Consider the following 280,894-nt stretch of genomic DNA (forward strand, 5'->3'; position numbering starts at 1 on the left):
AAAGTGATTCCGTTTATTCTTTTCTTCCGTTCTATTCTTTTTTTTATCCCAAACTTTGAACCATGGAGACAAAAATAAAATAATATATAATGACATATACAATTTCCATTACAAATAATTCAACAACAATAATGAAAGTACAATAATACAATGGATGGAGACCCATCATTTTGATGAAGCTTTCCACCATTTATACACCACAAAAAATTTGAAAGAATATGACATAAATGAACAAAATCAATCATTTCACACACCCAAAAAAAAAAAAAAAACAAAAAAAAAAAGGGAATGATTCGCATCAACAATGAATATTAGTGAAATTGGTAGCCTTGTTGGGAACTTGGCTGGGATAGGAACCCACTGAAGAAGATGATGTAGACCTTTTGTGAACAGTGGAGGAGTGGTTGTATTCATTACCAGGTCTTTGCTGTACGAACTCTATGGTTGGTGGCTGAATTTCAGACCTGGTTCGCCTATGAGATGAGCCACTGACTGATTCTGCTGCATTTAACAAATGGTAGCTACGGGTTGAGTTTTCTGATTGGCTTCTATTATAGCTGTTGTGAGGCCTCGGCTTCCTGATAGCATGGAGAAGAAATGGAATTAAACCTTCCATGATTTCTTCTTCTCTTTTTTCCTCAAAGCTAGATGGGAAGGAAGGATAGCTACGTAAGGAGAAGTATTTTTTTTTTTCCTTGGAATTTATAACTTTGATTTGTATGTGTGTTAAAGTCATAACGGAAGGTGTATATATATAGTAGGATTTTGAATTATAGGATATGGATGAGGAAAGTCGGGAGAAGATTAAAACAGATGGTCAAATGACATGTATATCCTTTGACAAAGCAAAACCAACAAAAACCAACAAAACCGTGTAGCATTATTTATTATATTGCGTCGTTGTGCTTAAAATTGAGAGGGAAGAAGTTGAATAATCATATAAGTCAGCAAACGATTTATATGAGTAGTATTGTTGTTTAAGGGGACCTGGGAGCTAGAAGTAATATAATCTGTAAATGGGGTTTGGTTTGGTTTGGTTTGGAATAGGAGACTCAACAAATTTGACTTGATAATTAGCTGCATCACGTGTCATAGCGGATCGTTGAAAAACTGAGTGCGATCCGGATCCTGATCCTGCCTTTACTGTCTTTGACTATTGAGGATTGAATAGTCACTGAAAGCTGTGGCGGCTCCACGCGGCATTAATTGTTTTAAAAAGGGCGACCTAAATTTTCAACGAAGAAGAAGAAGAATAGTCAGAGACAGAGAACCAAGTCATTGTCAATTTTGTCACGGGGTCGAAATCTTAAACAATGTTTTTTTCTTTTCAAATCATTCCAAATGGAAGGAAGTAACGAAGTAGTGTAGCAATAATAATAATAACTCTCCAAAACGAGTTCAATGAGTACATTACTTACCATAAAACAAAATGAGTTGCATCATTCATGACGCAAGAACAACACAAGTCAGATTTCTTTTTTTTTTTCTTTTTCTTTTTCTTTTTTTTGATACTTAAAGTCATTGTTGAAGCTTGCATCTCCATTTCTTCTTCTTCTTCTTCTTCTTCTTCTTCTCTCTCTTTCTTTCTTTCTGCTGTTTCTGCATTTTTGGTCTTCTGAAGTCTGCTATTCTTTGTAGATGAGACGATGAAGATGAACTTTTAGTTTTTTCAAAAAACTAAAAGTGAGAACTGGAGAAGAGGCATTTGTTACTAATAGAAGACGCAGAGGAGTGATACAGCCTGTGATAAACTCATAAAAGTGAAGATGATGGTGAAGTTGTGATGAAATTCAAAAGTGGGTAGTGTAGAAATTGAGGAGACAGAAGTGAGAAGGCGTGTGTGAATAAGAAAAAGCAAGAGAAAAAAAAAATTAAAAATGAGAAGAAAGTAATATATGATCTGTGAGGAAAAAAATAAAAATAAAAGGTTGGAAGTGCTTAGCTGAAGGAATGAAGCCACTGCCCCCAGCTTATTTAAATTTTGGCATTTTGTTGCATTAAAGAATTAATGTGTATTTTAATTGAAATAATACTAGTAATTTAAGACTTATGAGTTGGATTAAATTAATTTTAAAATAACAAGTTTTATAAATATATGAAAATATAAATTTTTAGTTTTTTAAAGAATAATAGGATATAAATTTTTAGTTTTTTAAAGAATAATAGGATATAAATTTTATTTTTTTTAGAACCCAAAACATTCTGATATATCGAAATAAGTCCATACTAAAATATTTCATTCTTTTAGAGAAACTGAAATAGCCTTCTTAATGGTATTCATAACATTAATTTTTTCTATCAGTGTCTCCTACGAGACGGTAAATGTTTGGCTGTCAAAGCGTAAAGTGTCAACTTCTTTTAGTTGTACCAAATGCTCGGCTGTCAACCATTTACTTGGGCCTTGTATTAGTATTTAACTAATTTTTTAATGGGCCAATCTTCTAGATTCTACCATTTTGTTTTTAAAATTTTAAATTTCATAGTAGTTGACCACTTAAATGGACTTGGGTTGCTAGGAAAAACTTAAGATTATTTTAAATATAGGCTTGCACAAAAATGTTAAGGATATATATATATATATATATATATATATATATATATATATATATAACAATTTCCATTATGTTATTAACTCCCTTGATTAAGAAACTTGATATCTAATTTATGTTTGCTTATAATTTAATATTTTCTATTTGTCATATGAAAATATGATATAAAAAATACATTTGAAAGATAAATTTCAATATTTATTTTGGCTATTTTAGTCATTTTTTCTCCTTTTACTAATTTAATATATCTATTTATCTTTTCTTAAAAATTTAAATTAACTATAACGTCATTACCGTTCGACCTCAGTTCGACCTTCAAAACTTTAAATCTCTCCCTTTAACGGTTCATTAAACAGTCCAAGTCCGAAAATCATGCATGCCACATGTGGCCATGTGACTTTTGAAAGAATATGTACACTAAAAGGGTTTTTTGTGAAAAATCTATGGACAATTTTTTGCCACTGCTTTGGTTAAAATTTTGACATATACGATTGAGTAGTGGGTTTATGTAAAAGTTATTATCCATTACTTACAATCAACTATTTTAGCAAATTATGACAAATGGTGTTGTTATAGAAGAATTGACATTTTACTGGCCCCAAAAAGGATAAGCCTATCTTATACAGTTTTATTTGGTATTTGATGCCCCCTTGAAACCTTATACAGTTTGTTCAATAGTAGCAGTACATTGCACCTTTTCAAAATTAGGATTAAAATTGCACAAATCTTATTAAATTATTTTTTTATGCCAACGACTAAGGATTGCTGATAAAACTCCGCCAAAAAAACACACACACACACCTTTACCTTATTTAAAAGAGAAATAAGCCAAAACGGCCATAAAAAAAATTCATTCTTACAATCAAATTCTCAAATTATTACCATCCAATTATGCCCCATTTTGGCTGCAAGAAAGGAAGACGGAAGAATACTGCCCTCTCTCTTTCTCCCTCTCCCCCTTTAAACTAATAGGGTACTTTAATATCAAAGAGCCATATTCCCTCGTTTAGTCTTTAAGGAGATTTAATCAATTTACTCTGGTGCACTAATGGTCATTAGAGTTTGAGACTTCATTTTAATAGGCCTAATTAGGGATAGAAAAAGCTCCCCATTCCGCTTGACCTGCCTTGCCCTACTCCGCTTCAGGCAGATTTTCTTAGCCTCGAAGAGATGTCGAGGCGAGGACAAGTTTTGCTCATCTCGCCCAGTCTTTCCACACATCTCCTTGAATGCTCGTGTGTGTGTGTACACGCGCGCACATGTATTCTTTATCATTTTCAAAAAACATCTAGTCTCTCATTCTCTTTTGCGTGCTCTTATGATTGCATTTTTTCTATACATTTCATGTTTATCTCATCAGTTTCAATAGGATTAGTAAAACATCTCCAACCTGCTCCAAACCCGACCTATCTCACTCTCACCCCACACAAGTTTTTCCCTCCTCGAAAAAGAGACGGGACAGGTTTTTCCCTAATCAATTTAAGCCTCCTCTGTGTGAGTTCCGAGCATAGCTCCAAAAATATGTTCAGGTTCTGAGCTTGGCTCCAAAAACAAGTTCAGGACTAATAAGGCCATCTCTTCAATGAATGACACCTGACCACCCTCAAAAAGGGATCCCAACATCATCTACATCATAACAGTCAAAAAGTTTCAAAACTGTCTTATGCTCACCAAAAAGTCTCTCACACACTAGATCCCTTCTTCCTCTTTCAATTCCAAATATTGACAACAGCAGATCTATTTCATGGCTTCACACTCTATGGAGCTTCTCCCATGTAGGCAATAGAAGATATGGAGAAGGAGAAGGAAGATATATAACATAAACCAAACTGAGAAAAAAAAAATCCATTTCCTCAACTAATTGTATCCATTGCTTTAACTTATTTCCATACACTAGGATACAAATGCTTACAAGACAATTTATTGAGAAAGCTACACAGAGATGCAAACATTTGCGCATGCACACACAAACAAGAGACATGGTATGAACAGAAAATTGCCAATGATCTGCTCTTCTATAGTCTCTGAATATGGCAAAATTTCAGACCTTTTATACAGTAATCGAGTTGCAAAATCAACCACATTTAGAAGCCATTTGGATATCTAGTTTTCGTTGGGTTATATGCCACTAAATTTTTGCTGGATCAGATGCTGAGCTCCTTCAACCAGTCTTTGGACAACTTCACCTGCAGGTAATATTTCCTTGATGAGGCCCACACCTTCGCCAGCATACATCGCCATGCTTTCAATATCACCTCTGGTTGTCGAATTTGGAACAGTACCGGCAAAACGTTTAATTTCTTTTTCCTAATGAACAAGAAAGTGAGTTTAAGCACAGAACAACTAGAACAGAATGATCATGATAGTTTTGGGTTAAAATTCAATACAAAAACCAGTGTTTATAATGAATTCATATAGAAATTAAGCATTTGCAAAGATCACATCTTGAAATCCTCAAAATGATTGTCATCATATCAAATAATATGAAAAAAAAACTTTAAGTTAGGAGAGGGAATAAGGCTAAACTACAAAATGCTTTATCGAATATGAAAAAGTTGACTCTCACCACGCCATGTATTGTTGAACGACCAATAACAGGCTGATTGAGTTCATTCTCATGAGGAGGAAGGGATTTCCAATCATTGAAGAAAGGCGTTTGCAGAACACGTTCTGGTGCACCAGGCCACCTTGCGCGGCCAAATACATTGGTGTACTCAGTTTTTTCAAGTTCAATTAACTTCCTCTTGTATGTAGGATGAGCAAAGCTTTCCAAAGTTGCAACAAACCTGGAATACAATTCTAATATAACAATCTATAATTGCAACAACATTATGAAATAGTCCACGTTTAAAGATTAAGGTCAGGATTTGTAAAATAAAGTTGAGAATTATGAGCCCTGACCAGATTCCATTATCTAAAAATTAACCATGATTTTATTTTTTGAAAAATAATATCAAGTTAACCATCAATGCTTGACCATAACTATCTCATCTATTTCTCCAAAGTTAAATAAAAAAAAAAAAAGAATTTAATTGAGGAGATCCTTGAAAAAACACAATCACTTTAATAACAGTTATCCTGCTATGAAGCAAACTCCCAGAAAAACAGTCCAATATTAGAGATCATTGGGACATGAAAAGAATTCCTTTTTGTTTGTAAAACACTGAAGGCAGAATTCTATCATGCCTGCACAGCAAATAGCAGCATTCCCAGAATATTATTTGTAATAAAACCCAAATTAATATGCATTCATCTTAGTGACAGCTTTATATATATCTTTTCAGATTTATAAAAAAAAAAAAATTAACCACACTCACACACAAAAGAATTAACAATAATATTACAGCATATGGAACAAATTAACATCATTTTAATATCATTTTCAAACATATATATGAGATAATCACATTTGCATCTGTCAACCAAAAATCCCTCTTTTATGGCAGCATACTTATCTAAGGTCCCATTTCACATGCTGGATTCAGATTAGAGTTAAGATTAAATAGTTCAAATCACACAATTGGTGCATTACAATCCAGGAATAACTTAGTCTGGACTTGCCTAATAATTATACATTCATGTGATTATCAAATGCCATGGATGGTGGTGGGATTAGGCCAGAAAACTCTTTGGCCTCTCCACATAAGTTCTTCACCCCAGTTAAGATGCTTCTGCCAGACAGACTCTTGATCTAGTTGATGAAGGGTTATTTCAATTGGATGGGAAACTTGTGAAACCAAAGTGGGTCAATCTCCAGTTGAAAAGGCCAGTTTTCAGGCAAGATAGGTGGCATCTGGAGGTGAGAGAGGGGAGCAAGTTCAGTGAAGCACATATATGGCTGACAAAGTTTTGGCAATCAGCAAACTGACCCAAGGAAGCTTGGGAGGCACAGTTGGGTTTCAATGTTTTTCAACAAGTCTTGGAATTGGAAACTCTTGGTGGGCTGATGTAGGATGAGTCAGTTATGTGGTGTGAAGGTTAGGTGAGGTGGCGGTTCCATGGGGAAAGGATGGAGTGTTGATAGGTGGATGGAGGGGAGAATGAAAATGGAGTAAAGAAAACGGAAGAAACCACACACGCACACAAAGATCTATCTTGGCTTTCCCTAAACGCATCATAGGTGTAACCAGACCTAAATGTATGCTATGCATGCTAACATACCACTGCATGGTTCACCAAATGAATTCTTTTAAATGTATTTACAGTAAATTAAAATGTTCCAAACCTGGTGCCTAGGCAAACTCCTTGAGCACCAAGGGCCAGTGCAGCAACATAACCACGTGCATCCACAATACCACCAGAAGCGATCACAGGTATGTCTTTATCACCAACAAGATCAACTACCCTTGGCAAAAATGATATCAAACCTTCCTGAGAATAATTGATCAAGAAAAGGGTGTCAAAACATAGAACCAAGAAGTAAAATCAACATAAACTGAATTTCATCAATGCAAAATATATTTAATGCTACTCACAAGGAACTTCTATAAAATTCAGTTTGACACCATTGTAAAGACAACAGTTCAAATCACACTTCAGTTCTAATAATTATTGTTTTTTATTTTATTTTATTACGTGGAACCTCACCAAGGCATGGCCCTTTGGACCCACCCTTAGGGAGTAAACTAGAGATACTGGAAAGTTATACTGTGTTACTCCCTTATTAAAATGTCAATTTTTAATATGTGTATTAAAATTAGTTTTGGCCTTCCACTACCTTTTTTCATTCCCTCAACTTGAACCAACTCATTTTTTCTAATTGGTGCATTAATCACTTTCCTCTAAACATGACCAACCATCTCCAGCAACTCCCCCTCATCTTTTCATCAATAGAGACCTCCCTTATCTTTATATGAATTATCTCATTTGAATCTTATTTTTCCTTATATTTCCACTCATCTATCTTAACATTTTCTTTTTAGTTACACTCCTTTTATGAATATGTTACCTCTAACATTCAGTACCATCTAGCATAACTAGTCTCAACCAGTCCCTAGCCCATAAAAATGAGGTTTGTGGTAAGTTGCCGGCCAATGTAAAATTTAATCACTCTATTATGAACAATTTAGAAGGTTTCAAATGCTTGAAATGCTTTGAAAAATGAATTTGCTATGTTATACAACTGAAACTTTGTCCTCAATTCTTCAATTCCTACAAGCGAGCTTATATTTTAAAGGCACATGATGTTCAAGAGGAAAGGCATGATAAACAAATGATGAGTGTCTAACATCAATGCTAAGGAAAATAATTATAAGAATAAGCCAAATTTGGTAAATATTCTGATAAACAGTGGCAAGACCAAAAGAGAATTTCAAAGAATGAAGACTCATAAATTGTTTATCTTATTTTCCTTTATCTTCTCCTTTTTTTTTTATAAACTTTTTCTCAACCTGTGTGCCTTGTTCTCTTTACTTTAACTTGTGCATAATTTGAAAGGTCAGGTTCTCCACCCACAATATATTTTCCTTTCTTTCTCCCATTCTGAGTTTCTTATTTGCAAAAGTTATTGCATAATAATTTACTGGTCCAAACAACTAGTTATCAGATATTTATCATTGCATAAAATTACAATAATAATTCTAAAAACAACAATCACTGATACCTTCCCAAGTACATGCCCTCCTGCTTCAAGCCCTTGGACAATAATTGCATCCACACCAGCCTCAATTGCTTCTTTTGCTTGTTCTACACTCCCAATCTTCAATAGAAAATACATGTAATTCATGAGAATCACCAAGGAAAACAATTGGAATTGCAGTCTAATAAGTGCATTTGTGAGAAGGAATTAACACCCAACATGAATCTTTTATGTTATTCAAACAGAACCCAATAAATGAATCCTCTGAGCCATTTAAAATTTATGAGTATTATCATGAATGCAAAACTTTTTGAACACCTTCAATGGCCAATAGTCGGTTTTGTACAGTGCATGCAAACCAGTTAGATACAAGATTCTACAACAAAGCCACCAGTAAACTTTGGTAAAATCATGGTAAGGACTTTGATGTTTATTTTTTCACATGGTTTGGTTCTCAATGGTCACATATCAGCCCACTTTGAATAGGTATGGATATATTCTTTGTGTTCTTTTTATAAGTGACATTTGGCCTTAGGGGAGAGAAATGGGAGATTTGAATTCGTGATCTTTGCTTCATAAGACATTCTCTTCACTTGATTGTGCTACCCATTGGGGTTGAACGTGTTCACTTTGAACCTTTCTTTCTTTCTTTGTTTTTCTTTTTTTCTGACACAATTGAACCGTAATGCATTTGATACATTCAATTGGGTAAAATTAATGGTGCCTAATATGATTACAATGTGTCAGACTAAATGAAAATGCTACAGTACCACTGGGCCACTAAAATCATGCACATCCAAGTCGATGAGCCAAATAACGCAATATTATCCATATAACATGTCTTCTTTTTTATTTTTCTTTTTTTAATTTCTAAATCAAAATATGTAGTCAACACTTACTTGGGGAACAACCTTGACCCCAGCACGATGAGCTTCAAGTACAAGCTCCTTGGAACATTCACCCCAGGAAATTTGCAAGACTGCTACCTTCTCATCCAGTATAGCCTTTATATTTTCCTCATGGGGAAATGCCAGAACAACACCAACCCCAAATGGTTTGTCAGTTAAGGTTCGAGTTTTCCTTATTAACTCCCGCAAGTATTCTGGTGACTCCTGGAAAAGGTAAACTTGAAAGATAAATTATGTATGCTGAAAATTTCAATTAAAGTTAGAACTGTAGTGCATTCATAAATCAAACTAGCAATAAAGTGGAAAAGTTTTACCTATCTTTTCTTGGAAAAGGAATAGAACGAAAAGGTTTTAGTGGTCTCTTAATCCAATAAAAGCACACTAAAATGTAAGCAACGGTTCCATTTTTTATTACAAGGGGGGTTTCGAACCTAGGTTATCCCCTATGGGAGAACTGGATGACACCATTGAACCATATGACTCATGGCTCCATGGGGTTTATATTGCATATTTGACATAAGTTAAATTACATATGTCATCCTTGTGATTTGCCTATTAAACACAGATGCACCTTGTGGTTTATTTACACCAAAGTGCTAAGGTAAAAGGGGTATCTATTTCATACCGTTAATAGAAAAGATCAAATAATCATCTTGCTAGCGTCTAGTAAGTAAAAGTTCCAAACTGATTCGTCTCTTCCTAGCCGTTTCTTAAATGCCAAATAGATCTATTTCGGGCATACCCAAATGCAATCTTCTTCAACCTCTTTTTCCCAACAACATATTCTAATTCCCACCTTTCAATTCGTTGGCTGTTAAAGAACTTATTTGTTTCTCCTTCTCAAAAAAATAAAAAAAACCCTTATTTGTTTCTATTCCGAGTCAACTCAACAAGCTTACCCAAGTTACTATCCCCACTCCAATTCTTCATTGAAAATTACTCACTACCCCTTTTTCTATCTCTACTTCTAGTTGTTCTATTCCAGATTCTATTTGTATTTGAGACTTCCTACTTGCCAGTGAGTTGCCCATAGAAGGGTTTAGTCTTCCACTTTGCCCCAAGGAGCATATCAACAAGGCAAGCTAGCTACATTAGAGCTCCAAGCCCATAATGAAAAACGAAACATTCCAACTGAACAGAAAAGTCCTAAAAAGGTGCTTCAGAGTTTAATTTTAGTTAGATTTGTTTGCATCAATATTCATATCAAGGGCCAAGCGCATTTGTATGTCGAATCCTAATTTATTTAAGTGCAAGTAATTAATACTAACTATATTACAAGCACAATAACCGTATGGCTAGTCTAGGGTTGCCCTATCTAATTCATATAAATGGCTTCATTATCATAAATAGAGATCTTAATTAAAGGGGTGTAACTGTTTAGGGTTTTCCACTTTAGATGCAGTTTTCTAAGGCCAAAACACATTGATTACTTATTTATTTCTCTTTCTTCTTCTCTTTGATTCTTTATGATATTTTCTTATCCTCACATGATAGTATAGCCCTATCTCATCTTTACAGACATGGTATAGCAGAGCCCAGTTTACTCTCCCACCACCATTGTTAGCCACTCTATAGGACTCATCTTGATCTATACCATAGCATGAATAGTGTACATGTTCCCTCTCATGCTAAATTGCTTTTACTCCTACAAAGCTTAGTCTTAATTTATCCCCTGCTGTAAATAATGTTTGGACAAAATCCCAAACACATTTTCATTCTTCCTTCTCAAGCAAGGTAGTCAAAGGCGAAAGGCGACCTCAAGGCATCAAGGCCTTGTATCACCTGAGGCATGAGGCGACAAAGAGGCACTAGCCTGAATAAAGCAAGGCACCAAATCTAAATATATTTGTTAAACATATAGTACTTAAATTATTTGTACCTGCTGTATTGAAACATTATAATGAAGTGTTTTTAAATGCGTTGCATGAAGAAATTAGGTCTATCATGTTATTTCAAAATAGGGTAAACAAGGTTTAGCCTCTATTAGTTATTCTAACAATAGGTTTTAAAACAAGGTTCTACTATAAATTAATTAATCTAACAATAAGTTTTACAACAAAATTTTGTAAATTAATTTAGTAAAAAGTTAACAGATGCCCTAAGAACATTGGTTTAAAAAGTATTTTTATAAACTTTTTATGGGAAAAGAAAGAATTAATTATTTTTTTAAAGGGAAATGCTAACAAATGCTCTTAGGGCACTGGTTGACAATCCATTTAAAAAAAGTTTTTATGGAAAAAAAAAAAAAGCAATTGATGTTTTGACAGTTTTTTCATTTTCCATAAAAGTGATGTCAAAACTTTCCTAAAATGGATTGTTAACTATTGTCCTAAGGGCACTCGTTAGCATGACCCATTTTTTAAAAGCTTTTTATATTTTCTATAAAAGTAATATTAAAACTTTCCTAAAATGATCCATTATCAAATTCTCTAAAAGCACCGGTTAACCAAACCCATAATTTATCTTACAATGGGTTTTATAACAAGCATTTTTAAATTAATCATCTAAAAATAGGTTTTACAAACTTCTATAAAAAATTTAAAAATTTAGGGGTGCCTCACCTTGCCCAAGAGCTTAGGTGAGTGCCCGGCACAGCTTTGACTACAATGTTCTCGAGTATCATATTTCTTTGGCTTCCTTTTCTTGCAGTACACCAATCTCATTGGCCCAACCTACCAACTGTCTATTGACCTTACAAACCTAGTCATCTACCAGTCTAATGCTTCACATGCATCATTGGCCTTTAACATCATCTGATAAGTGTCTAGTGACTTTTCAAGCAAATGAGGATTTTTAACCAATCCATGCAGTCTTAGTGATTTCAACTATATCATTTGGACATAATATTGAGAAAAGTTTAACAAGAACGGCTTGCAAGGTGTAATCTTTTACAAGAACTTGGCACGCATGAAAAATACAAATTTTACAACACATTTATATAGATTTGAAATTAAAAAAAAAAAAAAAATCTGATTCACCACTTTGAAATATTAATACAGAACAATTGAATTCAACCTAAACAATAATCACAATTAAAAAAACATTATTGAAAAATTACACAAATAATCACAATCAAATAAGAGCTGGGCAACAGAAAAAGTAAATTAACAAAAACTATAAACAAAACGGGGCCTTAAAATTAATTTCATTGTCCATTATCATCACAAAAGATTTTAGGCTTTTCTGATCACAGTATATGAATGATCTATAAACATATTATCTAGGCTCTAATTCAGTATTTTAAGAAATCATACCTATAATATCCAAGGATTCTCTTTATCTGAGATCAACTAGTCAAATAGGATTTTCAAATTGGATCATTATAAAGCCGTACTACACAAGACTAATTAAGATTTCGCATATGATCAAAGATGTAGTTATGTATTGGCCAATACTCACATGAGTCAAAAGGGGAAACCGGAAAAGGTAAAAAGAGAAATACCCAATCAGGGGCTCGAAGGAAGCCAAGTCCACCAGCATTAGCAACAGCAGCAACAAGCTCTGGTGAAGAAATATCAGGTCCCAATGGTCCCTGCACTATACCATACTCAAAACCCAAAATCCCTCTCCAACCCATTTCTTCTCTTCCTATATTCTCTCTCTTTCTCTCCCTCAAGTACTCTCCAATGGTGGATTTGGCTGAAACCCAATACTGTATATATATATATAAAAACCAGTGGCAGTGATCAGTGGGGGGCGGCGGATTGTGCCGTGTGGGGATGTTGTGGAAGTTTCCAAAATGTAAGCAAAAGTGTTATTGTACTCTCTCTCTCTCTCTCTCTCTCTCTCTCTCCGCACAATCCTTAAAATGGGTTGGTTGATGTTCCTCGTAAACGTAAGCCAAGACGTCATTTGGGTTTGGGGTTGCACATGGGAAGAAACTCCACGCCGCATCACAACATTCATTAATGGTTCTATCACCTATATGTACTTTAGACTTTATAGTTCAGACGTTTATTATTAGAAGTTTTATAGTTTATCCTACCTTTACCTAAAAATCTTTTTCTCTTTTGTCTCTATTTATTTGTCTTTACTTTATTTCTCAACTACTAGCAAAATGGTAATTTCATGCCTCAAGGGTAATCTTGTATTTGAGTGTTGATTTCCTATTGTTGCTTCATTATAAAATAAGTCTTCAAGTCGTATAGATCAAAATTGCAGGTCATGAGCCTCTATTGGACTGCTGAAATAACATATATCATGAAAATTAAGTTTTAATGGTTAAAAATTAAAATGCATCTACGTTGTTTCTCAACAAAAAAAAAAAAAGCATCTACGTGGTTGAGTTTGGTCACGTATGATTACAAATAATTAATTTTGATTGCATGAGAATTCAATTTAAAACCAATGACATGGAGGCATGGGAAAGAGGAAGGAGCAGGGAGGCTATTTATCCCTTTAACAAATGCTTAGATGAGTGTCTTTCCTCACTTACACAGTGGAATAAGAACACTTCTGACCATGTGGGGAGGAAAATTTCTGCTTTGCAAAAGAAACTTCAATGGACTGAAAGTCAAACAAGAAATCTGGATGGTATGGATGATATTCACGAGATTAAGGTGGAATTGAATAAGATGTTGCTGGCTGAAGAAGACATGTGGAATCAAAGGTCCAGGAACTGCTAGTTGAAGTCAGGAGATCGCAATACCTCATTTTTTCATAGTAAGGCATCTAACAGACATCAACGCAATACTATCTTGAAAATAATGGATTCAAATGGTGTATGGCGAGAAGATGAAGAGCAGATTGGCAGGACATTCATTGAATATTTTGAGAAGCTTTTTGCATCTTCACGACCAGTAATTAGCGAAGAATTGATTGATGCAGTACCTACAAAGGTGACGGATAGAATGAACTCAATACTACTTCAAGAATTTCAAGCAACTGAGGTAAAAGGAGCATTGAAGCATATGTATCCACTAAAGGCTCCTGGACCAGATGGTTTGCCTCCTTTATTCTATCAGCATTTTTGGCCCACTGTTAATTCTGTTGTTATACAAACTGTATTGGACTTTCTTAATCATGGGGTAGCTCCTCCAAACTTTCATGAAACTCACATTGGTGCTTATTCCAAAAAATAAGAGTCCTAAGAGGGTAACAAATTATAGACCAATTAGTTTGTGTAATGTGGCCTATAAACTTGCCTCCAAAACAATGGCTAATAGGTTGAAGGTGGTCCTCAAAGACATTGTGTGTGAGAATCAAAGTGCCTTTGTATCTGACAAACTCATCACTGACAATGTATTAGTGGCTCATGAAATTATGAATCATATCAACAAGAAAAGACAAGGAAAGTGTGGGGAAATGGCATTGAAGATAAACATGAGTAAGGCATATGACTATGGGAATAGGGTTGTCTACAACAAATTATGCTGAAGCTTGGCTTCCATGAGAATTGGGTTCACATAGTCATGAAATGTGTCTCTCCTGTAACATATGCAGTCCGTATCAATGGGATCCGTCGTGGTGAAATCAAACCAACACATGGCTTGCGGCAAGGAGATCCATTGTCACCATATTTATTTATTTTATGTGCTAAAGGCCTATCAGCTTTACTTCACAAGGCAGTGCAGAATAAATTTTTGAAGGGTGTTGCAGCATCTGCTAGGGGTCCGAAGATCTCACATTTGTTTTTTGCAGATGATAGTTTAATATTTGGAAAGGCTACTGTTCAAGAACGTCTTAAAATACAACGTGTGTTGCAAGTGTATGAAGCCTCTTCAGGACAACAACTAAATAGAAATAAAAGCTCCTTATATTTCAGTTGAAACATATAAAATGGTACAAAAGAGGCCATCAAAGCCATGTTTGGTGCACAAATCATAAAACCGCATGAATCATACCTTGGGTTGCCTTCCTTAGTTGGTAGATTGAAGAAAAATTTCTTTGCTCAACTTAAGGAATGAGTGGCAAATAAATTGGCAGGTTGGAAGGAAAAGTTACTTTCAAATGCAGGAAAGGAAATATTAATAAAGGTTGTTGCTCAAGCAGTGCCAGCTTACACTATGAGTTGTTTCAAGCTTCCAAATGCTCTTTGTGATGAGTTGACTAGAATGGTTAAACAGTTTTGGTGGGGGACAAAAGAAGCAAGAAAGGAAGTTAGCATGGATGAGTTGGGAGAAGATGTGTCTTACAAAAGAAGGAGGAATGGGTTTCAAGGATTTGAAGTGTTTTAATCTAGCTCTTTTGGCAAAACAGGGATGGAGGCTACAGACCAACGCTTCTTCACTCTTTTATAGAGTATACAAAACTAAGTATTTCCCTGGATGTGAATTTGTTGAAGCAAATTTAGGAAGGCAACCATCCTATGCTTGGAGGAGTATCATTGCTGCTCAACCTTTAATCAAACGAGGTATGAGATGGTAGGTAGAGGACGGTGAAAAGATTAAAATATGGAGAGATAAATGGATCCCTAACCCAACTACGTATAAGATAATAACCCTGGAACAACACCTTTCATATGAGCCAAGGGTAAATGAACTTATTGATGGGGATAGCAGAGGATGGAAAGTAGACATTATTAGGCAGATATTTCTTCCCCAAGAAGCTGATGCAATTCTGAGTATTCCCCTTTGTGCACATGGAGCTCGAGACAGGTTGATTTAAATTGAAAATGAAAATGAAAATGGGAAGTTCTCGAACGGTAGTGCATATAGGTTGGCCCAAATAATGTATCAAAATGGGGAATGGGCTGAGTGTTTAGAATCTTCTGCAGTTAAATGGATTTGGAGAGGACTATGGAGTTTGAATATGCCATATAAAGTTAAACACTTTGCTTGGAAAGCATGCAGGAACATCCTAGCTACCAAGGAGAATTTATGGAGATGGAGGTTTGGTCTTGCTTGCAAAACTGATTTTACCTTTTAATATTTCCCCATCATGGAAATTTATGGATGTTATGTGGCAGCTACAAGGGTGGTCTGAAGTTGTGCTGGATTTACTAGAATGCACCATCATGATTTGCTGGGGTATATGGAAGAATAGAAACGAAGTAAGGCACGGTAGAAAAAGAAAAAATGGAGCAACAATAGTTTGGATGTCCCTTTCTCTATTGGATGAATTTCAACTTGTGAATGACAAGGAACAAGTTACACAAACTCAAGAGCCTCATGTGGTTAAATGGATACCACCAAACCCGAGAAGCTACAAAGTTAATACTGATGGTGCGGTGTTTTCCAAATGCAAAGAGGTGGGATTTGGAGTGGTGGTACGTGATTGTCAAGGTGAGGTGATTGCTGCACTTAGCAAAAGAATGGCTAGTTTACTTGGAGCTCTAGAGATAGAAGCCAAAGCAATGGAAATAGCAGTCCAATTCGCCGCTGATGTTGGTGTTTGGGAGGTAATCTTCAAGGGTGACTCTTTAAACATTCGCAAGGCAATTCAAGGCTCAATTGTTACTCCCTCATCCATACAGAATATAGTTTATGGAATTCTTGTTCAGCTCCAAACTTTTCAGATCTTTTGATAGTTCACATGTTAAAAGGCAAGGAAATGTCCCTGCACACTTGTTGGCTCAACATGCTTTACACGTTGAGGATTTTCATGCTTGGCTAGAGGAATGTCCTAGCCCAATTGTGCACGCATGTGTCCATAATGTACTTTGTTTTAACAAAAGTCTAAATATAATGTATGTTTTCCATAAATAAATAAATAAAAAACCAATGACATGACATGATCTCATTGGTCCAAACTACAAATAATAGTGAGATTGCATGCACTTAATTAATTTGGCAACTATAAAGCATTAACGATGCCCTAAACTTTGATGAAATTACTCTTTTAAATTGTTGATTTAATGATAATTAAGGCCTATTAACTCTGAAATACAACTAATTGGGGACTATTAGTATTAATTCCTAAAGGGAGTTAATTCGGTGCCTATTTATAATTATTGGGCTGAAACTTCTTTCCATGAAATGACATTGGCTCACTGTGAAATGACATTTAACGCTTCAATTTGAGCACAAGAATGAAGTTGTTCCAATAAGAAACGAGTGAGATATGATTTTTTAAAATGGTCTTTATTAGCTATTACTAGAAGTTTTAGGGAAAACCAAGATTTTCAACACTTTTACTTGCTCTTCACTCCCACCAACCACAAAATTTATGCATGAACCCCCCACATATGTTAACTTTGAATTAAATGCCTCCTCCCTCTAGAATTATCTTCCCCTATTATAGAAAGGGATGGAATGCTCATTCCAAAATCCCAGTCCCCTACATCTCCAAAGGAGAAAAAGTACTTGTCATATCATGGTCTTCCTAAAATTTGAGGTATTGAGTGAGTAACTCTTCTATATTTCCTCTCTAGACCCCTAGAGTAATTCCCCTAGAATCTAAGAAGAAGTAAAGAAATAGCATTGTAAATCTAGTCTTTCTAAATCTTTGGAGTCCAATGCTATTTAAATGTTCCATTTTTAGGATTTGATGAGTTATCCCCCCTTTGTTCTCTTTTTCCTTGTTGCTAATTTTCATTGTAGGTTAATTTCTTTATATTTTAGGGTTAGGAAAAACATGTTTTGTTGTGCTATTATGCTAGCTATTAGAATCTAAATGTGTTGGTTGTTTGAGTATGCTTTAAATGTTCTTCATATGTTTGTATGACGTTCTTCACATGTTCATGCATACAACCCTACTAGCTCTTAGGATGCTATGAATTCCAATTTAAAACATGTTTGTTATTTAATTCATATCACTTGGCACACACAAGCAGCATGATTTAAATTTCAATCCAAATAAAATGTTCACATGATAGACTTAGGGCTTTTTACTATGCACACACAATTACATGTAACTATTTTAATCCCAATCAAGATCACGTGACATGTTTATTTTCAATCTTGATATGCAATTGATTTTGAAGACTTGTTATTATATGAATGATGTGCATGACCATTGGCCACCATAGCCTAGAATACTAGTATTACCGGGCAAGGTGTGTGTCTAACTCCTTATCACCTTATAACTTAGTCTCCAAACTTAAATAAAGGGTTCTTAGATTGTATCTAGGATCAAGACCTTGTAATGTTATTTTCTATTTAATGTAAAGTTCAATTATTAAATGAAATATTTTTTTAACTTTTTTTTTGTTTAAATAAAATAAATGACAACTCCATGTAAAACCCTTAATCTAGGAGAATATATAATCATTCAAACTGCCACTTTAAGAGGCACTAATGTGACTACACCTAAGGGCACAATCTCTTACACTGCCGTACTTATGCCATGTCAAAAACTCTTATGGATCAAGAAAGAAAATTGAACAATTGTCAAGGATGTAGCAGTTGGAGGACAAGTGTCATTACATGAAAAAAAAATGTGGTAGTTAATTACTGCAAATATTTAACTACTCACTTATCTCAGCCAAAAAAAGCATAATAGGGTAGTTATAGGCCGGAAAAAACCATCATCCTTTGCCCATGAATAGTGGCCTCATTCAACAAGAGAAAGGACTGCACACAACACAGAGAACGTATTAAAGCAGAAATTAGGGCACTTTCAAAGATCATTAGTTTAGATTGTTAGGACATATGTGGAACTTGTTAGAACATATATTATGTAAGATTGACTAATCCTTTGACAAAATGCACTTTACTTGTAATAGAGTAGATCTAGGATATGTTTAGTACTTCAAGGAACAAGAGTTTAAGTCTAGTATTAAAGCCATGCAAAGCTGTCCAAGAAACAAGTGAAGAAGTGATGTTCATTAAAGCTCGACAAATATCTCAACAGATAGATATCTATTGAGATTTAATGACGAATCTTGACAGTTGCTCGACAGAAACAGCATCTATCGAGAACTATGAAATTTAGATTTTTAGATCTGTTTTCACGCATATCCAAGTGTATTTGTGTAGGATTTCTTTTCTCACAACCCTAAACATATATAATGATTATTTTAAAAGCCATCACAAAGTTGTTGCATAAGGAATTAGAGCATCCTTCTTGCATTGTGTGACTGGAAACAAAAGTTGACCTAGTTTATCTTTTCATTAAAGAAGCTACTGCATCTTTGTGTCAAGGATTTTGTAATTTAGTAGCTTTTTGATCTTCATCGTTTGGATGAACTGAAGAACTTTGCAGCCAACATCTTTCTTAAGTTGGCGTGTTAGTCACGTACTTGAATATGTGCATCAATTGGTTAGTCACGTGCTTGGAGTCATGCATTGAAAAGAAAAATTGTCACTACATTACAAGTCCAATTGGATATTGGAGTAAGGGTTCAACTATAGGTTGGTATAAGGTACTGGAATTCCTTTACTTGTAACCGCTTGTTTTGATAATAGTAGATTCTCGAGAGTAGTGACCTTAAATTTACCCGGTGTGGTTTTACCTCGGTGGTTTTTTCCATTTGTAAACAAATCACCCGTGTCAAATTTAATTTTTGTTACATTTACTTTAGTTGGTGATTTGTTTATACTACCACGCTTATTGCATGTGTAATTGAATCTAATTAATTAACTTGGCTAATCAATTGATTAATTTACCAAACGGGTCAATACATTCTTGGCCTATCATAGATTCTTAGGAAGCAATTTGTAATTAAGTAATCATCTAGACCTGTAAGAAGATCACCATCATATGCTTGTAAGTTAATGTTTCCTTGTACATGTGCTCTTATTTCAATCAAATATCCAACAGTTTGATGAAATTATTGTTGTTTGGTGTGATTTGTTCTAATTAATCATCCATATTGAAGTAATTTGTGTTAATAAGTTTGAATCCTTTGATTTCCTGAGATTTAACTTCAATTAAGATGATCTGTGGTAGTTTATTAATTGATATGATTTACTTTGAGTTCTTTAATTATGAGATGATGGACTTCAATCTTCTAGTCATTGTAACGTAATTCAGTAGTTTAACTTAAGTCATTTTAGAAGCTTGGTCACTTAACATTTCTCATTATTGTGTTGTTAACTTGTGCATAATTCAAAAGTCTTATTAAGTTAGTCATTTTTGAACCCTACAAAGTTAGATATTATTTTAAGCTAGTGTTATTATCTTGAGAACAATCTCAAGGTAACAACAGCAAAGTAAGAACCATCTTGAGAAACTAGGCAAGGTAATTAAGAGACTAAGATTAATTTAAAAATTGGTTTTGATCAAATAAGAATGCTTTGCTCATTTGCTAGTTATCTGAAATAGCTTGCGGCATCATTCTGTTATGCTGCCGGAGCTTACTCTTCATGAACATGCGACAATTGGTAGCAAGTACTACTTGGGAGGTGCCAGCTTGCATTGCTTCTATTTGAATAGCTTACGTGGTTGTGAACATAAGAATATATGATAATGTCAAAACTTCCTTACTGATTTCGTTCCTAGTTTTACTAGTTGTATATGCTGAATTGTTTTTATTATGCACCAAGAGTTGATGTTATTGCAGTAAAAACATGTTGCCATTTCAAAATTCACAATAAGTCTAGGGGTATAACAAAATTCATAACAAATTTTACAAATGTTTAAGGTGGTAAATTGTTAATGATGGATAATAAAGTAATATATGTGGTTGACCTATATGTGATTCCTCACTGATTTCGGTCATAGTTATAATAGATGCATATGCTGAATTGCTTTTATTATATATCAAGAGTTATTTTATTGCTGTCAAACATGTCTCAGTGCTAATAACCTGCTACAATAAGTCTAGAGGCACACCAAATTTACAATATTTTCAGGGGAAAAGTTTAGGTCCAATACGTTTTGTACACTCAACCCGATAGGATGTTGTCAAGTGACAATTCTTGGATTCATGAAAAGATCATATCAAGTCTAGTGTACAAGTCATTGGACCCAAGCTGAACCTTAAATTTCACAATTGTTTAAGCTGGTAAATTACTAATGATGGATAATAAAGTAATATCAGTGGTGGACTCATGTATAAATCTATATTAACCTGCTAACTCACTAGCTGTGATTTTTTGTGAAAATCATTTTTTGGATACCCATGTATATATGTGAGTGTGCATAATAAAAATTTACCTTTTTAAGCATTTGGATTTGAATTTGGTTACTTAAAATCATGCTCATCTCTTACAGAATTCTAGAATCCATTCCTTGACTTGACGTTATCTTAGTTAATCCTTCATGGTCATTAAGGCAAACATGCCCGTTAATATGAGCACCAATTTCTAATTGTAATGACTCATGACTAGTAGTACTAGGGCGGAGTTCACAGCCACCTGCAACCCAACCCGATATTTTCTATGGTCTGGTCGGGTAATCGAGTTTCAGGTTGGATCTCATGTTAGGATTTTTTTTTTTTTTTTTTTTTTTTTGGGGTTAAATTCCAACTCCCATGTTGTTAAAAAAAATTCAACAAAGAACAAAATAAGAGCTTTATATTATTCATCTCCCTTACTAAATCAATTTGATAAGAAACTAGAGAATCCCCAATGCATAAGTAAAATATTTTTTAAGCCTTTCAACATAACATTGGAAATTGGAATATAAACATACAAAGGATAAAAAGAAATCCTAACATAAATGAAAAAACTTCAATTTAAACAACCTAAAAGCCCAAGGTTCTAACTTATTGTAACTAGGTCCGCCAAAAGTGGAGCACTGATATGGACTCTTTGCATTTAAAAGCTTAAACAAAATAAAATTCAATTTCGGTCAAAAAAAATTAACATATACAATTACATCCTTGTTGATAAATTTAAATTCTTAGAATATATTTAGAGATGGGGCTCAAATATGGAATCAAATTTTAATGGAAGAAGACATGAGTCATTGCTTACTGCCTTTTTGTTGTTGTTGTTGTTGTTGTTTTTTTTTTTTTTTTACATTTATTATTTTTTTCAACGCATTTATCTTCTTTCCTTTTCTTTTTTTTTTGTCGACTTTAATACATTTATGAGGAAACCAAACACAAAAGGAAAGGAACGGATATGAGAATGAGAATAAATACAGATTGAATAATTGTAGGAAGTTTGATCTATGATCTATAAAACTTTATGCAGGTTGGGTTAAAGTTATATTGGTGTAACTCTAAGTAATGTCACATCAATTAATATTTTTTTAATTGGGTATGAATTTTGATAAATCGACCATTGGATTACATTATTTTCGTATATTCTCTATGGTTGCAAAATTTTAAAGCGATCCAAGATCAATGGTCATGTCATCTATCAATTGTATAAATTCAAGTTTTGTAGTTTAAAATAAAAGATGGGTTTATGGATTGAATGGTAATGACATCTGATTGGTATGAAAATTGACATGCATATTTAGAATATGTAATCTAATGATGAGATTTTTAATATATAAATTCATTAACAAGTTATTGGATGATGTAACATTGTTTAGAGTAACTTGTTATTGGATACATATTTTGAAAATCCAACCATTGAATTACATGTCCTATATGTTCTTAACATGCATGCCAATTTTTATGTTAATCGAATGTAATTTACCATTCAATACATAAACTCATCTTTTATGCATTATTTTAAACTACAAAAACTCAAATTTAAACAATTGATTGATAATATGGCTATTGATCTTTGATCATCTTTATATTTTGTAAGCATAGAGAATATACAAAGATAATGTAATTTAATGGTGAATTTATCAAAATTCACTTATAATTTTGATAAATCCACCATCAGACGTATAACTTGAACCTACCCCCCCCACACACACACACACACACACACACATATATATATATATAAGAGTTTAAATTCGGAAACTTTATTTATTTTTTTTTTTTTTGGGCTATTTTACTCATTAATTTCAAAAAAAACAAAGGGAAGGGAAGTTTTGGAAAAATTATTAGGTCCACTAGAAGGACTGCTGATGTGGTCCTTCTTGACCTCCCAAATAATAAAATGCTATTATTTATGCAAAAGTGACATCAGCATTTTATTAGTACAAGGAATAAAAAAATAAAAATTACCAGATGATGTCACTTTTGCATAAATAATAGCATTTTATTATTTGGGAGGTCAAGAAGGACCACATCAGCAGTCCTTCTAGTGGACCTAATAATTTTTCCAAATCTGGTAATTTTTATTTTTTTATTCCTTGTACTAATTAGAAAGTTCACACATATATTAATATAAATGACATCATCTTATTGGTCAGTAAGGACCACGTCAGTAGTCCCTTCCGGTATAAATAATAATTTCTCGAAGTTTCAGGTGAGTATAAGTTTAAATTTCTAGATTTTTTCATTAACTAATGAATTTATGTTTGACTTGTATGTTGGCAATTTAATTTTTGCCAAATTCAAATTTGGAATTAAATTTTAATGGAGGAAGACATGATTCAAAAGGAAACTTTAATTTTCAAAAGGTTCACGTTAGGAAAATTTCAAGAGATAGCTATATAGCTAGCAAAGAATTGATGTAACGTTTGCAAGTTAAGAATGAAATCTATATTAAGAATAATCTTTTTACCAATTTCATGTCAAACAATCCTAAATACATATATGTTCATAAATTAGCAATATTACCATTCTTTGAATATGGCTGGTATTTTTTTTCCCTTTTGCATTTCTTTCCAGAAAAATTTTCCATAGTCTTATATTGTAATTTTTAGCCCTAGAATTGATTTTTTTTAACGTTCTCTCTCTCTCTCCCTCTCTCTCTCTCTCTCTTATGTTTTGTCTAAAATATTTGTTTGAATGTGCGTTGTTGTAGTTTTTTTTTTTTTTTTTTTGTGATTGGGCAGGTCAGGTTGGATCCTAGACTGACCCGAGACTCAAAACAGACCCAATTATTATGCCCGAGCCCAACCCGATGATCCTTACAACCTGCCGAAGATCCTTTGGGTCGTGTCCAGTAAGACAGGTTGGATGAGTCCAATGCTCAGCCCTGTGTCATGACTGACCGCGCAATAGGAAAGCAATGCTATTGACTAAAGTACTACCATGTGGGTCTTGAGAGCTTTTTAAAAAAAAAAAAAATTTGATTCAATCAATACAATAGGAGAATTTTAATCCTTGATATAAACAATAGGAGATAGCAATTGAGTTACAAAGTTTTTGGCATGTTAAGTTAGAGTTTAGATTAAACTATCAAAGAATGTGTAATAGGAAGTCATGGTCAGGGGCGACACTACACTATTCTCAGAGGTTCAAATGAACCTCCTGACTTCAGAAAAAAAAAAAAAAAAAAATTTGTATATATAAAATATATTTTTTTGTTAGTTTAATACTATAATTTTTTCTTAAAAATATTTTTGCATACCCTGACTTAAATTTTGCACACCCTTATTACAAATATTTCCAACTTGAGAATAAGTGTTTGTGAATTGTAAGTGTCACTATTTTTTATAAAATTATATTATATGTGTGAGCGTGTCTAATATTAATTGTGTACATTACTTTTTGTTATAATGTTATTTGTGTGAATTATGATGTGTGTGGATGTTTGTATGTAAAATATAAATATAATATAAATTTATATAATTTAATAATTAGGAAATAGAGATGGTTTGTTACATGTGTGTGTATTGTTATCATGTTATAATAACTTTTTGTTATAAAGTTAGTAAAATTCAGGAAAAAAAATTGTAAAGTTAGTAATTGTCCAAGCATTTGATTGGTTAAGTAAACACTAGTGTATAATTTTATGTATGGATGAGTGTGATTTTGTGCGTCAATAATTAATACAAAACCAATGAGTTTAGTTTAGTCATTTTGTTTAAAATATTTTTATAAAAACAATAACAAATAGATAATAAAAACTGCATAAAAATAAAAATGTTAGATAAACTAAACAAAATAAAATGATTACAAGCTCATAGCTACCCACATTGGCAATAAATACTCATGATGAACTATCATATAACAATTCAAAATTTGAATACTTGTAGAAGAAAATTGTAAAACTTCATGTATTATTATTATTTTTTTTTTTTTTGGTTGATAACTCGATATATTCAAGTTCTTTCTTTATTAAAAATTTTTAATGACTCTCCTAAAAAAAATTCCTGGAGCCGCTATTGGTCATGGTGAAACAATATAGTGAACCTTTTTAGGATGAATTATGATAGGATTTACAAGAATTTATTTTTCTGCAAATGGAAGCCTCCATGTCTAATCAAAATCAAAGAATTTAATTCATTATTTTAAATGTGAGTGTTGATTATTATTGTAGACGACTAAATTTCTTAGTTCGAAATAAATCAAACAAGTAAAATAGTTTCACAAATACGAATTTGTATTGATAAATGTGTGGTACAATTCTCTGTAATTACAAAAGAGTGATCCTCTGATTCGATTTCCTTGAAAGATTTATTGATTGGAATTGTGGTAATGTGATTTTGATTTGAACATAAGATATTCTTCAATTTGGCTGAGGAATGGATCGAAGATCTTTGAAACGGAATTACAATGAATCTCTAGCTATGAGCTTGTTAGAAATTCTTTGTTCTTCGTGTTCTTCGTGTGTTCTTCGTATTTGAAGGTTTGTGGTGGAAATTCTTCGGTGCTTTAGAGGCTTGATTCCGTAGAGCTTCGTTGATTTATGGTTTGTTGAGGTTTTTGGAGGCTTTTGAGCTTAATTCCAGTGAACTTTGAGATCTGGACGAGTAGTTTGGATGATTTTGCTTCGAATGTTGTCTGTATTCGAGGTTGAAGTTCTTGAAATTCTTGAAGGCTTTGGGGTTTGATTCCGGGCAGAGCTTCTGGACTTCTGAACTCAAGATCTCCTCTTCCTTCTCTCTGTGTGTGCTCTTAAATGTCTTAGGAAGGCTTCTATTTATAGGAGTTTAGGGGTAGGTGAGCGACACGTGGCGGAGTCTGATTGGTGACACTTGTCACAGCTTGATTGGTCCGCTTACGTCATCGCTTACACGTGCAGGGCTGCTTGTGTCATCGCTTACACGTGCAGGGCAGCTTGTGTCATCGCTTACACGTGCTGATGCAGTTTCATGCCTTTATTTCAATGACACTTGGCAAATTTCTATTGGAATCCGAATAGTGATGGCAAAACCTAGCAGCAGTACGTGGCGCCTTGTAATTGGCTGTATTTTGTGGACTTGGTAGTATGATGTATCAGCTTGTGATAGGTCGGGAATTTTCCCTCTCTACAATTATATAGAAGAGTGTATGCGCCACCCAAATTGAAATTGCTTTTTGATTTCAATTAAATTGTAAAATTTCACAATTTCAAAACTGAAATCATGTTTTCAAAACATGATTCTCAAAGTTGCGTGCAGCAAACATTAACGTTTAATTAATTTGAACATGGCACCAAAAAGCCTTAACAATATTCAAGATTCCCAAAGATACAATTTTTAAGACAATATGAGAAAGGTGCAGATTACCTAGAGTACCTTGGGACAAAGAAGAGCGAACCTAAGACCTTGAACATGAATCTAGGGCAACATTATATTTATAAAAAGATAAAATTTAGTTACAAAATTTGTTGTAATGTAAGGTTACGAACTTACTCAATATCATTAACATTACTACATATTTTGACAATTTAACTATTGGATTGTATGTTTTTTATGCTCTTAATACACATGTCAAATTTTGTGTCAATTGGATATTAATTACTATATGATTTATAATATTTTATTTTATGCATGATTTTTAAATTACAAAATTTAAACAATTTATTGATAACATAACTATTGATTTTTAATTTTCTATAAATTTTGCAAGCATGAAGGATATTATAAGAAAAAAAAAATTTAATCCAATAATTATTTTTTTGAGAAACACACACATATATAGGGGAAGGGGCATGATTTTGTCCTTTCTACAAATTTAAGAAAGAATAATTAGACAAATATAAAGTTGTGGTGTGAGAAAAGATCAGTTCAGAGATAAAGAAGAACTTTATTGAAACTAAATTTATTCGAAATGTTATTGAAACTTTAATATATAGTTACCTAAACATTTATTCAAACTGGTGCATTGTCACTCTCACTCAGTTTCCCACATTTCTCTCTTCACCCAACTAGAATTATCCCAGCTAAGAAAGAACCCATCTTGCCTTATCTGCCAATAGACTGTCCCATGACTCACATCTCTACGAGGCTGAAACGCGTGCCAGGAAGCAAAGACTCTTCCCCATAAAGCTGTACAGTAATATAATGTGTTCAGTGTTACATCCCACTGGAAATCTTCACCCACCTTGAGCGTGTACTCTCCGGGACCGTCCTTTCTCTCTCGCGAAATGCATTCAACAGACACAGGTTCAGAGTTATTAGGCAAGGAGTTGATGATATGAACCACGGCCAAATGATTGTCATGCTCCTCAAATGCTGTTACTGCACTTATGAAAGACCATGCAAGAGCAAGCGGTTGATCCAAGTAGTCATTTTGTGAATATTGTGCGTGTCACAGATGTATTGGTAGAAGAAAACTATCCAACATTTTATACTAGTTAGAATATATAATAAAGGGACTAAATTTTGTAAAGATGTGTTATAAAACCTATGTTTTACCCACTAATTCTAATATGTCACAATATCTTATCACATATTTAATAAAAAGCATGCATAACTATACTCAATCAATTCTAATACTCATATATAAATCTAAACAAATTAAGAGTTTATTGAGATGTTATTAGGAGTGGTAGGATATATTGAATTTTAAGTAAAATGCTAATGTGACAATCTCTTATTAGATAGTGTAAAACATGGGTTTGACACCCTATCCTTACTAATTCGAACTTTATAATAAAAGTTAGAATATATTAAATCAACCTATATTTATAAGAGTAATTTCACCAAAGTTTAGGGCATTATTAATGCTTTATAGTTGCCAAATTAATTAAGTCATGCAATCCCACCATTATTTGTAGTCCTGACCAACGGGATCGTGGCATGTCATTGTTTTAAATTGAATTCTCATACAATCAAACTATACAACATTTTAACACAAAAGCCTAATTGTTGCTATCAACTTTTCCTTTTCTTATTTTTTTGGTCATTTTATAAGATAAAATTTTATCCTTTATACAAAGTTTTTCATCTGATATATAGAAAAACTGATAACGAGTGAGTTTATTTAATGAAAAAATATATATTAGGCTTAGAAGTCGTGGTTACGCCAAATGAATATCCTCATATCAATGCCAAGTGGTTACATCAAATTGTAATAATCTTTTAGATAGATAACAACTTAATTGTTATCATCAAATTTTTTCGACTATTTTATCAACTCTTTGGATTAACATTAAAAAAAAAAACCTTAATTGCTGATATCAACTTTTAGTTTCCTCATTTTATAAGATAAAATTTTATCTTTTAGAAAAAGTTGTTAATCTGATATACAGAAAAAGATAATGATTGAGTTTACATAAGGGGAAAAAATGAAAAAAAAAATTAAGAAGCTTAAAAGCCATGATCACACCAAGAGCATATCTTGATTAATAGCCAAGTAATTACAACAAATTGCAGCTATTTTTTTTTGTAAATAGAAACAACAGCTTAATTGTTGTTGTAAGGACACAATTCAAATTCCCAAACCACGACTAGGAGGAAAATGGGCTTAAAAGGCCTTTCTTCACAATGAATTTGTAGAGGATGGGTTTATAATTTAGATTTTAAGGATGGCTTTAGACAATCACAAAAAGAACGGGCTTTGGGCCCAATGGAACAAGACAAAGAATCGTTTGCAAAGAGTAATATTGAGAATTCCTCCTCGGACTGTTTCCGAGGACAGTTTTTAATAGTATTTCTCAAGTGTGGATACAAATAATGTTTATCATACACTTTTTCTTTTTCAAAAGGCCTCCTCCTTTCTTCGTATGCCTTCCCTCCTATTTATATTCCTCCTCTTCTCTTCATCATCTTCCACTTTATGGCCGCGACCCTCATTTTTTGGATACTTGTCCCATCCATTCTTCCCTAAAGCCCGCTGGGATTTGGGACCAAGTTCCAAGCTCTATGCTCAGGTCCCATCCTTCCATCTCTATTGCCAGCGTATTATTTACAGGGTCTTTAATATATGGGCGGTGGTAGCAGCTTTACTTTAGACATTCCACCGCTCTTTCTGCTGTCCTCCACGTATACTGTGTATCCTCGGCTTAACATTCCGAGGACAAATCGACTCCTCGGACGGTATGGGACACTTAAACACTCCGCGATCATTTTGATGTTTTCGGATTTGGGTTTCTAGCCCAAAAGACCTTTGTTGGGCCGTCCATTATAAATTACTGGGCCCAATACCCCTACAATAGCCCCTCGAGATTCTTTATTTTTCTCTCACCTCGGGAGGAAAATAGGATCTCGATTTAAAAGACCTTTTCACCCTGCAGGATTCTGGAATATTTACTAACGGAAATAACTTCTGAATTACCCACCGCGTGTTCCCGATGCTTCGGTATGCGAAACGCCCCCGAATTTATTATTGGCGCTTCTATGTCCCCCACGTTTCATTGATATGACATATATCCAACGGTCGAGATCGATTCCCGTGTTGAGGCGGGAATTTGCCCGCTTCAAAACACCTTTTGACATATAAATACTAATTTTCTTCAAACTTCCTCACACTACAGAAACCTGATAACGTACCTGCCACACTTTCCATCTCCCCGTACTCTCTCTTTCTATCGAGTACTCTGTCCGAGGTGACGTGCTTTCTTCTTTTAAAAGTAAGTTATTCAATACTCTTTCCCCTCCTTATCAGCTTTTTGTTTCTTTTGTTTCGTTTCCTTCCTGTCTTCTCCTTTCACTGTGTCTTTCATCCTCGGCGTAGTTAGTTTTCTTCCCACCTCCCCCCTTTTTTTTAAAAAAAAAAAAAAAAAGAATGGGTAGGTTCGCGTCCCTGGTAGATTCGAACGAAAAAATAGAGCAGTTTAAGGCTAAGTACAAAATTCCCTCGGATGTATCCATTACGTATTGTAACGAGGAAGAGTATTATACAAAAAGAAAAACGGGGGAAGTCGTAATCCCGATGATTGCGTTCATCGAAGGGGGAATGAAAATCCCCATGGGAACCGTGACTAGGGATTATTTTAGGGCCTTTAGATTAGCTCCCACCCAGTGCGCCCCAAATGTCTTTAGGATCCTAGGTTCCATAGATGCCTTAAATGAGAAGATGAACTTAGGGCTCACTCACCACGACGTGAACTGGGTTTACAACCTCCATTACCTAAGCAAAAAAGATGAGTATTACCTAAAATCTAGATACCCCGAGGTTAGGCTAATTCAATGTACGCTGAATCAAATAAGGGCCTAAAAAACGACTTCTGATCATATCAGGAAATTGGCACGACGGCCTCCCCTGTCCAACAAGGGAAGGGACTCCAGGTGAAATTTCTTTTACATACTATTATCCTCTGTCTTTTTACTTATTCTTACCCTCTCTTATTTGGACAACTCTACAGATCCACACGCCGCGGATCGTCATCCCAATCTCGTTGACTTCGGACGGTTGGATAGGATCCTACAAGCTGAGGTTTTTGTGCATGCCGACGGTCAACTCCGAGCAGCTCATCCGATCCTCGGCTACAATCCAATATCCAAAGCCTTTCGGGCGCCGAAGTGCGTGATCAAAGCCCACGATCCTCGTCTTCCTCTGATCAGTGTTGCCGTCGAGGGTTTTTTGCTACGGAGGGGACCGCCATTCCTCAAGGCACCTTGGTCACCCAACCAATCCAACCACCACCATTCGTTCCGGTTGGGATTCCCACACCGCCTCTCTCCACAAATTTAACATTTGGGGAAGCCGCGCCCTCTCACTCCTTTGTAAAGGAAGAAGAAGAAGAAATAGTTGAGGTATCGGATTCCGAGGACGATTTTGAGGTTTTTAATCAACCCTACTCTCCCGAAGATTCAACTTCCATCCTCGGCACCTCTACCCATATCTCAAAGGCTACCACCGAAGAACTTGACACTATGGGCATCCAACGAAAGACTAAGCCCGGTTTGAAGGATGTCCTTGAGGGCACCGATAAGGCCCCCGAGTCCAAGAACCACCAAAAGAGGTGCGCCCTCGGACTCAAGAAAAGGGTGCCGACAAAGGCCACGAAGCTAGGCTTCCTCCTCATCCCCCATCCTCCCAAACCCAACGCACCAACATAGGCGATCTCAAAAGAAAGAGAGATCAGCCGAAAGGAAAGGAAGTGGTGGAGGCGGGAAGGGCTCTGTCTCCAAGGAGACCGAGGTGGAAAAGGGTGCAAAGCAGCCCGCACCATACGGACTAGGTCGGAAAGAAGAACCGACCAACGGGCGGTCGTACGCGCCCTGTATGGCTTCCCGACCTTTCTATGGACGACGAGGTCATTACCGTGGATGCGTCCATTAGAAATTCGATGAAGGGACAGCGGCATGCGTCGCGGATGCTTTGGAGCGAGCACTGTTGCTCCCCGAGGATATGATTGAGTGAGAAAGAAAAGGGACCACACCGTATTCATGACTTTGAAGAAGGAGCTTGCAATGGTGAGTTTTCTCTAAAACCTTGACTTTTGTTTTTATTTCCTATATATATCCATATGTCTAAGTTTTATATGTTTTGTTCGTAGGCCGTTCAATACGCCCACGGGCGAAGAGATTGCCATTAATTCCTACAAGTCTGCGAGGGCCGAGGAGTCCGGGCGTGAAACGCTCAAAAGATCTCGGACCTTCATAAGAAGAAACTGCAGGGACGTCACGGCAAAATTGGCTAAGGCCGAGAGTGCCAAGGCGGGCTTAGAGGCTGATGCGAAAACGACGACTAAACGGGCCGAGGATCGGTGCCTAATGCTTCGCCAAGGCGAGGATAACCTCTTCGTAGCACGAAGGCTCGTAGAGGATCTTAAGAAAGATCTGAACGAGTCTGAGAAGGCCAAAGAAGAAGCCATCAAGGGCAAAGAAGAGGCCATTGAGGAGAAGAAAAAGGCTGAGAAAGCAAAAGAAGAGGCCGAGAACTCGAGGGACCAAGCCGAACAAGACGGTTATGATATAGGCGTGAAGGAGGTCACTGAAACCTTCAAGGCTCAGGTTCCCGAGGTATGTAGGCACTACGCCTCCAAGTGTGGAATGAGGCACTTTCCCAAGTGGGGTTGATGCCTCTTCCACTCTTTGGAAAGTAGAGAGTGTCTACTATCCTCCTGCAATTCGCGCTTCTTCCATTCACGACCTTTGCACAAGAAGGCGCCGGGGATCATCCGAGGATAAGGGGGGTGATTTGGCTGAAGACTCAACTCTTCCTGAAGATGCCCCTGAACAACTTGACCCTGCACAAGAAAAGGCAATTGAAGACGTACAGCCTTCAAGTGATCTTCGGGAATCTTCAAAGGATGAGTTGGGTGATCAAGCTAACCCAATAACCTTGATAGATGACCCCAAAGGCAAAGGAATTGCCGTTGAGTCCTCGGCTCAGCTTCCATCTCCTCAAGACCCCAAAGGCCCTCTGAAGATTAAGCTGAAACAGTGACTTGCTTGTTGTCTTTCCTTTCTTTATTTTATTTTGTCTCTAAGTGTAATACCTAAGTATAGGTGCAAAAGTACTATTTTGGAATTTAATACAAGAATGAATGTTTGTTTTTAGATGATTCTTATATATATATATTTTTTGTTTTTATGCTGATCATATCATTCCATAAATATCATCTTTTTGTTTTTTTACCAAAGTTATTAGCAACAACTTGAATTGAAATTTGATACTCCAAGGAAGGCTTAATTATGCCGAGAACTGCATTAAGTGATGCAATTTTGTTTCTTCGTCTTGGATCTCTAGTTTGAACTATGTAAAGATAAGGCATATAGTCTATGCAAATATCTGATGTATTAATTTTTCTCAAGTAAATGATCCGAGGATCCAACAATACCAAGCTTCAGCTTGATACTTTAGACAAATAAATTTAAAATGTTAATTTTCCCAAAGTAGGTGATCTGAGGACCAAACGTAACTTAGGTTCTGTTTAACACTTTAGTAAAGAATATCAATTTAGACGAGGTATGTGGTCCGAGGATCCAGGCATACCAAGTTTCAGCTTGATACTTAGGCGAATAAATTAAAAATGTTAAATTTCCCAAAGTAGGTGATCCGAGGAGCAGACGTAACTTAGGTTCTGTTTAACACTTTGTAAAGAATATCAATTTAGACGAGGTATGTGGTCCGAGGATCCAGGCATACCAAGTTTCAGCTTGATACTTAGGCGAATAAATTTAAAATGTTAATTTTCCCAAAGTAGGCGATCCGAGGACCAGACGTAACTTAGGTTCTGTTTAACACTTTGTAAAGAATATCAATTTAGACGAGGTATGTGGTCCGAGGATCCAGGCATACCAAGTTTCAGCTTGATACTTAGGCGAATAAATTTAAAATGTTAATTTTCTCAAAGTAGGTGATCCGAGGACCAAACGTAACTTAGGTTACGTTTAACACTTTGTAAAGAATATCAATTTAGACGAGGTATGTGGTCCGAGGATCCAGGCATACCAAGTTTCAGCTTGATAATTAGGCGAATAAATTTAAAATTTAAATTAACACAAAGTAGGTGATACGAGGAGAAGACGTACCTTAGGATATGTATAACACATTGTAAAGAATATCAATTTAGACGAGGTATGTGGTCCGAGGATCCAGGCATACCAAGTTTCAGCTTGATAATTAGGCGAATAAATTTAAAATGTTAATTTTCCCAAAGTAGGAGATCCGAGGACCTGACGTAACTGAGGTTCTGTTTAACACTTTGTAAAGAATATCAATTTAGACGAGGTATGTGGTCCGAGGATCCAGGCATACCAAGTTTCAGCTTGATACTTAGGCGAATAAATTTAAAATGTTAATTTTCCCAAAGTAGGTGATCCGAGGACCAGACGTAACTTAGGTTCTGTTTAACACTTTGTAAAGAATATCAATTTAGACGAGGTATGTGGTCCGAGGATCCAGGCATACCAAGTTTCAGCTTGATATTTCGACGAATGAATTTAAAATGTTAATTTTCCCAAAGTAGGTGATCCGAGGACCAGACGTAACTTAGGTTCTGTTTAACACTTTGTAAAGAATATCAATTTAGACAAGGTATGTGGTCCGAGGATCCAGGCATACCAAGTTTCAGCTTGATACTTAGGCGAATAAATTTAAAATGTTAATTTTCCCAAAGTAGGTGATCCGAGGACCAGACGTAACTTAGGTTCTGTTTAACACTTTGTAAAGAATATCAATTTAGACGAGGTATGTGGTCCGAGGATCCGGGCATACCAAGTTTCGGCTTGATACTTAGGCGAATAAATTTAAAATGTTAATTTTCCCAAAGTAGGTGATCCGAGGACCGGACGTAACTTAGGTTACGTTTAACACTTTGTAAAGAATATCAATTTAGACGAGGTATGTGGTCCGAGGATCCGGGCATACCAAGTTTCGGCTTGATACTTAGGCGAATAAATTTAAAATGTTAATTTTCCCAAAGTAGGTGATCCGAGGACCGGACGTAACTTAGGTTCCGTTTAACACTTTGTAAAGAATATCAATTTAGACGAGGTATGTGGTCCGAGGATCCGGGCATACCAAGTTTCGGCTTGATACTTAGGCGAATAAATTTAAAATGTTAATTTTCCCAAAGTAGGTGATCCGAGGACCGGACGTAACTTAGGTTACGTTTAACACTTTGTAAAGAATATCAATTTAGACGAGGTATGTGGTCCGAGGATCCAGGCATACCAAGTTTCAGCTTGATATTTCGACGAATGAAGATAACGAATATAATGTAGTTTACAACAAAGAACGGCCGAAGTGCCTTTTATTTAGTAATAGTACCTTCGTAGATTATTTACATTCCAGGGACGTTGTACAACATTTTCGTCCAAATCCTCCAGATTGTAGGCCCCTATTCCTGCTACCGAAGTAATACGATAAGGTCCTTCCCAGTTGGGCCCCAATTTTCCCCACGCAGGGTTCTTCATCGTGCCCAAAACTTTCCTTAGTACTAAGTCACCTGGTCCAAGAGGTCGAAGTTTCACATGAGAATCATACCCCTGCTTGAGCTTATGTTGATAATAAGCTAGTTGAACCATTGCGCTTTCTCGTCGTTCCTCAACTAAGTCTAAGTTTCTCATTAACAGATCATCATTGCTATCTGGAATAAAGGAGTTTTTCTTCAGGGTTGGGAACCCAGTTTCTAAGGGGATTACTGCCTCGGCCCCATAAGTCATGGCGAAGGGTGTTTCTCCTGTGGATCTTCGTGGTGTAGTTCTATACGTCCACAAGACATGTGGCAGTTCTTCCACCCACCTCCCCTTGGCGTCACCCAACCTCTTTTTGAGTCCGCTTACTATTACTTTGTTGACAGCCTCGGCTTGCCCATTTCCTTGGGGATAAGCCGGAGTGGAATATCTATTCGTAATGCCAAGATCACGGCGGTATTTCCGAAAGGCTTTGCTATCAAATTGTAAACCGTTATACGAAATGAGAGTATGAGGAATGCCGAACACGGTAACGATATTCTTCCAGACAACCTTTTTTGCTTCCGTGTCCACGATGTTTGATAATGGCTCGGCTTCAACCCATTTGGTGAAGTAATGTTCCCACGAGAAGCCACCGTACGTTTCTCGTTGCTTTGGGGAAGGGTCCAACAATGTCCAAGCCCCATTGGGCAAAAGGCCATGGGCTAGATAAAGGATTCAGGACTCCACCTGGTTGATGTATATTTGGAGCGAACCTTTGACATTGGTCACATTTCTTTGCATAATCTTGCGCTTCTCTCTCGCATATTTGGCCACCAATAGCCACGAGTAAGGGCCACTGTGAGCTAAAGACCTTCCTCTGTGTGACTTCCACAAATCCCTTCGTGTAACTCTTCCAAAAGTAGCTCCGTTGCCTCGGGGTGTATGCATAGCAAATATGGTCCCGAAAAGGAACGTTTGTACAATTTTTGGTCCTCGGATAACCGAAACGAGTGGCTTTCCTGCGAACTTTATCCGCTTCGGCCTTTTCTCCGGGCGAGGATGTCATTCTGAGAAATGTTACTATTTGATCCATCCAACTAGGCCCTGTCCTAATTTGAAGAATTTGAGTGGAGTTACTATCCGTCCCGGTGGGTTTCAACGGATCTTCAACGAGGATAACTCGTGGTAGACTTTGTGCCGAGGACGTCGCGAGCGTGGCTAATGAGTCGGCATGGGTGTTGCCACATACGGATACATGCAATAGTAGAAATGACTCAAATTTAGATTGCATATACGACTGGGTTAGGTATTCTCGCATTCTGGAATCCCTTGCTTCTAGCTTGCCTTCTACTTGGCCTACCACCAATAGTGAATCCGAGAACATACGCACCGTCTTTCCTCCCATTTTATGAACCATGTTCATCCTGCGAGGACGGCTTCATACTCGCTTCGTTGTTGGTGGCCGAGAATCCCAATCTCAAAGATTTCTCAAAAGTAATTCCCTGCGGGGATATCAAAACTAGTCCGATACCCGATCCCCTACGATTTGCTGCTCCATCAACATGGACTTTCCATAATGGAGGCCACTTCACACGAAATCATGCCTGCGATTTTTTACCCATGCCTTCTTGATAGTCTTCCAACGAAGGCTCGGCAAATTCCGCCACAAGGTCCGCGATGACTGTCCCTTTATAGAGGTGCGGGGCATATACTTGATATCGAAAGCTCCTAGGACAGTTCCCCATTTGGCAATTCTTCCCATATAATGCACTTCGCGAGAATTGATTTAAGAGGGAGTTGTGTAAGAACAACAACCGTATGAGGCTGAAGTAATGGGGAAGTCTTCGTGTAGCATGTACCACCGCCAAGATAGCTTTCTCCGGTGGCAAATAACTCGGCTCGGCCTCGTACGAGAGATTTGCTTACATAATAAACCGGTCTCTGGATGTTATTGTCATCTCGGATAAGAACCAAACTAACGGCATGGTTAGCCACCGCAATATATGCAAACGAATCTCATCAACCTGCGGTCGAGACATAGCGGTGGTCGCGAGAGATATTCTTTTAGGCGTTGGAAAGCTACTGCGCACTCCTCGGTCCATTTGAAACCCTTCCATTTATTTAATAATTGAAAGAAAGGCCTGCATCCGTCCGCGGACCGAGATATAAATCGGTTGAGAGCGACGGTCATACTGTTAGCCTTTGCACTTCTTTAGGATTCCGAGGTGGGTGTAAGTTGTTTATCGCCTTAACACGAGCGGGATTCACTTCAATTCCCCGGTGAGTCACCATATATCCTAGAAACTTGCCCGACCCCACACCGAAAGAGCATTTAGAGGCATTGAGCCGCAATTTATACTCTCTTAGCTTCGAAAAGTGTTGCTCGGATCTTCCGGATGTGCGAAACTTCTTTACTCTTTACCACCATATCGTCCACGTATACCTCAATATTTTTTCCTAGCCGTGCCTCAAACATCCTCGTCATCATCCTTTGGTAGGTAGCCCTGCGTTTTTCAAACCAAAAGGCATTACCTTATAGTGGTAATTTCCCGTAGGAGTGACGAATGCGGTCTTCTCCTGGTCCTCAACGGCTAAAGGTATCTGGTGATAACCTTGGAAAGCATCAAGAAAACTCATCCGAGGATGTCCAACGGTAGCATCAACCAATTGATCAATTCGAGGCATCGGGAATGAGTCCTTTGGGCAAGCTTTGTTTAAATCTGTGAAGTCTACACAAACTCTCCACTTCCCATTCTTCTTTTTCACCACCACCGTGTGGGCTAACCATTCGGGATAGAACACTTCTTTGATAGCCCCCGCCGCTTTGAGTTTGAGCACTTCCTCCTTTACGGCTTCGGAATGTTCCTTCGAGGACCTCCGAGGAGGTTGCCTCCTCGGCACTACGGTTGGATTGACCCTTAAATGATGACATATGAAGTTCGGATCAACCCCGGGGCCTCATACGCGTTCCAAGCGAACACATCCATATTTTTCTTTAAAAATAAAATCAGCTCTGTCTTCTCTTCTGTGGCAATTGAACTCCAACACGGAAGAACTTTTCGGGATCATTGTCTATGATAATTTTCTCTAATTCTTCACATCTTGCCTCATCTACCTCGGCTATGGGAAGAGACTTTGATTGCTATGCTTCACCGATAGCCGAGGACGGGAGTACGGTTGCAGTCGACGCGAGAATTGCGGCCGTGACACCTGTCGAGCCACGGACCGACTCCCAAGTAACTCCACCACCTGGTCTCCGAATGAAATTTGATTTTGACATGCAAGGTTGAGGAAACAGCCCCTAACGCATGCAGCCAAGGTCTTGCCACAATAGCCGTATAGGGAGAATAAGCATCGACCACGATGAAATCTACGTCTACCACCTCCGGACACGATTGCACGGGCGGTCTAATCTGTCCCTTTGGAACGACAGCTCTCCCTTCGAAGCTTATCAAGGGTGAGTCATATGGCATAAGATCTTCAACTCTTAACTTCAAGCCTCTAAATAGGTCGGGGTACATGATATACGCACCACTACCTTGATCAACCATTACCCTCCTTACATCATAGTTCCCTATTCGAGGGTTACCACCAAGGCATCATCATGAGGCTGGATGGTCCCCATCTTGTCCTCTTCGGAGAAACTTAGGACCGGCGGGATACTTGCCTTAATCCTCTTCGGCTGATCCCGTGACTCCTCGGCAAATGTTCGAGCAGCGACATTACCACGAAAGGAGCTGAGCCAGTCCTACCAGGTGCTGCAAAAATGACATTGATAGTACCTAGAGGAGGTCTGGATGAAGGACCATCGTGGTTTGCCACTCCTGATTGGTTTCCTCGCCCGTTGGGTTGGTATAGAAACTGCTTCAGCTTTCCCTCCTTAACCAATTGTTCCAGATGATTCCACAAAGTGCGACAGTCCTCGGTGGTGTGACCTCTCTCCTGGTGATAATGGCAGTAGAGATTTTGGTTGCGTCTCAAAGGGTCTCCTGCCATTTTATTCGGCCATTTGAAAAAAGGTTCATGCCTTATTTTCTCCAACAGCTGCTGCACCGGCTCCCTGAAGACGGTGTTGACCACTTGTGGGGGTATGTGACCAGCCTGCCTGGAAAAATCCCGCGTAGGCCTGTTGTTGTTGTATCGGTCCGACCTGAAATCCCTCCTTTCTTGTGGGATAACCTTTGCCTTGCCTTTTCCCTGCTGCTGATCTTCCTCAACCCTTTTGTACTCGTCGATGCGATCCATCAGTCGACGTACGCTTCTTACAGGCTTCTTCGTCAAGGATTTCCTCAAGTCATGCTCCGTTGGTAGGCCGACCTTGAAGGTCCTTATGGCTACATCGTCAAAGTCTCCGTCGATTTCGTTGAACATTTCCCAATATCGGTCCGAATACGTTTTCAGGGTTTCCCCTTCCCTCATGGCCATGGATAGTAAAGAATCCAATGGACGAGGAACTCTTTGCACGTGATAAAGCGAGAACCGAATGCTCTAGTAAGCTCTTTGAAAGAATCAATGGAGCCTGCCCTTAAGCCGTCAAACCATCTCATGGCTAATGGCCCTAGGCTAGAAGGAAAAATCTTGCATAACAAAGTTTCATTCTGGAATGCACTTGCCATTCTACGGCTGAAATGACTCACGTGCTCCACAGGATCCGTCCGACCATTGTAAAGAGTGAAGGCCGGTTGTGTGAAGCGCCGAGGTAACCTCCCTTCCTCCAATCTGCGCGCGAAGGGTGATCTGGAGATTTGGTGTAACGCTCTTCCCATCGTGTCATTTCCCAAGCCCCTGGGGGGGTAGTCTCTGCCACGCCTTCCATGCAGATTGTCTTCCTCGGAAGAGACATATCCACCTGGGGGAGTTCTGGATCTCCGCTCGTAATTGTCATCCTCGGATCCTTCCGAAGAGGGGTCAGAGACCGGAGGAGTTCTCCTTCTCCTCTCGTGACGCAGTCTCCTCTTTAGGCCATCAATCTCTTTCTGCATGGCCCTGACATTCCTCTCGTAAGGAACTCTACTTCCTCCTTGTGAATGACTAGCACTTCTGATGGTGTGTGTAGTATGTACACTTCCTTCTCGGTTCTCTCCATGATCAGGACGTAAGGAGTGATCCTCACGCTGGGAGCCAACGAACTCTGCACTGCGTGGTGGTTCCGATCCTACCATGATGCCCTAAACTTCCTTAAAAACTAAATTCCCACAGACGGCGCCAATTGTAAGGACACAATTCAAATTCCCAAACCACGACTAGGAGGAAAATGGGCTTAAAAGGCCTTTCTTCACAATAAATTTGTAGAGGATGGGTTTATAATTTAGATTTTAAGGATGGCTTTAGACAATCACAAAAAGAACGGGCTTTGGGCCCAATGGAACAAAACAAAGAATCGTTTGCAAAGAGTAATATTGAGAATTCCTCCTCGGACTGTTTCCGAGGACAGTTTCTAATAGTATTTCTCAAGTGTGGATACAAATAATGTTTATCATACACTTTTTCTTTTTCAAAAGGCCTCCTCCTTTCTTCGTATGCCTTCCCTCCTATTTATATTCCTCCTCTTCTCTTCATCATCTTCCACTTTATGGCCGCGACCCTCATTTTTTGGATACTTGTCCCATCCATTCTTCCCTAAAGCCCGCTGGGATTTGGGACCAAGTTCCAAGCTCTATGCTCAGGTCCCATCCTTCCATCTCTATTGCCAGCGTATTATTTACAGGGTCTTTAATATATGGGCGGTGGTAGCAGCTTTACTTTAGACATTTCACCGCTCTTTCTGCTGTCCTCCACGTATACTGTGTATCCTCGGCTTAACATTCCGAGGACAAATCGACTCCTCGGACGGTATGGGACACTTAAACACTCCGCGATCATTTTGATGTTTTCGGATTTGGGTTTCTAGCCCAAAAGACCTTTGTTGGGCCGTCCATTATAAATTACTGGGCCCAATACCCCTACAGTTGTTATTAAATTTTTTTTTCTACTGCTTTATTAATTCTTTTGATTAACAGAAAAATTTGATTGTTGATGTCAACCTTTTTTTTCCTTATTTGTTTTTCATTTTATAAGATAAAATTTTATCTCATACAAATTTTCCATCTGATATATGTATAAAATAAAATAAAAAGATAATGAATGAAAAAATAAATAAAAAAATTTAAATGAAAAAAAATTTTAATTTAAGTAAAATAATAAAAGTTGATATCAACAAAACCAAGAAATTAAAAAAAAAACAAATAAATAAGAAAAAGAGTAAATCAAATGTAAAAATCAAATAGGATTAAATTAAAAAAAAAAAGTTGATGTCAACAAAACACACAACATCAACAACAAAAAAAAAAAAAGGTTAATACCAATAATTAAGATTCTGTGTCTATCCAAACAATTGATATAATAGAGAAAAAAATTGATAAAAAAAATTAACTATGACAATTAAGTTGTTATTATTATCTAACAAATTGTGTAATTTAATGTAATTAATTAGATATACTGAATGAAGATTACGATATGAATTGTAGTCTTTATTACTGGAAATAAATTGTGTTGTAATGAAATAACTAAACACATTCATAAGTTTAGTTGTGAATTGTAATATTAGAATCAAAATTAAGATTTATTTTGGAAAATATCTTACTCATACAACTATATTTCCTTAAAAATAATAATTTTTTTTTTCAAATTTGAGAGAAAGATAAGTTGTTTTTTTATGATTTTTTATTTTTATAATTAATACAGGTATATGGAAAGTTTGTTTATTTATAAATATATTAATTGTATAAATTATTGCACCTACTAATTAAGTAATAGTTACTACAACCCTTTCAAAGAGGAATAACTATTCTTCATTTTGAAAAATAGATATTCATAAGAAATGATTATTCCCTGTAATACAGTGTCTATTATATTCTACTAAACATGTCATTAGTCCAATCATGGCTTTTAAGCCCAACTTTTGTTATATATCTTGATTAATTATTAAGTGGTTACACCAAATTGTAGGGATTTTTCATATAGAATCAACAACTTAATTGTCTTATCAACTTTTATTTTGCAGTTTTATCAATTCTTTAGATAAAAACAAAAACTTAATGGTTGATATCAATTTTCTTTTCGCCCATTCTTCTCTTCATATTTTAGATATAATAAAGGTTGCCTAAACTCTACAACATAGATATTGAAAAATGTGTCACTCCATAATGACTGGAATCTAAAAGATGGCAGTTCCCGTATTTGTCAACCAAGATTTGGGACTATTTAATTATGGGTTTGGCTTGCCTCCAATATTTTTTTAACTAGAATCTCCTTTTATTTTAATGAGAAACTGTCGTTAGATCTCAACGAATCTAGCTAGATTTCTGTTCGATCTCGACGGATCCGGTTAGATTTCAGCCAAATCTCAATGGATCCGGCCAGATTTCGACAAGATCTCGCCAAATCCGGCCAAATATTTTCCCCGGCGATAAAACCCGAAACTGACCCGATACAACCCAAAATCGACGAGACCCAAATCGAAAAATCCAACCAAATCATTCGGGTCTGTTTCGGATCAAATTTTCATCCACTCGAATCGTTTGGGTCGAGTCCGAGTTGGGCACAAACCTAACCCGACCCAACTCATGGACAGCCCTACTAAGAGGTGATTAGTTCTACAGTTATATGACCTATGTTTGGATCGATTGGAACTCCAATGTTATTTAGGAGGCCTAGATAAGCATTCAGGTGTATAATGAGTAGGCCAGGGATGGTGTGATTGAGATAGTGTAACTATGATGTGAACAATGGATCTGTACACATGTATTCCAAGACAAGCTCATTGAAAGCTTGATCAGTTGAAGGGAGAGGAGGGTTGTGAAGTAACAGGTAGGGAACAAAATAAAATTCATCATAGATATCCATCAAAAACTAGTGAAGTTCAAGTTGGTCTCTGTACTAATGAAATTTTCTTGGTCTTCAAAGATGTGTTTATTTGGAGCTGGAATATGGTGGATGAAAATTTTAATAAGAAAATGGGAAGGAAATTTTTTTTGGAGTGTGTTTAATTAGGTGGGAAGGAAGGAAAATAAATTATAAAGACCAGGTATTTTCTCCCCGAGCCCACCAAAAAGTTTTCTCCCCAAAATGGAGAGAAAATTGAAGGGAGAAAATGGGCTACTTAATGGACAAAAATGCCCATGTGCAAGTACAATTCCTTTTTTCTTCTTCTTCTTTTTTTTTTTTTTTTTGTGTGCTTTCGACCTTTCGTGGACAATTGCCTCTTCCTTTTTCTTTTTTTTTTTTACTAGACATGAATTTTTTTTGGGACATGATTTTTATTTTTTAATAAATTGGGTGGTTGTTTCTTCTTTTTTTCATTCTTTATCACTTGTAAGGACACAATTCAAGTTCTCAATCTATGAATGAAAGGAAATGGGCTTGAAGGGCCTTTTTTACAATAAATTTGTAGAAGATGGGTTTGGAATCTAGATTTTAAGGATGGTTTTAGATAACAAGGAAAAGAACGTGCTTCGGGCCCAATGGCACGAAATAAAGAGTTATTTGCAAGAGTATAACTGAAAGCTCCTCCTCGGACACAATCCGAGGATAGTTTATAATAGTATTTTTCTAATGTTGGATACAAATATCGATTTATCATATACTATTGACCTTCTACTTCACTGAAAAAGCCCTTTTTCTTCGTAGGTCTTCCCCTTTATTTATACTTCCTCCTCCTCTCTTCATCATCTTGCACCTCATGGTTGTAACGATGGCTTTGGATACTTATCCCATCAATTCTTTCCCAAAGTCCTCTGGGGTCAGGGACCAAGTTCCGAACCTAATGCTCAGGTCCCATCTTCCCCTCTCTGCAGTCATTTATATCAATCACAGAGCTTTTAATGCATGGGCGGTGGTAGCAGCTTTACCTTAGATATTCCACCGCTCTTCCTATTGTCCTCCACGTATGTCGTGTCTTCCCGTAGTCATAGGATTTCTTATAGCATAGTCCTCGGACTCCAAACCTCTCTTCTTATGACCTCGGCTTAACAATCCGAGGACAAATCTATTCCTCGGACGTAATTGGTCACTCGTTTATCATATCTTTGCTTGGCATTTCTTTATTAGATACATTCAGATACTCCAAGATCTTTTGATGTCCTCGGATTTGGGTTTCTAGCCCAAAAGACTTCGTTGGGCCATCCTTGATAAATTACTGGGCCCAATGCCCCTACATCACTTTTTTGTTTTAATTAGTCATCATTTTTTAACAAAGGTATATGAGTAAATTTATATAAACTCACTTTTTTTTTTTTGTAGGCGGGGATTGAACTCCAAATCTCTTATTTAATCATCAGAGACTTTACCAATTGAGCTAACAGGAACCCACCAAACTCATTTTTTCTATCCCTCACTTTTCCACTCCCAACCAAATAAAAATGAAAGAAATTAAAATTTTTTACTATTATTTCACTTTTTCATACTTCCATCATTTTCTAGCTTCTCACTTTTCCACTCCTTCAACCAACACAATGCCCATGGAAGTTTGGAAAGAGCCAATTGATCCCATTGAAAGCGTATAAGAAAATGAAACTCATCGATACATTTCCTCGAATCTTGTTTTAGTTTACAGAGGCAAACCATAAGCTAATTTTTTTGGCACCATCAGAACATAATCATTTAGACCCAAAGACCTAGGTCTAAGCCTCTAAATATATGAGTATTCTAAAGTACATGTGTAGTATGCATGTCACTATAGTCGTACTTGAACGTTGGACCTAAAGAAGATAGTATCATAGTGGATTTGGGCTTGAGCCTATAACATATTCTAACAATTCCTATTATTCTCCATCTTTTTATAGTATGTGGCCTTTTGTTGTTTTTTCCCTACTCAAAGAAAGAGCTATGTTGAAAGGCCCAAACAACATACAACTTAATAACTAATGGCACTGACCCCAAAGCATTAACAACAGCATAAGGAAACTGACTCTTTTTTTTTCTTTTTCTTTTTTTTTCTTTCTTTTTCTTGTGGAGAAACCGGTCAGAACTTTATTAAACTAAGAACAACCGGCTAAATAAGCCTGAAAAACATAAACTAATTGTGATGGAATATCCTATATTCACACAAAAAAAATCTAGAATATTAACAGCAAATCTAGCTAAACTATTCACAATCTTATTACCTTCTCTCCTAATATGGGAGTAATGTAATTAATTGAAAGAACTAGCAACTAAACAAATATCATCAAGAAGTAAACCAAAAGGTGACAAATATTTAGCACCACTTTGTAAAGATTGGGTCAAAGTTTGAGAATCACCCTCTAAAACAGCCAAAGTAATGGCTAACTCCGAAGCAAACTTAATAGCTCTCTTGGCAGCCAAAGTTTAGACTTCCAGCGGACTAAAACTTTGTGAAATTTGACGACAAACTTTATAGTACCAAAAAGTGCAGTGAGACTCATGAATAGTAGCAAAAATAAATTGAATAGTAGAATAAGTTGGCATTTTAATTTGGAGTCAAACGCACACTAAAGGAAATTAAATTATCTATATGTCTAGACAAGAACCACTTTGATCAATGGCGGCTCTAAGAATTTTGTTCAAGGTGTTCTTTAGGAAGTATAAATTATACAATCTTATTGCTTTTTAGCCTTTAGGTAATTAGGTTTGATTCAATGTTATTAATTCAATTCCGTTCCGGCCATAACAGCTAGAAATACCGTGCCAATAAAAAAAACCGAAATAGTAACCCACCCTATTCCCCTTTGGAAAAAATTTCGAGTCATTCCGGTCTATTTCAGGTGTTTTGGGGTATTTCGATAAATACCGGCCAAAATTCAAGATTTGGCTTGCATGAAGTTTGTGCTTAAAAAAAATTATTCTTAAAACCAAAACAAATTTGCATTTTGTAATCCAAAAAACCTTAAAAGGGAAAAAAATTAAAAGAAAAGAAATGAAGAAAGGTACCTGTACAGCTTTAAAAAAAAATCGTATTGAGAAATTTGAGACTCAAAACTTCAGAAGAGGCACTGCAATACTAGTGTTGGTAGAAGACACAGAAGTTACGAACAAGGAGGAAGGCAAAACGTAGATGTAAAAGTATAGATGAAGATGTGATAAAATTTAAAAGTATGAAGTGTAAAACTCGAGAAGACAAAAGACGTGTGTGGTTAAGAATAAACAAGAAAAAAAAAATTAAAAATGAGAAGTAAGTAATATATGTCTGATGAGAAAAAATAATATTGTAATGAAAAATAATAAAATGTTGAAAATTGCATTGTATTGGGCAATGTGCTTAGTCGAAGGAATCAAGCTACTGCCCAGCCTGTAGTAGTTTTATTATAATTTTTTTTCACAGATTTAAGTTCAAATTTTTTTTTTTTTGAGTTTTTCCTTTTTGCTTGAAAGACCCTAATATATTGTTAAGTTGCTCAAATTATTTACCAAAATTTAATTTTATTGGCATAAAAAAAATTCAAGATGGTTCCAAATTTTTTTTTAAATAAATAAATTTTAAATTTTAAATTTTGGATCACCCTGACCATAAGGTGGCCCCGCCACTGACTTTGATAATCAGATTTTTCGTCAAAAGTGGTCAAAATTAGTTAAACTTAATATTTTAATCCGAAACTCTCGGATTAGAGACCAAAATTAGCAAAATGGAGGGGAGCTTTATAATTGAGATTTTAAAACACATGCACCAACACTATAACAATGGCATACAGTTTTCCAATCAATCAAATTAAAATAATTTTGAAAACTTGGCCCTCCTTGGCTTATTATTGGGTTCTCTACCAACCCGACTTGAATGAAGTGTTCATTGTTTAGAGTGGCGTGGGCGGCTTTGCCATCTCCCAAAAAGCTCGAATCCTAACTTTGTCGATCAACGTCAAGAAAGATGCCAAATTGAACTGCATTGGATTTGGTATTTGGTTCAACTTTCCAATCATCTTTTCCTACGACTTGCTGTTGGCGACAATTATAATAAATCGGTGGGACATTCACATTTGATTTTTATTTCCAATTCATCACATTTTCAATGACCGGTGGAAAATGTATGTTCGAAGACAAAGATTTCAAATGTGAGGTTACCTTATGATTATGCTCACCAAGATTCTCGATATTATTGGAAGAGCCCACAGTGATTGTTACAATTAATGTTCTTGGACAACGAGTAATAGGAAGCTTTATACCACAAAATGTAGCACATTTCAACATTTGACCTAATCAGAATTATGAGATCAATCTATTAGATATCCATTTTATTGTGTTTTTTGAATTCAAAACAACTTCCGGATAAATTAGCATCTCTGGGTGTTTTTGACGAAAGCGTTTAAGATTCAAATCTCTCTCTTATTATAATTATAGAATTATTTAAAAATAAATAAATAACTTCCCTGACTTCCTTTTTATAAAATATTTATAAGATCTCAGCCTAAACTACAGAGTCTATCTTCAAATCCTTTAACAAATACAAATTATATTCCTTTTTACTTTGGTTAACTTCTATTTTGAATGAGCAAAATTTAAGCTATGTTTGGTTTGAGGAAAAAAAAAAAAAAAGGAGAAAAAAATAGAAAAAAAAAAGTATAAGAGAAGAGAAAGGAAAAATAAAATGTGTTTGTATGTAAAGTAGAAGGAACTATTTTACATTTTTATCTTTTTATGTAATTTCACATAAAAAGTAAAAAAAATTTAAGTGTATAAAGATAATTTTATGAATTTGGATGAAAAGTTAAAAATATAAAATTCGTGAAACTCATGCATAGAAATCTTTTCTCTCAATATTTCATTAATTCCCTTTTCTTTTCTTTTTTCCTAATCAAACAAGGGACGAAAAGTCATTTCTCTTCCCTTCTCTACTTTTCCCTGAAACAATTGGCCTTAGTTTCGTCATTCGTGATACTCTTTTCAGCCAAAACCACACAATTAATGACAGGAACCTAAAATTTGAGCAAAGGTCTCTTTCCATGCGTGTTCCTCATTTGTACGTACAACATAAATAGTATTGGTTTGTCCATTCGATCTATATGGCCCATCAATCAAACTATGACCATGCAGGATAAATATGCCATCATTGACAGCATAATTGACAATAAATACTCTCGATTGTATCAACAATTTTATGACTCGTCAAAATCACCATGATCAGACCAGAACCTAACGGAAAAGTGTCATTTTACTTCACCGTGCCAGTATGGCAACATTAAATGAAACCCAACAGAATCAAGAATCCAAGACCATGAATGACCTAACTCTGAAAATCCACAAATTCGATTTGAAATTTTGAAATATATATATGTTTTTGTTAAGGCATATATTAATAAATTATTTTAAAAAATATTTTATAGAAAAACGAAAAAATTATTAATTATTTTGACAGTTTTTTTATTTCTTTATAAATTTTTTTTTATAATGGATGGTTAATGTGTGCCTTAAAGGTACACATTAACCAAACCCCATATATATATATATATATATATATATATGTTAAATTTCTTCCTCGATTTTAGTGTCCATTTGGTTACAAATCAAAAAATTAGTTTATTTTACTATATAATTTATTTTTGCTACTATTTATGAGTCTTAATGTACTTTTTATACTATTCATGAGTCTCACTCTAGTATTTCAGCTAACTTTTACATTTACCTACAATACTTTTAGTAAAAAAATTGCAGTTTCAGTAAAATAAACAGATCTCAAACAAACTCTTATTGTCTATAAATTATTTTATGAAAAAAAAAAAAGTAATTAACTTTTTAAATAGTTTTGTCTGTTTTTATAAAAAAATTTCTAAAATAATTAATTAAACCCTTTCTTCTTTAGTGAAACAAAAGTACTGCTTAAGAAATATCCAACAAAAGCGTGGTGGTGCTAAAGCATTCCATGCTTTATGGTGGAAAATAAAACTTTTCAAATATGTTTCGTGAATCATGTGTGAACTGTGAAAGCAACTAAACAACGTTCATAAAATAATAATAATAATAATAATAATTTAAAAGACAACTTAGCAAGGGTAAATTTTAGTACACTGAGTACATGAAATTGCAATTTCCTATAGCTAGCAAAATATGACTTCTGCATGGGACACGATATATTGAACTCTAATTTCCCTCTTCAACACTTCCTTACAAGCCAAAGGGTATTAATTTTATAATTACCAAGTAATATGAACTCCAATTATATTACTTCTATCAAATCTATCTATAGTCTACAATATAAATCTTTTTTAACTTTTTAAGTTTTTATTATAATATGAAAAATTGAAATCCTGCAATTTTTCACGTCATTTTTCTAATATATACGTGTGATCAATTTGATTTTTAAAGTTATAGATCAATTTGATTTATAATTTTATTAAGAGTGATAGGCTTTAAATAAATTTTAATTAAACTGGGTAAAATAGTCATTAACTAAATATGTATAATGTATAAAAATTTTATGTGGAACTTCCCTGTAAATTACACTAGTCAGCAATTAGTAACACATTAATAGTTGTTTTATGCTTTTGATGTACCCTAGTTTACATTATATCCACATTTTGTAAGAGCATTAGGGCAACTGCATCAGTTGATGTAAAGTGGTGCAAAATAAAAAAAAGTTGCTTATTTTACACATTTTGTGCAAAAAAAATACTCACATCAATGGGTATAAAATTGTGCATTTATACACAATTGCTACAGTACCCGTGCATATATGCACCATTACTGTAGCACTTGTATTTATTATTTTATTAGTTTTTTCTCTCTCTTGTCTCTGGTGCTCTCTTTTTTTCTTTTTCTTTTTTTTCTCTCCACTTCTTTTTCCTTCTCAGTTCTCTCATCTCCTTCTGGCTCCAACCCTCACCATCCTCGTCACTGGCCTCACCGACTCCGGCCTCACCGTCCTCATCACCAGTGCCGCTAGCTTCGTCGGAACCCACTAAAGCGATGAGGCGATGAACAAGCTACATCATCATCAGTACCACCCAAAATGAGCGGTTCGACCCAACGAAAACCCGGGTCGTCGTCACGACATGAGTCACAAGCTCGTCAGAGATCATGGAGTTGCTTATTCACAGTCCCACCGCCCATTCCATTATCCAAGAAGAATAAGAAGACCCATAAGATATCATCACAGCCATTGATTCCTCTGTACCCGACCCGAAACCCGAAAGCTTTATGGCCCCACCTGAGATTTCCGACAAGGAAGCTACTGTGTTCGACATGAGTGTGAGAGAGAGAGGCGGTGAGGGAGAGATGGGTTTTGGATTGGGTATGTGAGAGATAGGCGATGAGGGAGAGAAAAATAAAAAATTGTAAAAGAATGAATATTTTATTAAATAGATGTGTAGAATAGATAAACGGATGTGGGTGTTTTGTAAAAATAAAGTATAAAATAAAAAAAGTAGTTTTTTTGTGCAAAATAGAATGAAAGTTTGCATCCACTAATGTGGATGCTTTTAGTATTTGGGATGCAAAAAACGTTCTATTTTGCATCCTCAAAACATCACTTTATCTATTTTACAAACTCATTTTACAACTTATTTTACATTTCAGTTTCTATATTTACATACAACCTAATAAAATAATATAAATTAACTAATAAAATAAATATAAAAATAACCCTCTCTCGTGTCTCTTTTCACTTTTCCTCTCTCTCTCTCTTTTTCAACACCCCCAAACCCAAACTTAAACCCAAAATAGAACAGCCAGCAACAACGCAACCACCACCATGACCAACAACAGCAACCAAAACACCCACCATAATCACCTAAACCACAAACCACAACAACAACAATCACCACTGAAAAATCCAAAACCAACACAAACCCACTGGATCCATCACCAAAAAAAAAAAAAAAAACACCAAAACCAAAACCATATACCCACCAAAATCAGTCACAAACCCAAAAGAAAAACCGCCACAAACCTATTGAGATTCACCACAAACCTAACCCAACAACCATATAACATCGAAAACCACCATCACTGAGACTCATCAAAACCCACCATATTGAAACCTTGAAATCAAACCACCAAACAACTCACCACTAAAAACCACATCACTGAGACCCATCACAGTGACCCACCATAGACGAGGTACTCAAATTGGATTGGTGATCGATTTCTAGGTTTCGTTGTAAATCTAATTGGTTACTTCCAATTACATAAGTCAATAGTTCAAACCGCATGCCACCCACCGATTCAACTCCACCATCAAAACCCACCATCGAATCAGCTCCATCATCGAAATCCACCACCGAAACCAACTCAAGAACCACCAAATCTCCCCCTTAAAACCCAGCCACCACCGAATCTCCACCCCTAAAACCCAGCCACCATCGAATTGATCATGTTGGTAAAATAGCATTGAGTGAATAAGAAATTGATATTTTCTATGTTCGCTTGAAGATGTATTATAAGTGGTAAAAATTTCGAGTCCCACATAGGAAAGGAAATAGATAATATATGAGTTTATATGTTCATGAGTTGGACATTGGGTTGAGCTTTTGGCATATATGAACTAGGCCTACTTGTCCAAATAATAATATTTTATTATTTTAATTTTTAAGTCAGTTAGTCTGTGCACAACAGTTATTACTGAAACAAAGTATCTGTTCAGAAACGTATAATTTTACATAGTCGCTCATTCATAAAAACTACTTTTTTCAGAAAAACTCTCTCAGTGAGAATATTTAGTGCATTTTCATTCTATGTCAAAAAGAGAGCAAGAGACATTGAGTAGTTCGCAGAGCACGACCTTGTGTGTTTCGTTTTCGTGTTGTAGATCATTTTATCTTAGGAGACAGACGTCTGTGAGTCTTAAAGCACCACAGTGATTATTTGAGGGGCAAAATCTGCTTTAAGGAAATTGTGTCAAACACAGGACTTTATCTGAATTGTTCGTCCTTCACGCATTTGGTCTGTGAGTTTTTAATTATTTGCAGATTTCTCTTTATATATATATTCAGTATTTGTTTATTATTGCTGTCTTGTGCATTTATTTGTGTTATTGTTTATTCTTATATATGTGTATTGTTCCTTTTGCTTTATCACAAAAATAAATTGTTGAAATATACCCAACAATCTTAAAGCAGATTTTCAAAATATATTTTAATTTATTTTTGTGATTTAACGATGAAAGGAGTTTGTGTTTGTTGTAAAACATTAAATCGATAACAGTAGATACACCACACGAAACTTAGAAAACTGGTTTTATGTTTATCGTGTACTTGGATCTTTTGATAACGTGGGTTACGTGCTTGACTAAAATTGGTATAGTTAGTTGATCTTTCCTTCTTCCATTTTTTAATATTTTATTAGAGTCTTTTGTCTTATATGAATCATTGGTTGACTGGTTTTGATTTGTATATTTGCTGGGATTGTATCTGTAATGTTTGATTTTGAAGAATAGTTGGTTTATAATATATTATATTAGGATATTTGTCTTCTTGAATTTTGTTTGATTGGTTTTGCTCCATATATTTGCTGGTCCGTGCGGTTTGTTCCTACGTTGTTTGGGTTTGATATTTAGTTGGCTTATAATATATTAAATAATATTAGGCTCGACTTTCATTTTACACAGTAATGTTTGAACATAAAAAAATTTCATTTATTTCTTAAACTCGGCTGGTTTTGATGATTCAATTTGTTTGAATTTTTTTGAACACAAATGTCAAACAAAATTGTTGTAAATCCAATTATGGCTCAAACTAACATGAACCTTTTTGCTGTGATTTCTAAAGTGAACTTGGTAAGAGGAAATACCAAGGAATGATGGGTGGGCACTGGGGCTACACGTCATGCATGTTCAGAAAAGAAAATGTTTTTTACATGTAATCCTATAGGTAATGGAAGAAAAATTTTCATGGGATATTCTTCAACCTCTAAGATTGAAGGAATTGGAAAGGTTGTGCTCAAAATGACTACGGGCAAGTTTCTTACTTTGAAAGTTGTACTGCATGTGCCAGAAATTCATAAGAACCTTGTATTTGGCTCATTGTTGAGCAAAAATGGTTTTAAGTTGGTTTTTGAGTTTGATAAATTTTCACTCTTTAAGAGTGGATTGTATGTGGACAAAGGATATTTAAGCAATGACCTGTTTAAGATGAATATAATGACTGTTTTTTATAATAATAATAATAATAAAGGTGAATCTTCTGTTTACATGCTTGAGTCATCTAATGTATGGCATGGTCAATTAGGTCATGTTAATTATCATACTTTACATAGACTAATCAATTTAAATTTATTGCCTAAATTTAAAATTGATTTTGATAAAAAATGTAAAACTTGTGTGGAAGCTAAGATGGCTAGAACATCTTTTAAATCAATTGAAAGAAGCACTGAACCTCTAGATTTGATACATAGTGATGTATGTAACATGAAATCTGTACAAACTAGAGGTGATAAAAAATATTTCATTGTTGTGAAATTTTAAAATACTCGCAAGTATATGAACCGTACCGAAGTATAGTGTGACAAGAACGAGGTCGAACCCATAGGGACTTGAATGAACGTAGGAAAATTAATTAAATCTTAACCAAATTAATCTTAATCTAGTTTAATAAAAATTGGTTGTTTTGAAAGTAAATAAACTAAGCAAATAATAAAATTAAGCATATAGTTAAACTAAGCAAAAGATATAAAGCAATAAAAAGATGTAAACAATCAAGGAAAAGGAATTAAGGATTTGGAATCCGCCTTGTAAGTCATATCAGCATATATTTATGATCATTAATTTTTTCCAACTACTACATGATAATCTACAAATCAATCTTGCTATCATGGAAAATATTCTCATTAAAATCCTTATTTTAAAAATCAAAAGCATGGTCTTCTTCGCTTCTTAAGTATAAAATCAAATCATCAAATGTATCTATAGCCAAACAAATCACAAGATATATCCAATTCTAAAAATCAAATCATATATTGTATCCATTGACAGACAGATCACAAGCAATATCAAATTTTATAATCAGGAATTAATAAACCAAGTATTCAATTAATTAAGATAAATCCTAAATCATGAGAAAAACATGATTGAACTCATATCAAGAATCTCATCTTAGTCAATTGATATGAAGCAAGAACAAATTAAATCATTAAAGAACAACTATTGTGGGAAAAATCAAATCACATAAATATTACTAATAATCTTTAACAAGGTTTCATCATCAACCCTAATTATAAATTTAGCTACTCATGGTAATTAAAATAAAACACAAGAATAAAATACTAAACATTAAACTAAACAAATAAAATAAAATAAAATAAAACTAACTGTCATGGAAGAAAACCAAAGAAGTAGCCACACTCTCTATGTTCAGCCCCCAGCCCTAGCACTAGCCCCCTTGAATTTTGCCCTAAAAAACCTTTAAATAGGTCAAAGAATCCTATTACAAGTTGAATTCCCGTTTGGGGAAATTTTCAGATTTTTAGGCTTCAATTAACCGACAATTTTGGCCCATTTAACGTCAGAATTCGGACTTTTGGTAAACTACAAAGTTGTAGCCCTTTAAGTCAAATTTCCAGCCCAACTTGAATCATCGCGATTGGACATTTGAGCCGAAAGTTATGCCAAAAATAATAACTAATGTGCAAGCTAGAATCCTAATCCGAATTGAACTTGGATTTGATGCAAATTTCATTTGATTCCCTGCTCCAATTGGACTTAAATTTAATTGGATTAGTCTTCTTTAACTTCATCATGGCCCTTGTAAAAGTAAAGTCCATTAGTTTTCTTCTTTGCACAAATCCACTTATTTAATTCCATTCTCCTACAAAAGATAAATTCACGCAATAAGATTCAATTAAGCACAAAATTGATTATTCACCATTATTCCAAAACCAAATATAAAATGCATGAATTACCTCAAAATAAGTATGATAATACTTTGTAACAATGATATAAATATGCAAAATTAAGCTATTATCAATGCACATCATTCATCACTTTTATAGATGATTGCACTAGATACTGTTATGTGTACTCACTAAGGAGCAAGGATGAGGCAATTGCGGCATTCATGCAATATAATAATGAGGTTGAGAATCAACTCAACAAAAAGATTAAAGTTCTAAGGAGTGATAAAGGTGGGGAATATGAATCACCGTTTGGTGAGTTCTGTTTACAGCATAATATTGTTCATCAAACCACTGCACCTTATTCACCTCAGCAAAATGGAGTTGTTGGAATGAAAAATAGAACCTAAAAAGAAATTATGAATGCAATGTTGATAAGTTTCGGTTTACCACAAAACTTGTGGGGGGAAAGCTATTCTTTCCGCCAACTATATTCTTAATAAATTGCCTAAAAAGAAAACCAAAAAGACGTCATATGAGTTATGGAAAGGTAAAAAACCTTCCTATCAATTCTTAAAGGCGTGGGGGTGTTTGGCAAAGGTGGCTATCCCTATTCTTAAAATGATAAAGATATGATCAAAATCAGTGGATTGTGTTTTCATTGGTTATGCTCATTATAGTAGTGCACATCAGTTTCTAATTCATAAATCTGGCGTTACTGACATGAATGTGAATACCATTATTGAATCAAGGAATGTAGTATTTTTTGAAGAAATATTTCCTTACAAGTCCACACAAGTGTCAAGTTCTCTTAAAAGAAACTTCGAGTCTACGTCTAGTACCTCTCATGATCAAGAGTTAATGGAAGAGGGGAATGAGGTTGAGCCTAGACGTAGTAAAGAGGGCTAAAACATCAAAATAATTTGATCTGGATTTTCTAACTTATATGTTAGAAGATGAACCTCAAAGCTTCAAGGAAGCTATCTCTACACCTGAAGCACCTTTCTGGAAAGAAGCTGTCAATAGTAAGATTGAATCCATCATTCAAAATTATACATGGGAACTAGTGGATCTTCCACCAGGTCTTCCACCAGGTTGTAAACCTCTAGGATATAAATGGATATTCAAGAGGAAATTAAAGGCTGATAGATCTATTGACAAGTAAAAGGCAAAACTTGTTGTAAAGGGTTACAAACAAAAAGAAAGTATGAATTATTTTGACACATATTCACCTGTTACAAGAATAACATTCATTCGGATGCTGATAGCTATTGTAGCATTGCATAACTTAGAGATACATCAAATGGATGTAAAAACAACATTCTTGAATGGTAAATTAAATGAGGAGATTTATACGGAACAACCAGGGGGGTTCATTGTTCCTGGTCAAGAAAAGAAAGTGTGCAGGCTTGTTAAATCTCTTTATGGATTAAAGTAAGCTCTAAAGCAATGACATGAGAAATTTGACAATGCAATGATGTCAAATGAGTTTAGAATCAGAGTGTGACAAATGTGTGTATATTAAAGATACTGCAAATGACTATGTCATTGTGTGTCTATATGTTGATAATATGTTCATTATAGATAGCAATAATAATATCAGTAAAGCTACCAAGAGAATGTTGACTAGTGAGTTCGACATGAAAAATTTAGGTGCTGTAAATGTGATACTAGGAATGAAAATTTTCAAAAAAATCTGATAGAAAGTTAAGAAAGTTCTTGAGGAATTCAAGAAATATAATGACAGTCTAATGAGAACACCTATAGATGTAAATTTACATCTAACTAAGAATAAAGGGCAAGGCATATCTCAAATTGAGTATTCGAGAATAATAGACAATCTTATATACATAATGAACTGCACTAGATCGAACATAGCATATGCTGTCAGCAAGTTGAGTAGATACACTAGTAATCCAGGGAAAGACCACTGGAAGGCATTAGTTAAGATTTTGAGGTATTTGAAATACACCCTAAACTATGGGTTGTACTACACTCGGTATCCAGTTGTACTAGAAGGGTATAGTGGTGCTAATTGGATATCCGACACAAAAGACACCAAATCCATGAGTGGATATGTCTTTAAACTTGGTGGTGCAACAATGTCTTGGAAGTCTTCTAAACAAACATGCATTGCTAGATCCACAATGGAATCAGAATTTATCACATTGGACAAAGTAGGAGAAGAAGCAAAGTGGCTTCGTCATTTCTTGGAGGATATGCTAATGTGGATGAAACATGTGCCCTCTATTTGTATACATTGTGATAGCAAATCAGCTATTGGTAGGGCACAAAGTCATATGTACAACCATATGTCCTGACATATATATCAAAGACATAATACCGTAAGGCAGTTGCTCTTTAATGGAATTATTTCCATTGACTTCATAAAGTCAAAAGAGAATATAGCGGATCCATTAACCAAAGGTTTGAGTAAAGAGTAAGTAAACTGCTCATCGAGGGGAATGGGCTTAAAGCCTATTACTTAAAAGTCTCCGGGATGGCAACCTAACCTAGTTGACTGGAGATCCCAAGATCTAGGTTCAAAGGGACAACCAAATCGTGGAAACTAGTTTTTATCACTATGGAGATTACATCTCCCGCCCGTTCCTATGATGAAATAGTAATGTTTGTAAGCGTTGTTTAGGGTAAGCTTTGCTTTTAATGATTCTTGTATCTTAAAATTTCAAATAGGGTATAACAGGATACTCTTAATAAGAATCACCTATATGAGTATAAAATGGGTCGCTTCCATGAGAGTTTTAAGGCTGAATTCTCTAAAACACTTTATAAATTTACTAAGATACGTTCAGGGCCAAAATGAACACAACTATAAAAGTAAAATATGTTTGAAAAGGGGCTGTGTGAATTCTATTGTCTTGGTATACACAAATGACTGAATAGTTCAAGACATCATGTTCATTGGTTAGCTAGTATATCCGATAATCTTTTACAAAGGAAAGTTCAAAGCCACAAGCTACTTCTCCCGATACAGTAACTTTTCTTCTACTCTCTCTATGCCTGCATCATCATTTGCATTGTGTTTTTTCAATTTCTATTTATGTTGGGGATTGTTGGTAAAATAGCATTGAGTGAATAAGAAATTGATGTTTTCTATATTCACTTGAAGATGTTATTATAAGTGGTAAAAATCCTGAGTTCCACATAGGAAGTGAAATAGATAATATATGAGTTTATATGCTCATGAGTTGGACATTGGATTGGGCTTTTAGCATATGTGGACTAGGCCTACTTGTCCAAATAATAATATTTTATTATTTTAATTTTTGAGTCAGTTAGTCTTTGCACAACAGTTATTACTGAAACATAGTACTTATTCAAAAACGTATGATTTTACATAGTCCATTCATAAAAACTACTTTTTTTCAGAAAAACTCTCACAGTGAGAATATTTAGTGCATTTTCATTCTGTGTCAAAGAGAGAGCAAGAGACATTGAGTAGTTTGCAAAGCACGACCTTGTGTGCTTCGTTTTCGTGTTGTAAATCATTTTATCCTGGGAGGCAGACGTTCGTGAGTCTCAAAACACCACAGTGATTGTGTGAGGGGCAAAATCTACTTTAAGAAGATTGTGCTAAATACAAGACTTGATCTGAATTGTTCATCTTTCACGCATTTGGTCTGTGAGTTTTTAATTATTTGCAGATTTGTCTTTATATATATATATATATATATATATATATATATATATATATATATATTCAGTATTTGTTTATTATTGTTGTCTTGTACATCTATTTGTGTTATTGCTTATTCTTAGATTTATGTATTGTTCCCTTTATTTTATCACAAAAATAAATTGTTAAAATATACCCAACAGATCCAACCAAAAATGTTTCAGCCAAGAAAAGATAGATTAGAGAGAAACTGAGAAGAGAGAAATAAAGAGAGTATAGGGAGAAGAGTGAAGACAGAGAAGAGGGAGAATGCAATAGAGAGAATAGAGAGATGGTGAATAGTGAAGAGTGAAGACAGAGAAGAGGGAGAGTCAGATGAGAGAGAGAAGTGGGAGAGAATTAAATATTAGTTTTTAAGTTTACATCCTGTGAATATGCAACCTCACTGTTCACAGGAGATAAAATATTTTAGGTTTACAAACTGGGATGGAGCATAGTTTTAAGGATTGAGGGGGTAAAATAGCAACTGGTGGGTTTTTACACCCCCTCCCCCCCAATGCTAGTGCTCTAAAACTAGATGTCCACATTTGTTTTAAGATGTTCAAATTTTACATTGAGTTTGTACCGTAGTATGTGTTAGGAAGTGTATAATAATCATTTCTGTAAGTAATATATATATAAAATGAAATTTTTTTACTTTTTAGTGACTTTTTCTAAGTTTGCCACAATTTTTTTTTTTTTAATCCTATATTTTTCTAGAAAGCATGGGTGTGGCTCTTGGGCCGACGCACCTGCACTAGACTTGTGGCGACACATCAACGCTCTACTGATGCGCTGATTCGGCCTTTTTTTTCGATTCGCAATGATTTCAACTGAAACTGGCCGAAACCTGCTGAAACCAACCAAAATTGGCCGAAATACATGTTAAAAAAATAATGAAAATAAACTTGTGGGTTGTATTCTAATTTTTGAATATCATGCTTTAGTTATTATCTACTATTACTCTTAAATTGGTATATATTTACAAGCATATGAAAAAATATGCTTAGTAATATATAGAAAATATAAATATAAATAATTTTAATAATTTTTTAATCGCCGCACCAGCACCTGCATCCGAATCTAGACACACACCCGTGCTTCATAGATATTTTTCAATATCTACTTTCTTCTTATCATATATATATATATATTTGGATCTAAGATGGAAATCTCAATCTACTATAATTTAAGTGTATGTATGTGAACCCAGGGGGTTGGCTGAGTTGGTAGAGCTCTCAGTCTCAAAGTGCTTGTACTGGGCTCGACTGGGTGTGCTCCCTAGTTCGAGTCTTGCTACCTGCACTTTGAAAAGAATTTCCTGGGCCAGTGCTTTACCCCTTCGTAGGGCTCTCCCGGCACGAACAGTGATTAGTCTCTGGTTGAAAGCCTTGAGGATACACTGTGGGCAACCAAAAAAAAAAAAGTGTATGTATGTAAAAACCCTTTTCGAAAACTTGAACATTGGCTATTGCCCCCTCACTCCCTAAATAATTGTAACTAAATTTTACCCTTCATAATTATTTCTCTTATTATGAGCAATGATTTCATAAATTTTTTAATTTGAAGAAATTGTGATACCTTGGTTTTCTCATCTTGGCTTATGCTCGGGCCACGTGCAACAGTACCTTTGACGGTCCTTGATAAACCTGTCATACAGTTTCAAACCTCAAACTTCTAATACACAAATTTGTTCTGGTTATGGACACTAGAGAAGGCTCAAACTTCTAATGCACAAATTCCTTCAATATGTATAGCACAATTAAAAATATTAATTCTTTGATTAGTGTAATAATATTTGCATCTTAAGCAGCAAGAAAGTTGGCTTCATCGGGTATCAACAGGACTGCAGTCGTTTTAGGTGGACTCGAGGATGTGGGCTCGAAACCTTTTACATGTTTCTTGATCGCGTCAAAGCCTTTTACAGTCAGATTTAATTTGTAAAGGAAAAAAAGAAAGGAATATTCCAGTACAAAACATCTCGAGGATCTAAAACTTTGAAGGAAGAATATTTGTTCTATTCTTATTTGCTCGAAAACAGCAGTAACATATACATACCATGACAAATTTTGTGGAAAGTGTGTATAACAAGTTAATAACTACACACATACTTATGATGTGTGCATGCATACGGACACATTGAAGAATTAATTGTGATTAATCTGCCATAATTCTACAAATCAAATTGTACAATAGATTTGTAGATGTTATAACTGAATCACTATAGTTGGAAATCATTTCTGAGAATATGCACATTTGTTTTTGCAAAGAAACAAAGTTTAATTTGAAAAATCAACAATATAAACAAAAACTAATGTCATAATTTAGGAACAATTTCCCAACAACCAATTCCATAGAGCTGCGAGTACAACAATTTCCTAATACAACTTAAGATGAAAGTTGGGGTGTTAATGTTTGACCCAACTCGTAAACACGACACGGGTTTTTGCGGAGTAAGGTTGAACCTTTGCGAATTTGGGTCATAAATGGGTCAACCTGAAAGCAACACAATAAATAACGTGTCATAAACGGCCAACGTTTTATTGCTTGCAAACTGTTATTAGTTTTCATCCGAGCTTACTACTGATAATACTCTTTTACTTACTATTATCAGCAATTACAACTTAAATTTTGTTGCAAAAATGTTATAGCGCGAGCTTCATTCATACTTTATAATTGCACCATGACAAAGAGAGTTCGAGTAAGCATATAATTGGTCTTTTTTTCCCGCTAAAAGCGTGTTCATAATGTGTTGGTCCCCGCTAATTAATATATATCCCTTTCTTGACTAGTTAGTAAATGTGTATGCAATTAGCATGTATGTCTCTGTAGCATGGAAGAGGCAACCAAAAGCTGTTGTATGGATTCTTCAATACGCTCATTTGTTGACCTTTTTGCCTATCATTTTGATGGATCCAAGTTCCAACTTTGTAATCGATTGGTGTAGAGGCATCTTCAACTTCCTACCCATCTCGAACGCTTGTCGGTACACGGAAAAATAATGCCAAGTTAAGTAGACTGTGGTTTTGTTGGTGCATGCTACATTCTAACTACAGCCTGTTACCAACTCAACTATTATCATAATGCAATGAGCTCGATGTGGATGTGGTTTTTGAATCTTTATTGCATCACACAGTTGGAATGACAATGACTATGAATTTTAGGCCACATACCTACAGTGCAGACATATTTTTCCCCCATTTAATTTTGTGCCAATTTTTCGGATGGAAAACACTAAAACTGCTACAAATTTTATTACAAAAACTTATAAATTAATATGTCAAGAATATGATTGAAGCTACTTAAATAGCATAATAAATAAATATTTAAATTAATTTTTTGTTATTAATGATACCTTACTTTGTAAGTTTTATATTATAAAATTTGTAAAATTCATTATATCACTCTTTTCGGATTATACATCATTGCCCAACTTTGATGTTGTTCCATAACCTAACATGGAGAGAATGTTTAGTTCTTGCTTTGTAAAAAAAAAAAAAAAAAAATTTATATTTGTAAAAATAAACACTTTTTTATGCGCAGTATAATACAATTTCCAAAATCTTATTTTCAAAAATAGTTTATTTTCAAGGAACAGCTAAACGATGTTTATTTTACTTTTTTTAATTTTGTTTTCAATTCCAAAACGTATATAAAACAATTAAAGTTTCCATATTTGTAAGCCTTTTCATAGTTTTTAAAAACCATTAAAAAAGAACACAACCAAAACAGTGCAGCCCATCGAATCATTAAAAAAAATGAAGAGCAGACCCAATCAAAGATACTCTAACACAAGCTCCCAATAGAAATCAGAGGCATGCTATAGTTCATGAAAGCTAGTTGATATTGAAACAAAAATTCCTAAATTATCCAATAATAATAATAATAATAATAATAGACTAACAAAGTTGCAGTTTTTTCTTTTCTTTACTTTTCTTTGGGTGGGGGGAGGCTGTGGATGGCTAATATAATATAACTTATACAATCAAACAATATCGATCTTACAACCACTCACACAGGTAATAAAACAGTGCGTTCCAAAACCGTGCCTCTTTGCCATTTTCCTAAACTTGATTTTAATAAAACGAGACGCCAAACATATGGTTTCAAACATTTTCTTCCAATAACATGCGTTTTGGTTTAGAAAACGTGAGGCCAAACAGACCCTGTTCAATCACACTCTCTGTAAATGTTAGAGTTATTCAATCAAAACTCTTCATTGCGAAATCTTTATAGCTAAGGCTTTATTTCCTGCAATAATTCCAAATATATTTTTCTTGAAAACTTGAACTTTAACTTTTACACTAAGAGTATGCGGTAATATTCTAAATGGATTTTAAATCTTAATTGTTGTTATTTTATTTTATGAATACTTAATTCATACGTGATTCCAAAATATTCAATTAGTTAATGACAAATAATTATTATTGTTGTTTGGCTATAGACATTGGGTGTCTTTGAAAAAAGAAAAAGAAAAAAAACATTGGCATTTCCTGCATTTTTCAATTTTCATAAAAATATTGAATAAATCTTAAAAGAGTTTAACAATAAAAACTTCAAATTTTCTGCTTTTCAAACCCCATACGTACGGTAAAGCTTTGCTTCTTTTTTTTCTTTTTTCCTTTTTTTTTTTTTTTGGGATGAAACTCGGCAAAATAGTCCACTAAATTAATAGAGGGTATCATCTTATAGGCCCTACACCCCTAAGTTGGATACAAATTACGGGCATTGATCATATTCCACCAATCCACCAATCTTTCTTCTTGGTCTCTGTCGTTTTTTAGCCGTAGTGTTGACAATCTTCTTGGCCTCTCATAACACATGACGTGGAAGTACCATCCATTATCTACCCAATAATTCACAAGACTTTACATATGAGATGAGTTATTTTAGGAACACACATGCTAGACACAATTTATAATTAGATTAAACCACTTTGGCATGGTCCATCACTGGTACTTAGTAAAAAGTACTCTAATTATAGCTTGCAACGTGTTAAGTTATGAAAGTGTGTAACTAAGTGTGTGGTCCTAAGCTTCTTGCATCGGAGTTGGTTGGGAATAAAATACCTAATGCTTAATCAAATTCTAGAATAACCTTTACTATAATCCAAATTATATGCTATGGATAAACCTTGTCTAATAATCCATAATTCTGTAGCATTATTAGTGATCATACCCACATGTAAAGGCACAATCCTACAATCCAAATAAATACCATCCCCATCTCTTATTATTCCTCATGATGCTCCCAAGTCCTGCCTAAAAAAAAAACCATATTGACAAACGGTTCCAGTTAACTGGGTTAGACCATAAGCGTAAAATCCAGTCCGGATTTCACAACCTGCCGCCAAGCATAGATTGCCATACTTTAAAGCTCCTTATCTCTCCCTATAATGATGTTGTCAAACCGCCCCTAAATAAAACAGCTATTATCATAGTACGTAACTTGGCCGACCTCCCCTGAATGAACAGCTAGCTATAATTGATGAAGTAACCTGGCCTTAAAGTGTAGGTAAAGTATTGAATGAAAAAGGAAGGGAATGTGGGCCGGGGTTGGTGAATGGTGAGATATATGCATGATCCATGAGTTGCAAGTATATAACTTGAGTCAAATAAGCTCTTTTTTTTTTTTTGTCTTAGAAATGAGTCCTTTGAGAGCAGCGAAAAGATGGGCATCGACGTCTTCTGTCTTTGTCGAAAAAGGAAAGCAAGAGGCCAAAAAAAAAATAAACCAACCAATTTGGAATACTCTGAATTTCAAAGATTATTTCGCTTTTGTATACAACTATACATCCTTTGTCGCAATCCGAATTAATTCTTGATTGGTAGGCTTGATTAAACCGACATCAATCCTACAATATGATTGGTATAGATATTATATAGATTCATGCATCCCTCTCTCTCATATTATGAAAATCCAATAACTTATTAGAGGGGTAAATTAAAATGAATGTCTTCTACAACCATTTTAATTAAATTTTAATCAATATCTTGTTTGATTAGTGTAAGGGTGTGGTAAAAAATAATATGGAGCATTAAATACTCTAATCTTTTCCCTCCAACTACTCTAATATACACACCACTAGTTGGTTCAGGTAATAAATTTTAGGAAGAACTAGAACTACGAGAGGACCAAAGGGGGCCATGAACCCCCCAAGAATTAAAATAATCAACTAGTCCATTTCTATAGGCAATGTCTCTCTCCGGAAAATAAAACAAAAATATTTTCTTGCCTAACAAAGCAAAAATAAAATTCCCTTATAAAAAGAAAATCCTAACTAAAAACAAAAAAATATATGCAATGAGTTATGACTATGTGTTTAGCGTGAAACTTCGGCTAATTGCTTTTTTGATACATAAAGCTTAAAGTTTGGGACTTCATGATTTGGGAACTATTGTGCTGTCTAATTTCACCTAAAGGATTGTCTGGCTGTTTTCTCTTTTTCTTTTTTTCGTCGTCAACAAGAAGACTTACAATTGAGCGTCATTATCAATTAGATATTGTCTATGCTAAACTAAATTCACAATTACAATAATTAAATTATCAGTTTAGTGTGAGTGTAACTCTTATTCTTAATTCAACTATATATGGACTCTCAAGAGACACATACTTCTTTTTAGAAATGATGAAGGTTAAAAAAAAAATTATACACAAAAATTCACAAATCATGAACAGCTAGTATTGAAAATGAAACTTCACCGTTATAAATTTAATGTAGTTTGATATTTGGAATTCAAAAAATTAGTAAATATTTATGAATTTGTACGAAGATCAAGTAGAACCTTTTTTTCTTTTCTTTTCTTTTTTTCTTTTGAGAAACCAAACTGGATTTGTACAAAGGGCAAGCAAGAACTAAAAACTCAATTGCCTACCAATTTTTATAGAATGGTTGTATTTGTAAGTATTCTTCCTAAATTATGTTGCAATTATGTAACAAGTATTCAATAAAAAGATGATATTCCACTAATTTCTTTGATATTGCATGTATATCAAAAGGAAAAATTTTGTGGAATGTAAAATAGAATCAATCTAAATGATTATTGAGATTTTTTTTTTTTTAAATGTCGACTTCAATTTCAATAGATTATATATAAATTTTGTTTAAATATATTAAAAACATTCTTATTTTGCATTTATTTATTTATTAATGTTGACTAGATGGTAGTTATATTTTTATATATTAATTTTTAGTATATTTCTTATTCTTAAATTTTTCATAATTTTTCACCCTCAGATAAAAATTCGATTTGGTTCCTACTTGCAGAATGCTTAGTCGATCTCCTTCACTTACATGTAGCCAAAACAAAAAGTATCTCTCTCTCATGAGTAGTGTTAAAAGTAGTGAGTTACAACTTACAACACAGATAAACAGAATACATAAAATTCAAATAGGTTAAATTACATAAATAAATTAATAAATTGGAGAAAAAAGAATTTTGGATGAGAAAAAAATTATTTGTTATTTAATTTAGACTTTTTGAATGATACAATTGCAAGAATTACTTTATTTATTTAACATGAACATTCTTTTATTCTCATTGGAGTTGTTGATTATAAAACATTAAACATATTTGGATAAGCAACAGTCTAGTGGTAATTGTATTATGAGTCCGGTTAACATGTGCTCTAAGGGCATACATTAAGCTATCTATTTTTGAAAAAAAATTTATTGGAAATTGAAAAAGTTTTACAGCTTTTTTCATTTCCAATAAAACTTTTTTCTAAAATGGTATACTATTGTGTGCCCCTAGGACACACATTAGTAAAATTCATGTATTATTTCTGGTATCATATGTTTGTGGTTCAAAGTTCAAACTCCATCTTCCTTTTTCCTTCTATCTACCCAAATATATATATATATATATATATATATATATATATAAGAGATTAAATTCTATAAAAGCTTGGTGTAAAATCTTTAGTTTACACTTTACAATAAGGACATGTCATATCATTGTATTACTAAAACATGAATACACTTGAACACTATTTTCCACACGTTTTCAAACTAGGGGTAAAATCCCCAAATCTCATCTACCTCCTTAGGTCCTCTTAGAACAAGGAACAACACTGAACCTTCGAACGTCCCCCCTCCCCTCACACATGCCACCACTTACCTCACCAATGTCCCTTGACTTCGGCGGCGTGTCTAACAAAAAATTGGGTTCTACCCTATTTTAAGAAAAATGGTATGATTTTGAATTTTAAGTAAAATGCTGATTTGACACATCATCATATTACTAAAATATGAATACATTATATAGGACTATTTCCCACACATTTTTCAAACTACAGGTAAATTCCCAAAATCTCATCTATCTCCTCAGATCCTCTTAGTACGAGGAGCACTGAACCTCCAAACCTCCACTCTCGCCACACATGCAACCACTAATCTGGCCAGAGTTGTGTGGCAGATGATTGAGTTTTTTTTTTTTTTTTTTTGTTGAGAAATTGGTGTTTTCTTGTCTAAGAAAAACAATGATATTTTGGTTAAAGTTTGATTTGAAAGTAAAAAAGTTGGTGAAATTGGAACTTTATTAATATGTTATTAGGTATGATAAGATATATTTAGAATTAGATAAAAGGCTAATGTAGCAAGTTTTTATTGGAGGATGTAAACTAAGATTTATATCTCATCTTTATCAAATTAGGACTATTTTTATATATATTTTTATGAGTCTTCTCTTTGCTGTTAAAATTAAGCATAATATTTAATGATTATTTATTTTTTTTTAGAAAAAGATTATTCTTTTAAGAAAAATGTTAACTAATGCCCTAAACGCAAAATTTTATAAACTATTTTTAGAAACATTTTATTAAAAAATGATAAAATATCAAATATTTTTTGATAACTTTTTACATTTTCAATGAAAGTTATAGCAAAATTTTTTTATTATGATATATTAACAATATCTGGCATTTGTTAACACAACTTTTCTTATAAAAATGAATATCACTCAAAAAACTCTATTTTATGGGCTTATTTAATATATGTGTTTAAATACATATTTTTAATTTTTTAAAACAACATTACATATATTTTTACACATTTTTTATCTATACATATTTCTAAAAAATACCAACAACATTATTAAAACATCCTTATCAAACGCCGCTATTCAAAAAAATCTGAACTTTTTAATTTTTTTAAGCTGAATAAAAAAGTCTGCACCTGATCTTTCTACGTCTGAACTCTGATACCAAATCCTATATTTTTACCGCAAATCTAAAACTTTAACCCCAGTTTTTTTACCCCTTGCATTCACTTTTGAATCTGACAACTTACTTTTTATTATTATGAAATCTGACCACTTTACGTTACAACTTACAACACAAGCGAACCAAATAAAGTATTTCATTTTAACCTTTAGCAGAATCAAAATCAAAGACCAATCCCAACCACCCCCTCTCCTCTTATCCAATTTGCCATTATATCCCATTATTATACAATCCAAACTTTCTGTGCCTCTTGTGTCTTTTTATGTAGAGTAACCCCACTACATCTCAAAGCAAAAGCAAAGAAGCAGCAAGAAAATTCATAAACAACAAAACAGAAACGAAAGCTCTGCTTTAATAATAAGATTCAATTCATGTGGTAAATAAAATGGTTTTTATAATTATATAATTATAAATCGCATGCTTTTCATGTGACTAATAAATAAAAAAGATGAAAAAACATTTTGCTGCTAGATCTTATGGTACAGACTAGAGTACAGACAGACGTATCTATCAATGAACACGTGGATGATTTTGGAAGGAAGAGGTTTCTGTACGCACGTGTCCAGGGTGGGTGGGCCATGGACTTTAACACATTGACACGTGCGTAAATGAAGCTTATCCGACAATGCACGGACTTAGACACATTATTTTGAGAGGCCTCGGAGTTTAGGACCAGAGCCTGTCGCCGTGTACGTGTGCCGACGCTGTCTCTTCCCATCACGGGAAACAATATCTTCTAGTTCACCCCCTTTTTTTTTTTTTTTTTTTAAACGTGAAGTTCAATCCTAGCTTAAACAGTAGAAATCGATTAGTTTTTTAGTTTAATAATAAATAGTTTAATTATCCGAAACGGTTTATTTGGATAGTAGAATACTACAAATTACAACTACGGGTTAACAATATAGGCAATTCATAAGCGTAGTATAACTAGTAGAATTTTCAATTAAATTTAAATATATAGTTGAATTGAATAAATTTTTATTAATCCATATTTAATATACAGTAGCTAAATAGTGGCTGAAGAAACACCAACTTTCTTTTTAGAGAAACACTACCACTTCATACCCTTAGTGCGATGGTCACTCCACAAGTATAAGTGTTTGTGGAGTGTGGAGGGCAAGGACTGAGTTTAGGTCTTCAGGAAGAAATTTTACACACATATACACTTAGATTAGGCAATAGTAGAATTCTATCTTGTAAAAAAAAAAAAAAAAAAAAAAAAAGGAGAAACACTCTTATTTATACTCTTTTTTTTTTCCCACAATAATTGAGACAGTAAGTGGTGATTTAATTGTTCAACAGTATCAGTTAATATTTAATACAAACTTTTTTTATTTTGGCTAGTAATTTGAGAGCAGAAAGAAGAGACAGAGAGTACCAAGCCTATAAACAAAAGTTTAACAAGAAAAAAAGTGAATAAATATATATATATGACAAGTTGGCTCAACCACTTTAGAACCTCACCCTTTTTATTTGTCAAAAGTTTAAAAAGAAGTAGGACCTTCACCATATATTATAAGAATATATGAAGAGAATGTTCTTCTCAAAAAGAAGGAAGAGAATATTGTAGTATACTACGTACTGTTTATACACAAGAACACAGCAACAAAAATGCTTAACAAGGGCAATCACAACAGTTTGAGAAAAGAAAATTGGCTAACATGACAATCACAACAATTGCGTGGAGATATTGGAATTTTTTAGCTTTTTTCAAGTTGTCATGTTTGATCGAATAAATTGAAACCCTGTGACCCTGAAAAGATTTATGAAACCGAAAAAGAAAAAGGCGTAAGAATTAAAACACACTAAAATAATACGTCAAAGTTCAAACCATGTAAAAGTGGGTCACGTGTGGCTCTATTCACACAGTCGGCACCGGCCCACATTCCCCACTAGTTTGCCTGTGAATTACTCACGTAGAATCGTAGATGTAGTAGCCCAATGAAAAGGATAACTTAGTATTAATTACCAGCCTCATATTTTGTCCTTAAAACATATATAGAGGTAGTGTCCGATTTTATATGTGACAATTAAATCTCTTTTGCTCGATAAAAGGATGCAATACCTTGGGAAAGATATACCCCCATCGAGTATATATATGTTTTCTCTCTCATAATTGGTGGGTTTCATTGAGAAGTGAGACCCACCAATTGTAAAAGAGGAAAACCATATACCGAATGCGGGTATACCTTCTAATCAATACCTTAAGGCTGAAAGTCATTAATAGAATTGTTATAATTATAATTAATGACGAAAGTTGCCCTTAATTATGGTTTATAGATCATTGGTGCATGCTGATATTAAAAATTGAAAATCCAAAGCCAATTGCTTCATGTTGTAGTACCCTATGAATTCTTAGAGAGTGGTCTAATGAGAGAAGGTTTATGTGTGAAAATAGGTGCGCTAGGAAATGATAGAATAGCATACATGTCAATTGTCATATTATCAAATTCCGACAAAAACAAATAAAACAGACACGAAACTAAAGCATAATAAGTTAGATATCACTCACAAAACCATGGGTTACCTACTTACCTTCACATGTATTATAGGAAACGCACCTATATGGTATATAGGTCTTCACGTGTATTATAGGAAACACAAAAAGGTTATACTCGTACTTGTCCAAAAAAATGTTAATCATACAAATCTTTTCATAATTTGTGTTTGTAAAACTCCCTTCTATTTTGTACATAATTTCTGTTTTTTTTTTTGCCTGTTTGGTTTATTTGTAATCTTTTCGCATGGAAAGTTTTTTTTTTTTTTTTATTGTTATTAATATCTTTCTTACTTATCTAATTTTTTTTCATAATTTATTGAAATGATACTTTGCTTTTAATAACAAAGAAAAAAAAAGATCAATTTTAAGTGCCTTGCATTCAAAATTTCAAACCAAAGCCAATCTTTAATTGCCTATTGCCCAAACCCCGCTTGTAGCGTCTCAACCAATGTAGTCGATATTGTACCTTTACTGGTCGATATGTACCGTACCAGTACATATACCAGTATCTAAACACCATCATGTCGTATCGGTTTAAATACTGGGTATATCGACCAATTTCGAGCAATACCGGTCGGTACATAATTTTTTTTTTTTAATTTTGCAATTTTTTGAATTTTTGTAAAGGCAGAATGATAACTTATTTGTATTAACTTATTAGTATTACTTGTTAATACTAAAAATTACATACATACATACATACATATATATATATATATATATTTATAAATATAAAAAATAACGGTAAACTCGAAACGGTACATCGGTATTGACCGGTACCGAAATATATCGTTCCATTGGTCAAACCGGTATAGCCTCTGATAAGAAATTGAATCCCTTGGTCTCAACTTGTTAACCACGAGCTACACGCGTGAAAGCTAGTCTTCTCCAAGATTATCTTCAAACCAGAGTCTGCCTAGGCAATCCACTCCCTCCTCCTGTCAACAAGAGCCAATGGTTACCCTCAACATGGCCGTCCAGGAATCAAATCCTGTATTAAGATGGAAAAATTGACATATTGAAATTAATCAGGCAAGTCCACCATAACATTTTAAGTTTCAAAGTTCGATCTCTTCTTAAGTAGTTGCTTTTGCTAGGTCAAGAGAGACGAAAATTCTACTACTCATGTAGCTGCAAAGCTTTCTCTAAGTTATAAAAGTCTTTTTGTTTCAATAAGAACAATCTATCAAATTCGTCTTAACAAGAGAATAATATTATATTAATTAATTCACATCATTAGCATTGGGGTGTAAAATTTTCTCAGCTAAGACACTAAAAAGGGCTTTACTTGGGTATGGGTACTTAAATTTTTTGCCAACTATGGACAGTAAGGTTGCACATATACAGTCCTACTATTCATGGGTTGTAAAAATAAAAATACATATTTTAATAGAGTGAGATAGGAATAGAGGAAAAAAAAGGAAAGAAAGAGATAGGATAGAAAAGAGAGAATTGATTTATTTTATATTATTTGTTGGTATAATTTATCTTATTTTAATGAATTTTATGTAAAAATAGAAACTGAGATACTCGATTATAAAATGAAATAATAAAATAAATAAAATAGGTTTTGAAGAAGTATGTTAGACACTTTTTTACATGCCCATACACTAGTGTTGTACTAGTATTAACAATACAATAAATGAATTTGGGTAAATTATCACTATATGGATCCACTATTACTCCTCTTTTAACATTTATATCTTATCAATCTTATTATGTTTGGTAACAATTTATTCAGTTGAAATTAAATTTTTTTTATTGAAAGTATTGTAAATAAAGCTAAAAAGTAGTTAAAATAGTACAGTAAAACTCATGAATAGTATCAAAAAATGTAATAAAACTTATAAATACTAAAAAAATAAATTAAATAGTAAACAAAAAATTAACTTTTTAAATCAATGTGAAACTCACATTTATTTTGAGAAAATTACTTCTATTATTTCTCTAGATTTTTTCTTTTTTAAAAATTCCCGAAATCTTTTTAAAATTTGTTGTACCCCAATCTCTAGATTCTTCCTACCCCAATAACGAAAGCCCACTACCACCATACGTTGGTTGGTTGATGCATTGGTGCTTCATTGTTGTTCCCGTATAAATTTTTTTTTAATACAATTTAAAAAAATAATAATAAAGGTAACGTACGAAATACAAAAGCCTGCGGTGGGGCCCGAAAGTAGCTCACAGGTAGAGTTTCGGGAACACAGCTTCTTCATCTTCATAGTTAAAAGAAGAGTTGAGGCCCCGAGGAAATCAGTAGTTTTATGTGTATTTTTTAAATGGAACCACTGCCCATCCATCCATCAAGCGTGACTATATTAATTCATTTTATAATCCCCTTAAAGTACTCGAGCACTTCTCTCGAACTTTGTACCCCTTAACCCTTTAGCTTGCCTGACCTTTGGGTCCGGTTTCTCAAAAAAAAAAAAAAAAAAAAAAACCTTTAGCTTATGTCATCACTTATCAACTCTATCTTGGGCCCCACTCCTCACCCCTCCAATTACGCACCTTCTTCCACGATTTTCAAATTCAATACTTTTTTTTTTTGGATGGGTCAAATTCAATACTTTAAATCTTATTACCCTAATTTAAAAAAAAAACTTATTTCCTATAAAATAAATAAATAAAAAAAATTTAACACATCTAATGTACAGGCTAATGCTGATGTACAGGCAAATGTTAAATTACTAGTTGTCATCAAAATTTAAATTATTAAAACATCAAAAATAAAAATTGAACTTAAAATATTTTTTACTCTGGTACTATAATATATTATCAATTGTTTTAAAAAATTATTAATATTTAATTATTTAACGATTATTTTTAATAATTAATTTTATAATCATTCAAATCTGACCAATTTAATTCCTAAATTCAACTTGAACTTTAAGTCTATATTCATTTTTATCTTCGTACTAATTGGGAATAAATTGATCAATTAAAAAAAAAAAAAAACTATAGCGACCTTGTTGATAGAGACTTCTAAAAGAAGTTACACTGAACTGCACCGTGTCCCTCACTTCGATCTCTGCACCCTTTCGTACGTAGTTACCTCTCAATCTTCAACTAGGCGACAAACAAATCAATGGTACTGTGTGACATATAATATATTACGTAAAACTAGATGCGCTTGCTAGATGCGCTGAGCGCTGATGCGCTTGCTAGCTAGAATTTGTAATTTTCATAGTCCCCCTGCGGAAGTGTCCTTGATTTTGCCGGGTGGTTTATGATCGTTTTGTTTCTACACAAAAAATATATATATATATATATATATATATATATATATATATATATATATATTACGTAAAACTTAAGCACACTGCATATTAAATTCCTAATTAAATTCAAGTGCATAGTAATTATATTTTTAAAAAATTAACAGTATTTGTGTTTTTTGGATAATATAATCAGATATTTTTATTTTAATTGAAGAACTATAGTGTGTACGTAAATTTTGATGTATAATATAAAATTAAGAAGCTTTTGTTAAAGGGTATAATTATCCACTTGATAAATTCAAAAAGATCTCAAATGCATTGAAAAATAATAAATCTAATAAAAAATAAAATATTAAATTAGGAGTGGCCCAATTGCCTATAAAATATGGGCTCCTTGTACTATAAAATTCCAAATAAACACATATGAGCACTCGTTAACAAGATTTACATTTAGGCCTTTAGCCATTAAAAAATGTCAGCACCATAACTTTTAAGTTTTAACACAATTTATTTATATAACAAGTTGTGAATGGTAAAATAAAAGTGATAAAATCGATATGGATCCACAACTTGCCACATGAACATGTTATAAAAAAAATATGTTAAAACTTGCAATCCTAGCAGTACTGGCATGTATTTGGTGCAAAGGCAATAGTTAAGGCTACCATACAATTACCACAATAATGTAAATCCTAAAAGTTAGTGTTTGTTTGGGATGCGTTGAAATTTTCAGCTTATTTTCAATTTTAACTTATTTTGCTATTGTTTAAAAGTTTTACTGCACTTTTTAATACTATATATATATTTTATTGTACTATTTAACTTTTTTTCAACTTTTTTTTTCAATATTTTTAAAAAATAAATTTCAATTTTAATTAAATAAATTGTTTCTAAATAAATAAGTTAAAGTTTTTAATTTTTTAATTTTAATTTTTTATGTTATTAACTTTTACATGTCACTCACTTAATTGCATGAATCCTGTATTTATTATAATCAATTTAGGTCAAATCAGAAGTATTTTTATTTCAAAATAAATAAAATAAGTAAGCAAGATCAATGATTCAGATCTTCATGGATAACTCACATCAAATAATCGATACAGTCTGCCGCAACTAGTCGATAGACTCTAAAATCTAATCTAAACTGTTACTAGACTATTCAAAGTCATAATCAGGTCACATCATCAAATTGCTCCAAAACCCGCCCCAATTAACTATTCTTCAAGAGTACTACACTCCTCACTACGTAGCCTAGAAACAGAACCTCACAGCCTGGCAACCTAGCCCATACATTAATATTTTTTAACACCCAATAAAAAACTCCCACGTGTACACTCCTTTGACATTGGCCCCTCTTCGTCTCAACAGCTGTCTTCCTTACTCATCTCCAAAAACCCTCACTATAAATACCCACTTCCTCTCTCTCTTTTCTTTCACAAACACTAAAAACCACTTCTTCTTCTACTGCTACTTCTACTTGTTAAAACCTTTTTGACCTTCATCATGGCTTCTTATTACCACTTTGCCATCCTCTATCTTTGCTGCTGTTCCATTACCGTAGTCCCCACTGGTGCTAGAAAGCTCACGGCTCTCGTTGAACAACAGCCGTTGATTCTCAAGTATCACCACGGGGCTCTCTTGAAGGGCAACATCACCGTCAATTTGATCTGGTACGGCCAGTTCACTCCAATCCAACGGTCCATAATCGTCGATTTCATCCAATCCCTCAGCGCTCCTCGGGCCCCACTTCCCTCAGTGTCCACGTGGTGGAAAACCACGGACAAGTACAAGGTGGGTTCTTCTCAGCTCGTCGTAGGGAAGCAAATCCTCCACGAAGCTTATACCTTAGGCAAGTCACTCAAAACGAGGCACTTGGTGGCTTTGACTAACAAAGTTAACGGACTGAAGTCGATTAACGTTGTTTTGACGGCTAAGGATGTTGCCGTTGATGGGTTCTGTATGAGCAGGTGTGGGACCCACGGGTCGACTCGGGTGATTCAGGGGAAGAGGGTGACTCGTTCGGCTTATGTTTGGGTTGGTAACTCGGAGACTCAGTGTCCGGGTCAATGCGCTTGGCCCTTTCACCAGCCCATTTACGGCCCACAAACTCCGCCTTTAGTTTCGCCTAACGGAGACGTCGGAGTTGACGGAATGATCATCAACTTGGCTACCGTTTTGGCTGGCACCGTCACGAATCCGTTTAACAACGGGTATTTCCAAGGCCCGGCAACGGCGCCGTTAGAGGCTGTTTCGGCTTGCACTGGGATATTCGGGTCGGGTGCGTACCCGGGTGATCCGGGTCGGGTGTTGGTGGAAAAGACATCCGGGGCGAGCTACAATGCGAACGGAGTGAATGGGAGGAAGTACTTGTTGCCAGCTATGTGGGACCCGCAAACCTCTGCATGTAAGACGCTCGTGTAAAATACTAGGAACAAAGCCTAAGGTTGTGTGGTGATGACGTGGCAACATACGTGGTGGGGATATGTGTACGTATTATGTAGATATGGATGGATGTGGATGGATGGAAGGAAATGGCAGAGGCTTTGGGGGTGGTGGGTCTGTGTTATGATGATGATGATGATGATGATGATGATGGGGTTATGGGGATGAGGGGAATATATGGTTTCGTTGATATTTTGTATACACTTGTTTGTCGTCTTGCGTGACTTGTAAATTATCTTTCAAAAGAAAGTCGCAAAAAAAAAAAAAATGTTGTGGAAAATGGGAATATATAATAAATACTCTAAATTTGAAATTTTGAACTTTCACCCCGGAAACATCGTTCTCGGCAATTACAAAACTCGAACACAGTTGAACACAAAACACTTCAACTACAAATAACAGATATAGGTTTAACTAATCTCGACAAGATTAATCTTGGCATGATTTAGAGTGCATTTGGCATTGGGTTAACCCGTGTCATTAAAATAATGATTAATAATTTATTTTAAGAAAAATTTAACACTATTTTTATAGAAAATAAAAAAGAATTTGTTAAAGTGTGATTAATCATTTTTAGAAATTTTTTTTTTGATTATTGAAAAAATATTGACAGTCTTTTTAATTTTTGAGAAAATTTTATTAAAAATAGATGGTTTAATGTGTGCCTAACACATATTAACCGGACTTAATAAAAGAAAAATAATATCAAAATGTTAATTATTTTTTTAATAGAAGTTTTTTTTAAATAAATGGTTAATCATTGTCTTAAAAATTTAATATTTTTTTTTACTATTTAAATTTTACTCCTATGTATAGGTTTTATTATATTTTTTAATATTATTTATGTGTTTCATTATATTATTTTTGTTATTTTTGTTTTTTGGTATTGAACTATAGTATTTTTTGTTTATTTTATGTGCTCTTGCAGGTTCACATTTTAGACTATTTTTTGTCTTAATTTTATTTTAAATAGCCTACCTTTTAACTTTCTTTTTAAGAAAAATTAGCCTCTAACTTTTTATTTCATAATTTACCGACAATTTTTAAAGATATTTTAAGTTAACTAACAAATTTAGCAATTTAATTTTTAATTTTTTATCTTATATTATGCAAATAAACTACGACAATCTTCAAACGAACTTTTAAGTTAACCAACCTGATTAAGTTATACAAATAAAGCTATCGGCAATTTTGAAAGGAACTTTTAAGTTAACTACCCCGATTGAGCCTGTAAGGGCCTTTTTGTGGGTGTTTGGGGACTTTGATGATGAGAAATAAAGCAAAGGGGTGGTGGTCATTGCCCATTAAGAGATTCATCTAGTGCGTATCTAATGGGTTTTTTAAAAAATAAAAAATAAATAAAAACTAGAGAAGAAAGGAAAAGGATGGTCATTAATGATGCTGGGGGCCGGGGAGACCGAAGTGGTAGGGTCAGGGTAAACGAGGATGTGTTCAATGGACTTTGAAAGGGGAAAAAAAAAAAAAAAAAATCTTTTACGTATATTTTGGTTAATTTTGTGGGTTTGGTAAGTTGTGGGGCCCAAAGCAGAGCTCAATCATGCTATGAAGATAAGATTAACTTAACTATTTGTGGACAATTCGTAAGAAAAAACAAAGCCTTTAACTATTTGGACAAAACGAAGAGAGGGGACCCGATTCTCTTCATGGTGGGCTTTCGGCTACAAATGAATTGTATTGTATTGTATTTTGCACCTTTCCAACCCCTGTAGGTATCCCCTTTCCTTTGTCAAATTACGAGATTATGGAAATCATTTTCCTTTGCACAACACATGATGCATGAGAGGAACAAACCTATAAATTATAAATTATTTATGAATGATATAATACCTAGCCGAAGGTTGCCTTGTGTTATGTTAAAGATTAATAGAGTGAGATTTTAATGTTTATGTATTTTTGGCATAAAATAAAGAGAGGATTACAAATTTACGTCTCAATGTTGCTTTAGTACTATCTAGGGTAGCAAGTTTGAAAATAAACCAAGTTGTTTATAAACCGTTCAAGTTCAGCTTCGAAAAACACTTGTTTGTATTGATTTATTTAGCAAGCAAGTCAAGTTCAAGCCCAAGTTAAGGCTTGACTACTAAACGAGCCAAACTCGAGCATAAGAATTTGTTCATGAACACGAGACTCGATTAATTGTATATAATATTATCTTTATATATATATATATGTATGTGTGTGTGTGTGTGTGTGTGTGTGTGTGTCTAAAAATACACTTATTATATAGACTTGAGATTGGATCCTATAAATTTGTAAATACGTTAATATGATATCAAATTATTATTTGTAATTTATTAATAATATAATCATTTCATTTGTAGCAAAAATTCATTGATTTGTTTTCTAGGTTTTACTTTATATGAAAAAAGAATAAGTTAATCAAGTACCTTATGAACAAGTTCTAGGTTATTCAACAATAAAATGAACTAAGCTTAAACATGTAATCATGTTTGGTTATAAGCTCTAGCTTGGCTCATAATCAAAATAAAATTAAATGAATTAAAATTTTTAATACTCTATTGGCTTGGCTTGTTTATAGCCCTAGTCCTATCATCACTAATAATTTAGTACATAATTTTTCCATTATTATATTTGACTCCCCAAAATTGGTTTAAAATGAACTCTATAGAATTTCGTCTAAATTAACAATTTTCATTTTGTGATCACACTTTCCAAGTGCAATTTACACTTTTAACATTTAAGTACAATTTTCCTTCTTGTTGTATAGTTGTATCATAATTTAGTCTCAATTTTTTTTTCAATTTCTATATTTTGAATCCCATAGTCTATATCTTTATAAGGAATTAAATAAATTAATTGAAAGTTTGTGAACTAAATTGTGATAACTTCAAATTAGCACTTTTCATTTGTTTCAAAAGGAAAAAAGTTTTCTTTTCAAAACCAATTTGGAGATATCTATTATGTGATGATTTATAAAACCATTTATGTGTATTAATTCACATGACTTGTGAAGTTGATCATATGATTCATTTGAATAATTTAATTTTTGCATAATGGGTTAGAGGTAAACTTTGTCCCTATCAAAATGTCTTTCATATGCATTTGAGATAGCTTATTTTCTTGACTTATTTAGTTTAAAAATAAATTTGCTTAAAAATATAGTTATATTTAGAAGATAGGTTTATAAAAAGCTGCACCTTTTTATATGAAATCAAACTAGGTAAATAACAAAAACTCATAACAATTTCACTACATTTCGTATGTGAAGTGGCTTAGTGCATTTCACAACATTAGCTTAAAGCACAACTCACAAAAATTTCATAACATGAGCCCACCACAATTTGCAATTAATTATTATTATTATTATTATTATTTTTTTATGTTGTTATGATCCATATGTGAAGTGGTAATTTTTTTTAAAGATAATTTCACCTTATAGCGTCTGCTTTTGATGTAACTCTATCATGTGAAGTGGTAAATTGATTTGGAATTAATGTGAAATTTTTGTTGTGTCCCTAGAATGATTTATTCAAACAAACTTAGAATAAGTGAGGCCTTTGTAAATATTGAATGTATAGTTATGCAACCATCTATATATATATATATATATATATATATATATATATATATATATATATATATATATATATATATATATATATAGATAGAGGCAAAACTGAGAGAAAATCTAATTGAAATTCAAGTTGGAATTTAATTAGAATATAATTTTGCATCATGTGTCCTATCTAATCTAAGTTTTACATTTTTGTGCTAAGGTGTGATATTAAGAATGGGTTTATCACTTGTTCCGCGACACTAACTGCCGCTTTTAGTTTTAGTATTGGCGTGTGAGTGTCTTCCCTTATCTTATCACCCTTCCCCTATATATGTGTATGTGTGTGTGTTTCTAAAAAAAAAAAAAAAGTCAGTTAATTCAGTATAAAAATTGGATTTCAGTTAGAGTTTAATCTTACACCACGTATCTCATCTAATTTAAGTTTTTAAATTTTTGTACCAAATGAGTTAATATAGTGTAAAAAATAAAGAGTCTAATATAAATAAACCATAAAAAACCTAATCATATAACTAAGAACAATTCAAATTTATAAGTCATTTATGTAATATACCATTACTATGTACGGTCCATTACTTACTATTTACGGTTCATTACTAACTTGGTTATATATATATACAAAACCATAGTTTAGAGAAAATTTAATTAGAATCAAAATTGGATTTTGCTTTTGTTAGCTTTTCATACAAATTAATTGTTTAGATTTTTGTTATTATTTTTTCTCTGAACTAATGAGCAGTTTTTTTTATTTATTTATTTATTTATTTATTTTATACAGTTTCTATTTAGATATTTGTAAGTGAAGATATTGAATGTAACAAATTGTAATTGAGCTGAATGATCTCATATACCTATCCCCATTCAATTTAAGAGATATTATTTGACCAATTTATTATTTTATTTTGTGTTGTATTTAGTAGAATTTCACAGAAAATAATTGTGAATTGATATTGTATATGTGATTCGATTGTGAATTTCAAAATCATGTACATAATAGTAATGTAATGAGAAACATGGCGTAACCAATGTTATGAAAATTGCAAGAAAAATCTATTTTAGGACCTCCAAATGTGATGAGGAAAATTTTGGACTAACCCTAGAAAGGGACGGCTAAACTTGAAACTAAAGATCAGTCTCTGAAAGGGACGATTAGCCCTTATAAGGGATGATCAGTCCCTACAAGGGACGATCGGTCCCTGAGAGAGACAACTGGTTCCCATGAGGGACGCTCCTTCAGGGGCCAACAGATTAAACAACTGCTGATCCAAACGACCCATCTCTAAAGTTTCCCCTACGGCTTATGTGGGGCCCATTCTCACAACCTTACATGGAAATTACTTGTGCATCATGACCAAAGGCCTTGCCATGCAATCAGATCTCTTATACATGGAAAGACAATTTTAAATATCTAGGAACCCTTCTCTCTACAAGGAAACTCCCCCATGTCAAAGGATTCGAGTCAGCTTTTTGCCACTTTATAAACCTTTAGCCTAACCTTTCTTGAGGTATGTGAATCCTCCGTAGCTCTTGCACTCTTGAGTTCCTAGAGAGTCTTCTATTACTGACTGAACTTTCGGAGGCTCTTTGGCCAGTACCCCATCGGTGCCCTTTGATTGGTTCTTCTCTTTTGTTCTTTAGGTACATCCATTAACACGTGTGTGGACGATCAACTTACTGACGAATTTTCGTGCATCATCAGTTGGTGCCGTCTATGGGAAGTGTGTGATAAGCCATATCGCCATTTCAAAGACAAAGAGTTGTATGCTCCTGACACAATCAATGGCCACCACCAACCACGAGACCGGGAACTTGCCCAATGCATTGGATAAACAGGTGCAAACCCTAGGCGCAGCGTTTGAATGACTCATTCAATGGAACCATGAGTTAGAGCAATAATTGGAGTAGCAGAATGATTGGGAGCCAGGGGATTAGAATGACAGGTAGAATAAGGACGAACGCGACAATGATTGTCCCTCGACGAATGACCATCAAGAGAGGGATGACCAAGAGGAAAGCAATGCCATTAATAGACGGGATCAGCAGGATATCAGTCATCCCCCTGAGTGGAAGTTGGTGCGTTGCACATGGTGCAAGAGATGCAGACGATGAAAGAGAAGATGGATGTGATGATGAATGCCTTGAAGGGTCAGGTATGCACCTACTTGGACGAATTATTCCATCGCACCGATTCTCCTATCACGGCAGCAGTCACATCTTTCCCCTTCCAGCCAAGTTCAGAATGCCACAAGTGGAAGCCTACGATGGATCGAGGGACTCTCTCGATCACCTAGAATCAATCAAAACCCCTATGCATCTGTAAGGGGTTTCGAACGAGATCAGGTGCAGAGCTTTCCCCACTACCGTCTCAACAAGAGAACTCCCAATATCGTCTCAACCCTTAAGGAATTGAATGGGCTTTTTGTCACACATTTCATTGGAGGTCAACGATACAAGAGGTCCTTGGCAAGCCTCCTAAACATCAAGCAGCAAGATGACAAGAGCTTGAGATCGTATGTCACTCGGTTCAATAAAGAGGCATTACTAATTGACAAAGTCAATGATAAGGTCCTAGTCACGGCCTTCACCAACAGACTCCAATCCTGAAATTTCTTATTCTCAATCTATAAGAACGACCCGAAGACCATGGCTGACATGTTATATCGAGCCACGAAGTATATGAGGATACCATGATTGTTAGTGGGGGTGGACTGAAGAAGCGAGAGAAGCATGACGATCCCCATCCAGAGAAGGGAAGGAAGGTAGCCAGAACAGGCGATAGAAGGGATGAACGAAGGTCAAGACCCCTCTAGGGCGAATGGCCAACTTTACTTCGCTCAACGCCCCACTTGATCAGGCCTTGATGCAGATCAGGGACGACCCCGTTTTGGCATGGCCCGGTAAGCTAAGGGGCGATCCAAATAAAAGGCCGAGGAATAAGTACCACCGCTTCCACTATGACCATGTCCATGACACCTCCGATTTCTATGACCTAAAGCAACAAATAGAAGCCTTCATTAGTCAAGGAAAATTGCAACGATTCGTAGGGCGAGAAAGGGCAGGAGAAAATCCGCCAAGGGACTAGGAACCAAACTGATGGGTTGAGAAGCGACCTAGGGCCCCACTTGGAGAGATAAGAATGATCGTCGGTGGAGGCACAACGATCGGATCCTTGAAGAAAGCAAGGAAGACATACCTACGGATGGTGCAAAATGTCCAACTCACCGGTCATCTACCCAAGCTTTTTCGAATGGACGAACCAGTGTTTAGCTTCATTGAGGACGATGCCCGACGAGTCCATCACTCACATGATGATACATTGGTGATCAATCTAACCATTGCAGACTTCAATACTTGATGGGTCCTAGTGGATAATGGAAGCTCAACTGACATCCTCTACTACCAAGCCTTCCAACATATGAGGATTGGTAGAGAGCGACTTACACCATCGGACTCCCCGCTAGTGGGATTTGGTGGAATGAAGGTCATACACGTTGGATCTGTCACATTTTCAGTTACCATCGGCACCTATACTTAGCAGATCACAAGGGATGTCACTTTCTTGGTATTGGATTGCTCATCAGCTTACAATGCCATCATAGGGCGACTAACGCTCAACACATGAAGGGTAGCCACATCCACATATCACCTACTATTGAAGTTCCCAACAAATTATGGGATATGAGAAGCCCAAGGAGATCAAATAGCAGCCCGAGAATGCTATGTGGCCATGTTGGAGATGGACGAACGAGTAACCATGATGAACATTAAGGAGTGACCAGTGAATGTAGAGTTGATAGAGGCATTAAAGGCCATCTCCCTGGACGAAGGACACCTAGATCAGGTCACTTGCATAGGCACACAAGCCAACCTTTCGACTCGGGATGGGCTGATCCTTTTCCTAAGGAATAACTTGGACATCTTCACTTGGAGCCATGTAGATATGCCTGGGATTGACCCGAGCATCATGGTCCATCAGCTTAATGTTTCCCTATCCTTTCCACCCGTTCGCCAAAGAAAACGGGTCTTCACCCAAGAAACGAACAATGCCATAGCCGAAGAAGTCCATAAACTGTTGGGTGCAGGCTTCATTAGAGAGGTTTACTTCCTCGAATGGTTGGCCAATGTGGTCATGGTCAAGAAAGCAAATGGGAAGTGGAGAATGTGTGTAGACTTCACTGACCTAAATAATGCCTGCTCAAAGGATAACTATCACCTCCCACGGATCGATCTCCTCGTGGATTCAACAGCTAGACACCAATTGTTAAGCTTCATGGATGATTTCTCCAGATACAACCAAATCAAATTTGTGGAATCAGACCAAGAGAAGACATTGTTTGTTACTAGCCAATGCCTTTTTTGCTACAAGGTTATGCCCGTTAGATTAAAGAATGCGGGAGCAACATACCAAAGGCTTGTGAACAAGATGTTTGCCCTACAGATCGGATGGAATGTTGAGGTATACGTGGACGACATATTGGTGAAAATCAAAGAAGAGGAACACCACTTGAATGATCTTGAGGAAACGTTTGGGACTCTTCACCTCTATGGAATGAAGCTCAACCTCAGTAAATGTGCGTATGGGGTATTTTTGGGAAATTTCCTTGGCCTTATGGTATCCCAACAAGGTATCGAAGCCAATCCCGATAAGATCCAAGCGATCTTAGAGATGAGCCCCTTGAAGAACGTTAAGGAAGGGCAAAGCCTAAACGGATGAGTCGTGGCACTAAATAGATTCGTCTAAAGGCAACGAACAAATGCCTACTATTCTTCAGGATCTTGAGGAAAGCTTTTGAATGGACCGACGAATGTTAGAAAGCATTTGAAGAACTGAAGGCATACTTGGCCTCCCCACCAAGCGATCTTAGAGATAAGCCCCTTGAAGAAAGTTAAGGAGGGACAAAGCCTAAACGGATGAGTCGCAGCACTAAATAGATTCATCTTAAAGGCAACGGACAAATACCTACCATTCTTCAGGATCCTGAGGAAAGCTTTTGAATGGACCGACGAATGTTAGAAAGCATTCGAAGAACTGAAGGCATACTTGGCCTCCCCACCACTCCTAAGTCCATCAAAACCCAATGAAGATCTCTTCCTATATTTGGCTCTATCTCCCATGGCTGTCAGTTCGGCCCTGATTCGAGAAGAGGATCACGTACACTTGCTAGTGTACTACATAAGCCAAGGGGGGCGGAGGCAAGATACCCACCTATGGAGAAGCTAGCCTTCATTTTGATCATAGCAGCCCGCAAGCTCAGGCCATTCTTCCAAGCACATGTCACAGTGGTTTAAAGGAACAAGCCTCTTCGGAAGACAATGGATAAACCAGATGCCGCCGAACAATTGGTCTTATGGGCAATAGATTTGAGCAAATTCAATGTACGATACCACCCGAGGATCGCGATCAAGGCCCAGACCTTAGCTAACTTCATCGCAGAATTCACTACAAGCAAAACCGACGTCTAGGGGGTGACCCCTTGGAAGGTCCAAAAGGACGGATCGTCCAACAAACGAGCTAGAAGGATCAGAGTGGCCCTTCAATCCCCCGAAGGGGATATCATCGAATGCGCTGTCCTACTCTAATTCTCGAAAACTAACAATGAGGCTGAATACAAAGCCATTCTCATGGGGCTCGATTTGGCCAAAGCAACTAGACTAAACTTGAACGGGATGGCTGAACTTGAAATTGAAGATTAGTCCTTGAAAGGGACAATTAGCCCCTATAAGGGATGATTGGTCCTTACAAGGGATGATCAGTCCCTGAAAGGGATGATCGGTCCCTGAGAGAGACGACCATTCCCCATGAGAAATGATCCTCTAGGGGCTGACGGATCAAACGACTTCTAATTTGAACGACCCATCTCTACGGTTTTCCCTATGGCTTACGTGGGGCCCATTCCCACAACCTTACATGGAAATTACTTGCGCATCACGACCAAAGGCCTTGATGCGCAATCAGGTCTCTTATACATGGAAAGGCAATCCCAAATATCAGGGAACCCTTCTCTCTACAAGGAAACTCCCCCGTGTCAAGAGATTAGAGTCAGCTTTCTACCACTATATAAACCTCCAGTCTAACCTTTCTTAAGGTATGTGAATCCTCCTAGCTTTTGCACTCTTGAGTTTTTTGGGAGTCTTCTATTATTGACTTAACCTTTGAAGGGTCTTTGGCCGGTACCCCACCGGTGCTATTTGATTGGTTCTTTTCTTTTGTTCTTCAGGTACATCCATTGGCATGTGTGTCGACGATCAATTCACTGACGATTTTTGTGCATCATCAAAATGTACTTGTCAAATTGTGTTCTATATGTTTAATAACCCAAGCTAATATTAATAGCACTATGACAATTAATCATTACTGTGCATAAGCATGAGTTACATACTAGTGTATATAAACCATGATACTTATGTTCTTATGTAACTATTCATTCACCACACTTTATGTACTAGTTGCTTTCTTTTACTCATTTTTATCTACTTGTAACTTGTTTCTGTGCATATCTTTCTATGTTAGGGATGTGAATCATTTGGAAGAACCAACAAATAAAAATGTAACTTTTTTCTTTGGGGTAATTATACTTTACCCCCTAAACTATATCTCATTTTACACTTATCCATTTAAACTGTTTGAATGCATACTTACCCCTCTAAAATATGAGAATACACAATTTTCCATGGGATAGGGGTGTAGAGTGTTACTTAGGCAATAATTTAGGGGGGGTAAGTATGCATTCTCATAGTTTAGATGGCAAATGTTACACGAGTAATAGTTTAGAGGGGTTAAGTGTGCAATTAGATAGTTTAAGAGGGTAAGTATAAAAGGAAGTATAGTTTATGGGGATAAAGTGTAATTTTCCCTTCTTCTTCTCTTCTTCTTCTTCTTCTTCTTCTTCTATATATATATATATATATATATATATATATATATATATATATATATATATATATATATATATAAAGTTGAGTTCAAGTTACACCTAGTGTAACACTAAGTAATGTTGCACCATCCAATAACTTGATATAGAATTCATATTTTGAAAATTTCACCATTGAATTACATATTCTATATGTTCTTAACATTCATATCAATTTTCATGTCAATTGGATTTTATTTACCATTCGATCTGTGAACTTATCATTTATGCATTAGTTTAAACTACAAAAACTTGAATTTAAATAATTGATAGATGGCATAGCTATTAATCTTTGATTACCTTGAAATTTTACAAGTATTGAGAATATACAAAGATAATGTAATTAACGGTTGATTTATCAAAATTTGAATAAAATTAAAAAATATTAAGTGGTGTAACTTTAAGTTACATTAGATGTAATTTGAACCCAACCTATATATATAGACACACATATATTTAGATAGTTTCAACATATGACTTTCACTCGTGATGATAATTCATTATCATTAGATCAAGACATCAATCGATTTTTTTGTATAGGCAGAAATTGAACCACAGATCTCTTATTTAACCAACAGAGAATTTATTAGTTAAGCTAATCCAGATAAAATGTAATTTCCTCTTCTTCTTTCCTGTCATCTCTCTTTCACATATTCTGTTTTATATAATTTCTCATTAACCATAAACAAAACCTATTTTGAATTGCTTAAAAAAAAAAATGTGATTATAAGATTAACTTTAGTGATCATTCTACTTACATTTTAGTTTTATGTTTTCTTCCTTCTTTTTTTATCAATAAACATTTATTTATAGCAACCCAATAAGCAACTCTTCGCTTTTCAGAAGTCAACTTAAGGCTATCGGTAAGATATACACTTTAAAAAAGAGAAGATATTTCATGCGTTTATGTAAGACCCACCTATTAATGAGACAAATGTCTTATATGCCGAGCGTACGAAAAGTTTAAAAGCTTATTAGTATTAAACATGCAAGTAGAGCTGAGCTTACAAATATTAATATTTTCTTTGGATTATTTTTCTTAAAAAAATAAATAAGACAAAATTAAGCTGGGCCTTAAAAAAAAAAAAAAAAAAGAAGCAAAATTCGCAAATTTGTTCCCCACTTCCTATTAAATTAGAAGAAGATAAGTACAGGAAAAAAAAAAAAAAAAAGGAAAAAACCAAACCAAACCCACCGAATTTATTGCTCTTGTCAGAGTTGAGTCATTATACTGGTCCGAATGGGCATCATCCATAATTTTTGGAGAATGCAGTAGTAGGTGCTGGGTTCGTAGGGATGTCAGAGGTAGGATGAAGGGCATTCATGAATGGATTCATTTGCCGAGATATTTTGCCAGAATACTAAAAAAAACAAGGATACATTAAGATAACTCCCAGGTATAAACTTTACACATGCAAATAGCTAATTTGATTTGACCAGCACGTGCATTTAAAAGCTTTGATCTTTTCTAGATTTTAATGGCATGTTTGATATATATATATATATATATGTTTAAACGATAATTTTTAATTTTTTTTAAAATATATATAAGTGAAAAATACGTGTAATATTGTTTAAAAAAATATATATTTAAACACATGTATCAAATATACTTTAAATTTTTCATTACACCAATAATTTGATTCGAAAGGTCAAGTCTTGAAAAAATTTCTTGCCTTGCTATTTAGTAAATCCAATCTTACTAAATAATTTTGAATTTACCTATAATCACTGGTTTACGCTATATTTACTAGAGAAATTAAATTTTTCATTCCAGCCCACTATGTTCTAAAGTTTAAAAAATTAAAAAAAAAAAAGACTAAGCTATTTTAAAAAAAAAAAATTTAAGAAAATAGTGTCCAATCATTTAATTTGTCTATTCCATTCTTAACTTATAATATACTTTGGAAACTTGATAGATCGGTCGTATGTTAGAATTTAAAAAATTCGATTTTATAACGCATTCTTCAAGTCTATTAAGCTCATCACGTAAGTGAACTTAAAAGGACTATGTTCTCTTCTTCTCCTCTGTTCTTTTGTTTTTTGAACAATAACAAATTTTATTGAAGAGCATAATGAGTACCTAGGGGGACTAACCATCAGCATCTAGAAAGTTAAAGGGCTTTATTTAGGAATTTCAGTCACAGCCAAAAGCTTGGACACCTCATGAATGAATGTGAATTTGTCTCTACATTATCCCACCAATTTTGAGAATACACATCTTATTTTTGGTTTGCGTATGTTTTTGTATTTGAGTCTATTGAGATTAACCAAAAATATTTTACACAAAATAAGGGAATGCATTGGTATAAAGCCATCAATTTGAGGCCAATTTTGAACAAACTAATCTCTCCCAACCCGTCATCCTGTATACTTGATAGATGGATTGCAAAAAATCAGATGGTGGTGTAGAAAATGTTACTTAGCTTCAAGAGGAGGAAAGCCAAGGATGGTTTAATGCTACGGGTGTGTAGCCAACTTATCGATCCACCAAAATCGACTTGGTTCAACCAAACCACGAATTGGGTTGGTTTTTAAGGGTTGGTGGGTTGAGTTGGATTGTTAAATTTTTTTTTTTTTTTACTGTGAGTTGGGTCGGGTGCGGATAAGCAAATTCAAAAATCCGCCTGATCCAACCTGACCCACCTATATTTAATATATATTTAAAATATATATTATATGATTTTATTATTTACTCTTTTATTTATCAATTGAGTTCTGATAGAACTATATAATATCCTAGTACCTATAGAATAATAAAACTAGTTCATATTTATTTTGTTTCTCAACTAAGTTGACATAGAACTATTTGATATCTTACTAATTAAATGAAAAGTTATTTGGTTTTTAAATTTCTTTTTATTTGCGTTGGTTTGATGCCCTACCAATATAAATATGTTGTTATTTGTATTAGTTTAAACTTTGAAGCACTAATAAAATAGTTTGTATTGGATTGATGTTATGTTCAAGTTTATTAAGTTATAACTTTGTTGGTCCAACTCATGAGTCCAACTTAATCCAGGTGAGTTGGACTCTTGTGATAGGTTGGATTTTTTTCAACCCGATTATGGTTGGTTAGATTGAAAAAACCTCTCAACCTGACCTATTCATGCCCCTAATTAATACCCATAAAGCTAGATTTGCAAAAGACATATGATAGAATAAACTTGAGCCTCTAAAAGTGCTTAAAAATTTTGGTTTCAATGAAAAATTTGTGGAGTAGATAACAGTGTGATTTTCCAAAGTCATTTGTTGTGTGCTTATCAATGGAAGTATGTCTAGGCACTTTATGCCTAGTAGAGGGCTGAGGCAAGGGATCCACCATCCCTTTACACCTTCATTTTATGCCAGGAAGTGTTATCTAAATAGGCCGGTAAGAAATTTACAGAAAGAATAATCATTGGTGTGAAGACCAGCATTGCTGGACCAACTATTACACGTCATGTATGCTGATGACCTTGTGTTATTCAAAATAGCAAAAAGAAGTGAATCTATTGCCCTCAATGAATGCTTGATAAAATAGTTAAATACTGCAAGTGGTCCGGTCAACTCTTATACAAGAACAAATCTCAAGTAACTTTCCAAAAGTCCACCCAACAGTTATCCGATAGAACCATAAAGCATGTGTTGCAAATGAAGCAACTTCAAAAGGATGCCTTCTATCTTTGGACACCTCTGTTCCTCACAAAAGCAACCACAAGGGATTTCAAATTCCTACAGGAGAGATTACAAAACAACTCGAAGGGTTGGAGGAACAAGTTTGTGAGAGCCTAGATGCTCTGACAAGGAGGTTTTTGTTGAACCCACAAAATCCTAGTAGATTATGGCATGGAAAACTCGAGACAATCCGTGCTAACCAAAAAAAGAAAAAGAAAGGGAAGGCTTGGGTTCAAGAAGAGCAAGGAATTCAACGTAGCATCGATTGCCAATCTATCTTGGTTGGTTGCATCTAAAAAGGATAGTCTATGCATGAGACTCTTAAGGAGTAAATATAAAGTCATGGGATATCCAATCAAGAATGCTTCTCTAATCTGGATATTGAGAAGGTAAATAATTTAGTGGTAAAAGGTGCTTGCTATCTAGTAGGGGATGTGACTTCTATTAATGTGTGAATTTATAGAATTTTAAATTGGTTAGAGAATTTTAAATCGAAGCCTAGAGATGAATCAACCCCAATGAATCTTTTGACGGTGTTCAGCCTTATTAAACCTTCCTTACATTGTTAGAAGAGGGACATGCTGACAGAATTATTTGATGATGGATCTGTCCAGGCCATTACAAAAAAGTCTGATTCCCCTAAGACCTAAATCCCATAGGCTAATAAGGACCAAGTACCATAAAGGTCATTCTTCTGTCAAATCTGCCTATAGGCTGAGTCAGGCTCATACTGGGTACCCGTTTGGATCCCACGCCCGTTCTGCTTTTTTTTTTTTTAATTTTGATTTTAATTTTTACCAGCGTCTCTTGCTTATGGGACGTCTCATGAATAGTGCATAAACAATGCATTAAGTTAAAGTTACAGTATTTTTAGCCGTAAATAATAACTCAAAAATTATTTTTATATTATTTTCAATAATAAATTTTCAGTTTTCAGTAAGTAATATCCAAATACACGCCGGTTATTCCAACACTTCAAATTTGCCTTGGCAAAGATTGTGGAGGATTAAGGTCCTTGAGAGAGTCAAAAATGTTACTTTGGAGGTTGACAACCTACAACAGAGTTTGGAGATAGTTGATACAGGTTGTGTGAGGAAGTCCTTAAATTGCCCTGTGGCAAACGCAATCTGGTTTGGCTGCTGGAGTCTCAGAAGTCAGGACTGACAGATTGAATGTAACCAACAATACAGGCATAGTGACGTTGATCTTAGATCCTCTAGTCCAGTCCATGTTTTCTAGACATCATTCCAAGGAGGTGGCAGAGGTATGTACCTTGCAAATGGCTCTAACAGTGGATTCTATTTGTAACCTTCAAGCAAGGTTAATCATGAAGTTGGACAGATTAATCTTAAAGCCCATATCTGCAATATTGAAAACAGAATTAAGGAGTACGTGCCGGCCTTAGAACAATCTAAGGAATTACTGTTTAACAAGGAATCCTCTTGGAAGACTTCTTCTGTTGTTGTAGTAAAATTTAATGTTGATGCGGTTGTATTAAAGGATTTCACTATCCTAGCTGTGATGGCCTGAGATGGAGATGGAGAGATGATTGAAGCTTGGGCTAAAGTATATGAGATTTGTGATTCTGTGCAGGCTAAAGTAGCTACAATTCTCTGGGCTTTACAGCTTGCTAAGTCAGAAAATCTACATAGTATTGAAGTGAAGGGTGATGCAAAAAATTGTTTTGATGTTCTTAAACGCAGTTGCTCTCATGTTGCCTGACCTATCCTAAAAGTCCTAACTCTGATTAGTGATGCGGTGGATCTTAGCATATCTTTTGCTATTTGTAATTTTAGTTGGGATAGGAGAGAGGTTAACACAACAGCTCATAGTTTAGCTAAATTTAATTTGCTTCTGCTCATAGGTCTTCTTTTTGCTGTAATAATTGTCTTCTTCATACTGAAGTTCTGGATCCTTGCATGAAGGATACTGCTGCTGTTTCTCTTTTATGAAATCTTGGTTTTAAGCAAAATAATAATAATTTATGGAACCTTGCAGTCAGAATGTATAGCTTGTAATCAAATCAAAGAAATTTTGAAGCCAACAAAAAAGTATGATCTCCCTATTGTAAAGAAACTGGAAAATAAATGGCAAAGAAATTTACGTAGGAAACGTAGGAAAATCTAATAAAACCAGGTAAAAGCAGGTCACAGAGATTTTAAACTTAATAGAATTCTTTGATAACATTCTGCCAAGATAGGATTATTCAGAACCTTTTATACATGGGGGTCAAAATCTGTATGCACAACCATGCTGGTCGCCAAGTAGCAAAACAAGGTACAAGCTATCCATATAATTACATAATTAACACAAAAGTCAAACATTATTTTGATAGCAACACATGGCTTGAATCTTAGTACATGCAGCTAGATATATATATATAGGAATCATCATTTAATTTGTTTATCCTCAGATTTGTTGACTTCGATTGCAGTGAAGCCTTCACTTCATCTTTCAGACCATTACTGACACACCAATTTATATGTATATATATTGGGAGATAGAGAGAGAATGAGACCTCAAAACAGAAACAGAGCAAAGCCTCCTATAATCCAATTTAGGCTAGTTTATGCCTCGATCCAAGCCTTCTCTTTCGAAGCCGCTCTGCAATGATAAAGGCAAGCTCTAGAGATTGAGAAGCATTCAGCCTTGGGTCACAATGGGTGTGGTAACGTGAGCTTAGATCATTATATGTTATAGTTCGCGAGCCTCCTACACATTCTGTTACATTCTGCCCAGTCATCTCTAGATGAACTCCACCAGGGTAGCTTCCTTCTTGATCATGTACATCAAAGAATGCCCTCACCTCAGCCTAGAAGCAAAACAATATGTAATTGTTGTTATTATTATTTTTATTTTTTCCGTAAAGTAAATAGTAAATTCTTCTATTTTTGTCATCAGTACAAGAAAAAATATATATAAATACTTGCCCAAAGAAGACCCAAGGAGTCCTAATTTCACATATTGATGTGACTTTCTGCATCCAAGGTAGAGAAAACAAAACCACAAATTAATTAGTGGAGTTCCTAAGTAGGCCCAAGTAAGTGCATTGACTGATTTTTTTTTTTTTTTTTGAGAAATGACATTGACTGAGTTATGTCTACACAAATTACATTATAAAGATGATGTGCCTGTCTTACCTACAAATTTTTTTTGTTTGTTTTCAATGTCTAATCTAATAATTGGTAAGCAATCAACTAATTATTTTATGCCAGTAGAATATCTGAACATGTCATCAACAAGGACACTTGCAAATTAGATCAGCCAAAAGATTCCCAATCATCAAAGGAGCAAAAGAAATTATATAATAAGTAATGAACAGTTTCTTTTGAAAACTATATTGCAAAGGCTCATTTGTCAGCCTGGAAGATTTCTATGAATACCGCTATAATATGCAAAATATGATGCATATTTACAGGCTAGCAATGGCAGTATTTCACCCCCTGCCTAAGTGAGAGATAGAATAAGAAGGGGAAGGGAGGGAAGGTAATGTCATTCCCATTTCACAAGCAGTAGTATCAGGCAACCAATTTTGTCAGAAATTAATCCAATCATAAAGAGGTATTCCAAAGTGAATGCAGCCTAAGCAATTTTTTTGACTAGGCCTGCCAGAAATATTTTAAAGGATGCCTTTATTCCACCTACTATACATTTGTCATTATATCTCCAGTCAACCTTATCGTTAAGCATTTGAGTATATGTTTTATGCCAACCAAATATGCCACATCAATGACAAAAAAAATCAACTGTGAAAATGCTCAAAAAACACACTGGTCAAGGCAGCAAAAGATTATGGTTACAGTTTGAATGATCCACAAGAAATTTCTTTAGTTACTTGATTTGATGACTTATGTAATATACTTGCACAACAATAAAAGTAGAGCTAAGCAATTAAATTCACGTGGCAGAAGTAAAAGAGTTAACTGATGACATAAATCATACCCTGATTGCATCGAAAGACCGGGTTTTAAGTCCACAAGGAGCTTTAATGGTATTCCCGTGCATAGGGTCACTAACCCAAGTGACAAATTGACCTGCTCTACGGACAGCTCTGATCAGATGAGGAAGCTTCACTCTCATGTTCTCAGCTCCCATTCTTACAATTACTGCTATTCTTCCAAGTTTATTTTTAGGGTTTAGAATATCTATGAGCCTAACAAGCTCATTTGGATCCATTTTGTCACTCACCTGCATCACATTGCAATCTTTTATTAGCTCTCCGATCCTTTGTCATCAGATCAACATCAAGTTATCTCATACAAAAATAACTTCTTTCATGACTGAACCAAGGTATATAGAAGTATGTAACAGGTAAAAATTACAATGAAAGCTAAAAGGGGAATTTACAATTCTGCAACAGAAAGTATAACAAACAAAACACAGATTTGTTCAACAAGACAGAGCCTGAGGAAATTGGAAAACAAGAAGAAAAAAGTAACAAACAAAAAAGAGTTTGTTTAAATATTAATGAAGGAAAAACAATCTAGATACCTTGATGCCGAGAGGATTAGAAACTCCTCTCAAAAACTCAACATGGGCACCATCAAGTTGTCGGGTACGTTCTCCCACCCAAAGCATGTGAGCGGAGCAATCATAGTACAGCCCAGAAGTAGAATCCTCTCTTGTAAGTGTTTGCTCATAAGGCAGAAGTAAGCATTCATGAGATGTCCAGAAATCTGTTGTAGTCATGATTGGGTGGTCTGAAGTGAGTCCAGCAGCACCCATGAATCCAAGGGCCTCGTCAACTCGGTGAGCCAGTTCACGGTACCTGTCAAGCCATGGCAGAACATGCTAATTCCTGAAAATCCTCCTAGACTTAGAAATAGAACTTAAGGTTTAACTCACTTGAGAACCAAACTAAGTCAACTCATTGAAGAAGTTAATGAAGCCACACGATGGAGTTCAGAAAAATTTATCTGGAAGTTAGTTCCTAGAAATCAAAGGAACCCATATTCTCCATTTTGGAGAATAATAATTTATTTAATTCTCAGCAAGAAAAGACACTACAAAAGTCACAGAAAGCTAAACAAAGCAAGCTTTTTCTTTGTCACATCTGCTTGGGATTAAAGAAGGGAGGCCTGCAAATTTCATTTATTTCTACCATCTTTTAAAGATAAAAAAGAGCACTAAAATATTCTTACATCTAATAATTATATAGAAATGAGATTTTACAAAAATGCTATCCAAGAATTTTTTTTTTCCTGATTCACAAGTCTACTTACGAAAAACAACATGGACATCTGGTAACTATTTCAAAACAATATCTAACTATTAATGAAAAAATAAACAAGCAGAAACACAAGGAAGGTGAGATGAAGTCTACTTTTGTTTATTCCATTACATGGTTAAATCAATATAAAAATTTGTGCGAAACTTTAAATAAACCCAAAAACCAAACTATATAGCTAGTATATCTAATTAAACTATCTGACTAAGAAATATACCTATCCCCCTGCTCACTGTGCTCCATGAAATCAAGATTCCAATGGGTGACTCTCTGCATTGCTGCGTATCCTCCAGTGGCAAATGCCCTTAAAAGGTTCAAAGTTGAGACTGATTGGCAATAGGCTCTAATCATCCTTTCGGGATCTGGAAGTCTTGATTCTGCATCAAATGCATCACCATTGATATTGTCTCCTCTGTAACTTGCCAGCTTTACTCCATCCTTCTCCTCAAATGGATCTGATCTTGGCTTTGCAAACTGACCCGCCATTCTCCCCACCTAATTAATCATTCCCACAATTTTTTCAAATTATTCAATGTAACTACCGTCATATAGAATTATGATTCTTAAATCGACATTTACTGAGAAAAACAACAAACAATTATCTCAGCTTTGCAAATTATCCACAATTTAATACTATAATACTCTATCTCAAAGTCAACTCATGCAAATTATCTAGAGTCACTTCATACAAAAAGAGAAAGTAATGGCAATATAACATATGGGAAAAATTCCAGTTCCAGCTTTTTAAAATTCAATTACTAATTTTCAAGTCTATGGAGTATTCCAAACCTTCAACCTCTTTGATCGCGAATTTTCTTACTTAAAACATCTAAACCCATCAAAATCCAGCTCAAAAGATACACCCCAAGTCAAATTTCATTAAAATTATTTTCTAAAAGTCACTATACAACTACGAAAACACCATAAACAAAGAGAAAATTCAATATGATGATGATCCCAAGTTTTTTTTTTTTTAAAAACCCAACTTATTATTCTTCAATCCACAATTCCAAATCTTTCAACACACCATGCATGTATATCTTCAAAAAATGATTAGAAAGAGTGACATAGATATAAAAATGTTAGAGAGAGAAAAGAAGGACCTTGACTACAGGCATTTGGCCACCGAACATGAGAACAACACTCATCTGGAGAAGAAGACGGAAGGTGTCACGAATGTTGTTGGCATTGAACTCCTTGAAGCTCTCAGCACAGTCACCACCTTGTAGCAAAAAGGCCTGGCCTTGAGCTGCCTCAGCCAAACGGTCCTCTAAGCTCCTAGCTTCACCAGCAAACACGACTGGAGGGAATGACTCCAGGGTCCTGAGAACTGAATCCAGCAATATCTGATCTGGGTATTCGGGCTGCTGATGAGCCTTCTTGGATTTCCAGCTTTCGAGGCTCCATTGAATGGGAACTGGGGTGGAGCTGCTTGTGGTGATGTCTGTTGATTTGGAGGACTTTGAAGGGTCAGCGGCGTGGATGGCTGAGATGGGTTTGTGGTGGCGGGGCTTGCAGTTGAAGATGGGTGTGGAAGGTTGGTGTGTATTGAGGAGGAGAGATTTGGAGGAGAGAGAAGAGGCGGCTGTGAACGCCATTTTCGAGAAGCAGAGAGACAGAGTAGACTTTCGAAAGCGGGTATATACTATATATACTACATATATGCGTGTCAATTACTGAAGAAATCATTCAATATTCAATATTCTATATGACATTGTGGAAACTGCTGGATCTGTTTTGTAGGCTCCCACGTAAACAAGATGATTTTGGAAATTTTTTTTAAAAATAGATGGATTAATGTGTGTCGGACCCTTCTATATATGACTTTTTTTTAGAATAGATTACTATGATTTTTTACTCAATAAAAAGAGTACTATGGTTTTTGAGTTTCAATCAATCCAGAAATGATAAGATATTCATGGTAGATCATATTATTTGTTCACCATCTTACTAAAAAATATTTACTGAAACTCATATATAATAAGCTTATTAGAAGTTGTGGGAAATGAAATGAAAATAATAATTTTATAATATTATTTCGTTCTCTTGTTTGATAGTATTAAGTTTTTAATAAAAGTATTAGCCTCTGAGCACATGCTCTCGTGTGTGAGGCTCTTCTATTTTTTGGGTAAAGGTTAATTTAGAGTATTTATTATAATTTGCGATTACTATATTTTTCAATTACAAAAAAAAAAAAAAAACTTAGGGGTGTGATGAAAAAATTATTTCACTTTCAAACACAATACTAATCACACTCCTAGGTTTTTTTTTTTTTTTTTGTAATTGAAAAATGTAGTAATCTCAAATTATAATAAATACTCTAAATTAACATTTACCTAAAAAATAGAAGAGCTTTTGAGCACGTGTGTGAGCGCAGCTAGTTTATATAAATAAATATCATTTGAGGAGTCCACCTCTTGGGTAAAAATCTATAAAACGTGTGTTTTTTCCCCCCTCTTATCTTTAAATATAACACTATAAAATCATGAAAAAATTGCTTCTAAATAATAGGCAAAATTTTAGGAATAAAATACCTAAAACATGTTTTTTTTTTTTTAATTTTTAAATGTAAAACAATGCTGGCATATTATTAAAATACCAAAAATGTTGGTTTTTTTTTTAAAAAAAAAAATTACATTTAAATTTTCAATGTAAAATAGTGTTGGCATTTTTTTTTTTTTTGAAATTGTAAAAAAATATGAAATCAATATATGCGTGTCAATTACTGAAGAAATCAATCAATATTCAATATTCTATATGACATTGTGGAAACTGCTGGATCTGTTTTGTAGGCTCACACGTCCACAAGATGATTTTGGAAAATTTTTCTAAAAATAGATGGGTTAACGTGTGCCGGACCCTTCTATATATGACTTTTTTTGGAATAGATTACTATGATTTTTTACTCAATAAAAAAAGTACTATGGTTTTTGAGTTTCAACCAATCCAGAAATTATAAGATATTCATGGTAGATCATATTATTTGTTCACCATCTTATTAAAAGATATTTACTGAAACTCATATATAATAAGCTTATTAGAAGTTGTGGGAAATGAAATGAAAATGAATGAAAATAATAATTTTATAATATTATTTCGTTCTCTTGTTTGATAGTATTAAGTTTTTAATGAAAGTATTAGCCTCTGAGCACATGCTCTTGTGTGTGAGGCTCTTCTATTTTTTGAGTAAGGGTTAATTTAGAGTATTTATTATAATTTGCGATTACTATATTTTTCAATTACAAAAAAAAAAACTTAGGGGTGTGATGAAAAAATTATTTCACTTGCAAACACAATACTAATCACACTCCTAGGTTTTTTTTTTTTTTTTTTGTGATTGAAAAATGTAGTAATCTCAAATTATAATAAATACTCTAAATTAACATTTACCTAAAAAATAGAAGAGCTTTTGAGCACGTGTGTGAGCGTAGCTAGTTTATATAAATAAATATCATTTGAGGAGTCCACCTCTTGGGTAAAAATCTATAAAACATGTGTTTTTTCCCCCTCTTTTCTTTAAATATAACACTATAAAATCATGAAAAAATTGCTTCTAAATAATAGGCAAAATTTTAGGAATAAAATACCTAAAACATGTTTTTTTTTTAAAATTTTTAAATGTAAAACAATGCTGGCATATTATTAAAATACCAAAAATGTTGGTTTTTTTTTTAAAAAAAAAATTACATTTAAATTTTCAATGTAAAACAGTGTTGGCATTTTTTTTTTTTTGAAATTGTAAAAAAATATGAAACCAACGTTGAAGGACTCACACTTTGTGCAAATTCAAAAGGCATGGTTTGTTTGGAGTCTTTTTTTCTTTTGGTAAGTTATTTTGAATTAGATTAAATTTTACCAATTTTTAAAATGTATGTACGTTAAAATTTAAAATGATGTAACATTTTAAACTATTAAATATAAGATATATTTAAGGGTGTAAGTTTTTACCCCTAAAAGTTAGTCTATTATTTAGAAGCAATTCTCACCACAATTTTTAAATTTTATCTTTAAAGATAAATTCTCCAATATCATTCTTGTTTTAGCAAATTTGCATATATGGCAATTACTTACAGAATCATCAAATGTGCAATGAAAGGCACAAAAAAGGACAATATTAAATTTCATATGGTAGGATATTTACAAAAAATGTTTTTTAATAACTACTTGATAGATTGTCTACCACTTCGCTCACCTGAATTCATCCAATGTACCTGCTATGCAATCTAACCAAATTGTTGATATGTCACCCTAAAAAAAATTCAAAAAAATAGAGAGTAAGGCTTAAATGTAAGAAAAACAACAAACAAAAATAATATGAGGAAGAGAGGGCACCACTTAAAACACAATACACTAAAATAATAAGTCAAACCCGATAACCACAAAAAAAAAAGACATCAATATATATCATTCCTATTCTTTAAAAAATAGTCATTAATTAGAGAAAATACTTAACACCCATCAAGTTGACCAAATAAAAGAAAAGAAAAGATTAAAAAAGAAAAGATAGGATAAGATAAGATAAGATAATGATATGGAAAGGATAATGATAACAAAGTGTAGTCCTATTTTGTAGGTACTATTTTACATGAGAGTTAAAAGAATTTTTTTTCCCTTTTAGAAACTAAATCACGGAAAAATAATTAGGTTGTTTTTTTTTTTTTTTTTTTTTTTTTTTTTTTTTTTCTTTCCCTAAACTCTAAGCTAGTAGTTATCTAAATTTAAAAAAAAATATCAATGAATAATAGAATTCAATGACGACTAAACTATAACTCCATAGAATTCAATGACTACTAAAATAGATGACCAAAAAAAAAAAAAAAAAACGAAATGGTGATGAACGGCCAATTTGAGGGCCAAGAGAGCAACATGAATTTCACCGAGAAGGGGGTCCAATGGGGGCAACAAAGAAGCATGGGCAAAAATAGCATTTCAATAATCAAATAGCAGTAACAATAGAGAATCCACTTTGGTCCCATAATGTATGTGTTGGTGATGAATCAATTGATGCTAATTCAATGACTAACAAATTAAAAAAGAAAAAAGAAAAAAAAAAGAGACACAATGCTCCGTAGAGTCACACTAGATGACAAAATATAATAATAAAGGAGAGTTACACAATACTATGTAAGAACGCAAAGACCAAGTGAAACTGAGTTCCTAATGCCTTTCTTATACAAACAACAAGGTACAACCCAGAAAACCAACATAAAAAATTACAAAGACCCATCAGTATTTTAATATTTTTATACAAACAACAAAGTACAACCTGGAAACCAACATAAAAATTTACAAAGACCCAAATGTAGACAAGAACGAAGCTGAATAGTATTGACCTCAAAGCCTACACATCAGTGAAGAGTCGTTAAAAATGAAACATCTTTTAATAGCGTCTTATGAAAGCCTGTAAAACAATAGACCAGAAAATATCCAGTAAATCTCGAGATAAAAATAAGCAAAAATGGCCAAATAGAGAGAGAAATTGAAGTGAGAAATGTAGAAATAAAAAAGTGAGATCAGAGAGAGAGAGGGCTGAGATTTGATTTAAGAAAGAGCTTATCTCAAATCTATATGTTGTTGTTGTTTGTAGTGAAATTTGAAGCAAAGAGGTGGGTGAGGGGAGTTTCTTAACAATGATGATAATGGTGAAAAGAAGATTAATGCAGAATTGAGAGAATTGGAGAACTGAAGAAGAAGCAATTTGAGTTTGAAATCCAACGTTGGGAGTGTGGTACTATTTTGTAAAAAGTATTTTACGTGGAAGTTAAAAAAGTATTTTTACTTAGTTTTGCCCTTACTTAAACATAGGTTGTAGGGGTCTTTTGAAAAAAAAAAAAAAAAAAAAAAAAAAAAAAAAAAACTGGTCCAAACAGGGGAAGTCCCTTAAATAATATTATAGATTTTTTGCCCCCTTATTAGCGTGAACTATTTGGAATTTTGAATGTAAGGATTAAAGTTTAATAAATTTGGAAAAAAAAATGTTATTAGTTAACATAAAATTAATTTATATGAATATAAAAAAGTGCGAGATCTTTTAGAAGTTTTCTTTGTGATTTGCCTTATACAATATTTGGCCACTTGGGAGCTTGCTTCAACTTTTGCAATAGTAGGGTATGATTGTTTAAAAAAAAAATTTATATTTATACATTTCATAATCAATTAATCATGTTTTGAAATAAAGTCTATTGTTTCTCTAAAATTTATTTTGTCAGTTTAAATAGAAAATTTTCTAACATTAGTAAGACAAATCCAATCGATAGTCAAAGACCAATTCTAGGACAAATTTTATCTTTATTAAGTTGAACTAAGATGATTGAGCTTTGAAGCATTCAACAATGTTGCGGGAAAGCCACATATTCCAATTGCTTTCTTTCATTATATTCAAGTTCTCAAAAAGATCACCAACTACCTGGAATATAACACAAACTGGATGGCCATAGTCCCATACCACCTTAAACAGTCAGCTAGACCAACTTTCTTGAAAATATGAAATAAAGAGAGCCCCGGAGTAACCAAAAAAAGAGTCATGCAACAGTCACTGGGCTATAGCCAGAACTAGAATTTCCACTAGATAAAACTTGGAAGTACAAAACTTAGGAAGAGTAAGAGAGGATCAATTTCATGTTTTGAAATATCATTTACTAATTTTACAATGTTAAATGGCAGAACCCCTGCTAGACATTGCGATGTTCACCTTCTGTCCCAGATTGTTAGATTGAACAAAACAAGAGGAAAGACAAAATTGAAAACAAATTAAAGTTAAAGGATTGAAAAATAGTTGCATTGAACATAACAAGCGGAAAGACAAAATTGAAAAAAAAAAAAAATTGAAGGGTTGAATTAAATAAATAAATAAAACGTAAAAGACTGAATTGAAAATAATTTATAATTTATTCAGGTTTTAAAATTGTTGGGCTGGACTGAAATGGAACCTGTTTGATTCAATTCGTCGGTGTCAACCAGCAGTCCTAATGTGTATTTGTGAACTTTGAAAAAGCCTAACGCCTATTTATGAACTTCATAATCAACTCTCCCACAGATAACTCAACTTTGGTCACAATTATTTTTTCATCAACCATTTAAACATGGGCATTGGTGTCCTAATACTGAATATCATAGTTGTCAAAATGTAAATTGTATCGTGATTTAATTTTTAATTTTTAATTTTTTTGTATCGTGTATAATATCATAAGATATAAAAATACCTAATTAAATTTGTAAAAAGATTATAGATATACACTGGTTGTCATACATAATGTTTCCCAACATTCAAATGCAAGGAGAATTACAGACCTACGCTTCCAGTTTCTGCATAAATAATCAATTTACTAGGCAGGATAACAATAGCAGCAACTAATTTTTCATACCCTTTGTCCAATTTCTCTTAAAACTCTATGAAAACTCAGCATATTCTGTGAGTTCCAAAACCAGGTCATATCACATCCTTAATTTCAAGTAATGGGATATGAGCAACAAGAAATAGCTAGCCAAACCAAACAAGCTACCAGTAGCAAAACCTGCAATGGAAGCTTCCCTGGCAAATTCCAAACAGCAATATATATAGCATAGGAACCATAGCTGGTGCAAACATTAAATCTATACTGTTTTCAATGAACTGAACAAAATCCTCAAATCTCAAACAATTAACCACATCAGCCTAAGTAGCACAAATCTCTCTTACATCTATCCAACATTATCCAAGAGATGACATACAGAAGCATATCTGTCTCAAACAAAGGTGAACATTCAGAAGTATGGACTGTAACGCATTGGCATTCTGAATCTTGGAACCTTCCTGCATCATAAACATTTTTGATGATTTACTCGAAAGATTTCAGGAAGTGCAGTCAAATACCAAATCTAGGAAAACATAGGGAGTGGGAGAACACGACCAAGAGGAGGCAATCACCAAGAAGCATACCCATATCCATAAGGGGAGAATACAAAGGGAGCAGGTATAAAGGGGCTTCTGGATCGCATATTGGAGTTGGGTCGACGAGCACGATATAGTTTCATCCCAGGTACATTGGTCCGTTTAGCAGTCACCTGCAAACACATTAAAAATTTTCACATGGTTGAAAAAATAAATAGAGTATGGAACTTGCACCTGTAAAGGTTAAAAATCAAACACAAATCAGAACTGAAGCTCCAAAATCAGAAAAATAATAACAGAGACCCTAAGGTAGTGCACCACCCATATGTGTATAATGGTGATATTTTGTTGTAATTTAGACCGTTCATTAGGTTAAGCATCTCTTTACTAGAAAAATAGTTATTTTTCTAGAAAAATAACTTTTGTGTGAAGATTATCCTAATTTGTATTTTTACTTAAGAAATTGAACACAAAAAGAGTTATTTTTTGATGGGGTAGATGGAAAACTGCTGCTTTGACCTTTAATTGACGTCCATGTAGTTGAGATTCATTCAGCTGGAGAGCCAATTCAACAGCCTCTACTTCAAGGAACTCCACATAAGCATAACCCTTCGGTTGGCCATACTTGTCAGTCCGAATAGTGACTCTGTTCACTGTACCACATGTCTGGAAATGCTGTTGTACTTCTTCAGGAGTACATGAATAATCCACCTGCAAACCCAGTTTGAGCCCAAAAGAACAATTTTGAAAAAGAACCAAGCAAAGAAAACAGAACAATCAAATAATAAGCCTATTAGATCAATTTAGTGTTACAACTTACCTACAAGAAAAACAGTGAAAACCACCTGTTACTAGTACAACCAACTACTTAGCTCATTTGAGCAGAAAAAACTACTTTAACTCTCCATTACATCAGATAAACTTCCTCCTCTCACAAGAATGGGCGGAGGATGAGAATGTGGATTCAAAACCCATTTTGTGCACATGTAACTTACTAATAATAATAATAAAAAAGATGCATTAATCTGATTCAGAAAATGTCCAAATCTGATGGGGTTTGAGAGATACCCTGTCCAATTCCCACCATCCCCCTCCCCTATTTTTCTAGAAAAAAGCTAAGAAAATAAAATAAAATTTACAATTCTGGCTTACAGGGTTCATGCAGCCAGAGTGGTCTGGCTCTCAAATTGAGGTAACAAGCATGTTTGTTACCAGCATTACTTTTAAAATAAGACATAAATGGTTATAATTAAGCCTCAATCCCACCCCTCCATCGATGTCCTTACCACTTTTTGCTTGATTCACTTGGATGAGTTTTCCACACCAATTTTCTATGAAATTGATTTAGGCTGAAAATTAGACATAGCATAGGTATAAAACAAACAACATACATTGTCACCAAATAGGCCGTTCTTAGGAAACCTTAGATTTTCCACCAAAATATAAAAGATAGACAAAGATAGCTACTACCATATCAAAGGAAAAAAGCAAAATTGGGGAATCTTGATCACAATTAACATTTAATGTTTTGGGTTAATTGAACATTTTACCTAAATATTCAAAGCTACAATGGGCCTAAACTTTCTCATAGAATTTCTGATAACAGTTACATCAGATGATGACGAACAAAATCTAATATAGAATTCCCATGCCAAAAGTACATGCACATCATTTGTAAGGTCTCTGGGCAAAGATTAAATGTAAACATTTGTTCCCTCAAAAAAGCATGTAAAATCTAAGCATTTTGAGCCAAAAATTAATACAACTTTGTAGGTTCAAGCCTCAAGGTCCTTGACACCAAGATAATGTGCTCAAAATAATGCCAAAATATATAAACTAACTGGCCATGGAACTTCTAGAAATCAACAGGATAATTATTGACTGTTTGGCATATGTTTAACTTTTTTTTGCTTACATGTTTGATATATGTTAACTTTTCTTTTGATAGGTTGTTTGATATATATCAACTTGTTTGGTTATTTTAGTGATCTTCTTTTCAGTAGTAAAAAGAAAAGCAAATAATAAAATTGGAAAGATATAGAGATCCCCATTTATTCCAAGTGAGGGGAAAAAAAAAAAGGAGATCCAAGACCCCTCACCATCGATAGCAAAACACCTAAACATTCCTCGAGCAATATTCACCAACAAAAGCAGCAGCTGGCTTTGCAAATAAGACAGATATACCCAAGCCTACTCCTTAATCTTCAAGGCACATTACACCTCACAACTGCTTGAGTCTGGGTTAGGAATCTTGAACATCTGTTCCTCTGACCATCCCAGCCCAAATAGCAGTGTTTACAGCAACAAAAGTGATTATAATCCAGAGCTTTTTTTTTTTTTTTTTTTTAAATATTTATCTCCTCCTTTCCAAATGGCAATTGGTGAGATGCTTCTTTCACATTGTTTTTTTTCTCTTTCCCTCCTTTTCATTACTTTTATCTTAAATTTTACTTTCGGGAACCTTCAATTTTTTTTTTTTCATAAAAATTTTAACAACACTCATTATTGTTTTTTTCTCCTGCATTCCTATATTTCTTTTTTGTTCTCATTCTTTTTTCCCCCCTTTTCTCTTTCTGTTGAATTTCATTATTTATTTTCTTTTCCTAGCCCAGCTGTATTTCATCAGAAATACTTCGAGCCCCAGCACCTGTTAATCAGAAAACTTGAAGAATGAAGCCTGACCTGCGATTTTAGTCAAACACAAAGTCAAAGCAAAATACTGAAACTTAGAAAATCCCAAGCGCACGTTCACACGCATATCTCAACTCAGAATAATCAACAAGAACACGAAAAATCACGCCCATCTAGTCAAATGGATTAAGTTCACTAAATATAGTACGATTTCAGAACTCTTCAAGGATGGGAGTAGCTAAATAACTCTAAATTGATGGTTTTCTTAGCAGTGCAGCCAAATACAACTGCACAAGCATGGAAAACACGATCAACATGAGAAGGCCAGTCTAGGATCTCGATCAAACTCACAAGATGACCATAATAACCAAAACAAAAAGGAACAATAATAAGAAACTCCAGGGTTGAAGCATGAGTCCTTTCTTGAGGGGAAAACAACCAATGGATAAGTTGTTATCCAAGTTGAGGGAATGAAAAAAGGTAGAGGAAGACCAAAAATCATATTGGTAGAAGTAATAAAAAAGCACACGTCAATTAAGTGGATAATGGAGAATATGACTTTAGATAGAGAAAAATGGAGGAAAAGAATAGATATGGTTGACCCTAACTAATATATTGAGGATCCATAGACGACTTAAAAAGTTTGGGACTAAGGCTATGTTTGTTTTTGTTGTTAATAAGTTGTGATCCAATAGCAAGAATCATTGGAACCAAAACCAGACATTTAAGAAAGGATTACTAACACTATTCAGATTCTGTACATCGAAAACAATTGACGAATTCGCTAATCCCCTATGGCATTTAAAAATTTTCAAAATATTGTTCAATTTTACTGTTTAAATCCAACATCTTAGGGCCTGTTTGATTCCAGTTAATAGGAACAGTTTTTATGTACTTAAAGTAAGAGGGATGAAGAAGGGAAGGGAAAGGGAAAGGAGTGCACCTCTTCCTCCTATTGTTTTGTTGAAAAGGGGAGGATTGGAAGGAGAGCCATAACCTTGTAGTCAAGATGTCAATTATGTTGAGCATAATAACAAATAGAGCATGTTTCTGGTTTTTCTTTCCAGTTTAGGACAAACAGAACCACTGAAAACATGTTTTATTTTTCTTGCTCTCTATAACAATTTTCAAAATCTGTTTTCTTAATGCATATACAAATAGGCCTTATTCTCCTTTTACCATGCTTATAAGAAAGTTGAATGTTAAAGTAGAATTAAGAATAAAACATTTAGATATTTTTCCCTTAGTCTTATAAACTTACTCAAGCACAACTCCATGAAAAGTGTAAGCATGTAGTGCACACCCTATATCAAAATAAGAGTACCAGCATATTCCGAAAAGGTTAATCTAGCTGCATTTGGTGTTTGAGCAGGAACTCTACTTGGCTTTAAATTTGAATTATTGCCTACGTCATACTTTGAAAAACTTCCATTTTAGTTCCAGCAATATACTATCTTAATGTATAGTCCTATTTTTTATTAACTTAAATTTTCTAATATGAATAATAGTTTGTCTTTTCAGGATTCCATTTTTATGCTACTTGGAAGGAACTCAATTCTACAAAGCCAAACAACACATATAATAAAAAGGGTACTTACATTGCCAACAAACACTGATCGAGAATCCACTTCCTCTCGATTTGCCTGTGATGCAGCTGCACTAGCAGGATCTAATTGCGCAAAGATATATTAAAAAACATTTTTTTTAATAAAAAAAAGGGGAAGAGGAAGAACAAAAAAAGAAAGAAATGTACAGAGATATGTGTGAATGTAGTCATCATCATCATCATCATCATCATCATCATCATTAATATAAAGTGATACAGCCATCCATTTACACCAATGAACTCAATGCCTCTATCTCAACTGGCATTTTCTCCCCTTATACGTTATAGCCTTATAGGTGGAGGGATGCATGTGTAACTTACCATTAAAACTAAATAGCCATCCTTTTTTTTTTTCCCTCTCCAAAATGAGGTGTTAAATTTCTTAGCTTACCCACAATTTTTTTGTTCATTAAACATGAAAAAATTACCCTAACATTTTGACCATATATACACTACACTTAGGCTAAGAGTGTCAAACATAAATGTATAAGCCACTTTTGCGGAGTTTAGTAGATACGGTTGCAGCAACATATCGCTCGAGCAAAAGGCACTCGCCATAGCACATCTGTTAAAGGTGTTGCTTTATATATTTCATTTTTTGGATAAAGAATTAGCTCAGATAATGAAAATGGATAAAAAAATAGGGATTTTGGGACTCCAAAAGGCTATCACCCTCAGAACCCATGATTCAAAAAACCATTACACCAATCTGAGGTATATGCACCGACCCATATAATGATACTACTTCAATCTTTAAAATTTTTTCTATATTTGTAATCAATTTCAGTAAATATTATAAATCTGTGACATTGTGAAATTAAACCCAAAAAAAAAATAAAATAAAATAAAATACAAAAGAAGAGTAAACCTTGAGCAGAACCCATCTGGGATTCGACCTTGGCTTGCATCTCACGAAGTGCAGCCGCTTCATCCTCCATTTCCTTCAACCGTTTCTTCATGTCATCCACATCCACTCCCTCCTGCTTTTACCATTTTTTTTTGTTTTCACAATTAGGGTTTCGATACAAACAAAAAAACAAAAAATTTGAAGCTAAAGGGTATGAATGAATCGAATAAAAGATAAGGAAAAAAAGCATTACCGCTTCATTGGTGTTGTTGGTGTTTTCTGTGTTAACCATGTCTTGATCCTCGTACTCCTCCATCCCTCTCACTCTCTCTCTCTCTCTCTCAAAAATGGGAAAAATAGAGGGTATATTCGTAGGGCTCTTCCAAATCTTATACTGTTTGCTTGACACTTTCGTGCCACGTGCGAAGTATGCTCCCGGGTTTTAAATTCCGGAAAACTTGAGTCCGTGTTCGGAGGCATTAGACCCAACACGATAGTGACATGTATCCGCTTTGGACCATGTGTTATCATCTCATCCAGGCCGAGAGTATTGATGCCTATCACACTTGCCTTTCTTGTCTCGAAAAATAATAGTATTCATTTGAAATGGATCGATTTTATAGTTGAGATCAAATTTTACAAATCTAAAAGTATAAAAATTATCATGTAATTCAAAATTTTAAATAATCTGGCATTGCACTGTTAGATTCAAAAAATAAAATCTTAATGATTAAATGGACTCTCTATTTCAAATGAAATTGAGAGGATCTCGTTTCACCAATCCCAACCATACATTTGAGACTCCATAATTTATAAATGGTATCAAATCCTTGATATCAATTATTGGTGTTGCTTCCAATTCTAATTTCTTTCAAATTCAGTTTCACATGTGCAAAGCTTCTATTCAATGACGAGTTACTAATAGCTTAGCTAGTGATAATGATCTTTTTTTGTTGTAAAATGTTTTTAGTTGAAAATGTGTTCTTTTTCAATTGGGGTAATTACATATAACCCACCTGTGGTTTGGGCAAAAATCATTTTGCCTACCTGTGATTTGAAAAGTGTCACTTAACCCACCTGAGGTATGTTCCATTTGTTTTCTGTAATTCACCTCTATTAAAATTAGGAGTAAATAGGTATTTTTGCTCAAATTTTATGCCTCTCTCCTCTCAAAACAGAAAATAGAACAAAAATGCAAGAGAAACAAAATCAAAAAGTGGTATTTGTCTCTCTCTCCATTCACACAAATTTTGAACATGAAGATCACACCCAAAAAACCACAGAACATGAATAACATGAAGAACCCACCAAAGCCATCACCACCACTACCACTGAAACACCACAGAATAAAAAAGAAAAGAAAAAAAACCACAACACCGGCCACCACCATTAAACCACAACAACCCACAAATCACCAGCCACAACCACCAAGATCCACACCCATTGCCACTGCCAAACCCACTGTCGAATCAACAACCACCACTGCCAATCAAACACCACGACCCAAGACCAATCTTCAAAATCCAAAAACATCGATCAAACCCAAGACCCACAACCCACACGATATAACCATCCATCAAACCAAGAAACCATGGAAACATTGATCTAAACCTAAGACCCACGCGATAAAAACCCAAACAACCAATCTTCAAGCCATTGCTGTTAGTCTTCTAGCCTCTGCCGTCGCCTTTGTCGTTGCCATTGCCACTGAGATAGACTTGGCTGAGATGTGAGAGTCGATTACGATGACATTTGGCAAAACCCAGATCCAACCCAACATCATACTCCTCCTCAAAACCCAAACCCAATCCAACACCGTGCTCTCAAAACCCATACCCAACCAACACAGCCAACTCGTGATCCTCCACAGTCATCATCCAAGCCACCACGACCTAAAGCTACCGACGATCTGAACTAGAGTGTGAGAGATGAGAGAGACATGGATAGAACAAAGAGAGATAGAGAGAGAGAGAAGGGTAGAAAGAGTGCAAGGAATAAATTAATGAATAGAGAAGAAAATAAGTAAATGAGCTACGTAAAATTTTCCTCTTGTGTTATTTTCTTTTGAGTGTGTTACAAAAATATAGTTTGTGATTTATTGGAGTTCTTGAGACAAGTTTCTAAATTCTTACAAATAGCATCTTTTGATCTTATTTTCTCTTGTTTTAGTGTCTTTTTTTTTTGTGGGAGGAGAGAGACATAAGAGTGTAGAAATACATATTTACCCCTGATTTTAACAGAGGTGGGTTATGGAAAACAAATGAAACATACCTCAGGTGGGTTAAGTGACGTTTTTCAAACCATGGGTAGGCAAAGTGATTTTCACCCAAACCACAGGTGGGTTATATGTAATTACCCCTTTTCAATTTCTTGAAAATATTAATAAAAAAAAACACATATTTAGGTGGTTGGTGAAAGCATGTTCCTATCACACAGCTCAATCCACCACCATGAACAACCCACCAAATCAACACCCCCATCCACCATCGGTGTAACCATAGGCATAAATTGGTGAAACATAGTTGCGATCATTGGAAATGCAACCATGAATTGCCATCTCTCAAAGCCAACAACCATTGCTTGTCTATGACATTGGGCCACTAATCCCTATATGCTAGAAAGAGAGAAAAGAGGACCACTTGACTTTAACTCTTTTTTTTCTTCTTTTTTTTTTTTTCTTTTTATTTTATTTTATTTTAAAATCAATCCAAATTAGAGTGGTATAATTATGTCATTATTGTCATATTTAATTGACATAGAATCTATTGATAGTTTTGTATCCGAATAAAATAAAATTCGAGTAGATACTAAACATAAGATAAGTAAGTGGATAATACTTTGACAGCATCTAGGATTCCTCAAACAATAATGTGAAATCTCACACGGGGGAGGGGTTCATGCTAGCCAAGAATAAATGATTTATGTAAAACATTTTACAACTGTTACACCCATTTTTCTGATCAACAAAGAATGTTTTCAAGTTTGACCAAGTTTTTACAGGGGAATGAATATTGGAAAATGCTTAATATGTTTTCTAAACAATATTTTATAAAAAAATAAACAGCATGCATCAACTTCTCCACCATAAATTTTTGAAAGAAAGTTTAAGAAACCTATAATATTACCAATCAACCAGTCTTATTTTTTTCGATAAGAATAAGCAGAACTTCACATAGATTTTTTTCTAGTAGAATCCATTATGCTAAAAGTAAAAAAAAAAAAAAAAAAAAAAAAAAAAAAAACCTATATTACATACATCATCTTTCATTTAAGGGTGTAGAAGAAGTAGTCATTGTAACCTGTGTATTTTGCTTGGGAGACATTGAAATGAAAGCCTTAGTCATAGGCTTGACTTTTTCATTAGCCTTGATGATTCCTAAAAACATAAGTCGATAAATAACTACCATCCCTAGCAAGATTGACCCACTTAGAGTAACCCATTTCAGCTTGCCACAAAACTCTCAAAATTACTTCTCCAGTGATGATGGGTGACCCTCCAGCTTGGTCATTGGAAAATACTGCTCTTTCGAACTCGTTCTTGAACATTCCTTGGAAAGCATACTTATGAAAAGCAATCTCATGTAATGTGTATTTAAACTAGGGGTGTCCACGAGTTAGGTTTATGCCCAACCCGCGACCAACTCGATGAGATCGGGTTTCTGACAAGAAGACCCGCTGCGAATAGCAAAAACCCATGGGTCAAGTTGGATTGGACTTGCTTGGTCGGCGGTCAGGTCGGTTAAAGCTAAAAATATGCTGCCGGAGGTTCAAATCAACGGCAACTACAAGTTTTTTTAGTCGGATCTTCGCTGGATTTGAGCAAAACCACTTGATTTGAGCAAAATAACACCATATCTTTGCCGGATTTGAGGAAAACCCACTGGTTCTTAGCAAAATATTACCAGATTTTCGTTGGATTTGAGAAAAACTCACCAGAAATGTGCCATATATGAGCGAAACCCAATAAATTGTAGCTGGATATGAGCAAAAATGAGGAGATCTAAGCGAAAATCAGTATGTTTTCGTCGGATTGGAGGTGGATCTGGCCTTTCGCCGGTCGGATCGGGTGACTCGGTTTTTGGAGAAGGAGATCTACCATCTGACCTGTTGGTATCGGTTTTGAACCTCTGAGACCCGTCGCCGACCACCTCTCTCCTCGGGTTGGACGATTTCGGTTCGGGTAGCTTTGGATCGAACGGGTTTTGCGGGTCACCAGTGGGTCTGGATAGGCCTAATTTAAACACTGGTTTAGGAAGATCATCTGGCAATCTGAAGAAGCCACCAACTAAAATCATTAGCGCTTGAATTCTAGCACCAGTTATTATGCCCATTAGATAATTGGGCACGATACTTGCAACGATCATCATTAGGCTCTGAACCAACAGCATACAAGCAAATACCACTAGAAAAAAGTACAGAAAGTATTCAGGTCCTTCACATAGTTTAGGGAGGTAATAAGCAATTGCTCTAGGAAAAACTGCAACCAGTATCAAGTATGGCACAACAGAGATTGTGTTGCTAATAACAAATGCAACAGCACCTTAATGCTCATTTAATCTTTCTTGTTCAAATACTTTCATGTCCTCCACAAAAGAGGGAAATCCACTAATGACCATGAACGTTAGGAATGAAGCTACAAATGAAAGCAATTCACCTCTAGCCTGAAACAACCAAAATTACAATGTTCAATTTTAAATCCAACCATGTCATATTATGTTAAGTTGCCGATTATCTCAAAAACTTAAGTTGTTATTAGAAAATTATAAATTTAATCATCTAATGTGACATGCAAGAATGAAATCAACTTATACTTCTTCTATTCTTGCTTGTCTGAATAGTATTATTTGTAGTTTCTCTTGTGCCCGAATTTTTTTGATACTCTCTTACCTGAATTGAAGCATATGCATGCCCAACATTGAAAAACACGAGACCAATGCCTAGACCTATTGCGATATAAATTATTAGGCGTAACGAATAGTAGCCAAGATCACGATACATGTTCACAAAAGATCTTTTCGTTAGAACAAAGCACTGAGTAAGGAAGCTAGCATGACTTCTCCTTGTCTCCAATTCTCCATATTCCTGGAAACAAAGTAAATTTCAGTCATCTATTCTCCATTTCTAGCCATGTGTCAATCATTAATTTGTATGCCATATGATGTGAAAAATAACTTAAATTATTCTGTAAATTAGTTCCTCACCTGTTTACATATTTCAGCTAATTTTTTGTACCCTTCGGATGATTTATACGAACTTAGAAGTATCTCAATTGCTTCGCTTGTGGATATTGCTCCAGCTAAACCTTATTCAACGTCCTATATGAAAATTTGTACGCTTCATAATGTTCACCTTTTATTTTTAAGTACCCGAAAAGGGACTTGAGCTCACAATTGGCAATGTCATCTCTAAGAAATATTTGGTTAAAATGCATATTTGGTCCTTGTGGGGAGTAAAAAGACCCTGATGGGAATGTGGGCCTTTGGGCCATGCTAAGGAAGGCCGACCTGCTCTTGGGTTTAGAATTTGTTAGTACTACGAGTCGGCCCATACACCGAGGATTCGAGGATCCAGCCGAGGGTGAACTTCCCCTCGGACGGACACCGGAGAACCCGGGACTTCATGGTAAAGGTTAGGGAATGACACGGTCAAGACCAAGGGTTAAAAGACGTGAACCCTTGAATGTCCTGGAAGCACCGATGTTAGAGAAATACCAAAGATAAAGGCTGCCACCTCCACATTAAAGACCCTGCACCTACCACCCTGGCTGCATTAATGAGGAAGTGACACCTGAACAGTGGAAGGGAAACTTCTGGTTACTATTCGAAGGTACTGAGAAAAGAAATATCTAGGCTAAGGGGGAGTTAGGGAAACACGTGTACAAAGTATCAAAAAGAGGAGTATTTAAGGAGCAACCTAGAACAGGAAGAGGGATTCCCTTTTTTGTAATCGAAAGGAAAAAGAAAAAAGAGAAAGAGATCATATAAGAACAGCTCTCGGCTTGCGTCCGAGCAGGTTGATTTACAATATTCCTTATTGTTTTCAAGTGTTAGCAATCTTTGACTTGTCATTTAATCCTTAGTCACTTCTAACCTGGGTTTCAAGCCCACACTCTACAAATTCATATTGTTTAAGGCTCATTGGGCCTGAGCCCGTAACTGTTCTTGGGGCCAGATGCAATTGTGCGCTTACAATTGGCGCCGTCTGTGGGAAATCTAGTCTAGAAGAGGTAGGGATATTATGGCAGGCTTAGGCTCTCACCATGCAGAGTCACAAGGATCACAACCAGAGGACCATTTCGAGCGTCTTGAACATCGAAGGGATCGTGAAGGAAGCGTCCACACAAAGTACCCAGGCGCCAGCCATACTCATCGTGGGGGTAGCACCACTCACGAGGAGGGTCTAAATCCATGCAGAAGGAAATTAATCGTTTGAAGAGGAAGTTACGCCGTTCTAAACGCAGGTTTTCACCGTCCTCGTCTAATCCTTCCTCTGAGGAGGATAGGGGAAATGGCTACAGCTCGAGGTCGCGCTCCCCCACCAGTGCAACGTCCTTCGGTGAGGAGGACGACCAGCCAACTCGCAGACGTAAGAAGCTTCATTCAAGGAGCTTAGGCAACGACGCTATGAGTAGGGCGTTGCACCAACTCTCCAAGTCTCCATTCACACGGAGGATTGATAAAGGAAGGCTTCCCAGGAGGTCACCCAGCCCACCTTTACCATCTACAATGGCCGGACTGATCCGGTGGAGCACGTGAGTCACTTCAACCAGAGGATGGCAGTGCACTCTCACAACGAGACTCTGATGTGTAAAGTTTTCCCCTCCAGCTTGGGACCTGTGGCTATGAGGTGGTTTAACGGTCTCAAATCGGGGTCTGTAGGCTCATTTGGGGAGTTAACTAGGGCATTCGCTTCGCGGTTTATCACGTGTAGCAGAGTCCCTCGGCCATTGGACTCGCTGCTATCCATGGCCATGAAGGAAGGGGAGACGCTGAAAGCATACTCCGACCGATACTGGGAAATGTTTAATGAAATAGATGGTGATTTTGATGAGGTGGCGCTTAATACCTTTAAGGTAGGTCTTCCTACTGACCACGACCTAAGAAAGTCTTTGACGAAAAAGCCCGTCCGCAGCGTACGCCGCCTTATGGATCGTATTGATGAGTATAAAAGGGTAGAGGAAGACCAGCAGCAGGGGAAGGGAAAGGAGAAGGTTATCCCGCAGGAGAGAAGGGATTTCAGGTCGGACGGATATCACAACAACAAGCCGAGGAGGGATTATTTCGGGCAATCCGGCTCGGCAGCACCTCAGGCTGTAAATACTGTGTTCCGAGAACCAGTGCATCAGTTATTAGAGAAAGTTCGTAAAGAGCCCTTCTTCAGATGGCCCAGCAAGATGGCAGGGGACCCTGCGAAAAGAAATCAAAACCTCTTTTGTCAGTACCATCAGGATGTGGGCCACACTACCGAGAACTGTCGGACCTTGTGGAACCATCTGGAGCAGCTCGTCAATGAGGGAAAGTTGAAGCAGCACTTGTGTCAGCCCACTAGGCAGGTCAGTCAAGTTGGCTCGAACAACCAGAGGAACAATTCATCTCGGCCAGCATTAGGAACAATTAATGTTATCTTCGCTGCACCTGGTAGGACCGGCTCAGGTCCCACTAGGGTGTTGGCGGTTTCCCATCCTCAGGTTGAGGATGTGGGTAGCAAGGCGAAGAGGTTGAAGGGCACTTTGCCCGTCCTAGGTTTCTCCGAGGAGGATAAGGTAGGGACTATCCAGCCCCATGACGATGCTCTTGTGGTCACCCTCAGGATAGGGAACTATGATGTGAGAAGGGTGATGATAGACCAGGGCAGTGGTGCAGATATCATGTACCTTGATCTATTCAAGGGGTTAAGGTTGAAGTTGGAAGATCTTACTCCTTATGATTCGCCGCTCATAAGTTTTGAAGGGAGAGCCGTTGTGCCGAAGGGACAGATTTGTTTGCCCGTTCAATCCGGCTCAGAAATGGTTGAAGTGGACTTTATTGTGGTTGACGCGTACTCTCCATATACAGCCATACTTGCCAGGCCATGGCTGCACGCTCTTGGAGCTGTCTCCTCTACCTTGCATGTTAAAGTCAAATTCCCCTCAGGGGAATGTGTTGAAGAGGTCCTCGGCAGCCAATCGGTGGCCAGGCAATGCATATCGGCTGCTGTCCTGCATCAGACGGAAGCCGAATCTTCGGCTCTGATCACCAAAGGTTTATAGCAATTAACTGCTCCCGGTTCATCTGGGATGGCGACAGGAGAGGAGACATATTGTGAGGAGTTAGAGAAGTTTTCAGTAGCCGATGACCTAGAGAGATTCTTCCAAGTCGGTGTACTTTTGCCACACCAAAAGAAGATGGAATTGTTAGAATTCTTGAAGGACAATGTTGATGTTTTTGCGTGGGATCCTTATGAAGCTCCAGGCGTTGATCCGAGCTTCATTTGTCATCACTTAAATGTCAACCCAGCTATCGTTCCGAGAAGGCAGCCACCTCGGCGATCTTCCAGGGAACATTCCGAGGCTGTGAAGGAAGAGGTTCTTAAACTTAAAAGGGCTGGTGCTATCAAAGAGGTTTTCTACACCGAGTGGTTGGCCCATACGGTTGTTGTCAAAAAGAAGAATGGAACGTGGAGGGTATGTGTGGACTTCACTGATCTGAACAAGGCCTGTCCTAAAGATTCGTTCCCAATGCCACGTATTGATCAACTGGTGGATGCCACTGTCGGACATCCTCGGATGAGTTTTTTGGACGCCTTCCAGGGTTACCACCAGATTCCCTTGGCATTAGAGGATCAGGAGAAGACTGCCTTCATTACACCGACGGGGAATTATCATTATAAGGTCATGCCATTCGGCTTGAAGAATGCTGGGGCTACCTATCAAAGGATGATGACCAGAATGTTCGAACAGCAAATGGGGAAAACCATTGAAGTATATGTCGACGATATGGTGGTGAAAAGCAAAACAATACCCTCACACGTGAAAGATTTGGCCGACACTTTTCAGATACTGAGAAAGCACAAGTTGCGCCTCAACGCCTTAAAGTGCTCTTTCGGCGTGGGGTCTGGAAAATTTTTGGGATACATGATTACTCATAGAGGCATAGAGGTAAATCCGGTGCAGGTCAAGGCTATTCAGGACTTGCAGCCTCCTCGGAACCCAAAAGAGATTCAAAAGTTAACGGGAATGATTGCCGCCTTGAATAGGTTCATATCTCGGTCAGCTGACCGGTGTCGTCCTTTCTTCCAACTGTTGAATAAGTGGAAAGGGTTTCGATGGACCGAGGACTGCGAGTTAGCTTTCCAACAGCTCAAGCAATATCTTTCTCGGCCGCCCATTCTGTCTCGCCCTGAGGCACATGAGATTTTGTTTGCTTATCTGGCAGTGGCCGTCCACGCGGTCAGCCTAGTCCTGATAAGAGGTGATAACGGGGTGCAAAGACTGGTATATTACGTTAGTAAGTCTTTAGGTGATGCCGAGGTGCGTTATCAACTCTTAGAGAAAGCGCTCTTGGCCGTGGTTCATGCCACGCGAAAGCTTCCCCATTATTTTCAATCCCACACAGTGGTTGTTCTGACACAGTTGCCCCTCAAGGCAGTGCTGTGTAGTGCCGGCTACTCAGGAAGGATAGCAAAGTGGGGGACCATCCTGGGGGCTTTTGATGTTAAATACAAGCCTCGCACCTCGGTGAAGGGTCAGGTCCTCGTCGACTTGGTGGCGGAATTCGCCGAGCCATTACTGGGAGAAGCTCTAAAGGAGGCCCACATGGGTGAAAAATCAGTTGGTTTGATCACAGCAGCGGTATCTCCGATTTGGAAACTGTATGTGGATGGGGCAGCCAATCAGAGAGGGTCAGGTGTTGGACTTGTCCTGACGTCCCCCGAGGGAATTATTTTCAAAAAGTCTTTGAGATTGGCATTCTCGGCCACTAATAATGAGGCCGAATACGAAGCGGTCTTAGTAGGCATGAAAATGGTGCATAGAATGGGTGGAAAGAAAATCCATGTCTTCTCGGACTCTCAACTGGTGGTCGGCCAGGTCACGGGGACCATGGAGGCTAGAGATCCAAGGATGCAGGAATATTTGGCCCAGATCAAGCGTCAGCAAACTGAATTTGACTCCTTCGCCTTAACTCATATCTCTCGGAGCGGAAACACCCATGCAGACTCCTTAGCCACGCTGGCAACGTCCTCGGCTCAAGGTTTACCTAGGGTTATCCTCGTTGAGGATTTACTAGAACCCTCTCTTGTCATTGCCAACGCACCTCGCATCCATCTAGTAAGGCCTGGACCTAGTTGGATTGACCCGGTCATATCTTTTCTTAGGAATGATGTCCTTCCTGAGGACAAATCTGAAGCAGATAAGATACGCAGAAAGGCGCCGCGTTTCTGGTTGTCCGAGGACCAGAAACTATACAAACGATCCTTTTCAGGACCGTACTTGTTGTGTGTACACCCTGACTCAACGGAAGGGCTTCTGGAAGAACTGCATGAAGGGATTTGTGGCAGCCACACTGGGGGAAGATCCTTAGCCCACAGAGCTCTAACTCAGGGTTATTGGTGGCCTAATATGCAAAGGGAGGCTCAAGACTATGCCAGGAAATGCGATCAGTGTCAGAGGTTCGCCCCTAATATTCATCAACCTGAAGGAGTTCTTAACCCCCTTTCCAGTCCTTGGCCCTTCGCACAGTGGGGACTAGACATAGTTGGGCCATTCCCGAGGGCAACAGGTAACAAAAGATGGCTTCTCGTGGGAACGGACTATTTCACTAAATGGGTTGAGGCCGAGCCCTTAGCAAACATTAGAGATGTTGACTCCAAGAAGTTTGTCTGGAAAAACATCGTCACTAGATTCGGTATACCACACACACTCATCTCAGACAATGGTGTTCAGTTCGATAGTAAGGCTTTTAGGAAGTATTGTGGTGACATGGGTATCATAAATAGATATTCCACTCTAGTTTATCCTCAAGGAAATGGGCAAGCCGAGGCCGTTAACAAGGTCATTGTCAGTGGGCTGAAGAAAAGGTTGGACGATGCGAAAGGCAGATGGGTAGAAGAGCTCCCTCATGTTCTGTGGATGTATCGGACCACACTGCGCAAGTCCACTGGAGAAACGCCATTCTCTATAACTTATGGGGCCGAGGCGGTGATACCTTTGGAATACGGTTTTCCTACCCTAAAGACAAGTTCTTTTAGCCCGGAGAACAACGATGGACTCCTGGAGAAAGGTCTTGATTTACTTGAGGAACGACGCGAGGCAGCTATGGTTCAAATGGCTTACTATCAACAGAACCTAAAACGAGGATATGATGCCCACGTGAAGCTAAGACCACTTGCACCTGGTGATCTTGTGCTAAGAAAAGTTGTTGGCACCTCTAAAAACCCAGCTTGGGGTAAGCTAGGACCCAACTGGGAGGGCCCCTATCGCATTGTTTTAGTAGTAGGCATAGGGTTATATCGGCTAGTTGACCTAGACGAAAGAATTGTACTACGCCCATGGAATGTAAATAATCTTAGAAGGTATTATTATTAATAAAATGTGCTTTGGTCAATTAACATTTGAAGTTACAATCATTGAGAATCAAACAGAAACTTGGTTAAGTGTAGTCCTCAGACCACAAACCTTGTGAAAATTGATATCTTTTCACTTGTTAAACAGAACCTTAGTTATGCCGGGTCCTCAGACCTCCTACTTTGGGAAAATTAACATTTGAAGTTACAATCATTGAGAATCAAACAGAAACTTGGTTAAGTGTAGTCCTCGGACCACAAACCTTGTGGAAATTGATATCTTTTCACTTGTTAAACAGAACCTTAGTTATGCCGGGTCCTCAGACCTCCTACTTTGGGAAAATTAACATTTGAAATTACAATCATTAAGAATCAAACAGAAACTTGGTTAAGTGTAGTCCTCGGACCACAAACCTTGTGGAAATTGATATCTTTTCACTTGTTAAACAGAACCTTAGTTATGCCGGGTCCTCAGATCTCCTACTTTAGGAAAATTAACATTTGAAGTTACAATCATTAAGAATCAAACAGAAACTTGGTTAAGTGTAGTCCTCGGACCACAAATCTTGTGAAAATTGATATCTTTTCACTTGTTAAACAGAACCTTAGTTATGCCGGGTCCTCAGACCTCCTACTTTGAAAAAATTAACATTTGAAGTTACAATCATTGAGAATCAAACAGAAACTTGGTTAAGTGTAGTCATCGGACCACAAACCTTGTGGAAATTGATATCTTTTCACTTGTTAAAAAGAACCTTAGTTATGCTGGGTCCTCAGACCTCCTACTTTGGGAAAATTAACATTTGAAGTTACAATCATTAAGAATCAAACAGAAACTTGGTTAAGTGTAGTCCTCGGACCACAAACCTTGTGGAAATTGATATCTTTTCATTTGTTAAACAGAACCTTAGTTGTGCCGGGTCCTCAGACCTCCTACTTTGGGAAAATTAACATTTGAAGTCCTGTCCTCGGACCATAAACTTGATCAAAGTTAACTTCTTATTGTGTCTGGGAGTTAGTGCCTTACTGTTCAATAACTCGGATCTTACATCCTGCTGAAAACAATGCTACACATTATAAGGTTTTAATCGTTATATGAGGTCTCTCTTTTTTAACCAAGGCATTGTTTAAACATGTTAGCCATATCACTTTTTATTAAGTTTTTAATAACACGCGAATGATTGCGTGGAGGTTAGGATTGGGTAATGCTTGGAGTTAGACTTGTTTGTTCTGCCCTTTTTAACCATGTGCTAATGGTAATCTTTATGATCAATATAACAAGAATAAAGTAAAATAGATGCGACATAAATGAGAATCAAACGAAATAGTCCTTCATTAATCACTTAAATTTACATTACATATTCAATCCAGATATAGAAAAAGAAAAGTCCTAAAGCTAGGTCCTAAGCTTTTGGAGGGCGGTCTTGCTGAGAGGTACTGGTGGCCTCGGTCTTTCTCAACTCCAGCTCAAAGGGAGTTATGACTTGCTTTCCTTTGTCTGCTGTCTTCGTTGGAAGGACGTTGGGTTCCACTTTCTGGCTCAAGTCCTTCTCTGCATCCCCGCCTCCTTCCTTCTCTTTGTTAGAACCCGAAGGTTCTCTAGGATCTGGAACTAGCTGTGGGACCGTCGGAGGCAGAGCAGGGAGAGTTGACTCAGGGGTAGGAGTAGCAGCAGGAGCCTCTTCAATCTCCTGTATCTCCAGGGGAAGCCAAACGTTCTCGGACTTCCTCAGATCCGAGGATAGAGGAACTCCAGCTACGTTTAGGGCTTCCCCCCAGACTTTCTGACAGTACTCCCGGCACAAAGCCGCGAAGGCCTCTGTCAGCTGCTCCTCGGTGTTTGCTACCCCTTCCTCGTAGCTCGTCTGCTTGGCAGCCTGTAGAGAGCGATGGAATGAGCTGGCTTCTTCCTTCATCAGTGCAAGTTCCTTCTCCAAATCCGAGTGTTCCCTTTGGGCTCGGGAGAGCTCATCATCTTTTTCATGAAGGAGCTTGCGCTGCCCTTCTATCTGGGTCTTCATGGTCTTCAGATTGGCCTCGGCCCCATTCCTCTCTCTCTTTAGATCAGCCACCTCCGAGGTAAGCTTCTCGTTCTCAGCAAGGGCTGTGCCCAAGGACTTCTCAGTCTCCAACCTGACTTCAAGCTCAGTTCTGGCCTTCTTCCGAGTCTCTTCTATAAATTTCTCGGCTACGAAGACTTCTTGAATGGCCTGCAGTAAAGTGCGAGGAAGTCAGATATAGCAAGGCACTTATGAATGATTGAATATTGTTAAAAGTGGAAACTTCCTAAAAAGGGGTAAACTTACCAGCGCTAAGTCTCTTTTTAAAGAGAGGAATAGTTGTGGCTGGCTCATTTTTTCCAAGGTTTCCATGTCCTTGGGTAGCAAAAGAGGGCGCTCTAACACTTCTGCCAAGTGGTGAGCATGGCCTTGTTGAACCGCCCTTATACTGGATTGGCAGGAGATGGGAGCGCCGTCCAGTCTTAAGTCGGGGGACCAGGTGGTCGGTGCTCGGCGCACTACGGCCTCGTCCCTGATTTCCCCGCTTTCAACTGAGCGGGCCCTACCCTTGCCTTTGTCCAGCTTCTGCTGCTGAACTGGTGGGAGTTGTTGTCGTGGTTTCTTGGGGTCTTTGCTGATAGTCCCCTCGGCCTCCCCCTTTCTCTTCTTTTTGGGATCCTCGGCTGGAATTTTTGGCTCAGCTGGAGGAGGGGGAGGTGGCAAAGTTTGAAGAGCTTGGGACCCCCCCGTCTTTTTCTCCACAACCTTCGCAGCTCTATTGGTTAGGAGACCCTTCATTCTGTCCATATCTTCCTCGGATTCGTCCTCTGGTTGGGCGACGACTAACCCTGCAATTCTAGAGGCCTCGGTGGCTTCTTCCTCCTCGTCAGAAAGCACTACGAACTGATTCCCTCGAGGTCTTTCGGTGTCTTCAAATTGGAATTGATCTATCTCTTCGTCTAGTGTATGAGAAGAAGACACCTGCTCTTCTGGAACAACAGTTGCCTGAGAGTGCACAGCGAGGGGAATTGCCGCTATGGGCTGGTTGTACAAGACAGTGTGAGGGGCGTCAGGGAGATCGCGGTCGTCCAAAAAGTTGGGCCGGGCTACGTTTATTCTCCTTCGCCTTCGGTCACCCGCGACTATGGCGTTTTCTATCTCCTGGAAGTCCGAGGAGATGGGAGTGTACCCCAGAATCAGGTAAGCAGCTCTAAGTTGTAAGTCCTCGCTGACAAACACCTCGGAGCGGAGCACTCGGTTTAGATCGGCAACACTGCAGTGGCTCAAGCGTGGACGCACGTGTTGTTTATCTGCAAAGAAAGACGTGAAAGTGAACAACATGGTCAGATTCACATAGCCAGTGATAAAGTTAAACAAATATAAATACATGTTAGTGTGCATGTTTGTGAGTATTAAAGGGAGTTGTGAGGTGGGGAGGTTAATCCTAAGGTGTCGCACCTGGGTCTCCCCACTCAACTGGGCAGTGGAGGCCGTCGTGCCAGTTCCCAGAGACGATCAGGTAGTCGTCCTTCATGCCTTTGTTGGATTTGGGCAGACAGGAGATTAGCCTAACGACACTGGAGCGAGATTTAATGTAGTAACCTACATTGGAAAGTTTATGGGATTCGTACAGAAAGACGACGTCTTGCCAGGTGAGGTTTAGACCCATTTGCTCGTTTAGAGCATCGACACTATCCAAAACTCTAAAAACGTTTGGGAGGCACTGATCGGGACACAACCGGTGGTTGCGAAGGTACTCCCTAGTTACAGGTCTCATTGGGAGAGTCATCCCACCCTCTATAAAGGCTATCATTGGGATGATAACCTCTCCCTCTTTTCTAGAACCGGCCACGGCTTCTGCCGGGCAATATTTTAACCCTACATCTCCGGGAATGCGATACTTGGCTTTGAAGCCTTCCATTCCAGCGGCGGTGTCAACTAGACACTTAAACCTACCCATTAGAAAAGAACGAAAGACTAAACTCTAAAGGGGAGAATATCTACGAGGACAGCCGAGGACTATATCCGAGGAGAAAAGGTTAAGGATAGAGAGAGCAAGAACTTACAAAGTTGAAGGTGTGCAAATTTCCCCGGTTTTCTGCAGGTAAAGTATGATTGCTGATGTTTTGATGGGATTAGCCCCTGGGGAATTAAATGAAGGCGCAGGTTCCCGAAGCGTCACGATGTGCGGAAAAGCGGCCTCGAAATTATGTTCGTCCCACCCAAATTTTCGTGGAATGATAAGGACCGTTGGATGCTCATCTCATCGTTGAACGTGGGGGACAAGGTATAACTTACGGTAATAAATGCGCGCGTTTTGAAAATAAAACCGCCAAGTGGCATCTTTTGGGACGCGAAACGATTTCCACACGTGCAATTATTCACAAAGTGTGTGGAGCAAGTTCTCGTCAGATCAAAACCCTATTTTTCTCCTCGGACGTTGAAAATTAGAGTTTTGAGGGGCTATTGTGGGGAGTAAAAAGACCCTGATGGAAATGTGGGCCTTTGGACCATGCTAAGGAAGGCCGACTTGCTCTTGAGTTTAGAATTTGTTAGTACTACGGGTCGGCCCATACACCGAGGATCCGAGGATCCAGCCGAGGGTGAACTTCCCCTCGGACGGACACCGGAGAACCCGGGACTTTATGGTAAAGGTTAGGGAATGACACGGTCAAGACCAAGGGTTAAAATGGGTGAACCCTTGAATGTCTTGGAAGCACTGATGTTAGAGAAATACCAAAGATAAAAGCTGCCACCTCCACATTAAAGACCCTGTACCTACCACCCTGGCCGCATTAATGAGGAAGTGACACCTGAACAGTGGAAGGGAAACTTCTGGTTACTATTCGAAGGTACTGAGAAAAGAAATATCTAGGCTAAGGGGGAATTGGGGCAACACGTGTACAAAGTATCAAAAAGAGGAGTATTTAAGGAGCAACCTAGAACAGGAAGAGGGATTCCCTTTTTTGTAATCGAAAGGAAAAAGAAAAAAGAGAAAGAGATCATATAAGAACAGCTCTCGGCTTGCGTCCGAGCAGGTTGATTTACAATATTCCTTGTTGTTTTCAAGTGTTAGCAATCTTTGACTTGTCATTTAATCCTTAGTCACTTCTAACCTGGGTTTCAAGCCCACACTCTACAAATTCATATTGTTTAAGGCTCATTGGGCCTGAGCCCGTAACTGTTCTTGGGGCCAGGTGCAATTATACGCTTACAGTCCTCAATTTTTATCTTTGTTTAAGTACTAAATATGCAATTTAACCAGAATTAAATATAAAAGGAGTGGGATAGTACTACTAGGACTAATAAGGGTCTTCAAGGAAATTTCTTACCTGTTGGAAATCCGTGTTTGTGGTTTTAAGGAAGTGATCGGATGGATTTTGGTGAATGGGACAGGGGAAACCACTTAGAGTGAAAAACTACATTGAATTGGAAGTAATTAGAGTAGTTAGTAACTTATTCCAACTCTAATATGATACAAAGATATTAAGAAAATTTTCAATTACTTACCTCAACTGCTGCAGAAGCAGGACCAAAATATATAGTTCTACCTGAAGACAAGAGACAGAGATTGTGGAAGAGCTGAAAGACTTCACTACTGCGTTGATAAATTGATGCAATAATGGTCCTTCTAATCCCATCTCTTTGACCTAAGCTTGCAATTCTGCTCATTACATAATATGATGCTGCACTATCAATTCCATTTGTTGGTTCATCAAGGAAGAGAAGCTTGGGATATGTTAAGAGCTCTATACAAATGCTAACTGTCCTCTTTTGCCCACCACTAATGCCTTTGGACTCCCCACCCTCCAATTCTAGTGTTCACTGCATCTTGCAAACCCATCTCTTTTACTGTCGTTTCTGCTCTCTCCTTCTTCTCTGATTTTGACATGGTGTCAGGCAATTGGAGCTGAGCTGAGTACTACGCGGCTTCTCTAACAGTTAAAGTCATCACTAATGTATCATCTTGTGTTACATATGCCTATGTTCAATAGAATGCAAAAAGAAAAATAGTTAGAATAATATTATGATCTTGTTGTGTTACAAAAAATGATTTAAGTTCAATTTTGAAAGCTTTTAGGAGAGAGAACAATATTGATCCTCCCTTGAATATATGTATATGTTTTGCAAGATACACACTCACCTATAAAAACCTTAAAATATAACTTGGTTTCCAACAATAATGACTTTGTTTCCAACTACAATGACTTACATTATTTGGGGCAAAAAGAAAGAAAGAAAAAGACTTCAAAGGATCTGCACATAACACTATTTTTTTTTTTTTATACAAGATAGAAATTTTACTCTAATTTAATATAAATATATATGTGTGTGAAGCTCCTTTCTAGATACTTAAACCTTGACCTTTACCCCTCACACCTTACAAACATTTATACTTATCAAAGGACTATCGCACCAAAAGTGCATTTTGGTTCACACAACACAATTGACTTGATAATAGAGGGATTTTTTTTTTGGGTACAGTTAATTCATTGAAAGATAATATACAATGGTTTTTATAATTTATAGAATATTAATATTATTATCAGTTTTACTACTAATTTTTTTTTTTTTACAATTTCTCCTAGTAATAAATGTGATTGATTTCACTTTTAACATTTTAATAAAAGATATCTAAATAATTTTTTTTACTATTAGTTAAACATGAGTTTGAAAAGTTGATAAAGTAAATTTTGTAATATCTCAAATAACCCTTCAACAACTCTAATTGAATTGGTAAAGTCAATCATGTCTATACCTAAAATAAACCTTTGATGTCTTTATATGATGAGAAAGAACAATTATGATGGTGGAACAATATGTATTATAGATTTCAATCGATGTTTTATTTAGGCTAAAATGTAAAATGACCCTTTTTCTTCAAATTTTATTTCCTCTAACTTTGCTTTCATTTATTTCAGTTCTCTAAATTTCAGATTTATTCAATTAAGGCTTTTCCGTTAACTTTTGTTAAAATTTTTTGAAAAAAAAAATCTGGAAAATATTTTTTAATCATTAATTGATTTTTTTTTAATTTAAAAAATTTGAAGAAAAATTTATAAAATTGAAAATTAACCACAACATACAACAAAAGTTAATGGAAAAGCCTTAATTGAATAAACTTGAAAGTTAGAGGACTGAAATGAATAAAAGTAAAGTTAGAGGACTAAAATGAAATCTGAAGAAACTTAGAGGGTCAATTTTGCATTTTACTCTTTTAAATAAAAAAGAAATAGTACTATTAATGCAATTTTTTTTATATTATGTTATTTCCTTACCGATGTTCCATAAGCCAGGGCTTGTTTACAACCATTAATCAGAATCTCTCCTTTTTGCCTTATGTTTGAACCCAACCTCCCTGAAATATGAATAACACAAGTTATAGTTTCACAAGTACTACTCTATAATGGATCATTAAAAACTCTACACCCCTTTGAACATATTTTTTTTTTTAAGAAATAATTTATTAAGCACAAGTTATTTTACACAAAACTCATAATTGGAAGTCACTATTTTAGTTTTTTTTTTTGGTGCGCAAAAAATTTAACTATTTTTTAATGGCAAGAATGCTATTTTGGTTCATATATTTTAGGGTTACAGTAAATTGATTTTTACATTTTAGCAGCAGTTAATTTAGTTCTTGTTATTTTCAACTTACAATATATATGGACTAGGGGTGGTGCCACCTTATGACCAGGGTGGTCCAAGGACCACTTTGACTTGAATTTTTTTTTTATACATAATAATTTAAAATTTTATATTTATCTACCTTTAAAAAAAAAATTTGGGAACACCCTAAATTTTGTTTATGCCAATAAAATTAAATTTTGGCTCTTAATTTGAGAAACTTAACAATATATTAAGGTCTTTCAAGCAAAAAAAACCACATGTTTTTATATTCTTTTAAACCTATACTACGGCTTTACTTTTAGTTTTTGCTTTACCTGACACACTGTCACTGTACGACTACTTTTTCTCAAAAATATTATAATATATATAATACAACTAATTGGTCAATGCCACGTAAATTTAGTTTTTTCTTCATTGTACAACTACTTTTCTTTTTTCTTTTTCCGATAACTTTGATTAGAAAAAAATAGTAGCTTTAGTTAATTAAGTGAATAAACTTAAAAATTTACTTAATTTTTATATAACATCAATTAATTCATTATATATATATATAAAATAAACTTTTTTATTTTTATGATTATAATTAAACACGTGATTGTCCATTCTAAGAAAATTTGATTAAATTTACACGAAAAGTGTCACTGAATATTGTGTTTTTACATTTTGCTATCATATAATTAGTAATAAACTTATTATATTTTTATTTATATAATTTAAAATTTTATTAATTATATTATTTATGATGTCACTGGTTCGACCATCGATTGGATCTCGGTCCGACTAAAAAACCAATAACCAGTCCATTTTTCGGTTCTTTCACCATACTAGTTTATAAAACCATGGAAAAAAAAAAACTTGAACGAAAATCTGGAAAAAAAAAATTATAATAAAACCACTAACAAGGCCCAAACCAAATGCCAATGGAAAAGCCCAGTATAAGATCAATCTCATCTCAGACTAAGACTATCACTACTCCAACACCAACACGATTACGTTTTTAATTCAACAGGTATTAAAAAAAAAATCCTCACTGCCTCAGTGCCTCGCGGATTCACAAGTCATTAAACAATTTAAACTAAAACTAAATCAAACCTAAAGGCTAAAAGGAAATAAGAAACTTACTTACTCTCCCCAGCCATCGTGATCCATCCCTGTTCAGCAACACTAACAACAACCACAACTGAACTTCACAAGCTTTATGTTGTAAAACTTTATGTATTTGCGTGTTTTTTATTTATTGTTGTTGCTGTTTTCAATATATAAAATTTCCTTTTTATTAGATTGTGTAATTTATGCTTCTTGAGGAACACCCTGGAAAAAATTCTTGGAACTGCTATTGATTTGGACTCTACCATTAACTTATTAATAGAAAATACTTAAGTAGTTAACCGCTTTGGACATGTCTCTAATGCTAATGTGTCTCAATTTTAATACGCACGTCAACACTTATATAGCAAAATGATCTAATGTTTTTTTAAATTCTGTTTTAATTCTATGAATTTTAGTTTTTGATTCTGTTTTTATTTTATTATTTAGTTAAAATTAATAAATTAATAAATAAATTTTTTAAATTTATATGTTGATGTGTCATGGTGATGTGGCATTTTTAATAATATTTTAATTCTTCCGGCAACTACCTCAGCTATTTCCGTCGGTTGACTGACGAAAAAGACCAAAATGGAACGTGTTAATTGAATTAGGGACTAAAAGTGGTAAAATTAAAATGTAGGGACTAAAATGAAAAAAACACCAAAATGTAGGGACTAAAAGTGCATTTACGCCTTTTTTTTAATACACATTTTATCATTTTCTTTATTTTTTTTTTCCAAACATTGATAGTAGAGTGGTTTGGTCAAGTATTAGCAAACAGTACTACGGCTCGATCATATTAGAGCACCATTTGGTCAACAATATTTACGTTGCCTAAGATTCATGCAAAGTCTGGCAAGCATGTGATGTCTGACGGTGATCTCTTAGTTTGGTGGCGTTGGCTAATTAGGAAGTAATTTATAACTATGGGCAAGCTTTGTAATTTAATTAGTTGACACTTTGTTGGTACTTTTAACTGAAGCCAAAGCCTAAATCATTCCACCTTTAACTATCAAAATATCAACAAAGAAAAAAACCTACAAAAGTGACAGATTAAAATTTGAAGTATTATGTTTTGGGTGACGTTTAATATTCTCATTCATAGCAAGGAATTAGTACATGCAAATCACACATGCATGAGGGAGAGAAAGAGAGAGATTGTTATATTATTTTAAGAGTTTTGATAAGCATAACAAAACTTTTAGATTATTGCTTTTAAAAAAGAGAGTTTGTTATTACTCGCTAATGAATCAAGAAGTGTAGACTTGCCACAACCAGAAGGACCCATTATAGCCAAAAACTCCCCGGGCCAAGCATAACCAGATAGACCCTGAAGGATCAATTTGGTGCCACTTTTTTGACTAGAAACGGTCACACCCAAATCCTGCCATGTTAAAAAAACACCATCCTCTGGTTGAGTCTGAACCACCTTCATGTTTATGGCACCATCTTCGTATTTGCTTGGTAGTCGATTAATGGTTTCCATTTCTAATATTGCAGTATTGATTTCTAGGTTTGTGTTAGGTTGGGTAGTTGATTGAATAAGAGAGGCCATGATTAGATTTAGATTGAGAAATATTTTATATATATAAATATATATATATATATATATATATATAGAGAGAGAGAGAGAGAGAGAGAGAGATTTAGTGCCTGTTTGGCAAAAATTATTTTTGCCAACTTATTTTACTATTCAGTTTATTTTTGCTACTATTCATGAGTTTCACTATACTATTTTAGCTAACTTTTACCTTTATCTACCGTATTTTTGGCAAAAAATTTTCAGTTTCAGCAAAATAAGTGGATTCCAAACAGACCTTGAGTGTCAGTTTGGCATGATTAATTTTGCCAAATTATTTTTTTATTTAGCTTATTTTTGCTACTATTCATGAGCCCACTATACTTTTTGGTATTTGTAAGTGCACAATTGCACCTGGACCCAAAGACAATTATGGGCTCAGGCCCAATGAGCCTTAAATAATGAAATTTGTAGAGCGTGGGCTTGAAATTTAGATTAGAGGTACTGAGAACTTAACAACAGGCTATGGTGTGCAAACACTTGTAAATAATGAATGATAATTGCCGATGGGCCTCCTCGGACGTGAGCCGAGGACTACTGCTATATTATTTCTCTTTCTTTCTTAAAGATTACAATTCTTAATTTTTTTCTTCGTTCCAGACCGGGCCTCTTTTCTTTGGCCTTTACCCCCCTTAAATACTTCTTTTCCTGATACTTTTGAATAGTGACCGGAAGTTTCAGCTTTACTGTTTAGGGATCACTTCCCTATTAATGCGGCCAGGGAGGTAGGTGCAGAGTCTTTAATGTGGAGGTGGCAGCCTTTGCTTATGATATTTTTCTAATATCAGTGTATCTAGAAGGTTCAGGGTTTCCCCCTCTTAACCAACAGTCTTTCCAGAGTTCTGCCTTGACCTTCGTAGTGAATCTACGAGTTTTCTTGGGTTTGTTCGAGGAGAAACTCACCTTTGGATGTGTCCTCGGACCCTCAGCGTATGGGCCGATTCGCAGTACTAACAAATTCTTAGCTCAAGAACAGATCGGCCCTCCTTGCTAGAGCCTAAGGGCTCAAATGTCCGCTTGGATTTTTTTACTTCCCACAGTATTATTTATGGGTTTTACTATATTATTTTAGCTAACTTTTACCTTTAATTTCGATATTTTTAGCAAAAAAATTTCAGTTTCAGTCAAATAAATGGATCCCAAACAAAGCCTTAGTTTTAGATTTTTAGGTAGTGCTGAGGGAAATGTAGGTATATATCCGCTCTAAATGGAGAACCATTAGATATTAGTTGTATATATATTGACTTGTCTTTGTCTACCTATTTGGCCTCCTTTTTATCCTCATTATATTTATGGTGCTTGCAAGTTTCTTTATTTGTTTGTTTGTTTGTTCGTTATTTTTGGAAGCTTCTTAGAATGATGTCACTAAAATGAAATTGGTTTTTTCTTATGAATAAAATAGTGGGTTTTGGTTAATTAAATTACGAAAGTCTTTTGTTGATTAGTGTTTTGGTTTAATGATAAAAAACAATTATCGGGAGTGGACATAATAGGTGAAAAACTCTCATAAAAAAAATGTATGATTAAAATGACATCATTTATTCATTTAGGAGTTTTTTGAATATCCATTTTGGGTTTTTTTTTTTTGAGAATCAAATCTTGAAAGATATTTATTCAAAATCAGCCAAAGTCGGTTAGGAGAACATCCTCCATCCACACTATGAGATCATTAATATGTCTAGCATGTTGAGCTAGATTATGAACTAAAGAATGATTCGACCTACGTGAATGCAAAAAAGAAAAATCATCTTTGAATCTCCCTCAACAATAATAGAAGGTAGATTGAGATTAAGAGCAAAAGAGATAGCTTTAACAGCTGCCATCGCTTCAACTTCATCTGAAGAATTTGGTAGCCTGACTTTTTCGGACATGGAGGCCATCACCCTTCCTTGGTGGTCACGAACAACCCCGCCCAAGCCAGCTTCATCTGTCTCTTGGAACACGGCACCATCAAAGTTGATCTTGAGGAGCGACGGTGGATATGGAGTCCAGCTGGTTCGATGTTTAGGCAAAGCACTAGACTGTATATCTTTGGGATCGGTAAAGCTTGGGTGAAGTCCTGAAGAGTTTGTGAGGCTGATGGGACCACTTGGGAAAGCGGGAAAGGATTGTTACTGGTTCGAAGCAGATTCGACGGAAGCAGATTCGACGGTACCAAATCGTCCAGACCAAGGTGGCAAAGAGCTCCGAGTTTTTCCTCTCCTCAAGAACGAAGCTTGTCAACTCAAAGAAATCTGAAAATGTCTTTGTTCTGTGAAACAGCCACAACAAGTCAGCCTCCCAAATGGCCGACAGTTGTTGGCAGTCCCATAAGGCATGATGGACATCTTCGGTGGCTACTTTACAGTGGCAGCAAACATCTTCAGCTATTACCCTTCGAACCACAAGATTTTATTTTATTTTATTTTTTATTTTTACGAGAATCGCTTCTCTACATGCTCTCCATAAGAAGTTTTTTACCTTATTCGGCACCGAGAGACTCCAGAGTTTCTTCCAAATGCTTCGGGCATCACCTTGAGAACTGGAAACCAGCGAGAGTGAGGATTTTTCTTTGGCTAGGAAGTTGTACCCGGATTTAACCAAGTAAATACCATTTGTAGCATGGGGCCAGAAAAGTTTGTCTTCTACATAGTTGGAGCTGAGTGGAATTTTTAGGATGAGGTTTGCTTCCATCGGAGCAAAAAAACCATTGAGAATTTCTACATCCCAGCATTTGGATGATTGATCAATGAGGAAGTCTACAGTAGCTTCCTGCATGTCTTCGAGCATAGGGGACAGAATGCTTTGGTGAGCAAATGAAGGTAGCCATGGGGTATCCCAGATTTTAATCGAGTCACCCCACCCCACTCTCCAATGTGCACCTCGTTTGAGGACCTCTCTTCCTTGAAGTATGCTACGCCATGCGTACGACCCACTAGAGCTCTCTGGGGCATCCATGAAAGAACATGTGGGGGAAAAACTTGCTTTTGAAGATCATGTGAAAGAGCAGTGGCGGCGCCACGTTATGGTCAGGGTGTTCCCAGGAACACCCTGACTTGAAATTTATATATACTAATTTTTTTTTACCCTTAAAATATAAAATAGGAACACCCTCACATTAAATATATATATATATATATATATATATATATATATATATATATATATATATATATATTTGTTCTACTTTCAAGCAAAAAAAAAGCCCAAAAAAAAATTTCAACTAAAATCTGAAAAAAAAAAATTGTAACAGAGAAAAAAAATTGTAAGAGCAAAACAATGGACGGGATCACAGCAAGCCCAACATCAAGCCCACGGCAAGCCCAACAGATGACAGAGGAAGCAAACTCACGGTTTCTCAAAAAACAAAAAGAAAAAGAAAAGACCCCAATACAGATCAGAAACCTCAAATCAGTTATCAGTAGTTCAGTACATCACTAAAGCTTTTCTCAAAAAAATTAAAAAAATTTACTAAAGCTAAAGCATTAAGCAAACCTAAAAAGGAAAAACAGAGCAACGGCCGAATGACGCCTCCCCTTAGAAGTTAGATTGTTCCACGGTTCCAGTCACTCATCGGACAATGGAGATCGCCAGATCGGTCTAGCTCCAATCGCAGTTGCTCATCGAAGATCGGACTTGTCGCCCCTTGTTGCATCGAAGACGGAGATCGGTCCACATCGTCCCAGTCGTAGTCGCAATCGCAGTTCTAGTCGCAGTCGCAGTCGCAGTCGCTTATCGTCGCCATTGCCTTCGCACATCGCTGCCATCGCCCAGGTATTTCTCTCTTCTTTTCTCTATGACTCTCTCTTGGTCTCTCACTCTCTTTATCTCAAATCTGAAATGAATATAGGAAATGAAATAATGAACACAGAACAATGACTTTATTTATGACTCTCTCTCTCTTTAGTCTTTATTAACTTTATGACTTTGTCTCATTGTCTGAACTAGTGAACCGTGATTGGCTCATTGGCTGAAGCACTCAATTTTTTTTTTTTTTTTTTTTGTTGAGAAACAAGCACTCAATTTAACTTTATTAATTTTTTACTTTTTGAATTTGGCATTATGCTTTTGGCTTTAATGTGTTGGTGTTGGTGTTGGTTGGTGTGTAATGTGTTGGTGTTGGTGTTGCCGTGTTGGACTGTTGGTGTGTGTTGGTGTTGGACTCAAAGACATTAATTGTCTTTTAGTGTTATTGTGATTTGTGAAATTGTGATTGTGAAATTTTCTGATTGGCAGCTAGTTCTTGTGATTGGGGTATTGGGCAGGCTTGTCTGTAGAGTGGGGTGGGGGTGGATAGACTGATGGGCACATGGGGTCGGGTAATTGGGTAAAGCAGTGTAATGTGCACATCAGCACATGGAATGTGTAATGTGCACATGACGGACTCTTTTAGCGTAATGTGCAACTAATAAACAATAATTTAATATATCAATAATTAATTGGAAAAAACAATTAATAAACAATAATTAATAATTTAATTAACCAATACATTATAAAAGACAAAAAAATTAAATTATGTTAGGCTAAACAACAATTAATAATTTTATAATTAATGAAACAATAATATAACAAATTATAATTTATAAAAGACAAACAAATTAATGAAACAACTAAACAACAATAATTAATAGTTTATTAATATTTCAAATAAACTTATAATTTATTGTTTATTTTTTTTCTAGAATTATGGACAAATACTTGATAAGAAAACCACGTACCCAAGATTCATCTCCTGTGCAAGATTCATCTTGATCTTCTAAGCGAAGTTGTGTTGACTTTAACTTAGAAAATCTTCCTTCAGATCCTGGGCTACGACAAAAGATATCATCTTAGCATCCTAATAATCATGATGAAATAAGAAGACATTATTTAGGAAAAGGCCCTTGTCGACCTCCTCATGATTACCCTGTATCATATTTTTCTACAAAGCCCCGTCAATTTAGAGTCAAATGGTATGTAACTAGAAATTGGTTGGAATATAGTATAGCCAAAGATGCAGCATTTTGTTTTTATTGCTACTTATTTGGGAAAGATGTTGGTAAGTAAGGAGGACGTGACACTTTTGTAACGAAGGGATTCAAACTTTGGAATCAGCTTGGGAAGTTAGATTCCCATGTTGGAGGAGTTAATAGTGCTCATAACCAAGCTATCAAGAAGAGTGAAGATTTACAGAAGGAAAAACAACACATTCAAAGTGTTTTGGTTAAGCAATCAAATCAAGATAAAGCTGAATATCAGATTCAATTAAATGCAATAGTTGATTGCATAAGGTTCCTTTTATCCCGAGGATTAGCTTTTCGTGGTCACGATGAATCTCAAGATTCAAGTGATAAAGGAAATTTTCTTGAGCTTCTACAATTCTTGAGGTATCACAATGAATCTATCAATGAAGTGATGCAAAATACTTGGAAAAATTGCAAGCTTACCCATCATGATATTCAAAAAGACATGGTGAATGCAATTGCACATGAAACATCCAAAGCCATCATCAAGGATCTTGGCAATGGGTTCTTTTCAATATTAGTTGATGAGTCACGTGATATCTCAGTGAAAGAACAAATGGCACTCGTTTTTCGTTATGTGAACAAACAAGGAATTATTATAGAGCGGTTCCTTGGTATTATACATGTAGCAAGTACCACCGCTTTGTCACTCAAATGTGCTATTGAAGGTTTACTTTGTGAACATAATTTGAGTTTATCGAGACTACTTGGGCAAGGTTATGACGGAGCTAGTAATAATATGCAAGGTGATATCAATGGTCTCAAAACTTTAATTTTGAAAGAGAATAAGTCAGCATTTTATGTCCATTGTTTTGCTCATTAACTTCAATTGACACTTGTTGCTGTTGCTAAAAATCACATTAACATTGTTGATTTTTTTTATGTGGTTAGTAATTTAGTAACTGTTGTTGGAGGCTCTTGTAAGAGATGCTCTTCGAGATGCTCAATTTGCCAAAATTAAAGAAGATTTAGAGAATGGTGTACGAAGAAATGGACAAGGTTTGAATCAAGAGAAAAATCTTAAACGTCCTGGTGATACACGTTGGGGATCATATTATGGGACTATTTTCAACTTGATTTTGATGTTCTCTGCTGTTGCTGATGTACTTGAGATTATTGAAGAAGATGGGCTCTCTGACCAAAAAGTTGAAGCTCGATCTATTATGAGGTCAATTTTATCTTTTGAATTTGTTTTTGCTCTACACTTGATGAAAAACATTTTAGGGATCACAAATGAGTTGTCAATAGCATTGCAAAAAAAAAATCAAGATATAGTAAATGCTATGGATCTTGTTAAAGTATCTAAGCAATGATTGCAAGTGATGAGAGATGATGAATGAATATCTTTATTGACTGAAGTGTCTTCATTTTGTGCCACACATGATATTCCTATCTTGAATATGGATGAAATATTTGTAGTTAGTGGGAGGCCGCGACGCAACACCTAACAAAATACAAATTTACATCATTATCGTGTTGAGCTATTTTACACAGTTATAGATATGCAACTTCAAGAGCTAAACAATCGTTTTTCAGAGGTGAATACCGATTTGCTAATTTGTATGACTTGCTTGAATCCAAGTAATTCATTTGTGGCTTTAGATAAGAAAAAGTTAATACACCTAGCAAAGTTCTATCCATATGATTTTCTTGGGACAGATATCTTGGTACTTGACTCTCAGCTTTAGAATTTCATTTTTGATATGCGCAACAATGACTTGTTTTTAGAGCTTCAAGAAGTTAGTGAACTTGCTGAAAAGTTAGTAAGCACGAGGAAGCATGAGACTTATCCATTAGTCTATTTGCTTGTAAAGTTAGCTTTGACCCTTCCTGTTGCTACTGCAACAGTAGAAAGAAGTTTTTCAGCAATGAAATATATAAAGAATGAACTGCGCAATCAAATGGGAGATCAATGGATGAATGATTGCTTGGTTGTGTATATTGAAAAAAATGTAACTTGTAGCATTGATAATGAGACTATCATGCAACGATTTCAAAAAATGAAAAATCGTAGAAAGCAATTGTAAATTTTATGTATTTACATGTTTTTTGATTGTTGTTGTCAATATATAAAATTTTCTTTTTATTAGATCGTGTAATTTATACTTGTTAAGGAACACCTTGGAAAAAATTCCTAGAGCCACCATTGTGAAAGAGGGACTGCTTGTTTTGTAAAAGACGCCAGGCTTGCTTGGCTAAAAGGGCATTGTTAAAAAGAGCCAAATCTTTAAACCCCATACCTCCATCAGACTTTGATTGACATAGAGAGTCCCACTTCACTTAGTGAATCTTTCCTCTCTCTTCTCGTTGTCTCCACCAAAACTTTTGAATAAGGCTTTTAATTTCATTGTAACCCCCAAGGAAATTTGAAGCAATTCATTGTGTAAGTGGGTATTGCTTGAACCATGGATTTAATTAAGATCTCCCTTATTGCTTGTGATAATAATTTTTCCTCCCACCCTTGCAACTTCCTCCACACCTTTTCCTTTATGAAATTAAAATTGACTTTTTTCCTCTTCCCTACAAAAGATGGCAGGCCCAAATACTTCTTATATTGCTTTATTTCTAGAACCCCCAAAGCCTGTTTGATGATTTCTCTCTTATCCTCAGAAGTTTGCTTGCTGAAGAAGATGGTGGTTTTGTTTCTATTGATAAATTGCCCGGAACATCCACCATAGACTCCTAGGATATCAAGAATATTCTTACACTCCTATTCTGTGGCCCTACAAAATAAGAGACTATATCTGCAAAAAGAAGATGTGTTAGTCTTGGGCTATTTTTGCAAAGAGCATAACCCTTAATGTCACCCCGGCTAGCTGCTTGTGAAATAAGGCCATAAAGTCCTTCAGTACATAACAAAAAGAGAGGGGAGACAAAGGATCTCCTTGTTGAATACCACGAGTTGGTAAGATCATGCCTTTTGGTTCTCCATTAATTAGTATGGAGTAGGATACTGTTGTAACACAAATCATCATTAATTTCACCCAACGTTCATTAAAACCCATCTTCCTCATGACTGCCTCCAAATAGGGTCACTCCACTCTATCGTAAGCTTTACTCATATCAAGCTTAATGGCCATATAATCATCTTTTCCTGTGTGCCTCTGCATACTATGTAAGGATTTAAAAGCTACCAAAATATTATCTGAGATGAGGCGACTTTTAGTAAAAGCACTTTAATGTTCAGTAATAATTTTTGGTAAAATCCTTTTAAGCCTATTTGCTAACACCTTAAAAAAAAATTTGTATAAAACATTGCAAAGGCTAATAGGTCGGAATTCTAAGACATACTTTGAACCTTAGGAATGAGAGTAACAAAAGTATGATTAAGGTTAGTAGGCAGAGTTGCAGACTTTAGGAAATGAAGAACCGAAGAAGTTACCTCGCCACCAATTAAATCCCAGTAATTCTAATAAAAGAGATGAGGCAATCTTATACTATTACTTTTTTTTAGACGTGAATCTTATACTATTACTAAGATTATATATATGTAACATATTTAGTTATATTTGTTAAATAGAGTTAGATAAGTGAGATAAAAAAAATTTACTAATTGAATTCGGACCAAGTTTATAGCAAATATAATTTATGTATTTTATAAGGCTATCATGTATAAAAAAATCAGTTCACAATAATTTTGTGTTTTGACAACTAAAATTCTTTAAATATTTTAGGAATTTATTATCATTTTGGTAGTATTTTATTGAAATCATTTGACTTCAATAGTTGTAAGTTGTATTAATCTTGTTATGGACCACTACTATATATATATTTGATATTTTATCATTTTCATGTTACAAATTAATTTAGTAAACTATATTTAATATTTAGGAGGAAAATAAGAGTGAAGACATCGTGGATTGACCTAAATTCGATCGGACCTAATCCATTGTCAGGTCAAAATTCTAGAGATGTGAAGATCATCATTGTGTTTGTGTCTATTTCCAAAATGTGGGTAATAGTGATTTTATTACTTTGCCATTGTATGTTGTTGGTATGATTGTCAATATTACTATACATGAAAAAACATCTGGTGTTGCAGTGCTAAAAGCTTCCTTGGAGATTTTAGCAGCAATGCAATCGCTCCGAAATAAAAGAAGGCAATTTTATTAGTCAATAGAATGCATTAAAAAAGCCACATTGTATCCTAAAATATATAAAATTAAAAAGGAAAAAAACAAAAATAGTCAAAATTTGGCTAACAAAATTAAATCATAGAATACAAATTCATTAATTTATTCTTGAAATTTGCTAAAATCAAAATTAAGATTAGACAAATTCATTAGTAATACAATGTAAATATCTTGAAATATGCTAAAATTGAGATTATAAATTTCAAAGAAAAAAAATGACACACGGCCCCACACACGAGAAATTATTTGCACCTCCCGGGTGGAGGAGTGATGTGGTCCTCTTGGTGATGTGGACCAATAAAATGCAGCCATGTATTAAAAAAAACTGAGTCAGCAACACACCACTTCAACCATTTAAAACTTAAAAACGTAAAATACACTTTTACAACTTCTGAAACCAAAATCAAAATTTCTGAAACCCAAATCAAACGCATCTGCCTCTTTCTTCCTCTTTCCCTCTAGCTCTATTTCCCCAATATCTCATCAACCACATCCCTGTTAAGATCGAATGGGCCGCTTCTTCCCACGAAGGCTCCCTTCCATCTCGAGCTTCTCGTCCATCTCCGGACACGCACAAGGGATCCAACCCGCCAAGTAATTGGTACACGTCAGCCTCGGATCCCGTTTCCGGATCTTCCCGGAACTCGGGCCCGGAGGATCCGTATCCACCTGCGAAAAATCGAGACTCTGGTCGATAATCGGCGGCGGCGAGGGAAGTTGATCGGGAGCTAGGGACATAGAGAAATGACCATGAAACGGTGAAGTCGAGGAGGTCTCCGAAGTCCCACAGAGCTGAGGTAGGGTCTTCTTCGGTCATTACACGTGGGTGATGCACAGCTGTGTGCATTGAGGTGTGCACTGGGGTGCGTGGGGTGCTGCTGTGAGGTGCTGCTGTGTTGTGAAGGAGTTAAGCAATTGGTTGGGATGGTCAGGGTAGTTAGTTAGTTAGGCTGCTGTGTTTTGGTATGGTTGTTTAAATTTTGGAGATGTAACGTATTAGAAAGTTATTAGTAATACCTTGAAAGTTTTGTTAGGGGACTCATGTTAAACTTTGAATCAATTTTTGAGGGTCTGTTTGGATAGAACTTATTGCTAAAAATTAAAAATTGAAAATTGAAAACACTGTAGCAAAATAATTTTTAAAGGGTTAAAAAATACTGTTTATTGGCCTAAAATTACTGTTCATGGCCAATAAACAATAACAAACACGCGTTAAAAAAAAAAAAAAAAAACTTGGACGTGAACGAACGTTTGGGCTATCCAAACACTTCGTAGTGTATAAAAACTTGTAACTATGCAGCTAGTGAGTGGTAAAATTTTCTCCCGAAAAGGAAGAGCCTTTGGTGGGAATTAGAGGATGAGAAGTAGTGACAATGGTTAGAGGATGATAAATTATGCAGCTAGTAGCATACTGAAATATATTGTACTGAAATATAAGAAGTTGTGACAATTGTACTGAAATATATTTCTCAATAAATCAAGTCTTTTGTTTTACAATGGTTATATTCTAATTGTTCACACCACAAGTTCACAAAAATTTCTTATAATCAACATTTGAATTGGAAATACATTTCATTGCTATTGGTTATAATCAAGTGGATAAATAACAAATTGAACTATACAATTTTTTTAGTAGAGGATGAGAAGGCATATGCAGCTAGTGAGTTGTAAAATTTTCTCAGGAAAAGGAAGAGCCTTTGGTGGGAATTAAAGGATGAGAAGTTGTGACAATGGTTAGAGGATGAAAAGTTATGCAGCTAGTGTACTGAAATATATTGTACTGGAATATGAGAAGTTGTGAGAATTGTATTGAAATATATTTCTCAATAAATCAAGTCTTTTGTTTTACAATGGTTATATTCTAATTGTTCACACCACAAGTTCACAAAAATTTCTTATAATCAACATTTGAATTGGAAATACTTTTCATTGCTATTGGTTATAATCAAGTGGATAAATAACAAATTGAACTATACAATTTTTTTAGTAGAGGATGAGAAGGTATATGCAGCTAGTGAGTTGTAAAATTTTCTCAGGAAAAGGAAGAGCCTTTGGTGGGAATTAAAGGATGAGAAGTTGTGACAATGGTTAGAGGATGAAAAGTTATGCAGCTAGTGTACTGAAATATATTGTACTGGAATATGAGAAGTTGTGAGAATTGTACTGAAATATATTTCTCAATAAATCAAGTCTTTTGTTTTACAATGGTTATATTCTAATTTTCCACACCACAAGTTCACAAAAATTTCTTATAATAAGCACTTGAATTGGAAATACTTTTCATTGCTATTGGTTATAATCAATTGGATAAATAACAAGTTGAACTATACAATTTTTTTAGTAGAGGATGAGAAGGCATAACAAAAGAAAATATACAAAAAGGAATGTAATCTAACATTTCCTATAAATAGGCCTATTTTTATTGCCTTCGAAATACAAAAATAACTGCTGCAGCTTTCACTCCTCTAATCATTAGTTACTTGATTAATCTTCCAACTTGAGAACTTGTCAAAAATCTTCCAAGTTGAATACTTATATGGTAACTTTTGAGTCAAATCATTTTTGCCTAGGATTTAGTTGTGTAAAACCATTTAAGAAAGAATTCTGCACAAATAGAGATAGACATTTTTCAGTTATTAGTAACAAGGTGATAACTATAAATAAACATAACTAATGAAGAATTAAAAATAGAAACAGCAAGTATTTTACCTGACTTAAATGATTCAAGAAATCATTACTTTGAAGCATAGTTGTGAAGCTGAAATTTGGAGAAGCACTGCTCCAATAGGAAAAGGGGTTCTACATTCAAATTAACTCAAGCTTAAATGTTAGATATTTTTCTAAATGAACATTCAATTACAAAAATCAATTATTTATTTATTTTTATTTACTTTTACCTTATTTGGATGTTGAAAATGACTTGGACTAATGGTTGTTGGCATGGCCGGAGGAAGAAATACCTATCAAATATTATAAGAGATTAATATGGCATCATTAAAAAAATAATAATAAAGAAGAGGATGCAAGGGGCTTAGATCATACTTAATTAGTATAACTCTCATCCATGGGTACACTAGATGGGTGCTTTGGCTGGCAAAGACCTGTACATTGTGGAGCATAGGTTGAGTTTTGTGAATTAAAATTAAAGGGATAATTACAATTTGCCTACCTGTGGTTTGCCTCTAATTTGATGTGCTTACCCGTGGTTTAACTTTTGACACTTTACTCACCTGTGGCTACCACCGTTAGTCTCCCGTAACCCACCTCTTCCCCCGCCATTACTCTAACACAAAAATGTAAAAAACCAAAGCCCAAACAGATCAAAATGTACTCGCTCCCAAAAGTCACTCACTCCCATCCAACCTAACTTGCTCACCAAACGAAGATCTCAGGAACCCATAAAGGAATTGATCTGGCTATTTCAAATTTTGATTCCATTGATAAAAACATTTTATGTTGTACACTTGTACTTTATCAAAAAGATTAGGAATTTTCAACACGTACATCATTAACCTTTTAAAAAAAATGTAAGCAAGCATTACTGCATTGCTTAGACTCATTCAAATCGATACCCAAAACGATCCAAACTTTCTTTTAATATATAAACAGCCACACCAATCAACAACAACCACAAACTACAAACTGCTAATAAGAAAGGTAAACACTGAACTGCAAGATGGTATCCATGCTATTCGTGGTGTGCTGATCCTCCTGATGAAGCGACCCCAACGTGGTGTACACTTTTACAATCTCATACTTCTTGGTCCCACCAACCACCGCTATCTGAGACTCAAGTGACACCGTCCGATGCACCCCAAAGAAACTAATCGTATCCTCCACCACTGTCTGGTCTTGGTGTTGTTGAGATTTATTTCAGATTTGGGAGTTTTGATTGGATTTTGATATGATTTGGTTTGGTAAATGTTGATTGTGGTGGATTCCATTGTTGGGTTGGCTAAGTTGCGGTCAGATGGTGGTGGGTATGGGTGAGATCTTTTCTGGGTTTTGGTTTGAGGTGGAAGAGAGTGAAGAGTGGGTTTGAAAATTGTGTTGGTTTTATTTGGGTTTTTCGATTGTAATGGACTCCAAAACAAGCTTAGGTTTTTACTTTTTATTTATTTTTACGGCAAGACTGGGTTTGTTAATTTTTCTGGGATTTTTTGAACTTTTTTGGGTTTTTAGTTTTTGAACTTTTCTGGGTTTCTAATTTTTGTTGGCAGGAACTTTTCTGGGTTTTTTTTTCTTCATATTTTCGCTAGAGCAATTGTATATGAATAGTTCATTGCTCTGTAAAAATTGGATCTAAAATTGGATTTATATTAAGTTGTTATTTTTCTTTTCTCATACGGCTTTATCATGCTTTCAGATTTATAATTTGTTGTTTGCTTGTGGTTGAGATGATAGATTCAAATACAAGTTAAAGTTCTAAGAAATCGCATAATTTTTTTTACCAATAGCACATTTTGATCTTGTTTTCTCTTGAATTTTTATGTTTTGGGAGGAGAGAGACATAAAAATAGTTCAAAAATACATATTTACCCTTCTTTTTAACAAAGGTGGGTTACGGAAGACTAACGGTGGTAACCACAGGTGGGTAAAGTGTCAAAAGTTAAACCACGGGTAGGCACATCAAATTAGATACAAACCACAGGTGGACAAAGTGTAATTATCCCAAAATTAAAATTTGAAAGTCAAAGAAACCTCCAAAGCACATCTTTGCTCCAGCTATTCATCTCCAAAGCACAAGCCTAAGTAACCAACATATTAGGTTGCATTCCAACTGCTAGCATATTAGGTTGCACTTGACAATAGTATGTATTGGTACCAGGTATAGTAGTATCAGTGATTATGCTTTTTGAGAAATGAGTAAAAAGTATGCATGTCTGCATAATTTTAGTGTCTTAATTTGCAATAAGACTTTAAGCTTGTTAACATTGACGGAAAAGGAGAGGAGAATTATTGGTGAGTATATGATGATACAAGCAGTTAGATTGGTTTTAGATGGATTGGAAGTAGTCTAGCAACAAAAATTTTAAATTGCATGATTTGAAGAAGAGGAAACAGTGGATCATGACATTTACTTGGCACTAATATTATGTGTAAGGTTCCTGTCACCACTTCTATCAACTTGAGTGACAACCTATTACAAATGGAATCTAATGTTAATGGAATTGGTAGTCTGTTAGAAACTGAGATGCCATGATATAATGAAGTGATGCACTATATCCTAATTTGCAGAAATTTTTTGAGTGTTTTGGAACTACTACACGGTCCATTTGGGTTTGGTAGTAGACTTAAAATTCTCAAAAAATGCTCACATAGATCTTGAAATTTGCATAGTTTTGTTGTAACTTTAGTGTCTTCTCGTTATAAATTTTTATAACTATTGACCATGAAGTGAGTTAAATAATTATGTTGGTAAGTTTTACTTGCTACCCTTGAACTTGTGACCCTCAGCCTCACCCCATACTTTTGGAAGAAGAAGTGCATTTGAGCTAAGCCTTGTTTATCTCCAATTTCAATTTCTCCAATTTCTAGGCGTTGATTTACTGGTTTTATTCAAGCAGATCAGTAACAAACACAGAAATACATAAATCTGCTAGACTAACAAAAAAAGAGAGAGAGAGGAAATCAATACCTTTAGGGGCATGGCTAGAGCTTGTTGGAAGTCCTCTTGTAGACAATTGTTCTAAAAAAAGGAGAGGAAATCATGGGCATTATTCACAACAAACCAATATTTGAACCACACTACTAACATATTTTTTTTCAATATAAAATTTAAATAAAAGAACAAAGATTTACTTGATCTTGTAACGTCTTTTAATGGCTTCCTTTTACGCTTCTCCAAGTTGCTTTTGAGTCTTGCATTTGTGACTCCTTTCAGTCGCACACAGGGGGGGATCTAATATTGGCAAACTATTGAGAGAGCAATCCGCCTTCTCAACATCATCAAAGACATTATTAGCAACAATCCTATTTTCTTTTTCATCATCATCTCTAGCTACATTTAACTGCTTCATATCATTTTCAACTAATTCTATCTGTTAGTGTATAGCTTAGACTAGTTTAGCCCGTTGAGCTTAGCCCAGTATACTGTACTTGTAGTTCACACATATTACTTGTACTTTACTCATATTATTTGTACTGCACACATATCTAGCCTATATAAGGCTCTCTATTGTACATTGTTATACACATAGTATATACAGATTATTCAGTCTTTCTCTCTCACTTTATATTATTAACATGGTATCAAAGCCATTCCTCTGATTTTCTGGTTCCTGTGGACATCTCCGTCACGCCCACAGCCCCTAGAACACTCGCTTTTCGTCAGCTTTGTTGATCAAACTGCCAGATTCAAGACATAGATTGACAGATCTTCCGATCTTGAGCAAAACCCAACAAAGATTCGCCAGAAACCACCTCCCACGCGCCCACACGCGCCGACTGAAGTTTCTGCTTCACAAGCACGCGCTCCACGCGCCGCCAGCCTCTTTCTCGCGCCAAGACAAGTGCCGTCACGTGCCTCCACGCGCCCTATGCACCTGCTCCGATTCACGAACTGCCACGTCAGCCCTAGGGTGACGTCACATTGCCACGTTAGCACACGTCCGTTGACTTTGACCAGACCGTTGACCGTTGACTTTGACCAAAGTCAAAAATTTTCAACCGGACCTGTCTTGCTTAGTTTCGTGTAGATTCCGATTTCGGGCTCTGTTTTTGCTCTTGAGGTCTCTAAATCCCATTTTTTTGCCATTTTTCTCATTATGGCTCAACAAAATGATCGAGATATCATATGTCCTATCACCATTATGTTGGATGGTCCCATTAGCTATCATGCATGGTCTTAGAATATGACTATCTTCCTCAAGGGTTGTAAACTGTGGAGATATGTGACTGGTTCAATTCCTAAGCCAGTACCAAACCCTAAGTCCAAAGCCATAGCTTCTGAAGATGCCTCCAAGACTGCTGTTGCAACGGATGATTATGAAGAACGCCTAGAGGAATAGGAGAGTATTCAGAATAAGATCTTGTCTTGGTTTATCAATACCTCTATTCCCTCCATTCATAATCTTCTTCCTCGTCTTGAGACTGCTGAGGTTGCTTGGAAATTTCTGGCCGATCGCTATAATTGTACTAATGATTCAAGCTTGGAGTTCCACATTGAATCAAAGCTTTATTAAATGCGCTAAGAGACAGGTCAGTCTATTTCTGATTATTATTCTTAGACTTCTACTATATGGGAATAACTTTCTGCTGCAGATCCTCCACTAGTGTGTTCTAAGGACATTGAGCTTTTTGTCAAATATCGGGATTGCCGTAAATTTATGCACTTCATGATGGGATTACGTGAGGATTTTGAGCCTACTAGGGCTTCTCTGCTTAGTTGGTCTCCTACTCCTTCTCTTGATGCTGTAGTCAAGGAGCTCATTTCTGAGGAGAACTGTCGGCCTACTCATCACATGTCATCATCTGATCATGTATTGGCTACACCATCTCCACAGCCTCCCATTGCTGCATTCACTACTCCTCCACGAATAAACTCTGGGCGTCCCACCTCTTAGTCTTCCAAAGGTACTCGCTGCGAGTTTTGCCGTGCCAAAGGCCATGACATCTCAGTTTGTCGCAAACTGCAGAAATTTGTGCAAGAGCAGAATAAAACTTCTTTTCCTCGGGTAGCTGTTGTATGTCTTTTAGATCCACCAGTTCCTACAGGTCCATCTTTAGCTTCCTCACTTATTACGACTGATATTAAGGCAGTTGTTCAATAGGTTTTATCCCGCACTTCCACTGCTTTTTCTGTCACCTCAGGTAAACAACCTTGGTTTTTTGATACTGCATGTTGTAACTATATGACTTTTGATGAATCTCAATTTTCTGATAAGACACCCTTAGCACATCCAATCGCCATTTACACTGCTGATGGAACTCTTAGGCTTGTTAGTCATAAAGGAACAATCTCTTCTCCCTGTTTATCCCTTAATGAAACTTTTCATATCCTTAAGTTATCCCTCAATTTACTTTCTGTTGGTCAACTTTGTGAATTAGACATAGATCTTCTATTTACTAATCATGGTGTGGATGTGCAGGATCCCCGGACGGGTCAAGTGCTTGGGACAGGCCGTAAGGTTGGTCGCATGTTTGAGGTTCATGACTTGAAGATTCCTTCACAAGTTGTTTCTGCAGTTGCTACCACTGCCACCCCCTCACCTGATCTATGGCATGCTCGTCTTAGTCATCCATCCTTATCTCGTCTTCAGTTGTTAGCTTCTCAAGGTTATTTAGGTTCAGTTCAGTTTCAAAAATTTGATTGTACTTCTTGTCATTTTGGCAAACAAACAAAATTGCCCTTTAATAATAGTGACTCCTTTTCTTCTGCACCTTTTGATCTTATTCATTCTGATATTTGGGTTCCTGCACCTATTCCCACTGAGGGGGGATCAAAATATTTTGTCATATTTGAGGATGATTTTTCTTGATATACTTGGATTTATCTGCTTCACCATAGGTTTGAACTTGTGTCTATTTACCAAACATTTCATAAAATGATTGAAACACGGTTCAATTGCACTGTCAAAGTCTTTCGATCAGATAATGCTCAAGAATATCATGCTAAATCTTTCCTATCCTTTTGAGATAGTCATGGTACCCTTCCTCAGCAATCTTGTCCTTACACCTCTCAACAAAATGGTCGTGCAGAACAAAAACATCGTCACATTCTTGATGTTGTCCGTACCCTTCTCATTTCTACCTCTCTTCCTGAGCGCTTTTGGGGTGAGGCCGCACTCACTGCTGTGTACACCATTAATCGTATTCCTTTACCAACTATACATAACAAATCATCATTCGAGCTTCTCTATGGTCAAACTCCTGACTACTCCTCTCTTTGGGTTTTTAGTTGTGCTTGCTTTGTCTCTCTTCCTCCTCATGAACGAACAAAGCTCCAGCCTCGTGCTCGTCTTTGTTGTTTCCTTATTTATGGTGTATCTCAAAAGGGGTTCGCTGCTATGATCCTATTTCTCATCGCCTTCGTGTCTCCCGTTATGTTGAGTTTTGGGAATATCGTCCATTCACGAGTCTTTAGCAGTTTCTTGCATCCTCTTCCTCAGAGTCTTCCATTTTTACCGATCTTTTCCTCCCTTTCTATCCTGAACTTGTGGAGGATTCTTCGACATCGGCTGCCTTTCCAGACGTCTTAGCTCTGGTTCCATCCCCGGCATATGACCCACCTGTCTTGGATCCTGTGGCACCACCCTCTCCTGAGTTTCCTGTTGGTCCTAAACTTCGTCATTCCACCCGAGTAAGCATTCCTCCTCCTTATCTCACTGATTATCACTGCTCTTTTGCTCTTGCCACCCTCTATGAACCTCACACGTATCGTGAGGCCCATACTGACCCTGTTTGTCAGCAAGCTATGAACGAAGAACTAGATACCCTTCATAAGAATCACACTTGGGATATGGTTGATTTGCCTCCTGGTCAGTTTGTAGGTGGGTTTACAAGATCAAGATCAAGGCTGATGGATCTGTTGAACGATACAAGGCTCGCCTCATTGGCAAGGGCTTACTCAGGAGTATGGCATTGACTATGAGGAAACATTTGCTCCTGTTGCTTGCCTTACATCTGTTAGATGTCTTATTGCTGTGGGTGCTGTTCGTTGTTGGCCTCTTTATCAAATGGATTTAAAGAATGCTTTCCTCAATGGAGACCTCCAAGAAGAAGTGTACATGTAACCACCCTTGGCTATCCACACTCAGGCAGTCAAGTTTGTCGCCTTCGTCGTGCTCTTTATGGCCTCAAGCAAACTTCTCGAGCTTGGTTTGAAAAGTTTAGCTCAGTTGTTGCTCAGCAGGGTTTCACTTCGAGTCCTCATGACACTGCTCTCTTTGTCCAAAGATCCTTTGTTGGTATCACTCTTATTCTTCTTTGTGTTGATGATATGATTATTACTGGAGATGATTCTGCAGGTATCCGCTCTCTTCAGCACTTCCTCGGTCAACATTTTGAGATGAAAGACTTAGGCATTCTCAGTTATTTTCTTGGGCTTGAGGTTACCTCCTCCTCTGATGGATACTATCTTTCCCAAGCTAAATATGCTTCTGATCTGCTCTCCAAAGCCGGTATCACCGACAACAAGACTGTTTCCACTCCCTTGGAGTACAATGCAAAGCTCACACCCTTGGATGGTGAACCTATATCTGATGCTACTCGCTATCGTTAGTTGGTTGGTAGTCTGATCTATCTCACTATTACTCGTCCGAATATCTCATATGCCGTGGGTATGGTTAGTAAGTTCATGGATGCCCCTTGTTTTGTCCACTATGCTGCAGTTCTTCGGATTCTTCGATATGTCAAGGGCACACTTTATCATGGTCTCCACTACTCCTCTCGGTTTTCTCTCGAGCTTCATGCTTATTTAGATGCAGACTGGGCAGGTGATCTGACTGATCGATACTTTATCATAGGTTTCTGTTTCTTGTTGGGTACTTCTCTTGTCTCATGGCGTAGCAAGAAGTAGGATGTGGTTTCTCGTTCTAGTACTGAGGCTGAGTATCGTGCCCTTACTGACACCACCTGCGAGCTTGTCTGGCTTCGCTAGCTCTTGGCTGACATGGATGCACCACAACCCATTGCCACTCCTCTTTATTGTGACAATCGTAGTGCTATCTACATTGCTCATAATAATGTCTTCCATGAACACACCAAGCACATTGAGATTGATTGCCACATCACTCGCCAGCATCTTAAGAAAGGAAATCTCAAGTTGTTCTACATCTCCTCTGCTGACTAGCCTGCTGATATCTTCACCAAGACTCACCCGCCAGGTCGTCTTCAAGACCTTATATCCAAACTCCAGTTGGCTTCCTCCTTGCCACCTCGAGTTTGAGGGGGGATGTTAGTGTATAGCTTAGACTAGTTTAGGCCATTGGGCTTAGCCCAATATACTGTACTTGTAGTTCACTCATATTACTTGTGCTTCACTCATATTACTTGTACTGCACACATACCTAACGTATATAAGGCTCTCTATTGTACATTGTTATACACACAGAATATACAGATTATTCAGTCTGTCTCTCTCACTTTATATTCTTAACACTATCATCTCTCTTATTTTTCTTTTACACATTTCAATATGTCGAGTTGTTGCTGCACCCTTTGTGAAAATTTCATAAACAGAGTGCATTAATTCGTTACGACGTGAAGTCACCGACAACTCATCATTTGCATTTGTTGGTTTTACATGATCACATAAAACACTATCTTTCTTTGCATCTTTTGTCCATCTTTTCAAAATATACTGAACAGGCAGATCTGTGACATTTTTCACAATAAGTATTCGCAAAACATGTCGACATAGTAACCCCAATGTTTCAAACATTTTACAACTACATGTCACAGTATTATTCGAGGAGTTATATTGGATAACACGAACCCTTCGACCACGTCTTTCGATAACTTCATAGGTAAAAGACTCTCCATCAGAATACACATCTTGGTGTGTGACCCCCAAGGTAGAAGCAATTTCTAACTTAAATCTTTTGAAAAATGTATGAGTATAAACAGATAATGCATGTTCCAAAAGTCCACAATTCTTGACTATTTGAGAAGATGTACCTTGTTTGCAACGAAAATCTTCTTCTAACTCTTCCACCCGCATATTTTTTGAAGCTTTCTCATACTCGTGTACAAATTCTGTTAGCCTCATTGTTTTGCATGCCATATGTGGAAAAACATTATTTACACTCTCACTTCTTGATGAAGCTTTCATTCTAACAGAGAAAATGTTATGACTAAAAACTGAACACCACCTTTCCCGATTTTCATATAAAGTGTTAAGCCACTTATTGCCCACTAAATTGTAATCTCTAAGTAAGGTATCCCAAGAAGACTCAAACTTTGATTCAGTCTCACAATTATAAAGAATCTTATTGAATCTACTCTTGAATTCAGGAATCCCATAATGCCTTGGTAAATTTTCTGCAGCATTTTTTGAGATTTGCCATAAGCACAAGTGATGACATGTATCAGGAAACACAACTCTTATAGCATTCTTCATTGCTTGACATTGGTCAGTAAAAATTGTCTTTGGTTGACACATTATGTTTCAAACAACCAAGTAAAAGAAACAATTGTTTCATCCAATAAAAATGCACAGCCAAAAAGTACATTTTTCCAATGATGGTTGACACTTATAAATGGGGCACATATCATATTATACTTGTTAGTTTGATATGTAGTGTCAAAATATATAACATCCCCAAAAGAGTTATAATCAATCCTTGATCTGCCATCTCTCCAAAAAAAATTTGTCATTCAATTTTCTTGATCAACTTGAATTGTATAAAAAAACATAAGGTCTTCTTCTTGCTTCTGTTTAAAGTGGTTTACTAAACTTTGAGCATCTCCAGCCTTAACATTAATTAACTTCTGCTTGTTCACCACATTATAGCAATCTCGTTTTATAAATCCAACATTTTCAAACCCTCCAGCTTCCTCAACTAAATAGGAATATGCGCTTATTGTTCTTATACCCGCTTCCTTGGAAGTTTTTATAACACCTAACTGAGCATCAGTTATTTTTTGATTCGACCTTAGAAATGGCCTTTCTTCTGGCTTTGCAAGCTCATGATTATGAGTAGGGTTGAAGTGAGTAACCTTCCACTCACCATTTGTCACTGTAAACCGGATACTAGCTTCACAACCGGTCCTAGTTTGTAATTTTTTGAACTTCTTATCATCCAAATTGTCACTATCTCATGGGAATCCTTCTTTTGAACACATAATCTCATTGTCTTACAACATTTTTTGCATATCTGATTTTTTCTTTCCAAACACTGAACCCAATTCAAATGGCATAGTCATTGTACAATTTATATGCTTCATCCTCATTATGCACCACCATTCCAAGCAAAGTTTCAACATCTTCAACACCTTCCTCATTGACTCTAATATCTATGATTAAAAACACCACAACATTCAAATGCATCGGCAACAACAACAATAAAATGCCAAAAAAAAAAAAAAAAAAAACAGAGGAACCCAACAACGTTATAATACTGAACCTAAGGGGGTCTCAATTAAAGACTCATTCTAAAATAAAAGACCTACAATCTAGAGTTAAAAACAAGGGCTCATAGTCAGGAAAACTAAATAGAAAGAAAATAAAAATAAAAATAGAAATTTCATTCTTTTAAAACTTTTTTTTATCTTGGACTTTTTATCAAACATGTAGAAGGCACTGTATTATAAACTACATAGAGACAGAATAGAGTAAGAAAATAAGACTTTGAAGAGTGAAATGAGACTTTGTGACATACCTTGATCAGCCATGGTTAGTTGCGATGGTGAGCATTGGATTGCAGCCACTTCAGTCATAGGGGAAAAGAGGGAAACAAGCAAGAAAAAAAAGTCCAAGAACAAAGTTAGTTCAAAATCTCATAAAGCTTGTTCATGCAAAAATAAATTTCTTCAATGATGCAGGGAGGTGGAGAGAAGAGAGCTGGGCGGTGAGCAAAAAATTTGGGCGGTGAATAACTGATGCTGAGAAGTGAAAGTGTATTTCACGTTTTTATGTTTTGAATGGCTGAAGTGGTGTGTTGCTGACTCAGCTTTTCTTTTAATACATGGCTGCATTTTATTGGTCCACATCAATAGGAGGACCACGTCACTCCTCCACCCGGAGGAGCAAATAATTTCTCTCCACACACAATCACCAACTTCATTAAGACACAACCACTAGGCCCACTGCCCCACACGGTATCCCACTCACTGCACATGTACAGTGAATACTTTATTTTATTTTATTAATTATTATAAATTATTATTCTAGTTGATAATCTGATATATATCCTATCAACTCATTTGTATAATAATGATACTAGTTTATTGAATTATGTAATAAATTTATTTTATTTGTGCAAGTTTAAAATTTAAATACCTTAAAAAAAAGTTTAAAATTTAAATACAAAAACTTAATTAGTAATTTTATATTTCAAAAACCCAAAAAAATAAAATTTAAATAAGAACACAATATTTAAAAAACATTATTTAATTGATATTTAAATATATAAAAAAGACCTAATTAAAAATTTTTTGGTCCCTAAACTTGTTGAATCGGCACATAGATGCTAAAGCCAAGGTCTATTTTTCCTTTTATCATTCATTCCTATCTATGCGTCTCCCGAACCCCCAAATATTTTATCTTGCTTTACATCGTTGTCATTTTAAACTTATAAGTTTGGGCTACATATATTTTTTATCAAAAAATCACCGCCACTGACCACAAACAGAAACGATGATGAAGGTTGTGTGGCAGTATTGGGGGCCATACTTGTTGAAGATTTTTGGCTTGATTTGAAGTTCCACATCTCCTCCATCTATATACATCTAATTTTAAAAACATAACCTCCCCCATAGTTAATACAATTCCTAACAGTGAAGAAACATAACTCATTTATAAGTCAAATGCCAAATTACATGACACATAAAATGACTAAATAAAAAATTTATTTTTACAAAAAAGATCCAACCTTCAAAAACAGAACTCACAAGACAAATGCAATTTACAAGTCACACTTAATATGACTTGACAAATACAGAACTTTTTCAAATGACTTTTACTTTTCTAATGTTTGCCTTTTGACTGGTTACATGGAAAAGGCATACACCAATTTATTGCACCACACCATATTTTAATTTATCAAATGATACCTAGTCAAATTATGCATATCTCACCACACCATATTTTAATTTATCAAATTATACCTAGTCAAATTATGCATATACTTGAGCATGAAGGCGAGGAGTGAGATAGACTTCAAGTGGGGTAGCTTTCGGGTTTGTAAGTCCACCTTTCTCTGTCATGTCCACAGGTTCATCTGATGGGCTTGAAATTTCAAAAGCATGCAACAAAGTAGCAAGTGTGAGTTGCATAACTTGCAAGGCAAATGAGATCCCGGGGCATATTCTTCTACCACTTCCAAATGGTATCAATTCAAAATTTTGGCCTCTAACATTAACATCCTTGTGAGTTGTAAGAAATCTTTCAGGTCGAAATTCACTAGGATCCACCCACACATTTGGGTCTCGATGGAGTTTCAGAAGATTAACAAGAAGTCGTGTGCCTGCTGGGACGTGGTAACCAACCAAGGTACAATCTTCCATTGACTCGTGTGGCAATAGGAGTGGTACAGCAGGATATAAGCGCATTGTTTCTTTGAGGATAGCTTGGAGATATACCAAATTTTTCATATCTGATTCCTTCACTTGCCTTTGTCTACCGACATAGATGTCTAATTCTTCCTGGACTTTTGTTAAGGTCTCAGGATTTTTGAGAAGTAAAGAAAGAGCCCATGTCAATGTTATTGTTGATGTATCTGAAGCCGCTACGATAAGGGCCTACAAAAGTAACATAATATGAATTGGAAGTTAGAATGTTAGCTGGTCGGCTAAAGCTTTAAGCTTTCTATGGTCCAAGAATCAAATTTAGTAGTAGCAAGAATTCAGATTGCATTTAGAATTCAAAACTTAACGCTATTTGATTATATATGGCTTAATATTCGACAAGAAAATGACATGCCTTCAAGTTCAGGATTTAAATAAACCATTATGCACAAGATAATTATCATGAAATTGTTTGAACCTTTTAATTCTGCAACATGAAGTTCCAGATCCACGTTGAATTTTATGTGAGATAGACGTGATAAATGCTTCTTACATGGGGAATATAAATGTTCAGCACCACTTTTTGTGATGTATTTATGCTTCATTAATTGTGGTAAGCTATGTGTCTAATTTTATTTTATTTTATTTTAAACTTCAATTATTTTATTAAAAAAACTAAAAACAATACATAGTAAGTTGTAATTCGTAAAATATAAAATGGAATATAAAAAATAGTTCAAAAAATTTGTATTTCTAATATAGGCCATGTGTTTTCTATCTAAGAAATTTAATTGTCTTCTTCTCCTCTTGCTAGGAGCTTTTCTTTTCTCACGTAGAGTGAGACTCTTTTTCTTTCTATCCTACAGTGTGGGTCACAGAACAAACTTTCCTCAACCGCTAGGTGTAGGTTTTTGTCTTTTCATCATCGTTTTTACTTTTCCTTCCTTAACATGGACTCGGAGTTTATTGCACGTTTACAAAAGATTAAGTTGACCCAGATGAAGATGAAGTGATTACAGTATGTGCCGAAAATTGGGAGAAAACACTAGAGGACTATTCACTTAGTCTAGTGGGAAGATGCCATACGACTAAAAATATAAATTTTAGAGCTGCAAAAAACCTTCTCAGGTCTGTATGGAAGATGGGGAAGGATATGACGATTACAGAGGTGGGGGATGGGCTGTTCCAATTTATGTTTGCGATAGAGAGCCAACTGAAGTGGGTTTTAAATAATGGACCGTGGAGTTTCAAGAATCATATCCTATTGTTGTGATGGTGAGAAAAAGGAATGACTGCCTTCTAGGTGAGCTTCAAAACAATTTTCATTTGGGTGCAAGTATGGGGGTTGCCTTTCGACTTGATCAATGAGGAAGCTAGGACAGACATTGGAAGGGGAATTGGGAGAGTCATCGAGGTCGATTGCAAAGCCATAGTAGCGGACCAAGTTAAATTCCTACGTGTCAGATCTAGAGTTGACATGCCGCTGGACAAACCAATTTGTCGTGGGCACTAGTCCTTAGCCCGGAGGGAGAAACGGTGTGGGTGGATTTCCAATATGAAAGGTTGCTGGGATTGTGTTTTCGGTGTGGACTGCTGGGGCATGAAGCAAAGGTGTGTTCAGGTCTGGGTGTTAGAGAGGGGGAAGAGCTGCCTTATGGAGATTGGCTACGGGTTGGGGGTCGAAGGTAGAGAGAGCATCCAAGAAAGGAGGCACTAAGCCCACCCCGTCGGCAGCCAACGGACCACCAACCTCCACGGACAACTGATTCACCAGTGATGGCTCCTACTGGGTCCGTTACAAGCATGGAAAGGGATAATAATGACGGGGTTACAGACTCAATAATGGCACTCAATGCATGACACAGTCACAGCATGATCAAACAAACCATTATGGAGGATATAAATCCAGATTTTATGGAGAGAATTACTCTAGAAGTTATGAGGGAAATAAAACCAGATAATAATGAGCTCTTAAACGGAAAGGAACTAAATAGGAAGGAGAAAAACGTGGAATTACAGGTTGAGGAGTTTATTACGGTTCCGATAACATATGTGGGCAATATGAGAAATTCAGGAACTAATTCTCAAAGTGAAACCCTAGCTTCACACATTTATGAGGAGAAATCACGTGCTCCAACTCAAACCTCACGACCAAAGACTCCTAAGTGGACTAAAATTGCTAGGGAAGCCTCATCAAACACTACAACACCCACGAGTAGATTAGAAACAAGCAAGAAAAGATCACAGGAGGGGGAAGCACATGATGGGTCCAGGACAAAATCAAGGGCAGCGGCAAAAAATGTTGAAATTAAAACAGTGGAGGCGGATGATTAGCCCCATCGAGCTTAATGATCGTCCTAAGTTGGAATTGTCGGGAGCTTGGGAACCTACGTGTAGGCATTGTACTCTCTCATTTGGTGAGAGGAAAAGCTCCCAATATTTTGTTTCTTATGGAGGCAAAATAGACAGTTGAAGAGATGAAAACTATTCAAGCCGATTTACACTATGATTCTATGCTAGCAGTCCCATGTGTCTGTAGAGTGGGTGGCCTTGCAATGATGTGGAAGGTAGGTGTTGATTTACATGTTTAAAATTTTTCTTTGAATCATATTGACGCTCGAATCATGAATAATTCACCTACACCTTAGAGAATAACAGGTTTTTTTGGAAGACCAGAGGCACATCGAAATTTCATGTCGTAGCTGTGTGTGGGTGACTACAACGAGATATTGTCATTAGAGGAAAAGCAAGGGTGCCTCCCACAACCACCCAGGCCATTAGAGGATTTTTGCCAAGCACTATTAAATTGTGGGTCGAGTGATCTTGGCTTCATTGGAAACATATTTACCTGGAGGAATGGGAGACCGGGAAGGGCTTTTGTTCAAGAGAGGTTGGATCGGGCATGTGCAAATACTGAATGGAGGGAAATCTATCCTTTTGCAAGAGTGCATCATCTCCATGCGGCATATTCTAATCATGAGCCAATTTTGATTACCACACAGGAAGTCACACAGATTACAAGAAGGAGACGAAACCCAAAAAGGTTTGAAGAGAGGTGGGCATCAGATCCGACTTGTGAGGGGTTGATCTGAGAGGCATGGGAAGGAGTGAACCTCACGAGTAGCCCCATGTACCAATTATTTGAAAAAATAAAAGCTTGCCGCATGGCTTTGGTGAGGTGGAGCCGAACTTTGGGCAATTCTAAGGAGTAAATTGAGTTGAAGTATATAGAATTGGAAGCACTAACCTCTATGAACCTAGCCCAAAACCAAGACCAGATTCACAAAGTTCGAGATGAGATCAATTGTTTGCTCTTACAGGATGAATTGTTTTGGAGGCAACGATCTAGGGCTATTTGGCTTCCTGTTGAAGACAAAAATACAAGATATTTTCACCAGAGAGCCGACCAACAAAGAAGAAAGAACCATATCCATGGATTCCTGGATGAGCATGAACAATGGCGTACAATAGATGCTGACATAACCAGATTGGTTGAAAATTATTTTCAGAATTTGTTCACAACATCAAACCCAACAAATTTGGTGTCGGTCTTGGACTTGGTGGATAAGGTGGTCCATCTAGATATGAACCATACACTCCTTCAACCTATACACCAGAAGAGGTTAGAAAGACTAGCATGCACCCCTCAAAATCTCTAGGTCCCGATGGTATGTCTCCATTATTTTTTCAAAAATTTTGGCATGTAGTAGGTAATGATGTCACACGTGCTGTTTTATCTATTCTACATTCAGGTCATTTTCTGCATAAGATGAATTACACACACATTGTCCTTATTCCAAAAGTAAATGAGCCCAAAAATGTATCTAATTACCGGCCTATAAGTTTAAGAAATGTTGTATCCAGAATTGTCTCTAAAGTGATAGCTAATCGCTTGAAATTAATTCTACCCAATGTAATATCGGATTCACAAAGTGCTTTTGTTCCTAATCGGTTGATAAATGATAATACAATTATAGCTTTTGAGGTGTTACACAGGATGAGGATTAAAAGAATAGGAAAGGAAGGGTAGATGGCAATCAAACTGGATATCAGCAAAGCATATGACCGGGTTGAGTGGTCTTTCCTCTGGCAAATCATGCTAAAATTGGGTTTTGATGGAAGGTGGGTGCAATTGGCTATGGCGACTATTCATACAGCAACATACTCGGTGCTCATAAATGGAGAACCAAAGGGTACATCTCACACTCACGGGGCTTAAAACAAGTAGACCCCCTATCCCCTTATCTATTTTTACTATGTGTGGAGGGCCTCTCATCCCTTATTAGAAAGGCCGTGGAGACAAAACACCTACATGGGATTTTATTTAGTAAAAATGGAGTATGCATTTCTCACTTGTTGTTTGCAAATGATAGCTTCATCTTTTGCCAAGTCACAATGAAGAAGGGGTAGCACCTTATAAATAATCTTGGGAGGTATGAAGCTGCTTCGAGAAGACACAAAACATCCATCTTCTTTAGCAGAAATACAAGGGATTCGGTTAAGGCAGAATTCCAAGCATTATTGCTATGCAAAATTATGGAAGATTGTGAACCATACCTAGGCTTGCCCATGACCATAGGAAAATCAAAGGTCAACACTTTCAAAGGCCTACAAGAGAAAATTACAAAGAAAGGGATAAGGGTGGAAGGAGAAATTTATTTCAAAGGTTGGAAGGGAGATACTAATCAAAACAGTGGCCCAAGCCATTTTCACATACACTATGGGAATCTTCAAAATCCCAAATGCCTTATGTGACCCTCTAAACTCTACATTAGCTAAATATTGGTGGGGTCAAACAAAAGATGAAAAGAAAATTCATTGGATCAATTGGTAAAAGCTTTGCAGCCCAAAAGCAAGAGGAGGAATGGGGTTTCGAGACATACAAGTGTTCAACTTAGCCTTGCTAGCAAAACAAGCATGGCTTTTTATCCATAACAGTCACTCACTGTTCTATTGGGTGTACAAATCAAGGCATTTCCCAAACTTCTCTTTTATGGATGTTGAGTTGGGAAATAACCCATCCTATGTATGGAGGAGCTTGCAGCAAGAAACATCATATGTGAAGGGTCCAAATGGATAGTGGGAGATGGTTGAACTATCGGCGTCACTACACACAACTGACTCTCTCATGAACCGGTTTTTCTGGGTGAACAACAGCAGGGGCTGATGGTTAAGGACCTGATAGATGGACACAGGAAACAATGGGATAGGGAGAAAATTTTCGACCTCTTTACACACAGGACAAGGATGGAGATTCTTGCTACTCCACTGCAACAAGATGGGAGCCGAGACACCCTGATATGGAAAGTGACAAAATCAGGGGTTTTCTCGGTGAAGTCTGCTTACAAGGTAGCTATAAGGATAAGGGTCACCTTTCGGGTTGAGCACTCAGCAGTCAGAAGAGACGGAACATTTTGGAGGAAGTTGTGGCGGTTGAACGTGCCACCAAAGGTCCGTATGTTCCTCTAGAGGGCATGCTCAAACATATGGCCAGCCAGAGAGAATTTAAACAGGAAAAGAGTGCAGGTAGACCCCATGTGTGGTATGTGCTGTCAGAAGCCCGAATCAGTTGGACACCTATTGTGGGAATGCCCCCTAGCAAGGAACGTATGGGCTTATTGCAATGGAAGAATTCAGGAATGCCCAAATACAGACTATAATTTCTTTATGCTTCTCCAAAGGATGGTGAATAAATTAGAAGTGCATGACGTGGAAAAGTGGGTAGTCACGGCTTGGGCAACTTGGAAGGCGAGGAACAAATATTACTTTGAACCGGTCCAACTCTATCCAAGAGACATACTGAGGGGGGCAAACGGTTTCTTGCAAGAATACCAAAGATTCATGCAGGCACAGCAACAGGACAGAAAGGCCGAGGGTCAACAATGAAGCTTATAAAGGGCCGACTGCTATGTATCAATATTTGATCATTTTTTTTTATGTTCTTTTTATCCCCTGTTTTCGGATTAAAACAGGGTATATATTTCCCTTGTACTTACAGTTTTTACTAAATAAAAGTTTCTACCTATTTTACCTCAAAAAAAGAGAAAAAAGAAATTTAATTGTTACTCTTCGAAGTCAATACAAATTCAATAGAGCAGTATTTATTACAAAAATTATTTTATACAATTTTGCAAACACGAAAAAAGGTTATAAATTCAGTATGAAGTAATAGGGTTATCAAAAGCTTACCAAGCATGTAGCTTTGACGATTGTATCAACATCATAACTGGAAGTCTCATCATCATCAGTGACAATGGATAGCAATACATCCATAAAATCTTGGTGTTCTTTCACCCCACCAGAAATTTTCCTTTGCTTATGCTCCTTTAGCCATTCTTCAATCACATCATCCAATTCTTTTGCAGTTTTCTTCATGGCTTTCTTGCTCCCCCCCACGTCAAACCACCTTAGATACGGTAGTGCTTCTGAGACCACAAACTCTCCACTCAATTCTGCAAACTCTCTCAATGCCTTTAGACACTGATCATTTCTATCATTCTCAACGCTGGTCGTAGCCTTACCAAATCTTTGTCCAACAACCATCCTACATATAACGTTTAGGACTGTGTACCCAAGCCATCTCTCCATCTCCAATAACACCTTGTTGTTCTTGACCAATAGCTTATAGATCTCTTTTATAGAATCATTTACCTCAGCTTCTCGAATGTGTTTGAGCGTTTCAAGGCGATAGTTTGAGAGGACCTCCAGCGTGGCCATTTTTTTCACTTGGCGCCAGTAGGGACCATAAGGGCTGAACCCAATCATGGCATAGTTGTAGCCCAAGATTTCTTGAGCTGAACTTTTAGGACGGTTGGCAAAGGCTTTATCATTGGTAGTAAAACACTCTTTGGCTATCTCCCAACTGCTTACTACTATTGTTCGATGCACACCCAACCAAATTGTGAAGATTGGTCCATACTTTTCACCCATGTTACCCAAGGCTATATGAGCCGGTGTTGACCCTCCGAACTGGTGGAGGTGGCCAATCAAAGGCCAAGCCCCACTAGCTTCAGGTAGAACTTTATCTTTACTAGCAGTTCTTTGAACCCTTCTTGATATCCATATTAGAAAGAATATGAACATGAAAATGGTGACTATGCTAGCCATAGAATTTGTGAAGAATGGGAAAGAGAAGAGCATGGTTGATGTTTCTGGCGAGTGACAATTAATGGTTTTGTGGTAGAATATATATAGCCCAAACTAGAAACGAGGTGGTTCTTAGTTCTTACAAGATACGTGGTAAGCAATAAATTCGTATTGTCATTCGGAGGACAGGCATACGTGAACGCCGATTTAAAATGTTGTCTCTCTACCCTTTGTAATCCGCCGGCAATCTTTGAGTGTGTGCGTGTGAGAGAGAGAGAGAGAGAGAAAGAAAGAGAGCATCTGGTCTGGTCTGTTTTGGAGTGGTAGAAAAGAAAAGTAAAGTGAAGATAGAGATAAGGGAAAGAAAAGTGAAGATAGAGATAAGGGAAAGAACTGCGTACGTGGAGAAAAAAAAGGAAAAAAATATAGAAACATGTGGATGAAAAATAAAATAAAGAGACAAAGAGAAAATAAAATAAAGAATAAGAAATTAAAATTAAGAAATACAATTACAATATTTTTATAATAAATTTTAAGTGGTAGGTTGTTACTAGTTAATATTAGTGAGAAAAAAAAATTAATTTAAGCAGTGTGTTCAAATTAAAATTAGTAACAACTTACTACATATTAATTGTTGTGAAAATATTACAAAAATGTTTAGAACATAACACTTTTGTTAAAATTAGACAACTCTACGACTCATTATATCATTGCCACAAGTGCTCTACTAAATTTGTTATAAAAAAAAACATATCATCCGAAAATTTTAAAATATTATCATTAGGAGATTTAATAAATATAGTTGTTGAGAATTTGAAAATTATATAATGAATGAAGGAAGAACAGCTCCTTTAAACTCGTTCTTAAACATTCCTTGGTAAGCATACTTATGAAAAACAATCTCATGTAAGGGGTATTTCCACAATGGTTTAGGTATATCATTTGGCTATTGATGATGCCGAAAAATCACCAATAAGCTGCACGCACTCCCAAATCGAAACAATACCTTCAAAATGAAAAGAGAAAAGACCTAATAGAGAGCACTGGTGTGGTATCAGCCAAAAACCCTCTGAAGGTCAAGTTAGAGCTTTTATTTCAATCTTAGAGTGCCAGAGTTGAGTCAATAATGTGTACCTTAATTTACGAGGGTTTTAAGGTATTTATAGCAGCGTAGGGTTAACCCCCCGTGCCTTGACTATGAAATCCTTTCCTTATAGAATTAGAACTCTTTCCTATTACACACCTTTTAGAATTCCTTTGATCAAGGCCTAAACGTGTGACGCAAGAATTCTTCTTATATACGTTCGCGTGGAGATCAAGCAAAGCCACATCAGACTTAATCGAAAAAGTGTGAATCCTATATAGGAATTCTTGGAACCAATGTCTATTGCGTTGTATCTGTCCATCCACTGTGGATCCGAACTCCTTGGTTGTCGACCATCAATCTGTCACCCACGTATTGTCACATCCAGCCACGTGGATCCGTCATGTTCATTTTTATTCCCCTTCAGTTGCCCCCTCATTCTATGAGACCGTCAACTTTCCTCTGCGGTTTTATGGAATGACGGTTTGTTTTGACCCTTAACAGGCGTGTTTTGATGGACAGGTTGGAACAATGTCATAAATGTACCAGGGACACGTGGTGATACTCCACTGGTGGTTTGTTGGAATCGATGCGCCCCTTCGTTTACCGCGCTGTTCCCTCTATGTATACTGTCCATCCCTTTCATTTTTACACTTTGGAGAATTTTCCACTGATCAGAGCGCAACCGTCCACATTGTGTGATCCGTCGCCTTAAGAAGTTGAGATTTGTCGTACTTTCAGCTTGTTCGTCCCATTTCGTACCGTCTAGCTGTGAGTACTTTCTTTACTTAGTTTCTGTTTTTTATTTCGCATGTTAGTTCGTCGTCAGTATAGATCTAGAGTCTTATGTTTCCTTTACCCATCATCTGTAGGTGTCAGATGTCTAGTGAGGCGTCAAGTGGTCAGTCTTATGTCCGCGAGGGAGCGGGCTACAAAGAGGTGTTCCCGTCAGGTTAAGTAGACCAAGACACCTCTAGCGAGGAGAGGGAACTGTCAGCTAGCTCTCCTTCCCATGTGGAAGATGAACGGCAGGATGAGGACGGGTCAGAGTATGACTCGAATGATGACTTAGACGGTATAGATCTACCGATCCAGTCCGTCATAGGCCTTGATGGTTTCAGAGAATTCTTCATGCTCCCTTTGTGGACGGTGAATGACTTCATTTCTTCCATCAAGCAAGCGCATTTCAACACACTTAGGCAAAAGTACCAAATACTCGACACCATACCCATCCGTCTACCCTTTAAGTCAGAGAAATGTTACTACGACAGCCTTGAAGACGTCGGTGTTTACGAGCAAATGCTAAAAGCTGGCCCGCGCTTTCCTCTGAGTGCCTTACATCGTCTTCATCTTCAATACTTAGGTTTGGCCGTCACTCAGATATCACCAAATGCTTGGAGGGTTTTTCTGAGTGTTGAGGTCTTGTATGGTGTAATGTCTATTGGGGCGAGACGGTTAACAGTGGAAGAGTTCTTTCATTGTTACCATCCATCTGAGATTACCAAGTCGAAGGGCATGTATAGCTTTGTACTGAGGAGTCTGGTGCTTAGACTAGTGTCTGAGACCCCAGACTCCAATCGTAACTAGAAGGGTCGATACTTCTTTCTTCAGGGAGACAACTGGATGAGTTGTCCTGGTGATCATGAATACATGCCAGTAGATAAAACTTGGGGGATAATGCCTCCGTCCGGTATAAGCTCGTCTTATAAGTTTTTTTGTTGTTTTTTTTTTTTTTTCGTAATTATTCTTAACCGTTCACTTTTTCAGCGAGGGACCGTCCACCTCTTACCACAAAGCAATTCGGTTTCTTGGAAAAAATCTTCCAAACCACTAAATTGTCGGAGATGACTTGGATAAAGCTCGTCACCTTGGACACGCTGCATTGGTACTGTGACGGTCCAGAACCTTCAATTGCAGCCCGTCGATACGACTCAGGAGTGCGCAAACGTAAGTCTTTTATCCTTCCACTGCTACTTTAACTTATACCATTATTTTTTACCGTCTTCTTTTGCAGAAATGAACGATGCCAGGAGAAGGGCCATTATCAAACAGCAGGCAGTTAAGAAAAAGTAAGGGGGTGACCTTCCTCCCAAGACGGGTCCATCTCTTCCATCTGCAAAGAGACCTTCAACTGAAAAGTTGAACCGTCATAGTAAGAAACAAAGACTGTGACGGGATTACCTGCCAGTCAAGGGTCCGGCGTGGTAAGGTTACCCTCCTGGCTGGGAATAGGTAAGGGCAAAGGTCTGATGACCAATCTTGACCTCGTCAAGGAGAAACTGCCCGTCCTACTTCGGGAAGATCCCCAGAAATCACCCGCCCTACTTTGGGAAAATTCTTGATTAACGATTCTTGATCGATCGAGTCTATTCTTCGATCGATCGAGTCATGCAGAAATAGAACAGTAATTTCCTACAACTACTCGATTCCAAACTTACATTAAACCAAACTTTGAGCAAGTTTAGACTTGGATTAAATGTTTTGATCATGGTTTGCCAACATAATACATATTGAAGTTCTAATACATTAGTCCCTAAGGTCTTAGAACTTAACAGATCCCACCGAGAATGTTGAAGAAAAAGAAGAAAGAATAAAGAGAAGAAGGAAAAAGGAAAAAGGAAAAGGAGAAGAAGAAAGAAGGAGATGGTTTAGAGAAAAAGAAAGGGTTGGAGAGAGAAAAAGAAAGAAAGAGGGGGGTGGGGCTGGGTAGTTGTTAGTTTGATATAATAAAAAATTAAATAAATATTATTATTTAAATAAAATAGATGGTAGAATAGATAAATTGACGTGCGTGCTTTTGTAAAAGGAGTGTGTAAAATAGAAAATATATGTTTTTTTTTTGCAAAATAGAGAGAAATTTTACGTCCACTGATGTGGATGCTCTAAATAAAGATCGTGTAAAGTACGTTAAGGGCTAACATATATATATATATATATATATATATATATATATATATATATATATATATATATATATATTTGTTTCCTACTATTCATGCAAAGTTTGGTAATCATGTGATGTCCGATGGTGATCTCTTATTTTGGTGAAGTATGATAATTAGGAAGCAATTTATAACTATGGTCGAGCTTAATTTAATTAGTTGACACCTTTTGATGTTTTTATGGAGATCAGAGTTTAAATCATTCCACCATCAACTATCGAATTATAAAATTAAAAAAAAAAACCTACAATAGTGACATTGATTAAAATTTGAAGTACTATGTTTTGGGTGATGATTAATATTTCAAATTACTGTATTCTCATTCAGAGCAAGGAATTAGTACATGTAAATCACACATGCAAAAGAGAGAGAGAGAGAGAGAGAGAGAGAGAGAGAGATTTAATTTGTTATATTGTTTTTGACAAGTACATCAAAACTTTTAGATTATTGTTTTCAAAAAAGTCTTTGTTATTACCCGCTAATGCATTAAGAAGTGTAGACTTGCCACAACTAGAAGGAATCATTATAGCCAGAAGCTACCCAGGCGGGGTATAACTAGATAGACCTTGAAGGATTGATTTGGTACCACTTCTTCGATTGGAAACAGTCACACACAGATCCTACCATGTCAAGAAAACACCATCCGTTGGTTGAGTCCGAACCACCTTCATGTTTAAGGCACCTCCTTTGTTTTTGCTTGGCAGTCGATTAATGGTTTCCATTTCTAATATTGCAGTATTGATTTCTAGGTTTGTTTTAGGTTGAGAAGCCATGAATAGATTTAGAGTGAGATTGATTATTTATATATAGAGAGAGATTTAGTTTTTGGTAGTGTGGAGGGAAAGGCTAGTATATATCTGAACGGAGACACCACAAAAGTGACAAATATGAACAAATTTAGGAACATCAGTATTCCTAACAGCAAATCTAGTCTCAAATTTTGGTTTTTGCCTCAACAAAGAATAATTTGGTCTAATATGACCAACAACTCCACAAAGGTGACAGATAGGCACAAAAACAAATTTCTTTTGCATATTAGTAGTAGGTTTAGACTTAGGTTTAGAAACTTCAACGTCTACATTAGAAATTTTACCTTTGTCTAACCTAGCAAAATAAGCATTTTCTTTATTATTCCTCTTGAAATGAAGGATATAAACTTTTTTAGCTTTAGGCTTAAGAGAAACAAAAACACTTCTATTATCAACTGTAGACTTGACACTAGTTAACTTTTCAAGTTTGGCTTTAGACTCAACTAACTCTTATTCCAAGCTTTTCATCTTTTTATCTTGAGAGGAATTTTGATTTCTCAAAGATTCATTCTTTTTATTAGATTCATCTAATCTGACAATCAATTCCTCTTTTGCAAGATTAGCCAATTTTAACTCTTGTTTAAATTTTGTATAAATTTTCAAAGATTCAGATAATTTCTTACGAAAAGTTTCGCAAGCACCAAAAAGATCAACAAAAGCAATAGTGTCTTTTTTATTCAAATCAGCACAAAGATGAGCAGAAAGACACTTCAAATTATCCATGATAATAGGGATCAAGGATCAACTCTAGGTATAATAACCTAAATCAAGAGCCAACCAGCTCTGATACCAATTGTACAGTTTTAGACTCCTTAACACAAGTTGTTTAACCTAGTTATTTAGCCAAGTGATTACTTAGATAAATTTCACAGATCTAGGTTAGCGCAATAAAATCATATCATGTAAAGAAGCTGAAAATAAAGAACACAATGATATGATGACCAAGGAAAAACCAAACCGGTAAAAAACTTGGGGTGGATTTAACCTAGTTATCCTCAAGGTAAAACGAATCTACTATGAAAGATTTGAAGTTTGTAAAATAGAACTTAGACCACTAACATCCTATTGCTACCTCGTGTAGAAAACTAACTATCACGACCACATGACAGCTTCAAGTCCACAGACTATTTCTTTCCTTGATCTACAGCAACCACAAGTTCTCCTACTTGAGACTTTGAGACTCCAATCAAAGGTTTTGGATCTCCTTTAAGTTCTTTATGCGATAACTGAAACCGCCATCAAGTTCTTGATGCAAATCTTGATCTTGATAGCGCTATGTGTGTGTATGAAGGTAAACACTTCTCAAATCTCTCAAAAGATTCAACACATAACTCAACAAAGACTCTAGAGAGCTTTAGGGTACAAAACCCTAAATCTACAAAAGAGGCAATCTCTTCTCTCTCTAAAAATCCTTTTTAAAAACGTGCTTAGGGTTTCCTTTATATACTAAAAGAAGTAGATTTGAAATCCTAATCCTTAATGGGCTTGAACTGCTGTTTGGGCCGACTTAAAATTCTATAGATATGTGTTTCGATCGGTCGAGCTTGTTCTTCGATCGATCGAACCAGACAGTTTCTAAACTCTTCTTTTTGCAGCTTGTATATTCTTGAATTTTGACTTGTATCACCTTAAACATTGTTTAATAATACCTATAGACTTTAGGATTTATATTTAGACAAGTTTGTGTTCACAATTTGTCAATTGTTCTAAACTTTTAGAACGTAATAGATTAATATTTCAAATTACTATATTCTTATTCAGAGCAAGGAATTAGTACATGTAAATCACACATGCATGAGAGAGAGAGAGAGAGAGAGAGAGAGAGAGAGAGAGAGTTTGTTATATTGTTTTAAGAGTTTTGACAAGCACAACAAAACTTTTAGATTATAGCTTTCAAAAAAGACTTTGTATTACCCGTTAATGCATCAGGAAGTGTAGACTTGCCATAGCTAGAAGGACCCATTATAGCTAGAAGGACCCATTATAGCTAGAAGCTCCCCGAGCGGGGCATAACCAGATAGACCGTGAAGGATCGATTTGGTGCCACTTCTTCGATTGGATACAGTCACACATAGATCTTGCCATGTCAAGAAAACACCATCGTCCAGTTGAGTCCGAACCACCTTCATGTTTAAGGCACCTCCTTTGTTTTTGCTTGGTAGTTGATTAATGGTTTCTATTTCTAATATTGCAATACTGATTTCTAGGTTTGTGTTAGGTTGGAGAGTTAAGTGAATAAGAGAAGCCATGACCAGATTTAGAGTGAGATTGATTATTTATTTATTTATATAGAGAGAGATTTAGTTTTAGGCAGTGTGAAGGGAAAGGCTAGTGTATATCTGCTCTAAATGGAGAATCATTAGATATTGGTTGTGTATATATTGACTTGTTTACCTACTTGTCCTCCTTTTTATCCTTAATATACTTATGGTGCTTGGAAGTTTCTTTTTTGTCTTTTTGTTCTTTGGGAAGATTCTTTTAGTGATGTCTCTAAAATGTCATTGGTTTTTCTAGTATGACTAAAATAATGGGTTCTTGTTCATTAAATTGGTAAAATTTGTTGTCAACAAATAAAAAATCTGGGATTTGATTCCCATTTAAGCGTTCGGTGAAAACGTGTTCCAATCTCACAACCCAATCTACCTCCATGTACAACCCACTAGATCGGCACACCCAACCCATATTTTTTGGTAAAACGTTTCAACTGTTACACATTCTGATCAACAAAAATGTTTTATGTTTGACCAAATTTTTACAAGGAAACAAATATTGGAAAATGCTTAATAAATTTTCTAAATAGCATTTTACAACGAAACAGACAAAGCCTACATCAACTTCTTTGTAAATTTTTGAAAGATTGTTTAAGAACCTATAACATTACCAATCAAACCAGTCTTATTTGTTTTGAAAAGAAAAGGCAGAACTTCACAGTTCACATAGATTGTTTTCAAGTAGAATCCATTATGCTAAAAATCCTGCACTACATCATCTCTCCATGTAAGGGTGTAGAAGAAGGATTCACTGTAACTTGTGTATTTTGCTTAGGAGGCATTGAAATGAAAGCCTTAATCATAGGCTTGACCTTTTCATTAGCCTTGATGATGCCCAAAAACATAAGTCGATAAAAAGCTATCATCCCTAGCAAGACAGCAAGATCGCCCCACTTAGAGTAACCCATTTCAGCTTGCCATAAATCTCTCAAAATTTCTTCTCCAGTGATGATGGGTGGTCCTTCAACTTTGTTATTGGGATATACTTCTCCTTCAAACTCGTTCTTAAACATTCCTTGGTAAGCATACTTGTGAAAAGCAATCTCATGTAGTGGGTATTTCCACAATGGTTTAGGTAAATCATTTGGCAATCTAAAGAAACCACCAACTAATATCATTAGCCCTTGAGTTCCAGCACCAGTTATTATGCCCATTAGGTAATTAGGCACGATACTCGCAACAATCATCATTAGGCTCTCAACCAACATCATACATGCAAATAGCACTAGAGCAAAGTACAAAAAATGTTCATGTCCTTTGCGTAGTTCAGGCAAGTAATAAGCCATTGCTCCAGGAATAACTGAAACCAGTATCAAGTATGGCACTGCAGAGAGTGTGTTGCTAATAACAAATGCAGTAGCACCATAATGCCCATTTAATCTTTCTCGTTCAAATACCTAGGTTATGATTGGAGAAAGTTTATCAATACTTATACTGCTAAAAAAACATATGAGCAACGAATATCAAGAGCATCTTATTTGCGCAAATTAAGCTTTTCAATAAGCCATTAGTGAAAGTACTAATATGTATAAATTCAACCAACACTTTTGGACCTCAAAATAAGTTAAAATACCTTCATGTCCTCCACAAAAGAAGGGAATCCACCAATGGCCATGAACGTTAGGAATGAAGCTATAAATGAAAGCAACGCACCTCTAGCCTGAAACAACCAAAATTACAATGTTTATCAATTTTAACATCCTTATAAGACTATGTCGTACTATGTTAAGTTGCCGATTATCTTAAGTTGTTAGGAAATTATGAATTTAATTCTCTAATATGACATGCAAGAATGAAATCAATTTATACTTCTATTCTTGTTTGTCCGAATAGTATTCTTTATAGTTTCTCTCTTTCCCGATTTTTATAAATACTCTCTTACCTGAATTGAAGCATAACTATGCCCAATATTGTGATACACGGTACCAAGGCCTAGACATAATGTGATATAAATTGCTAGGCGCAACCAATAGTAGCCTAGGTCACGATACATGTTCACAAAAGATCTTCTCGTTAGAACAGAGCATTGAGTAAGAAAGCTAGCATGGCTTCTTTTCGTCTCCAATTCTCCATGGTCCTGAAACCAAAGTAAATTTCAGTTAACTATTTTCCATTTCTCTGGTCATGTGACTGTCATCAATTTGTATACCATATTATGCAGAAAATAACTTACACTATTAGGTAAATTATTACTTGCTCACCTGTTTATATATTTCAGCTACTTGTTTCCGCACTTGCTCGTACCTCTCTGAAGATTTATACGAACTTAGAAGTATCTCAATTGCTTCCTCTGTCGATATTGCTCCAGCTAAACCTTGTTCAACGTCCTACACAAAAAATTACAAGATTCATAAGGTTTACTTATTATTTTTATGTACTCAAAAAGGGATTTGAGTTCACTTTTGAAATAATTTATCTTCTATATTTTTTTCAAATCTTTTTTTTGAAGATGTCCTTACCGTCATCTGGTGGATGAAGAATATTGACATAAACGTGACAAGTACAATTCATGCCATGTCACGAGTTTTATGTCAGAAAATGACATCAATTTCATGTATTTTCAATAAAGGCCCGTTTAAAAGTTTAAAAAAAAAAATGATGATTTTGAAATAAAGGTTAAAAGTTAAATACATAATGTACAATATAACCAAAATCAAATATAAAAGAGAGGGATACTACTAGGACTAATAAGGGTCTCCAAGGAAGGAAATGTCTTACCTGTTGGAAATCCTTGTTTATGGTTTTAAGGAAGTGATCAGATGGATTTTGGTGAGTGGGACAAGGGAAACCACTTAAAGTGAAAAACTGCATTGAATTGGAAGTAATTAGATTTGTTAATAACTTATTCCAACTCTAATAGTAATATATGGTACAAAAATATAAAGAAAATTTTCAATTATTTACCTCATTAGCTGCAGAAGCAGGACCAAAATATACAGTTCTACCTGAAGACAAGAGACAAAGATTGTGGAAGAGCTGAAAGACTTCGCTGCTGGGTTGATGAATTGATGCAATAATGGTCCTTCCAATCCCATCTCTTTGGCCTAAGCCTGCAATTCTGCTCATTACATAATATGATGCTGCACTATCAAGCCCACTTGTTGGTTCATCAAGGAAGAGAAGCTTGGGGCGTGTTAGGATCTCTATACAAATGCTAACTCTCCTCTTTTGCCCACCACTAAGGCCTTTGACTCCCCATCCCCCAATTCTAGTGTTCACTGCATCTTGCAAACCCATCTCTTTTATTGTTGTTTCAGCCCTCTCTTTCTTCTCTGATTTTGACATGGAGTCGGATAATTGCAGCTGAGCTGAGTAATACACGGCTTCTCTAACAGTTAAAGTCATCATTAATGTATCATCTTGTGTTACATATGCCTATGTTCAACAGAGTGTAAAAAGGAAAACAGTTAGAATAATATTCTGATCATGTTGCATGTGTTACAAAAAATGATTAAGTGCAATTTTCAAAGCTTTTAGGAGAAAGAACAATAATGATCTTGCCGTGTGTGTATTTTATTATTATGTAATGCATATTTAAGTTTAATTAATATTATTCTTATGAAGAATTTGTTAGTATGTCCTTATATATGTTCACTAACATTGTCATTTTTGTATATATATAAAATATGGATTAGTTTGGGGTGTATTTTATACTAAGCATCTATTAGACTCGACAGTGAATTAGTGATCACCATGTTTTGTTTATATTGGACCTTTTTTGTGTTGGTTATAGATGGCTTAATGGGACGAACTTGCATTTTGAGTGATCATAATAAAAAGGTCTCTATCCTTTACTTGTAAAAGTATCGGTCTGGCCTTAAAAAAATCAAATGTATTCTAATACTCTCTCTCACACACACAAACACACACATATATATCACATAAAAAGCATTGCTATATCACATTTGTGTTAGTGGTGGTTACTCGAAGATGGAATGAGAGAGTACAAGCGAAGAGGTGTAGTTCACCCTCTAAACCACACATGGACATTCCATTCTTGACATTACAGGAAAGTGTGGCTTATTCCTCTCATTCTCATAGAGGGCTCCTCATTAGGTGTGTTATACTTGCCTACCCCTTCGTTAAAAGACAAATGTATGCATGTGATACTTTAGTTTGTCATAAATCCAATTACTCTTTTGATATATGCATTTTTAGTTCAAGTTTTTCCAATATATTTTTTATATTTTGAAATAAAACACGGCCAAAAAATTCAAAGATACAACAAATTAAGATCTTCCAAACTGTACTGGTAGTGTTTTGGATCAATGATATTTTAAGTTTGGTTGAGCATAAGACGTTATGGTTTTTGGATGGTCAACTATGTACACTTTGCAAATCTAACATAACTAAAGATGGGAATATGGTGAATGGGACCATTATGTCTTTCTTTCTTTCTTGACCTAGACACATGCAGTATCATTTCCCTGCATGCACTCAGCGGGTCCCATAACTTTTACTAATGCTTGCTTGCATGATACACACTCACCTATAAAACCCTTATAATATGACTTGGTTTCCATCATCAATGACTTTACACTATTTGGGATAAAAAGAAAGAAAGAAAAAGATAGACTTCAATCGACCCGCGCACAACACAATTGACTAGATAATCGAGTAGTATTTTTGTGGGTACAGTTTAATCAAATGAAAAATATAAGAATGATTTTTTTTAGAATATTAAAATTATTATCAGTTTTTTTATTTTAAAAAATTACAAATTGACATATTAATAAATATTATTGGTTTTGTAAGGACCAAAAGCTCATAAAATCAATCTTCGAAACGTTATTGTTGCTCTATTCACTTAAGAGTCCTCATACAATACATTTGGTAGAGAGGGTTCAACAACAAAAAGCCCCCCACTCGTAATCTCTTGATTCCTATTTATACTATTCTTTGCTTTCATCGTAGCCTTACACCTTGCAATCTGCGGTCCTTTTCCCGTGACACTTGTCCGTCGGCAATGGAACAAGATTCCACTTTGCATCCCTGTACTGTTCAGGTCATGTCCACATTAATGCAACGGATAGAGGAGATGCTTGCTAATTAATGCGGCCAGAATGGTTGTTGCCCAGCATTTAATGCAACCTTGCAACCTTCCAAATCAGCCTATTACAACCAGATATTTGTAACATGCCCCTTATTTAGTTATCGTCCACGCCACCTCATCTTCGGGCACACCTGGAGAGACCTCATCTTTCATTCTAAATGTTGGCCTTCCTTTCTTCGGGTCTTCGGGTTCTCAGGTCCTCGGGTCCTCACAACAGCCCCTTTAATACTTGAGTTATGAATCATGTATTCATAACTAAGTTTTAACTTCTTATACACGCTTCTTACCCATTTTATGCTTTCACACGTACATACGTCTCTTCACTGCCCCATGATCCGCATCTGGCGCCTCGTATCCCACGTTGAGGCATTTATGGTGTCTGACGCTTCTTCTCCCGCGCACGTTCTACGGTTGGATGAGAAATGTACGGTTCAGATTCTGCTCTTAATTATGAGTGGGAAAGTTACCGCTCTTATTATTTCTTTTACCCCATTACCTCCACTTCCCCCACCCCTATAAAAGCAACTTTTTACGCTGGATAAAGCTCATTTTGTCATTTCGAAGGATTGAAAGAAAAGTGAGCTCCCGAGGACCATCCTTAAGCGATCTTCAGAGGTGTGTTCATTTTCCTTTCCTTTTGTCTCTCCTTGCTTACTTTTCTCCTCTTGCAGCGGGGGTTAATGGGTAGATACGCTAAGTTAGTGAATACGGATGAGGCGAAGGCCGCTTTTAAGGACCGATATCGGATCCCCAATGACGTAGATGTTACGTATTGTGAGATAGAAGATATTCCACTGGTGTCTCGGCCACCTGAATCCGTTTTGATTCCGATGATTGCATTTATTAAGGGGGGTATGGAAATTCCTATGGGTAGAGTAACTAGGGATTTTCTAATAAACTATAGACTTACCCCTTCGCAATGCTCCCCAAATGTCCTTAGGATTTTAGGATGCGCGGATGCCCTTAATCGAAAATTGGGAACCAACTTGACTTGGCAGGATGTAAATTGGGTATATAACTGCCAAAAAGGGGATAGGACTAAATACTATATGAAGTGTAGAATCCCTTCTGTTAGGCTGATTTCCTGTTTACCCGATTCAAGCAAAGGGATGGATGAAGATTATCTCGTCATCTCGGGCAATTGGCATGACGGATTGCATTGCCCTACCCGAGAAGGGGTACCAGGTAGGGTTCCCGAGGACTAACCTAGCACTTAGGACTAACCATATTCTTTTACGTGCTTTACACCACACTACGTATTTGTTTAAATGACTTCATTTTTATTGCGGACGATTACCATACGCCCGAATCCGTCCGCCGTGAACCGTGCTGACTTGAACAGGATTCTTCGATCGGAGATATTCGTTCATAGGGACGGACAGCTCCGAGCAGCCCACCTCATCCTCGGATACAACCCCTCTACTAAACGCTTCCAAAGCCCCAAGAACGTGATAAGAGCAAGAGATTTAAGGCTAGCTCAAATTGACGTTGCCGCCCCGGGATTTTTATTAGCCGTACCTCCCCCTGCAGGAATTCAGGACGCACAACTCCCTGCTTCACTCGCCGCCCAACTGATCCATCCTTCTTTGGAACAAGCTGCTAATCCTGACGTCGAAGAAAGAGCTGCCACGCCCGAGCTCCCTTCTCTCGAGGTGACAGAGGAAGACTTTGAGGTGTTCTACCGCCCGGACGCTCCTTCCGGTTCCCAACCGTCCACCGGTCAAATGGGTTTCCAAGAAAAAGAGCCCGACTGTTGGCCCTACTACGGGCACATGCGGGCGGCTCCTCGCCGGCCGTGTCGGTTCCTCCTCGTCCCGTTACTCCGAGCTGTTACTCGGGCACCCCCTCGGAGGCAACAGATAAAAAACGCAAAAGGGGTCAGAGTAGCAAACATGTCATAGACATCGAAGAGGGGGAAAACCTTGACCCCTCTGTTAAAGATACCAGGGCTACAAAGGCCCTTTCCAAGAAAGTTGTTCCTACTGGTTCGTCTAAGGACCCCAGTAGTGAGCCTACAAAGAAGGCGTTAGCACGGCGACCCAATTTCACTCTCGGTTCGGGCAGCCTGTCATGGATGACGCGAACCCGAGGGACCCGTAGAAGGGACGCGCGAGCCTGGTGGCCGAGTGTCTAGAGAAGGCTCTGTGCCTTCCCGAGGATATGGCAGAGTTACGATCCTTCCGTAAAAGGGAGGTTTTCTTGTCTTTGAAGCAGGACTTGGCCAAGGTATTTTTAAGCCTTTGCACAGTTTATACATAAGTTTAACTCTTTATTATGGCTAACTCTTTTGTTTGTACTTGAATACATCATAGGCGGTCCAAGCTTCATTTATGGCTGAGGAATGGGTAGATCATTCACTGGATCTTGCCCGCAAAGCTGATCAGAATGCCGAGGCGGCATTGAGGGCACAAAAAGAAGCTGAGTTGAATTTGAAGGAGACCCTCACTCACCTGTCCGAGGTAGAAAAGGCTCACAAGAATGCTGAGTCAGCCCTGAAAAGCTACGAATCTCAAGCAAACCTTGCTCTTGAGGCTCAAAAACAAGCCCAAAGTAGGCTCGCTCTAACTGTTGTTGAGCTTAAGCAAACGCAAGAGAAATTGGCCGCCAAGGAGCAGGAGCAGGCAGTAGCAGAACAAGCTGCGTACGATGCAGGAATAAAAAAGGCTTCGGATAGCCTGACTGCCCAACTCAAAGGGGTTGCTAGGGCGTTCTGCTTGGAGGTATGGGGTCAAGCCTTGGACGCTGCTGGGGTAACTGCCGATGCTGAACTTCGAGCCCCAGACAATGTTTACTACCCCACAGCACTTCGGATTGCTCCTGCTCCCCCTATGCCACCAAGTGAACCAGCTGAGCCTATTCCTGTTCCTGATCCTTCTGATGCTGCAGCCTCAAAGGGCCCTTCTCCCACAGTACATCCCGTGGAAGAAACAATCATGGGTGATGTGGCCGAAGAGCCAAAAAAGAAAAAGAAAGACAAAGAAACAGAGAAGAGGAAGGACAAGCAACCTGTCGCATAGTCAATCTATCATAGTTGTCTCCTTCTTTTGTTGTTGTTGCTGTTTTGCTGTTTTTTTTTTTATACGGATGTAAGGGGCTGTATGATTGCCCCAATTTTGTAATGAATACTTATTAAGGAATTAACATTTGGCTCTTCTCTTTTTGTTTCACATACGAGTCTTACTACAATATGCTACCATCCGATTATCACTTTACACGAATTCATAAGCTTACCTTAAAAATCATAATACTACTTTAAATTGTTCATCATACTTGTGATTTGAAGAAACACAAAAAACTTAACCTGGATACCATAATCCCACTACTTAATCTTTTTTGACATTTGAAAGAGCAGGCATGATAATGAGCGACGAGGCTTTATGATTCATTTGTGCTAACGCTTTAGATGTTTGGGATCCTTTAGCCCGAAAAAGAACAAAAAATCAGTTTAGCACTTATGCTCTCGTAAGCGTTTTAATTCCTCTTAGACTTGTAGTCCGTGGAGCCGAACAGGCGCTAAGGTCAACTTTAACACTTATACTTTTTGCAAGTGATTAATTTCTCTTAGACTTGTGGCCCGAGGAGCCGAACAAGAGCTAAGGTCAGTTTAACACTTATGCTTTTTGCAAGTGATTAATTTCTCTTAGAATTGTGGCCCGAGGAGCCGAACAAGAACTAAGGTCAATTTAACACTTATGCTTTTTGCAAGTGATTAATTTCTCTTAGACTTGTGACCCGAGGAGCCGAACAAGAACTAAGGTCAGTTTAACACTTATGCTTTTTGCAAGTGATTAATTTCTCTTAGACTTATGGCCCGAGGAGCCGAACAAGACCTAAGGTCAGTTTAACACTTATGCTTTTTGCAAGTGATTAATTTCTCTTAGACTTGTGGCCCGAGGAGCCGAACAAGAACTAAGGTCAGTTTAACACTTATGCTTTTTGTAAGTGATTAATTTCTCTTAGACTTGTGGCCCGAGGAGCCGAACAAGAACTAAGGTCAGTTTAACACTTATGTTTTTTGCAGGTACGGAATTGAAATGAACAGAAGCTTCATATAAAAGGAAATTCTTTTCTTAATAATAATATCGTCGTAAGTTATTTACATTCCAAGGACGAGGAATCACCCTCCCATCCAGATCCTCTAAACGATAAGCCCCTACACCTGCTACTGAGGTAATTCTATATGGGCCCTCCCAGTTAGGACCCAACTTTCCCCAGGCAGGATTCTTTGCTACCCCCACTACCTTTCTTAGTACCAAATCTCCTGGTACCAAGGGCCTGGTCCTAACTCCCTTGTCATACGTCTGCTTGAGCTTCTGTTGATAGTTGCCCATCTTCACATTGGCTATTTCTCTACTTTCCTCAATTGTATTCAAACAATCATTCATCAGATCATGATTGCTTGCTTCGTCATAATGGTCGGTCTTCAGGGTGGGAAAACCTGACTCTAATGGTATTATAGCTTCCATCCCATACGTCATTGAAAAGGGAGTCTCGCCTGTCGATCTTCGGGGTGTAGTGCGATAAGCCCATAGTACATGAGGTAATTCTTCTACCCAGCCTCCTTTAGCGTCATCCAATCGTTTCTTCAAACCTGCCAAGATGACTTTATTTGTTGCTTCGGCCTGTCCATTTCCTTGGGGATAGTACGGTGTGGAATATCCATTTCTTATTCCCATTTCTGCGCAGTACCGCCGGAAAACTTTACTATCAAATTGAAGACCATTATCAGATATCAAGGTGTGTGGGACCCCGAAGCGAGTTATGATATTTTTCCAGATGAATCTTTTTGCATCCACATCCCTAATGTTGGCTAATGCCTCGGCCTCCACCCATTTCGTGAAGTAATCCGTGCCGACGATGAGCCATCTCCTATTACCCGTTGCCCGAGGAAACGGCCCGACGATATCTAAACCCCACTTAGCAAAGGGCCATGGGCTGGACAACGGATTTAAGTTACCTCCTGGTTGATGTACATTGGGTGCAAACCTTTGACATTGATCACACTTCTTGGCATACTCTTGAGAGGTTCTCTGCATGCTTGGCCACCAATACCCTTGGGTCATGGCTCTATGAGCTAATGATCTTCCTCCAGTGTGGCTCCCACACACACCCTCATGCAATTCTTCCAGCAAAGGTTCCACGGCTTCAGGATGTACGCAAAGGAGGTATGGACCTGCATAGGAACGCCTATAGAGTTTTTTCTCCTCCGATAGCCAAGAACGGGGTGCGCTTCTTCGTATCGACTCGGCCATCTTTCTATCCTCAGGTAGTATCCCGTGCTGTAAGAAAGCTATAATTGGGTCCATCCAGCTTGGGCCTACATGAATGCTGTGAACCCGTACTGCCGGGATGCTGGTTAAGCTAGAAGACAGCAAATCCTCCACCATAACCATACGCGGTAACTTCGATCCCAACGAAGTGGCTAACATTGCTAATGAATCAGCATGAGAGTTATGTCCCCTTGGGACTTGCTGTACCTTGAAACTGTCAAACAAACCCAACACCCCTTGGACTCGTTTCAGATAACTTTTCATCCGCTCATCTTTTGCCTCAAACTCTCCATTAACTTGCCCGACCACCAATCGGGAATCACAGAACACCCTCACTACTTTTCCTCCCAAATGTTTAACCATCTGGGAGCCCACTAAGAGAGCCTCGTACTCGGCCTCATTATTAGTTGCTGGGAATCCCAACCTTAATGACTTTTCAATGACTAGTTTCTCGGGGGATATTAACACAACTCCAACCCCGGCTCCCTTTCGATTTGATGCCCCATCCGTGTAGACTTCCCATGGAGTGATGTTTTCCGTTCCAATGGACATTATTGACATCACGACATCTTCGGGATAAGCTTGACCGTCCGTGAACTCGGCTACGAAGTCGGCAAGGATTTGCCCTTTGATAGCCGTCCGGGGCATATACTTGATATCATAAGCTCCCAGCTTGGTTCCCCACTTTGCTACACGACCCGTATAATCCGATTTCCGTGTGATAGCTTGTAGAGGCAACTGAGTGAGTATCACCACGGTGTGAGCTTGGAAGTAATGAGGCAATTTCCTTGTTGCATGCACCACGGCTAGAAGCGCTTTTTCCAACGGTAAGTATCGCTGTTCAACTTCTTGCAAGGACTTGCTGACATAATATATTGGTTTCTGGACCCCGTCATCATTCCGTATTAAGACAAGACTTACGGAATGATTTGTGACGGCTAGATAAGCATATAGCACTTCTTCCTTCTCGGGCGTTGAAAGTATCGGCGGTCTAGATAGGTATTGCTTTAAATCCTCAAAGGCCAAATTGCACTCGTTAGACCACTGGAAATCTTTCCACCTGTGCAAAAGGCGATAAAATGGGCGGCACCTATCTGCCGACCGCGAAATGAACCTGTTCAAGGCTGCAATCATGCCAGCTAACCTCTGCACCTCTTTAGGGCTCCGAGGAGGATGCAACTCTAAGACAGCCTTAATTTGGTCAGGATTAACTTCAATTCCCCGATGAGTAATCATGTACCCCAAAAATTTTCCCGAGCCCACTCCGAAAGAACACTTTGATGCATTCAAACGTAATTTATACTTTCTTAACACCGAGAAGGTCTCCTGCAAATCTGTCAAATGGTCTTCTGTCTTCTTACTTTTGATTACCATATCATCGATATAAGCTTCCATGTTACGTCCTAACTGCGCATCGAACATTCTGGTCACCATTCGTTGATAAGTGGACCCTGCATTCTTCAGACCAAAGGGCATTACTCGGTAATGGTAATTACCATTCGGGGCACGAAAAGCTGTCTTCTCCTGATCATTCAGTGACAACGGGATTTGATGATACCCTTGGAACGCGTCCAAGAAGCTCATTCGGGGGTGCCCTACAGTTGCATCCACCAATTGGTCAATTCTAGGAATAGGGAAGGGATCCTTGGGACATGCCCTATTCAGATCCGTAAAGTCAATACAGACTCTCCATTTTCCATTCTTCTTTTTCACTACGACAGTATTAGCCAGCCATTCAGGATAGAAGATCTCCTTGATCGCACCAGCTTGCTTTAGCTTACCAACCTCCTCTTTAACTGCCTCGGCGTGCTCGAGAGATGCTCGCCGAGGAGGCTGCTGTCTAGGCGTCGCATGAGGGTTAACATTCAAATGGTGGCAGATAACTTCTGGATTAATTCCTGGCACATCATAAGTCGTCCATGCAAAAACATCAATGTTATCTCGCAAGAATTGAATTAACTCTTCTCTTTCCTGTATCGGCAACTTGGATCCGACCTGAAAATACTTCTCTTTATCTTCCCCAATAATTACCTTGGTTAGCTCCTCGGCAGACCCTTCATCTTCAACTGGGCCGACTTCCCGAGCAGCCTCCTTTAATTGCTATGATGTCTCAGGAACTTCCGCCTCCAACGAACCCCGTCCTGTGCGAATAGTGGCAGACATTAGACATTGCCTAGCCACCGTTTGACTGCCATGTAACACTCCCACGCTTCCCCCTGTAGGGTACTTCACCATCACATGTAAAGTTGATGAAACTGCCTCCATTGCATGCAACCAGGGTCTAGCCAAAATGGCCGTGTATGGAGAATATGCCATAACAACTATGAAGTTTACCTGTACCTCAGAACCCTCCACCTGCACGGGCAGCCTAATCATTCCTCGTGGGATCACCTGGTTTCCGTCAAAACCAACCAAGGGATGGTCGTATTTTTCCAAGTCTTCCTCTTTCAACTTTAACCCATTGAACAGGTCCGGATACATAATCTCGGCACCACTTCCATCATCCACCAATACACGTTTCACATCATATCCCCCAATACGAACCATGACCACCAAGGCATCATCATGGGGTTGAAATGTTCCCTCTTTATCCTTATCAGAAAAACCCAAAGTAAGCGCCACCGAGGATCTGAGTCTTTTGTTTGTTTGATGATTCTCTTCCACGTCTTCAGTCCCACATTTGTTTTGAACGGTCATAACCCGAGGAAATTTCCCAAAGTCTCCTCTTGGCTGGGTCAAGATAACGTTAATAGTGCCTAAAGATGGTTGAGGGGCCTGACCCCAATATTTCCGAGTATCTAGTTGTTCCTGATTCTCATTCGGCTTTGCCAACAAGTGATTGATCTTCCCGGCCCTAATCAATTGATTTAAATGGTCACGCAACGTCCGGCATTTCTCCGTGGTGTGTCCCTTGTCCTGGTGGTAATGGCAGTGGAGGTTTTGGTTCCTCGTAGATGCATCTCCACTCATTTTGTTTGGTGGCCTAAAATAGGGCTCATGCCGAATTTTCTCCAGTATGTGATGCACAGGCTCCTTAAATAGTGAGTTAACTAGAGGAGCCTCGGCGGTCCTCGGATGGCTTGTAAAGTCTCGCTTAGGCCGAATACCTTGAAACCCTTTCACCCGAAGATCTTTCCTCTCTAGATACCCTTTCATTTTGCATTTGCTTTGCATCTGATCCTCTTCCACCCGCTTATATTTATCTATCCGGTCCATAAGCTGACGCATGTCTACCGCGGCCTTCATTGTCAAAGACTTCCTTAACCCATGTTCCGTGGGAAGACCCACCTTGAAAGTTCTCACAGCTACACTCTCCACATCCCCATCGATTTCATTATACGTTTCCCAGTACCGGTCAGAATAAGTTTTGAGTGTTTCACCGTCCCTCATAGACATAGACAGTAGAGCATCCAAAGGTTTTGGAATCCTAGTACAAGTTATGAACCTTGCTCCAAATGCCCTAGTCAATTCCTCAAAGGACCTCAGGGAACCCTCTGCCAAAGCATCAAACCACCTCATAGCCACGGGCCCTAGGCTGGAGGGAAAGACTCTACACATCAATGCCTCATTATTCGAATAAACGGCCATCTTCTGACAAAAATGACTAACGTGCTCTACAGGGTCAGTCCTCCCGTTATACACAGTAAAAGGGGGTTGGGAAAACCTACGAGGTAGCTTTGCTCTGTTTATCCTTGTCACAAAAGGGGATTTGGCAATTTGTCTCAGGGCTTTACCCATTGCATCACTCCCGTCCTCGCGATATATTCCATCAGTATCGGGCATCTTCGTCACTTTCAGCTGCTTTGCCCTAACACCCGAAGACACACTAGCACGGGTCATACTTCGAGTAGGCTCAAACATTGGGGGATGAATTCCTCCTGGGTTCGCTTCCGAATTATCACTGGAAGAGCTAGCATTATCCTTGCGTCTCCGCTTCTTACTATCCAAACGCTTGCGTAAGTACGCTATCTCAGATTGCATCTGTCGCAACACGTCGTCGCGAGACATATGCCCCTCAGTTAACGATCGTTGCTCAGCCCTATGATCGCCATCATATGCCTTCACCACCCCCGAAGTATGTCCTTTCCCTTTATCACGTTGGAGACTAGCAGCTACGTCCCTCCCTCGTGAGCTTACTGATTCTTCCCCTTCCAAATACACCTCCGCCATATACTTCTAAATGGAATATGCTACGCTGTTGTTGTTCCCACAGACGGCGCCAATTGTAAGGACCAAAAGCTCATAAAATCAATCTTCGAAACGTTATTGTTGCTCTATTCACTTAAGAGTCCTCATACAATACATTTGGTAGAGAGGGTTCAACAACAAAAAGCCCCCCACTCGTAATCTCTTGATTCCTATTTATACTATTCTTTGCTTTCATCGTAGCCTTACACCTTGCAATCTGCGGTCCTTTTCTCGTGACACTTGTCCGTCGGCAATGGAACAAGATTCCACTTTGCATCCCTGTACTGTTCAGGTCATGTCCACATTAATGCGACGGATAGAGGAGATGCTTGCTAATTAATGCGGCCAGAATGGTTGTTGCCCAGCATTTAATGCAACCTTGCAACCTTCCAAATCAGCCTATTACAACCAGATATTTGTAACATGCCCCTTATTTAGTTATCGTCCACGCCACCTCATCTTCGGGCACACCTGGAGAGACCTCATCTTTCATTCTAAATGTTGGCCTTCCTTTCTTCGGGTCTTCGGGTTCTCAGGTCCTCGGGTCCTCACAGGTTTTATTTTAAGAATTTAATAAAAACCACCTAAATCATTTTTTTTAATTAGTGACATATTAGTTTGTAATTAAAGTTAATATAGTATAAATTGTAATATACCTAAAAATCCTTCAATAACTCTAATTCGATTGTTAAAGTCAATCCCGACTGTACCTAAAATAAATTTTTGATGTCGTGTAGTAGGAAAGAACAACTTTAATGGAACAAATATAATACATTTAAAATCATATTGTATTTATAAAAGAACTAGTTGCAGACCCACGCGATGCATGAGAATAAATAATTATATTTTAGTCATGTTATAATATATAATTAATTTGTTCTCTAAATTTTGTAGAAAATAATTTGTTCTCCCAAAAAATTAAAGGATTTCTAAAAATAATTTTCATTTATCTATCTCAAAAAAATATCATCATTTTATTATTTGGATTTTTCTATTGATAATATTCATTTTTTAGGCAGTCCATATTTTGATAAACTATGTTATTGTGCGTTATATTTTCCTAATTTTTCTTTCTTGAACAACTAAACTATTTGAGTTTCAAATATATTATTCAAAATTTTTATTCTCTTAAAAAAAGATTATTATATTTATAATTTTTCTTACAGTAGGAGAAGCTTTGAACTATTGATTGGGTTTTGTTTACTAATGTAGATACATGAGATTGGAACTGCATATTTCTTAGACATTCCAAAGAGATTATACCATATTATAATTTTAATATTTAAAATAATATGTAGGAAAAAAAAGTAGACTTATGTCTAAAATTGAACACTTTATCTATCGAAATAAAAGAAAATAATTTGTATAACAACATAAAGAGAATGGGATCTAACAATTTTTTTTACTACATATTTCATTTATTAAGATTTAATTTCCTTTGACTAGATCTTCATATCACATTTTTGTTACTATGCTCCTATTGAGCCTTCACATCCTCCATATCATTGGCCATATCATTATTCTTTTTATTATTTATTTTTTAACTTTTAATTCTTTGAAAATATTAAATATATAACTATATTGGCTTTACAAATTCATCTTAGGTAGTTTTATCTTTACATATTCATTCACTTTAATTTTAATGTTATAACTAAATAATAAATCAATGAAAAATTAAAATTAAAATAGTGTCTATACATATTCATCTTGGACGGTTTTAATAGTTGATAGACACATTTAAATACATAGCTAAGATTGAATTTTGATATAAATTCAAAATCTCACTTCCAAAATAACTAAGTATTATGTCCAAAAAAAAAATCGAACAAAAGTTATAAGAGGAGAAGAGAAGACTTGTGATGGAAAACTTAAAAAATCAAACACACTACCAAATCATATTAACCCAAAATAGTATTATATATATATAAAAAAAACAATAATTCATCAACCTCAAGCAAAGTTGCAAAAATTAATAAATAATATATATATATATATAGAGAGAGAGAGAGAGAGAGAGAGAGAGAGAGAGAGAGCGAGAGTAGATGCCTCTTTTAGAGAGAGATAAAATAAAATGAGAAGAAGAAGCGTCAAAATAAAAAATATAGTCATAAGTCAAACACCAAATAATCAAGCCATGCTATATAATAGAATAACATAACATTCTTGTAAACTATCTTTAAAAGCAATAAAATAACATTTAACAATCATAGAAAAAAATGGATATTAACTTAAAAACACAAAACCAAACTTCATCAACCCAGAGTAAAATTCTCTAAAGAACACATAATTTCATCAATCTAAAGTAGAGATACAATAAATACAAAATTCACACAAAAATAAAACATGAGAGAGAGAGAGAGAGAGAGAGAGAGAGAGAGAGAGAGGGTAACAACATTTTTCATATGAGAAAATATATATAGAATGGAAGAGAGAATGACATATTTATAGTAATAGTACGGGGATAAGAAAAGCCAAAATAAAAGGAAGAAGAAGGGATAGATGAAGAGTGACATAAATGTTGAGTGTAGTGGAGAGATGAAAGGGTAAAAGGAAAATTATGATTGAAAGTAGTGGAGAGAAATGATAAATAGGTAGATAATGTGACTGCCCGATGTGACTCAACAGAAGCGTAGTAATAATAAATGTTACGCTTCAGCTTTTAAATATATATAGATATACATAAGTAGTAATGCTATTTTTATTTTATATAATGTTTTTTTCATACCGATGTTCCATAAGCAAGGGCCTGTTTACGACCATTAACTAGAATCTCTCCTCTTTGCCCTATGTTTGAACCCAACCTCCCTGCAATACGGAAAACACAGCTTAGTTATAGTTTCACAGGCACTATTCTATATTTCTATAGTCACTATAACGGATGTATATACATGAAACCGTTTTGATCATAATCAAATGGAGCCCAACTGTAGGAGAAGAAACCTTTTATTGAGCTTAGAAAGAAACAAACGATTGTCAAAGATCAACTATCTCGAAGTTGAGAAGTAAAGGTTGGCTGTCAAACGTCAATGGAGCACTATAAAGAAAAGATATGAATGTTCAAAAGTAATTCCATAGAAATTATATACTACCTTTTGTTGTTTGTAGGCTCTTTACTCTACACCCCTTTGAACATATTTTTTTTAAAGTAATAATTATCCAAAAAGAAAATCCTACAAAAGTGACATAAATTAAAATTTGAAGTACTATGTTTTGGGTGATGATTAATATTTTAAATGTTCTCATTCAGAGCAAGGAATTAGTACATGCAAATCACACATGCACAAAAAAGAGAGAGAGTTTATTATATTGTTTTAAGAGTTTTGACAAGTACAATAGCTTATTGCTTTCAAAAAATAGTTTGTTATTACCTGCTAATGCATCAAGAAGTGTAGACTTGCCGCAACCAGAAGGACCCATTATAGCCAGAAGCTCCCCGGGCCGAGCATAACCAGATAAACCCTGAAGGATCGATTTGGTGCCACTTTTTTTATTTGAAACAGACACACACAGATCCTGCCATGTCAAGAAAACACCATCCTCTAGTTGAGTCCTAACCACCTTGTTTTTGCTTGGCAATCGATTAATGGTATCCATTTCTAGGATTGCAGTATTGATTTCTGGGTTTGTGTTAGGTTGGAGAGTTGAGTGAATAAGAGAGGCCATGATCAGATTAAGAGTGAGAGAGATTTAGTATTAAGACAGCTATATATCTTCTCTACATGGAGAATCATTAGAAACTGGTTGCATATATATATATATTGACTTGTTTACCTATTTGTCCTCAACATATTTATGGTGCTTGGAAGCTTCTTATAGTGATGTCACTAAAATGACATCATCTATTCATTTAGGAGGTGTTTCGAATATTCATTTCTTTTCCAATTTTTTCTTTTAAAAAATGCCTCTATCTTTTTGCTTTTCTATTTGAAACAAATTAAAAACTAGTTTAATACTATGTAACGATGATTACATAGGAGTTGAAATAAGTATGGTAAGAAATACAATAATTTGTAATGGAATAAATATTCAATGAATATGAATGGAACCATGAATTTGTAATTCACACTCCAAACAATTTTCTTAAAATACCTTTATACAATTATATTTATACTCGTTAGTCTTTATTATTAGGTTTAAATTAAATAATTTTATAATTGATTGTACTTAATTATTTCATAATTGTTATTTCAATATTATATATATTTTTAAATGTTATCTCAATAAACGTTTTTTTAAAGAAATAATTAACAGCATCTCCCCCCCCCCCCCCCAAAATCAAATTCTAATAAATGATAAATTCACCCTTTTGAATAACATGATGATGAGCAAAACTCATTTCACTTTTTAAGTGTAGATATGAATAAAATATATGAACATTTTGAGTGACATTATGGACATTGTGTATATGAAGTGTACATTAAATGGAGATGGACTCAGGTGAGGGCCCAAGGGGGCTCGCCCACCTCCCCTGTGTCCAATTTTTTTTTTTAGTTATAATATATTTCATTTTTGTAGTTGGACCATTCTTCTCAATAAGCCTAACTTGCATCACCCAAATTGTAATTATCCAACCCAAAAACTTAACAAAAATAATAAAAACATTTACAATGGTGATTATATTTTAGCCAAAAAAAAAAAAAAAAACTATTTTACTACCAAAGAACCAAAAAATCATTTGTTATTGGAAAAGTTAAAGCTAAATTTTTTGCAATTACAATAAATTAGTATAAATACTAATTGACTGTAGCAAGTTGTTAAAAATAAAATATAATATATTATTTAGATTATATGTCTTCTTTCAATTAAAAAACTTAAATTCTCTCGCTTCATTTATTATTTTAATGAGTTGTTTATATTATTTTAAATGAAGTGATAAAAATAAAACATTTAATATTAGATGTATTGTAAAGTGAGGTGGTAAATTACATAAAGTAGCTTTTTGACGTGCTAAAAGCTAAAATTTTTAGAACCACAACTGTGAATGCTCTAACTTAAAAAAAAAAAAAAAATCCTAACAAGCTTAGTATTAAAAAAAATTATTTTGTATTTGTCTTTATTGGTAAATGATTGTATCATAATGTATTTAAAAACAACAATTTTGAGTATTTATAAATTTTTAAAACTATATAGATGCGTATTTGGAGTTTTGCTTTTTATTTTTTATATTCCAGTTCTCGCTAGCTTAAAACCCTAGGTCCATTCATGATATTAACAATTTTTTTATATACTTTTTTAATACATCAATTGTTGGGAGTGAGAAGAGGGGGGATTTAAATCCTCAATGTGTTTGTTAGAAATACCAAAATGTGCTAATTGAATTACAAAGCTTTTCAATATATTAACAAGTGTGTACGTGAGTGTGGGTGCAATTTTTCTATTGGTTGAAAGGGTTGCTTGCATGGGAAATTATGAGGAAGAAATATACCAGTTATTTATTATGGCAATAAGGGTGCACTGCCCCTTGCAAAATTAGGGGATAGACATATCCCTTTTCTTAAAATTCACACCAATGATAATGCTGTTAATATTTTGAGGTGTGTGTCTATATATATATATATATATATATATATATATATATATATTAATAAAACTTTTTTTTTTTCATTATTTATGACTTCTTTTGGAATCATGATAAATTAATATTTGTCCTAGCGCATTACCTCTCAAAAATTCAATGTCTGGTATGGGACAATATTTCTCCCAATAAATAGACTCAAAATGTGAAATTTTTAACTATAAATTAGAGGTTGAGTATAAATAACTCCAAACTCATTATTACTTGTTTTAATACCATAATAAATTATTATTTATCCAACAATATAAGCTACTATAAAAAGATGAATCTAAATACTTTTTAAAGCAAAAAAAGAAGAAGAAAAGAAGATGAATCCAATCACTTAATTATTGGTTTAATAATCTAGTTATAGTGGAGTTGTTAGGAAGAAATTAAGTCAGTTAAGCATTAGTATTTGCGGACAGTTGGAACAGCTAATTAAAGCTTCAAAAGTTTGGTAGGAAATTGTGGAGACGTGGTTTTAGTGGTTGCTGCACCAGTCTTGGTCTTTAATCTTTATTCCTTGTATGGTCTTTGTCATTGCTTTGCCGCCTTAGAAATAAGAAACTAAGACTTGGAAAATTTTATGAGTTCCCACTATATACCTTGGTGTAAAAGTTTCTACTTCTTAACACGGTCATTGACAAGTTAATCAGTCCACATTCCTTTTGGCTTTTGACTACTTTAATCTTAATTAGACTTACTTGTGGACCTAACTATACTCGTGGAATAGAAGTTTCGAGGAAGCAAAATATATATTATTTTTCTTTGTGATATTACTGGTGACCTTGCTACACTTATTGATGGCTCAAAAGTGTTGGTGGCCCAGATTCTTCTAAGTTAGGATCAAGCTAGCATATTGTTTCAAGAAAGCTAATATAGTTGTGCTGATGCCTTAGACAGGAAAGGAGTTCTTCCACAAACCTTATCTTGCATTTTTACTCTCCTCTCCAACTTCTATTTTGCCTACTTTATCTTTTGACATCTCTACTCTGTTTTGTGACTATCTGTAATTTGGCATCTCTACCATATTTAGTTGTTAATGCAATCCATTTTACCCCCAAATATACATATGACTATTTCTTTTCGTACCATCAAAAATATAAAATTAAAAAAAAAAACCGAAATACTAGCACGGTACTTTGGTTGTCCAATATTTCTGGGATGATTATGGAAACTTCTCTTTTCCCATCAAAGTTAGGCTTGAAAAAGCCAAAGAGTCAGTTGTTAGAGGTGACTTTTACAGGAGGTCACCTAAAGGAATGGAGCCAGAATTTCAAATTTCTGACGCTTAGATTTTATTGCACACTACTTAAGTAATATTACATTATTTAATTATATACTATATAGTTGAGCTTAAAAGCAGGGGCAGCGGTACTTGTTGTTTAGGGGTTCAAATGAACCCTTGCTTCAAAAAAATAACAATTTATATATAAAAAAAATTCTTTAATAGTTTATTTTACGCTTAAAAACATTTTTGTAAACATTGGCTGAAATTTTATACACCCTAATCATAGATCAATACATCCTAAAACTAAACAACAATTAAACATTTAGTGTATTATTTATGTTAGTACATAATTGAAGAACAAAAAATAGTAAAATTAGCAATTGTTCAAATATTTAATTAGTTAAATAGACACTTAGGATGAGTTTGTTTGGAGGTGAAATAGGGTGGCCGGATGGAAAACTTTGGAGAGCAAATAAGAAGGACAATTTTTTTTGGAATGTGTTTGGTTGGATAAGAAGGAAGGAAAATAAATAGTGGGGCCCAAGTGTTTTCTCTTCAGGTCTATCAAAATGTTTTTTCCCCAAAATAGAGAGAAAACTGAATGAAGATGGATTTTTTCTTGATTGACAAAAATGTCCATGTATACATGCCTTTATTTATTTATTTCTTCTTCTCCCTTAGGGTTGCCTTTTTTTTTTTTCCTTTGATTTTCTAGGCCCGGACGTTCACTTTTTTTTTTTCTTCTTCTTCTTCTTCTGCTACTGAGCAGTAACTTGCCTCTTCCCTTTTTTTTTTTCTATTCTTTTTTTTTTCTTTTGATTTTCTAGGCTTGGGTGTGATTTTTTTTTTTTTTTAAAAAGATGTTTTTATTTTGGGACATGATTTTTATTTTTTTAATAAATTTGGGTGATTGCTCTTTTTTGTGGTTATTTGTGACTTTTTTGTTTTAATTGAGTATTATTCTTTAACAAGGGTATATGAGTAAATTTATAAACTCAATTTTTTTCATCCTTCCACTTTTTCACTCCCCACCAAACAAAAAGGATAGAAAATAAAATATTTTCTATCTTCCTACTTTTCCATCCTCCCACCATTTTCTATTTTCCTACTATTCCACCCCTCCAACCAAACGGACCCTTAGTGTAATATATATGTATGGATGAATATTGATGTGTGGGTAAAAAAATAACATAGTGTCAATGGTTGCATTTCGGCATTTTAGTTTAAAATATTTTTAAAAAAAATAATGACAATTGCATAAAAATAAATAAATGTTATAAAACTAAAAAAAAAAAGAAAAAAAGTCACACCTAGCCACATTGAAAATAAATAATAAAAACTGATAATAAACTATATATCATGTAACGATTTAAAAATATGAAAACTCGTAGAAGTTGTAAAATTTCATATATTTGTATTTTTTTTATGACTTGATATATTCAAGTTTTTCTCTTATAATTTAAATTTTTTAATGACCCCCCTCTGAAGAAAAAAAAAATTCATGAAACTGCCACTGCTTCGAAGTTGTAATTGCGCCAAATGAATATCCTATTAATTGTCATTTGGTTGCACTAAATTGCGGTAATTTTTTAGATTGAAACAAGCTTAATGGTTCTTATCAACTTTTCCTCTACAACTTTATCAATTATTTGGATAAACACAAAATTTAACTGGTCGGTTTTGTAGTACACAAAATTACTCGACTACTAAAACATTAGTGCCAAATGGATACAATATTACTTCACCAGTGGCAGTGCAGAAAATATTCTCAGGGAGACCAGGCTAAATATATATAATTAAATCCAAAGAATAACATACACACATATAATATAATATTTATCTATTGCTTACACATTGAGTATTTGTAATTTTGATTTAACATAAGGTATTTTTTTTAAGTAAATAAAAAAATTTACATCAAATAATTTTTTACATCTTTGCGGGAAAAAAAGTATATCTTGACATGTCTAGATAAATATACAAATCAATTTGATAAAAATAAAATATAATTAAATTAGGGATGAAATACATTAAATATACTTTAATTTAATAAGTTATGTATGACAAAAGAGTAATTAAAGAGAAAAAAAAATGCATTGGTCAACTATATAAATACATTATATGTTTTAATTATAAATCCGGGACCCCTCCCACCACTCACAATGGGTACTTTTTTTTGGCACAATATTACATCAATGTGTGTATTTTTTTTTTTCGTTGTTTTCATGGTCAAACTTAAACACCCCCATTTTCTTTTAGACTTTTAGTTACTTTTCCAATGGAAGGAAATTCCATTAGGACCATGGATAGCATTGTAATAAGAAGTTAAGAACGAACATCAAATTTTCCGTTCCCATCCAACCACCATCTCAGCTGATCACACCACTCCCCAGGCACATGTGAATAAATAAGGTCTGGAAAGAAATTCTCATTCTCTAAAACTTTAATATAGGATAGTAACCATCATTTCATATCATTCTTTCAGATTTTTTTTCCCCATTTTCCAGAGGGGAGGTTGATTATCACAAGTATGGAGCAATAGAGACCACAAAATAAAAAGAAAACGGTAAAAAAAAAAAAAAATTAATACACCATTCGTAAAACAATCTATTAGTCAAATGGAAACGCAGGGTCGCTTTAAGTGCCCCCACTGTTATGGAGACATATCATGGAGAGAAAAAGATTTATTTGAAGATCAGGGGGGTGTTTGGTTGTGTTTCTTAAACAACACAATACATATTTCCACCTTTGGTGGGTACGATTGCTTTGGTGGATGTGGGGTAACCGAAATGAAACTCATAATGGAGGAAAAAGGCTTGGTGAGTTGGAGCTGTTTCGTGATGCTTCATTGTGGCTGCTGGAATATCAAGAAGCTGCTACTGCTGCTACACCAACGCAGACTGAATCCTTGGTCCAACAATGTTGGCTGCCTCTCTCAAATCAGTTGTATAAAGTGAATGTGGATGAGGCTGTTTTCAAAGCACGAAGAGAATCTAGGGTGGGAGTGATAATTCGTGATGCTAATGGTCTAGTTGTGGCTGCATTGAGCAAGAAATTTCATGCCCATTTAGGTCCTCTAGAGGTGGAAGCCAAAGCATTTGAATATGGGTTGCAATTTGCCAAAGAAGTGGGATTACAGGTGTCACGCCCCAAACCCAAGTAAGAGCTAGGCACGTAACAACAGCCACACACTTATAAAATTTACACCCTACAAGTGTGTAAGGCCCTCTAAACAATTAAAGAGTTATCCTCAAAGAAAATTTCATCAATAAATTTGAAAATATCCTCAATAATGCAATTCTCAAAAGATCTCCAAATAATAATCTTCTAACATCAAAAATAAAAATAACTAAACCCTTTAAATCTAAAGGTCCACACAAATGGTAATCTTAAATATAAAAGTACTAATCTTATTCCATTGATTTCCTAAACTTCACTCATGCGCACATCCCAGCGGAAGCCCAAACATATGCTACTCTTCCTAATCAAAATTTGAAAGGAGAAAGAGGGGGGTGAGTTGACAACTCCATAAGTAACCAAAATCCTAATAAGTTTTATCCAACAATAGATCTGTAAAAATAATAAGATGTAATATGAATCTTCAAAAGTTATAATATGCTATAGGTTTTCAAAAATAACTAAAGAAGTTTCATAATCTTAAAATATACATTGCAAATAGATCACATACTTTAATCTTACAATAATATCATAGATGGTTTAGAAGGTAGTTAGTTTTCCATATATCAAAAGCTATAACTTACAATAAATTCCAAAAATACATAAGTAGTTTTAATAACTCAAAATAGTTAAATATTCAATGTAACTCATATACTTAACAATCTTATGACTATGGTCATGCTATATCCTCGTGACTGGGTATCAGAGTACCAATGAATAACCCGCATTAGTTTAGGTATCAGAATACCAATGAATAACCCTCATTAGCTGGGTATCAAAGTACCAATGAATAACACACTCATTGGTTGGATATCAGAGTACCAATGAATAACCTCTATTGGTTTGGGTATCAGATCAAATCATAGTCAGACTGTCCATAATCACATATTGAAATCATAATTTCTAACAAAAATGTATCTTATTCAAATGCATATACATATAATCATATATTCAATATTTCAATACATTTGTGATATTTCTATATTCTTTACTTTAAATCAATATAGCTAAAAAAACAATTAAATAAAATAAATCTTATATTCAATGCTCATATATATTTGTGGAAATTCTTTATTCTTTACTTTGAATCAGTATAACTAAAAACAATTAAACAAAACGCATCATATATTCAGTAATCATATATATTTATGATAATTCTTTACTTGAAATTAGTGATACAATATAAAATAAAATTGTAACAATTATAAAGAAATTTTTAGTAGTTAAAAATACATCAATATAAGCAAAATAAAATCCAATTTGGATAAGGTTACCTCAGCTAGCTCACCACAAGAACTTCTCCCTAACACTTCTCTAAAATCCTTAGATCTCATCTAACAATTTACAAGCACCATTTACTCAATAATCATATAATTCAAAAAACTTATAACGATACCTAACCAGAAGAAAAACTATTAAAAATATCTCATAATTATCTGCTTTTCCTACACCGAAATTCCACCTAATCATAATATATATATATATATATATATATATATATATGTATATATATGATGCCACCATCAATGCCTTAAAGATAAGGCTAGCACTACTATGTCATACTAGACTAGGACGTGTACTGCACTAAGTGCACCTTTCTTCTTCTTCTTTTTTTTCTTTTTTTTTTCCTTTCCTTTCAATTCCATCAATTTGGGCACAGTCTCTTAACAATCCAACTGTGTAGCAAGCTGACCCCATCATGCCTAAAATCCCAGTCATGCTTATCACAACGGAGAGTGTGTATATATATATATATATATATATATATATATATATATATATATATATATATATATATATATATAAATACTGAGTAATGAAAAATCTATAGACAGTAGCATCCAACTGATCAAAATATAAATATAAACTTTTCTTCGTTGCATCATTAAAACTCTTAAATAATTAAATAGCTTCACTACCAATTTAAATATCCACACAAAAAAAAAAAAAAACTCTAATTCCAAATAAGCTTAGATTTAACAAGAAAGAGATTCTTAGGCTCTTACCTCAATTGTGCAATCAAACCTTCTCTACTTGAGTATTTTGGCCAGTCTCTTCCCTCAAAACATCTGTTAGTATATGCTGACTTAAGTTATACTATATAAAACTAGGGTTTCAACCTTATTTTCTAAAAACCCCTTAGTAATTTTAATTACAAAAATTGACCCCATAAAAAAATTTACTTAAATATCCCTCCTTTTAATTCCTTTTTTTATTATTATTATTTTTTTCCGGCTATTACGACAGGAGTTCATTTTACAATGTGATTCTCTCAATGTTGTTCATGCCCTTAAAGGTTTATCTCCTCCTTCAGTTTCAGTGTTGCCTATAATTTATGAGATTCAAAGTTCTTGTCATGATGTTAGGAAAGTGTTGTTTTCTCATGTATGTAGACAGGAGAATAAACTTGCCCATCTCTTAGCAAAACATGCTATTAGTATTGTTGACTTTATGGTTTGGATGGAAGGAAATCCTTGTTTCTTGAAACAAGCTCTCCGTTAGGATGTAATGTTTTTTTTTTTTTTTTTAATGAAAGTTTTCAAGTTCTCTATAAAAAAAAAAAACATTTTTTCACAACATTTTTTCACTCACACTTAAAGAACGTTACTAAAACAACATTATCAAACGGGCCCCCATTTCTCCTGTACCATATTTGGAACATGCTTACTTCTATCTTCACCCTGCCCAACCCTTCTTCCCCTTTTTTTTTTTTTTTTTTTTTTTTTTTTTTTTTTTTTTTTTTTCTTATTTTGGTATCAGATATCATCCAAGTGCTCCTTCACATCCATATTTCAAAAGGAGGCATAAAGGGTTTTAAGTTCCTAAGGGTGGTTGCCCCTTTTTGGAGCCCCCAAATCAACCCCCCCTTCCCTTGCAAAAAAGGTGGGGCGAAAATGTATTATCTATTATGTATCTTTCAATTTGTTGAGAATGACTTTTGAAAGCTTGGATTTGTGTTAAAACACCAGAGCTTATTCAGACCCCAAATTTTAAATAACGGCCAGATTGTTTTACTCTTATTTAATCAAAGTGCGGAACAAAAGTAACCATGTGCAATGATTGAACTGATAACTACTCTAGTGCAAAAATATGAACAATAAAAAATAAATGTAAAGCACAAGAGGAAGGGAAGAGAGATGCAAACACAAGATTAAACCAAGACGTGTTATTTAAGAGGAAACCGAAAAATTTGACGAAAAATCTCTTTGCGACCCTCCAAGTCGAAATCGATCCATTAGTGAAAAAGTTGGAGTACACGAATAATAAAAAACCCTCTAAGCCTAGTCTACCCAATATACTTGAGCCCTCCAACCTCCTGCTATCAATGGACTTCTTGGAGTCTTGTCTTCACTAGCTTTTCAGATCTCGCAATACGCCCGATTGCATCCACCAAGCCTCACCAGCTTCTTTTGACAAATCCACAAAATTTCTCAAGCTTTAAAACACTCTCTACACTTTGAATAAGTGTGAGTTATGTTTGGGTACAAATTTTCTCTCAAGGTGTGATAATGGGAGAGGGAAGGAGAAGAGGCTACAATGATTTCTCACTGAGAATGAGTAGCTCTCTCTCTAAAAGATGGGTGTGTTGTGTTGTGTTGTGTTGTAGAAAACCTATCAAGGGTTTTTCTCTCTAAATGGTCTCTCATACATTTGTGGGTAATGAAGGTATATATAGTATGGGTGAAGGGTAAAAAAATCACACTTAAAATCCTCCAAGCAGAGAGTTTTGTAGGTATCTCGCAGGTTAGCCCTTCTCACGAGATACTCGCGAAACTGACAACTTGACACAACTCTTCAGCTTCCAACATATGCTTCTCACGTGGCTCTTTCGCAGGTAGGTTTCTCATGAAACACTTGCGAAATCTACTTATTCATCCAATACATGCTCGATTCTTCACCAACTTAATACTAAACCTAATACAATAAAATCCCACAAAATACAAGAAGCAAAATAAAAGCAAATACAACACTTTTTGTCATGGAATAAAGCCAACATAAAATGTAGTTGTAAATCACAACTTTACAACTTCCATCAATAGTTATTTGAGTTCTTCAGTGAATTATTGTATCAATCTCAAACTAGGGAAGTAGAAACATCAATTACAATGGGTTAAAGATACATAGTTACTCCTGAATGTAGCATATCCTATAAAATTCCAATAGTAAAAAATAACATATTCTACTTAAAAATAATGGGCTAGGTGTTGGACTTGGACTTGGACTTGGATTTGGGCTTGGGCTAGTTCCTATTACTCTTGGGCTTTATCTATTTTCCTTTCTTGACTTATCAATAAAAAATATTCAATAATCAAAATAAACTTATTCATGGGGAAAGGTGTATAAGAAGTAAGAACACCACAGAACAGAATACAAGCACCAAAAAAATTGAAAGGGCATCATGAGATGCACAAACTCTCTTCTTTTTTCTTTTTTTCCTTTTTCTTATTTATTATTATTATTTTGGCCAAGAACTTCGATTAAGGAGGCAATGACCTCAGATAATGAAAATAACTCATGCAGAAATTAAATTCAAATATTAAGCTACATTTTAAATTTATTCAGTAATGGATTTATCATCAAATTGATCAAAATGCAGAAAATGCAGAACCAACTTAAACAAATGAAAATCAAAGAATAAATTTTTAAACAGAAATATCAACTTATCTGAGATCTAGCCTTTTGTCTATGTTCCATATTATTCACTAGATCCTCACAAGTGCTGGCAGGGAATATATTTACATTCTCCAGCAATCTCAGTTTCCGAAAGTAAATCAACACCTAAAACTTTTCGGCTAAGCACCTTTTGTCCTGGTGCCGTGCAACTAGTACCACGGGAAAACCTAAAAGTTTAAATAGAATTAAAATTTATATAAATTAAAAATGACTAAATATGATTTGAGATAAAGGCAAATTACAGTAGATATTTGATGACTCGATTAACAATAAAGGTGAAATTTGAGACCTTAAATTGATTAGAAATCCTGACATTCTTCCAAATTTATATATCCTCTAGCCTAAGTTCTCTTGCCAGCTTTCAAGGACAACAACTTCTTTAGTTACGTCCATTAGTTCAATTATCCTATGTGAGTTTTTATGTGTGGAACTATGCTTTCAATTGTCTTTAACTAATGAATTCTGGGCTTTTTAATGGGAAAAAAAAAATGGAAATTTGTCCCTTATTTACAAATTATGCGACAAAATGCCTATGTTTTGAAATTATTTAGCAAAATACCTTTATTTTTGAAACTCGATTTTAATAAAATCGAGTTATGTTGTATTTTTGTGCTGAATCTATTTGGATTTAACTTACATTTGATATTTTTTAATAAGAACTTCTTTTTATTTTAACGAGAGACTGTCATATTATCTACTAAATAAATAAAGAGTGGAGATTAAAACTCACTACTACTTATCATTATATATTTAAAACAAATGGACATGTCCAGTTAAAAATGTACTGATAAGCAAAACCAAATCTTTTTTTCAATTTTAATCATATCTATAATCTTATAAATTTGAATAGTTTTTTTAGTTGTATTTTTTGGGCTTTTAATGCAAATATATTGTGGTGGGCTTTTAAATCAATTATCACCCACAATTACACAACTACTTTAACAGGCTCAAATTAAATTTTTATGCGACTTGGAAACCGGAAATCTTGTGTTGCGATTGTACTGAGAAGCCATAAGGGCGGTTTGGTGAAAGCTTGGGTGCTTAAATTGGTACCTACATGATATGCATAGATTTCGCAGATGATTTAGGCTTGAAAAAATATGTGGAGCTAGCTGTGAAGGAAAGGATGTGTCAGGTCATAGTAGAGTGGGATTCCAAGTGTATTTTGGATGAAACAGCCAAGGCAGGGAAAGTCAATTTGTTAGGAAGCTGCTCTTATATAGTTGAGGATGTGAGAAATCTCTAGTAACTCCTTTGGTTGAGCCAATGCATCTTGATTTCTCATGGGTTCCTAGAGTTGGTGATGAAATTGCCCACCTGATTGTTTAATGGGCCTATAGATCAGGCATTTTTAGCCTATAGATTAGGTATTTTTAGGGCATTTGTTAATAAATTATTTTAAAAAAATTTGCCAAAATAGTTAGTTATATTTTTCTCTTCTTATAAAAAGTTTCTAAAAATTGTCCTTTAACAAATGCTCTTAAGGCATCCATTAAATTTTCCTAAAAAAAATTGGCTTTTTGAATTCTTTGTTTTGAAAATATCATAATACGTGTTTATGTTTTTTTTACTAGGTCTAGCTTACCTCCAATAGTTTTTTAATTAAACATCTATTCTTCTTTTTTAATGAGAAATTGTCACATCACTCATTAATTAAACCTTTGGTAAAGATTAAAACTCACTACCACATGATTTTATCTTGAAGAGAAACTAATTAAATATCCAATTGAAAAACTACTAGAAGTAAAACAAACCTTTTTTTTACTTAGCTTGATCCCAAAAAAAATAATTAATGATAATAATAAGTTAAAAAAAATTGTATTTATATTTGTTTAGTTGTTGAGAATGTGTGGTGTGGGAGCAAGTGATCTGAGCACATCTTTAGGCTTTGGGCCCTATCCGAGAACAATTAAAGATCCGAGGATGATTAAAGATCTATATGCACATAGATAGGAAGTTCGAGGAGAAAAAGGGACCCAGCTCGTGGACTAAGGTTCTCGATGAGCAAAGGCATATCGAAAATACTTTAGATAATCAACCATACTAGAAAGTAGAGCTCCAGGGAAGGCAATAGAGCCATATAAGCAACGAAAAGAAGAAATATCTAGGAAGGTGACTACCACCTCCATATTTAATGCACTGCATCAACTGAACTGACCGCATTTATGAAGAAATGACACATGAACAGTGTTTTCACAGCTCATAACCCTTCCTACCACCTCCAAAAGAGTCTTGATGGGACATGCATCCAAAATGTTACCTGGAAATTGTATATATGGAGGGCTAAGATAAAACGGAGGGGACAATATAAGGAAAGAATACCTAGAGAGAAAAAAAGAATAAATAATCTCATTGTAAAGAAAATATTCCTGATCATTGTATGAACAACTCATCCTTGGACTTGCCCAAGGAAAGCTTATACGTTAAATTTGTGTCTCCTACTCCTGTAAAAATAACCTTATCCTAGTCAATCTTAAGTCTGAATTTGCACAACTTTGCAATTTGTTCATTAGACCTACTCTCTTACATTATTCTAAGTGGGTTTAGACCACAATTCTAGTCCCTACATGTGGTACTCCAAAATACAAATTTGTGTTTTTTCAAGAGATAAAGCTAATTGTTAATATTTCTAAAACATACCCCCGTGCGAACAAATGTGGGCCACAATTTATTATGTGAATCTGAATTTTAAATAAGCATTCATATTTAGTTTTTTACCCTTAGTTTTTTTTTTTTTTTTCAAAATGTTTTAATTATTATTATAAAACAAACGTCTTAATTAAGTTTCAGTAATTTGTTATTTTAACTTTATAGTAACTTTACCTAAATGTTAAATAAATAAAAAATACACACTTACTATCCAATTCGCCTACCTTAGAGTTTCACGTTAGGATAATAGGATTATAAATCCAAATGTGTAACATTTAAAATTGTGCCACTTGTGTACACTATCTAATCTATAAAATAAAATCTTAACATCTATATTTCACATTGATCCATTTTATGCTTTGTATTAAATATTATAAATCTAAATTTGTATCCGGTGTCAAATCATTTAAAATTGTGCCACTTTACACTATCTAATCTAGACAATAAAATCTTAATTATAAAATGAACTTTATTCATTTTAGGTAAAATAAAGAGTTTAAGAGCTTGCCAAAAATCATATAATTTAGTTGGCATCTCCTCATGTACTAAGTCTTTAAGAAAGAAAGGGTTTTGCTGGATAAGCAACATATTGTAAGTATCTTAAAATAAAATAAAAAAAAGGTTAAGAGTTTTATGGTTCAATTTGTACCTCTTAGTGTTTTTAATAATGATGTTCAAGTTCAAAATCCTCCTTCCCCATCGTATCTACCAAATTATATATTTAAAAAAAAAAAAGTAAAATCAAGGAAATCCTAGAATTTCTTACAATCAAATATCAATGCTCCATCATTTTTTTTCAGTAATAATAATTAATACACCAACATACTTGGAGTCTTGGACCTGGATAATTCAGTCCATAATATAGATGTGCTTGCAAATAAATTTAAAAACAAACATTAGTAGAAGATAGTCCATTTCCTTAAATTAACAATCAGTTCATAATATGTACCACATCGCTTGTGTTGCATGGTGTGTGTGTGTTTATAACTAGCTCCGTGACTTTGACTGCCGCTAGCAGTTTTGGAGTTGGCATGTTGGTTTGAATTTGCGTGTTATTGAAAAAAAAAATAACAATCAAAGAAAACAGACTTATTCTTTAGTTGTATAACATTATTTTCTAATATTATCAATAACATCTAGCTCTGCTGTATAGTCCCCCCATGCATGGGTGTAGTAAAAGGATTCACCATGACTTGTGCTGTTTGCTTGGAACGTGCTGACATGAAACTTGCAACAATTGGCTTTACGTTTTCAATGGTCTTGATGATAACCAAGAACAAAAGTCGATACAAAGCCACCATTCCTACCAAGATAGCAAGATCAACCCACTTAGAGTAGCTCATTTCCACTTGCCATGTATCTCTCAAAATTTCTTCACCTCTTAGATTGATTGGCCCTCCGGAATTATCTCTGGGAAATGTTAGCCCTTCAAACTCGTTCTTGAACAATCCTTGGTATGCATACTTGTGGAAAGCAATGTAGTACAACGGGTATCTCCAAAATGGTTTGGGAAGATCATTCGGATATCGAAAAAATCCACCACCTAATACCATGAGCCATGAGCGCTTGAATTCCAGCACCTGTTATTATACCCATCAAGAAATTAGGCACCATGCTTGCAACAGTCATCATTAGGCTCTCAACTAACATCACGCAAACAAATAACACAGCAGCAAAATATAGGAAGTGTTCAGAATCTCTCTGAAGTCCTGGAGGGTAATAAGCTATTGCCCCTGGAATCAGTGAAATCACTAGCAAGAATGGAAGAGCCGAGAATGTGTTGCCTAAAACGAATGCACCAGTGCCATAATGTCCATTTAACCTTTCTCGTTCAAATATCTGGAGAAATGGGAGGGGGAAAAAAACATCTGAAATAATTGAGTATGACATTAACAAAGCTTCAAATTTTGCATTAATTGCACTTTCCGCTGCATCTAAATCATGGAATTAGTTCTAATGTCATTCTAATCTACAAAATCGAATAATCAAACTTGATTTATTAGTAACAGGCGAGCTGTGATCATCACTATAATTTTTTGTTGATTTAGAGAAAGGAAGTAGATATACGTGCATAAAATTGATTAATACTTAAATGAGAAACAAAACAAACCTTCATGTCCTCTACAAAAGAAGGGAATCCACCGATGGACATTAAAGTTAAGAATGAAGATACAAACATGATCAGTGAAACTCTAGCCTGAAAAAAAAATATTGCAATGATTAATTTAGCTTTTGAATTGATCCTAATTTGCATTATATATCATAGGTATAAGGAATTAATATTTAATATATCACTCTTAAGTATTACCTGAATTGATCCATAACTATAGCCAACATCAATAAACACAGTGGCTAGGCCTATAGCGATTGCAACATAAATAGCTAGGCGCAACCAGTAATAGCCTAGATCACGGAACATATTTTTGAAAGACCTTTTCGTAAGAACAAGACACTGAGTAACGAAGCCAGCATGGCTTCTCTTCATCTCTAATGTTCCACAATCCTGAAACCAACATAAATTTTTCACTCATTAATTTTGTTTTTTGTTTTTTTGTACTTGATTTAGGAAATATTATTTGTCTATGCTGTGAAAATTAAACTGTAGGATTAATTTCTTATTTAAGTAATTACCTGTTTACATATTTCTGCTACTTGTCTTTGAACTTGTTGGTAAGTTTCAGATGATTTATATGACTTTTTAAGAGATTCTATTGCTTCCTCTGTAGGTATTCCTCCATCTGAACCTTTCTCGAGATCCTACAAAAGATTTATATATAAAAAAATATTAGATTTATAAGGAGGCCCTTCTAAGATGAGTAATTGCATAAGACCAAGTTGAAAGGAAAATCACTTCTATTTAAAATTGATTTATTTCATGGTTCAAATTAGTTATTACTAATGTGTTGTGTAGTATGTATCAAGTACCATGATCTATGTACAGGATATTAATTGTATTTTAACCCAAATGAACTCACTCAATTCCAAACAAAATGGAGAGGATATGTATCTATAAAAAGACATTAATTAACGAAGTCACCTACTAAACTGCCATTGATAATAGGTTAAATTACATATTTGGTACTCAACCTTTGACACTCTATTCACCTTCACTTGTAAAAAAAAAAAATTATATATGCAAAAAAAAATTTATATAAATAATCATTTTAAACTAATATGTTCTGTGACCAGCCTGACTTAAAAAATGTATAGATATACTTTAAAAATATATATTATATACTAAATTAACCTATTTTAATTTGACCGCCCTAATAAAATTGTTGAACACCTTTACTTGAGAATCATAAGAATTTGAGTTCAATATTTATAAAAATAATACTACATTCACAATATTTTCATAATAAATCTTATGTGATAAGTTGTTACTAATTCTAATTCGTGTTCAATATTGACATGTTTTACCTACCAATAACAGACTAACAACTTATTGCATAAGATTTGTAATGAAATTGTTGTGGTCATTTTATTATTCTCATATTAGCATTTTCAATTTGTACTTTATCTTTTATTAGTCTATTTTTTTCTTATTCTTTTTGTTAGTATAAAAAAAAATTGTAATATTTCACGTATTCGCGTGTTTTTTTTTTTACGTTGATATATTCAAATTGTTTGTTTATTAAAATTTATATTTTTTAAGTTTCTTAATGATTACCCTAAAAAACATTTCTTAATGACATTGATTTATTCTTATATTTTAAGATAATTCAAAAAAGTTCTTAGAGTCCTTTAATAGATAAAAAATGTTGATGTGACAAATCCAATTCATGAAACCAAAATCACTTTGATGATGTGTAGCAACTTATGACATAACATGAATTTAGTTTGTCATGTCAACATTATTCATCCAATTATAAGGAATTTTTTAAAACAATTTTTAAAATATAATGACCAAAATGAAGTGTTTAAATTATAAGGTCAATTATAAAATAAAATTTAAAGGTCAAAGGACAAACAAAATTTAATATCAACAAACTACCAAACATAAGAGCCAGGGGTCACTTACCTTTTCAAAATCCTTGTTTATGGTTTTAAGGAAATGATCAGATGGATTTTGGAGAGTCGGGCAAGGAAAGCCATTTGAAGCAAAAAACTACATGAAATTGAAAGAGTGAAACTTTAGTTATATATTGCAACAAGAAGTGAATATATATATACATAAACATACACTTCATAAACATTAGAGAACTTACCTCAGTTGCTTCTGAAGCAGGACCAAAGTACACTGTTCTCCCTGATGACAAAAGGCAAAGATTGTGAAAGAGTTGGAAGACCTCGCTGCTGGGCTGATGAATGGATGCAATTACAGTCCTTCTAATTCCATCCCATTGATCTAACTTTGCAATTCTGCTCATCACATAATATGATGCTGCACTATCAAGTCCACTTGTTGGTTCGTCAAGGAAGAGAAGCTTTGGGCGCGTCAGGATCTCTATGCAAATGCTCACTCTTCTCTTTTGCCCACCACTGATACCTTTGGCTCCCCACCCACCAATTCTTGTGTTTATGGCATCTTGTAACCCCATTTCTTTTATTGTCATCTCTGCTCTCTCCTTCTTCTCTGACATTGACATGGAGTCTGGTAGTTGGAGCTGAGCCGAGTAATACACAGCTTCTCTCACCGTTAAAGTTGTCATCAAAGTATCATCTTGTGTTACATATGCCTATATTTAGTTTAAGGTAAAAATTAAACTAATTAGCATGTTTAAATGGCTAAGAATAATTAAACTAATTTCTTGGAAAAACTTCCATCACTTATTGCACTAGATAGGACATGGTGTAGACATGCAAACAATTTTAAACACGTATGTTTCCAAATCTTGTCCGTCCAATTCACTAGAATGGACCCAAGTCAAACCCTTATTTCTTTAAAGAAAATATTCTCTTTGATTTGATAAGGAGAAGATTTTTTTTCCTTTTATCTCTTACCGATGTTCCAAAAGCTAGTTTCTGTTTATGGCCGTTGATTAGAATTTCCCCCAATTGCCTTGTGTTTGAACCTAATCTCCCTGCCATAAAAGACTAGTTAGACATTTGTCAATGAATGATAATAGTTGCACACTATATGCATGGAGAAATAGCGGAAATCATGCTTTTAGTTACAACTTATAATTGTGAAATTGTATTTTCAAAATACTATTTCACCATTCATATTAATAAATAAAATTGTGTTTTTAAAACAAAATTTCAACTATAGTATAATTCTGCTGTATAACAATGCTCTTCTGAATTTTCAAATCATATTTGCTTATATTTTCTGATTTGTATTTTTTTATTAAAAAAAAAAAAAAAAAAACACAATATCTAGCAAAACAATATTGTGTGGTGGGCCTTCAATTTCTTTTTTGACATTGACGATTTTCTTGTTGGTTCGCTAATGCCTAATGGAGCTAAAGCTGTTATATAGTATATGCAAAAAGTAGTAACATAATTGCTTAACCAAGGTTTCCCCCCCCCCCCCCCCCTAAAAAATAGCTTGCTTTTAAAAAGAAGATTTTAATTGAAGAAAGAAGAGGTTGGCAAGTGTGGTCACTACTCCAAAACCCACTTAAATCCGAATATGACATTGTGTGGGACCATTCAAGTAATAGTAGAGCTTGCTACTTGTCGAACCCACAACCTCAAACTTCCAAAGTAATGGAATACAAGCACTTAACAACCTCCTTGGGTGAAAAACAGTTGTGTGCACATACATAATGTTCAATATATATATCGTCTTTTTGCTTACAAAATTAGGAGACATGCATCTCAAATTGCTAGTAAGAGGAACTTGCAGAGGCCTTCAACTATGTTTTGGTCTCCAAAAAAAAAATTCAAGAATAAATAGAACAAGTCTAGTTAAAACTTAAAACACAATTAGGTCTTCTTTTTAGTGTAATTCGCATCTTCATCCTACTATAGTTTTGGATGCTTGCAGGAAGGATGCAAATTTTGTTTTGCTTTAATAATATTCTTTTCTTTTTTTCTTTTTCTTTTTTGATGAACGCTTTAATAATATTCTTGGTTATTAGGAAGCGTTTAAAATATATATATATATATATATATATATATATATATATATATATATATATATATGTATATACAAGACACAAAAGGTTAAAAAGCATTTTACGTTTCTTAAATTTAAGGTTACTTTTATTACGAGTTTTCAAAACTTCCAATTTATGCCCTCAACTATTACAACGATGTCAACATGCTCCTTTCCACTATAGTTCATCACATTTTCGTCATTAACCCATCTGAAAACCACATAATTTTTCTATTTTTTTGGTCCAAACAATTACATTTTTTTATGTAGTTGTACAGGAAAATTCTAATAGATGTTAACTAAATAAGTGCATAAATATTGTTTCAATGCAAGAGATCGTGTAAATTTGTAAATTTTCTTAGTTAAAAAACCAAATTTAGAAGTAATGTTAAACTTATAAGGTGTAAATAGTATTTTAGGCAAACAAAAAAAGAGATGATATACCTGCTAATGAATCAAGAAGGGTAGACTTGCCACAACCAGAAGGACCCATTATGGCCAAGAGCTCCCCTGGTCGTGCATAACCAGTCACACCCTCCAGTATTGATTTGCTACCTTTCTTTCCATTAACAGTCACCCACAAATCCTCCCATGTCAAGAAAACACCATCCTCATCCTCATCCCCCATAGTTCTAACAACAACGTTTCCACCTCTGTTGCTTTGCATTGGATTATTTATGATTTCCACTTCTAAAGCTGTGGAACTCAGAGTTTTGGAGTTTTGGTTAGGTTCATGGTTTCTAGCATTCGGTTGAAGAAGCGAAGCCATGGCCAATTGTGTGTGCAAAGGAATGGATAGAGAGGAGGACTGCATTGAGAGCTTAGTACTTAAAGGCGTTGCTGAGAACTCAGCATTTCTGATATGACTATGGGCATGTGTTTCACGAGTTCAACAATTCAAATGTGAAACCACATATTCTTTGGAATTATTTTTTTTTTTGTAGATTTTTTTTTTTTTTGAAATCAGTTACCAATCACATTTTGACACCTATACATATATTTGCAATTAGTTGGTACGGGAGAAGACAGATCTTTTATGACGGCAATATTTGCCTGAATCCAAATCTTCTCCCACTCTTTTTACTCCATTATGTACTCTACAAATAAAAATAATATATGTCTATTTAATTTATTAAATGCTAAATTTATACATTCTATTATTTTAATTACCTAAATATGATGAGTTATTTGTTTATTTATTTTAGAAAATTGAAATAATAAAAGACATAATTAAATTTAACATTTAATAAATTAGGTGAATATGTGACATATTTTTATTTGTGAAATATATAGTGGAACATGAAAAGTGGAACAGAAGATTTAAGCTACTATTTGCCATAGTTTTTCTCTACAATTTGTTAAAAGTGGTCCATTATAAGACCGATCAATTTTTGATCTGTTGCTAACATTAATCAACTCAAACTTAGAGCAAATTTTTTTACATCAATTTTTTTTTTCTAAAATTTTTCAATATAAAACAGAGGTTCCTAAGAATGGTACTTACATATAGTAGTGTAATTTAATAGAAAAATAGGAAATTACACTTTGCCTATGGGCATTTGTCCTAAAAACACTTTGCCTCTCTGTGGTTTAAAAATTGACATTTTATCTACTAAAAGTTAGCAACGTTTATCTCTTGTTACCCACTTTTATTAAAAGCATGTATAAATTTGTATTTTTTTTACCATTTTATGTCTCTCTCATCTCAAAACATAAAAAACTAAAAAATCAAGAGAAAAGAAAATCCAAGAGCTAAGTTTTGTAAAAATTAAAACCTAACTTTTACATATTCTTTTCATATATCAATTTTTAGATCTTCTATTTTAACACATTAAAAATTAAAATGATGCCTTAGCTACTGTCAAAGAGTGCGGGGCGCTGAAATGAAAGTTTTTACAACTGCTGCTGTCAAAGCAAGCAGATTCTACTGGGCGTTAAACGCTACTGTCAAGCATTTGGCAAATTGCAGAACCTTTGTACTAGAAGATGATTCAACGTATGACAACTGTGTTAAATTGTCCTTATATGTTATTTTGACGAAAAGTTTGGCAATTGATTAAAAAGTTGTCCTTAGTGATTGCATTAGTCCAAGCCATTTGTCGACTTTATGAGTAATAATAAACATTTCTGTTTAGGGTCTTTTGCTAAATAGGAAGTCTTCAATTGTTTTAAAAATATTTGTTTTTTCATATTGCAGGATATGCTTCACGAATATCTAGGATATGCTTCACGAATATCAACTATATAATGCGTTTTCTGTATGTGGATTTAGCTTTAGGCCGTGATGCATCTTAGAATAAGACACGGTGAACTTAATTGATTTTTTTCAATTTTTAATATGTTAAAATAGAAAATCTATAAGTTTATAGATGAAAAGAAGAGGTAAAAGTTAAGCTTTAGGGGGTGTTTAGTACAAGCATTTAAAAATTGAAGATATGTATTTGAAAATATGTGTAGAAATATGTGTGGGTGAAAAAGTATGTGGAAATACGTGTAATATTATTTAAAAACTGAAAATATGTGTTTATGTGGGTGTACCAAACAATTTTTACAAAACCTAGCTTTTAGATCTTCTTTTCCCTTCATTTTTTAGTTTTTTTATGTTTTGAGAGGAGAGAAACATAAAAAAGTAACAAAAATAAAAATTTGCTCATGTTTTTAACAGAGGTGTATATTGAGAGATAAACAAAACTAACTTCAAACGAGTAAAGAATCAATTTTTATACCACATATAGGGAAAGTATAATTTTTCAGACAAATCACAAGTTGGAAAAGTGTTATTTTCCCTAAAGAAAATGAAAGTTTGAGTTCTATTATTCTTATTATCAAATTATATATATATATATATATATATATATATATATATATATATATATATATATATATATATATATATTATAGAAGCGTACAATGGTGTTTATAAATAGACCCCATGAGTGGACTACGATATTCCATCGTTGTCCTCCCTGATTTCTAGAAAAGAAAAAAAAAAAAAAAAAAAAAATCTTTGCATGTTATTTTTATTATCACGAGACTTCCATTCCATCTTCTATAGGGATGACTAATACAAATTCTTTTTAAAATGAACCACTCTTTTTTACAATAAAAATAAATTTTTTATAAGATCCCCTCCTTTAATCCTTTTACTTTTAAATGAATTTAATTAATATTTTGTGAAAAATTTTATAGTTAAATTGCATTATTCAATTCTTTCTCTATTGGCATAATATGAATTTAAATCTTCTCACCACTACTTATATTATAAGAAAAAAAAATTAAATATAATCTTTCTAATAATTAATGATTTTTTTTAGTTATAATAAATTTAAAATAAATTATTATTTATATTAGATAATTAAGTTTTAAATAACATGACATCATACAAAAGCCTTAAATTTGTATATAAGAAAAAAAAATGGGTTGGGTTCAAGTTACACTAAGTGTAACTCTATGTAATATTATACTAAATATTTTTTTATTAGATGCAAATTTGGAGAAATCAATCGTTGGATTATATTATCTCTATATATTCTCCATATTTGCAAAATTTTAAGGTGATCAAAGATCGATAACCATGTCATCAATCAATTATTTAAATTCAAGTTTTTGTAGTTTAAAATTGATTGATATAAAAATTGGCATGCATATTAAAAACACGTAGAACATGTAATCCAGAGATTTTCAAAATATGAATTCAATAACAAGTTATTGGATAGTGTAACATTGCTTAGAGTTATACCAGATTTAACTTGAACACAACCCTATATATATATATATATATATCCAAATAATGCATTAGATTTTTTTCTGTTTGAAGCCAAAATGAAATGAGTCCAAATTTGGTATGACAAACGATTATTTTTTTCTAGATTAAAAAAAAAAAAACTTTATATCAATAATTCTAGAATAACTTCATTCCACCCATCTTTTTCAACAAATCTCTTACATAGCTAATTGTGAATTATAAATTAAAAAAAATGTGGTGTGTTTATGTGAAAGCAACATACACTGATGTGGTAAAGACTGTGATCCTAGAATAACTAAGACAAAGTAATGCTATAGGTACAATGATTAATTTTGACAACAAATTTCACACCTAAATGACTTGTTATTGTTGATTATTATATGGACCCACCATTGACGCTAATTTATTATCTACCATTAACAACTTCCTATTTTATAGGGATGACAATTTTGCCCTACCCTGCTTAACCCGCCTCCCTCTCCACTTTGACCCAAGCGAGTTTTTCCCACCTCGCAAATGTGGTAGGGCGGGGATGATGAGAGATTTAACCCCGCACCATGAGATGGGGAGAGGATGGATTTAGACTTTTTAGACTCAACCCACTTCACCCTTCCTCACATTGATAAAGGTTAGATTATAAATTTTTCATACCCTAAAACCCTCCTACTTAAACAAATATATCATCAACTTATTATAATCTACTCAACAAAGATTTCTGTCTCTTTTTTTTTTTTTTTTCTTGCAAGATTGGAAATAAGGTACCAGTTTTAGCATTTTCTTTTATCTTTATTATAAACAAATTTATATACTATTGAGTCATTGATTTTGTATTATCAAAATTTTGTTTTTGTAGTGATATTGTCTTGTTAAAATCTTTAATAATATTATTTAATTTTTACTAAAAATTAGTTTGATTTGATGAGATAATTTTATTTTTAATTTCAAATATATTTGTATTAAATGAAACAAATTTTCTTAAAAACAATTGCAGTAGTTGTGAGTAAGTAAATTAACAAGAAGTAGAGTTTTTCAAAATAGGGACCCCAAGGGGCAAAAATGGAGTAATCAAAATTTTCCTTGCGAAACGGGGCAAAAATAAGATAAAACAAAACTAGGTGGGTGAGGACAAAGACCCCACCTTCGGATTCGCCCCCCCTCCTTACTATCTTACAGAAGTGTGAATTTTGTTGCCAATTTTGATACGTCTCGGCGCATATTGATACAAAAGTTCATAATCTCTGAACTCTGCTAACATTTATTGCATTTTGACAATTGTGTGGCTCACAAAGAGTGTTAGCAGAATTCACGCACGACTAGTATTTTCATTAGTAGTCCCAATCCATTCGCTTGTGTTGTGTGGCTCACAATGAGACTATTGGATCGCCCCTAATTTTTTTTATTTAAAAAATATATATATTAAAATCCAAATTTAAAAGTGTGAATCGAAAGTCAACGTTCGGTGTTGGCTCAAAAAGGACAGTGTAGTTAATGCCATAAAGGCCTTACTGAGAGCTCAGCATTTGTTTCACGAGTTCAACAATTCAAATACGAAACGGCAAATCATAGTTTGATAACTAGACATTTATGAAAGTAGTTGGTGCGACAGAAGTTTTTTTTTTTTTTTTTTTTTTTAAATGACCGTCACAACTTTTGTTATTACTTGATTAAATAATCTATGGTGGATGACAGTGGTAAAAAATTACTTTTAATTTTTTAGAAAATTTCAGCTTATGGAGTTTTTTTTTTTATGATAATTCTTTATTATTAGATCAAATTATTAATTAATTGAACATTAAATCTCTTATTAAATTATCAGATATTTTACTAATTGCGCTAACTGAAATTCATTACTTTCATATAAATTCATCAATTTTTCTCCAATATTAACAATTGGCTGACGTGGATTCCAATTAGCTCAATTGGTAAAATCTCTAATAGTTGTATAAAAAATCTAAAGTTCACATTCTGTCTACACCAAAAACTGATTTCCATTTACATCTTCTCTAGCTATGACAAACACAAAGTTTTCTTTTATAAAGTATAAATGGGTCTATACATAAATAAATAAAAAAAAATATATATATATATATATATATATATATATATATATATATACTTCAATTGCGTTATTCGATTCTCTCAATTAGAAATATATGAATTTATATCTTCCCGCACTACCTATATTGGAAGAAAAAAAGGTTAAATATAATCTTTCTCATAGTAAATAACAAATTTAAATATGTATCATCTGAAATTAAATTATTATTTTTATTAAATAATTAAGTTTCACAAAACGTGACATCATATAAAAGCATTAAAAATTGATATAAACTTTTTTTTAGAAACAAAATTGATCAAAACTAAATCGGAATAATGTATTAGATTATATTCTTTCTAATTATCAACAAAAAAATAAAGATTAGATTCTTTCCACTTGGAGACAAACGAAAAGAGTCCCAATTCATTGTAAGACAACGATTATTTTTGTCATAGAGAGAGACATCGGAGGACCCGACGTAAGAAAAAGGCTAATGCATATCAGTCATCAGCATTACACATAATTCTGATGATGAATTATTGGAGTTCATATTCCTTGAATTCTACTAATATTTAGAATCGGTTTGAAACCAGCTTATTTTATTAAAATTAAAAAATTTTTATTAAAAATACAGTAAATAAAAGTAAAAATTAGCTAAATTAATATAGTAGAATGTATAAACAGTACTAAAAAATGCAATAAGATTCATAAATAATAGTAAAAACAAATTAAATTGTAAATAAATTGGTAAAAATAATTTTTGCCAGGCAAAAATAAATACTGAATGCATTTTTGGCATTAATTTGTATGGCTCACAACGACTTGTACCAATCAAAAACTATTTTCATTTATTTCATTTGTCCCAACCCGGCCACTTTTGTGATTCACAAAGACAGACAAATCATGACACCATGGGATCACCACTAAGTTTTTTTTTTTTTTTTTTTTTTTTTTTTTTAAAAAGGGTAAATTCTAAATAATTACCTGAGGTTTGGGAAATGGGCTAATACCAACAAGGTCCAAAACTTCTTAGAACTACCTAACTTAGTCCCTAAAAGACAACTTTGTCCCTAAATAGCTAAACACCGTTATCTCTTTTAACTCTCTTCTCTATCGTCCCTTTCTCTCACCAAACCTAGCCACCTGCAAAACCCATGAGTCTTCACCAGAATCAGCAACTCCATTGAACAACCATCATTACTAAAGGTTAGTTTAGTATCAACTCTCACTCTCTCTTCCCTATTTCCTACCACCTAAAAACAGTAACATCAGTTACAATCCATGGCTGGCAATGCAGCAACAAAAGTATACCCAAAAGAAATAACCCATGGCTGCCACCACCTCTAACCCAGTGCAAAAACAAAAGGAAAAAAAAAAAAAAAAACTGTGCAGCAACCAACCATGGCTACCACACCTTTGACCCAATGCAGTAACAACCCATGACTGGCACCACCTCCAACCTAAGCCACACGGCCACCACAAATCTAAAAGGTCACCCACCAATATTTAAATCCAAACCACACGCACCAGATTTGAAGACATCCATTCAACCAAAACCCAAAACCCAAATCAAAATAGCAAACCCATAGATTTACAAATAGTATACCCAAAATCCAAATTTTCAAACCCACACCCAAATCATTTGAACCTAACAACCAAAGGAAATTTAGAGGGAGAGAGGGTTATGTGTTTCACCGATGACTAGAGTTCGGTGAGAGAGAGAGGAACGAGAGAGAAGAGATGGGGATCACCTGGATGAGAGAGAGAAAAAAAGGGAAAAGAGATGAGAGTCAAATAGAAGAGAAAGAAGAGAAAGTAACAACTTTTATGTATTTAGGGACAAAATTGTCTTTTAAAGACTAATTTTGTTAGCATTGAGAAGTTTTGGACCTACCTAGTTGGTATTAGCTCAAACCTCAGGGTAGTTTTCTAAATTTTACCCTAAAAAATATTTACTAATCTTAGCTTGAAAAAAAATGACTTCTTAGTTGTAAGTTGTAAGTTGTAAGTTGTAAGTTTGTGCTAATATGACTCTTTTTTTATTTACCCAAAGTTAAAATTTTGACTCTTTACATTTCTCATATTGCTTAACTAACTCCACCAAAAGTCGTTTAGTTTAGGTTTTATTTTTATTTTTATGTCATTGGCAAGATGACTTTACAATAAAATATGCATTCTTAAACATGGATATTGTTAAAATTGAATTTCACAATAAAATTTTAGATGAATTTCTAATACTCTTTGGTTTTGTATATTAACAAAGAAATTGCAGTTTAATTGAGTGAAAAATCAATCTTAGATAATTTTTAGGGTTTAAAGAATTTTGATTTCTTTGTTAATAGGGATAATTACTGTAAACCCACATGTGATTTGTCCCGTTTTCACTTTGCTTACCCGTGGTTCAAAACTTAACACTTTGCCCACTTGAGGTTTCTTCCGTTAGGGCTTTGTTACCCACCTTTGGCTTTTCTGTTAGAAAACAACTTTTACAACTAAAACATAACATAAAACGTATCAAAAAGTTAGCGTTTAAATTTTTTTTAAACGCTTGGATTATGGGGTTTTGAGTCTCTATGCAAACTACTGGTCCTCTACTGAAATTCCTTTGAAAGATAATCAAGAAAGAAGGAAGGCAAGAAAGATAGGGCAGCAGCCAATAAGGACAAAGACAGCAACACATGTTTCAAGAGTTGAATTCAAGGGTTTGGTTTTGGGGGTTTGTTAATGGTTATGGGGGCTGTTCTCCTCACTCCTCAGACCTCATGTGTAATCTAATGTAACTGGTGTTCTTTTTCTTCCTACTTCCTAGTTGTACTATTTGGCTATTTGCTATTGTTGTTGTGTTATGGGTTTTGGGAATTGGGATTGGGGGGTTGAAGCTTTATCTGCTTGTGCAAGAGCAAAATACTAGTGTTTCTTTGTATTTTCCTAAAAGCTTCACCAAAAGCTGTCTTTATAATTATAGGACCGCCTATATATGATGATAATGTTAAGCTAGCTATTGTTGTGTTTGTCCAAATGTGTATTTTATTTTTTGTCTTAATTGCATACTTTCTTTCTTAGCAACCAAATGGAGAGTTTTGGAAGAAATGGGAATAATTTAGAAATGTGAGAGACATCACAGAATCAAATGGGTATTGAGAGAAGTCAGGCAGGCTGTGCCATCGTCTTACAAATCAAAACAAAAAAAAAAAACAAACAAACACAAGGAAACCACCCCCCAACGAATTTCACACTATATAATCACAATACTCGGCTTTGTCACCAAAGCTTTGCCGCCACAACCACCGTACCATTACCATTGCTGCCTTTTAACCAAACTCATCTTTCTTCTCCTCAAGACGTCGTCGTTTTGCCTTATCCTGTGTTGGATTGAGAATTAAGTTTTGGTTTGATAAAGAGGTTTGATTGAAAGGTTGGGATATAAAAATCTGAAATGGGTTGTGTGAAGAAGGGATGAGTGAGACAAAGAGAGAAATCAGAGATTGAGAGAGAGATGCGAGTGAGATAGAGAAATGATGAACCAAATGTGTTGGCCTATCCATTTGATCTTGTTTTGATACACATCTTGTTTCTCTACAAAACACCGCTCTTTGATCTTGTTTGTTTGAGTTTTTTTCTGTTATTTTTTGTTTTTAAAGGAGAGAGACATAAAATTGAAGGTAAAATACATTTTTACCCTTGATTTTAACAGAGGTGGGTAACGGATGGGCAACGAATTGAAGTTCAAGTGGGCAAAGTGTAAAGTTTTAAACCACGAGTAGGCAAAGTGAAAACGGGTCATACCACGCGTGGGTTTATTGTAATTATTCCTTGTTAATAAATTAGAGAAAATTGGGTTGAAACAATTTATAATACAATTATTTTACCTTTTTCTATGGTTTATATTTTGCTATAATTGAATACAGACTTCTTTTTTTCTTGTATTTATCTAGTTTTGAATTTATTTTATGTTTATATATATATATATACACACATAAAATTTTGTGGCTCGTGTTTTGGTCTAAAAAAAGAGTCTTAGTTACATACTGCCTTCAATGTGGCTTTTTGTTTGGCCAAGATAAGCTCCACACTTAGTACAACTCCATCTACTATCTACAAGCCTATGCTCAAAAGTACATCAATTAGTTATTAGTTACTTAATGTTTATTTATAGCTTTACATTGTACTATCAATGTAAACTTATATACATGTAAAATGTGTAGAATGTTTTATACATTTATAAAAAAAGTACAATATTGTAAATTATGAATTTTTTCTTATGTATTTTTTTTTATGAATAACTCCATTTACCGTCTACAAGTCTATGCTCATAAGTCACTCTGCTTATGTGGTTTTCACCCCTCACCGTAGAATTGGATTCAAAAGCTTATATGTTATTGTTATTCTTGCATCACAAATACATTAAATTTCTTTTTAACCATGGTAGATTGAAGAATAAATGAATAATAAAACACAATTGCTAAAGACTAACGGTGAATACAATTTTATAAGCAGAAGAAAAAAAAAACGGTGAAGACAAATATTGATGGGGGAAAACATGGCCATCAAGGAACCAGTCAGCAGGTAATTAATTAACAAACTTTCAAATAAGAAAATGTTGAGAACACGAAAAATTTCACAACTTTTATCAAAGCTAAACACATAATAATTTGTGAACGATGGAAGTAAAATTGTGAGTCCATGTGTCCCTAGCATTTCCTTTCTGAATAACTTGAGTTAAGCGGTTGACAGAACACTAGGAAGTAGATTGAAATTTTTCTAGAGGCATTGAAGGACTCTCTAGATGGGCAATTATTATTAACTAATCAAGTCACAGACTCCACCTACCTAATCACCAAGAAAGCTACGCTACCTAGAGTATAGTCATCTTGTTTACAAGTTACAACAACATTTCAAGACTCGTTTAGGACCATAAGTTTTTTCTTTTTCCTTTTTTTATCTAATAAAAAAAAGGTCTTTAGTGTAAACTAATCAATCCTATGCTACATAACGACAATAAATAAGACCACACGTACCACTAGAATTTTGATAGGGCTATTATTGTGGGCCATTGTTGCCATACCATGGGCCAATAAAACTTTTGTCTTGGATTCAAGTTGCCTAATCACCACTAGCAAGCGCGCTAGTGTTCATCTCCATTTCTATTACCCTTAACGCATAGAGTTTGCTATCCTTCCCTCCTACGCTTTTTTTTTTTTTTTGAAAAAAAGGAAATTGATTTTACTAAAGGATTTTTTAAAGTCATCCTTTCCAAAGAAACTTCGTCATTGTTTTATGACATAATATTTAGGGGTAATTACATTCTACTCCCTTAAAGTTTGGAGGAATAACGCTTTACCTCAAACTTGAGAGGAAAAAACATTCACCTCATTTGAGATTTGAAGAAATTAATGTCCCCCTCCCTTTTTGATTATATTTAGCAATTAAATATTCTAAATTATTATAAGAATTTCTTTACAAAATTTCAACCATGATTAGTAAAAAAATAATTGATAAATTTAGAATAAAAATGAAAAATATATCAAGTACCAAAATACTTGCAACGGCAAATCTCTCCATAACCTAATGAAATGAAAAAAAAAAAAAAAAAAAAACAAAAAAAACAAAACAAAAACAAACAAACAAACAAACAAACAAACAAACAAAACAAAAAAAAGAAGAAGAAGCAAAATTCACACTTAATATTCTAAAATATACTTTATTTAAAAATTTAAAACAATGAATTTTAATTATGAAATAAGATAATTTTGAAAACCCATCCTTAAGCAAAAGGAAGGTTAGTACAAATCATTTTTAATATTAATTTAAAATTTGGAAAATTGAATATCTAGGGAGGGAAAGTGTTTTTTCCCTTCAAATTTGGGTAGAGTGTTATTTATCCAAATCTTAAAGGAGGGAAGTGAAATAATTCCTAATATGTTTTTTTCCCTAGATGAGACACATTTTTACTCCCTATGATGATTAAGAAAAATTTATGTTCTAGATTTAATTTATCACTTCTAGTGATTCTACTTATGCAATGATGCTAATTGGCTTTGCCCCATAGACAATAAATTAAAGCAGAATCATGAAGGTAGATAGAGAAAGGAGAACAATGTATCAACATATATGGAAAAACTTTTTTTTTTTTTTTTTGAGAAAGAAACCATCATAGGTGTATTATTCAAGATGCTGGAAATCAACATTAACAAAGTTAACTATGTTTGGGGGAACAGACTCCACCCAAATAGAAGCAGAAAAGAAAAACAAGCTCTTCTAGCTTGAGCATCTGCTACAACATTACTTGTATGAGAGAGCGACCAACTCTTCAAATAGTTTAAATGGGACAAAGTGTCTATGAGAAGGTGACCAAGATCTGAATTGAACATAATGCCATTTTTTAGAGTATTGATGACAATTTCAAAGTCTCCTTCTATGATGGAATTATCCAAGCCTACCTCCTTGGCAAAAAGAGTAGCACGCCTTGCTGCCATCAATTCCAAAACAAGGATAGACTATGGATTCTAGATCTTTTAAGAGAGTGGGGCTACCACTTAACCCCTTCAGTTCCTGATGACCACCCCGATTCCGGCTTCCCCTGAGTCCTTAAAGATGGCACCATCAAAGTTTGTCTTGTAACAATTGTAGTCTAGTGGCTTCCATTTCACCATTTTTGGCGACTTAGTTTTCATTGGGCAAGCATTGAATTTCCTGCATTCGAGAAGATAATGGTTAGCTTCATTTGGAACTTGAGCTAGCGATTGAACAGACTAGTTAAGGCGAGTTTTGTTTCTTCTGTTCCAAAGGATCCAAGCGATGACAACGAACAGTTCCATCATTTGAGGTCTGGTAAGCACCATGTTCCACAGATCGACCAAACAACCTCTAGCACTTTTTCTGCTAGCATCACAATTCCATAAGAAGTGCATAACATCTTTGGGCTGTGATTGATAAATTTCACAAATCTCCGTAGAGACTATTCTCCATTTCCACAAGTTATGTTTTGTTGGAAGAGAATCTATACAAGCTCTCCATAAGAAATGCCTAACTTTACTTGGGATTCGTAGTTTCCACACACAAGACCAAATGCCTCTAGCAACACCTGGGGTTAAGCTTGAAGGACTATCTCTGGCATGTTCCTCACATAAAATGTTATACCCTGACTTGATAGTATAAGTTCCATCCTTGCTCTTCAGCCAAATGAGAATATCTTCCTGGGCTATTGTGCTAATGGGGATGGCTTTTCATGAGGTCAGCAACAACAGCATCAAAGGGTAGAAAAGAAATTGGGGACATTACCTTACTATCACTATCATTATCACCTAGTAACCACTTCTCACCATATACCCAAATCTTCCTCCCATCCCCAACTCTCCACTTCGCTTCCATCTTGATAACTTGCCTAGCTTTTAGAATGCTCTTCCAAGCAAAAGAACCCAAGCTTGATTTTGCTTCAAAGACGAAGGCAGTAGGAAAATATTTGGCTTTAAAAACTTTAAAGAAAAGATATACTTCATCATGGATTAGTCGCCAAACCTGTTTTGCTATCATAGCATCATTGAATTTACTTAAATCTTCGAACCCCAAACCCCCTTCATCTTTTTTTTTTGCACAAAGTGTCCCAATTCTTCCAATGCACCTTCCTACAATCCCCATGTTGGCCCCACCAAAATTTTTGAATAATCACCTCAATGTCTGTTCAAAGGCCTATAGGTAATTTAAAACAGCTCATAGCAAAAGTTAGGATTGCTTGGACCACTGCTTTAAGCAAGATTTCTTTACTTGCTTGGGATAGAATCTTTTCCTTCCACCCTTGAAGTTTCCCCCACACCCTTTCTTTAATTTAGTTCAAATTGACCCTCTTATTCTTCCCAACTACGGCAAGAAAACCCAAGTATTTCTCATATTCATTTATTTCCGGCACACCAGACATATTTTTTATTGCATTCTTATCATTAAAGAAAGGTTGGTCTTCTCTTTGTTTATTTGCTGCCCTGAGGCTTTCTCATATATATCAAGCATCGCTTGGATAGTTTGAATGTCCCCCAATTGAGCTCTACAGAACAACAAACTGTTATCTACAAAAAACAACTGAGAAATCTTAGGTCTATTCCTACAAAGAGACCTCTGATTTTATCAACCTGGACAGCTTTCTTAATAAGCTGAGTTAAACCTTCAGAGCATAAAAGAACAAATAGAGAGAGAGAGGGCCCCCCTCTCTAATACCCCTAGAAGGTTTAATAACACTCGAGGGTTCTCCATTCACCAAGATTGAATAAGAAACAGTGCTAATACATTTAGAGATAAGTTGAATTCATTTTCTAGCAAAACCCATCTTTTCCATAAATTTTAAGATGTACACCCACTCGACTCTGTCATATGCTTTGCTCATATCTAACTTCATGGCTAAAAAACCCTTCTTTCCAGATTTCTTAGTTTTCATATGGTGAAGGGTTTCAAAGGCCACCAAGATGTTATCTGATATTGTTTTTGTTGGGAAATTTAGACCCTGGTTGATAGAATTAACAAGTTTTAAACTCAAGTTGTTATTTAGATTTATTATGTATAAAACTTGTTAAAACAAACAAACATCAATATCATGTCAAAATCATATGCAGCGAAAAAGTAAATAAGACAAAATATGATAACCTAGGAAAACCAATGAAACAAACTAGTTTCACAATAAAAAATCTGAGGAAAAACTTTCCCGAAAAGCAATCCACTATAGTAAAAAGAATTTTCAGATCCAATACAAAACATTTATCTCTAGACTCTACAATCCTCGTAGATGAACTTACAGCAGAAACCTTCTACCGCTTCAAAACCTCTGAACTCTTCAATATATAAACGCCACCCTTTTGATGCACGAATCCCAGTACGTGACGCACTCACTAACTTGAGGAAGAAGAATGTTGGTTGCAAAGTTCTGCACTTCATCAACAATGAAAATCAAGAAGCACTTAGTTACAAAACACTAAGGCGCAAAAACGCAGTAGCTTTTTTTATAGAGAATACGGCTTCGGTCACCTTTTGCATGTGTTCTTCTTGTACTCTCATGTGTGATAGCCTATAAAATAAGCCTTATATATGTCTAGGGTTGTGAGAAAAGAAACCCTACACAAATATATAAGCATGGACCGAAAATCAAATCTGAAAAATTAATTTTTGTAATTCTTGATAAATACCTCGATAGATAATTATCTGTTGAGATCTGTTGCGAGCTATCGAGAAGTTATCAGGCTGTCTGTTGCGAGCTATCGAGAGCTATTGAGAATCTATCAAGCATCCAGAAGGTTTCTCAATCAATTGAAGTAGCTATCAAGAGCTATCGAGATTGCGATAAAGAAAAGCTGAAAAGTCTCGATAGATAGCCTAGCTGTCAAGGAACTTTCAAGATTTAATGAATCAACACTTCTTTACTTATTTCTTAGACAAACTTGCATGGCTTTAAAATGTTGACATATATTCCTAACATCTAATCACATATGTCCTAACAATCTCCCCCTTTGGCAATCCATGACAAAACCACAACAAGCAAATAAACAAATGAGAGAAGTCATAAATCACTCAACTCATACTCACTTGTTAAGTACAATAAAATTTATCCTAACACAAACTTTTGAAAATTTTTGCAAGAAGAGAGTTTATGATAAGGAAGACTATGACAACCTGTATTTCTGAAATACTTAAACAAAACTCATCAAGGCATCTTTGAGTGAAGCAGAAATAAAAGATTGCATACAATAAATAAGAAACATGTGTAGAAAGAGAGAAAAGAAACAACACATGTAGAGGTAGGTGAAGAAAACATACATCATCACACACACAGATATATATATATATATATATATATATATATATATATATATATATATATCAAAGATAAGCACAATGTATGTAAACATGGTCACAAAACTGGTGTACAAGAAGAAGAAGCTAAAAGTAGCTCCTACAACAACAAGGAGGTAATCACTCCCCCTAACAAGATGAAACACATCTCCCCCTTACAAGGGCATGTATTTCTCCTCCTAAATTTTAGAATCTTAAAAAGAAACCACTATTTCTCCTCCTTTTTGTCATGATTGAAAAAGGGTACAAGAAGCTAAAAAGTTTCAACTGAGAAACATAAAGATGATCAAAGATGATCAAGGGGCCAAAAGAAATCCATATAAATGCATGAATGTAATGAAATAAGATGCTATGGATGACAAGATAATAGAAAGATGCAAAACATGTGAAAAACAATGCATGTAAGAGGATCTCGAAAGATCGACAAGAAGGAAGAAGGGCTAGATAGATAGCAATCTGTTAAGAGGTGTCTAGAAGCTGTCGAGAAGCTTTAAAAACAGTTTTTTAGAGAGGAGAAAAACACAGATGTGAATGCAATCAAGCATGCTACTCAACCAAAGATCCAAACAACATTTTAAGCTAAAAAAACATCTCTCAAAAAGAAAAATGTAAGCACATAGATCCCAAAACACACACACACACACACACACACACACTAAACAAGTCTAATCAATTTTATATTTCAAAAATAAGTTAAGACAATTTAGTGAGCATACATTAGCGCATGTAAACTTTGTGATGGCCAAATCACATTGTACCTACGCATATATTAAAAATAGCAAAGAATATTACGTGTTATGTGTAAAAACATCACAAGATTGCATAAGTGTCTCTATGTTATGACGATTTGAGATATGAGAAAATCATTTTAACTCACACACAATCATAATTGTTTGATGAGGACTATCACCTTCGAGATACGTCTTATAACTCCCACATCTCATAGTATACACGCTTGCAATCATGTTTTGAGCAATTTGATGTTTTTGCTTTTATTTTCCTTTTCATATTTTTCTTTTATTAAGCATATCACGTATGAGCATATAAGAGAGAGAAAAGAAATACTCAATTATGTTAAACTATTGACATTGCACTTTTGCTATGTCAAAATATACAGATGGCATTTCATGATTGGTGGGCAACAGTGGTGAGATGGTTATTTATGCCTTTCTCTTAGGATTTTCTAGTCCTTCCTGTCAAAAAGAGTGATACGAGTGTTAATTACAAGAAATCACTTAACCTTACTCATCATAAACAAGAGCCACAAAGCTCACTTGCTTAGTTGTGCATAAAGATGTTCATCTAAGCAACACAAGATACAAAATTTAGAAAACTTTGTTTCATTGGCCATTCAAGGTACACAAGTACCAATATACACAAACACACTGTTTTTGTGTTTTTCTGATTTTTTTCCTTTTTATTTTTATTTTGAAAACAAAAAATAAAATAAAAACTATACAATCAAACAAAAATAGACAAACAACATAAAAGTATGAAAGAAAGATGCATATGCATGAAGGCATGATAGAAAGGTGCAGATGTATGAAATCATGATTCCAAAAGCAGATAAGATATCAAGCAAAGAGAGTCCTACTATAGATAGAAAGAATTAAAGTAGAGGACAAACAAAAAAGACAATTAAGTCTTAAGCTCCTTTCTCACCCACACAGCACGAGACTTTGGCCGTGAAGATGAAAAGGCACGTGTCCTAGTATGTCTACTAAAGGACATGGAAGAATTAAAATTCTCCTGAAATTGAGTTAAAAAGCTCAAGGCTTTTAATAACTCTCCAAACAAAGGTGTAAGTCCTTGGGAGGTCCTTGAGAGGAAACCTGTGACCGTTTGGACACTTGCTTTTAAGGATACAACTTAAAGTAATTAGGACGAATGTGTCCAGAAACACCACAATGGTGACAAACATAAGACTTAACAAAGGATTTAGAATTAGCCAAATTAGTTCTGAATTTCATACCTTTATCACCTTTCTCATATTAAGGCACAAAGACAGTCCTTGATCTAGAAATTGTGGAAGAGGAGGGGCCGGAGGAAACAACATATCCTAAGCCATTCTTATCAGGATTAGGCTTTTGAGCACTCAAGACCTCATCAAGTTTTGCACTAGACATTCTCTCTATTTGAGTTCTAGCTTGACGAAGTTTACCTCAAAAGTCTTGACGTTATCTTCTATTGAGGTGTTCTCCACAACGAGAGTGTCAACCAACCTTGTAGTCTCATCTAATTTAACTAATAGATTAGCTTTTTCAGTTTTTGCCTCATTGAGCTCTTTTCTACAAAGATGAGAAATCTTTTCAGATTTTATGAATTCAGTGCATAGCTTATCATAGGCTTTCTAAAGGGTCATCTTCTTAGGTACTTCATCATTAGAAGAATCCTCACTGTCACTAGCACTCTCCATAATCACCTTATCAGTTGTGGCAGCAAAAGCCATAAAGCGACCACATTCATCCACAAGCTCATCAAAAGAGTCATTCTCAGTATCACTCCAAGTAGCAACCAGCCTTTTATCTTTTGAATTTTTGGTCTTTTTTTTCATAAGATAGTTTGGGCACTCTATCCTCATATGACCAAAACCTTTGCACTCATAGAACTGGATAAGGGGTCTCTCATTCTTGCCCTTCCTAGAGAATTTAGGTTTCCTAAGGGGTTTATCCTTATCCTTTTTCCTAAATTGAAGATCCTTGATAATCTCATCAGTTATGAAGGTTAGATTCTCATCCTCATCCTCATCTTCATCTTCATCTTCACTTTCATCTTCATCTTCAGAGTCCTCAATCTTTTCCTCTATACCTTTAAGAGCCAAATTTTTACTCTATCCACCTTTCCCCATTGAGCCTAATTTTATCTCATAGGTTTGAAGGTTCCCTACAAGCTTAATCAAAAGAAGTTAATCAATGTCCTTCACTTCTTCAATGACAATGATCTTGGCATTAAATCTTTCAGGTAAGGACCTAAGGATTTTCCTAATAATTTTGGATTCTGCCATAGATTCTCCAAGGTTGAAGGCCAAATTCACAATATCCTTGAGTTTAGCATAGAACTCATCAAATGTCTCATCCTCCTCTATCCTTATTTCTTCAAAATTACTAGTGAGTCGTTGAAGCTTCACAGTTTTTACTGTCTTGGTACCTTCATAGGTGGTCTCAAGAATGGTTCATGCTTCCTTGGCAACTTCCGTGGATGATATTTTCTTGAATTTTTCATTGGTCACCCCACAAAATAAAGCATTCAAGGCCCTACTGTTGAAATTTTCCGCTATGATTGTTGCTTCATCCCAATCCATCGGCGCTTCCTTTGACTTAATCCAACCAATTTCAACAGCTTGCCAAATCTATTCACCTTGAGCCTACAAAAAATCTTTCATACAAACTTTCCAATACACATAATTAGTGCCATCAAATAAAGGAGGAATCAAAAGAGATTGTCCACGATCCATGACAACGGGGGTCAAGTATCACACTTAGGAAATTAATCCAATCAGAGTGTACCCACTCTGATACCACTTGTTGGGAAATTTAGACCCCAGTTGATAGAATTAACAAATTTTAAACTCAAGTTGTTAATTAGATTTATTATGTATAAAACTTGTTAAAACAAACAAACATCAATATCATGTCAAAATCATATACAGCGGAAAAGTAAATAAAACAAGATATAATGACCTAGGAAAACCAATGAAACAAACTAGTTTCACAGTAAAAAACCTAGGGGAAATTTTCCTAGAAAGCAATCCACTATAGTAAAGAGAAGTTTCAGATCTAGTACAAAATTTTTGTCCCTAAACTCTACAATCCCCGTAGATGAACTTACAGCAGAAACCTTCTCCCACTTTAGAACCTCTGAACTCTTCAATATATGAACGCCACTCTTTTGATGCACGAATCTTAGTACGTAACTAGCTCATTTGCACGAATTCTAGTACATGACTCACTCACCAACTTGAGAAAAAAGAATGTTGGTTGCAAAGTTCATTACTTCTTCAACAATGAACATCAAGAAGCACTTGGTTACAAAACTCTAAGGCCCAAAGACGTAGTAGCTTCTTTTAGAGAGAATAAGGTTTCGGTCACCTTTTACACGTGTTCTCCTTGTATTTTCCTTGTATTCTCATGTATGACGGCCTCTAAAATAAGCCTTATATATGTCTAGGGCCGAAAATCAAATCTAAAAAATTGATTTTCATAATTCTCAATAGATATCTCGATAGATAGCTATCTATTGAGACCTATTGCGAGCTATCGAGAAGCTATCGAGCTATTTGTTGCGAGCTATCAGAGCTATCGAGAAGCTATCGAGAAGCTATCGAGCATTCAGAAGATTTCTTGATCGATCGAAGTAGCTATTGAGAGCTATCAAAATTGCGATAAAGAAAAGCTAAAAAGTCTTGATAAATAGCTTAGCTATCGAGAGCTATCGAGGAGCTATCGAGATTTAATGAATCAGCATTTCTTCACTTGTTTCTTAGACAAACTTGTATGGCTTTAACACTTGAACTTAAAACCTTATTTCTTGAAGTATTAAATACATCCTAGATCTATCCAAATACAAGTAAAGTGCGTTTTGTCAAAGGATTAGCCAATACATAAAATGTTGACATATGTTCCTAACATCCAATCACATATGTCCTAACAGTTTTATCCAATCAGAAAGCACTTTGAGTATCAAAAATAATATGGGGGAGAATTGTTTTTAATCTATTTGCTAGCACCTTTGATATCAGCTTATATAAGACATTGCAAAAAGCTATAGGGTGAAATTTAGTAACGCTTTCAGGACTCTTAACTTTGGGGATAAGTGTAACACCCCAACCGAATTACATTATTAATTTTATGGGTTTATATACTTAGTGTTATATTAATTACTCTAAGTGCATAAAGCTTTGATATTGTGATATTATAAAACATATATGTTCTTTTAATGTTATAGAAAGAAATTTATAAAGGTAAGGGTTTATATGTAAATTTATATTGTTGTTTGGGCCTTTCTAGAATATAAGCTTATAAGGGGGGGGGGGGGAGGAGTTAATTTTTAAAAGTTTAAAGGGTGACTCATCAACCCTTTTCCCTTAGCATAACACATGTCCCACCCCCAAAATCCATTTCTCTGGTCTTCTTTACTACACCAGAAACACTCTTTGTTCATCTTTCCTTGCTCCTTTCTTTGCTTTGAAATGGCAGCACCTTCCTTCAAGCCAACAACCCTCCCTCTCTCACCGAAACCATATATCTCACTCTAAAGAAGAAATTAAAAGATTAGCACTAAGGTTTCAGCTTCAAAGTTTGTGGGTAAGTATAAAAAAAAAAATTCCATCTGATTTTGGGTATTTTGATGGTGTGATTGTTTTCTTTAGTTTCCCTCTATGTTTTGTAATTTGATTGTAGAAGCTAAAATTGTGATTCTATGTTAGTATTTTGAATGATTGAAGATATAATGGTCAATTGAATGCTTATTAATGTATTTTGATATCTATAGTATAGGTATAAAAATACTCAATTGAAATGAAGGTCAATTGCATTTAGTTGATAATTTTGTAAGAACATATGCTGAAGCTGTCACTGTGACAAATTTGATGTTTACGGCAAGAAAAATATGTATTAAATCATTTTATGTGAATTAGGATGCTACAAGTAGTTTTTATGAATTCTAAGACACATATGGTTGTAATTGAAGTAGTCTCACAGCATTTGGATTGATATAAAAATAATGGTTTAATTTCTAAGTTGCATGAAATTCTGTCAGGATAGATTTGAGCATGTTGTCTTGTATGATTTTTAATAAATCATGGTTTTATGACTTTGAAATGGATATGATGTTTACTAGACATCTAAAGTAATGACTCTGTAAAATTTCATGAAGATTTGAAGTGTTTAGATAGCCCATTTGTATTTTACAAATGAGGCATATGTTGCTGAAATGAGTAGTAAATAGTGAATGATAACTCTGACTTTGTGGATTTAATTTTGAAGTTAGGATGAATGTTTTGAGCTATAATTTAATATGCTTATCTTTTGGTATGTCTATATCATAGATTAATTTTGTATGCCTTGATTTCTCTATGGTTTAGTTCATAATGTATTTGATGAATGTATCTTGTTTTTGGGGAAACTTTGTATGATGAGAATTAAGATTTTCTTGAGTTTGAGAATTAGGTTGTAATTCATGTATGAGTTTAAATACTTAGGAAGAGTTTGTCAGTAGTAAGTTTTAGTCTTTCGTGTAAGTGACAAGAACGAGAACATGGACACTTGAGCTCTTTTTATACAAATCTCCCGTGTCTTCTGTTTTCAGGTAAGAGATATGTGACATGTGCATTTGATAAGTATAAAAATTGCTTAGAAAACTATTATGCATTAAAACCTTTTAATTAGAGATATTACATATAAGCATGATTTAAGTAAAATATATGTTCATGAGTTGTTCAATCTTATATACATGATAATTTTAGCATATGGATACTATTATTTATATCACAAACATAATATTTAAGAATAAAGTGGATATGCTACTGTTGTGAAACATTTATGTAAAAGCATAATTATCAGAAAAATACAATTTTCGGTTATTCCATTGTTATGATCTGAACTCAGCCCATAGGTGTTATAATACTGGCATTTCCATGGAGCTTTTAATTAGCCATTATAAGTGGTGAGGACTTTGCTGTACCTGCCCTAGTTAGGAACAGCCAACTTGTGGAGGATGCCAACCGACCTCCATGGTTGATGATATGATTACACTGAAAGGGATGATACCCTCTAATATGATCTTGGGATTACCAAGCATTTTGGGGAATGCTGGGTGCCTAACACTATGTGATGGAAGCCTTCCAAAGTTGTGACAAACTTACAATTGGACTGACTAATATGTATTATAAATGAGCTATTAAGTTATTTGAAAATTATAAGAAAAGTATGATGATAAGAAAGGTATGTGGAATGTGTTATAAGTCTGATGGGAAGTTTATGATCAAGTATTTTATAGTTTTTTTAAAGATAAGGTTATTGAATTATGTGTAAGTTCCTTATTATGTCCTTTTATTATTATATGAAAGGAAAATGAAGTATTGTCATCTGAAAGTTTATAAGTTATTTTAAAAATAATATGAATAGTATGAAGGCTATTTTATCAAAGCTGGCATATTCATAAGATATTTGATTTACATGTATTCTTATTAAAGGCCCATGGAGCTTAAAACCTTACTGGGTTTTGCAGCTTACCCTATTATATTTCAATGCACAGATTCTTTTCTGGAAGCAACGAGAGTATTAGAGGTGACAAGAATTCTATAATTCTCGTTTGTTAGAATGTATAGTTTTTTTTTTATGTATAGTAGTTTAGCTCTTTTGTTGTATAGGAGGAACCAAGATGTACTTGATCATTGAGCACAGATACAATTTAGAACCTTAGTTTGTTTTGAACTCTAGTTGTATGTCTTTACGGTTAAGTTTGCAAATAAGAGTTTTACTAAACGTTTAGCTATGTATTATTTACATGAATACCTGAAGTTTCAGCCAAGTGGTAATCTTGCAAAGTTCAAATGAAATAAAGTTTCAAGGTTTTTATCATTTTTTTGTATATTATGGCTTTTGAGCAAGAAAATAAACAGGAATACAAGAAACAATTCTTGATAAGCTCATTTAGTTTAGGTTGGTTCATGTTAGTATTAAGGAAAACTTGATATTAACATGCCGGTCATGCTCTAAATTCTAAAGTGCAGGTTTGGGTTGTGACAATAAGGGTTAGGTAAGTGTAATTCAAATTAGATGGAATTTTTCCAAAATTCAAACATGATAAAACTGCTTGAGCCACATCATACCCAATATGTTGCCAATAATGTTGAAAAAAGATAGAAGGCATACCATCAGGACCCGGTGCCTTAAGGGGAGCCATCTGCTTCAGAGCAATATCGACCTCAACCCGTGTGAACTCACCAATCAACATGAAATTCATATTGTCTGTAATTACCTTGGGGACAGCTTGTAATACAGCATCAAACTTTGTGGGTTGTAAGGAGGCGAACAACTGCATATAATAAGAGGTCAGCAAACCAGAGATATCCCTTTCCTTTGTACAGAGGACACTAGCAGTGTTTCTAAGCCCCAAAATCCGTTTTCTACGCAATCTCTATGAGGCTTTGCTGTGAAAAAATTTTGTATTCTTGTCGCCCAAGCTGATCCAGTAAGCATGGAACCTCTGATGCCACATCTGTTCTTTTAACAATTACAGTTCTAAAATTTCTTTTTTAATTGTGAAAACATTATCATAATTACCTCCATTTTGGGCGACTGCCTTTGCATGCTTAAGCAAGGATTTTTTTTCCCAGTTAGTGAGTGAGAAATGTTACAGAAGTGTTGTTTACTCCACCACTATAAGTCTCTCTAGAATCGCTTGAGTTTTTCCCCAACCTGTCCCATATTAAAGCAGTTTGAATTTGACCCCCAAACCGATTTCACAGTCTCATGGCACCCTTCCTTGGACAACCATACCTACTCAAATCGCCATGGTTTCTACCTTCGTGTCGAAACCCCCATAGGATGGATATGGAAGGGTTTATGGTCGGACATCCCACATTATGAATGCACCACCTGAAAAGCGAGAAATAAGCTAACCCACTCTTCCGTACCCAGGGCTTTGTCCAAACGTTCCCAAATGATAGTTCTGTTCGGATAATGTGTGACCCAGGTAAGTTCCACGATTTTGGATGCCTAGAGGTTTCGAAAGCTCCATAAAAACTAATGAACCACCAAACGTCATCTTTGCCATGGTTTATAATTGTATCAATGAAATTTGGAGATGAATTCACAACTCAGAGATCAAAGTATTGCTTCCAAAAAATGGCCAATCCACCCCTATGAGTAATTCTTGAAACTCCAAAGAAGTTTTTCAATAGTAACGTATCACACAAAGCACTTAACCTAACTTCATCTAGCCATGTTTCGGCTAAAAACACGGCTGCAGGATCTTATGCCTGGACTAAATTGCCAAGCTCTTAAACTGTCAGCCGATTCTTAAGCCTCTAATAGTTTCAATATAAAATACTCATTGCTTTCGACGGGGCTGGAAAGCAGCCTCCGCCGATATAAAAGAAGAGTTACTAACATTAGGATAAACCACCAATTTTTTTTTTTTTTTTTTTGGGGTAAATCCACCTGTTCTCTAAGTGTTGAAGCAAATCGTTTTGTACACACATACTCATTCAACGTAGAACCTCAGTAAGAATTTGAGGTGCAAGCAATCCGTTTCTAAGAAGCAGTCCTTGGAGCAATAGAGTTATATGAGATTAAAGGGGCTGAAATATCTGAGTGAACTGGATTGTGAAGCAATGTAGGCTGCTTGCTAGGGTCACGTGGTATGGACTTAGGGCATCCTTACTATTTTACTAAGATCTCATCACAGATCTCCTTAGCTGTCAATCCCGAGAATCCCTCACTTTGAGTCCCTGAATCCCCAAACTTTTGCAAACCATTATCTATATCTAGAAGTTGCTGAAAAAAAGGATCCTGGAGATTTGCTTTACCTGAGAATTCCGGGTTGATAGTAGATGTAACAATTGCATTCTCGTTTGAATTTGAATTTGGGATAGTAATAACTCCTTCCTCCAAATTTAAGGATTCCATATCAGGGTAGTTCGCTAGAGACGGAGGGACTAGGGGCTTTGCCGCCAGAATATCCAACTGAGGAGAACATGTTCTTGCATCCAGTTTGTACCTAGTGTTAGGATGTTTACCCTTCTAATCATCAAAGAAATTGGAGACATGCACCACACTATGTTTTGGCGTGAAAGCATGGGAAGCTCTCATGAAAGGCCCAAATTGTTTTGCACTCAGGGGTAGCGTCCCTTTACTCTCAATCCACAGGCCACATTCCCTGTCATTGTGGTCAAGACAACCAAACCAGTAGAAAAGGTTTGGCAATCTCTCATACTTGAAGGTAACCCACACTTTCCCCCCTCTTCAAGATGAACCACTCTCCCATGACAAAGGGGTTTTGTTATGTCAATTGTAACCCTGACCCTAATAAAACACCCCCTTCCTCCGATGGATGTGATCTTGTCGATTAATTTCACCAATACTACCACAAATATCCTTAGCTTTTTCCTTTGTCATGTATCTAAACGGAATGTCATGTACTTCTACCAAAAAGAAGCTTTATTGAAATATGCATCCTGAACAAGGACATTGATATCATATTTCTGAACCACCACCAAGTGCTTGTCGAAACTCCAAGGTTCACTGGAGATAACCCTGTCTACGTCTTTTGGATTATCAAAAATAAACAGAAGTGTATTATCACCAAGATTCTTGATTTGAAAGCCAGTCAGAGAATGTCATAAAGGTTTGAAAGTTCGCCCTGCTGCATTCACATTCAACAACCTTCTTATTAGAAACTTGGCCACGATAATATGTTTTTGAGAGCGTCTGTCCTTCCCAATCGTAATCCTATCTCCCTCCCCTTTTGACAAGAAGAGTCAAGTCCATTGTTTGGATAAATCTTCCATATAGTTAGCTAGAGGTGGAGAGGAACAAACTGGTGCTAGAACAATGAACAGATGAGAAAAGAGTGAAAAGAAAGGGAAAGGAGGAGAAACAGAAAAATAAAACACAAAGAAAAACTGTATCCCAAAAACCCAAGAAAATAACTCACCCACAAGCCCTATTGATAATAGTATTACCACAGGGAACAAACCAATCCTTACTAAGAAGAAACAAAAATTCTACAACCTTAGAGAAGCTTTGGAGAAACCGAAGCTTTCTTAGCGACAGGGAAACTCCAATTTTTTTTATGGAAAAATCTATTTAAGAGTGAAAAAAAAAGAGCCATCATAACAAACAAGAAAACATCAAAGAACATAAAAGACTTATAGTACCACAAATGCAATAAACTCAAGGGAGTTGAAAATTCTTATCATATTATCATCTTCTACAACACATAATTTAATGTCCTGCTAAACTAGATAAAACCAACTACTTTACACTTCCACCTCCATATGATCTTAAATTATTAGAGTTAAAAGATCCGGAAATGGCATCCATATGCATTGAACATAAACTAAGAGAGGGGAAAAATTAACAGATGCCTATGATTTACAAACTGATTTTTTATAGTGTTTTATATTTCTCATATAAGTGGTATAAAACTTTCCTAAATTGACCCATTAACAAATGCCCTAAGGGCAACTAAGAGTTAGTGATGTCCATGGTTATATGCTTGGTTGGCTATTGAAAAGACAAAATTAATTGAAAGACCATTAAGAATCTCACATCTCCTCAATCCTCATCAACCAGACTAATAAACATTAGGCATAATTGACTAGGTATCCTTATTTAATTTTTTTGGAAGGTCATAATGTTAATTAATGTTTTATATTTGAGTATTTGGTTTCTGGGACACATTTACTCATAGAGCATCATGCATATCAATAGCATACTAGCAACTTATGGCAAAACCAGCACAAAGAAATATAAGAATTACAATGGCCATAAAAAGAAAAGAAGCAAATTATCCCACTAGATTGGATCAAATGGGATTCAAATTTGACTCGGTTGATTACTAGTTAGAAACTTATCAAACTAAAATGGGTTTCTATCCTATGTACTTAAACCATTCCTTGACAAGTTTAGTCAACCTGTTATGACTCATGTTTTTGTTTGTTTGTTTAGACCCCTTAAAATAGATTGTTTAACCTAATAAATTAGTCAATTGATTACTTAGGTTAATTATGAGATCTAAATTAAACATTGAAAGATCATATCATGCACAATAGCAAAAAAGTAAATAACACACAAATATAAACTCTGGAGCTGTACCAAACCAGCTCTTCAATTCTCCAGACCTCTTAGCATATTGTGCAAGTTCATGGGCTAACTTGTTGCCATTCCTGCTTATGTGCCTGGTCATTGCCATTTGAAATTTTGACATTTCTTGATAATATGATTTGAGATAAAGGAAAATTACAATACATATTTGATGACTCGATTATCAATAAAGGTAAAATTTGAGACCTCCTTAAAAATTTGAGACCTTCTTAGAAATCCTAAACATTCCTGTAATATAAATCCTCTATTTTTCTTGATTTAGTCAAACTTGCCTAAGTTCTCTTGCCAGCTTTCGAGGACAACAACTTCTTTAGTTACGTCCATTAGTTGAGCAATCATCCTAAAAGAGTTTTTACGTGGGACTATGCTTTCAATTGTTTTTAACTAATAAATTCTGGGCTTTTTCATGTGTGCGTACATACATATATTGTATTGTTGTGCTGAATCTATTTTCAATTTTTATCATATCTATAATTTCATAAATTTGAATAGTATTTTTAGTTGTATTTTAGGAAAGTTTGCCAAAATAGTTAGTTACATTTTTCTTTTCTTATAAAAAGTTTCTAAAAATTGTCTATTAACAAATGCTCTTAAGGCATCCATTAAATTTTCTCAAAAAACAATAGGGTTTTTTGAATTCTTTATTTTGAAAATATCATAATCCGTGTTTTTTTTTTTTTACTAGGTCTAGCTTACCTCCAATAGTTTTTTAATTAAACATCTCTTCTTCTTTTTTAATACCATCAGATCACCCACTAATCAAATCACTGATAGAGATTAAAACTTACTACCACATGATTTTATCTTAAAGAGAAACTAACTAAATATCTAGTTGGAAAACTACTAAAAGTAAGCCAAACTATTTTTTTACTTACCTAAGTTACCTTTTTGAGATACAAGATAGAATTCTACTCTAGCCTAATCTAAGTGTATACGTGTGTGAATCTCCCTCCTAGAGACTTGAATCTTGGCCCTTGCCACCCACACCTCACAAAGACTTATACTTGTAAAATGATCATCGCATCAAAGGTGTGCAGTGATACTTACCTAAGTTACCTTGATCCCAATAACAAAAATAATAATAATAAATTTTTTTTTTTAAATGTATTTGTATTTTGTTTGGTTATTGAGAATGTGCGGTACTACAAAATACAAATTTGTGTTATTTCTACAGATAAAGCTAATTGTTAATAATATTTCTAAAACATACCCGTGTGACAAATGTGGGCCACAGCTTATAATGTGAATATGTATTTTTAATAAGCATTCATTTTTAGTTTTTTACCCTTAGATTTTTTTTTTTTGGGAGAAAATGGGTTTTTGCCCTTTTTTTTTTATTTAAAAAATTCAACATTTTGTCCCATTTCCCAAACTAATTAAGGAAATGCCCTTATTTTGAAACTTGATTTTCTCAAAATCGAGTTTCAATGTAAAACTCGATTTGTAAAAAATCAATGTAAAACTCAATTTATAGAAAATCGAGTATGGGGCGATCAAAATTTAAAAAAAAAATTTGCATGGAACTCAAGTTTATGGAGCTCGAGTTCCATTTAAAACGCCGCTATAGGGTTGTAAAACGCGCCACTATAGTGGCATTTTAAATAGAACTGGAGTTCATCCATGCAAGTTTTTTTTTTTTTAAGTTTAATCGCTCCATACCTATAGCTTTTAGGGAGCCTTATATATAGTGGCGTTTTAAAGCCCTATAGTGCATTTTAAATGAAACTCAAGTTTATCCATGCAAGTTTTTTTTAAGTTTGATCGCCCCATACCTATAGTTGTGTTCAAGGAGCCCTATAGTAGCGTTTTAAAACCCTATAACAGCGTTTTAAATAGAACTTAAGCTCAATGAACTCGACTTCCATGCAATTTTTTTATTTAAAGTTTGATCATATAGCTGCGTTTAGGGAGCCATATAATGGCGTTTTAAAACCCTAGAGCGGTGTTTTAAATGGAACTCGAGCTCCATGAACTCGAGTTCCATGCAAGTTTTTTTTTTTAAGTTTGATCACCTCATACTCGATTTTCTACCAATCGAGTTTTACATTGAAACTCGATTTTGAGAAAATTGAGTTTCAAAACAGGAGCATTTCCCTAATTAGTTTGAGAAAGTGGGCAAAACACTGGTTTTTTTGCACAAAAATGGCATTTGCCCATTTTGGCTTTTTTTTTGTACAAAATGTTTTAATTATTATTGAAAAAACAAACGTCTCAAGTTTCAGTAATTTGTTAGTTTAACTTTATAGCAACTTTACCTAAATGTTAAATAAAAAAACTACGCATATATTATCCAATTCACCTACCATAGAGTTTCATGTTAGGAAAATAGGATTATAAATCCAAATGTATAAAGTTTAAAATTGTGCCACTTGTACACTATCTAATCAATAAAATATAAACAATTTTATCATCTATATTTGACATTGATCCATTTTATCTTTGTATTAAATATTATAAACCTAAATTTGTATCCAATGCCAAGTCATTTAAAATTGTGCCACTTTACACTTTCTAATCTAAACAATTAAATCATAATTATAAAATAAACTTTCTTCATTTAGGTAAAACAAAGAGTTTAATAGCTTACCAAAAATCTTATAATTTAATAGGTATCTCCTCATTTACAAAGTGTTTGGAGATTTGAGAGGGAGAATTTTGCGTGGTCAATAGTATATTATAAGTATCTTAAAATAAAATAAAAATGTGAAAAGTTTTATAGTTCAATTGGCACATCTTAAAGTTTTCAACAATGATTTTCAAAGTTTCAAATCCTCATTCCCCACCATATCTACCAAATTATATAATTAATAAAAAGGTAAAATAAAGGAAATCCTAGAATTTCTCACAATCAAATATCAATGCACCATCATTTTTTTTCCAAGTAATAGTAATTAATACACCAACATACTTGGAGTGTTGGACCCCGATAATTCAGTTCATAATATACAAGTGCTTGCAAAGAAATTTAAAAACAAAACAAAAACAAACATTAGTAGAAGATAGTCCATTTCCTTAAATTAACAATCAAAGAAAACAGACTTATTCGTTAGTTGTGTAACATTATTTTCTAATATTACCAATAAAATCTAGCTCTGCTGTATAATCCCCCCATGCGTAGGTGTCGTAAAAGGATTCACAATGACTTGTGCTGTTTGCTTGGAACGTGCTGACATGAAACTTGCAACAATAGGCTTTACGCTTTCAATGGTCTTCGTGATAACCAAGAACAAAATTCGATACAAAGCCACCATTCCTAGCAAGATAGCAAGATCAACCCACTTCGAGTAGCTCATTTCCGCTTGCCATGTATCTCTCAAAATTTCTTCACCTCTTAGATTGATTGGCCCTCCGGCATTATCTCTGGGAAATGTTAGCCCTTCAAACTCGTTCTTGAACAATCCTTGGTATGCATACTTGTGGAAAGCAATGTAGTACAATGGGTATCTCCAAAATGGTTGGGGAAGATCATTCGGATATCGAAAAAATCCACCACCTAATATCATGAGCCCTTGAATTCCAGCACCAGCTATTATACCCATCAAGAAATTAGGCACCATGCTTGCAACAGTCATCATTAGGCTCTCAACTAACATCATGCAAGCAAATAACACAGCAACAAAATATAGAAAGTGTTCAGCATCTCTCTGAAGTCCTGTAGGGTAATAAGCTATTGCCCCTGGAATCAGTGAAATCACTAGCAAGAATGGAAGAGCCGAGAATGTGTTGCCTATAACGAATGCACCAGTGCCATAATGTCCATTTAACCTTTCTCGTTCAAATATCTGGAGAAATGGGAGGGGAAAAAAAACATGTGAAATAATTGAGTATGACATTAACAAAGCTTCAAATTTTGGATTAATTGCACTTTCCTCTGCATCTAAATCATGGAATTAGTTCTAATGTCATTATTGTTAAGTTTTAGACCCCTAAACACAATATGATTAACCTAATTATTAAGCCAAGTTGATTAACAAGTTCATTAATTACTACTAGGTTAAACCAATATATGTAAAACAAATATAATGCAGAAAATATAAAGAACACAAATATTTGATGACCTAGGATAACCAAACCGGTAAAAAACCTAAGGAGAATTTAACCTAACTATCCTCAAGGTAAAACAAATCCACTAAGAAAGAATTAAAGTTTATACAATAGAACTTAGACATCCTATTGCTACTTAAAGTAGAAAACCTACTACCACGACCACGTGACAGCTTCGAGTCTATGGACTACTTCTTTCTTTTTATCCACTGCAACCACAAGTTCTCCTACTTGTGACTTTGATCTTCTTGAATGTTCTTTGTGCAACAACTGAAACGATCACCAGGCTCTTGACATCAATCTTGATCTTAATAACCCTAAGTATGTATGAAGGTAAACATCTCTAGTTCTCACAAGAGATTCACACAAATAGCATATTAAAAGCCTCTAAAACGTAGCTAGGGTTTTTCTTTTTATACATGAAGTAAAACATAAAACCCTATACGTCAAACGAACTTTGGTTGAGTTGAAAATTCTGCAAAAAAAAAAATCCGCACCAGGTTCGATCGATCAAGACTTGCAAATTTGGTCCAATAAGTTCTGCAGTCACTCGATTCCAACTTTACAACAAAACATACTTTGAGCAAGCCTAAACCTAGACTATATGTTTTGATCATGGTTTGCCAATACAATACACATTAAAGTTCTAATACATTAGTCCTTAAGGTCTTAGAACTTAACAATCTCCCCCTTTGGCAATCCGTGACAAAATACATCACAAACATGAAATCCTCAAAGTTACAAAACAACCCATTCAAAATTAAAATACCCTAAACACATTCAACTTAACTACTATCTATCAGTTGCCAGTGTAGACAACAGTTACGACTGAATTAACTTGTATATTCCTGAAACACCTTAACAAACACATAAACGCATGTGTGGAAAATACAAGTAAACCAAAATAAATTCTTGATTTCACAAAAACATAAAACAAAAGACAAATACTATGAATAACCTCATAATATAATTCAATAACCAATGTAGCATATGTGAAATAAGAAACAATAAAAGAAACAAAGCATAAAGCATAAAACACAATGTCTCCCTCTAACATACACAACTCAAAAAAAAAAAAAAAAAAAACATCATGAGCCAAAATAAAATATACATCATGAAGCTCCTAGATACAGTCTAAAATCCCCCTATATCCAAACTCTCCCTATCTCCATGCCATATGTACTCCCCCTTTTTGTGACGAATTGCCAAAGGGCAATCAGGACTCATCATTAAAAGGAAGTGGTGGAGAAGACTAACAAGCACCAGCGAAATCAGCACGCAAAGCTTGAAACTCTGTGAGTACATCCAAAAAAATCAGCCCATGTGCCGTTTGAACGGTCATGACAGTATCCAACAAACTCTGAATGGATGAATCACTTGAAGAAGAAGGTGGAGAATCAACAACGGCAGTGGGATCGAAAAACTCCTCAGCAAAAGGATTGCTTGAAGAAGGAGACCAAGATGCATTACTTGTAGAAGACTCTACTCTAGGGCATTTAGAGCTAGCTTTCATCTGAGCCATTCTTTGCCTAAGGAAGGTGGTACCTATGGGAGCAATGATATGAACTGGCTCGGATGTAGGAAAATCCTCTGAACCTAAGTCTAACAAAATTCGATGAATGAAAACTAGAAAGAAAAGACCATGAGATTTATCATTACTCCTATGAATCTCAACTAAAGAACGAATGAAAAAAGTAGGAAAACTCATAGGAGCATCTGTGACAAAAGCATACAAAAATGCACATCTCTCAAGAGGGATAGTGTGTAAATGAGAGATAGGCCAAATAGAGTGACAAGAAATCCGAAAAAATAGATAATTGAGCTCAGTAAGTTCATGAGAAGTGATCCGAGGATCAGTATACCATCGAATGGTAGTACCGGTGAGTAATGACAGGCTGCCGTACCAAAAGTACACCAAGAGCAGAGGCCACTATTTGGGGTGTAATAACATACTTCTCACCCCTTATCCAACTCCTTACAATCTGGGTGTTGGAATCATCGGAGTATATAGAGAGGTTCGAATAGAACTCTCTAATCAAAGCAGCTGGAGGAGGATGCTCCACATCTAAGAGAGGTAACCAACCCCAACTCTCAAAATTCCTCCTAATCTCTGGATCTAACTCATTTAGGACCACTTATAGCTCAGCACAAACCAACCTATAGATATTAAGCTTCTCATATGTTTCTTGGTTTTTCTCAGTTCTAAACCTATCACTCTCAAAAACAGGGGTAGAGGTGGTGGTGGTTTTCTTATTTGCCCTAGTTTTCCTAACCATGGTGCTAAGAGAGTAGACACAAAAGGAAACAAAAACAAAAAGAAACACAAGGTAGACTGCATTAGACAAAATTAGAGTACAAAAATCTCAATAAATAACAATTTATATGATGCATGTGATGAATGCACATATGATGTATGCTCTAATGCATTGACATTGTTCAATTTCACTTCATAAACTATCAATTGACTTGAATATAGAGTTTTAAACCAAAAACCCCAAATTTGGGGGGAAAAAAAACCTTTTTCAAAAATTAAAACAAATTGATCAATTAATTATTACACTAGTTAGACAACATCATATAATGACATAGTCAATCAATAACACAAGTCAATTTAATCAATTTTAGCTCAATTGAACAAAATCCTCAATTTCACAAAGTTTCAAGCCCTAGAAAATTCAATTTTCCCAAATCACAAAATTAATCAAATTAATGCATGGGAATTATGTTAATGACATCTAAGAACAAAAACCCATTGAACAAAATTGGCTAAAAACAACTAAATTAATCAAAAATCCCTGTAATGCATGGTTCGAAATTTCAAATGAAAATGCATGAAAAATGTGATTAAGTTGAAAAATAAGGGGTAAAAGAGACTTACAAGTACTTGAAGACAAAAACCCTTGAGAAATTTGTGGAGGAAAACGACAAAAATGACTTAGAATGGATCGGTCGAAGAAAAGGTATGAGAAAAGTGTTTGAAAAGCTTTTGAACAAATGAAAAACATGTGAAAGAAAAAACTTTTTTTTAAAAGTCACTTTTCGAATTTTGATCGGTCGAGATTTAGGTTCGATCAATCGAAAGATAAATTCGATTTATCGAGCACCAATCGAATCAAGCATATTCAAACCTAAACTTTTAACACATTTTCAATTGGTCAAAAAACAGGTTCAATCGATCGAAAATTTGGAAAATTCACATTTTTGAAAAACAATGCAGTTTTATGTAAAAAATCCTCAAAGCACAAAATTCCATGAATGAAATGCATGAGTATGAGATAAAAAGTTTTTCAAAAACATTTGAATTCAAACCAGATCTTCTACAAACAAGATTTTCAAACAATTTGTCCCCAAAAACTCAAACATTAACACATTTTGCATTAAAATCAAGGAACATATAACCTTGGATGGCCAAAACACATTCACACACAATATCATGTACTAAGTTTAACAAGGAATAACTTATGTAGTGTGTGCAACTAGCAAAAGCATGAGATACATGTGAGGTGATAAGTAGATAGTAATTACTTACATTTTCTACAAAATTCATCACATAAGTTTGAAAGTGACTATCACCTAAAGACTTACATCATATAACTCTCACATCTCCTAGAAAACAAGCTTGCAATCATGGAAGTTTCTTGGCATGCCTCATAATGCTTACACAAATTTTATTTTATTTGAATTTATTATAGCTCAATAATGTACCCATCAATTTTATTTCATTTTAATTTATTTTATCTGAGGCTACACCTTATGTTCTTTTTGTGCATGTGTTACACTTTCTCAAACACAAAATCTTATGATATGCACTAAGGTGTTCATGATTGGCTAGTAAACAGTGGTGAGATAGTTATTTATGCATTTCTTTTAGTCCTTACAATCAAAAGCATGTGACTTTAAAATTAAGATCATGTGATCAAAAACTATAAACAAGTCCCACACACCATGCACTACATATCCAAAATTAGCAAAGTGCGGTAAAATTAAGCTTATCCAAACTAAACAAGATACACAAGCATGTTATGTAAAAATACTATGGCCAACCTTGATTACAAAATCCACAATATATAATGCAAAACACATTTTCCCTTTCCTTTTTATTTTTTTTAATACTTTTGGAAAAACAAAAACAACCTACCATGAAATGCATGAATGTAATGCAATGCAATTCCTAAAGGCAAAAAGGAAAACAAAAAATAGCAAAAAAAAATGGTTACAAAGAATATAGAGATGAAACACAATGACCATGTCAAAAAGACTCAATTAGATTGAGCATTTTGCATCCAAAACTTTTTAAATGCAACTCTAGCATTGGAGTCATTATTCTTATGAGAATTCTGAGCAACTCCAGGATTGGTATAAAGGTTCAAAGCCTTCACCAATTCACCAATAAGTACCATAGGATCTTGTGCTTGAGGCACAGGTACTTTTGCCTTATTTGCTCGCTTTACAGTTCACTTTGCAGCTTGCAACATGAAATAATTTGGACAAATATGTCTAGTCTTTCCACAAAAATGGTAAACCCATACAAGTCTATCATGCAACTTATCCTTAGAGAAATTAGGATCCTTAGGTTTGGTTCTTTAAGATCAACTCTAATCTTCCTAGGAGGTGGTGTAATTTCTACTCGTTTGACAATCTCACTCTTGGGAGGCTCAGAAGAAGGAATAAAATTTGTGGAATGAGTTTCAGACATCGAGATGCTTTCTACAAAACCTAGACCAATTTTGTCTAAGGGAGACTTTTGAACACTCAACATGTGATCAAGTTTAGAACTAGTAGACCTATTAATTTGTTCTCTAGCAATCAATAAATCTAATTCCAATTTCTTAATCTTATCAAGCAACATCATGTTCTCAGTCTTCACTTTTTCAATTAAAGTACTATCATCAATTATCAAGCTCAAGAAAAGCAATTTTCTTTAAACCTAAATCAACATTCATTACAACCTTTGCAACGACTTTGCATAGCTTATTGTAAGCTTCTTGCAAATCAGCACATTTAGAGACTTCCCCCATCAGATTGGATCTCTTTAATTACAACACTTTCATCAACTACAGCAATAACTGTGAAAGCAATGAAGTTTCCATCTTCATCACTAGCAGACTCGTGATCAAAAACTTCATCATCACTAAGGATTATAGCTCACTAAGGATTACAGCTATAGTTTTACCCTTTGATCTCAAGAATGTAGGATATTCTGATTTCACATGACCATACTCTTGACAACTAAAACATTGTTGACCTAGAGAGTTACTAGAAGTTTGACCAGCTTTCTCTTTTAATTTTTTAGTATTGTCATTAAGCTTAGATGGTTCATTCCTCTTAAAATTTATAGGTTTAGCATTGTTTTTACCTTTTACCCTTCTGTTTTTATTCTTAAGAAAATTTCTAAAGTTTTTGGCAAAATAGGAAATTTCTGTAAAAGAGAGTTCATCATCAAATTCATTCCTATCAACATCATCAATTGACTTAAGAGTCATTGGTTTGGATTCTTTTGTCTTGGGTAGGTTTAGGTCATAGGATTGGAGAGATCCTACAAGCTCATCAACAGAGATGGAGTCCACATCCTTACTTTTAGTGATAGCAGTCACTGTGGGTCTAAAGTCCTCAGTCAATGATCTAAGGATCTTCTTAACAATCTTAGGTTGATCATAAATTTCACCCAAATTATAAGCAAAGTTAACAATATCATTCAGTTTAGCATAGAATTCATCAAAACATTCATCTTCAGATATTCTAATACTTTCAAATTTAGTAGTTAACTGCTGCAGTTTATTGATCTTAATTACCTTTGTGCCTTCATGCATAGTTTGGAGAATATTTCATGCAGTATGAGCAACCTCCACATTAGAGATTCTCTCGAATATCTCCATAGAAACAACATGAAAAATAGCATTCATGGCTTTTCTATTAAAAGCGGCTGCTTCTTTTTGAGAAGTTGACCACTCGCTCACAGGAGTAGTCGATTTCTCCCATCCGTATTCAACGAAATTCCAAATTCTCTCATCAATAGATTTCAGGAATGTTTTAATCCTTACTTTCTAGTAGGCATAATTGTTTCCATCAAAATGTGGTGGGATCACAAGAGAGTGACCGTGTTCAATGACAGCAAGGGTCAAGGATCAACTCTTAGATCAAAGGATCTAAACACTAGAGCTAACCTACTCTGATACCACTTGTTAAGTTTTAGACCCCTAAACACAATATGATTAACTTAATTATTAAGCCAAGTTAATTAACAAGTTTGTTTATTAACACTAGGTTGAACTAATATATGTAAAACAAATATAATACGGAAAATATAAAGAACACAAAGATCTAATGACCCAAGAAAACCAAACCGGTAAAAAACCTGGGAAGGATTTAACCTAACTATTCTCAAAGTAAAACAGATCCACTATGAAAGAATTGAAGTTTATACAATAGAATTAGACCACTAATATCCTATTGCTACCTCGAGTAGAAAATTTGCTACCACGACCACGTGACAGCTTCGAGTTTACGGACTACTTCTTTCTTTTGATCCACTGCAACCATAAGTTCTCCTGCTTGTGACTTTGATCTTCTTGAATGTTCTTTGTACAAAAACTAAAACGATCATCAAGTTCTTGACATCAATCTTGATCTTTATAACTCTAAGTATGTATAAAGGTAAACACCTCTAGATCTTACAAAAGATTCACACACACACAGCATATCAAAAGCTTCTAAAATGTAGCTAGAGTTTTACTTTTTATACGTGAAGTAAAATATAAAACCCTACACATCAAACGGGTTTGGGCTGAGTTAGAAATTTTGCAAAAAAAACAATTTGCACGAGGTTGAATCGATCGAGTCTAATTTTTGATTAATTGAGACCTGCAAATTTAGTTCAATAAGTTCTGCAGTCACTCGATTCCAACTTTACAACAAAAAATACTTTGAGCAAGCCTAAACCTAGACTATATGTTTTGATTATGGTTTGCCAACACAATACACATTGAAATTCTAATACATTAGTTTCTAAAGTCTTAGAACGTAACAATTTTAATCTATAAAATTGAACAATCAAACTTGATTTATTAGTAACAGGCAAGCTCTGCTCGTCACTATAATTTTTTGTTGATTTAAAGAAGGAAGTAGATGGATGTGCATGAAATTGATTAATACTTAAATGAGAAACAAAACAAACCTTCATGTCCTCCACAAAAGAAGGGAATCCACCGATGGCCATGAAAGTTAAGAATGAAGATACAAACATGATCAGTGAACCTCTAGCCTGAAAAAATATATATATTACAATGTTAATTTAGCATTTGAATTGATCCTAATTTGCATTATAAATCATATGTATAAGGAATTAATATTTAATAGATCTCTCTTAAGAATTACCTGAATTGATCCATAACTATAGCCAACATCATAAAACACAGAGGCTAGGCCTATAGCTAACGCAACATAAATAGCTAGCCGCAACCAGTAATAGCCTAAATCACGGAACATATTCACGAAAGACCTTTTCGTAAGAACAAGACACTGAGTAACGAAGCCAGCATGGCTTCTCTTCATCTCTAATGTTCCACAATCCTGAAACCAACATAAATTTTTCACTCATTAATTTTGTTTTTTGTTTTTCTGTAATTGATTTAGGAAAGATTATTTATATATGCTATGTAAATTAAACTGTAAGATTAATTTCTTGCTTAATTAATTACCTGTTTACATATTTCTGCTACTTGTCTTTGAACTTGTTGGTAAGTTTCAGATGATTTATATGACTTTTTAAGAGACTCTATTGCTTCCTCTGTGGGTATTCCTCCATCTGAACCTTTCTCAAGATCCTACAAAAGATTTATATAATATATATATATATATATATATATATATATATATATATATATATATATATATATATATATATTAGATTTATAAGGAGGTGCTTCTAAGATGAGTAATTGCATAAGACTAAGTTGAAAGGAAAATCACCTCTATTTAAAATTGATTTATTTCTTGGTTCAAATTAGTTATTACTAATGTGTTGTGTAGTATGTATCAAGTACCATGATCTTCTATATACATACAGGATATTAATTATTTTAACCCAAATGAATGAACTCTATTCCAAACAAAATGGAGAGGATATGTATCTATAAAACGACATTAACCAAGTCACCTACTAAACTGCCATTGATAATAGGTTAAATTACATATTTGGTATTCAACCCTTGACCTTTATTTCATATTTATTCTTATGTGTACCATCCTATGACATTGCATGAATTTAGTTTGTCATGTCAAAATTTTCATCCAATTATAAGGAATTTTTTTAATCAATTTTGAAAATATAATGACCAAAATGAAGTATATAAAATATGAGGTCAATTTTGAGATAAAGGTTAAAGGTTAAGGACACAAACAAAATTTAATATCAACAAACTACCGAACATAAGAGCCAAGGGTCACTTACCTTTTCAAAATCCTTGTTTATGGTTTTAAGGAAGTGATCAGATGGATTTTGGAGAGTCGGGCAAGGAAAGCCATTTAAAGCAAAAAACTACATGAAATTGAAAGTGTGAAACTTTAGTTATATATTAATTGCAACAAGAAGTGAATATATGTATATACACACACACTTCATAAACATTAGAGAACTTACCTCAGTTGCTTCTGAAGCAGGACCAAAGTACACTGTTCTCCCTGACGACAAAAGGCAAAGATTGTGAAAGAGTTGGAAGACCTCACTGCTGGGCTGATGAATGGATGCAACTACAGTCCTTCTAATTCCATCCCATTGATCTAACTTTGCAATTCTGCTCATCACATAATATGATGCTGCACTGTCAAGTCCACTTGTTGGTTCATCAAGGAAGAGAAGCTTTGGGCGTGTCAGGATCTCTATGCAAATGCTCACTCTTCTCTTTTGCCCACCACTGACACCTTTGGCTCCCCATCCACCAATTCTTGTGTTCATGGCATCTTGTAACCCCATTTCTTTTATTGTCATCTCTGCTCTCTCCTTCTTCTCTGACATTGACATGGAGTCTGGGAGTTGGAGCTGAGCCGAGTAATACACAGCTTCTCTCACCGTTAAAGTTGTCATCAAAGTATCATCTTGTGTTACATATGCCTATATTTAGGTTAAGGTAAAAATTAAACTAAGTAGTATGTTTAAATGGCTAAGAATAATTAAACTAATTTCTTGGAAAAACTTCCATCATTCAGTGCACTAGACAAGACATGGTGTAGACATGTAAACAATTTTAGACATGAGTGTTTCCAAATCTTGTCCATCCAATTCACTAGAGTGGACCCAAGTCAAACCCTAATTTCTTTAAAGAAAATATTCTCTTTGATTTTATAAGGAGAATTTTTTTTTTTTCCTCTTACCGATGCTCCAAAAGCCAGTTTCTGTTTATGACCATTGATTAGAATTTCCCCCAATTGCCTTGTGTTTGAACCTAATCTCCCTGCCATAAAACACTAGTTAGACATTTGTCAATAAGTAATAATAGTTACACACTATATGTAAGATAAATAGTAAAAATCTTATTTTTAGTTATAACTTATAATTGTGAAATTGTGTTTTCAAAATACTATTTCACCATTTCATATTAATAAATAAAATCGTGTTTTTAAAATAAAATTTCAACTAGAGTATAACTCAGCCTGTATAACAATGCTCCTTTGAGTTGTCAAATCATATTTGCTTATATTTTTTGAATTGTGTGTGTTTTTTTAATTATTATAAAAAAAAACACAATTTCTGTAGCAAAATAATATTGTGTGGTGGGCATTCAATTTCTTTTTTGACATTGACATTTTTCTTGTTGGTTCTCAAATGCCTGATGGAGCTAAAGCTGTAATATAGTATATACAAAAATAGTGACATATAATTGCTTAAGCAGGGTTTTTTCCCCCTAAAAAATAGGTTTCTTTTAAAAAGAAGATTATAATTGAAGAAAGAAGGGGTTGGCAAATGTGGCCACTACTCCGACCCACTTAAATCTGAATTTAACATTGCGTAGGACCACACAAGTAATAGTAAAGCTTACTACTTGTCGAACCCACAGCCTCAAACTGGCAAAGTAATAGAATACAAGCACTAAACCACCTCCTTCGATGATAAACAGTAGTGTGCACATACATAATGTTCAATATATATATATATATATATATATATATATATTGTCTTCTTCCTTACAAAATTTGGAGACATGCATCTCAAATTGCTAGTACGAGGAACTTGCACAGGCCTTCAACTATGTTTTGGTCTTCAAAAAAAATAAAGAAAAAATAGAACTAGTCTGGTTAAAACTTACAACACAAATAGGTCTTCTTTTTAGTGTAATTCGCATCTTCTTCCTACTATAGTTTTGGATGCTTGCAGGAAGGATGCAACTTTTGTTTTGCTTTAATAATATTCTTGGTTATTAGGAAGCGTTAAAAAATATATAAAACACACAAAAGTTTAAATAGCCTTTTACACCTCTTAAGTTCCGGGAAAAAAAAAAGTTCAGGGTTGCTTTTAATTGGTTTACGAGTTTTCAAAACTTCCAATTTATGCCCTCAACTATTAAAAAATGTCAACATGCTCCTTTCCATTATAGTTCATCACGTTCTCGTCATTAACCCATCTGAAAACCACATTCTTTTCTTCTTCTTTTTTGTCCAAACAAATACATTTTTTATATAGTTGTACAGGAAAATTATAATTAAATTATCGAAATGAGTGCATAAATATTGTTTCAATGCAAGAGATCGTGCAAATTTGTAAATTTTCTTAGTTAAAAAACCAAATTTAGAAGTAATGTTAAACTTAAAAGGTGTAAGTAGTACTTTAGGCAAACAAAAAACATATGATATACCTGCTAATCCATCAAGGAGGGTAGACTTGCCACAACCAGAAGGACCCATTATGGCCAAGAGCTCCCCTGGTCGTGCATAACCAGTCACACCCTCAAGTATTGATTTGCTACCTTTCTTTCCATTAACAAACACCCACAAATCCTCCCATGTCAAGAAAACACCATCCTCATCCTCATCCCCCGTAGTTCTAACAACAACGTTTCCACCTCTGTTGCTTTGCATTGGATTATTTATGATTTCCACTTCTAAAGCTGTGGAACTCAGAGTTTTGGAGTTTTGGTTAGGTTCAAGATTTCTAGCATTTGGTTGAAGAAGCGAAGCCATGGCCAATTGTGTGTTCAAAGGTAGGGATAGAGAGGAGGACTGCTTTGAGAGCTTAGTACTTAAAGGCGTTGCTGAGAACTCAGCATTTATATTAATATGACTGAGCATATGGTTCACGAGTTCAACAATTCAAATGTAAAACGGCAGAGTCTTTTGGAATCCGTCACCAGTCATATTTTGACACCTATACATATATTTGCAATTGGTTGGTACGAGAGAAGACAGATCTTTTATGACCGCCCTATTTGCCACAGTTTTTTTCCTATAATTTGTCGAAGTGGTCCATTATATGACATCAATTTTTTCCTCCTTCACTCACATTAATCAACTCAAACTTATAGCAAAATTTATGATATCAAATTGTTTTTCTAAACTTTTCAAGATAAAATACAGGTTCCTAAGAATAGTACTTACATATAGTAGTGTGATCTAATAAAGAAAATGAAGGTTTGAATTCCATCGTCCTTATTATCAAATTACTAAAAAAAAGATATATATTAGAAGCCTACAATGGTGTCTATAAATAGACCCCAAGAGTGGAGTTCACGATATTCCATCGTTGTCCTCTCTGACTTTTAGGGGGGGGAAAAAAATCTTTGCATGTTATTTTCATTCTTCTGAGACTTCCATTCCATCTTCTATAGGAATGACTAATGCAAATTCTTCTTAAAATGAACCACTCTTTTTTAAAATAAAAATGAAAATTTTATAAGATCCCCTCCTTTAATCCTTTCACTTTTAAATGAATGTTGTTAATATTTTGTCAAAAATTGTATGGTTCAATTGCATTATTCAATTCTTCTCTCCATTGGCATAATATGAATTTAAATCTTCTCACCACTACTTATATTATAAGAAAAAAAAATTTAATATAATCTTTCTAATAATTAATGATTTTCTAGTTATAATAAATTTAAATCTATCATTTAAAATAAATTATTATTTATATTAGATAATTAAGTTTTAAATAACATGACATCATATAAAAGCCTTAAATTTACATATAAAAAAAGGGGTTAGATTCAAGTTACACCAGGTGTAACTCTATGTAATATTACACTACTCAATATTTTTTTAATTAGATGCGAATTTTGACAAATCAACCATTGAATTACATTATCTTTGTACATTCTCCATATTTGCAAAATTCCAAGGTGACAAAGATCAATAGCCATGTCATTAATCAATTTTTTTAATTCAAGCTTTTGTAATTTAAAATATTGCACAAAATATGAATTTATGGATCGAATAGTAAATGTTAGGTTTTAGATCCCTGTAAATTAGATTGTTTAACCTAATTTATTAAACAAGTGAATACTTAGGTTTATTATTCAGATCTAGGTGAAAACAATAAAATCATATCATGTAAAGCAGCGGAAAATAAAAAACACAATAATATGATCACCTAGGAAAACCAAACCGATAAAAAATTTAGGGAGGATTTAACCTAACTATCCTCAAGGTAAAAAGCAAATCCACTATAGAGAATCGAAGTTTATAATAAGACTTAGACCACTAACATCCTATTGCTACCACATATAGAACTTCCTGACACGACCACGTGCAAACTCCGAATCCACGGACTCCTTCTCTATTAGGCCTTTACAACATGAGCACCCACACTTGTGATAAAAAAACGCAAACTCTTCTGTTTGTGACTCCAATACCACCCTTGAAGGTTTAGATCATCAGCACCTTTGATAACTAGAGAAGGCAACAACTTCTACAATACCGGATCTTGAGATTCTTCAAGGAATAACACTGATAGAAGACATGAGAGAACTTTTTGGGTACAAAACCCTAGATACAAAAGAGGCACACTCTTTTCTCTCTAAAAAGCCTTATAAAAATGTGCATAGGGTTTTCTTTATATACTAGTAGTGTTTTACTTGAAACCCAATACATTTAAGTAGAGTTTGGGCTGAAATAGAATTCTACAGATACGTGTTTCGATCGGTCGAGCCTGTCTTTCAATCGATCAAACCAGGTAGATTTCGAATTCTTCTTTCTGCAACTTGTATATTCTTGAATCTTGACTTATATCACCTTGAGCATTGCCTAATAATACCTATAGACTCTAGGATCTATATCTAGACAAGTTTGTGTTCACGATTTGCCAATTGTTCTAAAATTTTAGAACCTAACAATCTCCCCCTTAGGCAATTCATGACAAAACTTACATACAATATGAAATGCTCAAATATAAGAACAACCCAATATAATAAAATGCCCAATTACATCACAAATCCCAATCTAAGACTCCTAACCTAGAAGTTGCAATAAGGGGTAAAAGGTCTTGATCAGAATGTACTTATCTTTCCTGAAAACACTCAAAAAAATATATCATCGCATGTGTGGAAAGAAAGACATATAAACAATAATAGGAAACACAATATAAAAATAAAAGTAAATTCTAACTCTCCCTCTAAGTCAGATACATAAAAAAGTTTTTATATTCTCCCCCTTTCAAATTATCTCCCCTTAAACAAAATGCTAAAAACCTTTTTAAACAAGAGGATTCCCACAATTTCATCTATTTCTTCCCATTTTTGTCACGTATTAACAAAGACAACTCAAATACAGAGTAAATAGAAAACATACACAACAAAAGTCAAGAGATAATTGAGAATTAAGGAAACAAATGAATCCAGCTTTATAGAAAATAGAGGCAACTCCCCTTATGAACAACAAAGATTAAAAACAAGCTTCTCCCCCTATAAAAGTAGGAAAAACAAAATAAGTTTTGGGAAAAATAATTTAGAAGAAAATTTAGGAAGTGGGGAAAATAAAAAGGCACAAACCAAACTCAAAAACTAAGTTGAGGATACACACAAAGAAAAATATTCTCTCTTTCAATAAATGCAAACTTGACACTATGTGACCCATAAATAGTTGCATGAGTAAAGAAAATATTTGCACATAATTATCCGTCATATCTCTTTAAAAAAATATTTTCTGCAATTCACACATAAAAAATAGCATACACTAAAATGTTCAAAGGTCTCAAAAATTAATCAATCAATTTTTAAATCAAGTTAAGTACCCAATTTAGCAAAGCATATGAATGTTATGTGTGAGAACAATGAGAGACATGACTGCAAAACTGCAAAATGGATACAAAAAAAAAAAAATGCAATGCATGTGAATCCTAAACACAAATGATACATGCAAAAAAAAATTTGGTCAAATACTTAAAAACTGAAAATTTTTCAGTTTCGATCGATTGAGCATCGATAGAATACCAATCGAGTCAGGTAGAAAGTCATGATTAAAAATCAAAGGATTTTCGATTGGTCAAAAAACACACTCGATCGATCGAAATTCTGGAAATTTGAATTTTTGAAAAACTGCAAAAGACTATGCAAAAAACAACACAACCCAAGTAATTTCATGAATGAAATGCATGAGAATGAATTTAAATATTTTTCAAAAACATGAGTTTTCAACCCAGAACTTCAAAACAAGGTTTTTAATCATCAAAAACACAATTTTTGTTAACCCTTAAACATATTTTGCATCAAAAACCATAGAAAACATAATCTTGGATGGTCAAACCAAATTCACACACAATTTCATGTACTAAGTTTAGCAAAGAATAACTTGTGAAATGTGTACAACTAGTAATAGCATAAGATACATGTGAGGTGATATGTAGATAGTAATCAATCATAATTTTTACATTATTCATTACATAAGTTTGAAAGTGACTATCACCTAAAGAGTTACATCATATAACTCCCACATCTGCTAGAAAATAAGCTTGCAATCATGCACTTTTTTTTATTTAGCGTTATTGTATGTATACATGAATTTTTTTATTTCTTTTTCTTTCTTTTTTATTTTATTTTTATTTTAAGGCTACACCTTGTTTTCTTTTTGTGCATGTGCTATACTTTTTCGAGCACAAAATCTTACGATATGTACTAAGGTGTTCATGAGTAAACAGTGGTGAAATGGTTATTTATGCATTTCTTTTAGGATTTTTTTAGTCCTTACAATCAAAAGCGCATGACTTCAAAATCAAGATCATGTGATCAAAAACTATAAACAACTCACACAAAACATGCACTAGATAGCTAAAAGTAGCAAAGTGCAAAAAGAAAATAAACTCATCCAAGCTAAACAAGGTATACAGGTATGTTATACAAAGATAATATGGTCAACCTCAACTACAAAACCATGACGTGTAATACAAAACACATAAAAATCTTTTTGGTTTTAAAAAAAAAAATTTATGACCAAAACTAAAAGCACACATTAAGCTAAATGTTTAAAAATGTACATGCAATGCATGACAATGCTTAACTAAGCTATAAAGGGTACACAAATAAGAAATATCAATTTCTTAATTAACCCTTGAGTAAATGTATAAACTAGTACATACTCATACAAAATCAGAAATAGTTTATGCACTCAGTTAAGAAACACATACATTTTATGTTTCTCCACACAAAAAATAATTCATGTAATCCTCAAAAAAAAAAAAATAAGTCACAAAATAAAATATTTTTGTCTTTTTGAAAATTTTCAATGTTTTTGGATTTTTTTTTTAAATAAAAAAAAAACTAAAAAACAAAACAACCAAAAACAGAAACAAAACATGTTCACAAATAATTGAAAGAATTAAATTAGGGATAAGTCAGCAACACTCACCTTAAAGAATCTTTTCTCACCCATGTAGCATGAGTCTTCAACTTTGTAGGTGAAAATCCATGAGAAGCAGAGTGTATTTGAAGGATTACACCAATCTTCTGAGAAATACTGAAATAATGCAAATTCATTTCACAAGCCTCAAAAAGATCAACCGAAACAATAGTGTCATTTTTATTCAAAACATCACAATAAAAAACAGTAAGACACTTCAAAATTATCCATGATAACAAGGATTAAAGATCAACTCTAGGTATAATAACCAAAATCAAGAGCTAACCCGCTCTGATACCACTTGTTAGGTTTTAGATCCCTATAAACTAGGTTGTTTAACCTAATTAATTAACCAAGTAAATACTTAGGTTTATTATTCAGATCTAAGTTAAAACAATAAAGTCATTTTATGTAAAGTAACGGAAAATAAAGAACACAATGATAAGATCACTCAAGAAAACCAAATCAGTAAAAAACTTGGGGAGAATTTAACCTACCTATCCTTAAAGTAAAAATCAAATCCACTATAGAGAATTGAAATTTACAATAAGACTTAGATCACTAACATCCTATTACTACCACTTTTAGAACTTACTGACACGACCACGTACAAGTTTCGAATCCACGAACAAGTTTCGAATCCACGAACTCCTTGTCTATTAGGCTTTTGCAACACAAGCACCCACACCTGTGATAAAAAACACAAAATCTCCTGTTTGTGGCTCTAAGACCACCCTTGAAGGTTTAGATCATCAGCACCTTTGATTATTAGAGAAGGTAGCAACTTTTACAATACTAGATCTTGAGATTCTTCAAGGAATAACACTAGTAGAAGACATGAGAGAGCTTTTTTGGTACAAAACCCTAAATACAAAAGAGGCACACTCTTCTCTCTCTGAAAAGCCTTATAAAAACATGCTTAGAATTTCATTTATATACTAGTAGTGTTTTACTTGAAACCCAATACATTTAAGTAGAGTTTGGGTTGAAATAGAATTCTACAAATACGTGTTTCGATCGGTCGAGCCTATCTTTCGATCGATCGAACCAGGCAAATTTCAAATTTTTCTTTCTGCAGCTTGTATATTCTTGAATCTTGACTTATATCATCTTAAGTATTGTCTAATAATAACTATAGACTCTAGGATCTATATCTAGACAAGTTTGTGTTCATGATTAACTAATTGTTCTAAACATTTAGAACCTAACAGTAAATAACATCTAATTGGTATAAAAATTGGCATGCATATCAAAAACATATAGAACATGTAATCCAACAGTGAAATTTTCAAAATATGAATTCAATAACAAGTTATTGGATGGTGTAACATTGCTTAGAGTTACCTCAAGTATAACTTGAACTCAACCCCAAAATATATATATGTATGTATGTATGTATATCCAAATAATACATTATATTTTTTCTATTTGAAACCAAATGAAAAGAGTCCAAATTTTGTATGACAAACAATTTTTTTTTTCTAGGTTGTAGAAAGAAACCTTATATCCATAATTCTAGAATAATATCCTTTCACACATCTTTTTCAACAACGCTCTTATGTAACTAATTGTGAATTATAAAAAATTAAAAATTATAAATAAAAAAAAAGTGTGGTGTGTTTATATGAAAGTGATAGGATAAAAATTGTGATTCTAAAATAACTCAAACAAAGTAATGCTACAAGCACAATGATTAATTTTGACAACAAATTTCACAACTACTGAATGACTTGTTATTATTGATTATTATATAGACCCACTAATAACGCTAATTTATTATCTACCATTAACAACTTCCTATCTTATTATGACTTTTGAGTAGAGTTGTGATATACCTTTATATTAAAATCACTCTCTCTCTCTCCCTTATACGTGTGTGTTTGTTTCTCAAAAAACAACTTCCTATCTTATACGAATGTGAATTTTGTTGTAAATTTTGGTATGTCTCGACGCTTACTGATACAAAAGTTCATAATCCTTGAATTCTGCTAACATTTAATGCATTTTGACAATTGTTTGGCTCACAAAGAGTGTTGCAGAATTCGCGTACGACTAGTATTTTCAATCGTCGTCCCATTGTCCCAATCCATTCACTTGCGTTGTGTGGCTCACAATGAGACTATTGGATCACCCCCTAAATTTTTTTATTTCAAAAACATATATATTAAAATCCAAATTTAAAAGTGTGAATCTAAAAATGTTTACTTAATCTTCAAAAACGAAACCAACGCCCTAAATTAGGTGTTGGCTCAAAAAGGACAGTGTAGTTAATGCCTTAAAGGCGATCCTGAGAGCTCAGCATTTGTTTCCCGAGTTCAACAATTCAAATACGAAACGGCAAATTATAGTTTGATAACTAGACATTTATGAAAGTAGTTGGTGCGAGAGAAGATTTTTTTTTTTGTGACCAAATTATTTGTCACAACTTTTTATTGTTATTTGATTAAATGATCTATGATGAATGACAGTGATAAAAAATTACTTTTATTTGTTTTTTAGAGTTTCAGTTTATGAAAGTTTGTTCTTAATGATAATTCTTTATAATCAGACCAAAACACTAATCAATTGAACCCTAGATCTTTTATTTAACTATTAAAAATTTTACCAGTTGAACTAACTAGAACTCACTACTTTTATAAGAATTCATCAATTTTTCTCCAATATTAACAATTAGTTGACTGGGTTACAGTTAGCTCAATTGGTAAAGTTTCTGATGGTTATATAAGAGATTTAGGATCCAATCTCCGCCTACACCAAAAATTGATCATTGGTATCTTGGTTTGATGATAAAGAGTTTTCATCAAGAGTAGATGCCATAAATTGAAACTCTCTAAGAAAACAAAAAACAAAAAAATTGGCCGACTGAAAGTTGTAGCATGAATTATGGTTCAAAATTTATACTCCTAAATTTTCTTGAGATAAAATGGAAGTCCCTTAATGGTACTTATGCAACTATAACCTCTTCTTTAATAAGACAATCACGATTCTTATCCTCATTTTCCTGTTATTATAACCATCAAACTATTTTTTTAATAAAATAAAAGTGTAGAAATGTGTCTATGAATAGACCCTGAGAGTCCAAGACTTCACTTCGTATATTCCATTGTTGTCCTCCCTCAATTATAGGAAGAATTATTTTCATGTGATTTTCATTTACATCTTCTCCAGCGATGACAAACACAAAGCTTTCGTTTAAAAGAAAAATCAACTACTTCTTTTTTTTGTTATAAAACGTGTCTATACATAAAATAAAAAAATAAAAAATTATACTTCAATTACGTTATTCAATTCTCTCAATTAGAAGAATATGAATTTATATCTTCACGCACTACCTATATTGGAAGGAAAAAAAGTTAAATATAATCTTTCTCATAGTAAATAATAAATTTAAATATATATCATTTGAAATTAAATTTTTATTTTTATTAAATAATTAAGTTTTTAAAAAAAAGTGACATCATATAAAAGCATTAAAAATTGATCAAAACTTTCTCTTTTTTGAGAAACAAAATTGATCAAAACTAAATCTGAATAATGTATTAGCGCCTTTGGTCAAAAAACAATCTGAATAATGTATTAGATTATATTCTTTCTAATTATCCACAAAAAAAAAAAAAAAAAAAAGACTCTTTCCATTTGGAGACAAACGAAAAGAGTCCCAGTTCATTGTAAGACAACGATTATTTTTGTCATAGAAAGAGACATCGGAGGACCCGAGACGTAAGAAAAAGACTAATGCAAATCAGTCATCAGCATTACACATAATTCTGATGATGAATTATTGGAGTGCATATTCCTTGAATTCTGTTAACATTGAATGCATTAATTTTTGACATTTGTATGGCTCACAACGACTAGTACCAATCAACAATTATTTTCATTTGTCCCAACCCACCCCTAAGCCCTAATTTTTGACATTTGTATGGCTCACAACGACCAGTACAAATCAACAATTATTTTCATACGTCCCAACCCAGTCACTTGTATGGTTCACAAAGACAGACAAATCATGACACAATGGGATCACCACAAAAGTTTTCTTATTAAAAATATATATACTAATCTTAGCTTGAAAAAAATGACTTCTTTGTTGTAACTTTGTGCTGATATGACTCTTTTTTTTTTTTATCCAAAGTTAAAATTTTGGCTCTTTCTTATTTTCATATTGCTTAATTAACTCCACCTAAAGTCCTTTAGTTTGGGTTTTATTTTTATTTTTATGTCATTGGCAAGATGACTTTACAATAAAATATGTATTCTCAAAACATGGATATTGTTAAAATTGGATTTCACAATAAAATTTTAGATGATTTTCTAATACTCTTTGGTTTTGTATATTAACAAGTGTAGAGTTTATTTAGACCCCATAAATCACAATTGGATTAACCTAGTTAACAAGCCAAGTTATTACTTAGTCCAAATTCCAGATCTAGGTTAACACAATCAAATAATCATATCAATGCAAAGTGCGGAATATAAAAACACAAAAATATGATGACCCAGGAAAACCAAACCGGTAAAAAACTTGGGAAGGATTTAACCTAGCTATCCTCAAAGTAAACCTGAATCCACTATGAAAGAATCGAAGTTGTACAATAGCGACTTAGACCACTAACATCCTATTGCTACCCACCAGTAGAAATTTACTGACACGACCACATGCAAGCTCCGAGATCACGGACTCCTTCTTTCTTGGATTCTCCCATAAGTACAAACACTCCCGCTTGTGTATGTTTAAGCTCTTATGGCAGCAACTGAATGATTATTAAGTTCTTGAAATAATCTCCTTTTTGATAATCCTAAGCTTGTGTGAAGGCAAGCACCTCTCCGATTTCACAAGTGATTCACACAAACAGCAATATGAGCAACCAAGACTCTAGAGAGATTTTGGGTACAAACCCTGGATACAAAAAGAAGCACACACTTTTCTCTCTTAGAAGCCTTTAAAAACGTGCTTAGGGTTTCCTTTATATAGTGGAAGAAGTAGATCTGAAACCATAATCTTTAATGAGCTAAAACTGCTGTTTGGGCCGACTTAAAATTCAGCAGAAAATTCCTGGTGCACGATTCTCGATCAATCGAGTCTATTCTTCGATCGATCAAGTCGTGCAGAAATAGAACAGTAATTTCCTGCAACTACTCGATTCCAAACTTACATTAAACTAAATTTTGAGTAAGTCTAAACTTAGACTAAATGTTTTGATCATGGTTTGCCAACACAATACACATTGAAGTTCTAATACATTAATCCCTAAAGTCTTAGAACCCAACAACAAGAAATTGCAGCATAATTGAGTGAAAAATCAATCATAGATAATTTTTAGGGCTTAAAGAATTTTGAGTTGTTAATAAATTAGAGAGAATTGGGTTGAAACGATTTATAATACAATTCTTTTGCCTTTTTCTATGGTTTATATTTTGCTATAATTGAATATAGACTTTTTTTTTTCTTGGATTTATCTAGTTTTGAATTTATTTTATGTGTGTGTCTATATATATATATATATATATATATATATATAATTTGGTGGCTCATGTTTTGGTCTTAAAAAAAAAAATAGTCTTAGTTACGTACTGCCTTCAATGTGGCTTTTTTGTGTGGCCCAGATAAGCTCCACACTTCGTACAACGCATTTAGAGTAAAAGCGTACAACTCCATTTACCACCTACATGCCTATGCTCAAAAGCATACATCAATTAGTTATTAGTTGCTTAATATATATTTATAACTTTACATTGTACTATTAATGTAAACTAATATGATAGACATGAAAAATGTGTAGAATGTTATATACATTTATAAAAAGCGTACAATATTGTAAATTATGAATTTTTCTCATTTATTTTTTTGACGAATAACTCCATCTACCATCTACAAGTCTATGCCCAAAAATCACTCTGCGTATGCGGTTTTCACCCCTCACCGTAGAATGGGATTCAAAAGCTTGAATGTTATTGTTATTCGTGCACCACAAATACATTAAATTTCTTTTTAACCATGGTAGATTGAAGAATAAATCTATAATAAAACACAAACTTGCTAAAGACTAACGGTGAATACAATTTTATAAATAGAAGGAAAAAAAAACAGTGAAGACAAATATTAATGGGGGAAAACAGAGCCATCAAGGGACTAATTAGCAGGTAATTAATTAACAAACTTCCAAATAAGAAAATGCTAAGAACACAAAAAAATTCACATCTTTTATCACAACTAAACCCATAATAAGTTATATAAATGATGGAAGTAAAATTGTGAGTCCACAACAAGGTAAATTGTAAACTCTTTTGTGTCCATAACATTTCTGTTGGGAACAACTTGAGTTGAGCGGTTGACAGAGCAGCAGGAAGTAAATGGAAATTATTCTAGAGTCATTGAAGGACTTTCTAGATGGGCAATTATTATTTATTAATCAAGTCACGGACTCCACCTACCTAACCATTGCTATCCTCCCCTACGACACTTTCTTTTCTTTTTTTTTTCTTTTTTAACAAAATAGAAATTGATTTTACTATGGGATTTTTGAAAGTCAACTTTTCCAGCAAAGAAACATCGTCATTTTTTATGAAATCATATTTAGAGTAATTATACTCTTCTCTTTGAAGGTTTGAGAGAATGACACTTCATCCTAAATTTGAGAGAAAAAAATATTCACTACTCTTAAGGTTTGAAGAAATTAACATCCCCTTTTTGCTTATATTTAGTAATTAAATATTCTAAATTCTTATAAGAATTTCCTTTCAAAATTTTAACCATGTTTAGTAAAAAAATTAATAAATTTAAAATAAGAATGTAAAATTTATCAAGTACCAAAATACTTATAATGGCAAATCTCTCCTTAACCAGATAAAAAAAAAAGTAAAATTCACCCTTAATATTTTAATATATACCTTATTTAAAAATTTAAAATAATAAATTTTAATTATGAAATAATATAATTTTGAAAACCCATCTTTAAGCAAATGGAATGTTAGTATTCAACATTTTTAATATTAATTTAAAGTTTGGTCAATTGAATATCTAAGGAGGAAAAATATTTTTTCCCTTTAAATTTGAGATAAAGTGTTATTTATTCAAATATTAAGGGAGTGAAGTAAAATTACTCCTAATATTTTGAGAACCACTTTTACTTTTACTCCCTATGTTGATTGATAAATTAAGTCACCATTTGTGAAAACCACCAATACTCCACCAATAAAGACAAATTTCTGATAGAAAGAAGGGGGCGGAGGGTGGGGTTTAAATGCTTATATGCCACGTAATGTGTTTAACTTCTTCTTTCTTTTCTTTTTTTTGATGAATCGTAATGAGTTTAACTTATAACCTTTTTCTATATTATTATTATTTATTTATTAAAAGCTTTTCTACTCCAAGATTAATTGTAGAGAAAGAAAATTGTTTGACCTATAGAAACAAGAAATTCATCATTGAGGCAAATTTATGTTCTACATTTAATTAATTACTTCTAGTGATTCTACTGATGCAGTGATGCTGATTGGCTTGCCCCATAGACAATGTATTAAGCAGAATCATGAAGGTAGATAGAAAAAGGAGAACAATGTATCAACATATATGAAAAAACTATTTAAGAGTGAAGAAAAAAAAGAGCCATCACAACAAACAAGAAAACATTAAAGAACATAAAAGACTTACAGCACCACAAATGCAATAAACTCAATTAATTAAGGGAGTTGAAAGTTCTTATCATATTATCATCTTCTACAACACATAACTTAATGTCCAGCTAAATTAGATAAAACCAACCACTTTACACTTCTACCTCCATGTGATGTTATTTAATTAGAGTTAAAAGATCCGGAAATGGCATCCGCATGCATTGAACATAAACTAAGAGAGTAAAAAAGTTACCTATGGTTTAGAAACATTTTATGAAAAAATGAAAATAGTAACTAACTTTTTTGCAGTATTTCATATTTTTCATAAAAATAGTATAAAACTTTCTTAAAATGGCCCATTAACAAATACCCTAAGGGCAACTAGGAATTAGTGATGTTCATGAGTATATGCTTTGGCTGGTTATCGAAAAGGCAAAATTAACTGAAAGATCACTAAGAATCTCACATCTCCTCATTCCTAATCCTCATCAACCAGACTAATAAGGATTAGGCATAATTGACTGGGGTATCCTTATTTAATTTTTCTGGAAGGTCATAAGGTTAATTAATGTTTTATATTTGAGTCTTTTGGTTCTGGGACATATTTACTCATAGAGCATCATGTATATCAATAGCATACTAGCAACTTATGGCACAACCAGCACAAAAAAAATATAAGAATTACGATGGCCATAAAAAAAAATTTTAAAAAAAAGAAGCAAATTATTCCAATAAATTAGTCTTTGGAACAAGGTTTTATTCATTCCATGGAAAACTTGCTATTGTATTTTACGTCAATGTTGTGGTATTAAAAATACACACATAAATATATGAAGTTTTACAAGTTTATGCAAAAGTCCTTTTGATGACTGCCTATGTGCACATTTGTCGTTAGAAAGCATGCAAGTTCTCTCTTTTTTCTTTTTCTTTTTCTTTTTTTGTGAAAAAATCACAAGTCATACATGAAGTCGTGAAGAACAAATTTGTTGTACTCTGTTAAGTTTATGACACATGTACCTGACTGTATCAAATCTAAACACATTCTATAGGTGTCACATCTTATTATTACATGTCCATATTTTATGGATTTTTCTTCTTGATTTTGTTAGATATTGCATGCTCATTCGTGAGAAACATGGAATTGAATCGATATTCACGTGGTTTGAGTCCCACAAATTTGTCTGGATTGAGAAATTTGTAAAGATTGGAACTTGTAGTAAATGCTATTAATAATATCACACCCACCTTACCTATGGCTATGATAATTTGTTTGAATTGAGAAATATAAAAGATATCAGATTTTTTTTTCTTTTTTGTCCTTGTTTGCGTGCAGTAAGTATATTCTAGTGAGCCTAGTATCATTCACCTTACCTGTGATTTGTTTGATTTGAGAAAGTAAAGCAAGAGATCAAAGAAAATCAGCTTTTTTTTTTCTTTTGTCCTTGTTTGGATGTGGTATTAAGCCCCGTTTGGATAGCTGATTCCGTTTCATGTCTGGTTTGTCTCTTTTTTTTTTTTTTTTACCAGTGCCTCTTGCATTGTTCATGAGACATAAACAGTGCATTAAGGTAAATGTACAGTATTTGTAATGTGAACAGTAATTCAAAAATTATTTTTTTATTGTTTTTAACAATATATTTTCAGTTTTCAACAAAATAAACAATATCCAAACACATACTTAGAATATATGCCAATAACTTTCACCTTACCTATGATTTTTTTTTGTCCTTGCTTGTGTAGTAAGTATATTCTAGTGAGCCTAGTATCATTCACCTTACCTAGATTTGTTTGATTTGAGAAAGCAAAGCAAGAGATCAAAGAAAATCAGCTTTTTTTCTTTTGTCCTTGTTAATTTGCGTGTGGTATTGGTATATATGCTAGTAACTTTCACCTTACCTATGATTGTTTTTTTCTTTTGTTTTTTTGTTTTTGGATGTGAACCTATGATTTGTTTGAATTGGGAAAGAAAAAGAGGATATCAAGGAAAATATCTTCTTTTTTTTCTTTTTTCTTTTTTCTTTTTTGTCCTTATTATTTTTGAGAGAGAGAATTCTTCTCATTTTGGAGGTGTTTACTGTATAGATATTTTTGGGTTCATTTATGGCCGCCTGCTTTACAGGTGAGATTGAGACTACAATATAGTACCGTGGAGAATTTATCAATCTCTTGACCACCGCGTACTTTTGGTGCGGTGGTTACTCCACAAGTATAAATGCTTGTAGGGTATGAAAGGCAAGAGTCGAGATTCAAGTCTCCAGGAGAAAAGCTAGAGTAGAAACTCTATCTTGTATTAAAAAAAAAAAAAAAAAAACATCTCTTGGACCATTTATTGTTCACGTTCTCATGCCCTATCTATCAAGCTTATTGGATGACATCATGACAACCATTATTATTTGAGTTTGCGATGTCCCCATGCGAAACACGTTTGAACGGGTAATAATACTGTGTTATAACCTTAAAACGGCTGTTTCTCAACCAAAAAGTAAAACCCTTAAAATTGCTAAATTAAGTTATAATTGGAACTCCTTATTATTGCTAAATACCACTAGCACCAGCTATCCCAGGATTACCTAATAAAGAGCTACCATTAGTGTTTAATTTTATAAAAGGTTCAGATGGAACAATCCATTTAATAATCCTCGGAATCTCTATGGTAATATTTTTTGCAGGACATGCAAGATAATAAAATTCAGTAGCTAATTGAATTGTTTTGTAGACCAGACGGGTTTGAGATATTGATTGCTTATTGAAAATATAATCAATCCTCGATAACCAAATTTGCCAAAGAAGAAATAAAAAGAAAATATTCCAAGGAAGCTCAAGACCCGAGAGAGTATTTTCCAATTTAGAGTTTGTTTTAAGCCAAATCTTGAGGGGAAGTTGAAAAAACGAAAGAGGCAAGATGCCCGGGAATTGTAGCCAAATTACCTTAGCCCAAGGGCAATCTCGTAAAATATGGCTTGTGGTTTCAATGCTATTACATTTAGTCATTGATGTTAGGGCGAGAGAAAGTTATAAATTGACGGGTGGTTAACCGCTCATGCGTGGACTTCCAAATAAAAAATTGGATTTTCTTTGGGCAAGGAAGTGTCCAAATCCAATTCCACCGATTTTTATTGAAAGGAATGCGAGCTTGATGGTATAGGAACTTGGATGCGGCCTTAGCCGAACGTATTCAATATGGGACTAGACATAGGTATTTGACATAACTGTTAGCTGGGTGACAGGAAGACTGTTAATAAGCTGTTCAAGGTGTGTGGGAAGGGGAAAATGCAAATCCTCGAATTTCCAAAGGTGATTTTCACGAAGAGAACTAACACGTCGTTGCTCCTCGTGTGGCAAAAGAGGCCCTTCTATACAACTTCTGTGCAGACCACATGGGAGCCAATTATCCAGCAACCATGGACTGAGCCACTCATTTATATATATATATATATGTATGTATGATGCCGAAAAATCACCTGTAAGCTACACGCACTCCCAGATCGAAACAATACCTACAAAAGAAAAAGAGAAGACCTAATAGAGAGCACCGGTGTGGTGCCGGCCAACAACCCTCCAAAGGTCAAGTTAGATCTTTTCACAACCCTAAAGTAACAGAGTTGGGTCAATTATGCGTACCTTGATTTATGAGAGTTTTAAGGTATTTATAGTAGTGTAGGGTTTTAACTTCCGTGCTTTGTTCATGAAGTCCTTTCCTTATAGAATTAGAACTATTTCCTTTTACACACCTCCCAGAGTTCTTTTCCTTATAGGAGTCCCTTGATCAAGACTTAAACGTGTAACGCAAGAATTCTTCTCCTGCACATTTTCGTGGAGACCAAGCAAAGCCATACCAGACTTAGTCGTAAAGTGAAAACCCTGTTCTAGAATTAATGGAACCAATGCCTAATGGGCTATATCTATCCATCCACTGTGGATCCGAGCTCCTTGGCTGTTGACCATCAATCTATCATCCCCGTGTCGTCACATCCACCACGTAGACCCGTCGTGCTCATTTTATTCCTCTTCAGTATGTATGTATTAATTTTAGCAATTTTGTTCTATAAAAGTACATTTTGCCCCCTCTTAACAATATCATTGATTATTTTAAGAATAATATTATAACCACAAACTTTTCTACAACTTTTTTACAAACTGTTAAGGTAGTAAATTCTTATTGTTCACATTTGGGCCCACCACTTATACCTTTTTTTTTATTTACCAATAATCACTCACTACACTAGCAATTTGTATTAAAAATTTTTAACTCTAACATTTTCCAGTTTTTAAAACCATAAAAAAATTATAGATCTAAAATCTAAAACATGACATACAAGTCCAAAACATTTAGCCCAACAAAAAAAATCATCAATAATGAAGCTAAAAAAATTAAACCCAGTCAAAAATTTTACCCAAAACAAACAGCATGGCCCCTTACAAATTTTTAAACAAAATAATTTGTCCTTACTTAGCTGTAGACAAACTGATCAAAGACACACAACAAAAAAAAACCTTCATCGGCTAAACCACCGTACATAACTAGCAACAGAGTTGCCCCTGTAACTTTAAGTTCTAGCTTTGTACCTTTGCAACCAATTAACTACTTTTGCCAACTTTAAAGCCATGTATAATTAAAATTTCTTCACTGCCTATTTCTATTATCACTTAGAGACTTGTAAAAGTTTGAGTTATGCCTGAAAATCGCTCATTTAGTGGTAGGGATGGCAAAATCAACTCAAACTCATTTACTCACATACTAAAATAAGATCCAAACCCACGTAATTATTAATTGGGTCGAATGGGTATTGACCCAATTATTAAACTTAATTAACATAAGTATTAATTGGATTTTAACTAGGTACCCAATTAGACCTAAGTATCATTTAACCAAATTACTTGTGGGGACTTGAAGGACCTAAGTAAGTATTTGGGCCTTGGGCTTTATTGATGGGCGCTAGTTTGTTTTAGACTAAAAGCCTTTAGAGCTACAGGTCGGCCCATGGGTCGAGAGTCCGAGGACTCGTCCGAGGACAAGTCTTTCCTCGAACGGACCCGCGAAGGCCCTAGGATTCGCCAAGAAGATCAAGGCAGTGTTTTGGACGAACCGTTGGTTAAGAGGGAAATCTATATACTTTCTAGATGCCATGAAGTGAAGGAAATATCTTAGGAAAAGGCTGCTACCTCCCCATTAAAGACTCTGCATCTACCTTCCTGGCCGCATTAATGGGGAAATGACCCCTGAACAGTAGAAGTCAGCCTACTTGTTATCATTTGAAGACTTCCAGAGGGCGATGGATGGGACAGGTGTCCCGTAGGGTAATTTGCGTTACACGTGGATAAAGTGGGAGGAAGAAGAAGTATTTAAGGGAGAGAGGGAGGTGATTAAAAAGGGAGAGAGGTATTGTAACCTGTAGAAGAAAAAGAGAAATAATATACATAAATCTGCCTCGGCTTACGTCCGAGGAAGTTGATTTGCACTACTTGTCCATTGTTTGCAAATACTGTAACATCTTAGCCTGTTCATTAAGCTCCGAACATCAGCAAACTAGATTGCGAGCCCACACTCTACAAATTTCATTGTTTAAGGCTCATTGGGCCTGAGCCCACGTGTGTTTTTTGGGTCCAGGCGCAATTGTGCTCTTACATTACTTAACTCTAAAATATCACTAAAACCACTAAAGAGAATAAAAAAAGCCCTTAGAACTGCCAAAGTGACTAAAATACACTCCAAATAACAAAAAATACCTTGAAACCTCTAAAATAACCAAAATACCCCAAGTTTCATTTGTCATCATTTGAACGTCAATCCTGCTATTCCTCCTAGAAGGCAGCCCCCTCGGCGTTCTTCGAAGGAGCACTCCGAAACTGTTAAGGAAGAGGTGCTCAAGCTCAAGAGAGCTGGGGCTATTAAAGAAGTTTTCTGCCCGGAGTGGTTGGCGCACACAGTTGTGGTCAAGAAGAAAAATGGAAAATGGCGGGTATGTGTGGACTTCACAGATTTAAATAAAGTCTGCCCAAAGGACTCATTCCCGATGCCGTGCATCGACCAACTAGTGGACGCCACGGTCGAACATCCTCGGATGAGCTTTTTGGATGCCTTCCAGGGTTATCATCAAATTCCACTGGCGGCAGGGGATCAAGAGAAAACTGCCTTTATTACTCCAACATGGAATTATCACTATAAGGTGATGTCGTTTGGGTTGAAGAATGCTGGGGCTACTTACCAAAGGATGATGACCAGAATGTTTGAATTGCAGCTTGGAAAAACCATTGAGATATACGTGGATGACATGGTAGTGAAGAGCAAGACGGTATCTGCGCACGTGAAAGATTTGGATGACACTTTTCAGGTTGTTAGAAAGTACAGGTTGCGTCTTAATGCCTCGAAGTGTTCTTTTGGGGTGAGTTTTGGGAAGTTCTTGGGTTATATGGTTACTCGTAGAGGGATAGAGGTGAATCCGGCACAGGTCAGAGCAATTCAAACTTTACAGCCACCTCGGAATCCAAAGGAAGTTCAAAAATTAACCGGAATGATCGCTGCTCTCAGCAGGTTCATCTCGCGGTCAGCTGACCGATGCAGGCCTTTCTTCCAACTGTTGAATAAGTGGAGGGGGTTCCAATGGTCCGAGGACTGTGTTGTAGCCTTCCAACAACTTAAGGAATATCTTTCCCGGCCACCCATTATGTCTCGCCCTGAGGTAGATGAGGTCCTATTTGCGTATCTGGCAGTGGCCGTCCATGCGGTCAGCCTGGTCCTCATAAGGGACGACGGCGGGGTGCAAAGGCCGGTCTACTATGTCAGCAAGACGTTGAATGACGCCGAGGTGCGTTACCTACTTTTGGAGAAAGCACTTTTAGCCGTAGTTCATGCTACGCGAAGACTTCCTCACTATTTCCAGTCCCACACCGTTGTAGTTTTGACCCAACTACCTCTCAAGTCAGTATTGCGTAGTGCCGACTACTCCGGAAGAGTGGCCAAATAGGGGACTATTCTAGGAGCCTTTGATATCAAATATATGCCACGTACCTCGGTGAAGGGCCAAGTCCTTACAGATTTAGTGGCAGAGTTTGCTGAACCTTTGTTGGAAGAAACTTTGAAGGAATCACACATAGGTGAGAAGTCAGTTGGCATGATTACGAACGAAAGACTTTTGACTTGGAACGTATCCATTGATGGGGCAGCTAACCAGAGAGGGTCTAGCATCGGGCTCATCCTGGTATCCCCCGAGGGAATTGTCTTCGAAAAATCCCTAAGGTTGGCATTCTCGGCCACTAATAATGAGGCCGAGTACGAAGCAGTCCTAGTTTGCATGAACATGGTACATAAGATGGGCGGAAAGGAGGTTCACATGCTCTCGGATTCTCAGTTAGTGGTCGGCCAAGTAGCAGGGACCATGGAGGCTAGGGACCCAAGAATGCAAGAGTACCTGACCCAGGTCAAACGTTTGCAACCTAAATTTGATTCCTTTATCCTGTCTCACGTTTCTAGGAGTGGAAATACACATGCGGACTCTTTGGCTACCTTAGCGACATCATCGGCTCAGGGTTTGCCTAGAATTATCCTTGTCGAAGATTTTCTAAAGCCAGCTCTTACCACTGTTAGTGCAATCCGGATCCACTTAATAAGGTCTGGACCTAGTCAGATCGACCCTGTGATCTCTTTCCTGAAAAACGACATTTTGCCGGAGGACAAGTTTGAAGCTGACAAGATCCGTCGAAAGGCGCCGCGTTTCTAGTTGTTCGAGGATCAGAAATTGTACAAACGATCCTTCTCTGGACCATATTTGTTATGCGTGCATCCCGAATCAACGGAGGCGCTGTTGGAAGAACTGTACTAGGGAATTTGTGGGAGCCATACTGGGGGAAGGTCCCTAGCTCATAGGGCACTGACTCAAGGATATTGGTGGCCAAATATGCAGAGAGAAGCTCAGGACTATGCAAGAAAGTGTGACCAATGCCAGAGGTTCGCTCCTAATATCCATCAGCCGGGAGGAATCCTCAACCCTCTCTCCAGTCCTTAGCATTTCGCTCAATGGGGATTGGACATAGTAGGACCATTTCCGAGGGCTGTAGGAAACAAAAGGTGGCTGCTTGTGGGGACCGACTACTTCACTAAATGGGTAGAGGCTGAGCCCTTAGCAAATATTAGGGACGTCGATTCCAAGAAGTTCATCTGGAAAAACATCATTACTAGATTTGGGGTACCGCATACACTCATTTCGGACAATGGCGTTCAATTTGATAGTAGAGCTTTTAGGAAATATTGTAATGACATGGGCATCATAAATAGATACTCCACTTCGGCTTATCCTCAAGGAAACGGGCAAGCTGAGGCCGTTAACAAGGTGATAGTTAGTGGACTCAAGAAAAGCCTGGACGATGTGAAGGGCAAATGGGTAGAAGAACTACCACATGTTCTATGAACGTATCGAACTACGCCGCGTAGATCCACAGGAGAAACGCCATCCTCTATGACTTATGGTGCCGAGGCAGTGATACTTTTAGAGTCTGGTTTCCCCACACTATGGACGAGTACTTTTAAACCAGAGAATAACAATGGCCTCCTAGAGAAGAGCCTAGATTTAGTTGAGGAACGGCGAGAAACAGCTATGGTCCAAATGACTTATTATCAACAGAAGCTCAAACGAGGGTACGATGCACATGTGAAGCTCAGGCCACTTGCGCCTGGGGATTTGGTTCTGAGAAAGGTTGTAGGTACTGCAAGAAACCCATCTTGGGGAAAACTAGGACCAAACTGGGAAGGACCATATCGGATTATTTCTGTAGCAGGCATAGGGTCGTATCGACTAGCTGATTTAGATGAAAAAGTTGTACAACGCCCATCGAATGTAAACAACCTTCGAAGGTATTATTATTAATAAAAGGCACTTTTATCATTTGTGGTTTAAATTATAAGTGTATATAGGCTTATCAATTACAACTCTCCAAATATCAAACAGAAACTTGGTTATGTATGGTCCTCGGACTACATACCTAGTGGAAATTGATATCTTATTATTTGTTAAACAGAACCTTAGTTATGCCGGGTCCTCGAACCTTCTACTTTGGGAAAATTAACATCTTAAGTTACTGTTCTGAAATATCAAACAGAAACTTGGTTATGTATGGTCCTCGGACTACATACCTAGTGGAAATTGATATCTTATTATTTGTTAAACAGAACCTTAATTATGCCGGGTCCTCGGACCTTCTACTTTGGAAAAATTAACATCTTAAGTTACTGTTCTGAAATATCAAACAGAAACTTGGTTATGTATGGTCCTCGGACTACATACCTAGTGGAAATTGATATCTTATTATTTGTTAAACAGAACCTTAGTTATGCCGGGTCCTCGGACCTTCTACTTTGGGGAAATTAACATCTTAAGTTACTGTTCTGAAATATCAAATAGAAACCTGGTTATGTATAGTCCTCGGACTACATACCTAGTGGAAATTGATATCTTATTATTTGTTAAACAGAACCTTAGTTATGCCAGGTCCTTGGACCTTCTACTTTGGAGAAATTAACATCTTAAGTTACTGTTCTGAAATATCAAATAGAAACCTGGTTATGTATAGTCCTCGGACTACATACCTAGTGGAAATTGATATCTTATTATTTGTTAAACAGAACCTTAGTTATGCCGGGTCCCGGACCTTCTACTTTGGAGAAATTAACATCTTAAGTTACTGTTCTGAAATATCAAACAGAAACTTGGTTATGTATGGTCCTCGGATTACATACCTAGTGGAAATTGATATCTTATTATTTGTTAAACAGAACCTTAGTTATGCCGGGTCCTCGGACCTTCTACTTTGGGGAAATTAACATCTTAAGTTACTGTTCTGAAATATCAAACAGAAACTTGGTTATGTATGGTCCTCGGACTACATACCTAGTGGAAATTGATATCTTATTATTTGTTAAACAGAACCTTAGTTATGCCGGGTCCTCGAACCTTCTACTTTGGGAAAATTAACATCTTAAGTTACTGTTCTGAAATATCAAACAGAAACTTCGTTATGTATGGTCTTCGGACCACATACTTAGTGGAAATTGATATATTTTTAAATTGACATATTTAGCGGAAAGTGAATAGAACCGTGATTAAAAGTGAGTCTTAAGTTATATATCTTTAAGTATTAGGCCGGAATTTGGTAAGATAGGATCCTCGGCCCCACAGTTTACTAAAATTAGCATTTCAGGTCGCAAATCCTAAGTATCACATGGGTTTGCAAAATGAGGTACTGTTTACCAGCTAAACCAGGTTAGTCTTCGATAGGTTCTTTAACGCTTTACTTCACAAGGCAAATATGTGTATTGCTGTTTGAAGTTTTAATTGTTCAACGCTTTCTTTCGTTGTGTACTAGTGAGAACTTTTATGGTAAGCATAAAGATGAAAAGATGAAATAAACGTAACACAAATCAAAATCAAATAAAACTATCTTTCATTAATTATGTCGATATACATCATTGCATGGAAACATTCTAAGTACAGGGAAAAAGAAGCCCTATGCACGACCCTAAGCTTTTGGAGGAGGGTCTTGCTGAGAAGTGCTGGTAGCCTCAGTGTCTTTTAATTCCAGCTCAAAGGGAGACAGAACTTGTTTTCCTTTATCTGTTGTAGTGGTTGGAGGGATGACAGGCTCCACACTTTGGCTTAGGCCCTTCTCGGCACCCTCACTCCCTTCCTTCTCTTTGTTGGAACTTGAAGGTTCTGTAGGATCCGGAATGGGCTCTGGGATCATAGGAGGAAGAGCAGAAGGAGCTGTCTCAGGGGCAGGAACAACGGCAGGAGCCTCTTTTATCTCCTGTATGTCCAGGGGAAGCCAAATGTTCTCGGACTTCCTCAGCTCGGAGGCTGAAGGAACCTCTGCCATGTTTAGGGCTTCCCCCCAGACCTGCTTACAGTATTCTCGGCACACGGCCGCGAAAGCCTCTGTTAGCTGGTCTTCCATTGCAGCTACCCCTTCCTTGTAACTTGCCTACTTCGCAGCCTCCAAAGAATGCTCGAAGGTGCGAGCTTCCTCCTTCATCCACGCAAGCTCCTTCTCCAAGTCCGAGCGTTCCTTCTGGGCTTGGGAGAGCTAATCATCCTTTTGATGAAGAAGCTTGTGCTGCCCCTCCACTTAAGTCCTCATCGTTCTCAGATTGGCCTCGGCGCCGTCTCTTTCTCTTTTTAAGTTGACCAACTGAGAAGAGAGTCTCTCGTTTTCTGCTAGGGCCTGGCCTAAGGACTTCTCAGTCTCCAACCGAATCTTCTGCTCCATTCCGACCTTTTTCCGAGAATCCTCCACAAATTTCTCGGCAGTAAAGACCTCCTGAATGGCCTGTGACAAAGTATTAGAGAGTTATATGCAGGAAAATACTTACTAATGATCTAATATTATGAAAATGAAATAAGTAAAACTTACCAGGGCCAATTCCCTTTTTAAAGAAAGGAACAGCTGAGGCTGGCTCATTTTCTCCAAGGCATCCATATCCTTGAGTAGCAGAAGGGAACGTTCCAACGCCTCGGCCAGGTGGTGAGTGTGGCCTTGTTGGAATGCCCTGATGCTGGACTAGTAAGAGATTGGTGCTCCGTCCAACCTCAAGTTAGGAGACCAGGTAGCCGGTGCTTGGCGCACTTCGGCCACATCCCTAATCTCCCCACTTTCAACTGAACGAGCACCTCCCTTGCCTTTGTCCAGTTTCTGCTGCTGAGCTTGTTGAGGTTGCTGTCTTGGCTTCTTTTGCTTTTCGCCACCAGCCTCCTCAGCCTCCCCCTTTCTTTTCTTTTTGGGCTCTTCAGCCGGAGGTTTAGGGTCGGCTGAAGGAGGGGGAGGTGGCATGGGCGGCGGAATTTGGGACCTTCCCCCTCTTTTTTGGGCGACTTTCTCGCCTCTCTTGGTTAGAAGGCCGCTAAGCACGTCCATTTCTTCCTCCCCGGAATCGTCGTCGGGCTGGACAACAATTAAACCTGCAACCCTGGAGGCCTCGGCGAGCTCTTCTTCCTCGTCAAAGAGCACAACAAATTGGTTTCCTCGGGGTCTTTCGACGTCCTCGAGCTAAAACTGATCTATCTCGTCGTCCAACGTGTACGAAGAGGACACGTGCTCCTCCAGGACGGCGGTTGCTTGAGAGTGCGTCGAGAGAGGGATTGCTGCGATGGGTCATGTGTCCAGGATGGTGTTGGGGTCGTCGGGAAGGTCGTGGTCGGCAAGAAAGTGCGGCCTTGCTACGTTGATTCTCTTGCTCCTCCTGTCTCCCGCGATAATCGCGTTCTCTATCTCCTGGAAATCCGAGGATATTGGGTCGTACCCTAGTATTAGGTGAGCTGCTCTAAGTTGCAGGTCTTCACTCACAAACACTTCTGAGCGAAGCACGCGGTTTAGGTCAGCAACGTTGCAGTGGCTCAGATGGGGGCGCACAAATTGTTTATCTACAAGAAAGCATACCAAAGAAGCCAAGTATGGTCAGATTTGCAATGTGTATAAGAAATCGAAATGGCCATGTGTAAAAGGAATCAAATAGTAGGGAATTTTGGGGTTAAAGTTTGGGTAGATAAATTAACTCCTAAAGAGTCGCACCTGGGTCTCCCCATACGACTAGGCAGTGAGGGCCGTCATGCCAGTTGCTTGAGGCGATGAGGTAGTCGTCCTTCATGCCTTTATTGGACTTGGGCAGACTAGAAATTAACCTAACTACACTGGACCGGGATTTAAAGTAATAACCTACGCCTTTAAATTTATGGCATTCATACATGAAGACAACATCATGCCAAGTGAGGCTTAAGCCCATCTGCTCATTTAGAGCGTCGACACTTCCTAAGACCCTAAAAACATTGGGTGCGCATTGGTCTGGGCACAACCTATGGTTGCGAAGGTATTCCCTAGTCACGCCTCTCATAGGGAGAGTCATCCCACCTTCTATGAAGGCAATCATGGGGATAATGACCTCTCCCGTTTTCCTAGAACCACCTACGGCTTCCGTCGGACAATATCTCAAACCCACGTCACTGGGAATATGGTATTTGGCCCTAACGCCTTCCATCCCAGCAGCGGTATCAACTAAACACTTAAATCTACCCATCTAAGAGAAAGGAAAGGGCAAGTTTCAAGAAAGAATGTGGTTAAGAAGGAAGCTGAGGACAAAATCCGAGGAGAAAAAGTAGTAAAAGTAAGGACTTACAAGTTTGGAGTTATGCGAGTTTCCACGAGTTTCTAAAGAGGAAAGATGATGACTGATGCTCTGATGTGATAGAATTCTGAAGAAATGAATGAGGGCACAGATTGACGTGTGGGAGGCGGCCTCGAGATTGGATGCGTCCTGCCCAAATTTTCAGGAGGTGACGAGGACCGTTGGATATTCATCTCACCGTTGAACGTAGGGAACAAGGTTTAACTTGTGGTCATAAATGTGCGCATTTTGGAAATCGAAGCGCCAAACGGCATTTTTTTTTAGAAACGAAACGACTCTCACACGCGTGGTGATGTATGAAACGTGTGAAGGGAGCTCTGGTCAGATCAAAACCCTATTTTCCTCCTCAGATGAGGAAAAATAAAGTTTTGAGGGGCTATTGTGGGGACTTGAAGGACCTAAGTAAGTATTTGGGCCTTGGGCTTTATTGATGGGTGCTAGTTTGTTTTAGACTAAAAGTTTTTAGAGCTGCAGGTCGGCCCATGGGTCGAGAGTCCGAGGACTCGTCCGAGGACAAGTCTTTCCTCGGACGGACCCGCGAAGGCCCTAGGATTCGCCAAGAAGATCAAGGCAGTGTTTTGGACGAACCGTTGGTTAAGAGGGAAATCTATATACTTTCTAGATGCCATGAAGTGAAGGAAATATCTTAGGAAAAGGCTGCTACCTCCCCATTAAAGACTCTGCATCTACCTTCCTGGCCGCATTAATGGGGAAATGACCCCTGAACAGTAGAAGTCAGCCTTCTTGTTATCATTTGAAGACTTCCAGAGGGCGGTGGATGGGACAGGTGTCCCGTAGGGTAATTTGCGTTACACGTGGATAAAGTGGGAGGAAGAAGAAGTATTTAAGGGAGAGAGGGAGGTGATTAAAAAGGGAGAGAGGTATTGTAACCTGTAGAAGAAAAAAGAGAAATAATATACATAAATCTGTCTCGGCTTACGTCCGAGGAAGTTGATTTGCACTACTTGTCCATTGTTTGCAAATACTATAACATCTTAGCCTATTTATTAAGCTCCGAACATCAGCAAACTAGATTGCGAGCCCACACTCTACAAATTTCATTGTTTAATGCTCATTGGGCCTGAGCCCACGTTTATTTTTTGGGTCCAGGCGCAATTATGCTCTTACATTACTCAACTCTAAAATATCACTAAAACCACTAAAGAGAATAAAAAAAGCCCTTAGAACCGCCAAAGTGACTAAAATACACTCCAAATAACAAAAAATACCTTGAAACCTCTAAAATAACCAAAATACCCCTAAAATGAGCCAAAATACCCACAAATCTCTAAAATGACCAAAATACCTTTAAAACCTCTAAAAAGACCAAAATACCCCCCAAAATCTTTAAAACGACCAAAAAAATACCCCGAAATCTCAAAAATGACCAAAATACCCCCAAAATCTCTAAAATGAACTAAAATACCCAGAAACCTCTAAAACAACCAAAATACCCTCAAAATTTTTAAAATAACCAAAATACCCCTAAACCTTTAAGAACATCTCCAGCAGTCTCTCTAAATTTTTGTACCGTTAGGAGAATGAACAATGATTTTTACCTTTTACCTACTTACTTTTTCAAATACACTTTCCAACAGACTCTCTATCTTTTTCTCTTTCCCATTAAAATATTATTTTTTCATTATTTCCTTATTCTTTTTTTTTTAATATTTCTTCATTCATTCATAGTGGCTATATTTTTCAAATTCCCAACAACATTAACAATTATATATTTTTTAATGAAAAGTATTGCGTCCATAACATTTTTTCGTAATACTTTCACAACAAAATCTTATATGGTAAGTTGTTATTAATTCTAATTTGAACCCACCATTGAAATTATTTTTTTACATACTAATATTAGCTAATAACAATCTGTCACTTAAAATTTATTGTAAAAATATTGTGGTAACATTTCTCAATTTTGATTTCTTATTCTTCATATTATTTTTCCAATCTTTCTTTAGTTTTTTTTTTCCATCCATACGTTTCTTCTTCTTCTTTTTTCTTCTTTTTTTCTCTCGTTTTTTCTCCTCCACACACATACACCCACTCCTACTCTATCTTCACTTCTGTTTTACTTTTTTTTTTTTCTAGTTCTTGATCTTTAGAACATATCTCCAGCTCTCCCTCTTTCTCCTTCTTTCTCTCTCTCTCTTACATACACACACAAATCTCTCTCCCTTTATCTCACACAAACAAATTCTCTCTCTCTCATACACGCACAAACCACCGGCAGAGAACAAAGGCTAGAAAGAGTTGGCCTTTTAAATCAGTGTTCATGCACGCCACTTGGTCTGCTCTATCGCCACTCGTCCTCCTCCCCACTTCTAAGAACATGCAGCTTAATCACCATATGGATCAGATCGGCGTTCTACTTTGTCTTGTTCTTTTTGGTTCTGCTTTGATTAGTTTTATTTTATATGAAAGATAGTATTCTCTCTTTGTTTTGATTGTTTACCTCGTGAGTGAGAGAGAGAGAGAGAGAATTTGGGATGAGTTTGTAGCCATTGTGAATATTAAGCAAAAACTGAATATTTTAATTGATTGGTTGAATTTTTTATTCCCATAAATTGTTTTTCTAATGAAGAGTAGGTCATCAAAACAAGAGAACCACTATTCATTAGCAAACAATTTTTTGCTAATGAACAATGATTTAGAGAGGCTATTGGAGCAACCTTTTGTGGGTTTACTCTCCTAATTTTGGGTTTAGAGAGCATGTTGAAGATGCTCTAAAATGACCAAAAAACCTTGAAACCTCTCAAATAATCTAAAATACCCAAAAATATTTAAAACAATCAAAATACCCACGAAAACATCTAAAATGACCAAAATACCCCTAAACTTCTAAAATGACAAAAAATATCTCAACTTTTAGAATGACCAAAAATATCCTGAAACCTCTAAAATGACCAAAATACCCTAGAAACCTATAAAATGACCAAATACCACAAAATATCTAAAATGACCAAAATACCCTTAAAACCTTTATAATGATCAAAATACCCCTAAGCCTCTAAAATGACCAAAAAACCCTAAACTTCTAAGATGACAAAAATACACCCAAAACCTCTACAATGACTAAAAATACCCCAAAACCTCTAAAATGACCAAGAATACCCCAAAACTCTAAAATGAACAAAATCCCCCCGAAAGTTAGAAAATGACCAAAATAAACCCGAAACCTTTAAAATGACCAAAATACAACCAAAACCACTAGAATGACAAAAAAAAAAACACCTCTAAAATAACAAAAATACCCATGAAACCTAAAAATAACCTAAATACCCTCAAAACCTCCAACACTACAACAAAATGTACTTTTAGTGACGAAAATTAGTGAGGAAATATTTTTCGTCGCTAAAAATATAGCTTTAGCGACGAAATATTAATTTCGTCGCTAATAATGCAAAAAATTATAACATTTAGCGACGAAAAATAAATTTCGTCGCTATTGTGATCTGAAAAATGGGCGCCAGCGGAGAGAACCTTTGGCGCCAGCTTAATTAATCTATAGTGACGAAAGTTTTCGTCGCTAAAAGTTGAAATTTTTAGTGACGAAATATTTCGTCACTATAGGTATTGCTGTGAATAGTATTAGCGACGAAAATATTTTCGTCGCTGTAAGGAAGAATTAGCGACGAAAAATATTCGTCACTAAAAATAATAATAGTTTTACACTTATATGTTTTAGCGACGAAATTAAATTTCGTCACTAAAAGTACTCTATAGTGACAAAATATGAATTTCGTCTCTAAATATCTTTTATAATTCAAGTTCTTTAGTGACGAAATTAATCTTCGTTGCTAAAAACTTAAAATCCTAATACCATTTGCAACGAAAATGAAGAAATAGCGATAGAATAATCCGTCGCTAAATACTTCAATATAAAGACCCAAGAGACCTGAACAATCTGTCCCAAAAGATCCTCAGCTCCTAAACTCCCAACCGATGCAGCTCCCAAAACATCCCAACCCACCGTCGCCATTGAGAGCACACCGTCGCCGTTGAGAGCCCACCGTCGCCGATACAGCCCACCGTCGCAGTTGAGAGCCTACCGTCGCCGTTGAGAGCCCATTCGTGATGGTTTCGTAGCCATTCGCGATTCCAGCCGTCGCCGATTCGAATCCATTCGCGACGTTGGAACCATTCGTCGCCGAATCGCTTGCCCTATTCAAACCCATTTGCGTCGCTGGAACCATTCGTCGCCAAATCGGACCTTGCTCTATTCAGACCCATTTCGCAACGGTCCGTAGCCATCACCGATTCAGACCCATTCGCGACGCTGGAACCATTCGTCGCCGAATCGGACCTTGCTCTGTTCAGACCCATTTCGCAATGGTCCGTAGCCATCACCGATTCAGACCTATTCACGACGCTGGAACCATTCGTCGCCGAATCGGACCTTGCCCTGTTCAAACCCATTCGCAACAGTTCGTAGCCATCACTGATTCGGACCCATTCGCAACGCTGGAACCATTCGTCGCCGAATCGGACCTTGCCCTGTTCAAACCCAATAATTATATTTTTCTTCATTTTAGAGATTTTCAAGAAAAAATTTGTTCGTTTTGAGGTTTCAGGGTATTTTTGTCATTTTAGAGGTTTGGTGGGTTTTTTTTTTTTTTTGGATCTTTATAGAGGTTTTGGGATATTTTGATCATTTTAGAGGTTTCGTGAGTGTTTTTTGTCATTTAGAGGGGGTTAGGTTTTCATCGATGCCTGCATATGGAGGTTTGATACATCAATGATTGAGGATTAATTATATTCATAATTTGCTTTATTTTGAATTCTATAATCATGTTTTAAAAAACCAATGTTGTCATAATAATGATGATAGCAATGATGCTAGAGATTCAAACCTACCTCATGCCAAAAACATCAAAACCCACCTAAAGAGAAGAACTAAAGAAAGAAATTAAGACAATGACAAATGGTGATGTGGGTTATGCCAATTTCTATAATCAAACAGCAATACGTGGTTATATCACAGTGAATATATGAAAGTACTCACCTGTATTTTCAACAATGATAAAAATGACAATGAAAAAGCGATAATCAAATACAGTAGATATTAAAGTTTAACCTCACTTATGGGCTTTATGGCAGAGAAATGTGACAACTACAAGAATTTATAGTGACTTATAAGTTGTAACATCATTTGTGCTTTGAAATTCTATAGAAAATATTAAGGCTAACATAAATGGAGCATCTATAGTAAGATATATCTATCAAAAATGAAAAAAGCAAGAAGAAGAATCATTTGGAACAAGTGAATGAAGCCAGCCAGATTAGAAACAAGGGGGGAATTACACTTTACCACCCTAAATTATACACCAAATTACACTTTGCACCCTAAACTATCCAAATGCACACTTTGCACCCTAAACTATTACACTTATCACACTTTGCACCCCGATGTTACTTTTGTTGTTATGTTTAACGGAATCTTGTTGTTTTACTTAATTTTGAAGAAGGGCATTTCAGTCTTTTAAGTTTGTTTCACCTAAGTAAGAAGCATGTGCTTGTCACATGCAGCAAGATTCCGTTAAACATAACAGCAAAAGTAATACCAGGGTGCAAAGTGTGATAAGTGTAATAGTTTAGGGTGCAAAGTGTGCATTTGGATAGTTTAGGATGCAAAGTGTAATCTGGTGCGTAGTTTAGAGTGGTAAAGTGTAATTTTCCCTAGAAACAAGATAAAGAAGATGGAAGCTGCAGAAGCTACTACTGTTTAGTTCCAATGCTTAAGCTACTTGTAGTTTTTAGTTGTATTTTAGATAAGTTGGTTAGTAACCACATGATTAACACTTGTTTTCTCTATGTAATAGAATTATGTAACAATTGGAATTTGAGTAATTTTGAGTAATGCTACAGACAAAAAAAACTATTCTACAAACATTTTACAAACTGCTATGTGGCATGCACATAAGATATTAACAAACTCAAATAAAAAAATAGAAAATAAAAACCTCTTAAACACAACACTTACGACATATGTCACATATCATCGTTTGCAGGTTTGCAGCAATTGAAAGCCAATTAAGCATAAAGAGTTTGAACTTAATTTGAAGTGCCTAGAATTGCAAAGGCTGTATTATTGAGTGACTGCAACAAAGACAAGTGTTTTCACCTTCCATCTCCAACAATGCCATCAAACAGAGCCATTCGTTTAGAACAATCATATCACGAAGACACAAACCTTGGGATGGAGACACCATGCTCACCGCGGCTCCAGCAGCTTTTGCAAAGAATTCGGTGACTTGTGTGGCGGTGGCGTGTGTTGGAGTGTGATGGGGTGGAGGCAGGGGCAAGAGGAAGCAGATTTGGGATTTGAGACCAAAGAGGCAAGAACGAAGGGAGGCAGAGGGTTTTTTTTTTTTTTTTTTGAAGTTGATGTGAAGTATGCCACATCAATGGTTTGTTAAATATTAATTTAATAGGTTGTGTCTATAACATTACTCTTGAAATTTATGTTAAACAAAAAATATACAGCATTTGGAAAATAATAAACTAATATGTTTTTCTTTTTTTTGACAAATACACTAATTCGGTATGAAAGACCATTTCTTCACACACAACTTTTCTCCAAATGCATTTTTTAAAATTAAAAATCTCAACTCAATAGCCAAACAAGATTAGCTTCCTCAAACTTATTTAGCAATCATTTAACCTTTTTTTTTAATAGTATAAATAAAAAAGGAAAAAAGATGGGTATTCTCCAAACC

General features: G+C 35.3%; 7 protein-coding genes, 1 long non-coding RNA gene and 2 pseudogenes across 12 annotated transcripts; 1 reads left to right on the forward strand and 9 right to left on the reverse strand.

Moving 5' to 3' along the window:
* Positions 1-77: 77 nt before the first annotated feature.
* LOC142642364 (uncharacterized) lies at positions 78-1,035 on the reverse strand. The gene has a single exon (XM_075816718.1). The coding sequence runs from the start codon at positions 734-736 to the stop codon at positions 299-301; it is 438 nt and encodes a 145-aa protein (XP_075672833.1). The 5' UTR covers positions 737-1,035; the 3' UTR covers positions 78-298.
* Positions 1,036-4,397: 3,362 nt separating this feature from the next.
* LOC142642956 (uncharacterized) lies at positions 4,398-12,945 on the reverse strand. Of its 2 annotated transcripts, none has more exons than XM_075817422.1 (6): positions 12,478-12,945; positions 9,027-9,239; positions 8,152-8,247; positions 6,775-6,920; positions 5,116-5,335; positions 4,398-4,856 (listed from the first exon to the last, which is right to left on the reverse strand). In XM_075817422.1, exons 1-6 carry the CDS (start codon positions 12,610-12,612, stop codon positions 4,668-4,670), a joined length of 999 nt encoding a protein of 332 aa, XP_075673537.1. In that variant the 5' UTR covers positions 12,613-12,945; the 3' UTR covers positions 4,398-4,667. The 2 variants fall into 2 exon arrangements, with proteins under 2 accessions (XP_075673537.1, XP_075673538.1); XM_075817423.1 differs by having other exon boundaries at positions 12,435-12,812.
* A 61,665-nt stretch (positions 12,946-74,610) lies between these two features.
* Positions 74,611-75,937, forward strand: LOC142642888 (protein EXORDIUM-like 2). The gene has a single exon (XM_075817326.1). It carries the CDS (start codon positions 74,686-74,688, stop codon positions 75,601-75,603), a length of 918 nt encoding a protein of 305 aa, XP_075673441.1. The 5' UTR covers positions 74,611-74,685; the 3' UTR covers positions 75,604-75,937.
* Positions 75,938-91,904: 15,967 nt separating this feature from the next.
* On the reverse strand, positions 91,905-96,646 carry LOC142643273 (phospho-2-dehydro-3-deoxyheptonate aldolase 2, chloroplastic-like). 2 transcript variants are annotated; one of them, XM_075817817.1, is made up of 6 exons: positions 96,079-96,613; positions 95,193-95,470; positions 94,240-94,516; positions 93,691-93,936; positions 92,679-92,725; positions 92,417-92,560 (listed from the first exon to the last, which is right to left on the reverse strand). In XM_075817817.1, exons 1-6 carry the CDS (start codon positions 96,571-96,573, stop codon positions 92,551-92,553), a joined length of 1,353 nt encoding a protein of 450 aa, XP_075673932.1. In that variant the 5' UTR covers positions 96,574-96,613; the 3' UTR covers positions 92,417-92,550. The 2 variants fall into 2 exon arrangements, with proteins under 2 accessions (XP_075673931.1, XP_075673932.1); XM_075817816.1 differs by lacking the exon at positions 92,679-92,725 and having other exon boundaries at positions 91,905-92,560; positions 96,079-96,646.
* Positions 96,647-102,551: 5,905 nt separating this feature from the next.
* On the reverse strand, positions 102,552-108,339 carry LOC142642725 (polyadenylate-binding protein 2-like). 2 transcript variants are annotated; one of them, XM_075817143.1, is made up of 6 exons: positions 108,183-108,339; positions 107,951-108,062; positions 107,075-107,145; positions 103,365-103,556; positions 102,894-103,018; positions 102,552-102,767 (listed from the first exon to the last, which is right to left on the reverse strand). In XM_075817143.1, the coding sequence occupies exons 1-6, from the start codon at positions 108,243-108,245 to the stop codon at positions 102,719-102,721; spliced, it is 612 nt and encodes a 203-aa protein (XP_075673258.1). In that variant the 5' UTR covers positions 108,246-108,339; the 3' UTR covers positions 102,552-102,718. The 2 variants fall into 2 exon arrangements, with proteins under 2 accessions (XP_075673258.1, XP_075673259.1); XM_075817144.1 differs by lacking the exons at positions 107,075-107,145; positions 107,951-108,062; positions 108,183-108,339 and adding an exon at positions 104,945-105,359.
* Positions 108,340-111,186: 2,847 nt separating this feature from the next.
* Positions 111,187-186,423, reverse strand: LOC142644081 (uncharacterized; annotated as a pseudogene).
* LOC142642483 (uncharacterized) lies at positions 141,175-145,004 on the reverse strand. 2 transcript variants are annotated; one of them, XR_012845668.1, is made up of 6 exons: positions 144,687-145,004; positions 144,523-144,573; positions 141,927-141,985; positions 141,782-141,844; positions 141,594-141,683; positions 141,175-141,488 (listed from the first exon to the last, which is right to left on the reverse strand). It is a non-coding gene; the product is annotated as an uncharacterized LOC142642483 (long non-coding RNA). The 2 variants fall into 2 exon arrangements; XR_012845667.1 differs by lacking the exons at positions 144,523-144,573; positions 144,687-145,004 and having other exon boundaries at positions 141,927-143,175.
* Positions 153,325-161,529, reverse strand: LOC142643080 (strychnine-10-hydroxylase-like). The gene is made up of 2 exons (XM_075817625.1): positions 160,242-161,529; positions 153,325-154,286 (listed from the first exon to the last, which is right to left on the reverse strand). Exons 1-2 carry the CDS (start codon positions 161,190-161,192, stop codon positions 153,663-153,665), a joined length of 1,575 nt encoding a protein of 524 aa, XP_075673740.1. The 5' UTR covers positions 161,193-161,529; the 3' UTR covers positions 153,325-153,662.
* Positions 186,424-200,935: 14,512 nt separating the features above from the next.
* Positions 200,936-206,946, reverse strand: LOC142642923 (ABC transporter G family member 1-like; annotated as a pseudogene).
* A 29,419-nt stretch (positions 206,947-236,365) lies between these two features.
* On the reverse strand, positions 236,366-248,819 carry LOC142642922 (ABC transporter G family member 1-like). Its single transcript, XM_075817368.1, has 8 exons — positions 248,419-248,819; positions 246,941-247,020; positions 246,210-246,680; positions 246,021-246,107; positions 245,269-245,394; positions 244,946-245,140; positions 244,746-244,832; positions 236,366-237,309 (listed from the first exon to the last, which is right to left on the reverse strand). Exons 1-8 carry the CDS (start codon positions 248,741-248,743, stop codon positions 236,614-236,616), a joined length of 2,067 nt encoding a protein of 688 aa, XP_075673483.1. The 5' UTR covers positions 248,744-248,819; the 3' UTR covers positions 236,366-236,613.
* Between the last annotated feature and the right edge of the window lie 32,075 nt (positions 248,820-280,894).

This window comes from Castanea sativa, chromosome 7 (genome assembly GCF_040712315.1).
Source record: "Castanea sativa cultivar Marrone di Chiusa Pesio chromosome 7, ASM4071231v1".
Classification (NCBI taxonomy): Eukaryota; Viridiplantae; Streptophyta; class Magnoliopsida; order Fagales; family Fagaceae; genus Castanea; species Castanea sativa.

Bases quoted from the DNA above. Each gene is read 5' to 3' on its own strand.
- LOC142642364 (XM_075816718.1), bottom strand. From the start codon at position 736: ATGACTTTAACACACATACAAATCAAAGTTATAAATTCCAAGGAAAAA.
- LOC142642956 (XM_075817422.1), bottom strand. From the start codon at position 12,612: ATGGGTTGGAGAGGGATTTTGGGTTTTGAGTATGGTATAGTGCAGGGA. The intron at 6,921-8,151 runs GTATCAGTGATT...AATTATTCTCAG, and splicing joins GAGGGCATGTACTTGGGAAG to GAAGGTTTGATATCATTTTT. The intron at 4,857-5,115 runs GTGAGAGTCAAC...CTTGTTCATTAG, and splicing joins GTTCAACAATACATGGCGTG to GAAAAAGAAATTAAACGTTT.
- LOC142642888 (XM_075817326.1), top strand. From the start codon at position 74,686: ATGGCTTCTTATTACCACTTTGCCATCCTCTATCTTTGCTGCTGTTCC.
- LOC142643273 (XM_075817816.1), bottom strand. From the start codon at position 96,573: ATGGCGTTCACAGCCGCCTCTTCTCTCTCCTCCAAATCTCTCCTCCTC. The intron at 93,937-94,239 runs GTATCTAGATTG...AATGTGATGCAG, and splicing joins CTAATCCTCTCGGCATCAAG to GTGAGTGACAAAATGGATCC. The intron at 92,561-93,690 runs GTATGATTTATG...TTTTGCTTCTAG, and splicing joins GGTCTTTCGATGCAATCAGG to GCTGAGGTGAGGGCATTCTT.
- LOC142642725 (XM_075817143.1), bottom strand. From the start codon at position 108,245: ATGGAGGAGTACGAGGATCAAGACATGGTTAACACAGAAAACACCAAC. The intron at 103,019-103,364 runs GTCAAAGCAGCA...ATGTGTTTGCAG, and splicing joins TACATGGACGTCAATTAAAG to GTGACTGCTAAACGGACCAA. The intron at 102,768-102,893 runs GTATGCTTCTTG...TTTATGATGCAG, and splicing joins TTCTCCCCTTATGGATATGG to GAAGGTTCCAAGATTCAGAA.
- LOC142643080 (XM_075817625.1), bottom strand. From the start codon at position 161,192: ATGCTCTTCTCTTTCCCATTCTTCACAAATTCTATGGCTAGCATAGTC. The intron at 154,287-160,241 runs GTAAGCTTTTGA...TTACTTTTGTAG, and splicing joins TCGTCAAAGCTACATGCTTG to GCCCTTATCGTAGCGGCTTC.
- LOC142642922 (XM_075817368.1), bottom strand. From the start codon at position 248,743: ATGGCTTCGCTTCTTCAACCAAATGCTAGAAATCTTGAACCTAACCAA. The intron at 246,108-246,209 runs GTAAGTTCTCTA...AATTTCATGTAG, and splicing joins CTGCTTCAGAAGCAACTGAG to TTTTTTGCTTTAAATGGCTT. The intron at 237,310-244,745 runs GTTTGTTTTGTT...CCATTTCTCCAG, and splicing joins CTTTTGTGGAGGACATGAAG to ATATTTGAACGAGAAAGGTT.